The sequence below is a fragment of the Sinohyriopsis cumingii genome, chromosome 8 (genome assembly GCF_028554795.1).
Source record: "Sinohyriopsis cumingii isolate HCF-2022 chromosome 8, ASM2855479v2, whole genome shotgun sequence".
NCBI classification, from domain to species: domain Eukaryota; kingdom Metazoa; phylum Mollusca; class Bivalvia; order Unionida; family Unionidae; genus Sinohyriopsis; species Sinohyriopsis cumingii.
This window is the reverse complement of record NC_142968.1, coordinates 26,522,569-26,766,361: the sequence shown is the minus strand read 5'-3', so window position 1 is coordinate 26,766,361 and position 243,793 is coordinate 26,522,569. Positions and strand designations below refer to the sequence as shown.

Genomic DNA, 243,793 nt, shown 5'->3' with positions numbered 1-243,793 from the left:
ATAAAATGTCACTGTTTCAATTGTTTCTACCTATTTTTGACAATGCACTCATTTGTAGTCATATTCTCAAACTTATAGAGATCCATGAAGTCAAATTATGCTGAACTTTGAGATGACTAATTCTGTATTTAGTATGTTGTTATTACTCGTTGGTCATAAACTAGAAAGAAGCAAAACCAAAAGGTTTTGAAAACTTAAATAATTTAATTCTCTAACTTAAAAAGTAAACATCTAAGAGGAATGTAACAGTATTATGAATTAAATCCAAAGTAATCCTGAAAAGTTCTACCCAAGTCCAAAAGAATTAAGTGTTCCAAATAAATTCCAGACCCTTGAATGTACTGGTCTGCCAATAATCTTAATGTATCACAGTGATATTGTCCAGTACTCCAATAAATTTACAAATATTTTAATCCTATCAGCTCTTTGTATTCCAAAAAATAAGATTTAAAAAATCCTCTCAAATTATATCTAAGCACAACATTAAAAACATCTGAAGGCTGATGTTAAAACAAGAATGTAGGAAATAAGAATGAAATAATTTTTCGGCTGTGCCTACTAATTATGTAATCCCATGTAACCCCAAAACAATTTATTTTCCTACTTGCTACATGATATTTTATATTACCCTATATCATAAAAAACTGACCAACTCAGCCTATGAGAAAGTACTCTAAACTCGTCAACAGGTTCAATATGTTGGTTGAACCTAACTTGTAAGTACCATTCTATAGCTCAGTATCTTTAAAATAGAAGCTACATCCATTGACAAAAAAATAGCTATGTAATATCTTATTTTTAGATGATCACTACAACTTAAACATGAACAAAATTACCCTCAATATAGAGACAGTCACAGACCAAAAGTCGCACAAAATATAGATTATGCATAACAATGTCTGTAAGAAATATCTGTCAATGAGTTTTAACTATTACCATATCGATCACCTTACCACTCTCTGGTTATGAGAGTTCGACAATTTACAATGAGTACCATTTCAGCTTAAGTGTACAGATGCCACTCCTTATATTGCACATGGATATCCCAATTTATGACCGTATATCAACATTTTAACACAGGTCTGCAAATTTCCCAACAAGAGTTTAGTACGTTAGACCTGATATATTTCTTTTCGTCGGAACACCTGGACATGTAAGTGCGGCTGGTGGTTATTATCGATCTTATGCTGTGATACTTTCTAACAAGACTCTGTTAAAGGAAGGTGCTGGTGGCCGAATGAGGGTCCTCGATGTCCCTGTGGTAAATCATAATTGAACGTGCTACATTGTTAAATAGCAATGTTCTATCACGACGTGAAGGTTGGCCTTAGTGAAATTCAGTTGGGAAAAGTAAAAGGATGCAATTAAAAGTGATTGTGGGGTCACACTGAAACTTTCTCCAGCAAAATTAACCGGATATATTCCCATGTTGTTGACCCAAACACAACTCCTTCAGTCCAATGCGACAAAACTCAATAACACCTCGGTGACATTAACATTATTTAGGCCAGAGGTGACACAAATGGAAAATAACGGTGGAAAATTGCCATTCCTTGCAACGATTCTAACGTTATTAGCGGCAGAGGCTTCAGCGGTTGCATAAGCGGCCGTGTTATGGGATGCAGGAACTTCATCAAGAATGGTGCTAAGGTGGCCGGAACTAGTGGTTGTACCAATAAAGTTGTTCATAAAAATTGGCCCCTGCCCCCTAAGAAAGGCAGTTGGTAGCTGCAGTTAATATGCAAAAGCGACCGTTAGATGCAAAAATGTGTATTTGTAATCGATGTGTTTTTAAATGACTCTAGCTTGGGCCACTTTAGTTTCATGGATTATTAATGCTAATAGCCTACTAGTTGCACAAAATATACCGCGCCAATGGCCTAAGTGGTTAGAGCGTGCGCCAAATGCGAGAGGTCGTGGGTTCGAATCCTGGCCGAGGCATACCAGACATACAACAATGATACTAGGCGTTTAGAATTAAGAGATTAGTGGTAGGACTGGTCGGCCTGGTGCCAGGATAATGTGACTGGGGGGGGGGGACATCATGCTACATGTCTGCGGCATGATGCCTCAGTGCTAGACATCACTATAAACTACCACACTGCAGAAATCGTAGCTACGTTAAAAATCGAAATCACAGACATACACACACACATACATGCTCGCACGCGTGAAAAGTAATAAAAATCCAAACTGGCTATTATGTCACTACTAATGTCACGTCGTGTTATGGAATAAATATGAAAAGAAAATTAATAATAATGATGATAATGTTATTCGGTGCACGATATTTGTTCAAGAAGTAAGTATAAGAGGTCCAGCTTCATTTTAGCCTTTTCAAATTGTTCCAACCAGTTTTGCTGTATAAACACAAATACGCTAAACGAAGAAAGGAGAGGTAAAGCTTGAAGCAATGTATGAATGAAACACTTTTTCGCCAGAATAATGTAAACCTCGACTGAATAAACAACAAAGAAGAATGTTCAGGATAAAACATTTTTTAAAGATCTAGATTCCAATTGTTATGAATTAACTGTGTGTTATGTCATGTCTGTGAAGAGTCACTTAATACTGATCTGGAATTCTTCATACATCGGTAAATTTTGGGCCTACTTTCGGTAGTGTGTGTGCCTGATTTTTGATGAATAAAATAGTGATCACGAATATATGTATTTTTATCACATTTTCTTCCATATTGGTATACATATGATCTATTAAAGACTTGTGTGGTTGGTTTCTCGTGTTGGTTGCTTAAATAATTATGTATGACCAAACTTTTCAAAGCATTTCAACCAATTAATATTAATCTGATTATTTATAAGATTACTGTTGAATTCACCGTATAAAGTCTTTGGCTTTTAAAACTGCTTGTCCCATCATACAATGGGGGTAAATATACAGAGTCTCCTAGTAATGACTTTTTTTATTGATCTAAATCCATCGTCTTCAGTTTCAATCTTGTTCTTGACTATTTACCTTTTCAGCTGACAAAATTGACACAAAAAGAGCATCACACCAATTTGCATGACTTTTTCATTTATTTATCTAAGGCAAAATAAGCTTTGACGCTTATTAATGTTTGTTTTATCACTTTAACTTGTTTTGGACTTTCAGTTACACAATTTCTTAATTGAATATGAATATAAACAAATGTTCTTAATTTCATACAGAATGTAAGTATTATTTAATGAACTGTAGTCAAAGTCTTTGATCCATCTGACAATTAATGTTGTGTATTATTTGTTGTTTTACCCTCTGTTTTCTTTTAAATCAAAAAGTTTGGAGAGGAAATATTATTTGTTTATTATGTTCTCAAACAAAAATGAATGTTGAGATCATGCGCTACTGAACAAATTTTAGAAATATATTTCGTTTTATATTCAGAACGATCGTTCTTGTAAAATATTTTTTTAAAAACACCATAAAACAAATTGAGCCTTTTTATTCACATCGATTTAAAAGTTAACAATTTATAAATTTACATTTTAATTAATGATATTGATGGGGGCCCCGAGTGGACGAGTCGTCTAAAGCGCTCTCCGTCACGGATCACTGCCATCTCACCTCTGTCTGCGTGGGTTCGAAACTTGGGCTCGGCAAATGTGGATATGTGAGAAACCTTGCCAGTAGCTTCTCGTGGGTCGGTGGTTATTTCCGGGGTTTTCCCGGGTTCTTCCTTCACCAGTAATACTGGCCGCCATGTGTAGCCTATCTTGTGCTGAAAAATAGCATTAAACCCTATAACAACAACTGATATTGATGCCTGGGTTTTAGAAGGTATGTTGCTGTACTGTTTTCTGAAGACTTTCCAAACCCTGCAATTTAATTGCAATATGCAGTAACTGTCACTGTTGTACTTCTACCTTTATTGGACACAACTCTCCATATCCAAACACACAATTTCAACCTCCCATTTGTTGGAAAGTTTAGAACACATCTAACAGAAAGAACACAGGCCATTGCGGATTGCATTTCCTCTTTTCATTGGATGATAATTGCTGTACATGTGAGAAAATTCATTCATGGATAATTGCCCTCGTTAGGTGTTTTAAAGGTGAATATTTGCATTTTAATCTAATTTTTCATAGATTATCAAATATTCATGGAAAATGTGGGCTCAAGAAAGCCCAACGTAATAAACACCTCACCTGTTCGCATAAACTAAATGTGTAGGATTTGTTGTTTATGGTCAGATGAAATCTGCAACCTTGCCAAAAGTCGGTTCAGGTATAAAGGGAAGAAAAACGGATGTATTCTTAGCAAGCACCTGCTGTAACTTTCTGAGCGTTAACCTGTGCATAAATAAATCTAAAATCCCGAGGAGGAATGAAAAATATAATATATAATGACCTGGTACCATCTGATAGTCAAATGCTATTACTAACTCTTTTCCAAATAATGTGCACTGTATAAACAATATACTAGTGTTTTGTTTTACAATTTCTTCATCTCAACTTTCTCATTTTACTAGTCTTAAGACCTTGCTTTATTATTTTTATACTTACATATTTGTATGTAGTGAAAACTGTGTGGTTATTCAATCTGAAGGGCTCATCAGATCATTATCACCAGAACATGTGGTAATGTTGTTAATCAGCATTTTTCCCAAATTGTTTACATTAAGGATAGTTAAACAAAGCTATCACCTAAAATCAAAACAATGTTCCCAAAATGATACCAATTGTAATTTTATGTTTTAAATTTAATTTTCCTTAGAGTTTGTGTAATACATTGATGTGTGCATTTAAGATTCTTTACAGCCCACATTACTTAGTTTGATTAAACGAAATTGTTTTTTTACGATTCCTTGATTTTATATATATATATATATATATATATATATATATATATATATATATATATATATATATATATATATATATATACTTTCCAGCAAACAAAATGATTATTAAATTTAAAGGCATGGCTCAAAAATTGGCTGAAGGCATCATCCTTTCGACTTAGTCAAACATTACTTGAACATTGTTTGAACCTCCGCATACTTCTCTTGTACGGTTGACTATGTTTTGGACGTTGTATTACATTCAATTGTTTGCCTAGGTCTTCTATGCTTTGTTGCTGTATCATTGTTTTTCGTCAAATTTATTTCAGTCGAAGTATCGGATAATTTGCTTTCACTAGCATTGCCGTTATGTTGGACTTCTTCTACGACGAGTATTGTTCTTGTCGAGATTTGTATTTTTTGCATACTTTGCTGTTTTTTATTTGAAGGAAAAAGGAACATAGTACTATTTCATAATGTGGTAACGTCTTTATCTTCACGGCAGCAAATTTTGCAGGCTCCGTTCAAATTTCTTTCCTTTGCAACCATATCGTATGCTCTAAATATCAACAACAAATTATAATTTGTGTCAACTGTTTTACTTTAGCTATTTCAAATATTCCATTGTTCTAACTGCCACTTGATATCACGTTAAATTAAAATACAGTAAAACTTTAAAGTAGCTTTTCAGTCCCTCAAAACTATTTGTAAATTTACACCGAGCTACCTTTTCGTACCTTTTAATGTTCACTACATACATACATACATACATAAATACATACATACATACATACATGCAATACAATACATACATACATACATACATACATACATACATACACACATACATACGAGACAGGTTTAATATCCCTTCAACTTATTGTTTTAATTCGTAAGGGATTGTTGAGAATGATATGGTATGGACTTCGTCTAAAACACCTGTCATCAACATCTATAATAACCGTATTTTGTTTCGTCAAATTTGTACATACTCGACAAAATGTTCTTCTTCAGTGATTTTGTTTTCATCCAGATTTAATGCCTATATAAGTATATGTGTATATGTGTAGTTTTGTTTAGAGTGCTTCATCACAAAAGTGGATTTGTAGTACCAACAAAAGGCTAAGTTAAATCGAGCAGTGAATACAAGAAATAGTATGTAAGAGTATGATTTGGAATGAAAGTGTACCTCGGTTGTTTTTACAAATTTAACTGACTACAAAATTTAATTAATACTACATACAATTATGATTTAGTAAGATATTAGTCCATATAATGGGATAGTGCATTTTATTTTGCTTTGTTGAAAACAAGTGATAGAGTTTAATCAACCAAGTCAATGCTTTGTTGCAGTAATTGCTCCTCATTATATATCCTTTCTTTCGTTAATTTTAACACTATAAGATTTTAATGCAGTAATATGTATTGCATTTGTTCATATACGTTTCGCTGTTTCCTTCAAGCTTTTTATGTGTAAATGCTTATCTGCAGTCATAGGTAGAAACATATTTGATGACATTACGAAATAAACAGGTAATGGCATCAGACAATTAATTATGTTATAGTCAATCGATGGCGGAATAAAATAATGAGGACTAATAGTTTCGAGATACACGCACTGCTTGGTCATTGCATCTAACTTTATATTCCGTTATTAAGTTCACAAATTTCAAACTATATAATAGATTATACAATAAAATACTTGTATTTATTTTTATATCCTGTATTTCATTTCATGCAAAGAAAACTCTATCGTTGATACTAGCTGCGGACGCCTCCCCATATTTATGGATATTGTGTCTTTGTGTGTGTGTTTGTGTGTTTGTGTGTGTGCCTGTTTTTGTGCTTGTGTCCAGGACAACGTGCAGCTTAGTATCCGCTGTAGTATATTTTGCTGCTTTGTGACAAATAACAATAAAGTATATTACTTTTAGAATAATTTACAGCAGCTACTAGTGCAAAAGGAAATAATTATACAGTTGGTGAAAGTTGAACTGAGAAGCCTCACACATCAGACATTGATGGCATCATTTACTATGGCATCTACTACTTTTGATGTTTGACTTTCATTTAATCAATTGTATTAATACTTAGACATCTTAATCAATTTTTTTAAAAAATTTATTCCCAGGTTGCTATGTATCGATTAAAAGTTCCACTTGCGTGGCTGCATCTTAGCAGCATGCTGACGCTTCATAACTGCCTGGTAGCTACTACCATCTGGATCAGCTGTCATACACATTACTTCCAACTTCCATGTGAGGTCGGAGGTTCAGTTTTAATATACTTTATTTTCCTCATATGTTTTCATCAGCAATATCAATTTGAACAGTGTTATTTCCACAAAAACAAATTATCAACTTCTTCATTTAATTCCTTCAATGGACTGTGCATGTTGTTTTTTGGTGGTCACTACATATCTTACGTTATTATTCTGAGTTATATGTTCTACCAGAATGTAACTGTGCCGAGCTTCAGCGTGATATGTTGTTTTCCTATTTCCTAAATATGCAACGTTCTTATAATATCACATTGATTTGCGATATTGTATCTATATCACCATGCGACAAACTGGCTTCTCTTATTTATTCTCAGGCCATTGCCTTAACTTTCTTGATGAGTTCTTCTTACTGTGCCTGATATGAAATTCATAAATGTATTATCGTGTATTTGTCATAGAATCGAACACTTATCATAAGTGATGCTGCAGGATGCTTTGTAAATGACTTTATACCTATTTTTAAACTCTTTGTATCAATGTATTAGTTTCATTTAAGATGACCTCTTCCGACGTCCGTATTAAGAGAATGTGCTACACATATCTGACGTTTAACACTTAGATCCAGAAAAAAATGCATGCTGTCAGTATTAAAATGATAAATATTTTATATCCAAGACCCTGTGTACTGGAGTGGAAAGAAAAACTATAGTACTAGACGTTTTGTGATGCACCCATTGGTTGGTAAGTTAATTACAACATATCCGTTATTAGTGCAAACAATTCAAGGATATGAACTATACACAATAACAACATATATGCTTTTATTTCCTGCTGACAGATATAAAATAACCTATTCGTCGAGTATTATATTATTAGGGTCAAGATCAAGAGGCTCTAAAATATATATATACGAAAACCTGCCTTGTAAGTCTGAAATAGAATTATCTAACTCGAGAATGAAAATATGTTTCGTTTGTATGCCAATAGAATGCATACAATCATTTTGTAAACATATTAACATAAAGATTTACGGGCAATGAATAACTGGGAGTATAATTATTGTTTCTATAGTCCATACACCTCTTATATCTTCTGTGTCTTTTCTCCATCTCTTTCATATATATGTTAGTTTGTCTTTTATTCTATTGTCTGGCCCAGGGTTATATGCTTGATTTTAGTCAACTATTTAATATCTGGTCTAGTTATAAAATTTAGGTAGAATTTGTACTATATTATCAAGTGTTTTGTTTTTGATGTTGCTGCATTAGCAATTTATCCAAAATTATTCCAGAATTTAGGAAGATTGGATTAGTATTGTTGGGCTTTGAAATTGTAATTTTCCGATCTTATTTGTTCATTTATTGTTTTGTCGAGATTCCAGATATGAAGGCGTCTGTAAAAGTTAGAACTATTTGCAATTAACTATATCTCTTATTTCCAAACAACAATTAATGGAAAACCTACCGACTTCTCAAATACTACTTTAACCATATATATATATATATATATATATATATATATATATATATATATATATATATATATATATATATGTCATTTTATTCCAGTTGAAGGGTTTTCAAGCACCAGAGGGCTCTTTTGAAATAATACAGTGCTTCCGGAACATTGAATGTTGGTAGAGCGCTCTTTTTTGTTGACTGTATGGACCTTATTATTTAATATCTGCGCATGTTAAAACACAGTTGCATTTTTTGGCTTTCCTCGCAAACTTTCTTCGCTTGTTATGACTTAGTCATCTAGCGACAAAGGTTACGGCGCAATTGGTTTATATGATTTCAAATTCAATTAAATTGAGACATATATAAATGTGCTCTCGATTATTGAATATATCATACATATGATACATGTTGCTTTGAGGTATATGATTTGTTTATATTAAAACGAATGAACGATTAATGCTACTTTTATTACTGCTGTATTGAAATTGATATCAAAGCTTTCACTTCGGCTTAGATATGTTTCTTCAGTTCACATCACGACACCAAGTATAAAAACAGGGATCATCATACACTGATGCAGACTTCACCTTTTTTGAAAATGTCGTGCACTTTGTTAATGAGGGTATTCTAAAACTTGATTGATGTCTGGATACAAATCTGCATTCACAGGATCTGAGCGAACTGGATGGATGTAGTCATCGAACCATGTGGACATGAGTGAACTGGATGGATATACTCGTCTAATTCTACTGGACATGAGTGAACTGGATTGAGATACCCATCGACTTCCTCATTCTTTTTAATATTATCAGGTCTCAGAATCCCCCCTGATTCTTTATTTGTAGTAGCCATAGTTACAGTTTGTTCAATTAATATTGGTCCGCTGCGACGTTCCGTTTCAATGGCGGTGCTCAGTTCACCTCTTTCATTGCTTACAAGTGTCCAGTAATTTCCGGGCAGGTTTTCCCCCTCCAGTATAGTTTCGTCTCTTTTTGAATCAGTAAATCTATTGTTATTAGGTACTCTGTCCACATGTGAGCTAGAGAAGGAAATTGTTGTGTTAAAAACAAATTTAACAATGCAAATATACATACATACATACACACACACACACACACACACACACACATATATATATATATATATATATATATATATATATATATATATATATATATATATATATATATATATATATACGATTATAAAGCATTATCATACATGTTTAGGAATTACAATTTGTGCTGTAAACGCGGGTAAACGGCATCTATCTTCTTTTTGTAAGCACCAACTCCTATACCATCTCGACCATGCACTCATCTCCAAAAAAATGATGTTACAAAGTCGGTGGTCTAATCATCCGTGCTTAACAGACACACCCAAACGTCTACCAATGAATTAATTCTCATCCGTACAGTCAATCCAGATTCCGAAGACAGAAATCCATGCAAGACGAGATCATTACAGACGATTAAAAATACATACAATTAGAACAGACAGTGCTATCTCTGGATTCTGCAATAGACTGTTTAATAATACTAAAGCTATTTTTGTATGTTCGAAAAGTTTCATCATAATTATATATCCTTATCAGCTTTAGTCGCACCTATGTTCTTGGACCATTGAATAATATTATATCTAACTTCAGTTATATAGTTCTCAAACCTAAACAGCCAATATAATTCTCACACATACACATGAATGGTTTTAACATTATTCAAAACGTATAAATTTTGAGAATATCATCAATATAATATTCACAAAAATAAGAAGACACCTCATAATACATACCAGTTTGTTCATCTTTCCTTTCGAAACTTTCATTATGTTTTCAATAATTTGAGAATTATAATTACCAGATCCTTATTTTGTGGAGAAGGCAGGTGATAAATACAACAGCTAAAATAGCTCCCATCCCGAGAACAATATACAGCAAATGGCGCTTGGACGGAAAGTCTGAGAACAAAACAGAAGATTGCATTCTTACTTGGTAACTGAAAGTTTAAAAAGTTCTAATTAGTTATATATTTGTTTCAAGTCACTAACTGCCTCACTTTCCTAAACAACTGCCATGGGATAGACTAGCACTTATCATAACTACTTGATGGTCCTCACCCTTTTAAGAATTAATTATTAAGTCAAGGACCATACTTTAATTCAGATAGAGTATACATTGTGGCATATGTATGCAGTGATAAGTCTTAACAGTAATACATTAGTTATGGAATCAAGGCGAATTATATAGACTAAAGATAACGTTGTGTCAGAAAAGGAAGGACATTATCATTAAATAAGTAAATTACACTTCCATTTAAATAATTGAAAACTGTAACAGAAACAAGGACCATAATCGCCCGAAACCAATGTGATTCTCTTTGTTGTTTGGCGATAATGTGGACGTTCGAGAATGATGTTAAGTTGACAAAGGCAGAATCGTAAGAACAATGGAGGTTATCTGCAAAATTTAGACTGCATAAATATATTTTAAAAAAACTACATATGTATCTCAATTGATAGTGTCCTTCATGAAATACTTCATTTTTGGCATAAAGAATATATGTCCCAGGTTGAGAATAATGATAAAGGTAATGAAATTCCGAATAAAAATTCAGCCAGGAAAAACAATAATAAAAAAGTAGTTACAATTACCATGACATTCATAATGAATTAATGTCTTTAAAGATGTAACTACATATCTCTTCAAAAGAATCTCCTGCCATTTCTAAATAGTCATAAGATGTACTATCTTCTAAAACAACGATTATATATATATATATATATATATATATATATATATATATATATATATATATATATATATATATATATATATATGGACTATTTCTATACTATTAGAATCATCTAAAGAGATCTCAACCTTTGCATGAGTACTCAAGTATCAGTGACATATGTGACATATAGATGCACGCAGATTTAAACGTGCTTAAATTACTTAACTTCTCGAAGCTTTCATAACAAGGCAAGGGATTTATCTCCAAAAGTTTGGTTAGCTGCGTTTATTCCATTTGCAGTTGGAACTAACGATTATGAATCAAATGATTACAGCGTATATAACCCATTATATTTACAATATGTTATTGTCAGACACTAAGATAATTAGGAAACGTGAAGTGATTTTTTAATATCTGATTTTGTATAAACTGATGCTTCCATACCAGATATTTTTATACCGCTTTTGAAGTATCCCACACACAATATCTTGAACAATAAGAGTTTTAGTCTGGTACATTTCAGTCAAATGAACGCCGGTATAAAAGACCATAAGACATGACTGTGGTTTATAAATTATATATAATATTAAAGTATTTTGTATGCATTTTTAAATGCAATTTTTAATTTAAAAAAAAGGATATAACTATCTGAGTTTGTAATGGTACTGCTCTGAATTTCACAGATTTGATTCTTTTTAAAAATTAAATGCAAGGTGATTGGGACCTTGCTGATGTTTTTGAACATGTTTTGTGTCAAAGAGGATCAGGTACAGATGTTTTCCTATCATTTAGAGAACGAATTGCTGTACTATTAACTCCTGGCATGTACTATCGATACTTCCAAAGCAACATAAAATCTGCTAGAGAAAATATAAGTTGATATTGTTTATAAAGTATATGATGGGGGAAAATAGTATATGCGTTTGTCGACGTAAATAACATGCTAGTCATTTTATAAAATATTATTTCAATTTCAAAAGCAAGTATGTATGGTGAAGTGACTACAGTATAACTTGTTTGGAGCTATGTAGAATAATATGAAAAATTGAAAAAATATGACGTTTTCGTCCCTTAAGTGTGCATTGAATAGATCATGTTGTGCATTAGATTATCTTGAGCAACTGATGTCAAGATCCATCAATAGGTCGATTATAAGTATCGGCAGCATATGACAACGATCGCTTTGGGATGGATTAATCTGTTAAAATGGATTGCAAGTCTTGAATATAACAGTACGTTCTAAATAGTACCATAAATAACTTTATCAAACATCAAGTCTGATCGAACGAAAAGTGACAATGCTATTTTGCCATTGAAATTGTAAAGATATGCGACATTATTTGAGCTCAGGTGCGAAAGCCAAATGCGCCGCAGGCCAAGCTCTTATTTTGTCTCTGTTATCATATAGTGTCAACCTATTTATGTTAGTAAAGAATGTCCCTGCTCCTCGTAAAAATCATTCATTCTGTAAATCCAATAAAACGAGCTAAAACTTTTTTCTCACCTAAAATGGAACGAACTGTATTAATTAATGTGAACGCATTTGAAGTCTAACATATTATTTTATCAAACAGTCAACAAGAATGCTGTAGAACTATTAAAGATAGGTAGGTGTAAAATTAAAAGTTATTATCATATATATGGTACCTTCTTCATCCATTTCTGGCACCATAGCCGCAGTACTGTATTGATTGATGCCTTAGAAAGAAGAAAAGCGAATACTGTATGAATTTTCTGCCTTAAACGAAGATACATATTTCCTCTATTTTAAATATGATGGATGCTTCAGATTATGGTTAAATACAGCTAAATAAGGGTATTGCCAGGCTTGCAGTGAAAATAAAAATCCCTTCCCATCATATTCCTAAAATCATTTAAGCAATTAACCAACTTCATTCCCGTAACAGCATGTTATTTTCGAATCAAAGTATTGGTCTCTACGAAGAGAACATCTGAATTTGTCGAAAAGAATGTAGGAAGTAGAAGAGAGAAAATATCATTGTAACAGAAATGTTTTTTTAAATTTATTTATTTATTTATTATCTACTTTTCCTTTGCATTTGTCTCTCAACATAATGAATTCAAAATCACTTTCCACCTTGAACAAAAAATTATTTTCAATGACTTCAGAGCCAGTCTGGTTAGGATGCAGCAGTGACTCTGAAAAAGGCATCTTGCTTCATTTTCCTGGCATAAAAATTCATTCGTGTGATAATGTTCCGTTTAGCATTCCAGTAACTTGATATCATCTTTGCTCAGTCTTACATGAAAAATCTTGTGTTGATGATTGTGTATCAATTGTAACGTTCCAAAAATGAAAGAATCTGATGTCCAGTGAACGATTATAAACATATCACTGAGATTATTGTTCATCTACGTATGCAGAATTGTATTTTAAACAAACGTGGATAAAGATTTTAATTGCAAGAAAACGTATCTTCTGTATATACATCCTGGACCACAGCAGGAGTCGTGTAATGATTGGTTCCTGAAACAAAATGATGGGAATACTGCAGGTATTTTCTGCCTTATTAAAAGAAACATATTACCCTTCGGTCTAAAATGCTGGATGCTTTTTGAAATAATATCATATGTAGAGAGAACAAAACAACAACGGTATACGAATGCGCAGAAGAACACAAACAAGAAAACAGAATTAAGACGACCGAAAATTCAAGAAAGGAATGCTTGATTTTCTGGTATATTGTTTTTCTTCAATATTATCATTAGTAATAGTAGTAGTTGCGGTTTTGTAGTTGTTATGAATGCTGATGTTGCTGCAGTACCAGTTTTGATGCTGGTATTCATGTGCTATTCATGTTTTGTTGTTTTGTTGACATTCATGTACTGATACGGCGTTAAACCCCAAATAGTTGTTGATTCTCCATCAAAGATCTGTGTTTAACATGCCATTAAATTGACTTCAGCTTCAATAAATCTTGCATGGATGCGTTTGATCGCTATTCAACCAACCTGGTGGTTACATATTTTCGACTTTAACTTAATTTCTGACAGAATGTATTTCAATTCATGATGGTGTCTGAACTCTAACAAATTATTATATTAAAAAAATGAGATAATGTACAGGTAATCTGTTTAAGTTTCCGGAATTAGAAAGACACCTTCTGCATTATCTTTCTGGCTCAACTCTGTGGCCCTCTAATGGTTGATTTATGAAAGTACCAAACTATACACAACATACACATTCTGCTTGGATGAACAATCTTGGTCTAATGTGTTGTGTGCTAAGAACTACAACCAAATATATCCAACAAGATCCGGACTTTTTAAGTATTTTTCTGTAACATATTATCATTCACTTTTGATCTCCAAATCAACTATTGCTAACAACTAATACAAATTTTCCTTCGAAAAAGTTCATTACTTTTTCATAAAAAGCTCCGTACTTCCAAGTAAGAAAAAGTATATACCTAATCGGCTGGGAATTAAAATAAAAAATACTTTAGCCTCTAGAATTTTATTGTCTTGTCATTATTCTCTCTCTCTCTCTCTCTCTCTCTCTCTCCATACATAAGGCATTCGAGTGAGATCGCTTTCAAGACAAGCATTAAATTTGTATTAATTCTAAACACGAAAAGGAATGATTCAGACTCAATACCTTCCGTATTTTCCTTGAGGAAAGTCACCATACTTGTGTAACGATTGTTCCCTGAAAAAGTGAATACTGGACTCTCTTAATTAAACAATTAGACATACTGCTCGTCTTCCTCATAAACTTCGAATTCTACTATGTTAGAAAATGTACAGACTTTAAAGTCATATATGGCAAAATTTATCAGCTTACATTTGTCCAAACATAATAAATGCATCAAACATAATGTTGACATTAGATTTGATACTGTACTAGGTAAAACCTCATCTTGTCGCCTGATTTCAAATTATTTTTACTGTTGCATGTAATCGATCTTCGATTCATTTTCGTAGTTTTTCAATGAATATTCGCAGCATTATTATGTCGTTAAACGCTGATAATGTAAATCAATGTTTTGGGCTTGCCAAGTGTTCTAGAAGTATAATCAAGCCAGGAAAAAGAAAACAAGTTCCTATAGCAAATAACAAAATAGGGCTTACTGACGATAACAAATTATTCAAAACTGCATTGAATAAATGCATTAATAAACACAAACACTCAGCTCATAATATTCTGCGGCCACTGCATTGTAGAAATGCCAAGGATTTTACATATATTGTTGGATGATTTCAAGAAAAATAGAACGAGAATCACTAGAGTTTGTATCATTTGTATTCATGATTTAAGAATGTTGGTGATAATAATAATGCAAATTAAATAGAAACTTTAATAAATTCAGAAGATGATGATGAATTGTAAAACACCTCGTCAAAGACGAACACATAATTTATTTTATTTTTTTAAAAATACTTTCGCTATCAACAGCTTGATGTCGTTTTCGTGATAAAAGGTATTGTCTGCAAGTAAGGGGAAAAACACAATGCACCATTTCGTAAACAATAAAAAATGAAACAGAGTTGCGAGTAACTCAAAACAATTTTTTCGTTTAGATTTATTTTGTTAGAGGAATCGAGAGCATGAACAAGAAGAAAAATACTTTCATGTGATTCGAACTCATAGAGGAAGAACACACGTACAACAACCTCTGTTTTTCCTTGAATTTTATATGTATCCTCTCCTGTTACATTTTAAAGTATCAATGTTTTTTTTTCTTGTTTCTATATTGAAATGATATTGTGGAACTCTATTCTTCTGTTTTCCATCCCCATGGATCAAAGGGATTGAGGAGAAATCTCTTTCTTCATTATTCAATGTTTGTCTATTCTGGCCAGACCATTAAGCCGTCTTTAGCGTTTTGAAATAGTGTAAACAAAAAATGTCGACAAAATGTAGATTATTCCACAACCGTCGGCAATATTTAGCATTCCAGTAAGGTTCTTTCAAATCTAATTGCTTTTAAGGGGAACATTTTGCATGAACGATATCTGGCCATTATTATTTGATCAGTATTGAGTCACCCTTTGTTCATTGGAAATATAATGGAATCTTTGTGTGGAGACATAACAATACCTTCTGTATCTTCTTTCCAGATAGTCGTTGGTATCGTGTAATACTTGATCACTGAAATTAACAAAGGAAATCATTTATTCACCTTTTTAATCATTAACATATGAACACAATTATTATATCTAACATGCTTCGTATTCCTGTCAAAAGCACCCGAAACTGTACGAACATTCAAGTTTTGATGTGAGTGAAACTTTATCTCAGAAACTGCTGCTCCAAGAGAGAGAGAGAGAGAGAGAGAGAGAGAGAGAGAGACAGACAGAGAGAGAATTAACAGTATTCGTCGTAGTTGTTTGTTTAAAGCTAACAATCTCACTGCACAAGATAACGCGATGATACGAAACAGACCGACAGTCAAGAAATATATGCGATGGGTCATTGAGTGTTGCTTCCTCGTTTATTTATGTTGTTTTTTATTCTGTTTACATCTGTCTCTACCTAACTGAGTGCAACGAAATCGCCAGTGCCTTTTAGAATTTTTTTTCGAAACATTTGATAATTTGTATTATATTAGTAAATTTTTTAATGCCCTCATACAATGTTACAGGAGGGTAGCTATGGGGATCACACTAGGTAAATCTAAGCAATTATGATGACTAACCTGATCAGATATTCCGTTTGCCAATAAGGGTACATAGAAGAATTTAACATTATTATATGCTCATTTTTTCCCCGTTAACTTACATTATCAGAATCGAGCAGTATTACCCGATACTGGACCCGCGCGCCAATACACATATAGCATTCACGTCCATTAAGGAACTACTTTCTGTTGTAAAAAATGGACGCAGACGCCAGCACTTTGATTTGTAAACAAATCATGTATACTAGCGTAAGAGGCGCTTTACATTGTGGTTGTTTAAATTTGTTTCTGAATGAACTAAAATAGATGTTTCGTGGACTGCCACATACCAGATGCTTTGGCACATTCCGCGTTGATACAATGTTTCGGATTTAGGCTAGCTACAGTATACAACAGACGCAAGAAAAGGTCCTAGCAAATAACATACAAGTTACAAGTCATATACTGTCTTCTTTTGCTGGTGATAAGAATGACAAAATAATATACTGACAGTTTTAAATCCTGAATTTCCTCAAAATGTACTTTCTTTGTTCTCCGAATCCGAATTACATGAGCCATGTCATAGGTTCTCAATCTTGATTACACATTTCGAAATTGTACTGTAATTTCGATGATAAGTGCAATTATATCCTCCTTACTACACTCAAAATGAAATAAGCATTAAATTCCATAGAGTCTTTTTGATAATTGCAATTGAAAGACCTCATATTCTTCCTACATTATGATTTCAAACATTCAAAGACAGAAAAAGAAACACATCTGCAGGTGTAAACACGCTCCTCTTCTCTCGTAGAATCGAAAAAATATCAAAATCTATTCATTCCAGATCAAATGAAATCGTTGTTGCAATGCACGCCATTTTCTTTCGAAAATTATGTCGAGCGCGCGACTAAGTTCAGATTTATCTGGGCGGAGTTGTGCGCAGTAATGATGTTGTTGTTGTGTAATGATGAATATGTGCTTGTGTATTTAGTTTGGAATACGGCATACATTCATTTACATTGTTTCTTGTAGTGAAATTTGTTTATATAATTAAGCCTTAGGTAGAATAAAAAAATGAGCATATAATAAAATATTTACTGCATTTGTATGGGAAAATATGAACTCGTTTTGTCGGATGGATATACTGCACTTCCCAGGTCGTGCAGTATTCCATCCCCAAAACTCGTTCATATTTTCCCATACAAATGCAGTAACCTATAATTATTGACCAGTATATTGAATAACGTTGTTTACCAGCATCGGCAAATATGAAGCCTAATGGAATTTAACACTGCGCATGTTATGGTTAGGCTCCGCGTCTGCCATACAAGTGGTGGTGTAGGAACACATTTCAGGACTTAAGTCATGCAGATGAGGAATAAATCATCCCTCTAGAAAGTAAACAAAACGAGAGAGGGAGTGAGAGAGAGAGAGAGTGTGTGTGTGTGTGTGTGTGTGTCCGTGTGTGTGAAGTAAAGATAAATACAGAATAATAGCTAAACAAATTTTTTAAAATAGAATGATTATTAAGTACCACCTAACTCTGTACAATACTTCAGTTTCTAAATTGGGAAAGGTAAACAATCTACAATACAAAACACGAACATATTGACAGCTTGACAATGTTAGTAAGTGAAACCTGTGTTCCGGAGTTTAAGGAAGTTTTGTCTTACCATCAATTTAAACGTAGCGTTCGAATGAGAAAAGCGATATCCATACTGATTACAAAAACATCCTTCTATTTCTCAACCTTTCTAGGTCAATCGGGTCCAAAACAAGAAAATAAATGTACTATAGGAAATATATGTCTTCGTTGATGAAAACAATGCACGGTGTATTATCTAATCATCATCGACTTTGACCCGTGCATTCTCGTATTCTTGAATTCGGTCGAAGCAGCATAAAACCAGATTATCCCATCCTCTGTTTCTTGGCGGGTAAACAGCGACCCAATCTTTTCAGGCTTGATGAACGTCGTAGGTGTTGAGGGCATAATGTTTTAACGTCTTTAACTTTTCAATGAGGGACGTTCATCTTCATTACAGACCATTGTATTCAACGAACTGTAGATCAGGAAGTCATGATGTTTCAAGGTATTTATTTAAAGTTCACCATCAGACTTCAAAGATAAGTATAAGCCATGAAACTGTACTTTCTGTTAAACTGGTGAGTCAGCTAAACTGTAGTATTATAATCATGAGTACTCTGTTTCAAAGGAATTTATTACCGTTGTGTCAAGATTTTCTCTGCAAATAGGACTAAGTTCATTGTATTATCCAGTGGTTAAGAAAACTGAATTAAGCACGTAGTTTTTGTGCTAATGTTATAGGAATTATTGCTTACGATGCCAAATGAAGAAACCTTTAGGTACATAACCGTGCAACACATGATCGCCGATCTTGTATTGGAGTCCTCCAACTTCAATGTTAAAATGATTGACATCGTCTCGTCGACTTGGATACTTTGCCGTATTTCTGGTCAGAGTCTAAGAAGTCTTATTTTTTACAAGACATATGACTTCTACATGTCGCACGTGCAGTCAGGCTTCTTCTTTGGTTGTTTTGAAATCATTAGCATTATACATGAAATGGACAACTATATTACTTCGATTCAGTCTTTTGTGCACATCTATTCACTCAACAAATACTTGTCATGCACCACACGTGCATGTGAAAACAGAGCATAATTTGTAAATTGCTGCCCTGCCTGATTTTCTCTTTTCTGTCTTTAAATCCCACATCGTCTTTTTGTGTCCTCATCGGGAGTCAAGACGATTTCTTTGAACTTTGTTAAAAGGGCCAGATTCTCCCACTACAGAACCGTGCAAGTTTTTGTTCGTGGCTTCCTTTTCGAAAATCAGTATATTCTCCGGTTAAGCACGATAATGGTAAGTGTCCATGCTGCTGCTGTTGTGTTAAAAAAATAAATTAACTTTGTTGAACAAAGTATAGGTGAATTTGTTTTCTGGAGCCTCTCGGATGTCTGTGTCTGTGTTCGTATTGTCATTTATGATACACTGAATTTTGGTCATTTCAGTATCTTCTAATAAAAGGTTAGGAAGGCCTGCTGGAAATGGGGCATATTCGAGTGTAACTATCAAACATCAATGTGTTATAATTTGATCTTCTTGAGATTTTATTCGGCCTCGTGGAACAATAGTGTAAACTAGGTTCTTCCTCTAAACAAAGAATCTCCAGAATCTCAAGGTTCAATGTCTACGACGTCATAGTCTTCGATGATGCGACGAAATTATGGTTCTGTTTTTAATGGTAATCGTTTTCTCACTCCCACGTTATCAGCATACGATATAGCTAAACTTCTAAAATTCTAACACCGTATATATGTTATTTCGTAAAATCTTTGATGGTCAATCTAGCATATGGATTATTCAGTTCTCGACTTGGATATCACGTATCACATCCATGCCATAAAAACCTGTGAAATGTGTGCACTGTCTGTTCGTATTCTAAATCCCATCAGTCAACATAATATGGACCTATCTTATTTTCTCCGCCGTTGCTAGCATGCTGTATCCAAAATTTCTTGGGTCTGTCAAAAATGTATCATACACAACATACTGATGGCTCACCGATTGAAATATTTTAGGTGGTACGATAGCAGACATTTTATCGGGCATGACTTTCTTTCGGTACACGAATTCACCAGTTTTGGCAATCGCAGAGGCTTAGTCGAATGGTTAGATACCGCTGTGTGTGAGAAACAACTATCGAAAAATTCCAAAACAACGTTGTAGAATGTCGATGTTAGGCTAAAAATGCTTGAATATTTGAAGGAAATCAAAAAGGTGGAATGTGAGTCTGGCGTTATTGTTGTTCTAGGGTTTAACGCCATTTTTCAGCACAATATAGGCTATACATGGCGGCCAGTATAACTGGTGGAGGAAGAACCCTGGAAAACCCACGGAAGAACCACCGATCCACGAGAAGCTACTGGCAAACTTTCCCACGTACCCACGCTAGCCGAGCCTTGGACTCGAACACACGCAGACAGAGGTGAGATTGCAATGACACAAAGCCGTTGTATCTATCTTCAATCAAACGGTGTAGCACAACGTATTTATTTCGTCGTTGTCTTAGTAGTGAAGAAAATATCTTGTAGACATTTTATTTTGTTTCAAAATGTTCATAGGCATTTTGCACAAGGATATGTGAAATAACTCAGAGGATCGTTAAATTGTAATGTTTCCATTTTCATATAAATGACTTCACCTTCATTCATTATCTCTGTTCGAATTTAGTTCTGTCTCTGAATAAGCTTACAAGAGTAACAGGCCATACCCATAGAAATCCGGGCTAAAACAATACAATTCCTTTTAGTAGGCACCTTCTCAGCAAAAACGTCGGAAATAAAGGTTTTCAGTTTTAACTTTGAACGCGTAGGCTGTCATTTGAAGTACTTTGGAAGTCACCTTGTTCGTAGATTGAATATGGAAATAATATTCGGTGGCCACCGATTACCATCCATTACTGGCCAACCTTGACACTCTCGGTCGTGGTCACGATAATGCTAATGCATAAAGATCAATCATCTCATTGTTTAAACCTCTGACGTGTACCTCTACCAAAAGTTATCTGATCGTGTCAGGCTATACAGAATGTAGTTTTAGTCCTTGGCGTCGTTATGTTTCTAGCTTCACCAAAGCATGGTGTGGTTTCATTATCGTGGATTATTCAAGACTGATTTCTCAGTACTCCTCCACCCACCTCCTCTCTCTCTCTCTCTATAAAAACCTAAGTATGAAGGTTATATTGTCCATTTCTACTCAAGCTATCGACTGTGAAAAAAAGAAGAATAACATGGGATCAACGTTCTGCTGAGCGACTTACAGAAAATGATTTGATATTACATGATATCAAACAAGATATATGAGGAGAAAAGGAACTTCCGTAATAATCAGTGATAATGTAGACCACGGGCCCATGTTATAAGATGCAATACGTGTAAATGAAGTGTGCATCATGGTGTACTGAAATGAAATATAGTTCACATACACAATTTCCCATAAAGAATCGGTGTATGATATTATAAAGGTGTTACTACTGTAATGTGCCAAGTGTATCATTTACCGTTATCAAAAACGAAAAGTCGAAATGATATGGTAAGAACGATTTTATATATTAAAAATATTTTTATTATTACTCACGAGGGATAAAATATTTTATACAGGCGGATAAAGATAATAAACTTCATTAAAATATTTCTTTCTTGGATGATCATAAGCTGGACAAATCAAAACGAAATTTAATTGATCTTCTACCAAGTGTACATTATTTTCCGGCATAAGTCACAGTGCCTATGATTTCTCTTAATCCTACTATTCCTACCTGTCTCCGCTCTCAGCAAGTGTCTGAGTACCTGCATGTAGCAAGTAATTTCCTACAAAATACACAGTCCATTTGATATATATTGTTCTGATTCTATTTCAATTCTATACATGCTATAATAAACATATTTATGTGATTCGAGAATATAACTTTTCCAGTTTTGGAAAGCTGACTCCACAATTCTTTGCGTAAATAATGAGAAAAATTGTGTTTCGTCTCCAACATAATAACTTAGCCAAACATAACCAAAAATGAAGAGAAATAATAAAACTTTAATTTTCCTAGCCCATTTGACACGGCTGGTTTCAACTAATCTTTTCAGCGTTAAATAACATTGATGTGGGTAGTGAGTTGAAGACATTCTTACCAATTTCAGCCAGTATTTAATACATCGTAAAAATTACGAGGTAAAAATTGTATTTATTCCGCAACTCCTCTACTACTATCACATTGCGCATTATTATTAATTTTATGAATTCCTAAATACTGCTTGCAAAATCTGTATTGCAGATTTCAATGTCTACTAAATTCATATCCTCAACTTTCTGACTCACCACAAGTATGTTGTTTCATAACAGAACCAAAGTTTTTTCTTCAAAATCATTCTCTACAGCCTAATCGTTTTTGCTAATTCCAAAGCTGTATAGCTTTCTTTGCTTCAGCCGTCAGGTTTTATACATATCTCTTAAAATGTGTGCTCTCTGATTATTTATACCATTATCTATTAATGACGACCATAATTTATCATGCAGTACTTTATCAAAAGCTTTCTTAAAACCTACAAAAAGACAATAAAATCTACATTTTCATTTAGATACATATTTTTGAGCTAAAGTCTGAATTATAAACATATTATCATATGTGGAGTATTCTTTCATAAACCCTGTTTGTGCTTCGTCTATGTAACCCCTTGTCTTCCGACCAAGAGTATTCAATATATTAGTAAACAACTTGCACACAGTATCAATAAAATATACCCATCTGTAATTGCTTGAATTTCCTTCAAGTATGTGAGCCTTGTCTAGCGTGGAGAGGTCGGGAGTCGGAGTTGGCGGGGAAGAGAGGTGGAGGGGAGACGAGTGGAGGCGGCTTTTGCCTTTCTGAAGAGTCAGGTTGTTCTCATAGTTACGGCAGAAAAAAAATGGATGGGATCTGAAACTGGGTTAGGAACGATGTGCTGAGTGGAGAGTGCAATTGCTTTTCTGTAGAGTTGCTCTTACGATTTATCCAAATGTTGCCTAGCCCCGCAGCATTAAAAACATTTTTGAATATACTAGTTTGCACACATCTAAGAACAACGTGATGTAAAACAATTGTCACGGAATTCACGTGAAAATAATTTTGTCGAGCACGACGATTGATGTTTGAACACTAAATCAATCTAGCAAGAATATTTCACGAGGTCGACACAAATACACCGATGTGATGTCTTTATGTCAAAATTACGCACACGTGCCTAAAGTGATCGTGACAACTGCAGCATGCTGAACAATCACTGGACTTGGTGTCCAGCTCACAACTCGAGCGATGAACTTCGTGATATGTTTGTTGAGTCACTAAAGACCCGTATTGTTTCCTCATTATTGATTTGATGGGTGGTTCCAAACAAACATATCGTGCGGATTTAGACACGATTGTGTAGCACATAACAATTTAAAAATCATATTATTCATTTAAGATTCATATAGATGTGATGTGATTTTTATTTTTAACGTAGCTTTAACAATTTTTCAGTCATATCGCTACGATGTCCGCAATGTGGCAGTTTATAGTGATGTCTAGCACTGGGGCATCATGCCGCAGACATGTAGCATGATGTCCCACCCAGTCACATTATCCTGACACCAGGCCGGCCAGTCCTAACACTAACCTCTTAATGCTGAATGCCAAGCGAGGTAGCTGTTAGTACCATTTTTTAAGTCTCTGGTATGACTCGGCCGGAGATCGAACCCACGACCTCCCGCATCAGAGGCGGACGCTCCAACCACTAGGCCACCGGAGCGGTAAGATTCATATAGAATGTCTTTTTCTGATATTGACTAAATAAAAATATGAAAACGACGCCGTAAAGCCGCTCTTGAACATCAGGAAATGGTTGTAATAAAATAGCAAGTCGTATACTTGTCAAGAATATCTTACAGCCAAGAAAATCTGCACGAGAAGATCTGATAGCAAACTTTGAACAATCATTTGAACCTCTGAATAAACCTCTGATATTCGAAAAGCAACAGAAGCAATTTTACCTGTATGAGCAAACGTCATGGAGTATAATAGAGGGTGTGATCTAGATAAATAGCCTGTCTAAAGCCGCCATTAACACTAGTGAGTGGAAATTCACGCACTGCATTTAAGTCAGAAGGGATTTACTTTCATGAAAAGTCTTTATAATAAATGTTCATAGACCTCATATAGCTGAAAATCTACTCATCTCAATAAACAACAAAACAATAACCATGCTGAGCTAGTTTTCTAAATATAAATGGAAACAGAAGGGAAAAATTCACATTTTATGCACGAGTACATAGGTCACCGGCTTACAGAAGTTTTGTTAAACAGGATTACAATCAACTGCACATGAGCAACTGAGACACTACACTGCCTTACACCCGGGATAAATGGAAACCATTCTGTGGAAGATATCGCTGAATTAATAAATACGGTATCGGAAAATAAGCATATATTCTAACTCGATTATACACATATTCAAACATATTTCTACCAGATGATTGGGAATTTTTAGAATTTAAATGGAAGCCGATATACAATATATAACTAACGCACTTAAATACGAAGTTAGCATCTATGGTAACAATTTCTGCTAAAGCAAGACAGCCGGTCACAATCAGCGTTAGTTTGCATTGTGCAGCAGGTAAACCTTATATAATTCAGTTTTGCCAAAGTGGTTCATATTTGGGTTATCGCAAAGGTAAATATTCATATAAACTGTGGACAACATACCAGTCATTTGTAGGTCAACTTTATCATCCAAATCCACGGAATCCCATTGTTGCACCACCCTATACATTCCAGCATCAGCTTCGGTTACGTTCAACAACTGTATAGTCACCGTTACATTCTCAGGTGTAGTGTAACCTACCCAAACACTCATTCGATCTGGTGGTTTGCGTGGAATATAAGGATTATTATCGGGAACAAAATGAAAGATACTTGACGTGTTATGCAGTATATGGATAACATCATATCTGTCAATATTAAACGTCCATGAAAATGACACGTCTCCACCTATTTTGCCTTCCACTATTCTTGCTTGTGAGATATCATAGATTGTAAAGTAACAAAATACAGTCAGTAAGAAGGACATATTTCCGCCTGTGAGGAATAGAGTTTGCGTCCAGCTAATTCGCACTATTCTATATCAACACACGAAAAGCAGTCCTAGCTTTCTAATATATAATGTATATATCGGTCAAACTATGAATGGATGTCCTTTCAAATATTCTATGATGGCGGCCTTAATAATCCTCATTACATAAACCGAAAAAATTTTAGATTAATAGAACGTATAATCGAATATATCTCCAAATTATTGTCGGAAACCATGATCGGAGAAGCAATTTATTTTGCATTGTATTTTTTAGTACTTTAAAAGTGAATCATTATTTCCTGGTAAGATCGGAAATATATATATACCACTTTTTGTATTCATGTAAAATTAAGAGCACAACGAAGACGGAAATCTTTATAATTTCAATTCATTAATTATAATGAATATGATAGATAAATATATATACATATATAATGGTATGTAAATAATGGTTGTATAGTATGTGTGTGCCTGGACCAACTCTCTGTAAAGTAGGCATATACTAATGAATGGTTAATTTGGCTCTGTCTCACTTCTACATGTCATCTCTCTCTCTCTCTCTCTCTCTCTCTCTCTCTCTCTCTCTCTCTCTCCGAGTTAGCACACTTCATTATGTCTTTACCGCTCCGGTGGCCTAGTGGTTAGAGCGTCCGCCTCGGATGCGGGAGGTCGTAGGTTCGATCCCCGGTCGAGTCATACCAAAGACTTACAAAAACGGTACTAACAGCTGCCTCACTTGGCAGTAGTTAAGTGGGTCACCCTAGGGACAATGGGAATTACCATTACAGACACCCCTGGGTCACTCTGGGGACTATGTAAATTTAACATGGAGAAAAATCGTGGGTCACTCTAGGGACAAGGGGAATTAGCATTACATGGGAATAGAGTTTGAGTCTGTCTAGGGACAAGGGGAATTGAACATGGGGAATAGAGTTTGGATCTGTCTAGGGACAAAGGGAATTTAACATGGGAGAAAAAAACTACTTTAGGGACAAGCGGAATTTAACATGGGATTTTTTTGTTTTTTTTTTAAAAATAAAAAAAAAATTAAAAAAATGGGCTAGGCAATTGAAATTCATTCTCTTTTCGAGAAATATGGGTGGCCCTGAAAAGGGCCTTTGGGTTTATGTTAATGTATCCATTAACATAAAGGGCATCTGCGGCATCTTCTTGTCCTCAAGCTGCGTCTTACTCGAGGGCCATAAATCAGTGTCCTTTTGAGGTAACCTTGTCTTTCTACGTACACTCTTCGTATCCACAGATTGGTGTCTGGCTTGTCGACAACGGTCCACTTGGACCGGACATACATGAGTATGTCCGTCCTAAACATCATGGAAGACACAAGGGTGGATGATTTGACTGTGGTCCACATCTTGAAGCGACGAGAACAGGTGAATCAATGCAGTGAACTGCGCTTATTTATAGGTAGAGGAAGGATTGAAACGGATTGAGTTCATTCACCAATCCGAAAACGCGTTACAGAATTCAGTCAGCCCGCATCCAATTCGAAGAGAGCAGTCTGTGACGTCACGTGGTCTATATGGATTCGCTAGCGCTTGTGTGCAGTCAATCTATGCGAGAGTGATTCAACATGACGGAAACTCAGAAAACGATCCATTGGGGTGCACCAGCAGGGGAGACCGCCCAAGGGAACCCGGACTTACTTTCAGAAGAGGTAAATTGGGATTTTGTGGATTTTCTTACCTCGCAAGAATTTGTTCCGGAACCTTCGTTACCTTCTTCATTACCGCAAGTGGAGAATTTTAGACAGAGACAGAAAGAAGAATTGGAGAAATTTATACAACGACAAAAGGAGGCGGAACAAGCTTTTCTCCTACAGCAGCAGCAAGAAGAAGAGGTAAGAAAACAACAACAGCAACAACAGCAAGAAGAAGTAGCAGCAAAGAAACAAGAGGGTGAAAATCAAACGGTCACGGTACTGTTGGACATTTTAGCGGAGTTAAGAAGTCTGAAACAAATGTATCAGACTTCTTTATTACGACCGAAGAGAATACGACCTTCCCGAGCTAAACACGTTAACCCTGTGACTAAGCCTACCGTACCACCCTTAGTGATTTCAACCCAATCATTATCAACATTACGCAGTCCAGAAGTAGGCCTTGACCGTGGCAAAGGCTTAAGGCAGTTAAAGTTGATTGCTTAAACTCACCCCTACACCAAAAAAGGCCCTTTTCAGGGCCACCCACATTTCTCGAAAAGAGATAGCCTTTCAATTTGCCAATAACTCAAAAAAAAAAACATTTTACCCCTATAGTACGTGTCTTTGTATGAATGCGTGAGTGTACGTTCTTATTTTAAAATCATAACTCAAAGACACTTACCTTATATCATTAATTTATTCTTTTATCCATTGTTACAATCCAATTCACAATTCACAACAGAACACTTTAATATAAAGTTCATTGATTTCTTTTTCCTTGTTTAGTCTCTCTGTTTTCTGAATTTCTTCACCGTCTTTTCCTCTTCTTTCTCCTCATTTTCTTCCCTTCTTCTTTTCTTCTCCTGTTTCTTTGCCTCTTGTAAATATAATTGTCTTCTTTCTTCCTCTGAAGAATCACTCTCTTCCTCTGAAGAATCCCTCTCTTCTTCTGAAGAATTCCTCTTTTCTTCTGTCTCCTCTTGTTTCTTTTTTGGGCAATCTGGAGACCAATGTCCTTTTTCTTGACAATAATAACAGGTATCTTGACTTCTGTCTTTTTTACCCCTTTTTTTTCTTTTTTGACGGTCTGGACACTCTGAAGACCAATGCCCTTTCTTCTGACAGATATAGCAAGTATCTTGACTTTTATCTCGAAAGGAAGGAGAGTGGTCCGTGGGCTGATCTGAAGAGAATTTTCTAATGACCCCTCGCAAAGCTCTGACGAAACGTTCGATTTGGCTAGTCTCTTCCATCGTTGTGCTCGGCTTGAGAGTGAAATGAATAGTGAAAGGACAAGACACACACCCTTTTATAAACGCTGGTCTGCCAGGACTATAAATTAGTCTATGGTGTTTAAACCTGAGTCATTTGACGTTTTGCACTCAAGATGAAACGATCCTATTCATTCGAGAAGAAAGAAGAAGAAGAAAGTAAGAGGCAGAAATGTGATCTATCGCCTCGTACCAGGGCTGAAATCTTGGCACAAGTTCATGCCAGTGATTTTGAAGAGGACATGAGTGAACCAGAATCCGAACCCTCTAAACCAAGTTCACCACCCTTAGTCAACCCTGAAAAATACTATTCCATTCGAGAGACGGAAAAGCGCTCCTCTAGAAAATTTAGAACCACGGCTTACAAATACACAGTGAAGTTTAAAGATTTCAAGGCTGAAGTGCCGTTAGAGAAAGCAGAAGTGTTTATCACCCAGGTGTGGGATTCTTTGCTCATCGCACTCAAGCGACAATGTCAACCCAAAGAAGACGATCGCTTGAGACTTTCCATACAACACGACGGTTTGAAATCCCTTGTTTGGATCGAGTTTAGCACCCCTGCAGAATTGACTGCTTCCAAAGTCATGGACAAGATTCAACACGTACAACAATCTAATGATCAGTTTGACATCACCGATGGTAAAGCCACACTGGACATGACCCACGTCTCTCCTCCTCAAGGGACTGGACGCAAGAAGATGTTATTGGTGGACGACCTTCGCAACATCAAAACAAATCTCGTCCGAATTCACAACCCTCAAGACCAGATGTGTTTAGCCCGTGCCATTGTGGTGGGACGAACCTATGCCAACAAGAACGACACAGTAGAATGGAAAAGAACCTGGGAGAACATTCGAAAATAGAACCGAACCAAACAACGAAACGAAGCAGAACTCCTGTTACAACAAGCCGGACTGTCCAAAGACATACCCTGTGGCATTCCTGAGATGCAAAAATTGCAAGATGCCCTAGCTCCACGATACACCTTGAAAGTGCACCCTCAAGAAATGCGTGGGTCTCTGTTGTTTCGAGGCCAAGATTTTAAGGACGGAAAATAGATTCATGTCTATTATCACGATGAACATCTCGATACCATTACCAGTATCACTGCATTCCTGGGATATGTTTATTATTGTGAGAAATGTGATTATGGTTTTAATAATAGAGAGCAACACAAGCATTGTGGATTGAAATGCTCAGGATGTTTGGCCTCTCCACCCTGTCTGAGCGAAGAACCAGTGCCTTGTTCAACTTGTCTGCGCACGTTTGTCAGCCCTACCTGTTACCAACAACATTTGAAAACACTAGGTTCACAGAAGAAATGTGCTTGTCAATTGCTGAGATTGTGCCCTACGTGTGGACAAGGCATACTTACCAATAATGCCAAGGCACACGTATGTCGAGGAAAGAAAAAATGTCACATTTGTCACCACATCGTGGACTTGGAACACCAATGTTACGTGCAAAAGTACCAACCCCCACCAGAGAAAGAGGACGGTCACAAGAAGAAAGGCAATTTCATCTTTTTCGATTTCGAATGCATGCAAGAGACCGGCATTCACATTCCTAATTTCTGCGTGGCTCATCGAGCGTGCGAGAAGTGCATTCAAGAACCTATCTTCAGTCATTGCCCTCACTGCAGCAAGATTCCCGGAGGGCGTGAAAAAATCTTTCGGGGACCGAACACGTTAGCCGATTTTGCCCAATGGGTCTTAGACCCCGTCGACAAGACGTGGAGCCAAGAGGACAGAACGTTACGGAGATTGTCATCGTCATGCCACGGTGATGGCTCACAATTTCTCCGGATACGATGGACAGTTTCTTTTGAGATACTATACGGAACAAGGCACCGAGCGTCCTAAAGTGACTTTGAACGGAGCCAAAATCATTTTCATGGAAGTGGGACAAGTACAGTTTAAAGATTCGATGAGCTATTTGGCCATGCCTTTGAGTCGAATGCCTAAAACGTTTGGAATGACAGAAATGGCTAAAGGGTACTTTCCACACTTTTTCAATACGGAAGCCAATCAACACGCCGTTCTACCCCATTTACCTGAGGCTCACTATTACGACCCCGACAACACGCGTACCGAACAACGAGAAGCTTTCTACGCTTGGTACCAGCTTCACGCCTCGGACAATTTCGACTTTCAGGAAGAAATGCTAAAGTATTGTCGTTCCGACGTGGACATTTTACGGCGTTGCTGTGGAAAATTTCGAGAACTGTTCATGGAACACGGAGGGGTCGATCCTTTGAAAGAAGCTTGCACCATTGCCAAAGCGTGTTCCTTAGTGTATCGACAACGATTCATGCCTGAAAACACCGTAGCTGTCATCAGCCCTCAAACGACCAACTTTGTCAAACGTCAATACTCGGTCAAAGCCCTACGTTGGTTACATTACTTGTGCGACAAGAAAAACAAATGGATTCAGCATGCCCGCAAGGAGGGGCTGAAAAGACCATCGGAACGTATTCGGTCGATGGCTGGGACTTAGAAAACCCCAAGATCGTGTACGAGTTTAACGGTTGCTTATTTCACGGATGTCCCGTCTGTTACCCTGATCGTAGCACTAAAAATCAGTTTTTACAACGAACCATGGAAGACTTGTACCAGGACACTTGTCAGCGACGCCTAAAGTTGGAACAGAAAGGATACCAAGTGGTGGAAATGTGGGAACACGAGTACGATCACCGTATGAAAACCGATCCCGAGTTTAAACGCCTCGTGGAAAGTTACCAGTTCATGGACCCGCTGAACCCGAGGGATAGTTTGTACGGAGGAAGGACCAATGCCACCTGTTTGCTATACCAAGCCGACGAAGAGAAAGGAGAAGAAATCAAATACTTGGACGTGTGTTCGCTGTATCCTTACGTGTGCAAATATTGTCGCTTTCCTGTAGGGCACCCGCAATTGTTAACGGAACACATCGACCTGAAAAACATTCGACAATACGAAGGCTTGATCAAGTGTAAAGTTTTGCCTCCCACGAACCTATACCATCCCGTCTTACCTCACCATTGTCAAGGCAAACTGATGTTTCCATTGTGCCGTACTTGTGCCGAAACGTGCAACCAAGACCAACCTTGTCAGCACACCCAGAAAGAACGTGCCTTGACGGGAACCTGCGTCAGCGTAGAATTGTTCAAAGCTCTGGACATGGGATACCAACTGTTAGAAGTGTACGAAATTTGCCACTTTCCCAAGACACAACAATACCACAAGGGTGATCCCAGTCAGAAAGGCATTTTCGCTGACTACGTGGATGCCTTTTTGAAACTAAAACAAGAAGCCAGCGGCTATCCTTCCTGGTGTCACACTCCCGAAGACCAAATACAATTCAAAGAGAAATACTATGAACAAGAAGGTATCTCTTTAGACCACATCGAGAAAAACGAAGGCAGGCGATCGTTTGCCAAAGTGATGTTAAATTGCTTGTGGGGTAAAATGGCACAACGACCGTGTTTACCCAAGACGGAATATTTGACAGAACCTTCCCGCTACTTCCAGATGATTCACGACAAAACCAAATACATGAAACACGTGGACGTCGTTCGAGAGGATTTGATCTTGGTCAATTACGAAGAAGATCTGGACTTTGTACAAGACGACCCTTTTGGAAATGTCATCATTGCGGCTTACGTGACAGCTCATGCTCGTTTAAAAGTGTACGAAGCTTTAGAACTGTTAGGGGAACGCGTCCTGTAGTTTGACACGGACAGTTGCATTTACATCCATCACCCGAGTCAACAGCACCCTAACATAGAAGGAGACCGTTTAGGAGCCTGGACAGACGAGCATCTCGACGACCCCGACGACAAGATTCTAAGTTTCGTTAGTGGCGGTCCCAAAAATTACGGTTACGAATACCGGGACAAACAAGGAGAAGTGCACACGACGTGCAAAGTGAAAGGACTGACTCTGAATTATCGTACCAGTCGAGTGGTCAACTTTGGGGTATTGAAAGAAGCCTTGCAGTCTGGAAAAGATCAACACTTTAAAGTGACCACCTATCAACCGAACAAGATTGTACGTTTACCCACTCACCACATCGTCAGTCGACCCTTGGAAAAAGTCTATCAAATCGTGTACCAGAAGCGAGTGCGACTACCCAACCAATTTACTTTGCCGTATGGACACGTTGGTATAAAACATTGGTTGTAAGAGGATAGTCACTCACTAGAAGGATGACTTCGCCACAGCAAGAATCGAGTGAGAAACCCGATGAGAACTCCAAGTTCAAACCCTACCATTTTCCAGTCTTCTTACCTGACTATTGTGATTGTGTCCGTCGATTGGACACGTTTCAGAAATGGCCTACGGATAGTGAAGGATTACCCTCTTCGCATATTTTAGCTAGAACAGGATTTGTCTACTTGGGACCTGAGTCAGGATTGGGATACGAGGTACAGTGTTTCGCTTGCGGACTGAAGTTATGAATGGATCTATGTATCTATAAAGATTCAGCTATTCTGGAACATACTCGATGGTCTCCGCACTGCCCTTACCTTTCTATGGCCTTTCCACCTATCACACTACGGTACAATGTTGACGGTACCTTAGAGACGGTACCTTCCAAAACAAGACATAAAAAACGTAAAAAAGGAAAGATGTACAAGCTGGAGACTGCATTGCGACTAGTATAAAAAGGGACTATGGTCAAGATCGATAGTTCATTGGGACTACCAAGACCGAGCGAACAAGATGAATAATTTCAGAGAAACACAAAACAAGTTGTTTAGGAAGGCACAATTCAAGTGTGGGGCTTCGGAAGTGGAATGCGATTGTGAGCCTTGCGATGGGTACGATGCTTTACGTTGTGACCTTAGCGATGCCGTAAAGCATCATGGGAACTTTAGTGTCACTACCCCTATCATGGAAAGGGATGTTGTGCGTGTCAAACCTGAGGGATGCAAAAGTGATGCCGCTCGTCCTCTTGGACATTTTACTGGGTTTCGTTTTAAAGGGGAATGTTCACCTTCACGTCTACCCCCCTACGGATGTCATCCAGCCCTGAGCAAACTCCTGTTCATGTCACCCAACCCTCATCGAAACGAACCTGTGAAAGACGAATATTCGTTTCCTGTGCGTTTGTCGGAATACTGTGACTTTGAAAATCGTCTTCAATCGTTCAAAGGAAAATGACCTAAGTATCTGGGAGGACCAACCCCCGAAGAATTAGCCAGAGCCGGATTTTTCTGCTTGGGCGAAGGAGATAAAGTCAAGTGCTTCAGTTGCGGTGTGTCACTTCACCACTGGGAACCGCAAGATTCGGCCTACGTAGAACATGCTCGATGGTCACCGAATTGTCATTACTTATCCTTAGTGGGACCGAGACATTGAAGTAACTTACCATAATCTGTTCATGGATACTTTACAAGAGAACATTCGTGCTTTGCCTGTGGAGTTGAGAGAACGCATTTACCGAGAGCTGGTCAAAATACAAGTGAAACGTAAAGAACAATTGCATCCGTTACGTCACTGGTGTTTGAACCACTGGTACCTGAATGCTATACAAGGACTGATTGAGTTGAAACTGTTCCATTGGACAGACATTGATCAACGATCCCCTAGTTTTAAAAAGGATTGGTTTGGTATGGACGATTCTATCTACTACATCATTGTAAACTTACTGCATCGAATTCCAGAGGAAGAGTTAACGAATTACCAACATCTTGAACAAAATGTCAACTTAGTGAAAGAGGAAACTTCTGAACGAATTGTAATGTGTAGATTAGTGACTAAACGATTTAAATTCGACACTGAAGTAAAACCATGTCTGTGCAAAGAGTACATTTCTTGTGTCAGACCAAAGAGGATTTAGTATGACCTATTCATGGATACTTTGCTAGAGAACATTCGTGTTTTACCTGTGGAGTTGAGAGAACGCATTTACCGAGAACTGATCAAAATACAAGTGAAACGCAAACGCAGAGTTATTGAACCGTTTTTAAATTATGCTCTGTTCCAAAGTATAAGAAGACTGATTATGAGTGGATATTACATCAGGCACAAAGGTAAACGAGGCTATTGGCCACCACCCAAGGATTCCAAAAACAGTGTTTATACTTATGGATACTTTACAAGAGAACATTTTGGGCTTGCCTGAGGAGTTGAGAGAAAGGATTTACCGAGAGCTGGTGAAAATACAAGTCAAACGTAAAGAACAATTGCATCCGTTACGACACCAGATCTTTAACCACTGGTACCTGAATGGTATAAGAGAACTGATTCGTCTCAAATTGTTTCAATGTTCAGACATTGTTCAAAACTTTGAGGTCGCCAATGATCGACATGTTCATCATTTTGGTTACTTCGACATTCACATACTGCAACGCATTGAGGAAGACGAGTTAAAGGATTACCAACATTTGTTACATGGAATCTGCTTAGCGGAAGACGAAACATCTAGACAAACTCTGACGTTTCGGTTACAGTATGTAACATTTAAATTCCCTACTGGAGAACGAAGATCTCTGGCTAGAAAGTACGTGTATTGCATCCGAAAAAAAGAGAATATAAAAACAGGCTACCATGCCACGACTTATGTCACATGTCATTGAACAGATTCCGTGGAAGGAACTCAATGACCATATTCAAACCTTGGATCATTACCATCGATTATTACAAGAACTGTATCCATTCAATTTGGGTCGACAAGTGGTGTGTGTCTTAGTGACTTGTTTTCTGGGATTTCGTTTACCAGCCGATTCTTTGTGGACTCTTTACGAACAGTACTTACCATACCCCCATGGCCTTAAATGGTCACGAAAAACTCCTTTTGCTCAAAGCCTTGCGTTTTCATCTGGATACTTCTCGACCTCAACAGGAAAAAAAGATTCGTCAACTTTTAGCTACCCAAGACGTGTATGACGATGTGTGTGTAGCTTGTGACTTACATCCCCATTGGACAGATGTTCGTGACTGGAAAAAGGGGGGTTTTGAGGCTTGGACCCAAGAAGTGGCCCAGTATGCACGAGAGTTGTTCAAGGAAAAAAGTTACTTTTCAACCCGTGTTAGTGACGGTGCCAGAAGAACCCGTCACCCAGGACGGGACTGTCGTGGACAGGCCTGAAAGTCCCTTTCGGGAGGACACTTGTGTGACCTTACCCCCTACTATAGAACTGGTTAGAACATTACCCAAAACATGTTGTACAGACACTTGTGTTTATTCCACGTTAATGGTTATCATGTGCCTTTTATCCTTGTACTTAAGCCTTTGGCTTTTATGTATTTTTGTCTTTCGTATTCATGTTTGAAACATTCAATAAACGTGTTCTGAAAAAAGTATATAAACTCTTGTCTTGTTTGTTTTCGTGTCACAAGTGACATTTCTCACACTATGGCTACCTCTGCTGTCTCTGCTCCCTCTTCCTCTACTGTCAAAGTCATCGACGAACACTTAGATCGTGCCAGTTGGGAGGCTTTGTATCTTCGCCATCCCTTTAACATGCTCATTGCTGGACCTAGCGGTTCAGGCAAAACCGAATTCGTCAAACGTTAGATCGAACATAAACATCATTTGATCGATCGACCACCTCAACGGATCGTGTGGTGTTACAAAGAGTGGCAATCGGCGTACAGCCTCTTGCGAGAAAGTCAAGGCGATTCCATCGTGTTTGTGGAAGGCATTCCTAAAGAAGACGACGGCATCGTCTCTGACTCCCGTCAAACCCATTTGGTCATTTTCGACGACATGTTAGGAGAAGACGAAGAAGAAATTAAACTGTGGTTCACGCGCAAAGGGCATCACCGTAATGCCAGTGTCGTTTACATCACCCAAAATTTGTTTCAACAAAGTAAAGCCCATCGCACCATCAGTCTCAATGCGCATTACGTGGTCTTGTTTAAAAGCCCTCGAGATAAATCGCAAGTGCAAGTCTTAGCCAAACAGTTAGGAACGCCTTGGCTGACTCAGGCGTACGACGATGCCACTCAAACTCCACACGCCTATTTACTCGTCGATTCGAAACCTACGATCCCCGATGATCTGCGATTTCGTACCCACTTGTTTCACCACTGGTGCCAAGACGGAGGGCCTGTCCTGTACACGTCTCTGTCCTCGACTTACTTTCACTCCACATAAAAAAAATCTATAAAAACCTCAGACCCTTTTCGTCTGTCTCACACAACGTCAACATGACGTCCCTTCAGTCGCATCTTCCCGTCAAATTGATTCGTGCCTTGTATGGCATCAGTCGAGAAAAAAAATTCATAAATACGAGCTCGTGTCTTAGAAGCTAGTCTCAAAGAAGTCTTGCGATGGTTCACGGTGACGGCACGTCAAATACTCCATGGAATCATTCAGATTCCTCATCAAACCAAACGCTTTTTCGATCGAAACAAAGTCGCTTTGGTCCAACTGGCCGATCCCCGCATCGACACTCAAACCAAAAAACAAATCATTTTGAAACCTGGTGGGAGCGGTACTCTAGGAGGGGTCATCATTCGCTCTCTCTTAAGATGGGATCCTAATGCCCCCAAAGTTATCCCCAAGAAAAAAGTCCAACGAAGCCCCAAGAAGAAAAAGAAAAAGACCAGGTCCCCAAGAAGAAGAACTTCTCCAGTGGCTGGACCCTCCTCTTACCAGACACCACCCCGGAAAAAGAAAAGAAGCCCCCAGAAAAAGAAACAGAGAAAAAGTCCCCAGAAAAAGAAAAGTCCACAGAAGAAAACTAGTCGCAAGAGAGGCACTTCGGCCAGGATGCAACTTTACACTCGCAAACCACGACCTGCCACGGCAGTGACTGCGTCTCCGGCATCCTCACGTTCATCCACTTCTCATTGATGACACCAAGAACTGAAGAGTACTTGGAGACGTTGATCACACCAAGAACTCCGTTGATGACCCCAAAAAGAACTTCCCCAGTGGTAGGACCCTCCAATTTAGCGGCAGTGGCTGCTGTTCACAAAGTACCTTCTCCCAAAATCAAAGTCCAAGAAAGATCGGGCATGTTACAAAGTTTACTGGATTTGTCCAAGCAAGAACTGGCTCGATTTAGTCCGTTACGTACCCCTGCACGACGTGTCATGCCTGTCCTCAAACTGATACGACGTAAAGACAATCAGTGGCGACGCGTTCCAGTATAAAAAATGGTGTGTGACCAAGTAGGGTATCAGTGTTTTTTGGTGCTCCTGAAGACTCAAAGATGTCACCCTCCAGAAAACCCCAAGGAAAGAAAAGGAAAGGACTACCACCACGTTTAGTCAAACATGGGGGCATGTTATCTGTCCTGTCCAAAGCTTCTCCACCTCTACGAAAAAAACTCATTCAATCAGCCTCCAAAGAGGTCATCGATACCGTGTGCGAATGTTGTTTGAACGTTTTGAAAGGCACGATCCCTTTGTCCAAACACCAGAAACAATGCTTAAGCAAACATCGTCACGTTCTTCGCCAAATAGTTCAAAAGAAAATTCCCATTCGTCAAAAGAAGAAGATGTTGGTCCAACGTGGAGGCATTTTACCCCTCTTGTTAGGCCCCATACTGAAAGGAGTCTTGGGAACCATGTTGGAAGGACTGGTGGGAGCAAGATAAAAAGACCCTCGGAAGTCCCAAGATCTCAGAATCGACCCCTGACAACCCCATGGAAGGACGAAAACTAGCTTTAGTGCCTTACAAACGATGGAAGGAATACCATCGGTGGCAAGAACAACGCACCCCGCATTTACCTCCCAATCCCAATTTGAGCGAAATGTTTCAGTTACAACACGAATTGCAGTCCTTGATGGATCGCCAAGATTTGTCCGAAACAGACAAATCGCAAAAGTACGGTCAACTCTTGCAACGACTGCAACTCTTTCACCAGAAAGCTTTAGACGAAACAGTTCTACCCACTCTGAAAGATTTTAAGACCTTGATGAAAAGTCCAGCACCATCACCAGTACCAGTACCAGTACCAACACCAGTACCAGTGACCAAGACAGAAAAAGGAGAAGAGGAAGAAGGGTTTCAAACTCCACCAGAAAAAGTACGCAAGTTAACAACACCACCTACCTCCAGAATTGGATGGATTAAAAAGATGATGGCCACGCCTTCTTCATCACAAGAGAAAAAGAAAGTGAAGACAGAAGTGAAGACAGAAGTGAAACAAGAACCGATATCCCCCGCTCAGACATCCTCCTCTTCAACACCTATTGCCGGTCGCACACGCAAAGCATTGCAATCCAAGAAAATACCCCAAGAGAAAAAGAGTAGCATCCTCCAAGAGTGGGTGTCTTATTAACACACCAACCAACACAAAAAAAAGAAAAAAATGGAAAAAGTCTTAGCCAGCATTTACTACGATCCCTCTCATCCTGCAGGTTACGCAGGAGTTCAAAAATTGTATCGTGCTGCCAAAACGCGACTGAAAAGTCTCCGTTTACCTCAAGTGCAACGATGGTTACAAGAACAAGCTACCTACACTTTACACAAACCCATTCGACGCAAGTTTGCCAGAAGTCGCACCCGAGTGGAAGGCATCGATCATCAATGGCAAGCCGACTTAGCCGATGTCTCTCATTTGGCCAGCTACAATCGTGGCTACAAATATTTATTTTGTGTCATCGACGTCTTTTCCAAATTTGCCTGGGTCGTGCCCTTGACTTCCAAATCGAGTAGCGAGTTAGTGCGAGCCCTGCAACGGGTGTTGAAACAAAGCGGTCGTCACCCTCTTCGATGGCAAACGGACAAAGGTACCGAATTTCTGAACCAAGCTTTCCAAAAAGAATTAAAGAAACGTGACATTCATTTTTTTACCACCGAGAATCCCGAAACCAAAGCCAGCATCGTGGAACGTTTTCAACGCACTTTGAAAGAACGCATGTGGAAATATTTTACGCATCACCACACTCTGAAGTACATCGACATCTTACCGCACCTGGTGCAAGCGTACAACCAATCTTACCATCGAAGCATCGGACGTGCCCCGCAAGACGTGACTCCGGACAACGAAGTGCTAGTGTTTGAGCGTCTGTTTGGTACGTCCCCGACGAGGGCTGTCCCCAAGAAAAGTGGAGAGTTGGCCATAGGAGATTGGGTGCGCATTGGCAAAACCAAACGCACTTTCGACAAAGGTTACTTACCTAACTGGACGACCGAATTGTTTCGTGTCACTCGACGAGTGCATGGCCGTCATCCTGCCGTCTATAAATTGGAAGACATGAACGGAGAAGTGCTCAAAGGAACGTTTTATTTGCCCGAGTTACAACGTGTCACCAAAAAAGAAGACGACGTGTACGACATCGAAAGCATTCTCGAACGCAGAACCCGTAAAGTGGGCAAACGACGTGTCAAAGAAGTCAAAGTACGTTGGAAAGGATATCCACCCAGTTTTGATTCTTGGATCGACGCTTCGCAAGTCATCAACTATAAAAAGAAGTGACCATCATGCCCTTTCACACAGACGCAGCTACGTCGACCACTCCTCCTTCACCTAGTTCTTCTCTGCAAGATTTACAAAAACAACCCTTGTGGGTGTGGTGTGGAGAACGTGTGCCTAAAACGCAAATCGTCTTTTTCTGCCAAATCTTCGTGGTGTATTGTGTCATCGGGGCAGCCATCGCCAATTTGAGTTTGCAACAAGGAGACAAACAATTGTGGACCATTTTATTGAGCAGTTGCATCGGTTACCTGCTTCCCAATCCCTCCCTGAAATTGTCCTCGAACGGGAACCACGGGAACCTTGTGTCCAGTGCCAGTCACCACTCCAACAATAATAACCACAACCAGAACCCCATTTTGGGCGGAGACACGCCTCTGACGTCCAGTAACCCCTCGGACAGCCACAGAACTCTGGAATTATGAGTCACCAAAACCAATTTTACTTAACCTTACCCAGTGACAGTTCCATGGAGGTGTTTCCCAACAACAGGTTGTGCTGTTACACGGCCAAATTACCTCAGGCCATCCCCTTAGATCACGAAGCCCATTGGGAAGTGGCTTTGGTAGAAATGATTCACCCTACACAAATCCATAACATCACTGAAAAGCAAAACACTTTTGAGGTCGAAATCCTGAACCAACAATTACAAAACTGCATGAATGACATCGGGTTTTCAGGGATCACAAAACCAGTCAGCAATTCACCCTTCAATATCTACACCTTGAAAATTCCGGCAGGGTTTTATTTTAGTGGCCAACATTTGGTGGACACTATTGCGAACAGGTTCGAGTTAGCCTTTGGCAAAGCCCTGAACAAACTAAATAAACGTGTCACCCTGGAGTACCATAAAGTGGCTCGTCGCTTACTGATGAAATTTCCGGACACCCAAACGTTGTCCATCAGTTTCAATCGTGACTTGTTTGATATTTTAGGTGGAGACACAAAAATGGCTCCAAATTTTAATCCGAAGATCAACAGCAATACGGAATTTTACAAGTTTTTTAGATTCCCTGTAGAACTGAACCAAGGACTGAATTTGATGTTTGTGTACTCCGATGTGGTGGAGTACAACGTGGTGGGACACACCTCCGTGCCATTACTGCGTGTCATTCCTTTCAAAGTGGATAGTACCACGACCAGTGACCAGGAAGGTGGAAACACTTATCACGTCCACCCGGAATTTGTACATCCTCACTATTTGCCTGTCAGCAAGTCGTATTTGGACACGGTCAACATTGCTATAAAAGGAGATTTGGGACAAAATATTCCATTCACCAAAGGAAAAGTCACGGTGAAACTCCATTTTCGAAAACGGTTCTCTCACGACTCGTAAGTCATGTATCCAGTGTAGCGAGGGGTTGCACGACAGCGAGGACACGGTTTAGGAGATATGTTAAAATCGGCCTTTCGTTCGGTGGCCCCGGTGTTGAAACCGATGGTGACACGCGGATTGCACGCCTTGAAAGATGCGGCACTGACGCAAGGCAAAGAATTTCTCCAAAATGTCATCATCGACAAGCAAAACCCTAAAGAAGCTTTCATGAGGGCAGGCAAAAATGTCTTGCTGCAAACAGGCAAAGACATTTTAGGCCGACGAGACACACCTATAAATGCCCTGCACGCTACCGAGTCAGGCATTCAGCAAGGACAAGGCAGAAAGAGACGACGAAGAAAACACCCTTTCACCAGACTTCAAGCTAGAAAGGCCAAGAAAAGAAGAACCGTTCGAGACTTAGACGTCTTCGATTATTGAGAAAGAACAAAAAAATGATGCACCGAGAATCTTGCGCTTGTTCCAAGTCGGAACTGGATCTGTTTGCCATGCCACCCACCATGATGACCAAGCAAGAATCCCAGTGGGTGGAATTTCATCCCGTCTCCTCACTGACCGATTCCGCTCCCATCGAGTTTGAAATCAAAGGACAACCCGAAGATTACATCGATCTGAATAGCAGTTACTTGTACTTGAAAGTCAAAGTTCTAGATAAGACTGGAGGTCCTATAGACGATGAAGCAGTAGCTCCCGTCAACAATTTCATGCATTCCTTGTTCAGTGGAGTGGACTTGTACTTGAATAACAAACTGGTCAGCAGCAGCATGGATACTTACCCTTATCGTGCCTACCTGGAAAATCTCTTGACGTACGAAATAGACGCCAAGAACACTCATCTCAATGCCTGTGTGGTATGGGAAGCTGACGATGCAGGCGAGTTTGAAACATTCAAAACTGATACAACCAAAGACCACAATGCGGGATTTGTAGAACGAAGAGACAAAATCAAAGGACTCAACAAAAGTTTAGAAGTGATGGATCGTTTGCATTTGGACATGTGGTTGCAAGAAAAGTATTTGCTGAACGGGGTGGATGTCCGCCTGAGACTGAATCGGAGCAGTACCGCTTTCCATTTATTGGCTGATAGTGACGATAATTACAAAACCAAAATCCAAGAAGCCAGACTCTACGTACGCCGTGTGGAAGTGTTACCTAAAGTAGGTAACGACATCAGTCAGACGTTGAGCAGAACGACCGCCAAGTATCCCATACGACGCGTGGAAGTGAAAACTTTCACTATTCCCAAGGGACAGCGATCCATGATCGAAGATCATCTGTTCCAAGGACAGCTACCCAAACGTTTGATCATTGGTATGGTCGAGAATGAAGCCTTCAACGGAGCTATCAATATAAATCCTTTCTACTTTAAACACTTTGACGTGTCCAAGATCGAAGTCAGTCGCGATGGCAAGACCTTGTGTACCCGACCTTTCGAACCTAACTTTGCCCAGAAGAATTACTTGAGATCGTACTTGTCCCTGTACGAAGCCACGGGACAGTTAGGAACCAACACCAGTCATGGCATTACGTACGACGATTATGCAGAAGGTTATGCTTTGTGGGCTTTTGATTTCACTCCAGACCAAGGCAGCGACGAGGGACATTTCCACCCTATAAAATCTGGCCAGATTCGTGTGGAAATTCAGTTTGCAATCCAAGACCCCTCTGTTGCTAATCCAACGTTGAACGTCCTCCTGTATGCAGAATTCGATTATACGATAGAAATCAACAGTTTGAGAGAAGTCATTCTAGACTATTAGAAGCCATGGAAGACTGTTATCCCTCTTTACCTAGTGGAGAAACTTTGGACATGGAATGTGAGGAGACCATGGAAAAAGAAGAAGTGATCATGATGAAGTCGAGATGGCCAGAACAAGAAGCCCATTTAGTCTCCTGTTTTGCCAAACACTTGGTGGAAAAAATGACGGAATTGATCAAGAAAAATTGCTATGGATGTCAAAACGATCATCCCAGTCAAATTCAACACGATAAATGCCTAATGCTGAGTCAAGAAGAAAAATTGGACGAGTATCTGGACGAAGCTTGGAGTCTCATCTCGGACGAAGACGTGTTGCATCAGTGGTATAAAGACTTGCGTGAACATTCTTGTCCACCATTAACCACTCAAGAGATCGATCGCATCGAAGCTCTCCTGAATCAAAGTGAGGAGACGAAACGAAGAAACGGTTATTTGTCAGACATTTTCAAGCAAAAAGTCAGGATCGAATTGACGACTTATTATTACCTGTGAAGAAGAAGAAAAAACACACACACAAATCAATGGATACCTGGGAACTTTATTACCTTTTGAACCACAGTTCGTATACGGCTTCTTGGAATCCTGTCGTCTGTGCTAAAGATGAACTCCCTCATCGCAAACCTCAAGACCATCAAGCTTACGTGATCAACACGGACGACAGTCATCTCCCAGGAACCCACTGGGTAGCCGTTTACTTTCCTCAAGAAGAATGTGTGGAATATGTCGATTCGTATGGATTGCCCCTTTGGAAGACGATATCATTGACTTTATGAGAAGAAATGCTCAGACCACCCGATTCAATAATGTGAAATTACAAGGCACAGATTCCTTGGTGTGTGGACAGTACTGTGTGTATTTTCTGCATCATCGCAGCCTGGGCTATTCTTTAGAACATTTAGTGACTCATTTTGATCCTCGTTCTTCTTCTAGAAACGATGTGAAAGTAGATCGATGGTTTTGTGACCATTATGCTTATCTTTTGTTTCAAGCTAGGAAACGTAGTGTCCATCAATGGCCTAATGATTTCCAATAGTGGAAATCACAATTTCATTCACAACTTTGTCAGCCCTGTTTAAAGTAGATTGTAAATTGAAAAAAAGTTTGTCATTTTTTAAAAAATGTTTGATGTTATATGGTTGGATTATTGTTAAAAAAATGTTAGAGTTGTTGTTTAGTGTTAAGTGATTTTTGAATAAAAAAATGTTGTGTTTTGAAAAAAATGCCTTTGTCTTTTGTTTGGCTATAAGAATGTTGGATTCATGCTCTTTGACTTCTTACTATCCCTCTCATGTCACTCATTGAACGTTCCGGCTCGAAAACTGTGGAGGGATGTTTTCCTTCACGTCCGCGCTTTGACTTTAAGAACCGGGGTAGTTACCAGTCTAACCATCCATTGTCGACTCATCCTCTTACGAAGATGTGCTCCAAACTAGCTAAGCTCAACGAAGCCTACGTGAATTTGCATAGGGTCAGACACAGTCTGATACCGAAGCCAGAAGAGATAGAGAATGTGAGAATGTTAAAAGTCACTGAAGACCTGATAGAAGAGCTCTTCAGAGAAGAAGTGAACAGGGAGAAAGAAGAATGGACAGAGAAGTACAGACTTCAGAGACAGCAGCAACAGCAACAACAACAACAACAGCAGCAGCAGAAGCAGCAGCAGCAGGAACCTGAACCTGACAGAGGCTTTGTCGATTGTCGTATCGACACCAAAGAGTTCTTCTTCTCTTTCCGAAGAAGCAGACCTATCGTCAGAAAGTCTATCCTCAGAGGACGACGCATTCTTAGAAACTAAAAGATTGCCATAGCAAACAAAAAAAAAAAAAAAAAAAAAAAAAAAAAAAAACCCAGCCTCTTTCAGGGTTACCCCCAATACTCTAGAAAAGAAATAACTATCGATTTGTCAATGTGTGTAGGTAGAGTAGTGTGAATATAAACACTAACTCTTTTTTATAGTGTGAGGGTATGTGTTTGTGTATAGGATTGTGTGTTTGTAAGTGCTCACGTACGTTGGTGTGGATAGTAGATTAAGATCATGTCTTTTTTTTGGTGTTTGAGGTGTGGGGAGAGTAGATTTGGGGGCTGGATTGGATTGCTTTGCGTATGTGGATAGTATATTGAAGTGATTCATGAAAATTTTAAATTAGTAATGGGTAGTATAAAAAAGTGAGCGAGTGTTTCTTTTGGGTCCGCGCGTTGTTTGGTCATGATCTAGGTAAGATCAATTTTATGTTTTTTTAGGGGGATGTTTTCCTTCACGTCCGCACTTTTAGTATAAATTGAAACTCGTTCGGCAGTCCAGCTACCCTTGTTGATTTATCAACACCAGAATGAACACCAGACTAGCGAAACTGTTGGAACTTCATGTGCATCTGGAATATGCCAGGCGCCTGTTGAACGAACTGGCCGCGGAAGCCATTGTGGAAGAGGGAAGGATGAGAGAGGAGGAGGAAAGAAGAAACAAAGAAGAGGAAGAGGAGAGAAGATACAAAGAAGAGGAGGAGAAAAGAAACAAAGAAGAGGAGGAAAAGGAGAGAAGAAGAAGAAATTTCAGAATCCCAGAGACAGAAAATTGGGATTCTGAAGCTACTTACCCTGCCTCTGCTCTCTCCCCCAAAAAAGTAAAAAGCAACTGGGAAACAAGATGTGTATGTGGCGCCAGGCCTGGAAGGTGCCACCATTAACCAGGTGTCCATGAAGTTCCAAAAAAAAAAAAAAAACAGCCCTTTTCAGGGCTACCCAATACTCTAGAAAAGAAATAACCATCAATTTGCCAATGTGTGTAGGTAGAGTAGTGTGAATATAAACACTGACTCTTTTTTCATAGTGTGAGTGTATGCGTTTGTGTTTGTAACTGATCACGTAAGTTTGTGTGAATAGTAGATTATGGGTTTCTTTATTGTTTCTTAGCGTATGTGGAGAGTATAGTTTGGGTTATATTATATGAAATGAGAAAGTAGGGGATGTTTTCCTTCACGTCCGCTCATTGTTTTTGGTCATGATCTAGGTAAGATCAATTTTATGTTTTTAGGGGGATGTTTTCCATCACGTCCGCGCTTTCACTACAAGAACCTACAAGGTTTGATGTTCGAACCATTCTACGGAATAATAAAAACGAAGATGGTGGTTGCAAGTGATTTGTTCAACAACTTGGTAGATATATACAATTGGATAATGGATGGTATCTATGTAGTGGAGAGACTAGAAAAAGAATGGAAGATAGCAGAGTATCTGGACTACGCTAAATGCCTAAACGTAGCAAAAGAAGTGATAGCAGAAATGATAGAAGAGGAGGAAAAGAGATTGAGAGGTATGATAAATCCCACCTATGTCAGAGTGGGAAGCCTAAAGGAAGCACTTGATAATGCAAGCAAAGTCAGGTGCTTTCTTGAAAAAATGTCACATGGGACAGAGTGCTCTTTTGTGGAGAGAGGTCAGGAAAGACTGAGGAAAGGAGAGGAGTTGATGAGAAAAGTGATGGAGGTAGAGGTAAAGAAGATTAAAGAGAGATGGAATAAAGAAAGAAAAGATAAGGAAAACAAAAAGAAACAGGCTGATTTTGAAAGGCTAAATCAGAATTGGATCAAAGTCCAGGAAAAGTTTGGAGCCCTGGGCCATCCAGACTGGATGCCAGAGGAGAAAAAGAAGAAGAAAGGAATAATGGAAAAAGTGAGGACTTGGTGGAAGAAGTGGAGGAGTTAGAAGAAGAAGAAGAAGAAGAAACCCAAAGGCCCTTTTCAGGGCCACCCATATTTCTCGAAAAGAGAATGACTTTCAATTGCCTAGCCCATTTTTTTAATTTTTTTTTATTAAAAAAAAAAAAAAAAAAAAAAAATCCCATGTTAAATTCCGCTTGTCCCTAAAGTAGTTTTTTTTTCTCCCATGTTAAATTCCCCTTATCCCTAGACAGACCCAAACTCTATTCCCCATGTTCAATTCCCCTTGTCCCTAGACAGACCCAAACTCTATTCCCATGTAATGCTAATTCCCCTTGTCCCTAGAGTGACCCACGATTTTTCTCCATGTTAAATTTACATTGTCCCCAGAGTGACCCAGGGGTGTCTGTAATGGTAATTCCCATTGTCCCTAGGGTGACCCACTTAACTACTCTTGGCGCTCAGCATTAAGAGGTTAGTGTTAGGACTGGTCGGCCCGGTGTCAGGATAATGTGACTGGGTGGGACATCATGCTACATGTCTGCGGCATGATGCCCCAGTGCTAGACATCACTATAAACTGCCACATTGCAGACATCGTAGCGATATGACTGAAAAATTGTTAAAGCTACGTTAAAAATCCACATCACATCATTATGTCTTGATATGTTTTAATCAATTGCGATTTGAATGCGCAAAATAAAGTGTATGTAATTCGTTGTTCTCTTGTATCTTCTATCCCCAAAAAATATAATGAAACCAGCCGCTATGAGCATTACAAGTATGTCAAGCTCTATCTAAGCTTGATTCTATGTTGTTTATAAGCAAACTCGTTTATAATTATAATGCAAAGAAGCAGAAGGCGAAGAAGACGAAAATGATGACGATGACGATGCCAAAAGCAAGATTCGAACTCATCATTCCTTGTGTAGAAATAGGTGAGAAGAAGAAGATTAAATCAGTAAGCCAGTTGTAAAACAAGGAATGCGTAATCAGAACGTAAATTAAATCTCACAAGATCAAGGTGCATATCTGATTGGCTGGTTGTGCAATAGGCCTCTGATCACTAAACGCAGCAAGCTAAGTAAACACAATGTGTAACATGAACATGATATATCCTTCTTATAACGTGATATGATGGGTGCATTATCATTTGCGTAAAAAAGTTTGCTTACCCGTCTACAATGGTATATTTAGTTTGCGGTTTGAAATCTTGCAATGTCGGGTGGATATCTTTGGTTATAAAGACAGAAGAAAAGACCCAACTGAAAAGATCAAATGTTAACAAGCTATAACATTTTAAAATACTATAACATGATGCCCATCAATAATGTGGAGATGACGAATCAAACATCTACCATTCTTTCACCTACAGCTAAATATATCTGCTAGTACTTTCACTATAGATGTTTTAAGCTTGTAGATTTATTGTTGATGCTCATTTGGGTTGATCTTGTATCAGTTTGGGTCTTATGAGGTTTTGTGATCATGGTAAATCCTTTCACGTACCAAGCCAAACAAAATACAATGCAATTTAAGATTATTTGTTTTGTTTAATGCACATGTAAGTTTAAATGCGGGAGGTAGATATCTGATATGTGTGACGCACGACTATATGATTTGGGGAATGGTGGGAGTTGCCCCAATTACGGTGGTCGAGGGGATTATACATTTTTAAAGAAAGTCATATAATTGTATAATAAGTCAAGGAAACCTGATATTTTTCCCCGAAAAGTCTTGTGTGTACTTGCTTAGAAAAAAAAAAAAAGATAATATGGATAAGTGAACTGCGAAATATGTTGTGTAATGACCATTGATACTGAAGTAAGATTTCTTTTAAAACATTTCAAATTTGCTACAGTGCAACAATTATAGTAGTAATCTTTGAATTTATTTAAGTCAGTAATGCTAAATATCTTATTATGTATGCAGTTTTACAATATCAGGATGTGTCCGATGAATCATCCCTCAAATTTGTGCTGATACTGCTGGACAGTTTGAGTCTGATATCACCTAGGTATTCAATACTGCTATCTGGTGCAAAGAAATCTGTCAGTAACACATCGGTGTGCATTTTTTAGAAACTTACAGGCAATTCTCGCAGCATTTGCTTAACACCGATACATATACCTCACGCTGCGCTATACTCACACGCATTATATCCGAAACTATAATTTAATACATCATAATTGTACCTGCTTCGGTTTCCCCCAAAATGGCAGTTCTAAATATACTGTAAGAATATTTTGCCCATGTTTTCTCTCACATTAAGGTATTAATAACTTTTTTAAAATATAACTTTAAAATTTTTTTATCCAAGTTCTAAGCTGGGCCGAAATGTCTTTGGGCTGAATTGTCTCGACCAGGCAAGATGCGAATCTATCAGCTTTCGGGGAGACAATCCCTTGCATGTAAGGGAGGTAACTTATACAATACCCAAACGGTTGTCTATAACGTACAGAATAAAATCGATAGTTCACAAAAGTAACTAGATAAGGCAAGAGTAATGGCATGTTGCAGTTGGCGTTGTTGGCTTAACAGCATTTCTCAGCGCAAGATAACCCATACATGGCGGGCAATATAAATGGTGGACGAAGAACCCGGGAAAACCCCGGTAAAAATCACCGACCCACGGGAAGCTTAGATCAACAAGTAGATCTCTTGCTTTTTTTTCTTCTTCTTACACTGTCAGAAAGAAAAAAATCGGACACCCACTTGTTGGTCTGCGGGAAACTAGGCCTACTGGCAGGCTTTCTCATTTACCCGCACTGGGTAATGGCATGTAACAAAGCTAGGCCTACTGGCAGGCTTTCTATGTAACACAGTTTTGACTTCAGTTAATATGCATGAAATGTGTGATAAGAAATGAATATAGTTTGTTTCATGCATACAAGTTTTTGCTGCATGGTTTGTTTTGAACATAATAGAACTATTAATGAAGTCACGGCATTTGGTATAAGATTTATTGGTGTTTTCTTTTTTTTGTGACAAAAACTATTAATGTGATCATATAAAAAAGGCGTTGAACGATTTTTTGCTCTCTGTCAATAGTACATGTACGATTTATAGGTAAATTCTAAGTAGCGATATGAGCCCTGTTACCCTGTGTCTCTTTGTTTACTGTGGTAGTCAACTAGGCATGTATATTATTTTCTGCCAAAGCCAAGACGGAACAAAATGAGTCACGTAGTGCGTTATATTTTGCGTATGTTTACCGTTTGCCGAATATTGGAATAACCGACTTGGTACCAAGAAAAGAGATGAAATAAAGGTTGAATACAATACTGGTTCAGGAGATGCTTTTACTTAAACGGTAAGAAGATTGTGACTTAGTAAAAGTTAGCAAAAGTGCAAACAAACATGAAAAAGTTTAAAAAATGTCAGTGACTCAAGGGATTAATCTTCTGTAAAATTTACCTGCATAGCAGTACCCAAAATGGCTGACGTAATACTGCGTTTATTTACTTTTTTTTTTTTTACAAGTTCTCTAGGACTTTTTCCACCTACATTTGAGTTTTGAAGTTGTGAGGGCTATTTCAAGGCGGGAGTTTTTCGTTTATATTGTCTTTAATGACTTGTCTATTTAAAAGCATTATCATCTTCAAAAATCTGTAGACTTCTTAGGCAGCAGTTAAAAATGTTCATGTATTTAACAACAATATAAAATAGGTTATTTCTGCAAACCCAAAACATAACATACCAGTCAGAACTCCGTTCTTTGTTCCCATATTTGCCTAGACACAGAGGCATACATTTCTTACAGGCTGCCCTCCAAATATAAAAACTTATTTATATGACCTTATACATATTTGAATTTCAATGCTAAATATCACCTTGGACAATTTGTAATATGCTAGTGACAACTTTCTGTACTGAACAGGTGTTGTTTTCCCCCGTTTACACTGCAAAATGGTGATGAGCCTAGCAGTGACTCACCTACTCAATACAGTATTCTTTTTTCCCTGTAGGGTAGTGGTTCTTCCCATGTTTATTCCTCCACCAAATATATTGTTGACCATATATAACCTATCATGTGCTGAAAATGGTGTTATACCGATAACAACAATATTCTTTGCACTTATTTGGAACAAATTTAATTTGATTTTTAAAAATATGTTGAGTCTCACATTATATCAATAAAACTTTGCAAAAATATGAAATAACTATTAATACGTAAATATTTTAGATTTTATATTTAGTGTTCAAATAAAATTTTTTTGTAACGGTTTTTGTTGCCTTGTATTTTCATTCATCAGTTCACTACGTGTTTTATATGTAACCTCTTTCTCTTCAAAAATTTGTTGATGCTGTTCTGATTTACTGATAATAATCTTAAAATCAGTTCTTTTGGTTACTGGTCAGGATTTTGCGTCTGGGACCCATATTTACCAGTTGAATTTTTTTATAGATTTAGTGCATTGTGACATTGAGGTAGGCAATTCACATCAAACAAGTCATCCTTAGATTCTTTTATGTCTTCTCTACTTATTTTTCACACTGCAGTGGCGTCACTCGGGTTGGTGTCAAAGCCAAAGCAGCTGGTATGTGGCAGTCCATGAAACATCTGCTTTACTTCGTTCAGAAACAAATTTAATCAACCAAAACGTAAAGCGACTACTATGCGAATGTACATGATTTGTTTACAAATCAAAAGTATGGCATCTGCGTCCATTGTTTGTTTACAATAGAAAGTAGTTCCTTTATGCATGTGAATGCAATATGAAGGTGTGCAATATCATAAAATACAGAACGATTCTGACAATGTAAAGTTAACGGAGAAAAAAATGAGCATATAATAAATGTGCTTCCTTGTAAACAGTTATTTTCATGAAGATATACATGTATGTACATATACTTTTCTTTAGAGGGCCTCATTAGGGAGATCAGTTGTATATGATTGAGTTATCCTCTTTAAGTAATGACACTATTATTATTTTTATTTTATTATTGTTATTATTCATAATACAGGGTAAATCTGATCATCTCATTATCCTGACACCAGTATCATGCACATTTGGTATATTTTGCAACCAGATGTGGTTTCAGTGGCAACTGTTATTTATTTCACTAGATTGCATTAAAATTCGCATTCCTAATTTGTTGATAACCATGCTGTAGCCTCCAGACATTCTGACTAATTGGGATATTCTTTTAAAGTAAACTGTATTGGCAATATCTGGTAAATGGCCCCACCCCCACCCAAACACTGTGTTTGGCAGTTTAAAATCATGTTTTTTCATGTGACAAAGCATGACATGGCATGTGTGAAATTTGGTGTTTATAAAGAACAGTCAGATGTTCCTAGTGCCAGGCTTATCAACTGAAACAAATTAAGGAATGTAGGTGTGGATATCTAGTGATTTGATAGTCTTTTTAATGGAGTCTTGTATTTAGTGCTAAACCGAATATTCAAATACAAATATTTGGCAAACATTTGAATTGGAAATTCCAGCAGTAATCCATAACAGTGAGCACTTTAGACCACTCGGGGCCCCAAATGTAAATGTTTCAGAGGATCACTTTACCTTTGGAACAATAGGGTAAATTTATGCAGTTCAAGCAAAGCTCAATGTGTGCGTTCGTAAAGTATTGTGTAAGTTTAAGATTTCTCTGAATAAAGTAAAATCATAAAAGAAAGCGATTAGCCTTTTATAAATATACACGTACTTAATATACAAGACTTTTGAAATTATTTTGTATTGTCCAAATCTATGACTGAAATAAGATTCTTCAAATGGTATCTGCTTGTAATAAACTTTTGACATATCTTTCTTCCTGGCATGGGGGGAGGGGGTATTCATTCATTGTCTATTTAATTGTCATTCTGTAATGCCAAAGTACAACTCCACATGGGGTTTCCATCCGTCTTCTGATGAGGCATGGTGGTGATTTGGAAGTGTCTATCCCTTCACCATGGAGAAAAAGTGGAGCAGATTAAGTCCCTCCTGTGAAGTGTAGGGGTGAAACAATACACCTGTGCCACATATTGATATGATTCATGATCCACAGCCCACAATATGATACATTATTGATACACATATTAACTTATGGTCTTTCCCTTTTTAGAAGGCCTGTCAGTGGTAGGTGGTGCCCTATTATGCGATTTACTGGATGTATTTCCAGTATGCAGATTACAGACAGGCATAAAATTAACATCTATTTATATGCCATTCTCACCCATAACAAGATATAAAAAATACTTTAAAGTCAACTACATGTTATCTGTCAGTGATTTTTATTAAATATTTTAGGCAACATAAGGCTGCTCCATCTGGTCAGGCACAGAGGACTCACTTTAGCCACCAGACAGATATTGTGATAAAATAAATAACATGGCTTCTTCCCAAACCAAAATTGCAAGCTTTTAATGCAAGCTTGCACAAGCTATTATTGCGCAAGCTAGTATTTGGAACCTTGTGGCAAGCTTGCACAAACCACAAAAAAGAAATATTGCAAGCTTGCACAATCCTAAATATATACAAGCTGGCACAAGCTTGCAAGGATTAACAACAAACTTGCATAAATAAACAAGCTTATGCAAGGTTCATTGCTGTAAAAATATTGCATGAAGAATGACATTACAGACCAGTCCAGAATACTATTCCTAATGATAAAATTATTGCAGTTATATTAGAAAGGAGATTATATAAAAAATAAACTGAAATAAATGGAACAAATTTCAACTATTTTGAAGTAGATTTATTTACAAAAATACACATCTTGAAACAGCCTTCTTTTAAGTATAAAGTTTTAAAATGGTGTTAAGAAAATATGAACTTCTTATCAAATTCATTTGTTAATTCTCTGTATTGTATCGTGAAAAGTACGTCAGCAAATTTACATTAGATACAGCATATAACAGACACTAAAACAACTGGACCATTACGGGTGTATTCAGGTTTTGTATTTGAATGCATGAATGGTAAAATTATAATACATTTTGGAATGCAAAGTTCTGTTGTGCAGACTGCAAGTGCGGTATCAGCTTTGCTTAAATTACCCATTTATAAAGATTATATTAAAAAAGAAAGTACTCTAGGGTACTTTTAATGTAAGATATAATTACAACTATACCAAAATTGACTACCTTTTTGCACAAGTGATTCTCACATGATATCTTACTCACGTTAGTCTTGTGTGCATTTTAACATGCAGATTAGGTAGAACTCGCATGAGTAATAGAATCCAACAAAATCTGAAAATCACACGAGCAGGATCATATCCAATGTATTAAAGGGAACATTCCAGAAATTCTGACTGCTACACAGAAAGGCAAGCTCTTCTGACTGAGGAATCCTGCAAGGTCGTTTTCTTGAATATGACGGAAAATCTTAACATTTTTGTTTGCATAGCTTCAGAAACTTTTTACTTCACATCCATACAGAAATCCAGTTGGGGAAGGATGCTGTTAGATGGTTACATTCCCCTCACTCCTGTTAAAACCGTACACTATTAGGTGAAAAACAGCAATGATAGCCATTTGAATACACTGAACCACCTCTTCTAAGCAAATTCTCTCAGATTAAAATCCTTATCCCTCCCCTGCCTCTCATAGAATCAGGTACCATCCACTGAAATAGATAACAGCAACATGTACTATGTAACCTGGTCAAATATCTGACTATTTACCTGTTTGGCAAAGGCATTTCATTTAAGTTCAACATTAGAGAAATATTTCACAAGCTATAGAAACATATATCAGTGTTATACACAAACTGGCCATCCTTTAAAGAGATTATAAATATCAGTTTTACAATCCATTTTGAAAGGGATATGACATCTACCAAATGACTGGTACTTAACATCTTTAAACAGAAGAAAGCAATGAAATTACTCAGTTAACAATTTGTGACATTTGAAATAGACTTATCACTACCATCTTTCTGAAAATTAAAAAAAAAACAAAATAGATCAATGCAGTGACCTCCAAAACTTAAAGTTACTGCATGCGGATAATTGCCAAATTTGATATGCGATTAGAAAAAAAGCACCCCCCCTCGAAATGAGATTAAGATGCTTGCATGTAATTTTATAATTCATCAACCTATTTTTGACAACTTACAGCACTGCATCAAAATCTCTGCAGTAAATAATAATGATCTGCAAAGTTGCTGTCTCAATGATTAGGTGGAGAATGGTTACTTTGTCACCTTTTGATATTTAATGTATTGTAAGCAAACACAGCAGAGCAACAATATTACTGTATACATAGTTCCCATTACATTCGCCTGTGAGCAAAAGCAGTTTCCGGTTGCCATTTTGTGGGTCAAGCTCATTCTGTTGAAGACTTGTTGTCAAGCATAACAACAAAATCTGATTTAATTTTCAAGGACTCAATTCTTAAGTAAAAATGGCTTCAAAGTCAGTCAAGATAAAGTACAAAGATGGACTGGACAAATTAGTGTTGGAAAGATACAAGTCAAAGCTAAGCTTAATCGGTGGAATTGACCTGTATGAAATGGACAAAGGAAAAATAACGAGTAACGCCCAGTGCCTTCCAGAGATTACATTTTAAAGTAGTTGGTAAATACAAAAAGTGCTTACACGCTAGATGATTTGAAAGCTTACGAATCACTTGAAGCTTACAACCAGTTTGTCAATGGTTGGGTCGAAGACATTCTTGCCATGGAAGTGAGCAACAAGGTGTTGGTTACTGCAAAGGTGAGTTGAGATTCATTACATTTGTAACTTCATGCCATTTCATACAGAGCATTACAAAGGTAGTTATAGTTTAATGTATTTTATGGGGTTATTTTATGAAGTATTAAATTTCATTCTATCACTGACTCATAATATGTTGTCATCTTTGTAGATCTGATAAATGTAGGGGCATTTTTATTTAATCATGGCCAGGGGGTGGGTGGGTGGGGTGCTAGGGTTGGCAACAAAAAACGGGGATGAAGGGAAGACCTTAAACACAAATTTTTTCTTATGCGTATGTTGCAAAAGTTTAAATATGCACATATTTAATTAAAAAATGCTCAAAATAATCAAAGAACTGGAATTCTCTCTGCAGTTTTTGGTATGACACAGCGAATGAATTACACAGCATGAACCTGCACCAACAGATACTGAATTTGATGACTTCACATCAAAGTTATTTTAGACCAAAATCAAACCTGTAGTTTCTTCAATCATGCCCAAGTATGTGGAACATTTTATTCCTACAATAGTATAAAATAATCTTTTAAAGCCTCTGTGTGATCTCAAGAGATGACAAATGTACTTTAATGTCTAAATATGAATTTGTAAAACATTGTGAAAATCTGTTCTGAGACATTAATGTTACCGCAGAACAGGCAAAACATGCAGAGAGGCTCACTCGTGGACAAGCTGAGTGTAAAGATTGGCACAGGCTAAAAACAGGAAGAATAACAGCATCAAGAGGGAAAGCAGTGTGCACATCTTCCATTGATAAGCAATCTATATCCACCATAAGAGACATATGCTACCCAGTGAAATTTTCTAAGGCGGTAACAAGGTGGGGATGCCAGCATGAAAAAGATGCAGTGAATGCCTACAAGAGCAAAGTAGGGCCTCTCTATGACAATCTCAGAGTTGTTGAATGTGGTCTTATAATCGGCCCTGAATGTCCCATATTGGTGCATCTCCTGATGCTCTCATTTCGTGCAATTGTTGACGAGAGGGAACAGTGGAAGTGAAGTATCCATATTGTGTCAGAGATACTGTGATAAAAGATGAAAATATTTCATACCTGGACAAAGATAACCGATTGAAAACATGCCATTGGTATTATTATCAGAAGCAAACACAAATCTTTTTAAGTAAAAAGAAGTTTTGTGACTTTGTCATCTGGACAAAGGAGGACATATCTGTGGAAAGGATTCTGCCAAACCCCGAGCTATGGCTAGATACTGAAGCAAAGTCAAAAGCATTCTTCATTCATGTTATTCTGCCTGAACTGAGAGGAAAATTATTCATTCGACCAGTCCGCAAACACTGAACCTACTGCACAAATGGAAAGAAAACTGCATGCATCTGCACCCTCTCTCACCAACAATGATGGACAGATTGTGTCAGGAAATAACACTGATGCAATTTGTTTATGTCAAGTGCCCTGTGATGAAACATTTGATGATAATGTTGGCTGTGATAATGAAAACTGCAGACCGAAAAAAGGATCATACTATTATCCAGAATGTTGTCCAGTGTATGGCAGTAAAGCAAAAACGCCTAAAAAGTGTTAGAAGGCCATTCTCAGGACATTTGCATGTAAAAAAACATGATTTAATTAATATACAAGCACATGGTGGTGTTATCAAACACTTTTTGTATTTTCATGCATGCTTATTTATTAATTAAAAAGCGAATAAATCATTCCCCTGTACAGATGTGTTTTCTATTCTGTCTGTATTCTATATATCTTGCTTATTCTTAGCACACATTGTTATGACCATCTATGCAGGAGTAGTGATAACAAGATTTTCATGACAGCCACTGTGGCAACCATATTGGTTGTTTGAGAAGGAAGTACCATTTCATTGGACCAATTAGTCCACTGGATGAATGTGTGCCTAACATTCAATGACAATCCCCCAGCCTGTTTATTAGGAGTGGCGTATACTGACTATATGGTAACAGATGGACAGATTATCCAAAAGATCTTCTCGTCAGTAAACAGTAGAAGTAAAGAACATAAGCCAGAAAGTTTAGAATTAAGAACACAAAATAAGGATTCATTATTGACAAATATTTAATGGTGACATAAATCTGAAAGAATATTTCACAAACAATGTTATGAGACGTACAAAACTAAAGACTAAACATCATATATATGTAATAAATCTGATTATTTCACAAATAATTACTAGTCAAATAGAACAAGACTTGCACATATTTGTAGGGCAACATGCAACACTAACAATTTTGTCGGCAACTGGAATTTCTCCTTTGTCATTCATGAGGAAATCGAATTGCGACCTTTCCTTGAAGCATGGCATACTTATTTGCACCAGACAAATTACACGTTCCAAATGAATTCGCATGGATGCGATTTTTCTATTTTCTACATCAATAGGAGACAACTGTGATTTCCCCTTTGTAAAACATGGGACAATAACTTAGCACAGTACATTCCAATACTGTCTGAAATACCAAACCACCTGTCTGCAAAGACAATATCTCCAGGCAATAACTTTGATAAAAATACAGTTTCCAGTTATGTATATGTCATTTGCCCTACCACCACATGCTTTTGAAAGAAAAGAAATAGATCCCTGAGGTGTAATGCCAAATAAGAAACTTTATGGCGTTGTACTTGTATGATGACCATGTCTGAGCTCGTGCCATTAGGCTTTTAGGTCTCTATAAATATTTCAGAACAGTCAATAATGACAGCCACTTTTCCACCAAAGTCTTTCCTAAATTCCATCTGCATGATAAGCCAAAGCTCCTCCCTCTGAGGCCAAAACAAAAGAGGCTTTAATCTAATATATAAACCATCAATAACATTTAAAAATGTCCTTGAAACGACTTGATGTTGATACCTAAAATATATATGCAATATAAAAAGCTTATGTCTCATTAGTGTCATTATCATTTTTTCAAACTTCCCAACTTCTAGTCCTCTACTGGTTGGAATGTATGGAGCAGCAAATTCAAGCAGGGTCATCAGCATATATGCCAATCCCTGGCGACGGAAAATTGTAACCCAAGTGGACAAAAAGAGTAATCCTAGCAGAAAAAGAGTAATCCACATATAACTTGATAAAAATTCAATGAGCATATGTACAAAATGATTTATTTATCACTCTGGACTTTTAACATAAATTACTGTGTCAAGTTTTCGTATATAATGCTTTGAGCTTTAAAAAGCAACAGACTCTCATACTGCATTTCAAAACACTTGGTAACTGCTGAGACTATGAATGTTTTGCACAGCAGTAGAGCAGTAAGTGCTGGGTTACACAGACTGGACATGAATTCAGTTTTAGTTTTGTTAACAATACTGAACAATTTCTCAGTCAGCATTAGAATGGTAAAGAACCAATATTACTTTCATAACCTGACAAAGAAAAGGAAATTTATATCTTAGTTATTGGGTCTTTAAGCTGGGAAATAAGATGCAAAAAATCATCTCAGTCCACAGGATGTACATTGTCAGGCAGAGTGCCAACTTGATACTTCAAAAGTTCTCCTCCCAATTTATCAGCATCCTTTCCTGCAGCATGATGCATCATATGACAGAAACGACCTGATATGTACAATGATGGAGCTATTTTTCAAAACACAGAATGCAACTCCTTTATGAATTCCAGTAATCACTGATGCAGTATCAGCTGAAAACCCCATACAGTTCTGCACACTTATGTTTATGCAAAGCATTATCAAGCAAATAAATGTTTTCTCAACTGGAATCTACTGTTAATTCTGGTAATGAAAGAAGAGCATTCTGACTTGGTCTTTTTCGTTGTCAAAGTCTATTACACAGACTGCGTACAACGTTTTGTCATAACCACTACTCCTGTCTGTTACAATACAAAATGGCCCAATTTTCATGGCTTCTGCAATTTTAAGTGAAGCATCTTCTGCTAAACACAGAACAATATCAGATGCTTTTGTTCCTGCACATACATATTTTCTGCAATTTTGGAATTGGGAAACATCTGTTTGAACAAAGAACCAATGTAGTCTTCTACTGCTAGGAGTAGTCCAGGTTAGAACCCCATCACTTGATTCATGGACGGATACTCCAAATTTTCTTTGTCATGAACCCCTGTGCTTCGGTATACATTGACTACCGTCACAATGTAACAAATTCAAACGTATCTCAATGGAACATGAAAATGCATCCATTTGCTAGCGTCATATTTTCATTCTGCCAGGATAAAGACAACACAGCAAGTATATTAATTTATACATAAATTAGTGGAAAAGTGTCGATACAGGCTGCCAAGTGTGTGAGATATTAATGAAAGTTTGACTACTAATTACGATGTCAACTGACATCAGAACACCTTATACAAAGCCGTTATTTGGGTAGTAAGACTTATAACTAAAACAAAAACATGTGCTGTCTTGCATTGTAGACTATGGTTGGCATGCATGTCTGTTGCATTCGGTGTTATTCACTGCAATGTGTGATGTGATGTGATTTGGATTTTTAACGTAGCTTTAACAATTTTTCAGTCATATCGCTACAATGTCTGCAATGTGGCAGTTTATTGTGATGTCTAGCACTGGGGCATCATGCCACAGACATGTAGCATGATGTCCCACCCAGTCACATTATCCTGATACCTGGCCGACCAGTCCTAATACTAACCTCTTAATGCTGAGCGCCAAGCGAGGCAGCTGTTAGTACCGTTTTCGTAAGTCTTTAGTATGACTCGGCTGGGGATCGAACCCACGACCTCCCGCACATGAGGCAGACGCTCTAACCACTAGGCCACCGGAGCGGTGATTCACTGGAAGAACTATCTGGTGTGTGTGTATATATATATATATATATATATATATATATATATATATACTACTGTTGCTACTACTACTAATAATGATAATAATCTGCACAACATTCCATGAAAGTACCTTTAATAAAGTTGTCTGAGCAGATTTTTAAATGCTTTCACGGCAGGACTATTCTGTTGATGTTGACCAACCATGTCCGTCGTCGCCCTTCACTTATTACTTAACGTCTTCGTTTGCTCTCATTCAAATCTCCTCAAAACCGGTATAGTTTAAAAACTACGTTTCACTTAATCGTCTGCACGGTTTGTACAACCTTTATTCCAGCATGTATTAACCAGTGTGTGACTGCAAATTCTATTCATTGATGAACAGCCACCCAAAACAAAATCATTGACCCACAAAAATGGAGGATGACCTTACGGTGCCCGTATGTTATGACGTCATATGATGACTATGTAGCCAAACTACATTCTTGTAAATGGGCAAAATGCAGTATAAACTTTTATTTTACTCACCAATATAAAACTTCATGATTTTAAATCATCTCTAGGATTCATGATAAGTTGTAGAGGTACTTCTTGCAATGAAATTTCCCGAATTAACGACCTTACATTGTAACTCTCCAGTTTTGAAAATGGAGCCTCTTAGAAACCGAGGCTACCTTTTTGTTTGTTCGATTCGGGTATGTTAGATGCAGATTTTGATTCGTAAACCAGTCTGAGGACTAAAACACGAGAATAACCGCTCTTAACGTTTCGATGCCGAATAAGGTATCGGTCGCTCAAAACAACATTTCATCTTGCGTGAATTTATTTTTGTATTTCGTTTATTTTTTTTAAACCAAAATTAATAATAATAATAATAATAATAATAATAATAATAATAATTATAATAATAATAAGAAGAAGACTATTTCACACTCTTTACAACGACACTTAGAGTAATAACAAGAACACATACTATACATGATGCAAAGAAAAAACTTTAGAACACTGGAATTTTATCAATAATGGCTGTATTTTTTCCCCTTTTTGGTAAAAAAAGTCTCATTATTTGAGGATTGATATTGTACGGAAATGTATAATAACAGGAAATAAACTCATATTCATTTTTTTAAATATCTTGTGTCTGTAAATATAACGGAGTTGTTTATTATTATTATTATTATTATAAGTTTTGATATTTGCCACATACAAAAATGTATAAATTGGGTAATATGACATATAACAAATGTAATTGATGGAAATTAAATAATACGTATTATTAAAGTATTCATATTTTTAAATTAAACGAGGTCATCTTAGGCATAAAATTATTTCTTGTACATTTGCTATCTGAAATTATTTGCAGTTTATTTGCATAATATAACATTCAGTGAACAAAAATTCTCGTAGAAACTGGGTCTGGGAATATATGAAAGCTTGCACTTTTCATAAGCTTGCAAATAGTGGATGCTTTTGCATGAAGTGCATGAGCTTGCAAGAAGTGAGAGCTTGCAGATGCTGGTAATAATATATATTATGACCAGAAATCATGCTATGCTTGCAGAAGCTAACAAATATTTATTTGCAAGCTTATTTTGATGATACAAGCTTGCTGCAACCTTGTGGTGAGCTTGCAACAATTAAGCTAACCGCAAGGATGCATTTTGGTTTGGGTTAATTTCAGGGTTTTTTATTATATTTTATTCTTAATGTATTTTGTTCATCTCAGCCTTGATAGGGAAATAAAGTTTTGTAACACATGATCCCACAGCAATAAAATGAATAAAGAAATGAAAATTGCATTCAAATATTCAGTTGTCAGTTTTTTAATTTTGCTTGGTTTTCTGCCTTTTCTACATTTTCTGAAAGGGTGATAGACCATCATCCCGTCTTTTTTTGTCCATCCAGCATGTACTTCGAACTCACATTTAAAACCATTTTTGGGCTCAAAATCACCAACTGGTATCTCCAGTAACACTTTTCCTGCTTTCAATAATCTGATATACTTCATAACTTTAAAAAGTATTATCATCACAACAATCGTCAACCTGTATTTTCCAAAAGAAATCGTCTGAAGATGAACCAAATTTGGAATCGTCCATTTTGGGTTAATCTGTGTACAGGGCCGGCGCTACCATATAGGCAAACTAAGCAGCCGCCTAGGGCGCTGATTTCAGGGGGCGCATTTTTAAAAAAAATGTATTGTTTATAAATTTTGAAATTGATATTTTCCGGGGGCGGGGGGCGCCACAATCTAACCTTACCTAGGGCGCCAGATAGTCTGGCTGGGTCTGGCACCGGCCATGTCTGTATACCCCGTACTATAAACACGCATTTGTAAAACTTCCTTGATGCAAGTTCAGACTACAACATAATGCTTGTTCCAAGGCAAAATGTGCCAGTCAAATTTAGTTTAACAACCATTCATATCATGTGACTAACAATGCAGTGGTGAGTTCCATGTTAAATATCAATGCTGTAGTTTCATCTCTTCTGTCAACATATTAAAGACATAATGAATGTTATACTCACAATTTCTGAGAAAATAAATCATCTTCCTAATCAATTTCATGCAGTAGTGTGTGTGTTTAGATTTGTATCATAGCTTTAAAAAAATTCAGTCATATCAGTACAATGTCAGCAGTGTGGCAGTTTATAGTGATGTCTAGCACTGGGGCATGATGCCGAAGACATATAGCATCATGTCCCACCAAGTCATATTATCGTGACACCAGGGTGACCAGTCCTAACACTAACCTCTTAATGCTGAGTGCCAAGCGAGGCAGCTGCTATTACCATTTTTATAGGTTCAAACCTGTGACCTCCCACACCCGAGGCAGACGCTCTAACCACTTAGGTCACCAGAGTGGTTTTCATGCTTTATAGAAGAATATTCAAGTTTGCTAGGCCGACTAGTAAGTGGCTACCCTATGATGACACCACATGGTGTTGGCGACTTTTCAACAGGCAATTTGCTCTGACCCGTAACACCCCAATTGCAATGTTAAAATAGTAAAAATGAGGTTGTTAGGATCTGAGGAAACTCGGTCAGCTTTATGTTACACAAGTTTTGTAATAATATAATTGCAATGGAAGAGGCATGGGGGCAACATTACAGACCACATCACTTGGTGTTAATTTATAGATGGCATTTAACTTGCAAAAATGAGTGCCTGTTTCTGCAACAGCTGTCTCCGATGAATTCTCAGTTTAAACAACAACATGGCAACTAGTCTAATGACTAATACAGTGTTTGACATTAGTTGAAGATAAAAATAGCTTGCACATGATAAGTGTAATGTTTAGTATCAATTGTCCACCACTTGTATTGATATGTGTATTGGCACAGCAATAGTATAAATATATTGATATATCGATGAATCATTTCACCCTTAGTGAAATGAGGCATTTTTTTAATAAATCTCTTTAGTGTGCTGTATAATGGGTTGATCTGAGTGAATAGTAAGTGCAAAAATGCATTGCATCTACCTCTGGTCTCAAATTGCTGAAGGATTGTTTCATAGAGCCACATATCTGAACAGTGGTTTGATGAATAGAATAATATCCCAGAATAAAACAAGCCATAAATTATTGCAGGATGCCTGAATCATCAACAGGAGGAGCAACTCAATGACAGGTTTAATGGAGTGTTTCAAAAGAGTAGCCATGTCTTTTTTATTGTATTAAAAGTAGGGTGTCAAAAGTGATCTGAGAAACCTTTGCCAGTCTGATTATTTTTAACTCCCTGGCTATTACTTCTTTCAACATTAATATAATGACATTAAGTGGAAGTTCAATATTTTTTTAAAATTGGGTTTCATAAATGATGCATACAATCCATGTTTGTTTCTTGTTGTTATTTAGATTTTTTGTCTCTTGGAATTGTCATAAAGATTGTAGTAATTTTAGAATCTTATATATATATATATATATATATATATATATATATATATATATATATATATATATATATATATATATATATATAACTATTTTTAATTGCTACATTATAAATACCACTTATAACAAATCATGACTCTAATGGTGAAAGACACCAGAGTTTTAAGAGCTGTGCAAAACTGGGAAAGCTCACCCAGTCAGGCCAAGCCTTCACAAAACTGTTCATTTACCTTGAAGATGTTCTCAAGCTCATCTATTTTGTTTATATATCAACCTTCATTTGGAAGTAATAAAAATACTCTGCATAGCCTTGTTTTGAAAACAATTGATAATGAGTTTGCTAGTGATAATATTTTTGGAGATATTTCTTTGTAGTAGATGTGTTTGTACTAATTCACATGTTTGGTAAAAGTGGGGTGAGACGTAGAGCCTTAGCAGGAAAATAATTACAGTGGAATCTGTCTTGAAAGATTGCCTCTTCTGCCAGAACATAATGGTTTCTCATGACAGGTGTTCTCTCATAACAGGTCTTCTCTCATAACAGGTCATAACACTATATAGTCAATGAGTCTGTACATGGAGAAAACTCTTAAGACAGGTAGTCTCTCATAGCAGTTTCTTAAGACAGGTTTTACTGTATCAGAACACTCTTCAAGAAGTTTTGTTTAAAAATGTCATTCACTCTTTTGATCTTAGAAGGGTTATCATTATTGAATCATACACAGACTATGCATATTGCAATAATGAAATCATATATTAATTTCCACTATACTTGTTTTATATGTAATTATAAAGGTAACTAATTTCAAGATAAGTTAGGGAAGTGCAAAAGGATCAGAAATACTTTTGATTTATGCATGTATATATTTTGTACATTTTAGATCAAGCATAGTGATGTGCTGTTTTCTGCTAACTTTAAATGGAGTCATGACTTCAGGTATGTTGTAATGATACTGTTACATCTATATCCCGTTTTGTACATTCATCTAATTTTTACTTGCATAATTGTTGCATTATTGCAGAGCTCAAAATTGATGGTAGTGAGCTAACATTTTGCTAGTTACATTTCTAATGCACCAGTGAATTGCTAGCTGCAAATAGCTGAATGAAAAGTTTCTTGCTGGCTATATTTTCAAAGGATGTCTGTTACTTTCAAAAGGATAGACTGGAGAATTAAAAAGTAAGTAATCATTATTTAATTACATATCTGGATTATTCTCACCTTCTTAAGATCATATTAGAGAGCAAATAACACTTGTAAATGTTTGCATATTATTAAGTTCTTTTTAATTTAATAACTGGCATGCATAAATAACATAAAATAGGATGTATAGTACTGAAATGGTTACAAAATATACGCAGAAGACTTATAGCCACATATGTGTATGATGGTGTCCATGAGCACCAAACTCAGACCAGTTACATCAACAAACTGAAGGAAGATCAAAGGAAGGACAAAGCCATTATTTTACTGGAGTCGGCTGAAAACTTGAGCTTTATAATAACATTAATGACTTTATTGAAAGAGGGTGATACAATTAGTTGCATGGAACTAATCCTCCTGGTGGCCCTAAATTATATGCACATTTACATTCAGTTACATGTTACACACACACACACACACACACACCATTGATGATAAGCTATATTTATATTTGAACATAATAAACAGAAAATTTAAATGAACATGCTCCAACTAGGTACTTTGTATGTGCACTATAAAGGTAGTGAGACCACAAATTAGACAGTTAGTGAATTTATACCTTAAGTTGTAATGTACTTAAATCAAACTGGTTACACTTTTCATCCACTGCATTAGATTATAGTTAAGTACATTTATATTTATACTTTCTCTAATTTCTCAAATTTCCTTTAGGATTCTGTTTCAAATTAGTGATCCTAAATATTTAAAACTTTTCTTAAAGAGTACTTTATTTGGTTTTGTAATGGAAAGATAGATGAAATTGATCTTAAATTGGAATTGCTGCCAAGGTTTTCTAATATCAGGAGTCCAAGTGGGTCCTATGTATTGGTTGCTGAATGGCTACCAACATAAAAGTTGCCATTTGCAAACACTTGGTCACCAAATAAAGCTGTGTAAAATATAGCTTGGAGAATCATTGTTGATTCTTAAATAGGTCATGTGAGAAGTGTCCTCCTTAATGCAGCTTTTTTATAGTACATCATACATGTATTATTACTAATAGGTAAATTGAATGCAATGTTACAAACTCTGTGATCAATATCAGTGAGCCTGAACCTTTATTCTTTTTGCCACCCAGTGGTTGTTCTGCAAAATTTATTTGCCAGTTTAGAACTTTTGGTCAAACTTTTGAGTAATTTACTTGCAACTTGGAGTCCTGAGCATGAAAAAGTTCATTGAGATATAATGGTGCAATATTGTTTGAATCTTTGTGTGTGAGTCTAGCCTTTCTAAAATATATTTGTTTACTTACTGTTAACATTTTAATATCATTCACTGCATTTAGGATGTTTTCAGTATTATCAATTAAAGATGAGTCTGACAAGCTCTTTTTCGCAAGTGGAATAATTTGTAAATATTCTTGTCAGAAGTGTTCCCCAGATAACATTACAGAAGTAAAGGTATGGTTGTATATAGCATTTGTATTTAGGGGGCCCCAAGTGGCCAAGTGATCTAAAGCGCTCTCCGTGACGGATCACTGCCATCTCACCTCTGTCTCTGCTGGTTCAAGTCTCAGATTCAGTCAATGTGGGTATGTGAGAAAGCATGCCAGTAGCTTCTCGTGGGTCAGTGGTTCTTTCCGGTGTTTTCCCGGGTTCTTCCTCCACCATTAATACTGGCTGCCATGTATAGCCTATCGTGTGCTGAAAAATGGCGTTAAACCCCACAACAACAACAACAACAACCTGTATTTAGTTGATAGCTTTATCATCAAAGACTGGTTACAGGAAGGCCATCACTGAGCAACTCGCAAGTGTACTCCACCTGTTTGCGTTATATTAATAAATTGGGGATAAGCTTGAAAATACTGTAATATTTGTATTATTTAGATTACCTTATTGCATGATTCTGTCATTGCATATTCATTTATTTCAATCCTGATACTCAATCTCAGGACCAGTTGCCAGCGATCAAGAGGATCATATATTTCAGTGATTGGGCAACTAGCCAGTATAAAAACTTAAAGAAATTTAAAAATATTTACCTCCACAAAAATGACCACAGACTTGAAGCAGAATGACATCTTTTTGCCTCAAGCCATGGCAAGGGTCCCTGGGATGGAATTTATGAAGCACCTACAAACACAAACTAATTTAAGGGCGAAAGTACTGAGATGCAGTTGAAATTTGGCACAAATACAGCAAAATATGCAAGGTATTTGCCCACATGCTAACCCTCCCCATTTCATTTGGCCATAACTTCATAAGTAATTGAAATTGAATAATGAATATTGCATGCAACCTTCATTTAGATATATACCTTGAATTTTTTTTAATGGAAATCATAGATGGTCATCCAGGAAGAATTTAGGATTTTAGGTGATTTAGTGTGGAATTATGCAATTTCTGTTAACTAATCTGTGATGTAGTCTGTACATTTCTATATTTTCTGAAGGGGGAATAGCTCTTGAATAAATCAGCCATTCTCTATATGTAAAGTATTACCTGGTGATATTATTGGTCCATACATTTTGCATGTATGCACAGATGGGGAGGGTTTTTTTTAGTTTGTGTATGTCTGCATGGGGGGGGGGGGCAGGGGCAGCCTGTTCATATAGGCAAACTAGTTGCCTAGGGTGCCAAGTTAAATGGGGCACTATATTTGAGGTGAGGGTGGGGGCAGCACTGATTGCATGATTCGCCTAGGGAGCCAGTTGCTGGCAGCTATTCTAGGTCCACCCTGGGAGTGGGGAGAGAGGGGGAGTAAGGCCAAGTAGTATATATGCACCTAATAACACAAACTGTACTGTGACATGTAAGGGGGTTTGCTTATAGGAATAATTACAACTTGGCTAGTGATCCTTCCACATAGCTTTGATTTTGTAGCCTTAGTGCAGTAATTATCATAAATAGGTGCAGTACATTATTTTTGGTTGGCCAATGAGGTGGCAGTATTCCATTCATCACATTTCACTTGCATATTATGTGGGTGCAATCATGGGCATGAGCTTTAGTATGGGAACATGTCTGGCATTCCTTAAAAGTATTATAGCAAGCCAAACTTTGGATAGGCATACAAAGTCAAATGCTTGAGCTAAACACATGTACCAGATTTACTATGCTTACACAAAATGTAGCTTGAAATATTAGTGTTAATTCTTAAATAGGTCGCACAAGAAAGCAGAGAAGTGTCCACTCTTGTAGTTTCTTTTAGCACGGGTATGACTGTTGGGTAAATTGTAATCAGTGATACGAGCCCTGTGGCCTTCTGGTTTCCTGAACAGTCCCAAGTGTAATGTGATACAGATGACTTTTACAAACACCAGAACAATCTTTCAAACAAATATTAGAGCCACTGGCAGAAGTTGACCTGCAGTGGATATCTGATTGTGGGAATTAAAAGTTAAGTCAGTTGAAAACAAGTAGATTCAGAAATATTGTTCAGTAACATTTGATGTGGGGGTGGGGTTTAAGAAGTATCACCAATGTGATTTTCAAGATAACCACAGGGGCAGCAATATTGAATGTCAGTTGAATACATTTTTTATTTAGGACCATTTACAGATTGCATGGGTGTTTTTATAGTAAAAATGCAATGTTGATGTAACTGTTTAGCTGGGTTTTTTTTACTGTCACTGTAACAAGATTTTCAAAATAGCCACCGTGGCAAGAACACCATTTTTTTTAGGACCTCAGAATAAAGCTGCTGTGTTTCATGACATTCCTCCAAATAGTTTAGGAATAAAACTGAGTTCTGCCAATGAGCACTGGATGAATGTACTGCCAATGAGCACTTGGATGATTGTACTGCCAATGAGCACTTGGATGAATGTACTGCCAATGAGCACTTGGATGAATGTACTGCCAATTGGATGAATGTACTGCCAATGAGCACTGGATGAATGTACTGCCAATGAGCACTTGGATGATTGTACTGCCAATGAACACTTGGATGAATGTACTGCCAATGAGCACTTGGATGATTGTACTGCCAATGAGCACTGGATGAATGTACTGTCACATAAGTTTATCTAAGCATTTAACCACTGAACATATACCAAATTGCTAGGAAGCATCCTGCCATGATCGAAGTCCTATCAATTTTGTACAGAATGATAATAATCTGTCATTAAATATGGTATCACGGTACCAATTGTTTTTCCATATACCTCAATGCTAATGTTTTGTGAAATAAATATACTTTCTGTCCTACTTGGGCATGCATGTCACACACTGTCATATAGAACAATGCTAGATTGTCAATTTGACAATGACATAACCAGGTACTCCATTGCATTTAAGAGAGATAACTCCACTGGAACTAGACAGGGGTAAGAGTTATCTAGTCACAACAAGCACATTTTCAGCCATGTGTACCATATTTTAAAAAAATCATAAAAAATACAAAATATGATCTAGATAGAAATTAACACAAACTCACATGTTGCCAAGAGGCTCAACTTTTTTTTAAGCCAAACAGAAAGTACAACTCTTACATAATGCACCAATCACAGCTAGTGTTGTTCTTTAATTCTGAATACAATGTTCCATACATCTTAAGCTCCGCCCACCTGGACTTGCGCAATTGGTACCGTTATACCATATGGCCATTGTTACTTAAAGAAAGAGACATTTAACATAATGTTACACAGCATTAAAAAATGTCATGTTTGTACAAATGATGTCAATCTGCCACCAGATATAACTGCCATTCAATTCTGGATTAAGGCCTTCCAAGGCCCTAAGCACTAAAAATATTATGGTGCCCCCTCCTTCCTACAAAATATGAAACTCAAAACAACAATAATATAAGCTAAAAAGGTCTGAAAATACCAGTGTTGCCATCTTTCCAAATCAAAATAATCTTATATCCAGATCAAAATGATCATACATCATTCATTTAGTTTTATCATCAACAATTAATCTGAATTTCTTTCTGGTGCCCTAAACATGTGCTTAGTGTGATTAATGGGTAATCTGACCCTGCCACTATTATTAAAAGCAGAAACAAGCTTCAAGTGAAAAATTCTAGGTTATGCTCAGCAGATAGTGACCATATTTAGCAGAAAGATCCTCAGATTTATGCAGATAATTTAGAACCACAGTCAGATATTGCAACCATTATTCAAAATAGGAAAATACTTTTAAAGTAACCTCCTCTCAAAACCCTATGAACAGAAGTTGATCAAACTGGTTAGAAAGTCTACAGAAAAGAAGACCCTTCAAGTATGTTAGAACCGGGCATCCTGAGCCACATTTTTTCACCTTATTTGTCTTTGATGCGATAGGTATCATGATATATATGTACATAAAATTTAAATATACCTGCGCATGCCCATCCATTTATGCAAACTTGAAGTATCACTTGTGTAATTGCAGAAATCTAGTGTTTAGATAGGCTAAATTTCAGTCATGAATTCAATTGAAATGCTATTTTTTGTTTTATTTTATATCCATTCACTAAGCATTGTTAAGATTCACAAACTTGGTACAAAACACTTTTACTGTGTACTTTTCAAATGAAAAGAAAATATTTACTGGAATGACATAAACTCCATACACAATATGATTTGAAAATTAAATACTTTGAATGCTCCAGAGGATCAGTAACGGCTATCTTTTGATGGACCATTTCTTTTCATAGTGGAATTTATAAACCTGTTTGTGTAGCAGTACTAAGAGTCATGTATATTACATACAAAATGGTTTTTATGCATAGTTGAAGGTGGCTTTTTGGTTACTTCATTTAAAAGGAATGGAAAGACAACGAAGAAAATGTTGATTTTTCAGGCAGTTTATAATAGATTCATTTACTTCATGTTCATTTTATCATCTGTTGATAGTTTGAGTCTGTATCATGATAAATTATAGCCAAAGAGTGAACATGTATCTTTATTTATTTATGCATCAATAATTGAACCATTTCTACATGTTCTGTACAAATTAGGCTGATCTGTCATCAAACTTGCCTGCATTACTAACAATTATAAGAAAAAGAAATTCTTTTCAAAATGTAAACAGAAGTTAAAAATATTTCACAATGGAACCTGGCAGAAGGCCTTTCTGGTGCTGATTCCCCATCCAACAGAGCTTAGATTTCTTGGCCATTGCTCATGCATTTGACTTTAATTATGATCTCAACCAGTGAGTGGTAAGGCCTACCTATGCCTCTTTTTTTCTTAATGTGATATTCTCTTCTGTGAGAAAAATGTTGTCATTCATGTAAATTCTTGAATATTTTTATTGTTTCAAATAATGAAGAAAATAACAAAATGAATGATAGTAATTGAAGGAACCTGTCTTTTTTTGCAGAAAGAAAAATGACTGTTCACACTGGACAAGCAATTCAATTATTTTTGAACACTGGTGTAGATAACAACAATAAAAATGTGACTTTGTATGCCAATGGTAACAGAAAGAACACACTTCTTGCTACATGGAGATGGAAAGATTGTACCATTGAAGTGTTGAATTTGAATCCGACTTATAGAGGAAGGCTTGGCATGGATATAAATGCAAACATCTGGATTTGGAAAGTGGATGTAAATGATACAGGGAGGTATTGCATTAACTGTAGCCAAACTACCACAGGAATTGCAGTGCAGTTGATTGTACTGAGTGAGTTTTTGAAACTTATCCGTCCATAGTCACCCACTGATTCATCCATGAAAATATTCATAATTCAGTGTTGATTTATCAGTACATACATTCATTTTGTCCATTATATCGAGCACATCATAGATCCACTTTTCATTTTCATTAATCAGCATAAAAAATGGAAATCTGAGTATGGTCTTGGTTGTGTCTCTTAGCCAGATTATACAGTACAGCTCATATGATTTGTAGAACCCCAGGCATTATGGTGGGCTACCAGTAGGAAATACCTTGATCCTTTCCCTTTAACATTCAGTACTGTTGCAGATTTTCTTCTTTACTCTAGAAGGAAAATGACTGCTATGTATCCACCATTAACGGCTGCTCTGCAGTTCTTTTCAGTCTTCCAAAGTTTCATATGGGCTTGATAAATTTGGTTTGGCTCCCACTTTTTCGAACGGATAAAGTACTCTGACCTCCAGAGTTCTTTCTCTTGCTTTTTAACCTTTAATGTCCAGGGGAAAGTCTTTATGTGTTCTTTGGTCATTATCCTTAGGAAGTTAAAGTGAATCATTGCATGAGAACCTTACCCTTAAGACAGTCTTCTTTTTCTCTCCAGCATCAGCAAGGAGGAACAAAATTAAGTCCTTGTTGGTGGAAAAGTTTTTTTTTTCTTCACTGGTGCTGTGATCTAAATTCTTTTCCTTGCTAACCTGGTTTTCTGACCAAGAATAAGTTACCTTTGTTAGCCCTTGGTCAATTAGACACCCCACCCCCGACTCAGTCTCTTTTGTGCAGAGTTTAAACAAGATAAACTGATTTGTTGGGTTTTTTCTTGTGCCAAGAATCGGTTACCTTGAATAGCTCCTAAGCTAATTCATATCCCTTTTCTCAGCTGCATTTTTCCTAAGGATGACCATGATAGACTTTTTTGTTTAGTTAGAGCCTTAGGTTTCATTTGGTTCTAAACATCTCTTCCTCCCTCTTAGAGATACTGTACTTCATATTTGTTGTCAGCCACTGTTCTCTGTATTTTTATTTGACTATCAAGATAAATAGATAAATTAGCAGTTTTTTTCATTCAGAGATTTTTCATTTATAGGAAATGAAATTTCTGTAGTTCAGGTTATTGCCGAGTCTTGTTTTCTTTTTTGTCAATTCTGTGTTGTTATTATTAGATGATTTTATGAAGCTGCCTTTTGGTGGTCATGTAGAACTTATTCCTTGTTAATTCTCAGTTCAGTGGTGCACCAGAGCACAAATATTTATGTGTTAGGCCCAATTGTGTCAGCACAACAATTTATCTAAAAAAGAGATAGCAGTGTCATAATAGTATGTTCAATCAGTTTGTCATAGATTGTCTTTATGTATGTTGGTGTGACTAGTTGAAAATTGGTAATAATATAACTTATGAAGTTTTTTATGGTACTTGTGTTGGAAATTAAAGATACTTCTCTCTAATGATTAGCTACCTGGATTTTGTTAAAGTGGACTCATTGTACCAAAATGTATCACCCACAATCATTGTTTATCAATGAGTATTGTTGTTTATACACAACGAGGTTAGTTAGCTGTAGAATAGTAACTAATCCATGGTATGTAATGACTGCAAATAGTTTAAATTTGCTAATCCATACAAGCTCTTTTGGTGTATTGTTTAATGAAATAAGTAGGAGATCATGATTTTTAAGTGAAATAGAGATGGTACTGTTTTTGTTGTCTTTAATGAAAGACATGACTGTCATACCTGTTTTAAGTGGACTTGTATGTAACAATATCAACACTGACAACCAATCATATTTTTGTTAATTGAATCAAGTTACCAAAAAAAGCATGCTAGTGATTTGCTTTTATCTTAGTCTTTAAGAAAGTGACAGTAAGAAATACATTAAAAAAATATTTCTGATTTATTGGTCTCAGGCAGAAAATTCTTTGATGAATGATAAATTGTTTATTAATCACTTTACCAGCTTCAAAGTTTTCATTCATTCACTGTTTGTTAAGTGCTTTCTTGTGAATATAAGCATGTTTACTTTGGAAGGAAATACAGATAACTACTGTTTGTTTTGCAGAAGAATTGACAAAGGAAGAGCAGATCCAAGGGTGCCTGAATGATACAGTTTGTATGAAGAAATATTTAGGTATAATTTTTATACTTTTTGCTTCACTATACAGTTCTGTTCATTTTTTTCCTATATTTCTTTCCATACTAGTTGTAACGTAAACTTTAAAGTGTATTTGCATTAAATTGTATATGTATGTTGGAATAAACTAACTGGAAAACAAAGAATTCTGTACCTACTTTTCTGCATATATATTTCTTTAAAACTAATTTTTCTTTTTGAAAAGTTTTGCAGTGATTGTAGCAGGACTTATGAATATACACCTTTCCCTCGATAACTTGCGCATAACGGGGTCCACAAACATAGACTGCACTATAAGCGAGGCGCGAGTTACAGAGGAACTCCAAAAATTGGAAATAATCGCTTTGACATTGAGAAAACCGGGGAGGGGGGAGCGGCATTATGGAACTGGGCTATTTATTGACTGAATCCTCATTTTACAATCACGTCGATAATAATTTTTAATAGTGCGCTTTTTCTAATGAAGTTGTTCGTTATTCTGTTAAATAACATTTATTTTCAAAATGTCCAACATATGAAAGATCGTTCCAACTGGTTTCAACAACCATCACGTGTATGTGAAAACATCTGTTTATTACATCACTGCTTTTTGTTTTCTTGATGAGTCTCGTTCTTGTAGTGGTGTTTAATATTATCCTGCCAAATCACGAGTCCCCATTGCAGACTAACTGTTGATACACCGCCAAACAAGATTCCTTTTTTTCTAAAAGACGCGACATTTATTTCGTGAGACAATCGTCTACATCGAAACTCAATTTTTGTATTGTTCAATTAGTACAATATTGATGTCGTGATTTCATTGGAAGTAATAATGAAACTTCATATCATCCTTGAGGATATCTCTATGTGCCAGTAAAAGAATTCTCTGAAAGTCGCTTGCCCACAATGGTCCGTATTTGAGAATACAAGCTCTTTATTTTATGAAGCATTTATTTCACTTGGCTGCCTTGTTATCTTTGATCACAGTTATGAAAGAGTTGGGTAATTTAAGGTAGTTTTTTTACATACACAATAACATTTATAAGTGTTCGATTGATCAGTTGAAGTGAGTTCACCTGACATACAACCGGGGCCGCTAGATTTTAAGTTTGATGGATTTTCGTGCCTTTTAACATTTCTTTTATTCCACCTACTTTATTTGATTCAAAAGACATAATTAACGTGATAATACAAAGGAGGCCAGCTTTTAATTCAGTGCAACAATACAACAAATACTTCCGGAAGTCAGATATCAAAACACAGTCGGCACTTAATTAGGTTCTCAGAGAAATGCTTGCGGACATAGCTGTTATGGTAGATTGACGCATTTTACGTTTAATTTCAAGAGGACACATTGCATTTATGACGATTACACTAAAAAGAACTAAATGATAGAACTAGAACAAACAATTTATAAAAAAATTATTTAATTTGTATTTTTTTATTAAAGCACTGCCTCCACGCTGCGTAAGTGACATTTTCATTGATCAAAATTTCTTTACATCTCGTTAATTGTGGTGTACTAGGAATGTCTTTTGGAAAGAAAATGTAAAAAATTGTATGACCTGTTTTTAAATGTGATATTTCATAGTGTGGATTAAAATTTCCAGGTCCTGTCTACTGTTTTCGATGATAAAACAAGCGATACATCAAAGTTTCTGTTACCAATTTTGATCACGATTTTCTTCAAGTTCAACAGATAGGGATCAATATTTGGGGTATTTTCTGATATAAAAAATGGGACTTTAATAAAGCTGGTGATCATTGTTTTAGCAGTTCATTGGAGTCAGTGTGTAATAGTTGACTGGCAGATTCACCGTCTGCCAGGTGGTTAGTTAAATACATCATCTAATTCCAGGAAATATTGATAAGCCTGCAAACAAAATATACCACTGGAGTCAGCCTGACCTGCTTGTTTGTTTACTTAATGTCTCATGAAGCCTTTGACATATCTTCATGAAACTTAATATGCTTATTTATCCTGATGTGACTAGATATAGTGTCTTGTAAACTTCTGTTTTTGTTATTGTGGGGTTTAACGCCATTTTTCAGCACACGATAGGCTATACATGGTGGCCAGTATTAATGGTGGTGGAAGAACCCAGGAAAACCCCGGAAAGAACCACCAACCCACGAGAAGCTACTGGCATGCTTTCTCACATACCTACATTGGCTGAATCCGAGACTCGAACCCACGCAGACAGAGGTGAGATGGCAGTGATCTGTAACGGAGAGTACTTTAGACCACTCAGCCACTCAGGCCCCTGTAAACTTCTGATTGGCATTTTACCATCCTAATTTTTTATATTAATCGTGTCCATCCATATTATCACAATCTTCTCCCTGAACTGCTTGAGATATTTCAGGTTGCATGTTGGATACAAAAGGCAGGGGATACTATATACCCACTTCCTTCAAGTTTGGGGGTGGGGGGCACACAAGATTTTAAAGGGATTAAAGAATAATTGTGGAACATAATGCACTAGTAGCTCTGATAGAAAGATAATCTCATTTGCTTGGATAGTTTTGCCACCTTACTTTGTTGTCAGCACTGTACTGTTATATTTCTCTTGGACACAGCATTATTGCAATAACTATTTTATCATGTGTTCAAGTAACTCCTGAAAACATTAACAGTTTTGAATATCTGGTTAATAATTGCCCATTTTTAAATTACTTTTCTTTCCAAATTAATACATGAATAATTAAATGACAGATTGTGTATTTGCATAAAATTAGTGTCTTTTATCATTAGTTCAACCTCCGAATAAATTCTTCCATGTCGTAGGTGTGACTTTGACCTTGAAAATACATTACAGATTGCAACTCAGACAACTACCACAGACTTTGAATGTTTTTATTGCCAGATATATTATACTAAAATGGATATTCATACAGTTTTTTCACCTTCAGCAACTTGTCCATTACGGGCATAAACATGGATATGATTGGCCATCTGGTAAAGAAAATTAACAGTAACTGGTGTAGAATATCTTTAAATTTTTTCCTGATGAAAAAGTCTCACAGGGACACGCACAGTATTGTGTCATTTACTGGTGGGAAAACATCATATGTGTCAATTTCCATGAGCATATTATCTCAGGTATGAACTTATATTTATTCAACTTGTTCAGGAAGTTTGTTCAGTAGGCCTTTACAAATCGATTGCCTGGCAAATAATACAATAATATTTGGTTAGCAAGTGCAGCTTGTTATTGAAAGAATTTTACTTAGTTCAGTCTTGCAGTGAAAATGTCCAAAAAGTAAATGAAAATTATAACTTTCTGATTTACTTGATATAATAATTCCATTCTTTCTTTTACATATGTTTTATTGAATGTGATGATATACAAAGCAGTTCTTCGTTTTATGTAGGAATAACACTTCTTGTGTTACAGACAGTTTGACAGGGGATCAGATCCTATCATCACTGAATAATCTTCAGCTGGACTTTTTCAAGAAATCTTTAGGTAAATTTATCATTTGCTTGATGGTAGCTGTGCTTCATTTTTTTTATTTCTATTGATGTTTGCATCATTACATCAACAGTGTCATCATCATTCAGTGAGGGTTTTATTTATTTATTTTTTATATTTTTATATATATATATATTTTTTTAGTTCACCTGGTTGTAATGTGAGTTTATTTATGGTATGGCCTTGTGACAACATGCATCATCCATCAACAATTTCTATTTTCATTTTCTCAAAAGAACTCGACCAATTTCAACCCAATTTGATGGGGAGTATTGTGACATAAAGGCCTTTTAGGTATTTTCAAGTGATGCCAATCCATAATCAAATGAGACTAACTTTGCGAAAAAATTATAACTGACAAATGACTTCTCAGCAACCACTCCCCTGAATTTAACAAAATATGAGTGTAAGTATCCTAATATAATGGCCTTTCACGTATATAAAAATGCCTGTGATATGCCATATAAAATGGCCACCATTATTCAAAATAGAAATACAAAGAGCTTCTTTTAAAACTTCTTTCAACACAGTGTGACCAAATTTTATTGAAAATCTCTGAGCATGAACTATTCAAGGCATTTGAAACTTGTCCAAATGATACCAATTTATCATTAAATCACTAAACTAGAAAAATCTTGTAAAAGCTTCAATCATTAGAAAAAAGTAAGAAAGAAAAAAGCTGAACAGAATTTTACCAAATTTAACAGATATCCAAATATGACGGCTATGCCAATTATACAGATGATGGCAATCTCTCAGTTCATCAAATACAGTTGTCATTGCTAAGAAGAATAAAACCTTTTAATGACATCTTCTTAAAACCATTGAACAGAATTTGACCAAATTCAACAGAAAGAACCCTGTAATGGAGGCCTTTCAAGTTGATATAAAGTATACCAGTCTGCCACAACAGTGATGCTTCCACTATTTACAGAATTAAAAAACAGTTTTAAATAATTTCTGTTCAGAAACGATTGAAAAGAACATAATCAAATTAGACACAGAAATCACCCTGTTATGAAGGTTGTTGTTGTTGTTGTGGGGTTTAACGCCATTTTTCAGCACACAACAGCCTATACATGGCGGCCAGTATTAATGGTGGAGGAAGAACCCGGGAAAACCCTGAGAAGAACCACCGACCCACGAGAAGCTACTGGCAAGCTTTCTCACATACCCACATTGGCCGAATCCTGGACTCAAACCCACGCAGACAGAGGTGAGATGGCAGTGATCCGTAATGGAGAGCGCTTTAGACCACTCGGCCACTCGAGGCCCCTTGTTATGAAGGTTTTTCAGCTTTATACAAATTATGCTTATCTGTTGATAGATAGGGATTCTGTTACTAAAAAGATGGAAAAACCTTATGACTTCTTTTTTAAAACCTGTGATTTAACAGAATTTTACCCCCAAAAATCCCAAAACATTCTAGCTTAGAAGCCTTTAAAATTTACGCTTATGATGCTTGACTTGCAAGTAAATATGACTTTAAGAAAAAGAAAATCTTTAACCTACCTTATCTCAATAAATGTCCAATATAATTATTAAAGTTGACATCATCTGTCATAAAGGTCTTTCAGTGTAGGACAGCTGATGCTGATGTGCCATATTGGTGAAGATACAAAGCATAGAGAAACCTTGAAACAGCCATATTCATAACATTATGCAATCATTAGAATACTGCCATCATGGCATTATGTCCTAGTTTGCTCTTGGCACTGTGATCAACACTTCATTTGTGTTGTCCCTCCTACATTTGAACAAACAGCATGTATGTTATTCTGACTGAATCTGATGTACAAAGGACTAATTGTGTGGACAACTCCTTTTAAGAACATGCAAATATTGTGCTAAAGAGGTGGCTAAAATGCAGATGTTATTTATATTTACTACTCCCCAAGGTGTTATGAAATAGCATATAGTGCAGGCCTAGAAACAGATAATTTTACTAAACTGGCTATATTTCATTAATTTTGCATTCAATTGCATTTAGTTTTCCTTTACATTCTGCTCATGTTTGCATTTCCTCTGTCATCTTGTTTTTAGCCGAACTGGCCATAGATCAGAAGAGCTTATGGAATGACCTATTGTCATTGGTCAGATGTATGAACGGACATTAACAAAACTTAGTTTTTGCCACTCCTTGTCAACTGAAGATTGCCACAAAACTTTATGTGCACATTCATCCCAAGGTCTAGTTGGACCTAGATGAAAATGGTTACAAAGTGTGGTCACCACAGTGGCCAGCTTGAAAATCTTGTTATCGCAACTTCTGCTGAATACTTAGATTTTCATATCAACATAGGGTTTTCAATAAAATACCTCTTGATGTCAGTTTGGCCATACATGAAAATGATCTTGACCTGACTGCCAATATAGCCTCCACTGTGGCTATCTTGAATATCTTGTTGTGGGTAGTTAGTCTGGTCATATCATAATGGGGTTTTCACCTGAAGACTTCTTAAGGTACTTATTTGGTAATATTTACATCCAGTATGGCCACTACGATAGCCATCTTGAAAATCTTGCTATCATTTAGAGAATATCAGAGGTGGTATTATTTAGCATTTAATACTTGCCTGACGAAAAAGTTCATGTAAGTGATAGTTATGCCACATCAGGACTTGATATTCATATTTAATTTTAGCAAAAGGTTATACCTCATTCTGTAATTATCAAAATTATCATTTGATAGTCCAGTGATAATTTATTTAATGCATTTTGCATGATGAACCTGACCTGCTCTCCATACTTCTTGTTGGGTTGGGATTTTGCTTGTAAGAATATGTATGATTACTAATGGGTCATCACAATTATCTGTTCAATATTTACATTTGAATGTGCAATTTTACAGGTGTTCATCTATTGGTCTCATTATTATTATTAATGCATTGAGTATTGTAAATAGCAGTTAATCTGTGAACTATACCTAGAAATTATACGTTCTGTTAATTAATGTTTTGAGCATTAATATATTTCATGCACACTGTTCCAATTTTTATAATTTGTTTAGTGGAATGCTAATAAAGTCTGGTGTTTTCTTTTCTTTATTTAAGAAAATTAAGTAGAAAAGAACACCAAAGCAGATGCAGCCCATGTTGTCATTATGCATCATTGTTTTGGTCATCCAAAAAAGGTTCTTGCTTCAGAAATTTCTTTTCAGATATTGCATGTGAGGGTAGTTATGACCACAAGAAGAGCCCTACAAGGTAGTTTATGATGGTACACAATTGGACAGATGTCCAACTTGTCGTCATGTTCCGAGAAAAAATCATATATTATAAAAGGAGGCAAGAAATGCATTCTTCTTCCTCTCCCTATGTATCCCTATGATTCTTAGAGTGTACATACCATGACTGGAATGGACTACACTCCCCAAATAAAAGAAAAGGGAGAGAAGGCATTTTCCAGGAGAGAACCATGACTCTACTGCCTCTGAGGAGGTAACAGCCATTTCTCAGAGGATTGATTGCACTCCCTTGAATAAAAGAGAGAAGAGCAGCAGTGTACCCTATATGATAGTTTGTCTTCTAAAAAGAGGGCAGGATCTATCATTAACACATTTAAGCATGTTGGGATCAAGTGCACCCCCTGACTAGGTGTGAAGGGATGTGCCATCCAAAGCATAAGTACAGTCTTACCCTGGTGGGGGTAGAACTGAGCCCTATTATGGAATATATAGTCGCACCTACTCACCCCAACTCTTTTGGGGGAGGGTCAACATTCTCAAAGTACCCAAGGTCAGGCAAATAGCAGCTCATGCAACCCAAAGAGAGTAATTCATTGTTTTTCGTGGGGGGGGGATATTTTCCACAGGTCTAGATTGCCATTGACTTTACTTGGCTGGTCATCATCAGTGATTGGATACAGACATGAGTTACATTGATGGTAACTAGCAATCAAGAACACATATAAAACCTAGGGATAGGGTCAGTGATTGGATCTATTTCCCCCTGCCTCCACATTACCTCATTACCCAACAACAGGGAAAGAGTCTGCATTTGCATTACACCACAGACATGCAGCCAGGGCATGCGAATCACGCAAACATTTTATGAATTTGCACACCTGGAGAGCAGTGAGGTGTGAGAACTCCTGCAAATTAGTTTAAAGTTGCACATATGAAAATGTACTCTGGACAGTAAAAATTTTTATGTAACCACTCACCTTAAAGTGCTTTTCGTGGCATACGTCAGTAGAGGTGTCTTAGCACTTGTCATGACATCCATCTTTTTTCAGGTAGGCAACTGTTTACATATCTGGCTTTTTCAGCTTCACATGACTGATTCTTAAACTAAATTTGATTGGTGCATTGGGCCCTTGAACAAGAATTCTGTAATATTATGAACCTTGCATCAAGGAAGCTTTACAAATGCGTATTTAAAATAAGGGTTACCTAGAAAACCCAGATGGCAGATTCCCAGTGTGGTTCATCTTCAGATGACAATTTCATTGGCAAATACTGGATGATGATAGTGATGATGAGAAAGCAGTATTTCAAAACTAAATGTAGAAATTCAAAATACCACATGTACAGAAAAATTCAGGAAGATCTTACCAATTCTCGTGAACTTCTCATAAGCTGCACATGAGAACCTTGTTAGAAATGTATGCAAACGGGGGGGGGTATTGTAAGTTCATGTGTAGATCTAGTGAGCCGATGAAAAACAAACGAAATTTTCACACATGCTGATTTTGCTGAAGTGAGAATTTGAATGTTCACACAAGGAAGTAGAACTTAGAAGAAAACATTCTTTTCCATTACATCTGACTATGATTGACAATAAGGCAGAGTTTTTATATCACATAACAATAGTAATAACTCCATGTGGTTTTATTGCCTGTATTATACATTTCCATACAAGATCAGTGCTTAAATAATGGGTATTGTTTGCCCCCCAAAAGAGGAAAAAAGCTAATCATTATTTTTAAAATTTCATTCTACTGAGAAACTTTTTATCATCAGGCATATTATATGTGTCCCTGATGTTATGACTGTAAGTGTTGGCGTGAATAGTGTGAAATAGTATCAATAACTTTAAAGATGATGGTGATTATGATTATGATTATTATTATTATTATCTGCTGCCAAAAGAAGAAAAAAATTCAGTTTTTTTCATACTAAATAAATTTTTTAAAATGTATGTAGTTTTTATTTTCTTTGAGAGAGAGAGAGATAGATCTGTCCCATTTTGCCAGCTAAGTTTGCATTAAAAAAAAAATCATACAATAAAATCATGCAAGATGAAATGTGGTTTTCCATGATAGAGGTCTTATTTGGTATCAATACCTTAATGGCAGTTACTTCCTTTGGCAGACTGATTTACAAACCTCCCAGTATGCATGTATTTGAGGTATTAGAACACAAAACTACCTTGGCAGCCTCGTTTTCAAACAGGCTCCATTTTCAAGATTGAACCCTCACAGTTAGCTTATTAATTTGGGAAATTTCATTGCAAACACTACATACATGTGCAGCAGCTGATTATAGAACCCCAGAGATAACTCAAAATCAAGGAGAACTATCATGTTGGTGGGTAAAATCAAGACTGTGTTACATTTTGCCAGTTTATGAGACTGCAGTTTGGCAGCTGCTTTATATTGTTGCTGCACAGTTTTCTCTTACGATTTAAATAGTCAAATGATATGACTTTGTCATCTTGCTTCAAATAATCATTTAGATGATAACTTTGCAGATCATTATTATCAACTGCTGCACCTGCCAAACAGTAGTTATGTTGTCAGTTATCGACAATAGTTTGACAAGATTATAAAATTACATTCATTTTTCTTAGGGGCTTTTTTCTTCTTGCATATCAAATTCAGCTGTTGTTTAGAGGTCATTACATCCAATTATTTTCATTTTCCAAGAAGACTGAAGTCATTCTAATTCAAAGGTCTTAAGGTATCAAGTGTGTAATTTCATTGCTTTCTTGTGTTTAAAGATCTAAAATACCAATCGTTTAACATATGTCATAGTTCTTTCAAAATGGATGGTAAAACTAAAATTTAGCATCTCTTTAAAGGATGGACTTAAATAACACGTAGAGATGATCATAAGATGTGTTTAGTGCTTTTTAAATGTTGAACTAAAAATTGTAATGCTTTCTGCTAAGCAGGTAAATGGTGAAATTGTTTTTTCACTAGGTTACATAGTACATTTTGCTGCAATCTATTTCAGTTCATTATACCTGAATCATGTAAGAAGCAGGGAAGGGTGCAGAATTTTATTGTGAGAGAATTTGTTTAGAAGAGATGGTAGAGTGTAATTCAAATGGCTAACATTCTTGTTTTTCACCTAATATTGTATGAGAGAATTTGTTTAAAAGAGGTGGTAAAGTGTAATTTAATTGGCTAACATTCTTGTTTATAACCTTTTAGTGTACAATTTGAAGTATAACCATCTGATACCATCCTCCATCAAATTGATTTCTATTTGGAAGTGAAGTAAAAAAAATTCAAAAGCCATGCAGAACAAAAATATGAAGAGTTTCCCACATGTTCGAGAAATCAGCTGTGAGAGATTCCTTTGACTGAAGAGCTCATCTTTCTATGTAGCAGCCTGAATTTCTGGAATCTTACCTTAATAATAAGTTGGATATGATCTAAAATTAAAAGGAAATGCTTGCTGGCATGAATAAAATCTTGTTCATATTAACATGTCCTGCTTGTGTGATTTTCCCATAAGCAAAGTCTTGTTCACTCAAGAAATTCTTGATCACGTGAGCAAAATCTTGCTTATATTAACAATATAAAATTCCTGTCCATGTGATTTTCAGATTTGTTGCTTTTGTGAGTTCTACCTAATAAATTTGCATATTGAAATGCATATGAGACTAACATGAGTTAAATCTCACATGAAATTCTTGTGTACAAAAGGGTAGCCAATTTACAAGCTTAATTTAAATAAAGAAAATCTAAAAGTAGAATACAATTAAATTATTTTCTTTTCTTTGCACAAACAATTTATCCCTGCAGAATCTAGTGCTACAAAACTATGTAGCCCTATACGGGTTAAGATAAACTGTATAAATAAAATTCAAGAAATGAAACTAAGAAATAAAGATTTGTATTTGATCAAAATTTGTCTGAACAAGCAGCGTAAGGCATTGATTTACGTAAAACTCTAATACAGCATTATGGAACAGATGAGAAATATGGCATAGTAGTCAGCAAAGCACCGATTCAAGAATTTGAAACTTGGGTAGAGCAAGTTTAATGTTTGTGAAAAATCTTATTTTTGAGCAGAAATAATAATCTATTCAATATTCCATATTTAAGATTTATTAATTTAAAAGTTTAAAATTTACTGGGATGCTAAATACTGACAAGAAGTAGTTGATTCACGTTTAACAGCATCTCAGCACATAAAAGACTATCTTTATAGACACTATGGAGTAAGATGTCTTATCCAGGGAACAGGCATAGCAATTGAACTGGTTTGGTCTCAGCTAATTGACAAACATTTATAGATGAGATAAAAAAGATTTCTCTAGAATCTCCTACCTGGACTAAGTGAAAGCAAAAGCAAAAAAATTAATAATAATATTGATACTCTGAGGATAATGTATTCTATTCTTCCACTTGTCAGCTGCCATTTTTTATACCAATTTTATTTCTTTTATTTATTGGTGAAATTGTGCATATTGTTACCCATTACTTACATGTGTCTGCAGTTCAAAAGAGTGCAGCATATTTGACCATAGGGCAATAATGCATCTATCAGTAAAGAAAAAAGTCCATACAGTATTTTGCATTGTTTCTTTCAGGAACCAATCATGACACCACTACAGCTCAGAGTCAGAAAGATTTTTTTGTTACATCTCAGAGTCAAAAAGATGATACAGAAGGTACTGTTATTTAAATAAAACTCTCTTCCTTTTTCTATTTTGCTCAGACTTTACAGTTATAAGTGTACAATACGTTTGTGGAATTTATTTCCTATATGACAATTCGAAGGTCATCAGATTGCCATCATGATTGAAACTACTTTTCATTAGAAAAGAAGTTGAACAAGTCTTTTTTTTTTAACAATTTGTACCTGAATGTTTTATAGTGAATTAGACAAGAAACTTTTAGAACATAGTAGAATGATGTAAGACTTCTTTTGATGCCTAGTTGATCTTAAAATGAGAAAGGCACCAAACTGATGTCCAGCATGATCGACCATCACAGTGGCCATCTTCACAATCTTATTACTGCACTTCTCAGTGGAAAATCATATTGATGTGGGGTTTTCATGAATAGACTTCCTATAATTTCTTGTAAATGAAAATGGTACCAATCTTATATCTATTATGGCTACCATAGTGGGCATCTTGAAAATCTTGTTATTGCTATTCCTCCTGAATGGATGATCATATAGAATCCTACTATCAGACCAGTGTGGGTCAGCTACCATGGTGTGTCCTTTGGCAAGGCACTTTCCTCCAATAGCCTTGGTACTAAATAATCTACTTGTGTTGCCATGCTGTATAGCACCAAACCAAACCAAAATCCTCTAGATATCTCCTCAAACAGCACTTGAGAGAATTTTACCAACTTGAAACATGAATCATCCTGGCATGAAGTGTTTTCAAGTTCATGCAAATGATGCCAATCCACTACCAAATATGGCCACCATTACTAACAATAGGATAACCATTAAACAGCTTTGCGGAAACCACTCATCCAGAATTTGACCAGCTTTGACAGAAAACTTCCTGGTGTAGAGGCATACATTGGATGAATCATGCTGATATGTCATCAGTTATGGACAAAGATACAAAATCAAGAGAAACCTTGAAACAGTTCTTTTCATAGCATTTGCAATCAACAATAGATGATGAAATTTATAGATAAAGCATCCTTTTCAGCCTGATTTTGTGGTCATGTGATCTTGTATTTGGCTGTTTGGTACATATTAACCACATGAGTGATCCCACTTGGGCCTCTTCTTACAGTGTCTCCATCGATTTGCCAAACCATACATCTGGCTGCTTGTTTACTCTTGTTGTCTTTTTTTTTGGGGGGGGGGGGGTATTAGTTGTAGGGGAAATCACACTGTTCAGATTTTTAGTTTTTCTGAAATGGAGCATGATATTTGTAGCAAGTTACTCTTTGAAAAACAGTTAAAAAGTAATTGATCTCCTTTTCACAATTTTGAGGTACTGTGGCACCATCTGTGATTGTCTTGGGACATTATTATACTTTAAGCAGTTATCAAAGAAATTTTGTTCAGACACAGGCCCACTGTAATTAGAACAAGTGGTATTAACAAAATTAATTACCTTTGCTCAAAAACCACTTGCCTGGCAGAATTTTATTTTTTTACTACTATGGTGACACATTGTTGAAAGTACCGTACTTTACCTTAAATGAAAAGATCTTTAAAAAATGCTTCAACTTACTAATTTCCAGTGCGTATTATTTTGCCTCTCAAAATAGTGTACTTTAGAGACAATATTTATATGACCATGTCTACATAAATTTTGCTTTGATTTGTTTTTGTTAAAAGTAATGGCTTCTCCAGGTTCTAATGTAAACCAGTACCAAGTAGATTTGTTTTCTGAATACTGGAACAGTCTCCACATGTTTCTCCATCAAAGTTGAAAATTATATTGATGTCAGAGAGTCATTAGTCTTGTATCAATCAATAAAAACAGTGTTGTAATGTGATTGTACTATGGATGTGTCACAATTACAGAAAACACTCACTCTGTATATCAATAGATCCAACAGCTACCAACTCTTTGAACTGCATGGATTAAATACTATATATACCTCATTTCATTTTGGATGAAAACATAATACCGGTATTGGAGGCTCTTGCAAGTAACTAATCCCCTGACAGTGCCAAATTATCAATGGTCAAACAAGTACAGTTCAAGATATTTGACCAGTAATACATTCACACATTAGTGTGAGCAAGGGACAGCTCATTATTATTCATGTAGAGCAAGTGAGCTCTAATTATATTTAATCAATGAGATACAGAGAAAAAAATGTTTCTGTTTTCCATTCAATGGTCACATGCTTCACATGCTTTTAATACAGTTAAGCAGACAATCTTCACTGGGTGGAGGGAACCACAAATGGAGCCCCAGTAGGGGACTGATTCTTATGAAATGTACCAGTGTCTTTTAAGAACTTACAATGAAAATGCTGCTCAAGGTTTCTATTAGGCAAAGTAGATAACTCTTCTTTTGACAAGCCTGACAGGCAAATTGCTTAGAAGATAAGAGGGGCCCATTCTAGATTTAGAGGGGCCGTGGCTATCTGATTTTGGAAAAATGAAAAGCAAATGTCTGTATAAATATGGGTGTTTTGGATAGAATTTGTTTTCTTTGTATAAAATGAATTTCTCAGTTTTATGTAAATGACAGTGTTCTGTTTTCTATATTTACTAGAAATTTAGAAGTTATTTTATTTACAGATTTTGGACTTCAGTATTTTACAATCTTTGATTATTTTCTTAAAACCTCTGTATCATGATATACTGTCAAACTGAGTACAATTATTTGAGAAAATCAGATGGCTTATGGCCTTTCAGAGAAATGCTGCAATGCAGGATGATAACTGACTGTCATTTGTAGGTTGCAGATTTTTGATGCAGATCTATAATGTCATCACTATTTTTTTGTTTAGGTTGTTTTATTTGTTAAGCTGTACTGATCATAGTCCTAAAGAAAATGGTGCTACTCAGACAGCCAATATGGCTAGCACAGTGGCCATATTGAAAATCTTGTTATTGCTACTTCTTCTGAATGGATGGCCATTTCAACAAGGGATTTGCACTAAAAGGCTTATTATGATGTCTAGTTGGTCATATATGAAAATGGGGCTCATCTGATATTCAGTATGGCCACCATTGATGTTCTTCCTGAATGGAGATACAGTATATTGACATGGGGGGGGGGTCACAGGAAGTTTTATTATGACATCTAGATGGTCATAAATGAAATTCAGGTGCAGATCTGGTATCCATTATGGCTTGCACAGTGGCCGTCTTGAAAATATTTGTTATGACTACTGCTCCTGAATGGATGCTAATAAAAAATCAGATTAACATGAGTTGTTCACCAGAAGACTTCTTATTATGTCTAGTTGGTCCAAAATGAAAAATTGTGCTGTTCTGAGGCCAGTAAGTCTTCTAGAGCAGCCAACTTCAAAATTGTGTTATCTCTACTCCTCTTGAATGGCAAGTCAAATCAACATGATTGTTTTCACAAAAAGACTTATTATGATGTCTAGTTGGTTTAAATGAAATGGAGCTGATCTTATGTCCAATATGAAAATCTGGTTATCGCAAATCCTCCTGAATGAAAGCAATATTGTCCTGGGGTTGTCACCAGAAGATGTCTGATGATGACTTTTTGGTCTTTAAATGAATCTTGTACTAACTGATGTCCAATATTTTCCCATGTGGTTTTCACCAGAAGACTTCTTATGATGTCTAACTCATCCTCAATGAAAACTGTATCTAATATGGCCATCTAGTGGCCAGCTTTAAAATCTTGATATTCTTACTCCTTCTGAATAGCTGGTCATATTAACATAGGGTTTTCAATGGCCATCTTGAAGATGTTATCACTAATCCTCCTGACTGGAAAGGCTTATTGACATGGGGATTTGAACAGAAGACTTTTTATTATGTCTAGTTGCTTCTAAATGAAAATGGTACCATAATGGCCAATATGACCATCAGATCAGCCATCTTGAAAATATTGTTGTCGCTGCTGCTCCTGAATGGATGGTCATATCAACATGGGATTTTTGCTACAAGACTCTTTCAAGTTGTCCTAAAAGAAAATGGGGCTGATCTGATATACAATATTGCTGGCACAGCAACCATTTTGGAAATATTTTTTTGCTAATCCTGTTGAATGAAAATTTATATTATAATCGATTATTCACCAGAAGACATTTCGTGATGTATGAAAATGGTATTGATCTGATGTCCAGCATGGCTACTGCAGTGGTCATCTTGAGAATAATGTTTTCACTACACCTCCTGATGTTTCTATTAACATTGGTTTTTACATAACTTCTTATGATGTCTGGTTGATCTAAATAATACCATTAAATATGCCTACCACAGTGGCCATCATGAATATCTTGTTCTTAAAATTTCTTCTCAGTGAATAGTCATATGAGGATGGGATTTTCACTGAAAGGCTTCTTATAATGTCTAGTTATTCTTAAATGAAAATGGTGTTGATCCAACTTCTAATATGACTGCCACAATAGCCATCCTGAAAATCTTGTTATCGCTACCTCTGCTAGATGGCTGGTCATATTGACATTGTGCTTTCAACAAAAGACTTCTTATGATGTCAAGTTGGTACTAAATAGAAATTGTACCAGTCTGATATCTAATATGGTTAATGTGCTCATCCACTGGTATGAATTGAAACTGACATTCTACTGTTCCTGGTATGCACCTGAATTTATTCGAGTTTTGCATGGAATTTTTTCAGTAAGTCTTTACAACTATATTCAAGATTATTAGCTGACCTCAAAAACCTTGAAAAACCTAAAATTTCATCTTGAACTTAGAAATCTAAACAGAAAGCTTAAAAGAACTAAAAGAAACATGAATTTTAAAAATAAACAACCTAACAATTGGAAAAAATGATGAAGGGCTTTACCTTGACCCTACAAAAAAACGCTTTCTGCACATGGTATTTTTGTCAGATTAGCCTGGAGATTGAGAATTTCTTAGCATGTGTAGGTATTTGTTTTTTAATTATTTATTCATTTTTACTTTATCTTTATTTTCATTTTATTTAGAAACAAACTCAAAGCGTTCTTTGTAAAAATTTTCATAAATGTTATGTTCAACATGGAGATTATCTTATAACTGCTTTGTATCCTGAACCTAACCAAAGAATTAAAACCTTAAAATTTGTTTTAAAAAAATCCTCAAATTGAAAAATTTAATTTCACTTCTAGCCCAGTTACTGTAACCTGTATGTTGCTTTTCTGATTATAACAGTAGTATGTGGTTGTCAAATGCAAATTGCTATAGAAAGAATTATGATTTATGATCTTGCAGTAAAATGACCAACCCCTCCCCCCAAAAAACAATTATCATACCTTTTTGACTTCTTTAGAAAAACAAACCAAGCGTTTATGATTGATAATGTGTTTGGTATCACTTTAACAAGTTCCAAGCTTTCATTCACACACAGAGTTTATTATATATGTTGATATAACTGGAAGCAGTTCTTTGTTTTATATAGACAATACATGTAATTACCTCTTGTTTTACAGATAAAATGATGCCATTGCTAAGTAAGTATGATCAGTGACTTACTCTACAATACTTTGTTTCTTCTTCCTGTATTCATATCAATATTTTGCTGTCAAAATGTATTTTTTTCTTGCTTCTCTAGCAATTAGTTCAGTATTCCAGATAGAACAGAGAGTCTGCCCTGCCCAACCCTTCAGAAACCCTGCCCATGTTTTGTGCCCCTTGGCCGTCTGTGCTGAAAACTTGGGGGGAGTTTCTAAAATACATGTACTGTCATTTGCCACATGCCCAGTTAGTTAAATTGACTGTTTTAATTGGTTTTTCAAACTTGAATTACTTAGTTAATTGATTTGCAGATCATATTTCAATCAGACTCAACACCATGTGGTAGGTATACATCCTTGCCTGATTTACTAACTGTAAAGTATCTATCTCATCAGTTCTATTAACACCAAAGATGAGTTCATGTTTTCATTTTGTCACATTTAATAATAAGTTTAAAAGTCTGAATATTTCAGGGATAAGCCAATTTTTTTAAATTAAAAAAAAAAACAAAAAAACAATGCTTTAAACTTTAAGATTTTTTCTATGGTACAGTGATGCCTAATGAAAAACATTGACTTTCAAGATTGAAAATCAGGGAAGAAAGGTTGCAGAGCACAGCTATTTTGGTCAATCAACAGTTCTTCCATGAAAGCATTTTTTTTTCTCATTTAATTACTTTACAAAATTGATGCAGTTACTGGTTATCTCTGCTTGCCATATTACATGATACATAACCATGTGGTCAGCCTCATTTTGCCATAGAATGAATAATTGATGAGGGGTTGTATATGTAAGTTGCTGTGAAGCTGGAGACAAAATAAACCCACCATGAATAAGAGCGACATGACTTATACCCTGTTTTGGTCACTCGGTTGACAATTTCTGGTTTTGGCCTATGTTGTTTCAGTGTAACTTCCATTAGGTTAAATTATACAATGTTATTTTAAGAATCTGAGTAAGTCACAATAGTGCTTAGAGAAGTTGTTGAGGTCAATACTGGAAGTAGATCATTGTTCTTATTGACCCTTCTCTCATTTGAGATGTGCTAATGATCATTATGTATTCATCAGAAAATTTATTAGAGATCAAATTTGCTCATGAGTCGATCATTAAGGTGTAGTACATGGTTAGCTTTTGTATAAATGTTTAATTTGTCCATGGTTAGTTGAAATATAACAGTTTTCATGTACAGCAGTTTATGTAAGACAAGTTGGATAAAAATTCCGAGAGCTTGATATTCCTGATTTATTGTCAATTGCACTTTGCAGTGTTATTATTGTTGATACTAACTATTGACTAGCAACCCTAAGAGTATATTTTAAGAGTGAAGTACCAAACTAATTACTTCTCAGTATGATATGTATGCAGGCGTTTTGCAGTATAATGAAACCTGCCTAATTGCGGCTTGGTAATGAAGATACAGTCATAAGTTTTGAATACAGTTTGTGTCAACTGGGGTTACATTTGACACCAAATGTGTCATTTATTAACAATTTTAGTTTTGCTGATTATATATCATTGGTAAGTCTTGTAATTAAGTAAAGTATTAAAGATATGTGAAAAATATGCATTTGAGAATGATATCTTTAATACACACAGATTGGTGTGAATGGTCTTTCAGTTGACTAATTTCAAATTAATATCACATCCCCATGTACATCTTAACGGTCATGATGTTACATAGTTATACATATTTGAGTCACCTGCATTCACCTTCTCATCATCTGGCATGTGTAATTCTCAGCTAGATGTAATTTTTTCTTTTTATTCAGCTAGCAGTAATTATATGATAATAGTCATCATTGTGATCACTGTAATCACAGTTGTAGTATGTGTAGTATTTTTACATGAGTATCTTAGCTGCCCCTGCAAGTAAAATGCATTTTGCAAGTGCCTAAAAAATAAGTTTTGTTTCTTTTCATGTGTTTAGCATTCCTGGTCATAAACACCAAGCGATCTTTTGGTATGATCCCATGCCCATTATTTGTCCTCCTTTGTCCACTTATGATTCTTATTGTCAACTTCTCAAAAATGTATAACCATTAGCCGTTATAAAAGAGATGACAATGTTGTGATCCTTTACATATGCTGTGTTTTCTTGAGATGTGAATTTAAATGCAGTGACCTAGAAAAGTAATAAAAATGTCAATTGCATATTATCGTGCTACTGACTGAAGTATACAGGGAACAGTGACACACATCCTCACATGCACACACACATTGTCATCATCTTGTATGTATGTTCTGCTACATGCATATATCATTTTCTTCTTTCCTTTTATTCAGGTAGCTGTAATGCTCTGGTGATTGTAGTCCTTGTGATGATCATCATCTCCTTTATGTTCAGTGTTGTGGTATTAATATATCATAAATGCTCATGTTGCCAGCGCAGGAAAAGTAAGTTCTGCTTATTTGCATATGTTTAGCATTCCTGGCCAAAAGGCCAAGTGATCTTATGTCATGGCCTTTATGCAGCTTACTGTCAACTTCTCAAACGCATGACCAATAGCCATTATGAAATATATGGCTATATTGTTACCTTTTGCTTCATCTTTTGCATGTATTATTGTATCTGTCAAGACTTGCAATTTAGACTTCTTCACCAAAACCACCAGACCAACTTTGACCTAATTCTGCACAGAACATACTGGTATCAAAGATTTTCATGTTGTACAAGTGATGCTAATCCACCTTCAGAGATGGCTGTGATTGCTAAAAATTTTAAGAAAACGTCTTTAAACCACATCCTCTCAAAAACCACTAAATTGGATTTGATGAAATTGACAGTAACAATCCTGGAAGGAAACCCTTTCAGTTTTGTAAACAATGAGTACCTTCAGATGTGGCCACTATTACTAAATGTAGAAAAGCCCCTGTTACTAAAAATATGAAAATCTATAATGACTTCTTCTCAGAAACTGCTCAACATAATTTTCACTAAACCTGACAAAATATAGCATAACACGAAGACCTATCCAGTGTGGGCAGCATTACTGAAAATAGCAGACTTTTAAAGAAATTATCCAAAATTGCTGAACATAATTTATGTTTAATGATATTATACAGTATCTTTGCATGAAACAAAAGACTCAATCCATCAGTTATGGACACTGTACTAAAAATATATAAACATTTAAATAACTTTTTCTGAAAAATCACTCAAAAATGGTTTTACCAAATTTGACAGAAACTTTTTTGGGAAAGTGGGTTTTTAAGTTTTTATAATCAATCCTGATATACCATCAAATATGTGTGCCATTACCGAAGATAGAAATGCCTTTAAACAACATCCCCAAAACTGCTGTTTAGAATATGCATATTTGAGAGAAAGCATTTTGGCATCAAAACCTTTCATCTTTCTTCAAATGATGCAGATCAATCTTCAAATATGGCTCCTGTTTTGAAAAGCACTTGACCAAAAATGATAGATATCATCATGTACTTGCCAGTTTGACTTGAACAGAATAAGTAACCTTTAATGATGTCTAGTGAGAATCAGGTTCAGGGTCATGCAGAGTCTCCCCTCCCCCTTTCTTGCACAAAACACATAAAAGATAATTTTGGAAAATGGATTGCATACATTTCAATTAAGCAGATTATATCAATTAGCAAAATAATGCGCCTTAGGGAATACATTTTTAATCTCGGATTTAATACTGAAGAAAAAATGTCATAGAAATATAACAAGTAACACTGAAGGATGATCCAAAGATATGAATAAGTTAAGTAAAAAAAAAGAAATAATCATGTTTGCTTAATTTTGTGAATGAATTTGCATTACTATGCAATTTACATGGAGTACTTTAAATTGAGATAATTTACCCTCCAACATTAGATATTGTTTGTATGTATCAATACAGAGGAATAAAACAAAGGACCATAAAATGAGCTTACTCCGCCCAAATAAATTATGGTTCTTTAGTCTCTGATGCAGACCAATAATGTTTTAGCAAATTACAATCAAGTGGGCTGAGCCCAACCAAACCAAGTTAGGGACTGATAATCCCTTTAGGCAAAATACCATGCTTAGGCCAGAGTAGTATTGGTGCATCTGTGATGTACACAATCTATTGTGATGTGGGCTTGCTATCTTATTGACTGAGCTTGCTACACCTCATGAGATTGTAGTCCTATTACCCATCTAGAGCCTGTGCTTTTAATAAAACTTTGATCACTTTTGAAGTAGTCTTTTATCATTACAGTAATGGTTTGAATTTAATTTAAGGAAGATACAAGTATATTAAAGATGTTTTGAAAGAATTTGATTTACTGTTTTTGCAATAAAAAAGACTAATTTAACCCTGTAACTCTGATTTTCTTTTGTCTCTAGAAAAGCAAATTTTGATCATTGATAATGTGTTTAGTATCACTTTAACAGTTGATTAAGTTGCTATGACTATAAGTAGTTCTTCATAATAGACTTTTGCATTACAGGAAATTTAACTGATGAACAGGAAAAACCACTGCTGAAAATGAGTCGTGGGAAAAAAAATTTTGGTAAATAAGTGCCTTGCCATTCTGTGCTTCATTTCTGTATTTTGAACCATCTGTTGTCTAAATGTATTTCATTTTTCTTCACTATCATCTGGTTAATGCATATGATTGGACTACTGATTTACTATTAGTGTAATAATTTATTTGTTCAATTTATATAGTTTGCAGGTATTTAGTAGAATGTGCTGGAAAACATATTTATTTTAGAAATTGTTTATAATGTCCCCATTTCCCATGATGCCTGCACAAATCCATCAAAAAGGCTCATGCTAGATTCTGATATTTGCTTCCAAAATAGGGTAAAGTTGGGGCAAATAGAGAGAAACAAGTGTAGAGTAGTAAATATTATGTATGTTGAGAACTCTCATTTAAAACAGCAGTTTTCTCAAATTTGAGCCAAATGACTCAAAATAAAAGATACACTATCATTTGCAAAGAAATAGTTTAAAAACATTTTTAAAAAATATTCCATTCAATCTCAGTCTATTGCATATGTGGTCATAGTTGTTGTTCTCATGTGATATTTTAGGATATTTGTGTTCTGCATGTCAGCAGTGCCTTTATGCTACCCTTCCTAAATCAGCAATTGGGTATTCACTATATTGGTTCCCAACTTGTATTCTGTGGACCCCGGGGGGAGAGGGGACACAGGGTTATTTCAAGGGAGTCAAAAAGTACAGTTATTAAGATATGGATGTCTGCAACATTTTTTTAGAAGTTAAGAAGTCCTCATACTCAAAAAGGTTTGGAACCACTTTTCTATAATTGTTTTCCCTGAATTTTGGGTAGGCTGTAACCCTGTATATCTCAGGATTTGTTGTGACCTCAGTTTAGTTTACATCTGAGATAATTTGATTACTGAAGATTCTTTAAATAATGTTACAGTATATGTTAATATTTATACTTATTTTAGGGGTCCCACACCAGCATTGTCATCTTTTAGTGTGAGCAGGTGGTCGCACCATTTATCAATATTTTGTTGTTTTGTTGAGTTCAAGATTTTCATTATCACCAATGCTAAGGTTAAGTATTTCTGATAGTAAACTATTGTTGATCACAGGTTGTAAACCACTCTTTTTCATCTGCAGCAAGTCAACATTGTTTCACTAGTTTTTATTCAAAGTCATAAGATTGTATCCTTGATGGGTTCATAAAGGTTATTGTCTTCAATACATGAGATAAGTTACACTGTTGATCTTGCATCGTGTATGACCACAAGTCTCACACAATCACTAGTCATTAATACCATACAGGCTGATCTTAGATTGTTATTGACTTCAGGTCTCATGCCATCCATTAATATTATAATCAACATTTTTGTTATTGATGTCTATTAGTCGAGGATTTTCTGTTTGCAGCTATGTTAAATCAAAAGGAGGGAAAATGGAAGCATACTAAAGTTCCATGGGATACACTCCTCACTTGCCTTGCATATACTAATTGCCAAAGTACAGACAGGTATCCTTTCTGCTGTTTATGGTTGGACTAGGTCTGGGTCCTTGCCAAAAGTAGACGTACTCGTCACATTACTGAAAACTGGTCTAATTTATGGAAAAATGCAACTACATTACTGGGAAGGTCTTGTTAGGGTTGGCATGTCTGGAGTTAGGTCCAGGGTCCATACCAAGGGAAGAAATTCTAGGGTGATGAGAGAGTCATGCCATGTCTCTCCTGCTTGACATCCCTCTTTCTTCAGCTACAATAGGTGTTTGAATAGCCCTCTTTTCATAGGCTTGGTTGATAGCAGATGACATGTGAGTCCTGCCTATAGCAAAGGAAGGATCATACAAGCTTCAGAAGGATCATACAAGCTTCAGTTCTGTGAGCATCCTCCTCTGGCAAGGATCTCCGTGCTTTTTCTCCAGTAAAGTCTTCTTAAGGAGGAGGAACACTCCCCTTCACCAGAAGGGCACAGTAGAGAGTACATTCTAGCCTTCTACTCCCAAGTATTTTTGTTACAAAAAAGGTAATAGGGTTTGGCTGATTATTGACCTTTCTGCCTTAAACAAGATTCCTCAGGAGGAACACTTAAAGTTGGTGACCACAGTCTCAGTCATGAATGTCATAAGACTCAGCAACTGGCTGCTCCCCATTGACCTCCAAGATGCATACCTTCACTTACCAAATTTTCCTTCTCGGAGAAATGACCTCCGGTTTTCTCTGGATCAGGACGTTTACTACTTTCCTGCTCTGCCATTCAGCCTATCCTCTCTCCCAGAGTAATGGCAGTGGACACTGGCCACCTAAGGTCAATCAGGTATAATAATCCTTCAGTAATTTGATGACTGGTTGATCTGTCTTGTTTCTGGTCTGCAGTGACCCAGCTGGGTCTTTTGGCAAACCTAGATAAATTGGAGCTAGTTACATCTCAGGATTTTAGACATAAATGAGGGGGAATTTTCTTATGAAAAGGCGATTAGACCACGTCCCACTGGATAGAGTAGACAAAATCTTGGCCCTTGTGGAGGCACTGAGATCCAGGACTTTACTAATGGGTCATCTGTGTCTATCTTTTGTGGTGATCTTAAACTCTGTGGCAGATCTGGTTCCACTGGGAAGACTGTAATTGTGCCCCCTCCAGTTTCTCTACCTGGCAAACTGGTAACCCCATTCCTATTTGTTCATGGGCATGTCAGATTTGGGTGTGGTGTTCACTTGAAAACAGAAGGGCTAGTTCTTTACAGTTCATGGCTCAAGGAAAAATCTACCTGCTACAAAATCAGTCTGGAATAAGAGGGCAGTGTTAATTACTCTACAAAGGTGCATCAACCAAGTAAAGAGTTGCTGTATGATTGTCTCATCATTGGTAGCATGGAGGCACACTTACTAAAGGTGAAACAATTCATTGATACTTTTGCCTTAGAAATATTGATACAAGATGTGCTATTGTTTGTTCCAGTTCAGGGTAAAGAATAACCTGAAAATTGAAAATAAAATATTTTTAAAGCATTCATGCAGTGCAAAACAAAGAACATGGCAGCCAAGATGAGTGATGCATCTGATCAAATTGGGCAGCCTGAAATGACTTAAAAGGTTGAATTTATATCACAGACAACTGACAGATGGTCTGTTTGAAAGTAATTCTGTTATCTTGCCATGGATGAGAAAGGCATATAAATAGATGCAAATTCTATGTCTATAGATAATTTACATATTGGAAATATATGTCAATATACCAAAAAAGTGTACCATCTGCAGCTGACAGACTTTGTAAAGATGGAAAGGCCATCAAGTTGTTGTGTATCAATAATGTATCATATCAAAGGCTGTGAATCATGTCAGTACCTAGCACAGGTGTATTGCTTTACCCCAAACACTTATACTTTTTCACTGCACTGAATTTTGGACCATCCTTTACTGGTAAAATCTGTAGGGATTACCCTCCAATTTTGTCACGTTTCTGTGAAGAAGGATATTTGGCAGACAGCCTGACCAAGTAGAGGCAAGGTAGCCGACATATAATAGTCTCTGCACCAATCTATAACAGTCTCATCCTGTCCAGATTGTACGAGAGAGAGAGCCTCTGTGCATTTGTTTCTGATAAAGCTAAACAGCAACCTCCACTTTTGTTTTCCCAGTCCCAAATTAGAGGGCTTAGGCAATGTGCACCTTTAGCCTGAAGTGGGATTGTCAATTATGCTTTCCTAAAGTTCACAATGATTCCATAGGTGCTCTGCCATATCATGAGCTCCACTATTCAGCTCACTTTGATAGCCCCTCTGTGGCCTTATTAATCATTGTTCAACAATCAGTTGGTAGACCAGCCAAGAACATTGTATCAGAGGAGGAACTTGAATTTGTAATTACATTGCCATGAGGGATCTCTGCATTATTTTAAGAATTTCTATTAAGCCATAATATTGCTTTGAAAATTCATTTTAGTTGTGAATGTTTGAAGGTAAAGTATTCTTATAGCACCTCCTGTATTTGAAATAATGTGACATCTGTCCTAAATGTATTCCAAGAATAGTATAATGAAGAACTAATATTTACTAGTGTTTACAACATGAAAGGCATAGTCATCCAATTTTTTACAATTTGTATATGTGCATATTATATAGACATATATAACTATCAAAATCTTCAACTGTTACTAAAATTCGAAAAGCCTTTAAATGACATTTTTTCTTAAACTGCTAAACAGAATTTGACTTAATTTTGCAGAAAGTATCCGTGCATGAAGATGTTTCAAGTTTATACAAATGATGTTGATCCACTATCAAACATGATTTCCATTGCTAAATACTGAAAACATTCAAAGAACATCTTCTCCAGGACTTGATCATATTTAACAGAACACAATCTTTCATGAGGACCATTAAAATTTGTACAAATGACGATCCAGCATCAAATATTGCCTTTGGTCATAAAAGCTGCAGAAACACTTACATAAATTTTCAGATATGGGCCCATATTACTAAAGACAGGAAAAAATTTAAATGGCTTGAATAAAAAACAAAACTTAAAAGGTTTTACAAAAGTTTAAGAAAAAAATATCTTTGCATAGAAGCTTTTCAAGTTTATGCAACTGATCAAGATTCACTAATACATATGGCTAAAATTACTAAAAAAAAGAAAAACCTTGTACAATTTAAAAACTGTGATCATAATTCGATCATAATTCGCAGAAAGCATTCTGGCATGAAGATCTTTCAAACTTTTACAAATGATGCCAACCTATCAACAAATATACAGCCACCATTACTAAGAATACAGAAACCCTGATTGGCAGAAACAACTGTAACATTTCTCCAAAAATTTTGTATAGCATTTGACTACACTTGAGAGAAAGATTCCTGACATAAGGACTTTTCATGTTTGTACTAATAATGCTGATCTACATTCAGATATCTGGCTTACCATTTTGAATAGAATAGACCAAATGTGATGGAAATTATGCAATACATGCTAGTTTGCATATTAAAAGAATTCTTATCTTAAAGAATTCTTATCTTATCTTATCTAAAAAAACAACAGAGGAGTATTAAGAATTACAAGTTTAGTGATATACATAGTCCTCCCCCCTTGCAGAAAACAATTTAAAAAAGATGACAAAATAATTTTTGGAAAATTGGATTGATTACTACATTTAACAAAGTTTTACAGCTGAGCCAAACAATTATAGAATTTAAAATATATATAGCTCTTTAAGTAGATAAAACAATAATTATTTGTAAGCTGTTCAAATAATATTGTTTGTGCAATTATGGGAATGAATTTGCTGTTTTGTGCTATTTAGGTAGAATATCTTATAGTGGGCTTAGCCCAACCAAACAAAGTATTGCTTGTAAATCTTTAATATACACCAATGACATTTTGGCAAAATGCTATAAAATTGGCTTAGTCCAAACCCAGTATTGTTGCTGCATTTATGTACACATACAACCGTGTGTCTAATTACCATCAAGTAGACTTTGCCAAACCAAACCAGTATTGTTTATGCATCTCTGATGAGCATCACTAGCATAAATAGCTTGAAGTGGGAGTAACCCAGCCATGGCTGGTATTGTTTGTGTGTTTTTGATGCACACCAGTAACCTCTTAGGCAAAATGTCTTACAGCTGACTTTGCCCAACCAAATGATGGTACTACTGGTGCATCTTTCATGCACACAGATAATCTCCTGTTGTTAGCTCAGTATTCAGCAAGTCTGACACCCATGCTGGAGTACTGAGTTTGATTCCTGGACCATGCTGAGTTACCTTACATGTTTTATCCTTAGGATACACACTTTATTCTCAATGCCCAGCACAAGATGTCTAAAGCCTCTGGAAAAAGTCTTAAAAGTGGACTTAACTCATCTGAGCCAGGAATATTGGTGTGTATTTGGTGAATTTGTGATGACTATGACATTAATTTATTCTTAGGTGCAGTAGCTTAGTAGATAGCATCCTGGACTCATATGCACAAGTAGTTGAGAGCAATCCCCAGGCCAAATGACTTATTTCATACCAACTTGAGCTTCTTGTTCAGATTAAACATTTTTGTTTCACCAGCTTTATTTTGTATCCATGAGCAGTGTCCAGATATGTGATGTGAGACATTGTAGCATCTTTTCTGACAATGGCCCATTGCACCCAAGTTACACAGAAGGCATTATGACATTAAGGTTTTAAAGGTGTTCTTTTTCAAACGAGACTGATTCAGTATCAATTATGACTATTATTGTTATCAGTTTCATACACCTAACAGAATTTGAGCAAATTTGAAGAAAGCATCCAGGCATCAAGAGCCTGTATTTTTATTGGGATTGTTATCAAACTTATGTTGCCAAGATATTGGAAGCATTTCATTATGATGAAGATTACATATATAGGTACTGAAAGAGTTTGATTCATTATGTTTTATCAATAAAAATTATTTTGTGTGTTGATAAAAATGACAGCAGTTGTTTGTTGTATATATTTGGTATATGAAATTATCTCTAATCTTTAACAGACAATTTGAAGTGGGAGAATATTATGCCATTGCTAAATGATGAACAGAAGACTGGTTTGCAAAGATATTGTGGTAAGTATCATTTGCTTTACTATACTGCATTTCTTGCATTTATTTTCCCTGCATTTTTATCCATGTTTTGCTGACCAAATGTTTTACATTTTGCTATGTTGTCAATTTAATTATGTACAAGATCAGGGTAATGATATTCAATTAAGGTATGTAATTTAAAAGTCTTCCTTTCTTGTATTATATATTTTGGCAGCTCTGTAGCAGAATATGATGCAGAACACTATATTTAGAATGTTCTTATTATCATCCAAATCCCTGAGAAAAGAAAACAGTCAATCAGCAGGATCCATGTTGGACTCACTAGTTTGAGCAAAGTGACTTAGATAAATTGATAAGAACAGGTTGGACACAGCCAATTTTGAGGACTTTTTTTCATAATCGCACATGAGCTATTATACTGCAGGAGAAAAATACACTGAGGAACAATGAAAATGAATCTTTCCTTACCTTAGATCTAGGTTTGGTTGAACATAGTAAATAAGAGGTGGGTCATCTCTATACCAAAGAGAGGATACCATCTTCAGTTTTCGGAGCATCCTCCTTCAGCAAAAACTCCTTCAGCAAAGATCCCTATGCTTTTTTACCAGTCAAAGCCAGTGCAGTTAAGGGAAGAGGTGTACATCCATCTTCTTCCTTGAGCTTTTTCCAGAACAATGGCAGAAGTTGCAGCCCATCTGAGGTCACTGGGGATACCTGTCCTCCATTATTTTGATTACTGGTTGATCCACAATGGCAAGATAAGATCTGTCTCGCTCCTGGTCCATAGTGATCTGGCTGAGCCTTTTGCCAAACCTAGAGAAACTGGTGCTAGTTCCACAAATGCCAGCCATTTTTCTTTTAGCATAATCATTACTTTATTTGGCCAAATTGCATTTTACGCATGTCTGTATATGCATTTTGCTTTTTATTTACGTTAAAAAATAAGATAAAAATAACCAAGAAAAAGTTGTTTTTGTCATGTTTATTATCATCTCTTTAATTACACTCATATAAATTTGAGAATATTCTTTAAAAAATAACTGCTGCTTAAGAAAGGAACTGGATATGACCCATTTCCAAGAAAACAGACTGGTGTCATCAAATATGAACTTTTCCTCACAGATTCATTATATTGTTAAGCTAATTAGTTAAAGAAAATGGTGCCAGATGTTAAGAGAAACGCTTTACATTGTGAGTTATGGATGTTATATTACAGAAAATGTTAGAGCAGATGGATCTATTCAAACTTCAAAACATGTCAGATAATAGAAAAGGATAAAGTCAATACTGCTTTACAAACTTTAAAAGAATAATATAAGAGTATTGTAAAACAGAACTCTGAGCACAGTCTTTTTCATACATGCTGTGATTCTGGTATGTGATATGTAGATTACATTTGTTATGCCCAAATGATGCTTTTTGACACTTATAGTAGCAATAATTATGCTTATACCCCTCAAGTGGTTGACATGTATGTAGTTCCATCTCAGGATTTCTTGTGTGTGTGGGTTGAATTTTCTTATGAATAGGGATTTAGTTGATGTCCTGGTGGACATTGTATACAGAATTCTGGCCCATTTGGAGGCATGAGAGCCAGGACATTGCTGTTGGCCTGCTTATTTCTATCTCTTGTGAGGATCTTAAGTTCAGCAGTAAACCTGGTTCCCCTGGGTATACTGAATTTGGGCCTCCTCCAGTTTCTCTACCTGGTGAACATGGAACTGCACTTACAGGAAACTGCACTAACTGAAAATGGCAGAGAGATCCAAAGACAGCTCAGATTTCTTCACAACTGCTTGAATTGGTAGACCAGTTACGCTCATTTACTGACTGTAGGCACCATGCATTCCCCTGAAACCCATTACTGTCTGCTCTTGACCTGCCAGCTTAGTATCTTTATAAACACTATGTGTCATTTGTCACATGCCTTATAAGTAAATTGGTAACTTTAGTAGGTTTTCAAATTTGCACCTCTTGGTTAATTGATTGCAAAACACATTTTAATCAGATTAAACAAAATGTGGCAGGTGTATATGCTTGTCTGATCTGCAAACTTTCAGATGAAAGGGCATTACCATAAGCAGTCCATATTTGAAGTATCTATCTCTAAGAATATTAGTTATTATTGTTTTTCAATACAAATGACCAAAACCACCACATTTATAATAACTTTTCTGAATTTCTTGTCATGAACGAAACAAGCTTTGATAATAGGATGCTATAAGTTTATCAAGTTCCAAGTTTTCATTTACATTCACATTTTATATAGTGTACTGATATAAATAAAAGCAGTTCTTCAGTTTATAAGCATTATAGGTAAATACCTCTTGCTTTACAGACAAGCTGATGCAGGATAAAAAAAGTCAGTTGATAAATTTTGATCAGAATCAGGATCTCAGTCCATATAGAGGTAAGTATTGTTTGCTTTTCTACACTGCATTTCTTTTTTGTCACATTTGTATGGATGTTTTGCTGTCCAAATAAGTTACATTTTGCTACGCTGTCAATTGAATATTGTACAAGATCAGAGTAATAATCTTCTGTGTGGGTGTGTAATTTAAATGTTTTCATGCTTTGTTTTGTTCTTATATTTTGGCAGGTTTGTAACAGAATATGCTTGAGAACACTATATCTGGAATTTGTGATAACCAAAAGTCCTGAAAAAAATAATTCATCAGCATGATTCATGTTGGACTTGCATGTTTGAACAAAGTGACTTGGATTCATGTTCATTGAAAAGAATCCATGTTGTACACAAATAATTATGAAATTCGTTTCTTGATATCACACATCATTTATTATTAGGCAAGATAAAAAGAAACTGAAAAACAATGAAAATGAAACTTTAATTTTTGAAAATACGAAGACTAGGTATAACCATATAAAGAAATCAGAACTTAACGAAAAGAACAGAATTTATTCATTTGGGCAAGGAATGGGACTAGTTCATTCATGAAATTAGTTGGAGGTGAGATATTTCAAGTAAAATCAGAATCTGATATCCAAGTAATTTCCTAAAACATATAAATGTTTAAAAAGACTTTAATCTCCAACTTGTAATTTTTTTTAACATGCATGAAAAGTTTCATTGATTATGTACTCTCTGTGAATGTTAGATTTTTTTTATTACCCTGTCTCATCTATACCCACTCTGCCCATTATAAAATCCTCTTTTAGTATATCCAAAATGAGAACATAACATACGTACAAACATAAAGTTTATCAATTTAACTAATTAACACTAATTTGTATGTCTTCTTTTTTGTCTTGTTATATCCGTCATTGTTTTATTTCATAGTATTTTGTTGGCTGACATAGGTGATTAAGGTATGATACTGTATTGTATGAAAGCTAACGCTAAAACAAATGGGATAATATTTACCAGTAATATACTGTACTGTACTTAATGTTTGTATTGAATATTTTGAGAGGAATGTATTTCCATTGTCAAATGCTGGCTCTGCTAAATCTGCATGTAAGGTAAACTCCAGTTATAATTAGTGCTTATCATAAGCTTTGTGTTTTTCACAGTAAAAGTAACCTTCAGTTATTTTTTAACGTCAATTTACCAACTCTGCACATGTGGCCAGTTCTCTTGAACACATCACTCATCATGATTTGCTCATAGATTTGTTCATGCCATGCCAATAATATATCTCAACATGTTATGCAAGTCTGCATATTGTTGTATACTTAACTGTTGACATATCTGTCCAATCAAGAAATACAAATATATGTGCATGTATGTGTGGTGTGTGTGTATGCATGCATGTGTGTGTCTCTGCGTGTAATCCTGCCTACCTAGTGATCCTCATTATCTTTGTACACAAAATGTATCCATTATTAGCATGTGTGGTTATTGGAATGTAATTCCTGTCTTACAAAGTTTACATTATGATTTCATCTCAGAATACAACTCCATATTTAGTCTATCTGTATTGAAATTATTTAGTATAAAGTTTCAGCGCTGGATCAAGTCTATGTTTTAACTTTAAAGTCAGTCCATATGCTTTGTTGTATGCCATATTAACCAGCAGATTATCTCAATCATCAAATGCTTTTAATCATGTTCTTATCTGTTGTTTTGTTGATCTCATTCACTCTATTATTCTCTTCTCTACCTGTGAGTATAATGTCAGTAACAATGTGTTCTATAGTCAGGCATTTATGTATGATTTTCCATATATTATTGTCTTCATAGCAAATATCCTCAGTTGAGAAGAGACCCAACATAATAAAATGGCTAATGATAATGGATAACTCCATAATGAAGTACATCATGGTGTTCAACTATTGTTCTTGTGTTTTAGTGGTAAACGCATGAAAATAAATGTTACCAATATTCTTGCTATGTTGTTTGTTTTATTTTTCTAAAACATTGTTATGAAGTTGCACTGTTGTCACTAGTCAAGAATATTCATTCTATTGGCATGGTCCCTCTTGCGAACTCTTTGGACCACTCCAGTTGCCCAAGTGATTAGAGCATCCACCTTGGATGTTTGAGGTTGTGGGTTCGAACCCTGGCCAAGTCATATCAGAGACTCATAGAAATGGTACTAGCATCTGCCTCACATGGTGCTCAGCATTAAGAGGCTAGTGTTAGGACTGGTCGGCCTTGTGTCTGGATAATGTGTCTGGGTGGGACATGATGCTACATGTCTGCAGTATGCATGATGCCCCAGTTCTGAACGTCACTATAAACTGTATCACTGCAGACATCTGAGCGATATGACAAAAATTGTAAAGCCACGTTAGAAATCTAAATTACACACACACACACATATACTGACTGTTTGTAGGGATATTGAAATTGATATTTGAAAAAGACCCAGGATAATGAAATATTAGAAGCATCAGAGAAAACTTAATTATTTGGATAGTAAAGCTGAAGATTTGTCAGTGTTATGCTTTAGTTTACATTTCAATTCTAACTTTCATTTGGATTGTTTAAAATTTGATGGTTTTTAAAGTCCCTTTTAGAAAAGACAGAAACTGTCTCAGAGATGGCATCATGATATGCATTTCTGGCAAACTAATTAGCCATTGTCAAAATAAATATAAAAAAAATTAATTGCATTGGGGAAATGAATACAACTACAGAATTTAATTAATTCATTAACCACTGAAATTGAAACTACAATTAATTATTTAAGATAATAATAATTGAATTGTTCTCCTGAAATATAATTATTGTGTTAAATTGACATCTAATGCGCTATTCAGCATCACTCATACTGTCCACTGCAAAAACAAACAATAAACATAGTTATACACAAATGAGGAAACAGTTATCCTCTTGGAAATGACTTTCTGTGCTAAATATCTGAAAGGAACAGATAACACACACAGTAAATTGATTGTGAAAACACCCACTGGCCTAGCCAGATAGGTGGTTTTCAGTCCCTGATTGAACATGTTACCATTGGCTGGCCTGAGTCTTCTAGTGTTACCATTCTAGAGCGAGTATTCTTGTTACTACTCAGAAGGATGTATTTTTAATAGGATTTTGGTTAGATTGAAATAGTCATCTATCATCAGCATGTGATGATAATATGAATTTTATTATGAGAAATATTGCATATTTATGAGATATTAACAAATTTTGATTTAGTATGGTTTTGCAATAAAAACAAAAAAGCACAAAAGGTATAATTAACTTTCTGACTCTCTTAGCTTGTCTCAAGGAATATATATATATATATATATATATATATATATATATATATATATATATATATATATATATATATATATATATATAAATAGATAGATAGACAGATAGATAATTTATAATACATTTGGTATCACTTTGTCAAATTCCATGCTTTCATTGACATCTAAATTTTATTAAATGGTACAGATAAAAGCATTCGTCATTTTATATAAGAATTACTGGTAATTGCCTCTTGTATTTCAGACCTCATGACGTTTAACTATTAGAGAGGTATGGTATTGCTGAAAAACGTAAGATTTTGAAGTCTGGTAATATTTGCTTTACTGTACTGTGTGTCTTTTTCTGTATTTCTATCCATGCTTTACTATCCAAATATCTTTCATTCTGGCTCTCTTTCAATCAATAAATAAAATTAGACCATAATTCAGAAAGTTTATTGCTTTGTTCTGTACATGTAGTTAAGCATATTTGTAACAGAATATGCTGAAGAACACTACATTTATTTTAGAATTTGTTTATACACCCACCCACCCACCCATCCCTGGCACCCACTCCCCCTGAAAAAAAGAGAAGTCAGCAGCATCCATGCTGGTCTCAGATGTTTGGGTGAATTAATATCTCTTAGGGTGAATTTGGAACAAATTATAGTAGTTTGCACAACCTTTAAGTCAAATACATGTAGTAAAAAATAAAATAAAAGAAATGTTCATTAATTTTTTAAAAAAATAAACGATATTTTATTAGGTTTTTGCAGCTAATTTGTTGTTTGGTTTTGTTTTTGCAAAGGACAGTAATGTAAAAGTAATGTTACTTTAAAAATGCTGGAGTTGACGCGCTACAACTCCACTCTTCCTGCTTTTAAAAAGTGAAATATGCAATACTGTTAAGACAAACCCTAATTTTCACTTTTATTTGATGGTCACCTGGTCTCAACAGCCATTATATTTCCTCAATAAAAGTAATAGATTAATTGGTTGCCATCTTTAGCCAGTCACTAGTAAGGTGTTTGCAAATTAAACTGTTAAAAAATGTTTTATTTCTGCTTTAAAAGGTCATCCAACCAAATTGCATATGACTGCACTTTCTATGCGTGATTCAGACAAAGATGTATATAAATATAATCTGAAAGTGTTATAATTAACACTATATGTAGACAAAGAAGTTTACAGTTTAATCGAGTTTGAAAAATAAACATGTTTATGTGGTCTTGTGAATGAATTTTCTTGTACAATTTAGGCAAAACACCTTGGTGTAGTCCAACCAAACTAGGTATTGCTTGTGCATCTTTTATGTACACCAGTGACCTTTTACACAAAGTATAAAAGTAGGTTTAGCACAACCATTCCAAGGTATTGTTGGTGCATCTCTGCATACAAATAACTCATTGTCTTCATGCTCTGCACCAGTCTATAAACAAGTTGCAATGTGAGTTGTTGAGAGAATCAAAAACATTGCTGCAGATTGGTTTTAGAATCTGGGATTGTTGGCGATGTAGTCAATTTGAGATTGACTATGGTGATTAGTGACAAGAGCACCTAAACTGGTTACACTTCTATTGACAGCTACAATGCCAGTCACAGTTTGTAAAATTATCAATGAAGCTTCTCTTAGTCAGTGATTACAAATTTAGCATTGGTAGGTGAATTATGGTTGCCTCATAAAAGGTATTAGACAAAATGAATAATGTATCAAGGTAACAATTTAAGATACACATGATACTGCATAGGATATGGACGCATCTGTGATGGTAGATTGCAGCACCAAAGATTTTCAGTATTTTTCACACCCAACTATGCATCTCAGATCATTAGAATAAGAGTTACAAGTGCTGGACATATCATGATATTTTCTTCCATGTGAGGCCTTTTAGAAAATGGAAGGATAACTGATAAAGACCAAATATAATCCTTATTCAGCAGGTGCTAAGGTTGGATTTTTAACAATGGCATCATGGCTTTGTTCGCCAGTGTACATTATTGCATCAGTGGAAAGGAAATCAAATACATTCTTTCAAGTTACAAGATACAGCGATAATTATGGAAGGTCAGCTGGCTCATCTATGATGTTTCATAAGGACTCAAATGACAAAGTAGATGATCTTCCGTATATACAGTATCAACTTGAGCAAGCTGCTTTCATGAACCTACAACCTACTTGCAATGCCTGTCAGAGCTGGTGGTGGTGGCTCCCTTATATAGACTACAAACCCAGAATTAAACTTTGGCTTTGTGCATTGTTGATTACAGTTTTATCTAGGTCATTTGTTGTTTTCATGTGCATTTTCTCTCAGTCATATATTTGGGTTTTGTAGAGATGATTGCAAGGTTATTTTGGATCCAAACACATAGTCAAGTTAACCCATAAAGGTACCACCAACAATTCTTTTTGGCATAATGCTGGTGTTCCTGCTGGTCAAATTGTATTAACAATATCAACATTATCGATGTCTGCACTAATTCCTACATTGACCAGAGAATCACATTAATTGTCAACAGACTTTAAGTCATACATTAATAATTAGAGGCAGTTTACATGCCAAAATAAGTAACCAACATGGACTGAGCACACTAAAACATGTGTTCATGTCATTGCAGCTTGGGTTAACATGTCGAACCCATAGTGTGATATTTGATCAGTTAGGAGTATCTGAAGTTTCTTTGGTTAAACAGCCATCAGATACCCACCCCCAAAAATTTACTTAACTTTGCAGACAAACAGATTATGCATGAATATCACAAGCTATTATCGTACCTGGTCTGGCAAAAAATGTGTGCAGATTTCCCAGCATGACATTCTTTACTTTGTACCAGAGTTATTACTTTTCATTAGAGAATCTGGACCTGTTCAGATGGTCCATGTTCGACATGTCAATATTGATCTGGCTGGTCCTCCAATATTTCCAATTATAGATCTATTAGCTGTGATCTTATCAGATAAGTTTCTGTTGTAGGAGGGTGCAGGTTGTCGAAGGCGGATCCTTGGCGAGCCTGTAGAAAATTCATAGAGTTATTAGACCTGTTATGTTTCAAATAATAAATATTTTATCTTGATGTTAAGGTTGGCCTTAGGAAAACCTGCTTACAAAAATAAAACATGTAATACAAATGATGATTTTTGGGTCACATTGAGAATTTCTCCAAATGTGTTTGACCCAAACACAGCTTAATCAGCTTCATGTGACAAAGTAAAGAAGCACCTCAGTGATATTAAAATTATACGAGTCGGAGGTGGCACAAATGCAAAGGACTGGTGGAATATTTCCAGCATTTCTGGTCTAGTGGTTGCAAAAACAACTGCATTAGGGTCTGTCAGAACAGCATCTGAAATGACTTTCAAAATGGCTGTTTGTGGACATATAACATCTCAAGGATGCATAAAAAAGGAAAAGGTCTTCAATTATTCAGGCGTGGAAACCAAAGACTTAGGCAGAAGTGGTCATTGGTTGTGGCCTTGACATAGACCAATTCTGATCTATTATCAAAAACAAAGTCTGTCAAACACTTCTGAGATGACAAAAGAACAGAGAGATATGTTGGTTAAATACTGCAGCTTATGCCTTATTAACCATCTTTGGTGTTTGTGTTTAAAATTTGATTTATCATTACATGTAAGTGATGGATTCTGGCTGAGGTGATGAGTTTGCAGAATTTACTGATATGGTGGTGGATCTGCTGACTAGTGATGCTAACATTGATAGTGATTTTGTTCCATTTGTCCAAGAATATGTCCTTCAAAATGGTGTTACGATACTTTCATATACACTCAAATATAATCTTGTTAAGGGTCAAATAGAAATCAGCTATTGGGACCACCTGGTAGGAATCAACCAACTCGAGGCCTGCTTGGCACTATATTATTTAGCAAATATATCATGTCCAATTGTTGACTGTGCCACAAATGTATAAGTACCCAGGAATTGTTTCTACAATGATGAAGTGGAACCACTGAATCCACCCTGATTACCTTTTCCAAAGAATATGGTAAACCAAAATCAACTCAGCTAAAACAAACAAGATCTTGACAGTAATTTTGACAATGAGCACTTGTCCATGTAACAGCATTTGGGTAAAACAAGCTGGATCATCACAGACATTATTCAGTGGTGTACTTGGTTTGTTTTTATATGAGTGTGTTGCTAGGCCTCCAGAACGTACAGTTGCTGGAGACTTAAATATTTCTCAGACAGATTTTATATAATTGCATGACAGTTGTTCCAGTATATAGGGTAAGTGGTTGAAAGTGCATGCTTGTGTGCACCTGATCAAGGTGAGCTGGTCAAACATTTATACTACATGATTACATTATTAATAGAAGTACTATGATAGACTCTTAATGTTACTGATGTAAAAGTGTAATTAAAGAGGAACAATAATTGCAAAATGAAATTACAAGGAGAACCAAGCTACTCTTGAAATACAAACATGCATATTTTGTTGAGAATGCAATTTGTGGAATCACAAATTGATGGTCATTGTGTGGCAGGAATCACAACCATAGCAACCATTATAGGCACACCAATCAGAATTGTTGTTGGAGCTATATCATTAATATCCAGTGCTGCAGGCAGTGCTGGTAAAATAACTTTGATACGATTACATTCACGAATACATGTCTATTCATAACTTCTCACGACAGCATAAAGTAGTCTTGGTATGATTAGTAAACTGCACTCGGTGGCTGTTGAAAATAAAATAATGTTATCATGATTGATGTCGACATCATGTTGGTTGAAATAGAAAATCACAGACTATTTTGATATGGAACCATGAGGTAGTAGATTTGCAGACAGTACATTTCTTGTAATTTCCTTTAAAAACAAGAAAGTAAATACCAAAAGGAAGCACTGTGACTGTACTTATACATTGCATATGTAAGTAAAACTCACAAAGATGTGTATCATCCAGTAGTGTGATAATGGCAGTTCTGTTGGTTACTGATATATGTCACAGTCTCCTATAGCCCATGACTTTGTCATCTTTAGTGATCATGTATTGATAATTTTCACAGATAACAATCCATGGGATATATTGTAGTATTAGCACAGAGGATTAAAGGTTATGATGTATGTCAGTAATCCTGGTCACACTTTGAGTCTCACAAATCTCGCTTCTGTTCATATGAGTTCAAGTCATTGCTTAACCAGTGTGGGAACATGAAAGAGCTGGCCACTTGCATCCCATGGCTCAGTGGTTTGTCCTCCACCAAGTATACAGTCCATCATGTATAGCCCATCTTGCACTGATGAATGGCATTAAATAACACAAAACCAAATCTTGCACTGATAAATGGCATTAAACCCCACAAAACCAAATCAAACCATCCAGTTGGTCTTAATTGAAAATGGTGTTAATTGGACATTCAGTATGGTCACTATGACAGCCATCTTGAAAAAAAAATTACTGCTCACGATGTCTATTTGGTCCTAACTGAAAAAATGATGCTGTTTAGACATCTAATATGATCACAATGGCAAGCTTTAAAATGTTATCGCTACTCCTCCGAGTTGAATAATCATATCAGTTTGGGGCCTTCACCAAAAGACTTCTTGTGATATCTAGTTGGACCTAAATAGAAAAATATTTAGTTGTTTCAAAATTGAAATGGTGCCACTCTGATCTCAAATATGGTCACCTTGTTATTACTTATAATGATGGATGGTCCCAATGACATAGGGTTTCCACCAAAAGATTTTTAAAATGTTGGTCTAAATGAAAATGTGTTGACCTGACATCCAAAATGACCACCATGGCAGCCATCTTAAAAAAATATTTTATCGTTTCTTTCCCTGGAATGAATGGTCATCTTCGGATGAGGTTTCACCAAAAGACTTCCAATTATGTCTAGTCAGTCCTAAATAAAAATGTTACCGATCTTGCATCTAGTATTGCTGCCACAGTCGCTAATTTGAAAAAGAGACTGTGAATTTGATTACCAGATTTTGGCTAATTATACAGTTATCTTCAATTAGGTTTCTAACAGCTATACAAGAGGGTTATCCTGAAAGGCATTGCAGGTACTAGCCAAATTATGGCTATTAATAAATTTAGCAAACATTTGGTTTCCTCCTAAGAGGAGAAACTAATGCTTAACAAGCCACACTGAGAATACTGAGCCAAAATTTGGCTTACTTAAAGTCTCCCTGGTTGATCCAGCAGACAGTAAAACTATTCTATAGTTATATATAGGGATTTGACTAGACATTGATCAAAAGGTCTACAAGATTCTCATCAGGTGTATTTAGTAAAACTGGGCCAAGAGATTTTAGCCCATAGCAGAGGCCTGATTTGATTAAATAGAAAAACTCTAGTGAAATTGGAAGCTGTTAAATTTTGAAACAGTGAGTTGCTAAAAATATCACAGTTTCATTCAACACTAAGCTGTAAAAAAGAAGAAACTATCTTATTTTGAATTCCTGGAAATTCTTATTGGCCAGTAGCATGCAAGTTCCTTTTTATTTTAAAGTTCTTCTCAAATACTACCAAATATTTTAGATAGTATCCAGGTATGAAAGGCTTTTCAAGCTCATACATTAAAATTATGCCTTCAGTATAAATAAAAACTCTTTAAAGACCTTTAAAAAATCACTAAAAGATTGGACCACTTTTGACAGAAAGTATCATGGCAGGAAAGTTTTTCAAATTTGTACAAATGATGCTTATTCACCATCAAACTTGACCACAATTATTGAAAATAGAATGACTTTTAAAGGACTTCTCAAAACAATCCAGATAATTTGACCAAATTTGACAAAAAGCTTTGTGATGTGAAAACTTTTCAGGTTTGTACAAAAAATAACATTTTACAATCACATAAGGTGACAATAGTTGAAAAATAAAAAGAAAACTAGTTACAGAAACTGTCTAACATGATGTGACCAAAATTTACAAAAAAACTAACATTGTTACATTAGACATTTGATTTACCATCCATATTGGGTTCAAAGTGAATGGCCATGACAAAGAATATTACATTGCACTTGTGAACATGTTGCAAAATATCTGTGTTACCAAATTTGGTAAAATGAAGCTTCTTATGAATATCTGAGATGGTTTTATTTCTTCTTGCCCAATCATAGTACCTTAGGAGAACTACCACTACCTCACAAATCCAGCCCTTCCAGATACTACCCTGAGCTCAAGGGAGCTAAATGTTTCTGCCGCTGTCATCATGAGAGACCTTGCAAAAGCCAGAAGCTATGTGGAAGATATGCCACTACAAGTTGGAGGAGTTTTTAAACTTCTAAGGAAAATATACTCCATCTATATTTCTAACTTATTCTCACTTTCTATCACGACATAGTTCTGCCTTTACAAGTTGTCACACTTTGTCGTTGTCACACACTGAGGTACATACACATGGTATCTAAGCGACTTCACAGTCCTTTTGAGCTATACTTATTTTATACGTTCAGGTCTCTAGTGCTCATTGTGTAATTTCCTTACTAATGAGTACATATTGGCAAGTTTTTATCCAAGGTCTTTATAGCCATCTAAGTGTAATTACTTGTACGGGCAGTCTCTGGGCCTTTTTTCCCTACAAGTATTGCCTTATAATGGATTTTGTTGCACCTACTGTGTACATCTCGATAACGGTGCCTTAATTTTCTTTTATGTGAAGGTTGTGTGTAATCTAGACACTCTGGTACATTTCTGTATTTCTGGACCATTACATGGTTTATTCAGTCTCCTCCTGCACATGCATGTTTCTAAAGGAGACCCTTGAGTCATGTTTATCTGCGTAACTTTATATCATATTGATTGAACACTTAGTCGTGCACACGTGTAGCCCATATGACTTCAGCAAGGGAGATAATTCAACTGACCCATTAACCATGAAGTGGCAGACATTGACATGTTCGAAAACAGCTCTGGCACCCAAGTCACCACCACAGGACTCATTTTTGGAACTCCCCCTACATTGCCTCTTCAGGGTCTGACTTGATTCCTCCTACAATATGGGACTGAGATAACAAACATACAAGTTCCCTCTCATTCAGCAGACATGCAGACAGGTTACATGGATCAAATATACCATAACCTGTCCCAATTGATGATCCTAATGATATCTTCCTCACTCTGATGGACTATTTCATTTGTGGCCGGCCTAGGCCATATACTAGGGATCACAAATGACCAACAATCAATATTACAGGCTCAGTCAATAACAGACTGGGCTTCCAGTATGTCGAACTTGACTTTTGCAAACATGTGCAGGGACCAGTCTAACTCATACCACCTCATAATACTCGTTTGGCATGATACCACGAGTAGATAATCATCCCTCAACAGATGTAGCCTCACAATTTCTCTACACTCTGCCACGAGTAACAAGTACTCAGCAACTTCTTTGAGGTCACAGGTTCTAATTCAGGGCATTCTACAAGTTTAGTGAGCGAGAGACCTCATCACTCTTTGCCGGGAAAAGCTTAATGCATTACAAGGGACTGTAGCCCTCTCCACATAACCGAATGATGTTGATTGTTCTACCAGTACCATCATCAATTCTATCCTACATGAGGGCATGGGAAGTGTCTGCCTTCTGAACCTGCATTGAGGACGTGTTTCCTTCCCCAGAACTATGTCTTCCTCCAATTCCATCAACAACATGCACCAGTGCTCCAGTATATGTTGATCTTATGAGGAACGGACAGTTCTGACTTTAGTTACATTCACAAGTACGACAGCCTTCCAGTCTAAAGCAAATGAAGGCAAATGGCACATTTTCACCTGTGGTGCTCAAACGAATGTATCTTTCCGCTCAAGGCATTTTTGATACTGCAATTAGCTAATTTCCTCCTCTGGCTCTTCGAAGGGAAAAAATTATCTCCAAGTATGATCAAAAGCTACCACTCCACGATAGCTGACACCTTTTGTCATCATGGGCACGAAGATATCGGACATACAAGGACTTATCCAATCTACTTGCAACTTTGAGTATACACAGCCTAAACGTTAACCCTCTGCCCCAAATGGAACCTATCTTAGGTATTAACCTGGCTGAACAAGACCCCTTTTGAACCACTTGCATGGGAATCTCTGGCGCACCTTTCCTACAATACCTGCTTCCTCATCGCCTTTGAAACAACAGGCATAATTAGTGAAATACATGCCCTGTCCACAGACCCTTATTACCTGCAGTTCTGACAAGATGGGTCAGTCTTACTCATGACAGCATCCTCTTTCATCACCAAGAACCATCTCCCTTCCATGGGTAACCAGACTTTTCTCATGAAACCTGTCTCACCTGGACACTTGAACTGAAGTCCACTTACAAGACCCTGTCAGATCATTGAAGTGGTACCTGTATCGAACAGAGCTTGTGCTTAGAGGGAGATTACGCCTTTTTCTTCCTCTTAATCAGGTCAAGATGATAAAGCAGCCCAGACTATCTCATCCTGGATCAAGTGGGTTTTTTGCTCAATGTACAGGGAAATAACTCCAGCTCTGAATGAACTTTTTAAATACTTCAGCTCATGAGGTTAGGGCAGTTGCCACAAACCAAGAATACAAATGGAACTGTTCTCTAACCGATATCAGGCAGGCTGTGGGATGGAGATCGGAGCCCACATTATCTAGCTTTTATCTCCAAGCTTTGTCATCCCAAAGGGCCCAATTCGATCTGGTAGGACTTATATATATGTAAACAGGTCACATTTCCAGGTCAATAGACAGCTTTTTAAGATGCGGCTTCACGAATTCCTCTGGATTTGCAGAGTAAATTTTTTCCCTTTTGAAGCTGCACCCCAACAGATGGTATTTCCTCCAATTGGGCTACCTTGAAGCTGTCTCTCATAGCTCCCTCCACTTCTTAATGATTCTTCTAAGGTATTATGATTGGGTAATGTATTTGAAGAAGAAACCAATTTTTCCTAGTAAAATATGTTTCTTCAAAAATACTTACCCATTCATAATACACATACACCCTCCCAGCCTCTCCGCAGTTATGTCCTTAGCAAGCATGCCTTCCGCTCCAGTAATAACTAACATATCCTTACACTTTGCTGCCAAGTCTTATATATAAGTGGAGATCACTCTGCCAGACCACCAATAAGTCAGCGGAAAACGTTTAGCTCCCTTGAGCGAAAAGTAGTATCTGGGAGGGCTGGATTTGTGAAGTAGTGGTAGTTCTCTTAAGGTATTGTGATTGGGTAAATTGGTTACTCAGAAGCTACAGGAAGTACAAGGACAGATGTTGTCTATTGTTTATATATTTCTTCACATTATTTTTGGTCAGTTTAGCATCACTCTACAGGACCATTGTTTTTCAAATTTGTACACTTGCAGTAATGAGTTTCTGTAAAATGTATGCATTTGACTTATTTGTAACTATCATGAACATTTTTAAAACTCTTTGTAAAAGGTAGTTTGATCTTAATAAAAATTTCAAAACACATTTAGTTTTTTAATATATTTATTGTCATTTATTTCCAGAATTATAATCATTCATAATCATCGTGAAAATTGAAAACTCTTTTAGTCAATAGTAGTTTTCCTATATTGTCATAATGAAACATTAATATATAAGTAACAACACACTAACTTAATTCTGGATTGACATTTCTCACTCAGATTAAATTGTCATTGTTTCTAAGTAAATGGAAAATAGGTTATGACATGATACATATATGTGTAATCTTCATGTCTTGCCCTAATTAAGCTTTTGTGTCAACTTTGATGAAGTATATCCCTTCAGAGATAAATCCCTTAACATTAAGTTGCATACATTATGTTGCAAATCCATCAGCAGCAGAGGGGGCGAATCGGACATTTTGTCCAATCGTTATTTTGCTTAATTATTACTTTCTGCACTCAACGATCTAGTGTCGTCAGCGCCTGGTAAAAAAAAAAACGACGACGTCGTTGGGGGATCGTCCAAACGTCATTTGGTTTAATTAACACCTTCTGCGCGTCGATCCCCAGCGTCGTCAGCGTCCGGTAAGCACATCGACGACCGCGTCGATGTCATCGCCCCCTCTGCTGCTAAGTGGTTATTTACAATGAAAGTCTTTATGATCTTACAAACAGAGTGATCACTAACTCCTCCTCTTGCAGATCAATTAGGTTATTTGACTGATCGGTAATTCTAAAATTAATTCTCGTTAAAAACCGATCATGGCATCGCATATAGACCGGATTAATCGGACTCTCAACGATTAAAAATCCCGGAGGGGCTGTTGGTGAAAACGAATAAAGGATATATCCCTGTTGAGCCTGATTTGATTGCTTGGTATCCACCTGGTAACTCCCTTCGATAACATCACACACTAGATTAATCGCTATCACTGATGCGATATTTACGTTGTATGGAGCAATATGCCTACCACCATCTCCGTTATCGTGTCTGAGGATAGTTGATGGGGGGGTGTCCGCGGGTGGATTCTCAGGCCATCCTAGTATGGTTCTTATTGAACTGTTATAAATATCAACCATATACCCCGGTGTGCTTATTTCAATCGTCGACGATAACGTCGGTTCATGAACCGTAATAGCTATTTTTGATTCCTTTCCTGTGATTGATTTTATCCTGCGTTGAAATTCTTTATTGATTTGTTCTATTTGGTATGACCCAGTTGGTATTGTAACCTCCTCCCAGTCTGGGGTCCCATCGGGTTTATTTGTCCGTGCAAAAACCAGCGAGTTATTAGGTTGTTGTCCGTTAAATGCGTCCGCTCGGATATTAGGCCAACTGTGATATACTCGCAATTTTGCCAGCGCTATTTCCTTCACTGGAACCGGCGATGGGAAGTTCACACTAAATTCGGGTTTCGTTGACGTTATCGATATCATATTTGTTTGTACCGGAGTGGTGTTCTCCGCGATCCGCTGAAGTAATTGAAACCCTTCGGGGTTCAGCGACATTATTATTATTCGTTGTTTTTAGTGTCTAATTTTAACAACCAGGTGGTTTCGGCTTCCAGTTGAAAATCCTCGATTTTTGACATCGCGGAGCTATATAACTGGACCATCGTGGAGAATTCAACATCGGATACGAACAAATTATCAATCGATAACGAGATCAACCCGGATAATTTCGAGTATGCGTCGGATACTATTTGATGTTTTACTGTATACTCGTTGAGTTTTTTCTGAAAACACGATGATATCTTCCTAGTGATTGCGTTGGCGACTCCAGCAACTGTTGTCATCGCGGAGACAGCGATTGGAACAGCGATCGGGGTTATCGTGGTCATCGTGGATAAAATAACACCGGCGCCAGCTACTATACCCGATACCGAGTACACGACCGCGTCGATGGCGGTTATTTTTCGGCGGTATTTTTTTATTTTTGCACGGTATTGTTCGGAAAGCGTTTTCAAGTTCGCGGAAAATTCTTTTGCGGTATCGAATCGATATTGATGTGACGTCGGTGATACCTCTGATTCAATTTCCTTGGTGGTCATTTTTATTTTAAAAGAGCTAGTGTTTTTAATTACTTAGATTCGCTACAAATTCCACATACCATGTAATGTTTGCCCTGGTTAAATTTCCATCAACGGCATAAATTGTAAACGGTTCAGTTGCGTCCTTGTCTATAATTGTTGATATTGTATTGTTAAACCCGGATGAACTCGACGATAATATATTAAACTGCATCATTGAAACCAGTGTCAGTCGATAAATGCCCTTAACAGTTGCGGTGATATTTACTGTATTCTGTGTAAGAGTCCAATCGAATGATCCATGCCGAATTGTGTATACTGTGTTGATGATGTTCTCATGAGGGGTTTTTATTTTTTCGAGTTGCTCTGCCATTCTCGGTAGTCTGTCTTTAATCGCTTCAACATCAGTTATAACTATTCCTACTCCCCGCCAACTCGCGTCTATATTATTCTTGTTCGCTGCAACATTAGTTTTGATTATTTCTATTTCCCGTGTATTCTCGGTCATACTTTTTTTGTTCGCTGCAACATCAAGTTTGATTGTTTCTATTTCATATGTATGCACGTCTATACCTTTTTTATTCGCTGCAACATCAGTTTTAATTAATCCTATTCCCCGCCAATACGCGTCTACATTTTTTTTGTTCGCTTCAACATCAGTTTTGATTGTTCCTATTTCCTGTGTATGCGCGTCCACACCCTTTTTGTTCGCTTCAATATCAGTTTTGATTGTTCCTATTTCCTGTGTATGCGCGCTCATATTATTTATGATCGTTGTAACATCAGTTTTGATTGTTTCTATTTTCCGTCCATGCGAGTCTACATTATTTATGATCGTTGCAACATTAGCGCCGATTATTCCTATTTCCCGTTCATGCACGTCTACACTCCTTTTGTTCGTTGCAACATCAGTTTTGATTGTTTCTATTCTCTGTCCATACGCAGTGATATCATTTATAGTTATTGTAATCTCATCCGGCTTGGTATTTTTTTTACCAAAGAATTTATCAAAGTTGTCATCGATCCTGTTAACATTTTTTCGTAACGAGGTAAATTGGCCCGGCAGCGTCATAAGATCCGAAATAGCATTTGTTATTATTATAAAATTCGGTTCGGTTGCCGTCGGGGGCCCCCGAAAAAAACTATCGACAATGTGTCGCACATCGTCGAAATGCGTTAGCGTCAACACGATCCGTTCTTCATACGATTTAATTTCACTACGTAAACCTTTTAACGAATTTGACATGGTTATATAATTGTCGCCAAGTGTACTTATTTTTCCATTTATCGTCAAGATGGATTCACCCGGTTTGAGTCGTCCGTCGCTGGTATACAGCGCGATAGTGTCCTCGGCGGTATCACGCTGTCGTGTTAAAACATCATTCAGTGACACATTACTGGATTTCAATTTACCCTGGCGGTCTTGAAATACAACTATTTCATCTGGGTCAACACTGGTTAAGTTCAACGTATCAGCGATTTCATCCTCAATTAGTTTTTTTATGTCATCGGTGGCGGGCGTTTCCGTGGGCTTTTTCAGCGCCGAAACCGGTCGTCCCCAGATATCAATCATTATTATTGTAAATGTTATTCTCTAAAATCCGTTGAGCTTCTACGACCCCACTAGTGTATTCGTTTACAACCACATGAGGTGGTTTTCGCGATGATGAAATCGCCGCAAGTACGTTCAATACCTCGCGGCCACATATCGGTGGGTCGCTTAATCGCTGTGTTGGCAGCGTGGAATAAAAAACCCGGGCCGAACACGCCCGGGCTGAACACGCCCGGATATACCGCATGAACTCTTTCGGCGGGGCTAACCCGTATGAATCAAAATAGACGATCGCACGCGGATCAATCGCGTATGCAACCCAATGAGTTCCCGCTCCGGAGGACCCATCGAGGTTAATTATGCCGGTTTCAATATTCCTTGGTGCCGCCGGTAATTGATCCCTCATAAAAACACCTCTGAAGTTTTTTATCGCTAGCGCGTTTGCGGCGTCTATTAAATCAAAATTAGACATTGGAGTCATAGACTCAGGAGTCATTGACTCCCGAGTTAATAAACGGTTCCCGGTAGTCTTAGACCCTTTCCCGAGTACCATGAATACGGGGTTCCCGGTAGTCTTAGACCCTTTCCGGCCACGGGTCGTTTTTTTTTGTAGCCTTTCCCGGTTGCCTTCTTCAATGCCATCCCCGCCGCGGTACCAACGGCCCCCAACGCCGCCGCCTTAGCCACTGCTGGTGCGGCCGCGGCAATCAACGCTGGAATCGCAGCTAACAGCGGAAATATCCCACCGGTCTTTTCCATGTCTTTGATCGCTGCGGCCGAGAAATCTACCTGAACACCCTTTCTGTTCTTCATCGCATTATTGAAATGTTTTATTTGACGCGTCGTCAACGATATCTTATGATTACCACCTGCCATCTGTGACGGCTTCAGCGTTATTGTGGTTCCGCATTGTTTAGCCGACTTTGATCGTAATTTCTTGACTTGACCATCAGTCAACTCTACACTGACGACACTATACGACATTTTATTGTAAACGCGTTTTGTGCTTTCAATTACATGTTTTCCACTGGCGCATCAACGATTCTCATTCGTCCGCCAGCACCTTCTAGCAGCATTGATTTATCGCTGAGGATGACAGCAATAGCTCTATAATTAGCAATAACGCCGCGAGTTACATTAGCTCGGAAGTGTATATCAACGACGGACTGTCTTGTTAAATCAAGATGTTCCAGCGAAAAGTAATAGATCGGATATAGTTCTTTGAAATCATATTGTGATATTTGCAAACCAGTGTCGACGTTTTGATCACGACTCATATATGACAGCAACCGATGGTACACACGTGCGACATGGTTTTGACCGTAATTAAGTTGTATATCCTCGGATGGTTCCTGCTGGCCGTTTATTCTCAGCGAGACGTCAGTAACGCCTAATCGATCAAATATCATATGGCTGAATAATTGATTATCAACTCTCGTCATATCCTGCAACGCAACAAATATATGACGCGGAGCCGAAATGCCTTGTTGTGATGCCAGGTTCCATGTGAATATACCATTGATATTTGATTGCTTAGTATCTGTTGTTGTTGTTAGCCAACTTAGTAATGATTTTCCTCCCTGCTCCATGAAGGATAGCAATCGTGCCTCTGTGGTAATGGATGGAGTCATTACTGGCATCCACAATAATATTTTAGTTAAAACGACTTTACCAGGGTCATTATTTGGATTTGCAGGATCCGCTGGAATTCTCCAAATTGCATTTCTATCATCACCTTTTCGCACAAGCACCACGGTATGCTTTGCTCCGTAGATAACTTTTCGCACGTTCCTACAAAATCCAAATATATGATGCAGTGGAATCGCGCATGAGAAAGATCTACGCGCCCCTGTTAACATTGATATGCGTGTTGCAGCTCCGATGTTAAAATTAGGATCGCTGTTTATAATCATATTCTCAACATCAGCATCATTGTTATTAGCATTATTTCTTGGTCGTCTTACCACAAATTGCGAGTTTCCAGCAGTGTTTCTAGTATCCTTTGCAAACATCATAGATGGACCCGCTGATCTTGTATAATCGTCTGAATATCTTGCTAGCCCGATTATTGTTGTAGCAACATCAACATCGCGTTCTATAGACTCGATCTCTCGCCCGTCAATGAGATATTTTGCGCTCTCAAACAGCGCCATTACGCCGTTATTGACTAAGCCAACTTTGGTACCATCTGGATACGGTGCTGGTACAGCAGGAGTATCGGCCTCTGTTACAAGTTCTCCTTCGATTTCAATAAACGCTTCACACGGTAAAAAATATTTACTGGTATCATGGACTTGAAGTTCAATTCGCGATCGTATGTCGGGTTGTACTGCATGATAGGAATAAAATTGATAATTACGGACAGAATCATCCTTGTGCACTGGTGCGTCCATATCAAACGCCGGGTCAGCTGTTCGTTTAAACATTTTATTTAATAATACGCTGATGCATCTAAATCATCGTCGTGGTTTTAAACCACTTCCCGCTATTATGTTTGCGATGTCATCTTGATTATTGTTTACCAACGACGCTAGTTTTTCTTCCACGGCGTTATTTATCACTTTACTGACATTCGCAGGCATCACTGTCGTTGATGGCATCACCGGTGGTTTTTGCTTTTTTCTCCTCACCAACGACATTAGTTTGTCCCGCGCGGCTGAAAGCGCCTTTCCGGCAACGTCTCCAATAGCACTAATTCCCTTATCACGAATAACATCAATAGCCTTCATTCCTAATTGTTTGGCTAACGGCGCTACTTTTGGAGCCATTCTTGTAAATAACCCCGCAATGGTGCTACCGAGACCATCTCCATAGTACGCGCGGTAAACAGGCAATCGCGAGTTTACCACGTAGACGAGTACTGGTTTATTGTGGTTGTAGTGTATGATCATCTTTATTAAAAACACCAGTTTTCCAATTAATCATCCACGAGTTCGTCTATGAGCGTTCGATATGCATTAATGTCCATAATACCGCCTGCAAATAAACGCTTGCAAATATCAGCGGCCTCATTGATTATTTCCGGAGAGTTATTTCCGGCTCGTTTTCCTCCAATTAGTACCTCTAGCCGTGATATATCACTGAGAACACTACCAGGACAGGTAACGCCGTAGGATTCTTTACCAACAGAGTATCCTTTTCCTTTTTTTGGTGTTATACTCTTAACTTCCTTGTGGAATGCGTCGTAATCGGATTTACTACGATGTGGTAATGCATCTTTATGTTTACTCGCTAAATACACTATTCTTGCCCAGTCTTTTAACGACTTTATATTTTTCTCGTAACCGCTATTGATATGCTTCTTATCTCGTATGCTCTTAGCAAAATTGTTGGCAGCAAAATTAATTAATTCTTCCCTGTTGCTGAAGCCTCTAATTTGATCTATTGTGCTCTTCTTGAGTACAATACGGGGTATATTCCCCTCTTTTTCTTCCGGTATTTCTTCTTCCGGCATTTCTTCTCCCGGTATTTCTTCTTCTGGTTCTTTCGCAGTAGCACCTAGTTCTTCCTCGTCGGCCATTGTAACATAAGGTTCTTGTGGTTCGGTTATAGCGAGTGGTGGTGGCCTCCGTGTTGTAGCAGCCGCTATTTTCGCAGGGAGTGTTTCTAAAGACCTTTTTGTTTGTTTTGTCTCCGCCGCTATCTTTTCAAGCGCATCGAGGACGGGCACAGTTGCCGCCGTAACATCTTTGGTCGCTTTAGTTACCGGGGCAAAGAGTTGTTCGCTTCCAACAGTAAAATCGGTTTGTAGTTGCTGCCGCGTTTGAAGTTGTTCTCGGACCCTGTCCCGTAACGGTATGAACTTTTTAAGCGCCGCTAGCCGCTCTCTGGCTAGCCGAGTAGTGAGTGATTCACCTACCATTATTGCAATTGCGAAGCAATTTCTAATTTCCCGCCCAGTGCGTCATCGGAGGCTCCGTCTATAATCCTTCTAATGTTTTTGATCTTACTAGAAATCTCCCGGCGTCGTTCATAAACACGTCCGAGTTTTTTTCGTATTATTTCAACGGCAGTGAATAGTCCAATGAATGCATTTGCGTCATTGTGGTACAAGTTTTCATTGATCGTATGTTGTAATCGTTTTATGAAAAAATACTCGCGGGCCAGGGTAAAACGCCCCCGTTTCGACTGTTCGTTAATAATCTCATAATCGGATAATATTTTTTCACTGTCGAGACCATCAGATAATTCAATTCCTTGATTTTTTAATTTTGAAATCTCGGCTAATATATTATTGATGTCTTCGATATTCATTATTCTTATAAAACATCTTGTTTTTAAATAAAAAGAAAAATGAAACCCCGTGTATCAATCCCGAAGGTGTTTAATAATTCGTTAGACGTGACCTAGTCAGCGCCATAGGCGCCGGTGACTTCATCACTCGCTGATTTCTGTTATATATGAAAATCGAATTCTATGCCCGGTCTTTTTTGAGATCGCTGAATTCTGTATTCCTTCTGCAACAAATCGTATTGAGGCGATATAAATGTCAAAATATTTTCCTGCCTCATTCATCGACTGAAATATTTTTTCCTCGTGAGTTGTTGTATCAAATGACTTTACGGGTTTTGCTTTCTTTGGGTATTTACCGGTTTGGCCTTTTTTGGTATTCTGACTTTGCGAGATAGCTTGCAAGTTTGTAAGAGAATTATCAGTCTTATTATTATTAATATGATCAATCACAAGCCCATTTTCGATTAATCCGTTGAATGCTTCAAATACAATCCTGTGAACATAATACTTCTTTTTTCCGGCACCAAACATCAAATACCCCTGATTACTTACGGTACCAACCGGCTTCTTCAGTTTGCGGTTTCTAACAATGCCGTCGCGAGATGCCTCGTAACTGACGAGCACAGGATGCGGCTGAAATTCTTGGTCCATTTGTATAATAATACTATTTGTCTAATTTATTATTTGGTTTAATTATAAATCTTTCAACGTAGTCTTGGGGGGTTTTGATGACGAAGTCTGCGGTAGGGTCAATGACGGCGTTTTTAATTCGCTTGTCATAATAGCGTTTTAGTTCCCTGTATCGCTTTCCGCCACAATTAATACACAACTGCGATTTTCCTCTTACACCGACGTGACAAACCAAGCACGGGAGGGGGCCAAGAGAACCATTACGAACGCTTTGTAAATGATACCCGCAGAATTCACCTCTACATGATTTATTGCACGGGGTTGTCGACCCAATCATCAACCATTTGCAGTGATTCATTATACTATATTCTTTCATTTAAATACTTGTTTTAATTATATGGATGAGTTTGAGAGATTGGCAGCAATTAAGCCCTGGAAAAATATTAAATTCAATCTCGATAGAGTCCTCAAGGACACACCAAAAGCGTTAATAAACGATAAAACCCTGTTGAATAAAATACGCGATTGTATCAATGAATTCAAGCGTGATGGCGCATCTCACAGTTGGTCAACATTTCGAATTGATGGCATTGTTGATGCTACCATGAACGACAACCGCGCAGCAACGATAATATCACAACTTGACGGTAAAAGATATTTCTTCAGAGTAAAATTCATTGTCCGGGTGAAATCAGGCGATTGGATCATACGTGATAAATTTGAACCAGTTCTCAGCGACATGAAAACAGTCACTGTCAGCCGCGACTCCAAGCCGGGGTTGTTAACCGGAATTGATAGACCATACTATGAACGAGCGTATCCTGAAACAGCAGTTGTTTATGGAATATACCCGTTAAATAAGAAACCTGATATCGGAAAACTGAAACCGATGAAACAGTCAACTGGGATAAATTGTGTAGCAGAACGAATAATAGAGCATTTTACAAATGCATGTCGAGGAAACAAATTGACTGATTTACGACGTAGCAAAATCAACCAGTGGGAACTAACCGTAAAAGAGCGTGGAGCAACCATCAGCGACATAGCGAGATTAGAAACATCGCTGAGATTTCCAATAACCGTTACAACGATAACCGGTGAAGTATTATACGAATCGAAGTACAAATCGAAGGGAGCCCCAATCAAAATTATTGATCATAACGAACACGCATGGACGCCCGCGATCACAATATTTCCACGGGATAGAACAGTAAAGTATATACCCGAAGAATTCCTGGGAGAACAATTCTCCCGGGATGGTTTTCTCGCGGAGAGGAAACTATTTGATGCTATTGCCTACTTGTGTAAAAACGACCCTGTATCAGTGTGGTTACTTCGCAGCGCTGAAAACGATGCGGATACCTTTGATCAGTTTGTAAGACCAAACGGCGAATTATATCGCACTGAAGCATTTCACAACAGGATGAAAAAAACCGCCATGGAATTTGAAGAGCATGATGAACAACTGCTAACAAATTGTTTTACGATTCCATCGGTTGTAGCTCATGTTGCAGCGAGGAAAAATGCGTGGAGACCAACGCGCAAGGAATTTTTACCAGATGTACAATCCAGTTGTTTGGAATACTATCACGGTGGACTATGGAACACTGAATACAACCGCGACGCTATGATCTCGGTTGATATGGTTGCCTGTTATCCAGCGAGTTTTCTCGGGTATGGATCCGCCGCTGAGTATTTCAAACGATTTGGACACCCCAGACATGAAATGACTCGTGTTGCTATTAATGGACCACTGCCTGATTTTGATTTAACGGGATTCGCTCGCATAGTATCATTTGAATTCGCGGCAGGACTCCATCGCTGTTGCTATATTTGGATCGGTAGACACATAGCTGAAAAGAAGTGGCTGCCAATAGCGCTGCTACGGTATATGATTGATTGTAGCATGCTAGTTTCGTTGATTGTCAGTGACGCGATTATATCATACCGGGCGCAGACTGAAGTCTGGTTACCAGAACCGGAGCGTCTAGATAGCATAATTGACGAGTCCAGAAAAAACATTGATGCCGACGAGGAATATATCATCGAATGGTCCAGGAGGATATTCAACCAACGAAACCGCGAGGCAAAAGATCTCGGTAGAAGAATAATCGGTAAGTTCACACAAGGTGGAAAAAACTACGACTACAAACGATATTGCTCACGGCTGATTATAGATGACGCAGAATATGATTTCGTAATCAAGGACGCAGTGGCGAAAAATAGATACGTGAACTGCAAAACAGCTTTCTTGTCCAATGGAACAAAGTTGGGTACAGTTGTTTCCTACAGCGATGGAGACAGCCCCGCGTATCCACATTTGAGGGCGTCTATGCTGGGTTACGCCGCTATCAATTTATTCTCGATGATAAATAGATTCCCCGATACCGCGGTTAGAGTAGCCGTTGATTCATTTTATATAGACGTAAAGTATAAGAAAAACGTAACCGAGTTTACTAGTCCGGACGAGAGTTGGGGTACATGGAGAATTAAAGAAGAAATACGACGCGATTATTCCCCGTCAGCAAATGTCATCGTTGAGAACAATTACCTACGCGGTAATAATTTATCAGAATGGTCTAATGCACCATCGTGTTCTGATCCAATTTGTAGACACAAAACAGTTTATTTAAGCGGCTGTGGCGGGTCAGGAAAGACGACTCGGGCAATTGAATTATTTCGAACGCGGGCAAGTATAATCGTGCTTACACCGACCCATAGACTAGCGCGAGAGATAAAACAACGAAATGTTGACGCCGTTACTTATCACAGCTTTTTTCGATACAGCGGCGGTGAGTGGACTCCTGATCGAATGGGTGAAAAATTTATTCCCGACATTATCATCTGGGATGAGATATGTACTGTTTCGTTAGATACTTTACAAATGTTTCTTGAGTGGTTGTTGCGCGCGAATACAGCGGTGATCATGTGTGGCGACCATGGCCAACCACCACCATTTGTCGGCGAGGGTCCACATGATTGGTTAAAGGGTTCTGTGGACTATTATGAAGAAACCGATACTGATTACCGGGCACTTGATGAACAACTGCGCGAGGTTAAAAAATTAATTAGATTACAGCCGGATAGAATTCAGTGTGAAATAATCCGCGAGGTGATTCCGGAAACGCCGTTGAATGAATTCTGGGAAACATGGAGACCAAACGATTTGATTGTAGCGAGTAGAAAGATAGTCAGAGACACACTTCAGCGGAGGTTGTTTGCGTTGCATAAGGAAAAGTTTCCAACGCGCCCAGTGCCGTTGTGTTATAGACCCGCTGACACACGGCGGCAGAACATTGAAGTTGAAATCCCGGGCCCGACAGCGTCAGGGACAAAAAAACAAATTCTTGTGCTGAATGATATTGTGCTCGTTGATATCAGCGTCGTCGAGGACGCGCTACGTGCTGATAAATCCCCGTGGACGCTAGGATACGCAACAACAATACATTCCTCGCAGGGACTAACCATCACGGACACAATTGTTTGGATGGTTGATAATCGCATCGAATGGTCGAATCTAGTCTATCTTGCAGTGTCCCGAGTACGAAGGATAAATCAGCTTCGAAGAATTGTTGTTGACGGAGCCGGTGACGGAGTCACTGACGAAGCCGGCGACAAAGTCACCATCGATGCAAGCGTCATTGATAGAAAACTCTCGGGTTACCGCCAACAGGATAAAAAAAAACAGCGGCGTTTTGATATTGATGCCGAATTAATAATCTCGCTACGACAACAACAGAATAATCACTGCGCGAGTTGCAATTGTATAATGAGTTGGCGTTATTCGGATAAAGACACTCGCCAATTTACCGTGGATAGGATCGATAACAGTCTCGGTCATGTCAAAAACAATGTGAGGTTGACCTGTCTTGAGTGCAATAGGCGCAACGGCGCTAGTTAAGACCACGCGGGGGTAATTGAGTATCGTTAGGTATCACTTGTAGTTGCTCGCGTGTAAATCCGCGCTGAGGAGCAGTTGAATCCAGTCTGTAGATCGGTGGTCTACCAGTTGATCGTGTTATCGTTGATATGTTATGTGTGGTAACACTCCAAATAGGATCGGTAGCCCTTTTTTTACCGCCTTCAAGCTCTCCTGGTTCATATAGATATCTAACAGTGACATCGCCAAGAATCGGCTTGGAAACGCTATTTATTTTTGATTTTCCGGGTATATACTCGTATTTAATCGCGTCGCTGGGCTTCATGTTGATTGCTCGGGTAATCTCGTTATTTAACGCTGCAATTACGCCTGGCAACCTTTTAACCCATTCACGAGATCGTTTTTCTTGGATGAATTCCTTCGCGTATTGATATCCAAATAACCGTTCAGCGAGAGTCCGATTGAATCGTTCAACAATTGCCTGATCACGATGTAGCGCAGTATGACCTCGTCGTATCACGACGCTATGATGTTTCAGCGTTGATAAAACAGCGCCGCGAAATTCACTACCGGGATCAACTTGTAATAGATTTGGCCAGCGCAGAGGGCCTCTTCGATAAATTCTTTCAAACGCAGCGGCTACTTCAGTTGCCGACTTTGTTTTTAACGGCTCCGCTTGTTTGTATCGACTCGCAACATCAACTACGGTTAGCGCGTATTTGTAACCGTTGTCATGCGGCAAAAATAGTATATCAGCCTGATGAACTTCATTAGGTACGCTGACATCAAAGCGCGAGAAGTTGATTTGTTTAGGCGGTGGTAGATAGATTTGCCATATAGCCTGTTTGGATAACCAATTAGCCGCAGTGGTCTTTGTTACCTTTGCAGCGCTTGCAAGCTTACCAATTGCGGTCTTCCCCTTCCAGTATCCTCTCGGAGAATAATAGATGGATTCCATGTTGTTATTATAAACGCTATCGTTTTCAATTACCAGCGCCAGAAGCTCCGCTTCCAATCATTAATTTACCTTTCATAGCCGATTTTACCAACCATGAGGCCAATTTTTCTTTGACGGATTTATCAGGAATAGCATTTAACGCGTGAATTAATTTTACGTCCGCGATATGACGCTGTTGCAGATCGCTACTTTTGTAAGCAACATCATGAGCATGACACGCCTTATCGATAGCGTTTATTGGGTACTCACCGGGCCGGGGCTGATTTTGATCATCGAGTCTAATATCTAATCGTGTTCCGGGGCCACAGTAGTTATATCCTGGGAGGTGTTTTTCTCCTGGATACTTTGCCCACGGTGTTCCGGGGAGTTTTGCCAATTTGGCTGCGATGTCACCTCCTCGCTTTTTTTTAAAACATCTCCGGGTCTAACAGAAATAAATCTAAATTTCTTTGTACCGCATTGTACACACTTGCCAGTAAGGGCCGATCTGTTATTTCTTGTTGTAGCGGTTGTCATATCATTTGTGCCAGTACGTACTCTACACTTCACACAATATAGATCCATAATTTATGTATAGAGATATGAATATAATTGATTTTTCGGCGACTAAAACAAGAGAACCAGTTAAGCATGTTGCAGCGTTACCAAACTCGATCCGGATGATTATCATCGGACCATCTGGATCCGGCAAGACGCAATTGTTACTCAATTTAATAATGAGATGGATGAAGTGGGATAAGTTGTATTTGGTTGCTCCTAGCGTAGATGATCAACGATGCTACGAGGTGTTGAAAGATTTCAACGAGAATGCATCAGCGATCGCTAAAAAAAATGTTATTGAGTTTATTACAGATATCAATGATGCACCAGGTATCGATGATATTGATGGCGACGTTAACAATCTAGTCGTGTACGATGATGTTATGTTAGACAATCAAAAAAACCCAGCTAGGATATTTTCCAGAGGCAGGCATAAAAACACTGACGTGATATATGTCACTCAACGATACACTCAGATTCCAAAAGTAATTAGAGACAACTGTAATATTCTTGCTGTGTTCAACGGCGTTGATACACACACGCTACGAAATATTTGGCAGACATGGTGCGGCGGTGACATGGACTTTAATGTTTTTCGAAACTTTTTTAGTCATGCTCAGTCGACCCCACATGGATTCGTAACGATAAATTTACATGATCCTCGGACACGATATCGTATCGGACTTGACCAAATATTCGGTTAGTTGTAAATAATTTTCATTGTAAATAACTTCTTAGCAGCAGAGGGGGCGATGACATCGACGCGGTCGTCGATGTGCTTACCGGACGCTGACGACGCTGGGGATCGACGCGCAGAAGGTGTTAATTAAACCAAATGACGACGCGACGATCCCCCAATGACGTCGTCGTTTTTTTTTTTACCAGGCGCTGACGACACTAGATCGTTAAGTGCAGAAAGTAATAATTAAGCAAAATAACGATTGGACAAAATGTCCGATTCGCCCCCTCTGCTGCTCCATCACAATGACACCATAATTGTACTTTTCCAATTATTTTGTGTATTACTTAGCAAAATTTGATGTCCATTTAAAGCACAGTCATTCATTCCTTTTGTCCATACTCTTTTACAGAAGACCCTCTACAAGAAGACAGTACATTCAGGAGAAGAGAGACGATGATGAATAATTGAACAATTAGCCAAGAATGAGGACAGGATATGTTGCATATGAGGAATCTCCTTATTTTCTATGTTTGTGTACATATATACATTTGAGTTTCTGTTTCTGACTTTGGTATTAAGCAGCTATTAAAATTATCAAAATGTCATTTTCAGTCACTGATTAAGAACTGCTAAAGAATAAATTAGGAGAACCAAAACACACCCATGAATGCTTTTGTTTTTTTGCAGCAAGGCTTGTCACTTAGCAGTCATTATTCACTGATTTGATAAATGTATGTTCATGTTATTCTAATAACAAATATGCATTAACTGATGTCTGGAATGCTGAACCCTGCCTGTAATCTGTGTCATTTGCTATCTGTTTATGAAGAAAGGAAAAATGCCTACATTTGTGGTGGCAATTAACATTCAACTCACTGAAACGTTAAAGAAGAAAAACTTTAAGTGAGATAGCTGAAAATGATTTAAAGTGGAGTAGGCATAATGACTTATGTAGATCTCTAATAAGTAAAATGACTTTGATAAATGACATTAAGAAATACCTACACCTACAAACGTGAATATTGTACTATAATGTTTATATTTTGCCCACTTTGAGAATACAGTACTTGTCTACAAATGAACAGTTTGTAATATGCCTTAATGCATGAGAGAATGTGACCATTACTCTATGGTCATTGCCATTTAAAATTTCCATAACCCAATACAACTTAGATGTAGTTTTAAAACATTTGTGAGCGAGGTGATGGTATTTGTTTGACTACATCAATTAGTTCATGTACATTTTAAACTTTTTAAGAAAAATATATAAAGCTTGATTTGATTGTACGTTATAATTTTGATTATAGTAAAATTCCTTTCTTTAACTGATTTGTGTTTGTGCTTGGTAGTCTGAGTTTCTGTTTTAATATGATTGATATGCTCAGACTGTTGTAAAGGTAGATCAGTTAGTTGTTGCTGTGTTATATAGCTTAATTCAACAAAGTGAAACTCATTTTGAGAGACCTGCACTCTTTCTGCCCGCTCAATGTGGTCTTCTAAGATGAGTTGTCACTCAGCAGAATTCAGTATATATTATATAACACTGTTGTTCCATGCATAAAATCCCCAGTCATTCATGATAGTCTTGCAAATAAGTTGTCTTTCAATTCAGTTTTTACTGTATCATTTTTAAGAAATTTGTTCAAAAACATGTAATTTTTTATATACTGCTGACAATGTTAAAAATGATTTTTTCATAGCATATCTGTAAACAGTTTTTTCATTCATGTACAACAAATCACACACAAATGTTCTATATTACACTGTTCTCTACTAAAACTTAATTTTTGCCAAACCATCTTCTGCTGCTGGTTTTCAACCTACATATATATTTTTTCTTTAGCCCATATAAATGGGCTTTTGAAATCATTGTCATACATGGCATTAAAATTTCATTTGATTTATGAAGTTAACTTAGATTTCATTTTTTAAAATTTAAATTTTCATTAGTTCATATGTTGGTAATACAGATGCTTTAAGTATACAGTTTATTGTAAAATAAAAAAATCTTGGCTTGAATCATTATGAAACAAAAGCAGTTTGTTGTACAACATGCTCACTTGCCTCTCTTACCTTGGATCAAAGTCCTAGTCATGTAAAATTTCCATTCAGATTTTGCTTTAAGTTCTAAATTCAATGATATTTCTAACTTTCTGCATACTTGGGAAGAATAATTTTGAAACTTTAAGACAATTCATTGTGTGACACACTTGATTGCCCCAATTTGATGGAAGCATGGTACTGCCACCATAGTGTGTGCAAAGCTTATAGTCTTTCTTGACAATAATTATTAACTCAGTCATTATTTGACCATATTTTTGAATAGTTATTAATGGCAAGCAAAATGTAGTTTCATTTTTCTGGCATTGATGTCATCAATAGGTGGTTAATGTTTAGGGTAAAATTTTTCATTATAATTAGTTTCAGTAATGAAACTAGGTTAATCCATTATATGACATGCTTTTGTGCCTCTTTACCTTGGTGTCAAGGTCCCATTGTTAGAAAATTTGCATTCAGATTTTACTTGTGCCAAATAATTTTGAACCTAACTCAATTCATACATGCATGGCTTGTTGTTACTATATAAATGTACTGTCTTAAGTGATCACTTGCTAAATGCAGCCAGTGATAGTGATTGTTTTGTCTTTAATTCTTTGTTACCACAACTGCTAATTAGTGTCTGAGGACAGAGTGCAGATTGTTCTGAACCAAGATGCACAGAAGTATAGATGGAAAAAGTTGTCAGGTTGCAAGTTTAATTTGATTTGCATGGTATGCTGAAAAATGTAAAAATGTAAATCTCATTATGAACTTGTCACTATTGTAGTGTCATCTAATCGAATGGAGTATCGGAGGAGCAGTTCTTGCCTACGTAATTTTAAGGGTAGTTCTCCTGTTAGTGTTTGTAGTTCTTCTAATGATGTTGAGGGGAGTGTTCCTGTGCATAATAGCAAGGCTTTTCTCTGGATAGCGTCAAGTTTTTGTAGTACAGGCTGCTTAGCCGAGTTATATGCTTGGCAACCGTAATCCAGTTTTGATCTAATTAGGCTTTTATATATCTTGAGGAGGGTTTCGTGGTTGGATCCCCAGTCAGTCCCTGTGATGTTCCTGAGTAAATTGAGATCTTTGTTACAATTCTGGGTGAGTTGTTCAATGTGCTGTTTCCATGTGAGGTGGTTGTCAAAGAACATTCCTAGGAATTGTACTACTGTTATGTATTTGATTAATTGATTTTGTATATAGAAGTTTGGATAGACTAGGTTGTTATTTCGTTTGGGGGTGAATATGATTGCCACAGTTTTTTCATAAGATATTTTGAAACCCCATTTGTCCGCCCATCTCCCTATGTTGTCTAGGCTCTGCTGGATTTCTTTAACTACTGTGTTATTGGCAGGATTTCCATTCCTCCATATGCCACTATCATCTGCAAATTGTGACAAGTTTATTTTTGTGAAGGCCACATTGAGGTCAAAGTCATTTACCATTAGGTTAAATAGTAACGGACTTATTACACTGCCTTGCGGTGTTCCATTTTCAAGTGAAAATTCTTCCGAATGGGTGTTGCATAATTCTTGTGATAATTTTCGGGGCCTGTGAGGAAATCGCCAATCCAGTTGAACAAGCGTCCAGTTATTCCAAATTGGTTTAATTTGACCATTATTCCATTGGTCCATACTAGGTCGAATGCTTTTTCTAGGTCTAAAAAAACCGCTATGAGGTTGCGATCGGTTTTCCTATGTGCGTTAAAAGCGAGTTTGATGTCTGTTTCCAATCTGAGAAGTTGGTCAGTGGTGGACCATTTGTTCTGAAAGCCACATTGATTTATGGAGAGTAGGTTATTGGTTTCTAGGTGGTGTTTTAACCTATTTGCGATTATTGTCTCCATTATAGGAACATACAGCTACCTAAGGGTACCTATTTAGAACAGAAAACCATAAACAGGATAATAACTGGAAAAACTAAACTAGCAAGCAGTTTTGGAAGGTTTATAGGACCCAAACCAGCAACCATTAACTGCTTTAACTGCCATACCACCGAAGATCTACACCATGTATTCAATATATGCCCAAAATATCAACCCGTTCGGAAAATATTTATCAAAAACCAAAAAGAGATTGGATCACCACACACATACCCAGAGTTACTTATGGACTCTAATAAAAATAAACAATCAGCATATAAAAATATAAATCAATTCATAGACTCAGCAGGACTTAGGAACAAAATATAATTACTATCCCCACAAAACCAAAAGACCCAGTTACTAGCTAAATAAATTTAGAAGCCACCACATAAAAAACCATAACATATCATTCAATTTTATAAAAGTATTAATAAATAATTCACTTACGAAGCACCTATAAAAAACTAAGGAAACCGCAAAATCAGATGTCCTAGATGTCCTTAACGAACCGAGTAATCAGCTAGGATTCCTGTCCTAGATGTCTTTAACGAACCGTGTAATCAGCTAGGACTCCGGTCTCTTGCTAAATAAAGTATAAATAACATTCAATCTCTAAAAACATCAATTAATAAATAACTTAAAGAGGTAATATCTAAAAACTTATAAATAACATAAAGTAGGAAACACACCCTAAACACCTCGACTAGTAATCCCATAATAACCTTGAAAATCTCTCTTCATACATGATATCTACTAAGAACCTCTATAAACAGCATAGAACATCCCCCCTCCTTTTAGAACATTTTGAAGAAAAAAAAAAAACAAAAAAAACAAACAAAAAAACAGGCAAATGCGACAAGAAACCAGCGATGTAAAGCAAGCAGGACCGTTCCCGAGCTCTCCTTCCCACTAATGACAGCCAACCATTCAACTGTAGGGACCTTTATGGACCCACAGATTGAGGCCAAACTATCAGGGTTCCTTGAATCCATAAAAGCCTGGGGGAGGTGGCACCATCCCCTTCCCCAGGAACAACTAGCAGGCTGCGGTGCAGTCAGAAAAACGTGGCAGAACCACAATTGTGTGAACACTAATAACTACAAAGCAAATAACTTAATATTAACTAAGACAAACTACCATTCACTCCTTTCATTATATATTACAACACCACACAACTGATTTAAGGCAGTGCACAGTGCACTACAGTGAAAGCAGGGTGAAAAGATCTCTCATTATGACATAATAAGCATTGTATGGGTTTTCAAAACAGACAAATGATCAGTACTGTTTTGTTTGGTATTACAAAAAATTTCAGTATATGACATGCTTTTTCATGGAGGCAAGTATATCTGTTGGAGTAACAACATGGGAAGACCCCATACAAAACCATTGGCTTACAGGAAGCTACTAGCATGCTTTTGCACATACCAATATTGCTTGAGCTGTGACTCAAACTCGTGTGGACTGATTTGATACGTGCGAATGGTCTGTAAAGTCAAGTGTCTTAGACCACTCAGCCACCCGGTTTAAATTATAATATATTTTATATTTTGATCACTTATTTTATATGCATACTGTTATGTATATTTAATTTATATTGTTTTTGGCTTTTCTCAATGATTATGTGTTATGTGTATATGTATTTTGTAATGGATCGTTGTCCAAAATCATATTAATTGTCTACCTGACTAGTGACATTTATTTTATAAACTATTAATACATAGCTAATATTTCTCTATGATTATACATTCAATATTCATATCATTATTATTGGAGGTTAACATGTTTATTTGTATCTGAGTGTAGGACATTACTTTTCCACTTGGAAATTCCTAAAATTGTTGACCTACCTCCAGGCTCTATTATTGTGTCTTAGCTTTTAATATTAAATGTTGTTTACTTCAAAATTACTCATTTCTACCTTATCATCCAAAGTGAATCAGTCTTATGGTTGTGCTCTGTTTTTTGTTTTGGGTGGATTTATTTGAATAATTCAGTGGAATTACAAAGTGCTGATTAACACTTCTTGGACTAAAGTATCGATTTGAAATGGCAATGAAGCGTGTCATTGACATTTTGGATTATATTACTATGTTACATTGAAAGACTTAACACATCACCACATTTCAGACCATTAGCACATTACCACATTCGAGACTACATTCACATCAACACATTCAATATTGGAACTTACTTCTAACACCATGGGAATTAAATTTGATCTATATACATTTGTGCTTGTGATATAACTTTTTTGGACTGTTTGGTATTCACAATATTGAAAGTTCATTTGAAATTTTCACTTTTTATTCTTTGGAAATAAATTATTTGCTGAATTTTACAAAACTTGTTGGTTTTCACTCCGTTCTGTTACTTAGTTTAAGACCATAGGGTAATAACAGAAAATTGGAGTCTTATCCGAGATATGAATTTCTCTAAAATATGTAAGGAAACTTCAGTTTGTTTCTTAAATTTAAATTCACTTTCTTTCAGAATCTTCTTACTTCCAGATTCTTTAATTTCACATATTCTAGAAATTTATAGAGAAGACAATAAGCTTTTAACATGCCATCTAACAGTGAGGACTTTATTTTAAATCCTACCAGGAAACAATAGTAATATAATTAAAATTAAAACACCTGTATGAAGACTTCATCAGAAAGAGAAAGAGAGACAAATGCAGGTGCAGAAAGAGGAAAGAGAGGGAGGCAAATGCAGTTGTAGAAAGAGGAAAGGGATAGAAAGAGTAAAGATCTAAATGCAGATGCAAATGAATAAAAGGAAGAGATGGAAATGCACATTAGCTATAAAGAATTAGAATTGGCAAGTGGACGCACTCCTCCACTTTGCATACAATTTCTGGGTTTGATTTTTCCAGAAATTTTAAGTTAGTAAACCATTGTTAAATTACATGTATATTATCATTTTTTGCAAAATGCCATCTCAGTCTCATTCGAGCACTTCCAAATATCAGTCTGGTTGTGCTCTGTTTTTTGTTTTGGGTGGATTTATTTAAATAATTCAGTGGAATTACAAAGTGCTGATTAACACTTCTTGGACTAAAGTATTGATTTGAAATTGAAATGAAGCATGTCATGGACAGTTTGGATTATATTACTATGTTACATTGAAAGACTTAACACATCACCACATTTCAGGCCATTAGCACATTACCACATTCGAGACTACATTCACGTCAACACATTCAATAGTGGAACTTATTTCTAACACCATGGGAATTAAATTTTATCTGTATATATTTGTGCTTGTGATATAACTTAACAAGCATGACAATATCTATAGTACTTACAGCCATTAGCAGTTCCAAAACTCAGTTTGGAACAACTTTTAGATTTCTGATAAGACTGATCAGAAATCTTTATCTCTTAGTACATGCATCTACTGCGGAAGAAAGGGCACATTATTTTTTATTGCTATAGATTGAAAAATAAGAATGAAATGCAAACCTATTCAAATGCTCTTAAATTCATAGATTTCACGGTCATGGTTGGATTGTAAGCAGTACATTTACTGTTGCAAACAAAGCCCAGTTTGAGTTATTATGAGAATTATGAATCATTCATGTCAAAAGGTTGTATATCACTTATTGTTTATTCTGGCAATCCTGTCCCTATTAAGATATTAAGGGAGAAAGGAGCTTCTCAGAATCATTTATTATCAGGTACTTTGCTTTATCTGTGAAGTCGTCTTGTAATGAAAGTGTTCTTATTCAGTAAGTAGAGTGCAGTTTTGTTAAAGTTCAACGTGTAAATGTGTCATTAGACTTAGTCTTAGGACCTGGGACAGTCAGAACAGTTATGTCCTTTGCACATCGAGAATGTTCATTTATTACTATTCAGCTGAACTAAGGTTGAGTTAATCCACTTGTAACTGACAAGCTGTCATCAGAAAACAAGCCGTGATCAGAAAGTCTATCCTATTGAAAAAGGAATCCCTGACTTATTCCCGGCTTCTGCAATTATTAGCTATATGGTAAGGAAAGCTCTTGAGAATACTTTTGATCAGGACATTATTCCTTTAGTATTCGTCAGGCATTTGATGAGGTCAATTTTGCTAATGGTATTGATCTCAGCTATCCTTTCTACTACTTATTCTATGTATTCTACTGAAAACACACTTATTGTCGACCAGAAATAAAATATGCTAAGATATCCTATTTTTTTCAGCTGGCTATTAACGAAACTGAAGCCACACAAGTGCTGTTGTTATTTTGTTCAAAATGCTGATCCTTACGAGAAAATGGAGATCACTTGAGGTACCCGCTGGTAATGAGTGGTCAGTTAACTATCAAATTGTTGTTCTTAGGTCGTATAGACAAACACTTCTTAGTATAGCCCATGCAACTCCTTTGGCTGGTCGGTTAGAGTCAATAAGACTTATCACAAGATAGGGAATTATTTTTTATTGGCCGAAGAATAAAGCCCATGTTTTGTAAGTTCTATAGATATTTTCATGCTTATTAAATGGTAGGAGAACCAAATCAGAAGATACCTAAGGCTCATCTGCAATTTACTCCTGTACTTGACGAACCATTTAGCAGAATAATGGGAGACTGTGTCAGTTCCACGCCTAAGACCATGACAGCACGGGAATTAACTTTTAGAGGATTCCTTAGCTATTTTTGATCGATGCTTACTATAATTCATTGGTATAAATTTTAGAATGTAGTTGATTTCACCGACCAAGATCGACTCGATCTTGAGCTGTTTAGAAGATATGTGACCTTGGTAGGCTGTATTTGGCAGACGTGTATAGAAAGTATGCATAATGATAATTTAAGAATTTTTAGTTCATGCACAACTTGATGATCTTGAATTTTTTTTAAGTACATATTGCCAGTTTTGCATTAGGGTTTGTCTGATAATGATCATTAAGGTATGAATTGATGGTGTGGTAAGATCATGTAATGTTAAATTATAAGGCTTAGGCAGCGGCTAACACTTAGGGGTGTTGTACATGCACCTTGAAAATGAGAGGCAGACAGGGAATTATACATGAAACTATTATTAGCCTCTGACTTGCTGTCTTCATGGGGCTTGTTGAAGGATCACATGGGGAGGGGCATGAGCAGAACAATACCTACTGGTTGGCATTGGCAGCGAAAATCAAAGAGCCAACCAGATTAGATAATCTTGCATAACATTGCATGATGATATTGAATAACATGTCATCAATCACTTCTCTGACTTTTCAAAGGTACAGACAATGAATGTAGAGTTTCACTTCTCTGGCTTTTCAAAGGTACAGACAAAGGATTTAGAGTCTCGGCAATAAACACAGCAGCAGCGATAATGATAATCAACCAGTTCTCGGAATGGGCATTTCGCCCATGCGCAATCGGAAATGCCTTCAACACATAGTAATGTTACGACAGTGACACAATTGTCTAGGACGGTGGTGGCGTTGCAAAATAGTCTGGCTACGTTATTTGAAAGTGTTTCGCTACTTGATTGACGCTAGGAATATTGGCACGAGGGAAGCACGGGCCAATCCGACACGCTATTCTTTAGGTCATGCAGAATCATTGCCACCGGATGTCACCGTCATTGACAATAACTTGACAAGAAAACTTCCATCCCTTCAGTGACGGTCGTAATATAAGAGGCGGAATCCTTGCCGTTCGAAGAGACAGTGCATCAGTATCTTCGCCAAAAAATTCAAGAAGCTGCACATTTTCCTTCAGATCTAACCTTATGCAGAGGAAATCCCAGAGAAAGGCCCCGGAACTACGAACATTAATGACTGGGAGTAATATAACTGTCAATTTTAGTAAAAAAGTGCTATTCCATGTCCCATCGATGCTTACAGGCGCAGTTGGAAACACAACATCGATATTTTTCAACCATTTTAAGAAATTCACAGCAGTATCCTTTTTTCAAGTACCAGTTTGGCACTTTTCATTTCATATCTTTTTGAAAAATACCAATGCGGTATCTACAATATCTACCTATGTTTCGGCTATTGGTTATGTACAGGAACTGATCAATATCCCTGATCCAATCATTTAATTTCTTATTCAAAAACTTCTGCAAACACTTCATAGACATTTGCCGCAATTTACCATTAACAAATGTATTCCACAAAAACTCGTTCTAATCCTGGCTAGATTCACTCATTGCCTTCCTGTGGCTCTGTTAAAGTCCATGTTTCTCCTTGCACTTCATGCATTCTTGCGGTTAAGGGAAATGACAGACAACCTGGTTTCAGAAACCTAAACTTCAGTTCTTTCAGGTTCTGATCAGTGACCTTGGTTTAGTTGTCGCGTTTACACATTTCAAACACTCTAAGGGTACCCATTTTGATTAAGTGACGTGCTCCAAAAAGTACAAGATCAGTGCCCTGTTCCTGCATTGCTTCACTATGTACAACTACTGGGTTGTCATTTGTGACCAGTCTTTCCTTACCTCATTCTTCAACTGTCGTTCAGTGGCATGGAATACAAGCATTTTTGGATATTGATATTGTGTGCCATTTTGGCAAAACATGTGCAGGACTGGTGGTGTTATCTGTATACAATAATACTAGGTCAGTGCAGTCCTTTATTCATAGGAAATCGAGTACAAAACGGGAGCTTCCAAGTTTCCTGGAACACTTGAATTTTGCTTACAGAGTGATCTACCCTGGTCAAGCTTTTGTGTCATATTTGATTTCTTTGGTAGCATTTGTCGCAGATTTACAACATCACGTACATTTGAATGCAGGATGCAGAGCAGACTTGAAAATGTGGAAATCAGTGGACCAAAAAAAGAATTCTGTTGAACTGTGACAGTTTTGCAACTGTTGAAGTCATTAACAAAGGTTTATCCAATATACCTATTATAATGAAATTTGTTCGACGACTAATATGGGGTGCTGCGAAAGGACAATTCATTATTCAGGCTCGCCATATACCTGGTAGGGATAACCTTATAGCTGATGCTCTTTTTCGATATCAGAATGACAAGTTCCGGTACTTGGTGCCCCAAGCAGACCAAACTTTAGCTGTGTTCCCCCGGCTTCAAAGTTGATGAAAATTTTACACAACGTGTACATGACTTGCGATGTGACATTTTCAACAGACAAATACTGACCTTGCGATCTTCAGGTTACTGCTGGTGTCAATATTTCATTCTTTAGGAACTTGCAATTGTGTCCCATGTCCTGTATGGAGCAGCATTTGAGTCAGTACTCCTTTACTTGTGAATTGCATAGGCTGTCCGTGTATTGGTGATCTTTTCTGTCGTACTTGAAGCTCGTGCTGGCATGCATGGGCTATGATGAGCAAAACTGTTCTGCTCATTCGTTTCATATTGGAGCATCCACAACTGCAGCTGCAGTTGGCATGGAGGACCATCTAATTAGGACTTTAGGACGTTGGTCTTCGTCATGTTACATGGGCTACATCAGAGTTCACCCGAATTGACCTCTTTATGTTCATGAAGAGTTGTCTACATACATTTAGTATCATGTGCTTTGGACAACAGTCCTTCGAAATGGATTTTCACATTCCAAACTGGCATCCTCTTGGGGGCTCTCATTTGATATATGTTAACATCAAATTCAATCTGTCATTTTCCCCCAATCGGATACTCGTAAGCTATACTAATAACGAAAACGTCATACCTGTTAAATACATTTCTCTTTGCAGTTTTAAACAGGAACAAATAAGAACATTTTCTTCATGCTGGGATCAGCCTAACTCTATTCCACGAATCTCGGATCAACACAGAATGCACTCTTATACTGGGATCAGCCTAGCTAATTTTTAGTTCAGACAGGATCAGCAAGATTACAATAGCATGCTGGTATCAGCCTAGCACATAGTCTACTTAAGCTGGGATCAGCCCAGAATACACTTGAATGCTGGGATCAGCCTAGCACCAATTGTACTTGTGCTGGGGTCAGCCTAGCACAGTCTACGGAAACTAGGATCAGCCCAGATTATACTTTAATGCTGAGATCAGCCTAGCACAAATTATCCTTGAGCTGGTATCGGCCCAGAATGCACAATAACGCTGGGATCAGCCTAGTATAGATTTACTTGAACTGGGATCAGCCTAGCACCAATTATACTTGAGATTTGATTAGCCCAGAATACAATGTAATGCTGGGATCAGCCTAGCACAGATTGGGATTCAGTCTTTTATACTGAGCTGGGATCAGCCTAGCACCAATTCTGCTTGAGCTGTGATCATCCCAGATTATACTGTAATGCTGGGATCAGCCTAGCACCGATTGGGAATCAGTCTTTTACATTCAAATTCTAACCCATTAGTAGCCCCCACAGAGACATCCAAATATTTTAAAATATTTTAATTGAGTATTGATGTTATTTTAGTTATGAGTTTGATGTTCTAGAATAATGAATAGTGGCATGTTTGAGAGAAAGGGAGAGAGTGAGTGAGTGAGAGAGGAAGGAGAGAGAGACTAAATGCATATACTCGTGTATCCTATATTTCGTACAATACATATATTAAATCTATTATTGTATAATTCAGTAATGTTTTGTTGTTCATAAAATGATAATTTATTAAAATTTAGTTTATGCACAACTTGATGATCTTTAACTATTTTAGGTACATACTGTCAGTTTTGCAATGGGGTTTGTCTGATAATGATCGTTAAGGTATGAATTGATGGTGTGGTAAGATCATGTAATATTAAATTATAAAGCTTAGGCTAACACTTGGATTGGGGTGTTGTACATTTACCTCGAAACTGAGAAGCAGACAGGGCATTATACATGAAATTATAATTAGACTCTTACTTGCTGTCTTCATGGGGCTTGTTGAAGGATCACATGGGAGGGGCATGAGCAGAACAATTCATATTGGTTGGCATTGGCAGCGGAATTCAAAGAGCCAACCAAATTGAATATTCTTACGTAACATTGCATGATGATATAGAGTACCATGTGATCAGTCACTTCTCTGGTTTTGCAAAGGAACAGACAATGAATGTAGAGTTTCATTTCTCTGGCTTCTCAAAGGTACATGGATTTAGAGTATCGGCATCAAACTTTTCTTATGGATTTGTGCTGGCCCACCACAACCCCAGTCAGACCCACTCATGAATACATTGTGGGTTGTGCCCTTACGTTGTTCATGTGCATGGGGCTGCCATGCAGTAGGATATTTTTCCCTAATCGGATTCTCATAAGGTATACTAATAACGTAAAGGTAATGACGGTTAAATACATTTCTTTTTGCAGTTTTAAATAGGAACAAATAAGAATATTTTCTTCATGCTGGGATCAGTCTAGCTCTATTCCACAAATCTTGGATCAACCCACAATACACTCTTATGCTGAGAACAGCCTAGAATAGATTTAGTTAAGATGGGATCAGCCCAGAATACATTAGCATTCTGAGATCAGCCTAGCACATAGTCTGCTTAAGCTGTGATTAGCCCAGAATACACCCGATTGCTGGGATCAGCCTAGCACATATTTTACTTGAGCTGGGGTCAGCCTAGCACAGTCTTTGGAAGCTAGGATCAGCCCAGATTATACTTTAATGCTGGGATCAGCCTAGCACCAATTATCCTTGAGCTGGGATCAGCCCAGAATACACAATAATGCTGAGATCAGCTAGTATAGATATCCTTGAAGATGGAATCAGTCCAGAATAACTAAAATGATTGGATCAGCCTAGTACAGATTTTACTTGAGTTGTTATCGGCCTAGCAGAGTCTACGGACGCTAGGATGAGCCCAGATTATAATTTAATGATGGGAGCAGCCTAGCAAAAAATTCTACTTGAGATAGGATCAGCCCAGAATACACTGTAATGCTGAGATCAGCCGAGCACCGATTGGGAATCAGTCTTTTATATTGAGCTGGTATCAGCCTAGCACCATTTCTACTTGAGCCGGGATCAACTCAGAATACACTGTAATGCTGGGATCAGCCTAGCACCGATTGCGAATCAGTCTTTTACATTCACATTGTAACCCATGAGTAGCCCCCACAGAGAGAGCCAATTATTTTAAAATATTTAGATTAAGTACTGATGTTATATTAACAATGAATAGTGGCATGTTTGAGAGAAAGGGAGAGAGTGATAGAGAGATAGAATGAACGCATATACTCATGTATCTAATATTTCTTACAATGCATGTATTAAATCTTTAATTGTACTAATCAGTATTATCTTGTTGTGCATAAATTGTTCGTGCATTTAGGAGCCTTAGGAAACAAGCAGAACAATAATTTTGTACGGGAAGGGGTCTGAGGTTTCCTGCCATTGGAACTGTTTTTTATGCATATATCATTAATACAAAGTTTTTTTTTATGTAAGAACTTAACTGACTGGAGCTATCTTCAAATGGATATTAGTACAAAATACATGTCAACAGAGGGTATATTTGAACGTTAACTTCAATCTCACACGGCGGTAAACACTGTGAGAACTGATCTACATAGTAACATCCACTGGGTAGTCTCAGAGCTAAATGAGGTTTGTTTTCCATAGTTCAGTAAATTTTCAGCTGGGATTAAATTAATCCACAAAAGATCTCTTGCATTGTACTTTCTTATAAATCAACTTAATGTTATGCCGAGGAAGTGATAGCTAACTTCCGTTCTCCAATAACACACAGAGAGAAGCAGCCAACCGGGTACCAAATAAGGGATCCAGTACATTAAAATATTAAATAATCGAATCTTCAGTCCCTGGTACCTACTGGGACCTTTGCCAAAACCTGCCACACACACGAACAGGCATGCTAACATTTCTTTGTTTTTTCTATACAACTTGTATTGAGTTGACGGCACATCAAAATTTGAACACATGAGGATTGTTAGGTTCTAAGGACTCTAATGTAGTCTCTCTTTAAGACGTTAGCATTATTGTTTAATTTGATTAATTTAACCGTCGATTGCAATTTTATTCGCTACGCAAATCGAAATTTAAAACTTTCATTTAAACGAAACATTGTGATGCTATGTATAACCTGCAAGTTATTTGCAGACAAATAAGACTAATCATCCTTTGCTAGAGATATAATACATATACTTGTGTTTTACTGAGTATTTCGTATGTCCTTTAATTTCTTTAAGATCTTTAGTTTAACGACACGTGATCCAAAACAAATGACCTACGAACTCAAACCTCAAATAAGGGCATTGATAAATGGACACTTTGTATATAATTAGTTAACTATGTATGCTATATATATATATATATATATATATATATATATATATATATATATATATATATATATAAATGTACATTTGTTAACACAGACAAAAACATGTATGTATATATATATATATATATATATATATATATATATATATATATATATATATATATATATATATGTATGTATGTATGTATGTATGTATGTATGTTGAAAACATTTTATGCCTGGTGAGATACATGTTAATTGTTTTGCATAACGTTGCTCTGGCCTTGTTATGTATATGTATAGCATGTGTGTCAATTGTATGGCTATAGGTTGTAAGGTTCAGATAGATCAAAGTATATTAAATAAGAAATTTTCCCCATTGAGGGATTTTAAAAGATAAGGTCGTTTAGTTTGGCAAACATGTTACTGAGGCCTTTTGACCAAGGAAGGTGCAGAAGAGATCCTGTTCAAGAATTTGATGGGATTTGAGTTCAGGTAATTGGTTTCCCCCAGCAAATTCAGGTCACTTGATTTCGGATTTGTTTGCTGATAAAGGACTTGACCGTATGAATAAGTTAGAATGATCTGGAAAAGAATATTTGACCATCATCATGGTTCCGAAATTGTCTTACTTTTTTAATATAACATAATGATTAACATAAGTATGTTTCCTATAATATTTTTGTAATGGAAATGATCAGTTAACTGTGTCCAGTTACTATTTGATGGTATTTATTTCAGTTATTCATTGAAAGTACAAGGTGCTCATAAACTTTAGGAGTAAGTAAACAGTTTGAAATTACAGTGCTTTCATTTAAAGACATTTTGGAATACATCGTTGTGATACACCAAGAATGTTACGACTCCAAACTATTCCAGACTACTAGCACATCAGCACAATAGATTGGATTTTATACTGAATACTACTTGAACTCATTTGGGATACTATATTGTGTACTTTTGCTTGAACTTTGAGGACTATTTAAGGATTTTATTAACCATGCTGTACATTATTTTGAAATTTGCACTTGATATTCTAGGCAAATAACGTATTTTATGAATTTTACAAAACTTGTTGTTTTGTATTCGTTTTCTCTTTTACTTGGTTTATGATAATCGAAACATAATAATAAAACTGGGGCTTTCGTCTCGGATACCAATGTCTTTAAAATATCTCAGAGAAACTTCAAGTGCTTTTGAAATTTAAATTCTCTTTGGTTTTGAACTTTCTTTGTCCCTGGTATTTTAACTGCACATGTTTGAGAAATATTTAGTGAAACTAACAAGCTATCACCGTCTCATCTAAAGTGGAGAACTTTGTTTAGATACTACCCAGGAAGGGTAATGACCCTCCAAAAGTAAGAGTTGCTTGAGCTTTCCAGACGTTATGATTTGTATGAGGCAAAGCCTTCTTTAACTAAGCAAAAGGGATAATTCTTTTGGTTCATTATTTGGTGGAAAAGGGTAGTTTTCGTTAAAGTGCTTTGTGTTTGATTAGCAAGACTGTATATGGTTCAGACAGGCAATTAGAAGAATTATAGTTTTTAAATAAAAAACACCACCACCCCGAAACCCCAGATAGAATTAGAGTTAAAAAAAACTTCAACTTGAGAGGGAAGCGGTGGGAACTGAAATACGAAAAGGTGAATGATAAAGGTAAATGTAAATGCGACGAGATTAAGAAGAAGGAGAAATGCGAAAACAAAAAGACTAATGGCAACGCAATCGAAACACAATAATTAGAAATGGCAGGTGAAGCCAACAAACACTTTACACGCAAGTTCAGGTTTTGATATTAAGAAATATTAAGTTAGTATCCCATTTTAAAGCAAATGAAGCAGATCAATACTTGTTTCACTCATGAGAAAATTGTAGAAATTCTGAAGTGAACATGAGAGAATGGGACTTTCTTTTATTACAAAGTGTACTTATTCGCAAAGCGAGTAACGATGATCTGGAGATCTTCTTCATGTTCAGTAGGTTGGAGAAGTGTTCCTTCTTCGTCATGTTCAGTAGGTTGGAGAAGTGTTCCTTCCACCTTTCGGTGATGCTCTCTTTGTCCTTGACCAGATTGGTCCAGTCAGAAGAGATTAGCGGGTATTGCAGACTATGGACGGTCCATAGACATCTTTCAGAGACCTGAACAACTTTCAAGTTGCTCGTGTCTGCGCAATGCTGGACTTCATCTGCTTTGTGGTCCCACCAGCTATTTGGCATAATGCGGAGTTCTCTCTGGGCTTTGCTCTGCAGGTGTTTGAAGCGATCACGTTTTGAGACTGAGTCAACATCGTTCTGCCATTCTATATAAGCCTCACGCTTTTGTTGAAGGAGGATGCTTATCACTGCGTTATGTTCGTCAAACCAGTCTTGGTGAACTTTTCTTTTGGGTCCTATGATGACCTTCGCAGACTCACTCAACATGTCCTTGAGATGGTTCCACTTTGAGGTTGGGACATCAGTCAGAGATCCGTGCGCAGTCAGTAGGTTTGATATTGCTCTCTCCCCTGCTGATGGTTCAGCCTTGCAGTGTTGAACTTTATTCGGGTAAGCTTCATCTTTCTGCGCTGTGGCGGTATAATGTTTAGATCAAGGATAGCCCTGTCTAATCGGTGGTCCGTCCAGCACTCTGCTCCCCTCAAGGCTTTTGTCATCTGTACATCGGACATCTCTGTTGTCAACGATGATATAGTCAATCAGATGCCAATGTTTGGATCTGGAATGCATCCATGTCGCTTTATACTTGTTCTTCTGACGGAAGAGTGTGTTCGAGATAGTCAGATTATTTTCTGCACACATCGACAGTAGAAGCAGTCCATTCGTGTTCATTTTTCCAATTCCATGCTGTCTCAATACTTTATTGCCTCCTTGTCTTATTTGCTGCTGGTCAACGTGGGGACATACGAACTGATGATGGTGATATACCGTGATTTAGAGAGGGGGACGCGGAGCTGAATCAAGCGTTCGTTTACATGCGTAGGAACCGCTGAGAATTGACGCAAAGGTGCAGTACGAATGAAAAACTGACTTTGTAGATTCTGTGTTCATCTGCTGTTTTCCCCTTCCAGAAGAAGGTGTAGCCACCCTCGGGTTCGCAGACATATACTACATCGGTTTGACTGTCTCGCTGACAGCGGCAATGTCAATTTTGGATCGGCCTAGTTCTCTGGCTATAAGGGCTGTTCTTCTCTGAGGCCTGGGTGTATCTTCTTTGTCTATGAGTGTGCGTATGTTCCATGTACCGAGAATAAGTTTGGTTTGTTTATGCTTATTGTGTCGACCGCATTAAGGGTTAACTGCCAACAGCGGCTAGCCGGCCAGTTAGTTTATGGTAGAGGAAATTTTTAGACACCTTTTCTAGTCCCTTCCATTACTAGGGTGAGCAGTGCTGACCTAAACAGGGCTGCTCAGTCGCCTGGGATGCTGTATGACTTCTTTGCTCTCCTGGCTCAAAGAAAAATGGCCACTTGTCCACAGACCGCCTCCGTGTAGGTTTGGAACTACGACTGCCAGTAGTAACCTCTACTTGTCGCTTCGTCCCTCCCCCATCGCCGTTGGACTTGGAAGATGTGCAGAGCAGAAAGAATGAGGACGCAGGGGTTTGTAATGAAGAGCGTTGCACAAGAAAAACCTGCGCGTGAAGCAGATTATGGTGAAGAAGCTGCTGCGCTGGAGCAACCTCACACTCTCGGCCGCAGAAGTCGGATTCCAACGGCACAATAACTCTTTACGGCTGGCAACTTCTTTGGCTACAGTGGATGACCAGGACTTCTTTTGTGCTTCGACGTGCCCTGTGCACTATACAACGCATTGCTGAACCACCTTCCCGGCCATTGGATCTTCTGATCGATCTCATTCGCCCAGTCAGCCGGAGCAGTCTTCGTATGCTGGGTTGAGCAAGTCCCTAAAATCACCGGAAGGCTCGAGACCTACCGACTACCCTCACATGGTTTCCCCGGGTGTGGTCGCTGTTGCATGCAAACAGCTACTAGGAGCCACAAGTGAGAGTTGGGAATCAGGAAATGACCAATGTGGATGTACTACCCTTGGGAAGGCACGACATGTTACTACCTCTCATTGAAACCCCAAACACCCCAATGAATGGGCCTTGAATGGATATGATCAGATACCTGATGTACATTGATAGAGACTTGGGAATTGTTGAGAAGAAACTGGCAAAGCGATGTTGAGTTTGCATGTGAAAAATAACAACTGTTTGATGGTGCTCAGCAAATAAGGTTGATAAAGGTAATGATAACCTCAGACATATCATATGGTTCCAAGAGTTCACGAATTGCACCCCTAGTGACAAGACACACTTAGATGAGAAGAAGGTCAAACTTTTAGAAATCTTGCCTATACTACTGATCACCACTCCTTGGCTCAACGTTTTAGGTTGACAAATAAGCAACAGAAGAAAGACAAAGCTATTGCAAAATGCTCTTATTTCTAAGAGGGCAAGGTCCCATTAATGTTTGAAAGCAATTCTTTTGTTGGGTGAAACAAATCCCAGTCTGATTTTATTGTTGAGTATTATTGAGACTTAAATTCAAAATCCACTTCGAGCTGCGTATTATGGTTCTCAATGAGATAAAACTGTAAGTAACTTAGATTACATCATTAACACTCCTGGGAGGCGAAACAGAAACAACTTTGCCATATAAATATGTTAAAGGAATATGTTCATAGAGATAGCCCTGTTAATCATTCAGTCAATGTATTCGTACATGTTCACACAGGGACGATTGAAACGATGGCGTGAAATCGGACGTTACTGATTTTGGTGTAACTAATCTTTGGAATTCGGAAATATTGAACAATCTGGACCAGAATAATTTGTAGCTGCTGCTATAAGAAACGTCTTGCAGGGTGAATCCTCTCAGACAGACATGTTTGAAAAAGGAAATTCAATATTTGCTGCAGAACGATTTCACAGAGCTAAATTGGAGTTAACCATGTATCTTTTAGCAGAACCCATATAATACTGTCAGTATGCATACTGATTATATAAAATTTAGGATTGTCACTAAAATATATTCTTTTCATTGCCAAGAATCGAATGCTGCATTGGCAAAAGTTTCAGTGCAGAATATGTTAGGAGGTTTGGCCTCTGAAGGGATTCTACTAACGGAAAGAACAAAGCAAATCTCTTCATTCATAACTACTGACGTACTTTATCAATGTAACGTGATACCGTTTGCATGAAACAATAGCCGTCAACTTTCAAAAGTGTAGATGTAGATATTTGTGACGCTTACATCTTCAACGACACCTGAAAAATTACTTGGAAACTAATCGTAAATTCCTTGACCGACTCAGTGATGCAAAGTTGACAATTAATATTTGTAAAAATGAGTTTTGCCGTGCTTGTGTTACCTTTGTTAGACATACTGTTGGAAACGGTCAAATTGAACCTAACATATTTAAGGTCAAGGTCTTAATTCCCTGTCCCTACCAGTAAAAATCCAACTGATGTGATTTTTGGTTGTGGTTGGATAGTAAAGGAAATTTTGCTGTACTTTTTCTAGAATTTCTAACAATTGACCAATTTGTTGAGTAAGAAAACCAAGTTTCATTTTTCTGAATGTTCAGGTGGCTTTTATTAAAGTAATAGCTGTACTTACGGGTGCACCAGTTCATTCAGCTTCAAGTTTTAGTTAGTCATTTGAAATGTATATTTTACGCGCATAGAAGTACTATTATGCTTTATTTTGCATATATATTGTATCAATCATGAGACATACTCATATTCAATGCTAATTACATGCATGTTAGACTAGTATGCAAACGAAAGTCTATTATTTAAGTATTTCACTTCCTTTATGAGATGATGTGTTAAGTGTATCTATATTATGTGTGTTAATGTTTATTATTTTAGAATGTAAGTGTCCTGTAGTAAAATCATATTAAATAGTTAATTTGATTAATTTTGGGATTTTACTATGAGGTAAGGTGCTATTGTGGCTTTTTGACCTTGTTGACGAAATTGATGCAGTTTGAGTTTAGGTCAGCAGTTTTCCTCTAGAAAAAACAGATCACTTGACTTCTGATAGGCTGGTTGTTAAAGGACTTGGGCTTAGGTACAAGTCAGATAAGGAAATGAAGTTTTGACTCTCATCCTGGTTCTGAGATTACGTCCTTTTATATATTTATATTTTCAGCTGTGTTCAGTTATTACTAAAAGGGGTTTATTTATTTCAATTATTCATTGGAATCACAAGGTGCACATAAGCTTTATGACTTACTAATTATTTTGGAATTACTGTGAATTCATCTAAAGACATTTTATGTTATATTATTATAATACATCTAGACTGTTAGCACATCAACCTATTTCCGACGATCGGCACATCAAAGAATAGTTTGAAATCCATTCGGAACGCCACTGGATCTTATTTGAAGCATTCGTGTCTTTTACACCTAGAACTTTCGGGACTATTTAGGATTTCATACACCATTTCAATTTGATGCTTTGCATTCTATGCAAATAAACTATTAGCTGATTTTTTTTTAATTTTCTGTTTTCGCCTTTTCTGTCACTTAGTTCAAGGCCATAGAATCTTAACAGCTTGGACAAAAAACATTATGGTAATAGCACATAATAAACTATGCAATAATTTCCCAAATAAATCTTTTCCTCAGGGGAAGAAACAATTCAAATCAACAAAAGAAACATTACAAATAAAAGACGATAAATATAATTAATTATAATACGTACAAATGACAAGGTGAGTTAACTAACAAGATTTAAGCAGTGGAAAAATAAAATTGAAAACTTTCTTAAAATGAGTAAATTATATATCTATTTTGTGTTGTAGTCAGGGTTTCAAACCTTTATAAGAATAACCACAGGCTGGAGTATCTTGATAATTTTATGTATAACGTTCAGAGCAGCAAGCTAACGACAAAGGGCAGAATCCATACATTGCAAAAATCAACATTACGGAGCACCAAACGAGACAAAATATTGTGACGTATATTTGATTTAATTTATATTTGATTTAATTTAATTGTTTGTAAGTATTTTTTATTTCATTACATGTCAAGTAATGTAATTTGGTTTACTGGAATTTGATACTTTCCAGAAATTAGTTTGACCTGATTGTTTTGTCGTAAACACCGAACTTTGTATCTAAAAGCTGACCTAGTTCCTGACCTTGATTCAAAATTAGTAACAGTTGAGTAAACAACTTCTTTTTTTTAATTTATTTTTATTCTTGGATACATAGAGTGAGATAGAGGCTTAACGGAATACGTGACGTTAGACATGTAGATAACTTCTATCTTGTTCTGGAAAGTGATCACGTGACCCTCATACAGGTATCTATTTTGCATCTTATTTAGACTGTATATAACCTTGTCCTATAGAGAAATTAGTCAGTTGGGCGTTTTATCGTCGACACTGAAAGGTGCTTGTTGTGACCAGTTGAGTTGATATTTTTGTTTTATGGAATTATTAATTCCTTTCCCTTGAAATATTTGAGTGCTCATACGGAATTCTTGAACAATTACATTTATTGAAATTTGATTCCGAATTCAAGACTGGAATATTATCTTCTGTGGTTCACTAAGAACTGTAGACAGATCCGTACTATAAAGACTATAGCATTCGGCATCGCCTTAAATTTTATATTTTCGTAGGGACTCAAATTCAGATTCATTAGAACATTATATTACTAGGAAAAATAATTTTTAATTCTTGGATTATTCTTAGATTATTTTAAATTTGATTCTTAAAACCGTAAGTTCTACTTTTTCTTTTTTACATTGTTTTTACAGGGAAATAAATTATTTGTTAAATTTTACAAAGCTTGTTGTGTTCACTTTTTGTTTGTTTCTGTTTATTAGAGCCTAAACGCGTAACAATATATTAAAGATATGATATCGTGATCGAGTTTTACGTGGATGTAGTCATTACAATATGTCACTATAATGTTGCAGTGGATGCTGAATAATAATAATAATAATAATAATAATAATAATCAAAATAAGAATAGCAACTAATATCAAGAGTTAAGAAAGAATCGCCTTGGTAAATATTGTCGCATGATTTGCGTCCGGGTGATATGCGTGCCTCTTACGGATAGTTTGATAAGACCGCATTCAGAAAGTCATTTATTGCTTACGTTTTCTTCAAAATCATCATGGGTTGTCAGTTTCATTATCCGGTATCATTCTGTACACGTTCGTCCTATATCAGTTTACTCTGGCTTACGTTCTTTTTGTAGAATCTCTGCAAACTTTACTGACGGTTTAATTGAGTTTTTGTGGTTGGAGAATTTCGCGTTATTTTTGTTGCAGAGGTAGCTTTTGTAACAATTTATTTATTTTTTAAGCTATCACTTTCTACGAAAGATAGAATGGCTGAAACTTTGAATATCAATATACAGATTACATGTTTTGGCCCGACATCCTAACTTCTGGCTTTCAGTAAAGGTAATTCCTATCTCTGAAATTCAGAACAATCTGATCTTGCTCGGTCATATGCATGCAGGTTAGGCAGAGAGTATATTTGTAATTGTCTGTGTCTAAGTCAATCTAGAGCATAGCTCGAAGTTACCATGACAAATTCTATACAGTCTTTGAAATATTTTACTTGATTTCAACAAAACTTACACTGTTGAAAGATATTTCAATTCTGTGTACAGAATAATGATAATAATTGTCATTCCAAGAGTTGATATCTTCCTGTTTCTTTCCCTCACATTAGAAATTTCGGTTAAGAACTATTTTGCCAAATCACCGGTAATACAAATATTCAAAATAATACTACAATCCTCTCCATAACAAATATAGGTTTTTAATCTTTGCTAGAAATTATGGTTGTATGCCTACTCTTTTATGGACATTCGAGTGCACGTTTGTTTATTGAATGAAACGATCGCCAGATTAAACTTACTTTATTCAAAAGATGGCGCTAAACGCATACTGTGAAATCCAAGCAATTGGTTGAATGCCTTGTGATGATTGTATAGATTCTATCTCCAGAATTTTGCATTGGAATACTTCTCCAAATTTCACAAACCAAGCGGCGACGTACGCTTCATTACTCCCAGGGGAAGGTTCCGTGTACATTAAATACGTATGTGTACAAATTATGGCAAGAATTAAGCTCCTATTAAAATTATGACATGTTTCAATAACTGATATATCAAAAGGTGAATTGATACAGATTATAAACTATTTCATTACAGGTACATTTTATGTTTCGTCTGTCTTTATTGATCGCTGACCGAACAAACACCTCTTCTGTAATACGGAACGACTTCATGCATATTGAAAATGTAAACTTACAAATTTGTATACTATACGGATCACTCTCAAATCCACTTCTCGACTCGTTTCACTTGTATAACTTGTATTGGTCGTCAACTGTAAAATTCATTATAGACAGGAATATGTTGTTTTGTGAATATCTCCCATGGTTTCCTATCAGAGATCCGTTTACTATCCAGACGAAATCCACTCTAGAAAGATTGCATAATCTACACTCTAAGATTAACATTGAGTTCAAAATATTATGTCCAATTATTGCAATCTTTGGAATAAGCATTTCATCTGCAAGGAAACAAAATAAAACTACATTTTCTCAAACTAAATTGGGCCAATAACAAGATTAGATGGTGCGTGTGGACGAATACACCATTTACGGAAAACTAATGTGAATTGTTCAAGTACTTATGTACTATGTACTAATTAAATGGGTCATTGTATTTATCGATATTTGCAGAGAAGGGAGAAGAGTCCTTCGCTGCCGACTTGACACTTGTTCTCGCAGTTTCACACTAAACTGTGTGCGGATACTTTTTACCCCCGTCCTTTCCTGCGATGTGCATGCTTCTCGACACACACGTGCTCGCACACACGCACAAACATATATCATTTAAGATGCATTTCAAAATTTGATGTTTGTTTTTTTCCATTTTTACACCAACTGTTCAACTGGTATATGTTATTTTCTATTTTTGTCCGTACGTGTATTAATACTTGTGTGTATATACATGGCTATACATTCAGTAACTCCGAAACAGATTCATAAATATGTAAACTGATCCTTGTCATGTAATTCATTTCATCATTTCCAAAAAGTTTAGTATTTATTGAAGATCTATCGAATATAGGATTGCAATGATGGAGTTGGGTAAGTGGGGGTGGCTGAATTTGTTTTTCTTCTGAAACGTTCTGGTTTATCTTTAAGATGTATACAATAAAATATATTGTGGACAACAGATGCTCCAGTCTGTCCTTCAGTGATTGTGTGTCTTTATGTATCATAGGTAGTGCTTAAATGTGTGCGTGTGTTATTGTTTATTCCACGGATACAAATATAAAGACATGCTTGCACATATTCATATTAAAATATCTTAAATATTTAGAATTATTTTTGTAAGATGTTGAGACTCTTTATTACGAACACATGTACGTTCGAGCCATGCTTTATAATAATACCCCATTTCAACCTAACGAACATGCAAGATACATGTTACATCAATAATTACCATTAGTGTCCATTTTGCCGCATATATACTTCATTTAATTTCATTTAATATTGATGGTTATGATTTTGGTTGATGCAAATGTAACTGTTTAGCTTTAGTTTAGTTAAAACCACATACCAATCGTTTTTAGGTGAACACTGTCGTCTAAATCCTGATATTTCCATTCGCGTATCACACTGTACATCCAGCATCATTTTCGTTGATGTTCAAAATGTCTACAGTCACTATTATTTTGTCAGTCGAAGTATTCCTGACCGAAAATCTCACCCGATTGGGCCGTGTACGTGGACGAAAAGGAATTTTTAGTGGCAATACCTGATGTAACGGGTCTCGTTATGCAGTATAAAGACATCATCGTGCTCTATATTTTTGAAAGTCCATGAAAAATAGCCATTTCGTCCAATTATGCCTTCCATGCTTTTTCCTCCATTTAATATATAATAGATTGTAAATCAGCAGAATATAATACGGAAGAAAGACATATTCGCATATGTGCATGTAAAAGTTTTACACATATATAACTTCATACGAGGCTACATTTATAATTGAAATATAGCGTGTATTGTCTATATAAACCGTTCTAACAATGAAAGGATGTCATTCCCAACCCTCTATTATGGCAATATTAATGATCATAAATATATAATTTAAACTGACAAATCGGTGAGAATACAATCAGTCAGCATCCGGAGTCTGGTAACGTTGGAGCACACGAATACAGCAATAACTTGAATATGTAACATTCTGAATCATACTATAGTTCATACTATTAAAGGTCGTATAGATAATGAACACATAATGAAAATATTATCTAGCATTTGACATATTCGGGTGCGGTTTCAAGATTTACAGCAAGAAACAAAATTGACTAAGTGATTGAGATATGTTTTAGAATATAACTAATATAATAAATAACTGGCTCGTCTCCCAATTTGTTAACGGAATTTGTTAACGGTATTTTATCCTTGAATCATTCCTTATTTGTCGAGTCGGAAATAGATCTACCATTATCCATTCATTTAAAAAGACGCAGGAAAAGAAACGGAAATGTATAAATATAGACAAGACAGAACAAATTCAGTGACATACTACTGCCTGCATAATACACACTTTAACTGGATTGGATTCAGTCTGACTGTTGATCTAGGGAATCGAAGACGATTCGTCTTTCTATATAACGGTGCTTATAGAACTAGACGGAAATGTCCAGCCATGTTAGATTGTGTAAGAATGTATGTTCATTTAAAAACATATTTAAGTATCGAAACGAGAATATAAATGAAATGATAGACAATTGCGTGCGTAAAACGTAAATGCATGATGTAGCTGGAGGGCACATTAAGTTGGCTTCAATATGTGAAAGTTTAAATTTTTAGTGAGTTCGATAGCACAATGTAAAATAGTTTAATCTTAACGACAGAAGCTGACTACTCGACTCAAGCTCTCGAAAAATCCTGCTGTATATATTTGAGCAAATTATTCTCTCCAGTTGATTCATTCTATCAAACAACCAGTCCAGTGGATTGGGTTTGTCTGATTCAAGGTAAGTATATCAGGGCATGTGAAATAAAGAGCACTTGAAAATTCACTGGATATGTTAAACTAGGGTCACCTTTTAAATTGCTTCAGGATATTCTGCTTCTAGTCATTCGTTTCAATCCATAGGATCCAAGAGAGGTTAAGTTGTGTACTAGAACTAATTAGGAGACACGCAGGTTGCTTTGACTCATACATGAAACCTAACCTAGGCTTCAACTTTCTCATTCACTGAAAGAAAGGACGACGAGTCGTATCCATCCATGAAGCTTGTCAATATTGCTTTTAAATTCATCAAACGATAAAGATTTCTGGAGTCGATCAACGAATTCCAAAGACAAAATATCACATCCCCTTAAAACGGCTTAGAACTAGACATGAATTAAGACCTATGGATGTGCCAAAATTGTAACATAATTAACAGACGCGGATATTCATTTAAATGAATTCAAATTAACAAAGTATTTACGGCAGTATTTTTAATAAATATTTTAATAACATTGATCCGTTATTGAAGAAGGTTTTGTTTCCAAAGATTTGCCAGCTTGGTTCTGTAAACATACAGCTAGGTTTAACGACTTAACTTGTTATAGGAATTACTCACTCAGCCAAAAACAACTAGTATGCATATTTTTTAATTTTGAAGAAGACATAGAAAATAGTGAGTTGAGGTATAATAGATGATGTAAAATAACTTTTATTTGAAATTTTGAATACTAAATTTACACTGGATATGAGAATACTTGCTAGAGGTATGCTTGATAGAATTAAATATTTGAGAACGAACATGAATAAATAGAAATCTCTCAGAGGATACTCAAATATGGATTTGTCATAACTGGTTCTGAGGATAAATGCTTTTGTAAACGTATACGGTAAGTGAGCTTCTTCTATGACGTGAAACCGGTTTTAGTTGAAATAACCGACCCCCAAACCACTAAAAGAACAATTCAAAATAAAAGAAAACAAAAAATTATATATACCAGGATGCAATGAAATATAATCATTGGTTAACACGATGTCAAGTAAACTTAGACGATGCTTAAGGGCAAAGATCAGAATGAGTTTCTGTCTTTGTTAGTGGATATGAAATAATTTCATTGGGAGTCAGCGGTATGCAAGATGCTGCTTCATACTATTTAGAGTCATTGACACAAAGAGAAAAAAAAAAGGTTAGAGGTTGTTTTATTTTGTTTTGTTCAAGCTATGCTACGCAGATTAAATCAGGTGGTTCGAATGGTGAACATAAACCGCTCTGATCTACAGGACCGGATTACAGACATGGAAGGTACTATCACGTTGAAATAAAAAAATATAAAAATTGATGCCATCAGACTAAACATCACTGACTGAAGTATATGTATCAAACTGTTCTTGAAATTCTTCAACCACCTGAAAAACTTCATTTATCTAGAGACACTGTCAAAGTGCAGACAATGCTCCAGCCTGAACAAATGCTTATATATATATATATATATATATATATATATATATATATATATATATATATATATATATATATGCTTATTTTTTTCCCCGTTAACTTTACATTGTCAGAATCGGTCAGTATTACCCGATACTGAACTCGCGCTACAATACACATATAGCATTCACGTGCATAAAGGAACTACTTTCTTTTGTAAACAAAAAAATGTACGCAGACGCCAGTACTTTTGATTTGTACACAAATCATGTACACTCGAGTAAGAGGCTCTTTACGTCGTGGTTGTTCAAATTTGTTTCTGAATGAATTAAAACAGATGTTTTGTGGACTGCCACATACCAGCTGCTTTGGCACATTCCGCGTTGATACAATGTTACGGATTTAGGCTAGCTACATTATATAACAGACGCAAAATAAGGTCCTTACAAATAACATACAAGTGACAAGTTATATACTCTCTTCTTTAGCTGGTGATAAGAATGGCAAAATAAAATATACTTACAGTTTTACATCATGAATTTCCTCAAAATGTATTTTCTTAATTCTGCAAATCCGAATTACATGAGCCATGTCATAGGTTTTCAATCTGGATTACACATTTCGAAATTGTGCTGTAATTTCGATGATAAGTGCAAATGCATCCTCCTTGCTGCACTCAAAATGAAATAAGCATTAAATTCCATAGCGTCTCTTTGATAATTGCAATTGAAAGACTTCATATTTTTCCCACATTATGATTTCAGACATTCAATGACAGAAACAGAAACACATTTGCAGATGTCAATACGCTTCTCCCTAGCTTATTAAATCTCATGTATTTCATGTGGAATCGTCACATACAAATCAAGTCAATAATCACGAAATTTCCTAGAATCGAGAAAAATACCAAACTCTATTCATTCCCGATTAAATGGAAAGGTTGTTGCAATGCACATTCATTCACAATATGACTCCAAATTTCAATTTTAACTAGACACGCCATTTTCTTTCGAAAGTTATGTCGAGCGCACGACTAAGTTCAAATTTATCTGGGCGGAGTTATGTGCACAGTAATAATGTTGATTTGTGTAATGATGAATATGCGCTTGCGTATTTAGTGTGGAATGCGGCATACATTCATTTACGTTGTTTCTTGTAGTGTATTGTGTTTATATAATTAAACCTTAGGTAGAATAAAACAAATGAGCATATAATAAAAAGGTTACTGCATTTGAATGGGAAAATATGAACTCTTTTTGTCGGAAGGATATACTGCACTCCCAAGGTCGTGGAGTATTCCATCCCAAATGTCGTTCATATTTTCCCATACAAATGCAGTAACACACACACACACACACACACACACACACACACACACACACACACACATATATATATATATATATATATATATATATATATATATATATATATATATATATACGTCAGGTAAATTCACACAATATATATACGAATCGACGAACTGTACAAATGGTTACTTAGGATGGCAAAATTAGAATATGACTGAAATATATGTAATATATTGTGTCCACCGTTAAGACGTATTTTACTTTGATTTGCCAATACATGTCATTTTTATGATACAAAAATCTTTAATGGAAAGTACCTGACCTTGATCATTCTACTGGAATATTAAAATATACTGCTCACATCAACTGTAGTTTGAGTTAATAATATCTAAATTACATCCCGATTTTCATTCACAACCTGCTTTTGTTCAGTTGTGAATTCATCAATACGCTTGCAAGTAGTTATATTCTATTACATGCATGTACAAACATTTTAGATGGACAGCTGAGGAACAGATTAGACTGGTGGAAAAGATCAGTTCAAAGTACAGCTGATACTCAGTGTAGACGTAGACTTTGGAATACAATCACTGCATAAGACTTGCACCATCTGAAACTGAACATAAACCAACTGTTTATTAATTGTTATTCATATTGAAAACAAAAACAATAAAATGTATATTATTTATTAGTAAACGTAACCAGTTACGTCCAATCGGTTTAAAACTAAACAAAATGTACATTGTTAGTCTGTTTTGAAAAGCAAATTAGCGTAATCTTTACGAAGAACTTAATATTAGTCTGAAGCAAAATCCCACTACTACTGAATAATCGGAAACAAGAAGAGAATAAACAATATTCACACTTAAATTTATAAAACTCACATATAAATATATATAAATGTGAAGCCGATCCTTAGATTATGGGGGGAAGGGGTACAATTGGATGATGATTTGGTGCTAGTTAATTTGAAAATAAAGGAATTCAAATTAACCAACTTAATTTCGCTTCGGATCTACCATGTAAGAACTATTTTAATGACTGACGAAGTCTATTATAATAATTGCAGAAGCAAATACGCTGCTTGAGTAACATCATTAATTATTGGTGCGGTCTCTTTATACATTCATCTCGAAGATGAAAATCTAGTGACTACGCGAAGATAAGCCAAAGACAAAATCTCAGTAACACTGATTAAAACGTTTGCATGGTTGAAGTTAAATTTGTACTGACATAAATCATTAAAACTAATGAGTAAGCCTACACAAGAAATAAGAGGTGCTTGGAAAAATAAATAAAAACTCATGCACAATTTTAAACATGTTCCGTAGGTAGGAAATTGATTTCCTATGGTGATAGCGTAACAAGACGTATGCCATCACATTGAACAAATTAACATTGTCTAGGTACAGACATTACCTTGTATACAAATGATCACTATAATGAACCCTTCATGTCTGTAATTTGCATCTACGGTACACGTAGCTCACATCGCAATCTACAGTGAAAGTTAAACTCTAATGAACACGCAAATTTTGTTCTTCAGTTCGCCTGCAATAACACAGTTGCCTTCAGATATATCATCAGTTGCTTATTTGGTTTCCAGTAGAAAACCAAAACCGTTTCTTTTCTTCTATAATCTGAATTTATCTTGTTATAGTTTTGATCAAGCACCGATGCTGATATTTCAAAATGTCTGACACTAGAAGCTAGTTAAAGATGAGTCGGTTGCTTTTCGTTTGAGGTCATCAAAATTGCCACAATCGTCAAACTGAAATAAAATATTGATTCCTCGTTGAGACATAGAAAGTAACGCTAACTCAAGCCTATCCTCAAAAAATAGATAACCTTTCAACAATGTCACTTTCTACATTGTATTGTTGCACAGGACCGTTGCAATGATGATAACAATTTTACCATAAGCATTGATGGATTCAGTCATTATAGGAGTTAATTGAAACATTTTTGTTTTCACTGCAATTCGCACATTACCATGTTATGATTAGAGTCCAGATATATTTTTATGTATCAAATATAATTATTTTATATGACTATTTTGAGCATTTGCATGACCGTTAAAAAATTAAATATATGTTGTGAGTAGCAATGGTTTTATTTATCTAATTTGAAAACAAAAGCACTTGTAAACCTTTTATACGATTGTTATCATGTTTTGAAGAGTATACGTATTTCTCCAATCAAGGACAATACAATGACTTTCTGCATAAATATTTTAATGCTCATATTACTTACAGTTTGTGTGTATCTGTGACTTGCTGTTCATGAAAGAAATACTTAGTGGCTGCTATAAACTGTTGTTGTATCATCTGAAAACATCAGGAATACACCGGACGACATGCCTTTTACAGTCGCCGTCAAGGTTTGCTATTGCTGGGTTGTGGAATATGTTATATTATCCTTTTACCCACTTATCTGATACATTATCAATTATCACGTGCGAAGGATGCTAAAGTTTCAAGGTTGTTGATACTCTCCATAGTGATATAGTCTTGGAAGATAGCTACTACCTTTCTGTATCATTTGTTACGATCTGATGGTCACAAACTAAAAAACAGAAAGAAACAAGACCAACAGGTTTTGTAACATTGAACAAACAATTTAATTATCAAAATTATAAATGAAAATGTGAGAGGACTTTACAGTATTACGAAGTGAAATCCCAAACATTTCCTGATAAAGTTTTGTGAAAGTCTAATGAAAAGTTCCGTATAAATTTCAGAACCTAAAATGTACTGGTCCGTCAAGAATCGTGATTTTGTCAAGATGGAGTCGAGATACACCAGTATTTTGTATGGAATTATTTTACTTAACGTCGTATCTTCTACTTGTTAGATGTTATGTGGCCTCGGGTGGGCGAGAGGTCTGAAACGCTCGCCTTTACCAATCACTCCCATTTCAACACTGTCCGCGTTGGTTATAGTCTCGGGTTAGGTCATGTTGTTATGTGAGAAAGCTTGCCACTAACTTCTCTTGGGTCATTGGTTCTATCCGTTTTTTTCAGGGTTCTTCTTCCACAGTTATACTGGCAACCATGTATAGCCAGTCCAGTACTGACAAATGGCGCCAAACCAAACAAACAACAGCTTCGATGTTAATGATTATCAATGGGTACCATGTGCTGAAAAAAAGAAGCCTTACCTTTGAAACCTTGCCAGAAAACTTAATGATAACACCAATAACATATGCAAGATGTATTCGTATATGTATTGATCGTACGAAGACTGAAAGAAGCAATCAGTTTTCATAACGATTTTACGTTGTACTTTTAATATTAGCACCGTTTAAATCACGTCTAACATAACAAGAAGAATCGATGCATATAGGCCAAACATTCTCCTCCTTTTTGTTATAGAGTTTGTATTACCAAATATTATTCCAAATCTGCAATAGTCAATTGCGTTTTCGTTTAAATCTGGAGTTGTTTTTCTCTGGAACTCTATAAAGGTCTTAATTCTTCCCTTACAATCTATATCTGTTGGACATGCGATCTATAGTTGCAAATGATAAAACAGATGTTTCCGCCACGATGATCGCTATTCATAGTGCCATTCATTTTCTTGAATTGTTGATTACCAGCACTTGACACATGTTAGTGATCAAAATTAAACATAATGTCCTGGCTTAAGGTCGATCGGTGCGCAAATTGGGTTTCTGTTACACGGATTTGGTCAGCACGGTTTAATGTAGTCTTCTTGTACCCCGGAAGTAATTTAAATTTCTCGAAAAACACCTATAAGACTCCAAATTCAAGTCTCCATTTCTTCTGTGAATTTGCAGCTTGTAGAGCATCCGATTCTTTCCGAGGGGCTTGGCTGGTTTAATGAAAGTGATGTCCAAAGTATGAAGTAGACATAAAACATTAAAATTTCTAATTTCCGCAAAGGAGTGTTTGGATGGACAAACTTGGCCTTGGTAATGTTTTATATCAAGTTCTTCCCCATAAAAGCAGAATCGGGACAAGGTCGATATGAAACGATTGATATAACTCATGGCCAATCTTGGTGGCCGACAAAGACGTTCTCTACTTGTGATGCAACGATGTCACCATTTCATTGGTCAACTTTCAGATTTTTTTCCATTTTCTTGAATTTGGTCAGGAATGAAACCTTTACATTTATTATTTCAGCTGGTTTACTTCAACTTGATGCGGATGCTGGAAAATATTTTATATTTTCCTAGAAATCCGTGAGCCATAACGACATCTTTTATTTAATGTAAATTTATGTAAGAGCAAATTATATTAAGGATATTTCACTGTTATAGTTGTATTTATAGGCTATTGGGTGACTAATATGCAAATTTAGGGAATCATTTAAAAGAAAATGTGTCGGCTGCAAAAAGATAATTTTGTTGGATGTCTGTTTCTAGTCCTCTTGGTTTAAACAACATGGTTTCTATGTTCTAAGACGGCGTATCTAGTAAGATTCCTTTTCTTTCCTGTTTTCGAAACTCCAGTTGGGGTTATGAGCAATTGCAATACGTGTTATATCAATGAAAGTGTGCCCGAGGGAAGAGAAGTGTTCTGCGACTAGGCTTCTGTACAACTTCTTTGCCATCCAATCAGGTCTATGAAGGTTGATTCTTTTGTGTAGCTTTTCAGTTTCTCCGACATACTGAATTAGATCATGTAATGTTTTGTAAACAGAACGGTTTTTATGTTTTATTTGTTTTTCTTGTCTATGTCTTGTCTATGTTTGAATTTGCCTTTGAAAAAGATTCGGAGTCGAAAGCGCTCAAGCTAATTAGATACTTGTTTTGTACCGTTCGTTGTCAGTTTATTACACACACACACACACACACACACACACACACATACACATATATATATCGTAAACAATAATATAAAATTGATGGATATACACATAGAACGATATATTCATTTTATATTGTCGCCAAACCACTTGTTCCTTGTTCTTGGAATGATATTCAATTAGTATTTGAGAAGTTGCGAACATTTTCAGTTTGAATCTTTGCCAATCTATTTTTAAAGCCCTACGTAATTTGTTTGTCGTTCGCGCTATCGTATACGAGATAAAAATGTTATGACATTCTACAAAGGATCCCATGCCTCTCAGAGACAATGTGTTTTACCAGGTGTAAACATACATTTATTGTGTGATCTTAATAAAGTAGTTAGACAATACTTCCTATTGAAATTCGGGTTTAAGTGTAGGAAGTCTCTTATACCTTCCCATATTTAAGAGGATATGAATTGGAAATTAGTGTGAGTCACTTGTGTGGTATGCTAACATTTTGTTCATAGCTTATGTGCTGTACAACGGTACGCATTTACGAAGTTATTGGTACTTTTAAAAATATTCACGTTTAATTAATATAATTGCTTACACTTTACACGAACTACATGTTAATATAGAATGTGCCTTCAAAATGTATTATTGGTTAACAGCTATTGAAAATTATAAGCTGTTAGAAATACATTATAGGTTGTTTTCATGGTTCTAGTGCTTTTATTTTTGTTTTTTTTTATGATCTTGTACGATTATGTTAATGAATCAAACACCACATGGGTGATTTGGACCTTGTCTCTTAAATAGATCACTTATTCTGTTGGAACAGACAATGCGTTCAAACCAGATGTGTTTGCTTTACTGCTTTTTCAACTACTGCAAACACAACTTGCAAATGCCCCTAAATCTTCATCTCATTTTCTCTTCTCCACAATAATAGCTATTTGAAAGTACATTGTGTTGATAATTTTGAAGATATATTTATATTACACACTACTCGACCCATTTTATACTAGATATATAAACACATTAATCACTGTTTATATATTACACTCCATCTTTGATTAGATAATTAAATAATCTGTATTTTCCCAAGCTAACATATCATGTCTTTCCAAAAACGTTCCATATTATTCATAATATCATGGAAACATTGCCGACAAGACCATATTACATATTAATATATTTTGAAACCTTTTGAGTTAAATATGCTTCTCAGTATAGTGTTTTCAAACTGTAGCGGTATTTTCATTTCGGAATGAACAAAATATTGTTACTTAAGATGATAATTTTAATCGCAATTCCTTCTAAGTATGACCGTCGTTTCCACTTTCAAATGAATTTCTCATTATTACATTCAATTAATGTACCACAGCATTTATTTATGAAGCTCGAAGTGTAGAACGCCTTAGTATATCATACTTTGTTTTGGACATTCCTGTTTTATCGAATTTATTTGATTTATCAAATCCTATGAAACGAATGAGAATTAACTTATAACATACATTTGTGCTGTCCGAATTTCTATATTGAATTGAGTTATTTATTATTTTTAGTTACTATTGTTTCTCGTATTGTTATTATTATTATTAATTATTTCATTTCTTTAGTTATATCTGTTTTACGGTTCATAATTTTAGGATTGGAGCTAAGTTTAATTATACTATTAACGAAACCGAACATGTTGGAATTCCTGTTAGCTCCAATATGAAATGTTTGACAAACGCAGACAGAGCGTTAAAGTCCTAAAAGTCGTTATATTCTCCTGTAATGATTGGCACAAATGAAGTTATAGTCAATCCTCTTACCTACGTCAGTTTGTAGAAATCAAGCTACAGATGAATGATGATAAAACTGAAGCCAGTCTGATCACAAAACAAAGAAGTTCTCACTCACATCCTTTACCTCAAACAATAAATATCAGCAACACCAACATTAAATTCACACAGTCAGTACAAAAATTAGGTGTTACTCTCGACAGTACTCTCACATTGCACCAACATGTCATGAACATATGCAATGCTGCATATCTTGAGCTGAGACGCAACAGCTCCTTTCGCAAATATCTTTCAGATGATGCCACTAAAACACTTGTGTGTTAATTAGTACTTTCAAGACTTGACTATTTTGAATCATTTCAGTCTGTTTCGTCTCAATATCTACTCCAGAAACTTCAAAAAATTCAAAACACAGCTGATGGGATCATCCTTATAGTACCACAATCAGAGCGCACCTCTCCGCTTCTCTATACCCTACACTGACTATCCATTCGATCCAGAAACAAACACAAAATTTTTTCTCTGTGCTACGTTTCACTGACGGACTCCAGTCCAACATACCTATCCGACCTCACCCATGTGTATACAACAGCAAGATACTTACGCTTCTCTTCTGACAATCGTATACTCATTATTCCCACTATTAAAACGAAGTCAATTGGACAATGTCCCTTTGCATACCAGGGCCTAACAACGTGGAACGAATTGCCCACTGAACGCAGACACAAATACACAGTGATCTCATTCAAGAATGGTCTTAAAACGCTCCTATTGCGACTGCAAGAACAAGCTTAAAGACCTAATAGTGTTTCTTACCTTAAATATTTTCAGCATCTTTTATGTTTTCTAATTCCATGATGTTTGTTTTTTGTAATCATATCATTATATATTTTTTTATTGTTTTAGGTGTTGTCTAATGTTGTAAAGCGCTTAGAGCGTCAAAAGTTTAGGCGCTATACAAAGTCCTCATTATTATATTCATGTATATAAATACATATATATATATATATATATATATATATATATATATATATATATATATATATATATATATATATAGAGAGAGAGAGAGAGAGAGAGAGAGAGAGAGAGACAGACAGACAGACAGAGAGAGACAGAGACAGAGAGAGAGAATTATAAATATACACCAGACAGAACGGAAAGTGCTGTCTCTAGATTATATAGAAGAATGCTTGATAATAACAGGCAGAATTAATATTTAAATCAAATAATACTATTATACAGGTTAGATAATTTTAATTCGTACTCTTCGGAGATTCAAACCCAGGTCCGCTGGTAAACATCATCTCACACGAGCCCATATTCCCTCACGACTAATTCGTACTCTACGGAGATCCAAACACAGGTCCACGGATATATATATATATATATATATATATATATATATATATATATATATATATATATATAACTAAGATATTTGTTATACTACTCTTACATATATTTGTACTAATTTCCTACGTTTGTATCCCAGTCTCTGAAAAGAGGAAATACAGATTGATGATGATGATGATGATGATGGTGATGATGATGACGGTGTACAGGTATCATTTCAGTAAATGAGCCTATTGGCTCATGGATATTTCTGGTATTTTATCTTAGTATAGTCCGAAGGAAAATCAATAATACTTGTAGCTTTATGAAAAATTAAAGATGTTAATTGAGTTAACGCTTTGGCTCTAAATAATGATGAAAGAGCCAAATTTGGAATTTTTATGGTAATCAAAGTATATTACCTAATATAAGTAAAATATCTTGATGCATCTAAACTCCTAGCTAATGCACACACACACACAAACAAACACACACACACATATATGCTTTCAACACATAACGAAAATAACTAGGTATATTGAGATTCAATGTATATGTCTCTTAAATATTTCTTTTTGAAAAGGTAAATGTCCTGAGGGTTGGAAACAAAGATCAGTAAAGCACGCCGAATACCCTTTCCTGATGTATACGGTTCACTAAAAATAGAGCTTTAAATAATTGCTGAACACAAAGCCATCAGGGAGTGTGACTCAAGTTGTCAGTTCAAATTCGTGTACATTGGGTGTTTAAAGACGTTTATATGATTAGGTAAACTAACTGCAAAAAGGAAACATTAATTACGTAAATTGCTTGCGCAAATTAGTGTAGTAAAATAAGGGTACTGGCTAACTTTTTTCAAGCTCATAGAGATGATGGTTTAGATTACGCAGACAAAAAAATGGGGCTTCTTTCTCACTTAAGGTTTACTGAAAATCGTGCTTGATTTTCCCAATTGTCATGTTAGATATGTGTTTACAGTATAGCGAAGATGTGTTAGGATCTTCCGTGTTGGCCTTGGAGGAGTAATCAATTACGTTGTAAACAAGGTCGCTGTGATGTGATGGCGGCTGATATGGAAGCTGTAGATGAGTCCGAGGAGATACTGAAACGTGTGAATGAGCGTATATCGTGTGCAAATAAGGACTTGAGTTATGTTCCTGAGATGATTTATTGTGAGGAGAGCGAGTGCTTGAGGTTTTGTTATAAACAACAGTGACCGTTGCACAAGTATAATCATCAATACCAGATAGAAAGTAAGCTGAAGCGTTCAAATTTGTCAGCGCCGGAGAGAGATCGATTTTTTCAACTCGATTTTACCAACTGCTTAATCGGGTGACTCGGCATCCACTTCCGGATCGCATGAAATTGATAAAAGTTGAGTATTATTTAAGCGCATATTTGAGCCGATTGGACTTCACGAGCATGCTGCGAAGCGTAAACCAGTATTAGGAAAGAGAGTGTGTGAGGTGTATGAGAAGATTATTTCAGAAGCTTGAGGGATCTCATTGGAATCTACGAGTTGAATAGTTCAGGATAACCAAACCATTTTGACGATATACTTTTTCCTTAGGTGGAGATCATCTTTTCGACTTTGAACAGGTTTTGCTTGGTTTTCTGTAACTCGTTTATTGTAAAATGATCATTGGATCGGCTATCCAGATAAATCTTTAAGCTTGTACGTGACTTGAAAGGTTTTTTGAATGGTATCGACGAGAAAGCATTCTTAGGTCCACTTAGGTGTGTATCCCTTTTCGAAGGTAGCTTTTTGTCTACTGATTCTCACGTGGTCTCCTATTTTAAATTTAGAATTAAAAAATAAAGCGTCTGCGACTTACTGTTTTTGTCCTGAGATCCCTGTGGGTTTGTTGAGTATGCTTCCGTGGGAGTCATTTTAATGCTGCGGTGCCATGGGTGATTGTACAGACCCAACGTTGTGACTGACGCCGTTACAAGATTGATTGTTTACTTGAGCAGAAATACAAGAATACACAATTACGTTCATATTTCCTTTGATGACGTCAAGCGTCATGAATCAGGCTGATATCACAAGCGCGTAACAGACGTAATCCCCGCCACGATTACCAATAGTACACATGACCTCGTCTTGTGAATCTTTGAGGGGCTCAGAACGTTTAGATACATCGAAGTGGAAAATAGTATAAAAGTTGGCCAAATTGTCCAGCTACACCTGCGTGCCCGTGTCAAAGTTCTGATGAGCAACATGTACGCGCTTGAGTAATTTCTCGTGGCGACCTAAAAATAACATTCGAGTTTTCGTTCTGGATATTGTCTAGAGTTGATGCATACGTGAATGCGAGACAGAGCAAGATTATAAAACACGTGCTTTCCAGTTTGGTTTTCCCGTCGTGACACCATCTGAAACGCCACGAACACGTGTCTGGGATGTTCGTTGCCTCGATTGGTAGATACTCGCCGTGACAATGCTGTCTTATCAGCGGCAAACTGTTCATCTCCGTGACATTGTTGTCTTATCAGCGGCAAACTGTTGCATGTCAATCTTGTGTTCGTTCAAAATAAAGTGTTTTGGTGAATATGGCCAACGCCGATTCCAGTTCGAGCGAGTGAGACGTTGATAGCATGAATATTGGCATACACAGCGATAAACAAGTCATGATGACTTGTCCATCTATTGGAACTCCACCACCACCTACTCTTTGCATGTATTGTGCCGCAGAATCTCTTTCCAACACAACAACAACGTTGCTTGATGCCTCTTAACGAACGAATATCACGACACAGTCCGAAAATGCTGATCAGTGAAAGCATCGTGCAAATTTATCGACTGGAATCCATGAGAGCACGAATAGCAGAGAATTCCACGTTGTAGGTAGAGGTACTTGCCTGTGCCACAGTGTCTAAGATAGCGGTTCTCAAGATGGTCAGTCATGCAGAGTTTGCTGTCATATCGGCCAAAATATACGCATCTGCCCCTGCTGCTGCTGGTCTGTACACGACAAGGTTAACGGCTTCTACATTCGTCAGCGGAGCGCATTAGCTGGCGGTGTACTAGTGCGAAACGTTACTCACATCCGCACCCATGTTCGTGAAAACATTTTATCAAAAATCCCACCAAAAACCAGGTTTGGGGATGGCTTTCACGTAGTGTGAACTGGGCGACGTTCAAGATGGGGAAATATTTTGCAAATGAAATGGCAAAATTTTGGCCAAGATTGGACCAACGTTGGTTAGGGGAAAACATTTTCTCAACATTGGCACAATAATGGCCACAATCCCACTAAAACATTTGCGAGTAAACCTCCGTGGACTCTAGGATATTGCATAACGATTCAATTGTTACAAGGATTAACTATTTATGATAATAATATTTGAATTTTATCGAATGGTCAAAGTTAGTTTATCTCGCAGTGTCTCGAGTCAGAATAATATTTCATCTGCGGAGGGTTATTATAGACTTTACAGAAATTGCTGGTAATAACAAAAATGTTATTGATAATGATTTAATAAGAGAAAAATTAGTTATAAACAATGTGACAAAATAAAATAAACGTGACTTTAATCTCGATGCTGATTTTATGATGACGCTGAAACAACAGCAAAACAAAAATCATTGTGCAAGCTGTAACACAGTAATCTTGTGGCACTGTTCAAGTAAGAATCCAAAACAATTTCCCATAGACAGAATTAATAGTAATTTTGGTCACACACGCGGAAATGTGATGGTGACCTGTCTTGAATGTAATCGACATCAAGGCGCTAGTTCACAAAAGTGAATGAGGTGGTAATTGTGTGTCTTCAGGAATTACTTGTAATTGTTCACGTACAAATTCACGTTGTGGAGTAGTTGAATCTAATCAGTAGATTGCAGATCGACCCGTGGATCTTACCACCCTGGAAATTGTATGTTTCGTAATACTCCAAATAGGATCATTCGCTCTTTTTTAAAAACCTTCAGGTTCACCAGGTAAATTTAAATATCTGACAGTCACATTACCTAGTACTGGTTGTTTTGAAAAGGAGTCATGTTGTTGTTGTTGTTGTTGCAGGGTTTAACGCCATTTTTGAGCACACGATAGGCTATACATGGCGGCCAGTAATAATGGTGGAGGAAGAACCCGGGAAATCCCCAGAAAGAACCACCGACCCACGAGAAGCTACTGGCAAACTTTCTCACATACCCACATTGGCCGAATCCGAGACTCGAACCTACGCAGATGGAGGTGAGATGGCAGTTATTCGTAACGGAGAGCGCTTTAGACCACTCGGCCACTCGAGGCCCCCATGTTGTTATATTGGTATACATTTTTTTGTGATCGCATTGACGGGTTTCATAGAAATTGCACGAGTAATTTCATTATTTAACGCAGCTATCACACTTGGTAGTCTTGCAACCCATTCACCATACTGATATCCAAACAATCTCTCAGCAAGTGTTCGATTAAGTCGTTCAACAATTGTCTGATCGCGATGAATTTCAGTATGTCCTCGTCTGATTTTGGCGTTATGTTTTTACATCAGAGATGATACTGCACCAAGAAATTCCTTGCCAGGAACTACTTGTATCACCTGTGGCCAACGTAAGGGTTCTCGTTGGTAAATTCGTTCAAAGGCAGATACAACTTCACCTGCTGTTTTAGTTGATAGTGGTTCTGCTTCTTTATATCTACTTGCAACATCTAAAACAGTTAACGTGTATTTGTATGCACGTGACTGACGTCTACAAATTGTAATGGTATCGTTTGGCATAAAATATCTGCTTGATGAACTTCATTTGGAGCGCTGACATCTAAATCTGCATGCTGAATTGTTTAGGTGGTGTAGTTAAATTTGCCATATTGCCTGTCGTGCTAACCATTTTGTAGCAACATAACGTGTGACATTTGCTGCATCAGCATGTTTACTAATCGCTGCTGTACCACTCCAAGATCCTTTTGGTCTATCATAAATCGATTTCATTATAATAGTAGCTAGCAAGTTTTTCTCTGAGAGATTTTTGTAATGGAATTTAACGAGTGAATCAGCTTCACATCTGCAATATGTCGTTGTTGTAAATCTTTATTTTTAGACTCTACATCATGAACGTGACATACTTGACCAATCTCATTTATTAGATATTCTCCAGGTCTTGGTTGATCTCGCTCGTCAAGTCGGATATATAGTCGAGTTTCAGGACCACAATAATTATATCCAGGAAGATGTTTTTCTCCTTGGTATTTAGCCCATGGAGCTCTTGGTAATTTTACTAACGAAGCAGCGATATCACCACCATACACTTTGTGCCCGGAGATATATTTACATTTTTGTTCCACATTTTACACATTTACCTTTAAGTGCACGCTTTTTATTTCTGTTATTGTTGTTGTTAATCCACTGGTGGGGTTTGATGCTCTGCATCGAACGCAATATAAATCAATATTGTTTATTAAATTTGTACAACATGGATGCCATTGAATTTTCAGCAAGACGAAAACAAGAACCAGTAAAACATATTTCAGCATAATGATAATGATAGGTGCATCCGGATCGGACAAAACACAATTACTGCTTAATTTGATTATGATATGACTCAAGTGGTTTAAGTTATATTTAGTGGCACCATCTGAAGATGATCAGCGATGCTACGATGTTCTTCAAATTTTTTGATGACAATGCTAAATTGTTGGACGAGGATGGTAATGATATTATCGATTTTATCACCGATATTGAAGAAGTCCCATCTGTAGATGACCTTGATGGATTTATTAATAATCTCGTTGTTTATGAGGATGTAATGCTGAACAATCAAATCCAGCTCGGATAGTTTCTCGAGGCAGGCATAAAAAACAAAGACGTGATTTATGTTACTCAGCGATATACACAAATACATAAAGTGATCAGACAGAACTGCAATATTTTAGTTGTGTTTAATGTAGTTGATATACATACTCTGTGAAATATTCATCAAACTTGCTGTTTAACAGATATAGACATAATTAAGTTAAAAAACTTCTTGGAAATAGCACAAGCTACCCGACACAGATTTATAACAATAAATGTACACGATCCTCGGTCGCGGTAGCGTAAATGTCTTGTTAAAATCTTTGGTTAAAAAGACATCATTTTTTTCATTATTTTTAGATTTCTCATCATTGTCTTTATAAATCGATTAGCTCTATCTAACTCTGATTTAGAATCAATTGGACTCGTCATATTATTTCATTTATATGATTTTCGTTTGCTTCATCTATACATTTTTGAAATTTATTTCGTGATATACGTTCGGAATTAAGAGACATTATAATAATTCTTGATTCAAATTCTTTATCTAAACAGAGCAGGGAGGGTGCGACCAAAAATGAGTGTCCGAAAGATAAACAAAAAATATGCATACTATTTTGCAAAACACGAACGACTAAGATGAGGCAACAAAGTAAACTAACCCAGTTAGAGAAACTCTCGTTTTTGTTAAAGGCTTCGGTTTGACGTTATTACTCTTGTTTTTTCATTTTTTTCGTATGAAATATTATTTTACTTAATGGACTTTTAAGCAAGTGGTCTGTTAACCCACCCCCCCCCCCCCCGCAACTTCGCGAATAAATATCACAGCAACTCGTACAGCACCAGCCTTTTCACGTCAGTGTATAAAATGGTGAACGACTGGTCACGCTTACATGTTAGCTATGGTCTTTGGTTCTTCATTGTGGAGCATAGTTTGGTAATCATCATACATAACCAGCTGTCTTTTTCCTCCATCTTTCTGATTTTTTTCGTTTATCTTCTCAAGGTAGGTGAGTGTGGATGCCATCTGTATATTGATCTCGAAGGCAATTCTCTGATTGTGGTGATCCTCGCTGTCATCGCTTTTCGTTTCAATATATGTAACGTCTTCGCTGGACGTTTCGCTGCATACGCTGTATCAATTGTCGTTTTGCTGTCTTCATTGGGTGGCTTTGACAACGATAGCGTTGTAATGTTTTCTTACACAATATCATACAATGATTTTTCACGCTATTTGTTATATTCTCCGAAAAGTTTTCATCATGCTACCTCCAACTCAGTCTCTAGCAGGGTTAATTCATAAAAATGCAATGGATACATTCAGGAAAATTACATAGCTTTTTGGTAGGTTTCATCACGGAATCGATATTAAGCATTCTATTTAAATGGCAATTTGATGTTTAATATAATGGCACACACGGACGTAATAGGTTTGGTACTTTAATTTCTGCGTTAGCCCCAGACTGGAGTTCTTTCAAACTGTGGTTTCTAATGACACTATATAATAACCAAGTGCAATCAGCTAGCAAAGAATCACTGATAAGCTCCCTTTTTACATGATCTCTCTGCGAAGTCAGAGTACCGCAGCTCTTGACCCATAACTTTTTTCCACCGAGATGTCGGCACTAGTGTACATCTGCATGTAGAATTGTTTTTTTTTTTCTTCTCGCGTCTATCCCCGTTCACAAAGTTGAGCGAACCCGTGTTAGCATGCGTGGGCGAATCCATTTACATTAATGGGTGTACGCAGCTTTGTCGAAATAATAGGGAATAAAAGTTTTTGACCCAAGTCGGTGAACGCGATATCAAATGTCCATTCCCATACTATTACAAGTCATTAATTGTTTGAAAGTAAACATTCCTTTAGAAAGAAAATAAGAGACAGAGAGAGAGAGAGAGAGAGAGAGAGAGAGAGAGAGAGGGGAGATAAACATGAGCGTGTTTACAAGGTTGACAACACTGGGTAGTAAAATCTAACTTTCATCTATCGAGAACAAAGTAATTTTATGAATGATATAATTTTCGTACTTGAATCAAAGAAAACAGGTATCCAGAAGAACTGTTTAAGCGCAATTCCATTTGTTCATCTTTTTTAGGGAAATCTTGTCCACAACAAGTCAGCAGATGTTCTAATGGGAATACAAAGCTTCGTTGATCAGAAAAATGCACATGATATTGTGTACACTTCATGGAATCAAATCCTTTAAATTTAAACTTGAATGAATACGGCAATTCTTCTTTTACAGTCTGTGTTATTGTCTTGGACAGGAGACTGTTCATAGGAATGAAATATTGCACAATGTGGTCGTTGGAAACGCAGACGGTTTCCCAGTGGCTACCTAAGTGATGGCTGTCGTCGATTTTGATGATATAACTGAAACATGTTTGATTTATAGTGGTCTTTCAAGCTCTTATACTACTCTTTGAAGATGCTTTTAAATTAAGATCCAAAGTAATTATTTTGGGGAACGTTAGGTTCAAAGGGTAGTGTAAACAATGTCGCGCCATCCTGGGCGTCATTTATAAACTGTCTTTGTTTAATTTCATTGTTTTTCAGTCGTTAAAACCTAGATTATGATTATCATCGGCCTCTGTCAGCTGTGTGTTTTTGGACGTCTGGTTTCGATCTATCTGTGAGCTTTTAATGACTTTATGTGTTTCTTTCTGCCTTATTCTTTCTGGATAAAGACTCATTGTGTTCAATATGAGTGTGAAGCTAATCAATGGGTGCTTTTGGATCTGAAGAGCTTCTTTCCTCTCTGGATCAACAAATTTTCTCTTTCATTCAGTAATGCCAGTTTATCGATGGGCAAGTATTTGATGAATTATGTTCCTTTCGTCAAGGCCGCATTGTAAACGAATGTAATTATTCGAAGCATTTGATTTCAAAACGTGTGCCACATGACGAACAAGTGACGACAACATGCTTCTCAAACACTGTCCTCATTGTTGAGCTAATCGGATACAAGAGTTACGAGTCAACTGAACAATGACATCTCCTTTACAGAATATCATATTTTGTCTACGATATCCTTTTTTGTTTAAGAATATTCACAATATTATTTACTGACAAGGGGAACTTGGTGACCGAGTGGTCTAAGGCGTTCGACTTTACCGATCACTGAATCTAACCTCTGTCTTGTAGGTTCGATTCTCGGGCTCGACCAAAGTTGTTATGTGAGAAACCTTGCTGGTCTCAAATTAAAATCGCTGATCATTTAAGATTTGAATATTTCCACATTATTATTCATTTCAGCATTAAGCTGAGTTCACAGTACCACACGAAGCTGGAAATTGAGGCCTTCATATTAGATTATAATACAGAGCATGTAGAATAGCGCATTGAAAATAGACTATGCTCATTTATTACTTGTCAGAGAAAACGAGCCAGTGATGTCTCCTCATTCCTTTTCCCTTGATTGTGCATTTAATTTGCAGAAGTTATTTTTTTACTCTTTGCTAGAAGTGACAAAAGAAATGATCCCCCTCCATTGTTTGACTTAATCATTACCATTATTATTGTCAAAATGCAGCTCTAAATGATAATTTAGATACTTTTTGTAGACCTTGCTCTAGTAAACCACATAATTTCTCACCACTTTAGGGTAGTCACTTGGAATCATTCAAATCGCCACAATTAACTATGTCATAATTGGAAGCAAATTATAAACGCATGTACGAACTATAGTGATTAAAGTTATTTACTTCGATAAACTGACCAAGGAAAAAAAATCCCACGTTGATTGATATGCTCCTTTACTCTTCAAAGAACATACTTTTGTTGTGCATCAAAAGTTGATAAAGTCGACTTTAATCTGTTGTTATGGCTACTTTGTCAAGTGAAAAAGTCTATAAAACTGTCAAAGCTAGAATGCTTTGAACGACTATCTTATGTACATAAAACATTATTCAACCATTCATGCATACACACATACATGCATACATACGTACAGGGATAAATGCACGCATACAACGGTGTTTTTGTAGGTTTGTAGGAACCTTACCTTTGAGTTGCATGACTATATTAGAAAGTTTTTTCTTCAAAATGTTACCCGATCATAATACCTCAAGAGAACTACTACCTTGCGAAATCGTCAGTTACTACTTGAGCTCGTATCTAGTAGCATGCTCTCCACAGATGGAGTACGCAAAATACATACAAGCAGTTTGGCAACCTTTCTTTACCTTCCGACAAGCTGAAGAAGTTTCGTTTTTCAAGTTATGTATAGTGTATCTATACTTTATAATTTTTCTTTCTATCATTGTATTTTTGACCTTTTGGTAGATGTTACTAACCACGTACTCCCTTGTATTCGTAGATCTGTTTGTATATCAACATATTACTTTGTGGGTCTTTTACCGTGAGAAGTATGATTTCATACATTTCTATAATTACGTGTATACATATGTAAATAAGTAAATCGTAAGGCTGTACATGGGCTGGTTCCCTGACCCACAACAACTTGTGTATTTGGAATATTAAAAAAACTTTTATTACGCCAAAACTGCTGAAAACATTGTTCAAGTGGTATACGCTTTCGGGTGAATCTAACGGAAGAATCCAGATATCTCTTCTATGATGACATGCAGGGAGGCCGAATAACTAAAACTAACCAAAATGAAGAAGAACGAAGTCAGAAACAACACCCGTAATGAAACGTGTTATAAGACCTAAGGGAAATATAGAGTGATGTTCTGATACGTTTTCTGTGCAATATGAGTGGAAACTAAGCCGATCTTATGTGTAGAGTGTGCTACTTTATTCTATCTTGTTGTGTCATTATCGTCGTAATGTATGTGTCTAATAATGATATTTTTGTCATTACCTATTTTTTGAAGATATTTATTTATTATTTTATTTGATTCGCAGGCAAACGTTTTGGATGTATTTTCTTTTTTCAATTTGGTTTTGTAAATCAACACAAATTGTATGCCAAGCATATTTTAACTCCTACATTCGCTGATACGCTCTTTTCTTTTTCGCATCTGTCACATTCTAGAAACTCAGTATCTGTCAAAATCTTAACGACTTCATCCTGTCATAGGATCCCGTATAGTTAGCTACATTGTTAGTGCGATAATACTCTAGAACAGATCCTCATGGCATGTAAAGCTGATTACATCATCTGACTCCGATATCACATTTATGACATGGTCGAGTACCTAAACATGTAATGTTAGCAAAAGTGATTTAAGGTATTTAAAGTTGCATGTTCTGGTGCATAGTTGACATTTTCCAAGGTATACTTTTTTGAAGTGATTGCGTGCAAATGCCATTGAACATTATATATGGAAAGTTTAGTTTTTAATTGCTTCGAGCTCTCGTCTTTTCTTAGTTTATCAACATTCTCTGTTTCTCTGGTCTTTTCTCGCCTGTAAGTCAGACATTTTATTGCGAACCTATCACTATTCTACATTTTTATCATAATTTTTTCAGACCAAAACAGGATTTCTAAAATATTTTGCTCGTATTTTAGTGTCTTTCCAGATACAGAGAGAACCGTTTCAGCTGAAAATGACGATTCTAACATCATCCGACAATATTTGATATTTTCTTTTCTATCAATACTATAAAAAGAAAATCATCCCTCTAAATGATTTTCCTTGGAGATCTTCACTACTTAGGCCACTATTTTTGCATTTCATTCGTCATCATTATCATTGCTAATATTCAATTCGTTTCATTGTATCTACTCAAAGACACTGACTTAATTTTTTCTCTAAGAATATCATGTAATGTCTTTTCTGTTTTTTTTTTCTCGGCTAATTTCAATTTGACAGCGTTGTTGCTCCAAAATAAATCCTAAATTGATTAATGTATCTGTATGTGCCGGATATGTGCTACAAAAGTCATATACTATTCTTAGGACCTCTTTGACTAATCTGCATGATGCATTGAAACGACACAGTGATACAGTCGTTTATGTAACTCTACTCACACTACATTGATCTGATCGGTTAATCACAGAATCAGATAAACTCGTTTTATAACAGTAATTCTTTAATACAAGACTACTTTCTGTCACAGTTGGCATACATTTTGCTCTACTTGGAGTATATATTGTCCGTAACAGAAAACATTTTCTGCCATAGAAAGTGTCCAAACTGTGTAGAGGCTATCATAAATCCTAATATTTTAGCATCCCAAAAATTGATGTAGTATAGCCATAATAAATGATAAAGTCCTTAATAAAAATTTTTTCATGTGAGCGCTCATCCAGATCATAATTAAAATAAACAATCGTGTCTACCATAACATTGTGATAATAACGATTGTTTTGTTAGTTTTCTGACACAGACGACATCCATCTATCCTCAATGACTTTGTCCTCTTGCAAAGTTGCATATTGGTAATTTTCACGGTTTGCAGTCCACGGGATTACACGTATACACATGTGATTTATTATAACAAAAGCTGTGTCAGGTAGTGACACATATCAATACCAAATATCGAAATCCACCATTATCACACTACTTAAGTTGTTAATAAATAGAATGAATAACAGAAGGCAGAGAATAGAGCCGCATGCCACTCCTCAATAATTTTTTACCTTACAAAGTGATAATTTATAAATATTTATTACGCTCAATCAGTTAAGTAAAAATTGAACCAGTTTATGCAGTTTTCATTGACTTATTAGATCTTCAGTTTTTTAAGGAAAATGTCATGGTTTGCAATATCAAAGGCTTTGCTAAATCATTTTGATACTTCTGCAGTGCAGTCTTTAAAGTTCTGTTAAACCCCTCAACTACAGATGCTTTCTTGTCCGACTACGTTATCAAATATTCTGTGCTTTGCATTTCCACCCAATCCCTATCTGTGCAAAAATATGTCATCTAATAATTCACACGTATTAATTATGGACACAGCAGAGAAAACTGGGACTGTATAGTGTCAATTGGAATTAACATTAAGGTCGCACATGTTGAAATGGGGCTATGAAGACAAGGGAAATAATTTAACTTTAGTCGATAGGCTTAACATTATGGGACTCTTTGGCGACAATGGTAAACGTAGTAACAAAGCCTTCCACAAATTTAAAATGATGCGACATCATGGACACAAAGGGAAATGATAATGTAAAAAAAATGTCCGCATATGATTATGGTGGATCGTCATAGGGTCTGTGGGAAAAGGTTGTGTGAAAAACACATACACCTATTTTCCCACACACAATTATACAGACAGCACCATCATATATTATCCAAAAGTAGCACTTAGCAACCATCACCTACACGTTCTGACAAATACTTACATCTATATACTGACCAACACAGATTTATTCACCAGCAAACACACCTATTAGCGGAGACATACATGTAGGATTAACTGTAGAAGGGTAGATAAAAACTGATCCCCTATATATAAACCCAATTCCTAGAATCTGTACAACATTTATAAACAAAACTCAAACTATTTATAACCCAACAACCGTGATAACTGTATGTAACTAACATTGGGTGAAAGACATAAAGGGCATGAATACATTCATACCTTTATATTTAATGTTTCACACTAGATAAATAAAGTGGTGATGGGGGCTAAAGATTTGTACATAAAATAAACAAGAGACACAAGAAATAGAGCTCTGTCTCTATTGTTTACCACCCCTCTGAGTTTAATAGAAATGCAAGGGGAAAGTGAGACTTTCATATTCACTCTTTTGCGCAGTGACAGGTTCTTCCTGTTGTTGCTGTTTCTGTTGTGATACCCCTAACATCAAAGGAACAGTAGGTTTTCCTCCATATGGTTTGTTATTTTCTTTCAGTTCCGTTTTCTATCTAATTAATGTCCGTTTAAGGAAGAAAGGGCATGTCAAACAGTAGCAAGCTGCACAAGAGTCATGAAATGAAATGTAGGGGTTATACGCTTTTAGTCAATTTATGCCTTGTTCTCAAAGCTGACTATACCTATCGTGCCAATTATATGTTAGGCAAATGATGATTGTAATAATTGTGTCTATTTGCAATTTATCTGAGTCAAATTTTAAATTAAATGTAGAAAGTGTATTCATGTGTTCAAAAAGTAATACTCAGTATTGTCAATTTAGTGACCCTAATTGTTTTTCCGAAATGATGATGAAATTATGGTTAAATATCAGGGTATTTCTTTAAAAATGTCAAGATCGTCCACTCCTTGAAATCATATTAAAATATTTGTGAATGTATATGAGCTGATATTAGTTTTGAACAGTACTAAAAGTGAAAATCGTAAAAACATCATTATCTAATTATATAGATAATGTTCACATGTATAAAAGGTCACCTATGTCTATCTGCGTATCGAGTATTTCTCTAAACAATCGTTTACTGAAATATTTAATGAAACCAATAAGTATCAAGCGTTACTGGGGTAAAACGGAAATTTTGGTATAAGAGTTTTTGTACATAAAATGCAGTCCTAATCTGAAGACTTGATAATTAACGAACGATGGAAGTTTTTAATTTTTGTCAGTAAACTATGTTCTATATCAAGTGTTTATTGAACTGATCTATAATTTTAATTACAAGTTTTAATTATCATGGGTCTAGTTTTGAAACGCACTCATAACTGAACCCATGTTGGCTTGTCATTCTCTGGCAGCATTCGGCAGTAAACTCACTTAATTTAGTTAAGTTAGTTTTGAGGCATTCGCCAGTTTTCTTTTATTTTGATTGTTGTTGGCATCCAGACGAGGTACTTACACCGAGTAAGGGCAATGTTGAGGAATGTAATTTTATCCATGTCTCTTTACAAAGTTCAATCAGAGCGAGGATTGTCTCTTGCAATCAAAAGAGTGCGGAAGCTATACGTAGAGATTTCTTTGACTCGCCCATTAGAAAGAGACCTTCAGGTGCCAATCTTTCCTAGCCTTCCATCACTACATCTACGCTCACTACCATTGAGATGTAATCAGCATTTACTGCTCCTACTCCTGCTCCTCTTCCTCCTCCCCATACTCTCTCTCTCCTTAAAGATTATATCCCTTACATGATTAAGTTTTCGGGTGGTTCTATTAGTTTTCTTAATTTGTTATTTCTCTCTTTTTTGGTTAAGTACATCATTACCAAGCCTAACCAGTATATGTATGGTGCCCTCCATGTTTATTTTGGGCTTTCTTTTACATTTAACAGCAAATTTGTTTATCTATTTCAGTTGATTTTAACGTGTAGTATACGTTGAAATGGCTAAAGCATGAATGTGAAGGAAAATATTCCAAACACAAAATAAATATCACAAACTGACTAACTAACTATTTAGATTTAGGACACAGAAGGGCATGTGCATCCAGCTGATGTCCGATACGGACTAATTGATCCCGTGGGATGAATTGAGCCTCATCCCACAGGCATTACTGTGCTCTTAAAACACTTTTTAATTAAGCCTTCAGGTCGTGGGAATACTACCCTAATGTTAGAGTCCCTAACGACCTGAATGCATAGCTTTCATGAGTGGGAATGATCCAACACGCACACATGTTAAAAAGTAAATTAATTTAAGTGTGCCACCAACTGAGCTAGGTGTCTACCAAAGCAGTATGTGACGCCAGTAGCGATTGGTCGCCACTATGACGTTACATCGGGACACCTGGGTTTAGACGGGTGGAAATGGTTCCATATCTCCGTCGTGGTACAGGAAGTACGGGAGAGGCAAGGGACGAGAGGTACCCGGCAGCAGGCGCACACGCACAGTGCCCTGAAACACCAGCCCGTACTTAACCAAATCTAGTCTAGTTATTTTAATGGACAATAAAAGTACCAATTGTGTGTAAGCCACCTGTGCAATTAATCAAATCAACTGAGTCAAAAAATTTCGAAAATGATTCATTAATAAAGTTAGAATTTAGTGTACAGAGTGCACATACAATAGACTAATTAAAAACCAATCAGTAAAGTCAAAATGACTTGTGAATAGTTTGTATCACGCATGATAAAATTGGAGAATAAAACTTCTGATGGCGGTAACAAAACGGATCAAATTAGGATGTTAAAATAAAGGTGTTATCTAAGATGGTTCACAAGCCAAAATGAGAACCATAAACATTCAATCAGGCAATATGATTATTCCTCGACATTTTCATGTCGAGTCCAGGAACATCTTCCAGGCAGGTCTGAAAATGGTCTATAATACTACGCGGGTTGGCATGATCCACATCCATAAGCAACAACTTAGATGCACCTCCTCCAGATGAAGTCCGCCATTTCCTTTTCACAGTCATGATGAATTTTCGGCCTCAGTGGTAATACTGGACTAATGGTTAAACCAGTCATTGTTGGAATTCCGATCCTTTTAGTCTTGGGGCTCGATGGGTATGTAGATAGGTCTCCGCGGGCTGCTACACATATATATGGCCATGCTTCCTTTTCTTCTGTTTTGTTGGATAGTCACGGCCCATGGGAAGCATGCTTTTTCCGCTCCCGTCTCCTCCCATATCGATACAGTGACCAGCGCTCCGATGAAGTGTTTCCTGCGACGTTCCCTGTCCCCAGTCGAGTAATTCGGCAATACGTTTTGGTGTCCGCACGTGGACGCTCGGATATAGTGCACTGGGATGTTCACTGGTCGATGTCCCCTGGTTGAATGGAATATCACGAACAAAACCTTAACACTGTAAGGAAATATCGCGCGGACCTAAAATAAATTATCTCTCTACCTTTTACATACAAACATATTATACTATGACATAAAACAAACATTTTGAAAAAGGAAAGGATTTCTTTTTAGGAAAGACAAAGACATTCACAAATAAATATATAAAAACACAAACACGTTTGGCAAAATGATTAGTCCTTTTCTAAACATCTGTTCGGCTGTGAGGAGGAACTTTTGCTTTCTTCACTGCAACAGGTTAAGGTTCACACATTCCAGGCCGTGCATCACACACACACCGTAGACTTTGTTGATCTCCACCCGAAGGAGTATAAGAGATGGGAACAGGTGAGGGGGTCTAACTCACTCAAGAGCCCCAATCCTCCGTTTCAGGGACTCTGAAGGTTGTTCTTGGTGTTTCTTTTTGTAGTTACTTGGATGTCGTTGCTATGGTAATGGTTGCTGCTGCTGTTGTTGTTGTTGTTGTGGTTGCTCCAGAGCTGAGTCATCCTCCTCGGGGACGGCATCCATCTGTAATGGTTGTTGTCTCTTTGGTGGTGTTCTCAGCACTGTTTTACATTGCAGGTCTGCCGCTTCAATAGATCAGAGAGTATCATTTTGTTTTTTCTATTTCTCCTGTATTCGTCATCTAGGTGGATTCCGTCTGTAGGGCTTCCATGGCTAATTCGTCCTGGACGCGACGAGCATATTCAACGTGCACCTGAGTTAGACAGGTACAACTAAATTAATTGCATGTTTAACCTGGCTATCTGTTTAAATATACACTTTTAGCATGTTTGTGTGACAGAGTTGAAGCGTTTTTCCAGCCTGCTCATTTGGATGTTTTTTGGGTGTTGATGCGTCAACGATGAAGACCTGACTGCTTCTTTATCTTGGATTTACTTCGCGTTCGCCCATTTTGGCGTGTACGAAGCCCAGCTTTGTATTTAATTTATCGTACTGGAGGGAATTAGAGCCACGTTTACATGTGCACCATACACTTCTCAGTTACAACATGCGACCAAGGTAAGTAAGGTAAAGGGGCAAGTGAATCGCACGACGTCACCCTAAGACAGCGCTAATCCATGGATATAATTTTGTCCTCTAGAAGTATGAATCTTAAAAGTGTAGTTTTTGTCGCATTTTTGAAGAATTATGAATCTCTGATATTTGATTCGGGTCTCTTTCACCAACTTGGCACGCGCAACTAGTTTATTCCACAGAGTGGGATTATCATTTAGTAATGCAGAGAGGAATGAGACATTTATTTGTGCACAACATAAAAAGTACTTGTCATGTATGGTCGTGACAAGCAAAGAAGGAGGCGGTACGTGAGTGTGGTTCGGGGAGGGTAATGGCTGGGGTTTAAGCCCTATTATGATTGGGAAAGGTTGATAAGTTAAAAAAGGTAGTCTTACACAGCCCACCTTGGACAGATGGAAAATATCGTAGACTAGAGGTTAATATTGTGTGACGAATGCTTAATGATAAACTATCTGATATGAAGATATATATATATATATATATATATATATATATATATATATATATATATATATATATATATATATATATATATATATATATATATATATATATATATATATATATATATATATATACATATCCTAGCGATTAGTGTAATTCTTACCATAGCAACACTGGTAACCTGTTCACCTGTTGTTAAATCACATCGCCCGATGGTCAAATGGATTAGTTTTGTGTCATGACATTCGAAGGGCAGAGTATACCTTGACAACTGTTGCTGGATCCGCACGCATACAGACGATGCCAGCCTCGAGTGACCCGAATTTTGGCTTTTCCTCGGCCAATCCGACTCCCTTGCCCACCAACAGGGCCATATCTCGGATATATCCATTTTAATTATTATCGTAATTGATTAATGAAGTTGATAGTAGCTAGAATTTTCCGTTCATTCTAGTTGCTTGAATAAAGTTAATCGTATTGTTGTAAATCAAGGTCAAGTTGCTGTTTAAATTAGGGTATCTAGACAGTGATCTCGTGTTCTGCTGGTTAGTCATGAAGAATTTCCTTGGTGTATTGCTTTTACTCCTGGTATATTGTGAACCAGTTTATGTCTGAATGATTAATTAACTGTATTATTGTGAATTGTATCGTTATCCTGGTTACGTCTTTTAAGATCAGTTTATTCGTTCGAAGAGGTAACAGTGGTTCACCTTTTCATATCTGTAGTTTTTCTCTGGATGCATTTTTCAGTGTCATTTACATATTTTGAGGTCTTCGTACTGGATGGTGCCAAATTTTTTATAGCAGAGTTTGATTTGCTGATGCGTAACTTGACATCCACAATCAATATTTGATCGAATTAGTGATCTCTATCGTAAAATAAGGGTTCCTTGGTCGTTTCCCCAGTTGGTTTCTTTTTTATTCTCAGAAGAATTGAATGTAATAAGTCTAATAATTCCACCACTTCTTAAAAGGTGGTGTTGCTATATTAGTCCTATATTAAGGAATACACAGTTGAACGAGCATTTGCTCCAAATCACTTGCACTTGTAAAAAACGTACATACATGCAGAAGGTAAAGACTCAGATCTTAATTATGGTTTTGCGACTCATATATCTTAGATTTCACCGTACTTGCAAGCGATGTCTAAATGTCTCGATAGCTTTATTTAACCCCATTCTTTGCTTAGAGTTGACGTCACATAAAAGCAACATAACCAGGCAACAATATTGAATCTCAAATACAGTAAGAATATACTCGAAAGTTTAACTCTGAATTATAATCGATTGCTTTCTTTGAGATACAACGTATTTCAAACAGTTGAAACTAAACTATTTCTAGCAGTTTAAACGTATATTCATTAAAAGTATGTATACAATTACTTTTGGTTTATTTCGGAGGTTTTCTGCAGTTATAGATTCATTTTAGTATTATGAAAATGTTAATATACTTATATAAAAAGCTATAAATTGCAGCCACGTCCCAGAAAAGACTAAAACTGGTATTTTCGAACATGTGAAAAATGTATGCAAGTTTAATTTCAAACTTGATTTTAGGACAAGTTCAATGTGCCAAATATAATTTATTATTATTATTATTATTATTATTATCTCAATTGACTTAGTCCACTGCTCTATACATGATATCTTTCACATGCATTATTGTATTTTGCCCTCGTACGTTCATTCAATATGTTATATATAAACTCAAACAAAAATGTGACTGATCTAACCATCGTTTGTACACCATTCAAAAGCTACTAATTGAAAGTTTTTATATTACTTTCTAACAGATGGCTGAGTCGTGTTGTCTCTACGTTGTATAATTAAGCTTAGAAACAGCTGTTTATATTTCACATAATATCTGGATTAACCTGTTATTCAACTCTTCGAGATTACGCACATCAGTTGAACTTGGTTGTTTCAATAAATATTATGTCATAATGGATGAAAGTCCCACAACAAAACATTATTAATTCACCTTTAGACTAACGTCCTTTTGGATGGGGTGTTGACGACATAAGCCAGCAGAATCGTTTCTTGAGCATAGGTCAACATCAAGAGGCGCTTCTTGCTGTTTTAATAAAGATACGAAATATACGCTGTGTGACAATATTTCTCTTTTACCACTACATGTCAGTAAAATTTCGTTGTACTATCTCATTTGGCAGGATTCTGAATTTCAAACATTGAAACATACTGATGCAACAGGGTTTCCCATGTAGTCGAGTGGTCTAACGGACCTGCCTATCTTCATTCCCTCTAGAGTCAGTTTCTTGCGATTGTTGTTATTAAATTAGTTTCTAATGGAATTTGTCCAATGTATCACAGCACTATATTTGGTGCACTCAGGAAAAGGATCGGAATTACAACTAATTAACTGAATTAAGTGGTGGCATCTCTTAAATCTAAACTGAATATTTTTGAACATCGTTTAAACCTAACATCTTGATTATTTTAAAACTACGGTTATGTAAAATAGCTTTTTCAAAAAATAATGTCTTTCCTTCCAAACATTAGTTAGATTGGTTGAATGGTGACATTTATGATAAAAATTAATGTTTTTCGCGTGCGAATGTTGCAATTATTAGATTAGTCTCTAACGGAATTTGCCGAATGTATCACATCACTACATTTGGTGCACTCCGGAAGAAAAAAAGATCGGAATTGTGAGTAACTTCATTGACTGAATGAAGGGATGGTACCACTTAATTCTAACTGAATATCAGAACGAAGTTTGAACCAAACGTCTTGATTATTTAACAAATCATTTCTTTCCTTCTAAACTTTAGTTAGACTGGAATAATGGTGAAATATATGATAAACGGCGGCACTGGGGCTTTAAAGACACGTAGCGCTTTACATAATTACGGAGTATCCACACACTGACTTCCCTTCTCAATTAATTATCTCTCATTTTAATTTTTATCAAGAAAGACAACATTTTCTTAATTTTAGCTACTTAATTCTTTTTTAGGTGTATGTAATACCTTCAAAGTTCTGCCTTCTGCCGCGTCCATTAAATGATCATACTTTTACTTTTGTATGAATACTTTCAATTTTCTTATAATTCTGTGAAATCATATTAATGTACTGCTGCTATCCGTGCAAACGTCATATCGATTGCAGGAGAAGGGCTTATTTCAAGTTGTGCAAACTTGTAGCCAGACCCCATTTGTAAATGTGTATGGCAATATACTACGTTTCAACCAAAAATTAGAAAAAAGTATTACAAACTGTAGTGATTAAAGTATTTACGTAATACAATGTACATCAAAAGTTGATAAAGTCTTCATTAATATGATTCTTTTTTTACTTTCTCAAGTGAAAAAGTCAATAAAAATTTTAAACTAAATATAATGTTTGCAGCGACAAACAACGACAAATGAAACACACATGCATTTGGAAATGACACATGCATTCAGTCATACATGCATACAGACATACATACATGCATACATACATAGAAAGACATATACTCATATACAAATGTGCATGTTTATATTCTCCTCGCAACAGTGCTCATGACATAATTAAAAACATTTGTTTTATGCTACAGTGGTCATGGCAACACCAGTGAAAATGTATTAGGCAAACACAAATGAAAATGCCGTTTGAGACTTACATTTAGCTTGCTACAAATTATACTAGACGTGTATGAATACCATGTACCATGTAAGTAAATAAATCTACTTATGCTATTTGTTAATAGACATTCAAACAGAGAGGCAGTGTTTCTCGATATAATAATAATTTTCGTAATCAGAGAAATTATATTGTTGATGGAGGGGCACATCGTTTTTTTTACAAAGCTGACAATACTTCTAATGATTTTCAGCAACCTAACATTTAAAATGCAAAACGGAAAGGAACTGTGATGTAAATGCTTATCAATAATATCAGTTTTATTTCTTGTATCATACACGTACCACAAGTCCCATTATCATACTTGTACCACAAGTCCCATTATCATACTTGTACCACAAGTCCCATTATCATACTTGTACCACAAGTCCCATTAGCCTGATAATAAGCTGCTGAACACAAAAAATCTATCATTATTGTGCAATGCTTGAAAAAAGTTATTTTGGGTTTTGGTGATTTTGTCTTCCACATTTCCCTTATTTTGTCACATTCTCTCCTCGATACTTATTAACTGCATATTACAGTAACAAAACAATCATACTTCCTGAAGACTGCAATCTATTTAAATCCTTACAGTTGTACCTTGATTATTTTATTGGATGTATAATTCGTACAAATAGATGATTCTTTTTCAATTCATGAAGACTCTTAAGTGACTTTGATAGAAGACAGTTATATCAGCCAAAGAGGTTTTATCTTTTTCCTGTCGATATACTAACCAAACATAACTTTTTCATTCCTTTTGACATCCTAACAAATACAAATCACCAGCAGATTACACACACACACACACACACACACACACACACACACACACACACTATCTATGCCTAACACTAAAGCATCCATTGGACTACGAGGCATGAAGGACACGTAGTTGATAACAATTAGCAGCCTAACATTAAAGCATCCATTTGACAATGGACACGATGGACACGTATTGCTAACCTTTACTGCCTAACATTAAGGCATTTTATAACCAATAGCTTCGTAACGTTTAAACATCCACTGGACTATGGAACACAAATGACACGTATTGCTAATCAACGGCCATGATCCTACATCTACATCTACATCACCCTGATAGCCTCGTGCCGTCACTGATATATGCAAACCATCATGGTTACTGGATGCCTACTATTATGGTTTTATACTAAGCTTTTTAACATTAATTAAAACAAAAAACCACGTGTTCAAAGATGAATTAACAGGAAATTCATTAACGCGGTTTCATGGGACAAAAAAGATTTTTAATCCTAGTCAGAAGATACCAATATTTCTATATCCTCTCATGAAGTAAATATTAATTAAAAGGTATGTCATATAATTGAGATTTGCTATTTTGTTTCTTCTTAGATTAATAGGGGAGTCAAATAGTCAATTTATCTGCTTCTTTTAGAGGACAGTTCACCTTTTCTTTTTTCAGAAGGGACCGAACAAAATGAGCGACAATCACCATTATTTCCAATTGGTTACACCACGGAAAACAATGGATTGTACCGTTCCTTTCGAAACAGGCATCACTTATTATATTGCTGGTAAGGCGTATAACTTACAACGTGAAGCATTAGCAGCATAATAAACATGACATCGAAAACCTCGAAACGAGTACAATATCGAAATAAATATTAGTTGTCACGATACTACGATGCACATATAGACTCAGTAACACACGCGCACACATACAAGCACGCACACACATGGGGAATGTTTGCTGTGTCGTTAATACAAGTTGGCACATTCTATATTTATTAAATGCAGTCTTTTGTTTTATTACAGTCTGAATGATTTTTTTTTTAACTAAACAGATACCATCTGAAATCTTACGTGAAATTTACCGACTTTAAAACGATAGGCAGTTATGAATAATTCAGAAACTCCTGGGATTTCCTTGACAATAAATTTCCACTGAGCCTGCACATTATGTTATTGAATGCAGAAAATGAGCTGCAACTAAAATATCTTCTAGATAAAAGGTTACCAGCAGGTGTAATCGGCAAAGAAAACTCCAAGCTATTCGTCTTGTATGCAGCATACTTTGTCATGCAGTGTGCAGCTATCTTCTGCAAATAAGGTATTGAAAACTTACAACTGATGCAGTTGAAGAACACTTTGTTGATTGATATACTGTATGAATGTATATTCTAATACATTTTTTCTTACTTATTTATTAACTGTATTCATGTAATCTTCTATAAAAGGAAATAAAGATGATGATGATGATGAAGTTGACTGAAGTGCGCTTGCGTAGTTTTTAATCATTACGTCTCGCTAGCCGTGTGCTAGTGTAATTATGAACGAATAAAATTATTGACTCTTAGTCTATTCATTTGACTTGTCTTCTTGTCTACTATTTCTTTCTTTCTTTCTTTCTTTCTTTCTTTCTTTCTTTCTTTCTTTCTTTCTTTCTTTCTTCCTCTAGAATTATGTATTCTATTTACTAAATACTAATGCTTGTAAAATATCAGCCAACTCATCTTCTATATCATACGCTGTTTTGTTTATTTGACCAATAATTCGTCGCATGTTTCATTTTTCATTATGTGACACCATGTCGTAATGGAGACCACTAATCACAATGCTGAACAAAAAAGTCGATGTTAGGAAACGATTCAATTCCTTTTTTACATTTATGTCTTCGTTTAAATTAAGAGATTTATCTCCTTATGTTCATTTTCTCCTAAATATTCCTGAACTGTTTCCTATCAGACAAAAACAGTAAATGAACACTTTCGTTCTAGTTTTTCCCAGTATCAAACAGGTATGACCGACAGGCTTCCAATTTCCCATTACGAGTCTTCGGTGTTAAAGTCTTAGAAAAGAGCTACAAGCAGGAAGTTTTGTAAAATTCAACAGATAGTTCATTTCCCTAGAATTCAAAGTGAAAATGGAAACATTGCCTTACGCTATTGCCAATTTCTTACAAGGTAATCCTATAATTACAGACAGAAATCCTAATGATTAAAGTTCCGATTAAAGTTTAGTCAAAATCCACATTAAATCTGACGCTGGAAGTGTTGGCGTGCCTATGGCGCCCATTTTAGTTTAATGAGCACGCAGTCTTCTGTTGCATCATAATAATACAATCCAAGAATATATCATCGTTTAAAGTTTCCTTATGAATCCAAGTCTCTGTTTATAAGAATATTATTTTTGACGAGCGCTTTGTATTTCCAGCCAATGAATAATTTGAATACATAAAACTCCAGCCAAAATGAACTACTGGAAACAACAAGAATAAAAGTGACTCTGCTCAGATCTTAAAGCAAGAATGAATACATTCGAGAAAAATAAAATCATACATTTCTCCACTTGACTTCATATTACGATTAGCATTTTCTCTAATAAAACCAAACTATTACCCAATGGAAAATTAATTTACTTGAAGGTCCTAATGTTTTGAAAAAAATCTTAGTTATAATTAGAATACAAATCTGGAAAAAGACAATGTCTTTGAATTAGGCCAAGATAATAATCCTGATAGTTAACCAATACTCAAAGTAAACTGTTTGCGAGCTATTAATTGTTTGCAGAATTTTAAAAAATAAATGCTTCAGGTCTTGTAGAAAATGAACTTGATGTTGGACAAGGTCAAGTCCAACATTCAATTTTCCACTGCATATAATGGAATAAATGAATGAAAGATGAATATACATATACACAATTTGTCCGTGAAACAGTACAAGGTATTGTGGGGAGCCACATCCACGGAACCATCACTAGGCAAAGTAAAGTAAAATTGTTTGTATATATATATATATATATATATATATATATATATATATATATATATATATATATATATAATTCCAGAGTTATGTTTTCAGAAGGGTCCCTTGTAGTTAAACGAGTATCCAAAAGAGGGTTGTGACTGTTTGGAGCGTGAATGGCCGTGGCCGCAAGGCTCCCGTTGTGACTACTTTTACAATATTTCAAGGAAGGATTGGGGAGAAGGTAACCGATGCAACTGCTCAGTAAAATGGTCCACAATTGTTTGTCTTCTTTTTGCAAACTCCGATTGACGATGACGGAACCGATGGCACAATATATCACCAGAATGTGGCAGAAAAAGACGATTTGCATTTTAGTCACACAATCTCCACACCACACCCACATGGGCTGCTTTTGTAGATCTTGCAGAAAAGAACTCGGAAAAGGAGTGGTTGCTGATGCTGTATTGAACGCCATGATGGTCACTTTTTTATGGTCGATAACTTGCGAAGCATCGATCCAAGAATCAAAACTTGGAGGATATAATTTCTAACGCACTTTCACTTCTTTGACAGGTCGTTGGCCAACTTTACGGGGCACTTCGATCGAGAAAGCTTTCAATGTGGTACACCTAGTCTTCTTTTTTGGGCACTCCCTGCAATTCGTGAAGTAGAAAGTTCCTTTTAACACTTCTCCTTTCATGTCATCTAAATTATAGACGGGAGGATGATAACCACGCACTCGTGACACGAAACAATTCGGTGGTCCAGTTGGATAAGTAACATTCTTGAAAGTGCGTTTGATTTTACCAATGCGGGACATCTCGGTCTGATGATTATTGAAGGGTAAATGAGCGGTGCGTTGTTCTTGCCAACAGTGGAATTCCATCCATCGGTTGTAAGGTACTAAAGTCAGCTTTCGTCCTTCCATGAGATTCCAAAGTACATGTATGAGATTTTTCCACAAAAACAAATCCCACAATTCTCAGCATTACTCCCGCCAGTCCTTTGATCAAAGGTCCTATCAACATTAGCAAAAATCTCCGCGTTGCACCAACAATATTTTTGTTGACATGCAGGTATTTTCTTTTGGACCATTTGGCAAAGAACATGTCGATGATTGGCTAAGTGTTCTTTCTGATGATATGACAATGGTATTGTTCCTTTGAAGATATTCAAACAACATTCACACACGGTATCGATCATGTCTTTCGAGGCTAACAGAACGAGCTGTTTTCGCATTGGTGTGGAGGGGATTTGTACAGGACCGACAACATGTCCCAATGTTTGGCTAAACGAGGAGGCAGTCGTTTCCTTCATTTTTGACACAAGAGTGGTGGTGAAAGTTCTTGCCGGTGACATCGTTTTTTGTTTAGGATCACACAAACACTGATGACAATCCTTTGGCACGTGTCTTTTTATAATGGAATACCTTGCCACTGATTGTTGGTATGTCGTATCATCTTCATTATAGGCATCATTCTACGTTGAGGAGCATGCACCGGACTAAATCGTGCCAGTGGTGCCAACACCAGGGCATATCCCCAGTTAAAGAAAATTCCGAAGAAAATTAACTAGAAAACCGGTCCTACCCTCAAGGGAAGCACTGTTGCCAGGACGCAAAATTGTTTCCCCAAACCACGACTTGCAGTGACTTTATCTCCAGGAGCAGCAGTAGCAGTTTCTTTCACTTCGTCGTTCCTAGTGAAGCCAGCCAAACACAATGTTATAACCCTCTTTCCCAATTTGATGAAAAATGGAAACCTATGTCTCAGGGGACTTCACCTCCGTCAGCCATAATCTCCTCATCTTTAGCCACATCGGCAGCCGCTAAAAAATACATTTTATCAAAATCAAAGTCCAAGAGAAATCGAGATTATTACAGCGTTTACTGGATTTAATCATGGAAGAACTGCTCCTTTTCTTCTTGAAACGTTTTTGTTGGAGAGAGGTCTTTATATTATGGGTAGCTACAGGGACGTATGGATACCATTTTAAGAGGGAACGAATGATGACACCTCCTAGAGGACTGCTACCTCCAGGTTTCAAAATGATTTACTTTTTGGTTTGAGTATCAATTCAGGGATCAGCCATTTGCGTCATTGCAACGTTGTGTTTGTCAGAAAAGTGTTTGGTTTGATGAGGAATGTGAATGATGCCTTAAAGTTATTGACGTGCTGTCACCTGATACCATCAAAAGACTTTATGTGATTGCCTTCTTAGACACGAGCAAGTATTTGTGGACTTTTTCGAGACTGATGCCTTGCAAGGCACGAAACACTTTGATGAGAAGATGAAGCTGAAGGGAAGTCATGTTGACGATGTATGAGACCGACCAGAAGTGTCGGAGTATTTTAAAGGATTTTTTCACACCAACGGGGACGTGTATACGACATCCCTCCGTCTTGGTGCCAGTTGTGAAACAGATGGGTACGACATCGCAAATAATTTTGGTCGGCGGGTTTTAAATCGACGAGTAAATATGCGTGAGGTGTTTGAGGGGCATCGTCGTACGAACTAGTCAGCCAAAGAGTTCCTAAATGTTTGGCTAACATTTGCACTTACGATTTATCTCTTGGACTTATAAATAACACCACGAAATGAGCATTGAGAATGATGGTGCTATGAGTTTTACTTTGTTGAAACAAATGTCTGGTGATGTAAACGATGCTGGCATTAAGATGCAGTCCTTTGCGCGTAAACAAATTTAATTTCTTTTTCGTCTTCTCCTAATATGTCTTCCAGGATAACCATATGTGTTTGACTGGTGTCTGACACTATCCCCATCGTCTTAGCGAAGAATACCTTATTCAGAAACGATGGAATTTCCTTGGCTTTCTCAAATGAGATTTTTATCCGATTGCCACTCTTTTTAACATCACACGATGCGTTGAGGTGGACGATGAATTAAAGGACTTTTGTGTTTAATCAAACGTTTGACAAACACATTTCTGCCTGAACCACTCGGTCAAGCAATTATCAAGTTGAAGGGATGGTGAAGATACAAGGCCCCCCAACTAGAACGATCTAACTTTTCTTCGATACCTTTGAAAGTCGAGGAAGAGGTAGAAGAAGAAGATGCAGCCATAGTAAAGGTGACCACACTTTTAAAACTAACAGAGACAAGACAAGAGCTTTTTTTACTTTTCAGTAATCATTTATTCCAAGTTAAAATTGGACATTAAATACAAAAGCACATAAGAGCCAAATTACTTAGTACATGTCTAACGTGATAAGCAAAACGATCAAAAGGCTATACAAACAGGTCACTTTACATTTGTGACGAAGATGTGTTGTCCAAGGACACTTGTAATGTTCTTAGGCACAGTCTCACACTTCTCCTTCTGAAATGGTTTTTCAGGGGAGTCGATGTCGACGACAGCACTACTCTTAATTGGGTGGTTTTCCACGGTGTCGGGTTCTTCTTCTTCTGGCACTGTGGCTAATAAGAGTTTAAAAGTCACATTTGTCACTGGACGTTTGAAGTCATTAACACAAATCTTTGGTATAGTGAGCAACTTCTTTTGTCCAAGCATCGAAATCAAGACTTTTCCAGTCAAGTACATCTTGCCAGTGAGGGCGTAAATCACAAGTTATACACACATCATCGTAAGCATCCTCAGTGGTTTAATGTTGACGAATCTTTCCTTCCCCTCGTGGTATGAAAGTATCGAGATGAAAGAGCAACGCTTTTAACAGAATGAGACTCTCGCGTACATTTAAATTAACCACTATAATGCTTTTGTTGTAGGTACTGCTCGTAAATGGTCCACAAGGAATTTGCTGGAAAACGAAATCCTAAAAAAGGAAACCACTAAGACGCAGACCACACGACGTCACAAAATCAAAGGAAACAGTTCCTGTACAACGTTTTGGTAATCCTCCAAAGTCTGATTGGTGTCATTGACTTCCTTCCACGGAATCTGTAACACTACCGAAAAATGTCGTGGGATTGTAAAAAGTTTGTATACCCACGTTGCGTGTCTCTTCTGAATGTCGTTTAGCGTCAATCAAGTTTCCTTTTAATTACTGGACGGATTTGACAAGCAAAAGGATATAGTTTTTATGAGTCATTGTCAGCCTATTGTCTATCCTTACACTAATATACGATCACAAATGACTTCTCGTAACGGTGTGATGTCCACTGGTCGATCTCACTCCCAATATGGTAATTTTAAACAGTTTTTGTAATTCTTTTCTAGCTCTTTGCAGTCTGGAATTTTACAATTTATTTGAATCATGAAATAAGTACATCGACATCCACTAGGTAGTTGTTGACGGTCCGACAATTTGAACACTTTCAAATGAATGAAGACTCTTATGACATTCAGATACCATGGGTAACTTAAAAGTTGATGATTGCTAGGATGCAATTGTTTCTTGCGTTTCACTTGTATCTTGACGAACACTTGGTAAATGAGTTCTCTCAACTCCAAAGGCAAACCAAAATTTTCTCTTGTAAAGTATTCATGAACATATTATTTCGGTCTTACTAAATGTATGTACTAAAAGTGCAGAGACCATCAATCATGTTCCATATAAGTTGAGTCTTTCAGCTCCCACTCGTGTAGTGACACACCGCAACTGAAGCACTTGACTTTATCACCTTCACCCAAGTAGATAAATACAGGTCTTGATAATTCATCGCGGGTAGGTCCTCTAGGATATATGGACCAGTTTCTTTTGAACGTTTCAAATCGATTTTCAAAAAAGCAGTATTCAGAAAAAGGCACAGGGAAAGAATATTCTTCTTTCACAGGTCAATTTCTATGAGATACGACCCGAAATAGTTTGCACAGGCATGGATGACATCTGTAGAGTGTAACCTGAACGTGTTCACATTTTGGATGAAAGCCAGTAAAGAGTCCATGATAACGAATGGATCGTTTTCGCATCCGTTGCGTTTGACACACACATTATCAATTTCAATGGTAGGTGAAGTAGTCATAGTGAAGTTCCCATGATGTCGTGCTGGATCGCTGATGTCGCAGCGTACAGCATCGCTGTAATCGCAAGGCACAGCATCGCACTCGACTTGATCATCACTGAACCTGATTTGTGTCTATATGAGAGGATTCATCCTTTTGGCTTGGCGTTTGTAATCACTATGAAGTGTCGGTCTTGGACTTTTCCCGTTTATATGCTGCCCAATATGTGCGTACGGTAATGTGAAGTGGCTGGGAAGCCGCACTCGCTTCTGGTACACGATCTGATGCATTTTTTTCAAGAGTCGACAGACAATATGGTGAGTTGCTTTACGTACAGTTTTGTGAGGTTCGTAGGTGATCAATCTAAAATCTTTATCCTCTGCAGACTGCAACGGTTCTTTCAACACGCCAATGTTCACCACTTGACTCGAGCGATGATTTCGAGTCAATCCTTTGAACCGCCGCTAGCAAAACATAGACTATTTTCCGCGGAGTACTCGACCGTCCAAGTACATAAACGGCCTCCTTCGACTTGAGGGTGACGATGATCACGGCTTTCGATGTAGATGCAACTGTTATATTCCAAATACAGGACGCGATCTCCAAACTGATCTAAAGCTTCGTATAATTTTAATCGACCATGTGCTGTCACTTAGGCCGCATTGATGACATTTCCAAATTATTCGGCCTGTACAGACTCAAGTTATTCGTAGTAATAAGATCAAGACTTCACAAACGACGTCCACGTGTTTCATGAATTTGGCAAACGATCGCCTTACTTCGTTTTCTCCACATGGTTTAAATTGATGCCTTCCTGACAGCAGGAATGATAACCACTGACTTCTTGTTTCAGTTTTAAAAAGGAAAAACAAAAACATCCACGTAGTCAGCGAGAATGCCTTTCTGAGACTCGCCGCCCTTGTTGTAGTCTTCAATCCTGGGAAAGTGGTGAATTTTGTACACTTCTAACTGTTGGTATCCCAGGTCCAGAACTCAAACAATTCAACACTGACCCACGCTCCTGTCAATGCGCATTCTAGCTGAGTATGACGACAATGTTGGTCCTGGTTACTACTTTTGTCACAAGTACGGCACAATATAAACATCAGTTTTCCTTGGCAATGGTAACGTAATACCGGATGGAACAAATCGGCGGGTGGCAAGACTTTGCACTTAATTAATCCTTCGTATTGCTGAATATGTTCAAGGTCAGTAAGTTCCGTTAGCAATTGTGGATGTTCTGCGGGAAAGTGACAATATTTGCACACGTAAGGATACAGCAAACACACGTACAACATGTAACCTTCGTTCACCCTACATACAAATTGTCCCGTGAGTCAATAGGGTCCAGCTTGTAACTTTCCACGATGCGTTTAAACTCAGGATCAGTTTTCAAACGGTAATCGTACTCGTGTTCCCACATTTCAAAGACATGTTATCCTGGATGTTCAATCTTCAGGCATCGTTAAGAACTGTCCTCGCTTAAGTCTTCCACGGCACGTTGTAAAAACTGATTTTGAGTGTTCTATTGAAGGTAGCACATGGGACATACGTGAAATAAAACGTCCGTTAAACTCGTACACGATCTTGGGGTCTTCTATGTCCAAGCCATCCACCAAATATGCTCCAATCGTCTTTTTGCCTGCTCTATTTCGGGTAATTTGGATCCATTTGTATTCCTTGGCGCACAAGCAATGCAACCAGCGCAGAGCTTTGACAAAGTATTGACGTTAAGGGGTGTATGACAGCCAAGGTGTTTTCGGGCATGAATCATTTGCGGTAGACTAAGGAGCACTCTTTGACAATGGTGCAGGTTTATTTCAAGGGAAAAATATCACTTGGCTATTTCTGTCATTCCAGATGTTTTAGGCATTCAGCTCAGCGGCATGGCTAACTAACTCATCGAATCTTTAAACTATACTTGCCGCACTTGAATGGAACTTATTTTGGCTCCATTCAAAGTGACTTTAGGCGTTCGATACTTTGTTCCGTATAGTATTTTAGAAGATATTGTCCATCGTATCCAGAGAAATCGTGAGCCATCACCGTAGTATAGCGATTGCAATCTCCGTAACGTTCGATGTTCTCTTGACGCCTCCTGCCGTCGATAGCTTTAATATCGACTAGGCAATATCGGCCAAAGTGTAAGGTCCGTGAAAGATCTTTTCACGTCTTCCAGGAATCTTACTACAGTCGGGGAAATAGCTATAGACAGGTTCTTAGATGCACTTATCGCACGCTCTATGAACCACGCAGAACTTGGGAATGTTAATACCAGTCTCTTGCATGCATTCGAAATCGAAAAAGATGAAATTCCATTTTTTACTCGTCATCTTACTCCTCCTCATATTTCGACAGGTATTTTTGAATAAAGCATTTGTGTTCCAAGTCCACGATTTGGTAACAAATATGACCTCGTTGCTTTCCTTTCTTAACGTGTGTCTTGGTATTATTGCTACATATAACTTGTCGTCAAACAGAGCACAATCTCTGGAGTTGGCAAGCACTTTTCGGTTGTGAACCTTGCGTCACGAGATGTTGCTGGTAGCAGGTTGGGTTAAAAATGTTAGCTGGCAAGGAGAGCAATGCAATCACTTTTGTCCTTCGTCAAGACAGGATTTAGAGGCCAAACATCATGGAAATTTCAATCCGCAATGCTTGTGTTGCTCTCGATTGTTATATCCATGGTCACGTTTCTGTCAATATAAACCATGTCCTACGAATCCGTTGATACTTGTAATGACATTGAAATGTTCATCGTGATAATAAACGTGAATATTTTTCCATCCTTGAAATTGTCGCCTCGAAATAACAGATCCCCAAGCACTTCTTGAGGGTGCATTTTCAATCTGAATCGTGGATCAACGACGTCTTCAACTTTTTGCATTTCAGGAATGCTACAAGTGGTGTCTTTTGACAGGTCGGCTTCCTGTAACAGGAGTTCTGCTTCTTTTCGTTGTTTGGCCCAGTACGATCATTGAATAATTTTACAGGCTCTTTTCCATTCTGCTGCGTTGTTTATGTCGGCATAAGTTCGTCCTATGACGAACGCATGAGCTAAACACATCTTGTCTTAAGCGTTGTTCATTTGAAAGAAGCTACGTTTGATGCTGAGAAGTTCGGCCAACGGTAGCTTTTTTGCGTTCTCCGGTCCCTTTGGGAAGAGAAACGTGGGTCATGTACAGTGTCGTTTTTCTATCGATGATGTGAAACTTGTCATTGGATTGTTAAACGTGTTGAATCTTGTCGTTGACTTTGCAACGTGTTAATTCTGCTGAGCTGCAAAACTCGATCCAAACAGGCGACTGAAAACTGTCGTGATTACTGGAGAGTCTCAAGACATCGCATGCTTTTGCTTCACATTGTTGTTTCATTATGGTTAGCATTGGGTGAGGGTCTTCCGTATATACGTGAACGCATCTTAGAAATAGATTACGAGTATGCAGACAAAATTTGAACAGCATTCGAATGCAAAACCATGCCTGACTGTCACGATCTGCTTCTGCGCGTTGATGTGTTGTTGCTTGATAATATTTTGTGAAATTTTGTGATACTGCCATGCACGTGTATAAGTTCGATCCTGCACATTACCTCTTATCACTGGGTAAGGATTGGGATACGTTTGTGTCCAAAGTCAAGTTGGAATCGCTCTCTGATATTGACCAACATCTATTTATTGAACGATCACATCATGGCGTAATTTATACGGCAAGTTACAGATACGCTCGCGCAAAACAACTCAAATATGGATGAATATCACTCTGCTGTCCCTAACAGTTAAATTGTGTATCTAGATAACAATAACCTCTTTGGTTGGGCGATGAGGCAGCAGTTGCCGGTTTGTGGATTTAAGCGGATTGATCCCACACATATTGACGTACAGAAAAACATAGGGTAATACATCAACTGTCATCACGGATACATATTTGAAGTTGATCTAGAATACTCTGAATATTATAGGATGCAGCAACGATTATCTGCTGCCCCAGAAACATTGCCGGTGCCCGGTACGTGGCTGTCCTCGTATTAGTGCACGATCTTTGATGAACCGGGCGTATATACACTGAATACACCAAGCCAGTCCCTAGTCTTAGGACCAAACGCAATTATGTATCACATTTGCAAAACTACCAGCTGCATTTACGACTGGCAATGCGTGTGACCAAGATTCACCGTGTGCTTGAATTACTTCAGCACGTTTGGATGGCACCTTATATGCAGATGAATACGGATCTGATAAAAAAGACCCCGCAAACAAGTTTGAGAGGGATTGTTTCAAGCTCATGAACAATGCTGTGTTCGGAATAAACTATGGAGAATCTGCGCAGATCTTGCCCCTTACAGTGAACAAAAGACACTTCGAAGCCTTATCGACATCCTTTGACTCTCAGAGGATTTTTGATGGCGGAATTGTCGCGTTTCAGAGTAAAAAAAATCGAAATTTGCAAAACTTCAGTTGGTTCGTTCCTCTTAAGCCTTTTGAAGTTGCTAATGTACGAATTTTACGATAGCAAGATGAAACCGTTTTGCCAGAATCGGCTCAAGATGTTGTACACCTACAATCAGTCGCTGCAAATTATAAGGTGTTGGTAAGTTCACGGACCGATGAGTGGTTTTTTTTTTTAACAAAACTAATGCACGGGGGGGGGGGGAGATGAACTTTAACTACCTCATACCTTCGCCTCAGGCAAGCCCGACGTCATCACCTGATACTGTCGATGATTTGTTTGAGATCACTACTGTTGGTGTCTCAGGAGTAGTGGGAGTTTTGACTGAGCTGCAATGTTTGGATCGGGTAGACCAATCGATGAGTATATGAGACTTCGACCTGAAATGTACTCTATTCTGGTTGGACCACAATGCGGTCTCACTTCCAGTTCCATCGGTGAAGCCAGAAAGAACATTGAAAAGGTCAAAGATGTTCCACTGGTTATTATGCAAAAGGATCTCACTCACTACATATACACGGTACGTCTTCGAGACCGACGTAAGTACGGCATACGGTAAATATGACACGGTACCAGAAATATCGCATGGATGTTGATCGATGCTCTAAAGTGAGTTTCTCACTGCCTGACACCAAGCGATGGATACTTCCCGATGGTATTATCACCTTTCGTTTGGTCATCGTGCGATTGTGAATCAACTTATGGCTAAAACAGTTTAACGTTTGTGCGTTTGAACAATGACGATATCCTCAGGCATATTAAAACATATTGGTGATCGTTCCGTAATGGCTAGAATAAAATGCAATCCCTCCCGCACAAATGCTCTGCTCGTTGGACAATGTCCACTACGCTTTGGTCCGCTCGGTTTTCTTGGAGTATAAATCCTTTCAAGAATCGACAAATACATCTACGGACCATACCGGGTAAGTGGCACAACGTTGTCCACCTTCTAACTCTCCAAGTGCATATATATATATATATATATATATATACAAAGTTGTTTCCGAGTAGCTGGAACTGTGCCGGTTGTGAAATTATTTTCTGAGTGAATGTAACAGTCTTTTGTCGAATCGCATTATCTGGTTTAGTTCAATACTGAGTGTAATTTTATTGTTTAATGCTGCTAATGGAAGTTATGCTACCCATTCGTGAAATCGGTCGCTTCAGAAGCTAGTTCTCAGAATCCGAGATCTCATCAACAATTCCTGCACCAAATAATCGTTCTGTAACTTTGCGATTTAATTGTTTAACAATATATTGGTCACGATTTATATTAACATTTACAACACAAACTCGCACACGGTGTTTGGACGACAGCGAAGAAAGAAATCCAAGAAATTCTTTATCTGGGTCCATGGGTCCATAGTCGTGGCTATTTTATTGGTAAACGTCTATAAATGCGTTTGAGTGCATATGATATACTTATATAACTGTTTTACGGCTACGGCTGAGAACTTTTGTATTTTCGTGCAACATCGACAATGGTTAACACATATTTGTATAGGTGCTCTTGTGCGCCCCGATCGCGTACACTATCAAATGGAATAAATAAAAGATCAACTGAATGAGCTCATTAGGCGTTTTGACATCATACCATCCAAATCAATTATTTCTTGGCACTGGTAGGTAAATTTGCCACAGTGATTATTTGGCCAACCATACCCAGTCAACCCTACGAGCGACCTTTGCCACGCTTGCTAACGTTACCACGGTGGCTTATCATTTCAAATGCCCACGCGGACTTTATAGAACATTTTTGATAATGTTCGGATTTTAGAATATTGTCTTATTAATATATTTTACTGTTGATAAGTGGACTTATGTCCACTAGAGGCAGAGCCTTCAATGAGTTGAATTTTTCCACCGAATGCATCTTGACCCTCGTACTCCCTTTGAGTATTCATCTTGCGATTCGTTCTTCAGCACCTGGTCCCACAATCATATTCATGTCATTGATCAGATCCTCGTAGACGCGTTGATGCTTACGCACTTCGCTAGCTGATCGATCGTTTGATGCCTTATAAGCAAGATCATTTCGGTAACATGTAGCATCAACACGATTCACTGGTGTTCACCATGCTTCACCATGCTTTGGTTGGTTCTTAGAATTAAGTCGCATATCAAGTCTTGTACCAGACCCACATACATTGTGTCCAGGAATGTGTTTTTCACCAGGGTATTTACTCCATGATGTTCTCGGAACCTTGGTTAATGCAGACTTGTTTGAAGCGGGGCCCTGCGCGTTCACTGCATTTGCGTCCACGGATGGAACTGGATGTGAGATGGCTGTGCATGCCGCCTATTAACGTGATCTTTTTTGCGTTACGTGTTTGACCTCGAGTAGGATTTGCAGTACGTGTCTTTGAGCTACATCGTACACAATATGAAGACATGATTGTATTAGATAATGTTTTATTGAATGGCATAAAGGAAAAGAAAATGACCTTAAGATTTTCCTGTCATTGAGTTTCTGCAAACCATCCAAACATGATGAAGTATTTCCAAATTCAGTTCGTGTACTAATCATTGGAATTGTTGGATCAGCAAAAGGTTAGCTGTTGCTGAATTTGGTTTTCCGATGGAGATGGCTGAAATGGGATTGGTTGTACATGAGAGCGCCACTGGCTGATATCAACAGTCTTATATGTTGTAAAAGAGTTTTACAGAGCGCTGTGTGGCAACGGCAAGACGACTTCGTCTTCCACTATTTGATTTCTTTTCCACTGTCGCTGAAAAAAAAACTAGCTTTGACGATTTGGATCCAAACTAAACCAATCTTGTAGTGTACTACGATATGATGTTTGAGATTAAGTCAATTGCATTCAAATATTTTCATGAGGTCTTCTAGAAAAACCGATGTAATCTGTTTCATTCAACAATACGCACGCGAGGCTATCGTAATCAGTGACAACTATAACATGTTAATGACATTTCGTGGCATTGACGCACATGGTCTTGGAAATATTCATCTGGTGTACAGACGACCATTCGTGGAATGAATTTTGTGACATGACTGAGCGGATCACAAAGGACCCGAATTATTTTCTCTCCATTTCTTTGATTGGAACTTGAAGAGGTAAATAGAATGTCGTGCGGGGATAGATGCGACAATTTAACAGTCATAACATTAATATAAGATGTTTGACAGCTACGTCCTAGAAGAGTATGCGAAGTCACGCTTATGAACACACGGAACATATTCGTAATGTTATTTCAGATCGAAAAAGTGTCAAAGACATGTTACAATTTGAACAGGCTGCACGAGAAGACCTTTACAGACCTTCCAAATGGAAAGAGTACATGGTAAAATTGACATCAATGACACTTGAAAACATATAGATAAGGAATAGCCCAAAATAGTATTCAGGTAGTTTACTGGAACGAAACGCGCTACCGGTAATAAGTGGGCTCATTTCATATAAACGTTTGCTGTATTTATTACTAGAGATACTGAGAAAGGTGAAACGTGATGGGTCGAATTTATGGAAAGGTACATACATCAAACAGTGATGCAGTTTGAACAACTTCCTAGAGACCCAGACCCCAACCTTAAATATGATACAAAGAAGGATCTGCAACGCATGCAAGAGGGAGACCGTGCACATAAAAACAACAGATACGGTTGCAACAACAGAAACATGCAGCAAACGCAACACTTACGTCAATATTCAAAGAAGAACTTAAACAAACAAGAAAGTGGCTGGGAAAACAACCTAGACTAAAATTTCGCTCACAGGAAGAACAAACCGAATGCATAAAAGAACAATCATCAAGATGGTACAATTAAAAATGAAAAGGACCAGCTGCACCCACAGGACGTACATCACTTGCACTCACACCAGAAGAACGATCCAGATGGTTGAAAACGTGGCGCCAGCAAGAAAAATAAATGCAGATACGACGAAAAGAATGAAAGGGTTTTGGTGGACGATGGGACCCTAACTGTCCTGCTAATGGATTACAAACAAGTTGGATCGGTTCGTGCGGGCAACAATGCACTCGAAGTAGTAAATGAAGCTATATCAATCTATTGGCAGTCTGACCAATGATATCGTGGGCAAAAACACATACCGTTCGCTGATGCATGATACTTTGTGTACTACGCGAAATCTATGCTCTGATGCAACAGGTTGATGTAATTACAACCCAGCGCTTTACTTCGACGATTACAATCTCATCAACAAAAACATAATTCAGTGTGAGTATTCTGCACCTGTTACCATTGGCGAATTACGCTTATTTGAGATCGCACTTGCATTGCTGCTAGTTTAATACAGTTTGGCTAAAATATGATCACAACTAATTTGAGGTCTGCCCTCAAATAACTCATTAATGTTATTAGCAGACTCTGGATACACCTGGCATAATATCGAAAACTTCTCCCGGATGCGTACAACATGGTATCGATCAATGTAGAAATTCGACGAAGAATAAAATTAAGAACCAGCAGACTCTAAAATTTCTGTATGTGCCAATGAGAGCACGCCCAGTTCTGTCATCGCAATATAATAAAAACCATGCAGTTGATATTAAACGATCACCATTAAGATCATTTATATGTTGGCCTGACGAATTTTTAGATGATAAACGATTTGTTTATATGGGATGTCATATCGCGCCTGATATTGTGAAAATTATTTCAACAGTGCAGATCGATTTAACTTGTGAATCGAACAGTGGCATTTAAGAAAGCTAGTCTGAAACGACATGCGTGGCAGTTTCAATTATAAACTATATGGGTTTTCACCAACCGTAGAACTAGGTAATTTGATATTGATTACAATTACGGTACAAACGTGCATTGGAGATTGACCTTTAAATAATAATTACAGTCTTAAGTGCAAAAGGTATTAAATAAAATCAATAATGTATAGTTTCACCATCAACGATGTTGGTAGATCGAAGTAAACGTGATCTTCAGTAATAGTCTTACCCTGACAGGGACCGCAATCAATTAAACATACATTTGCAAGTGCAGGACACGTCTAGGTTCTTCCTTCAATGTTGGTCATTCTTGGAAATGAAAGAAAAACTTATAAGGCCGATGATGCCCATTACGGTATCAATGCCCATCGTTAATACCTGTGACATGGCTTTATTTAACAGTGTACATTATTCTACTGATGTAAAGGAAATGGGATCTATTCTTGAGAACGTGGACTCGCCAGATACAGCGTTGATTATACCAGAACAACTGGTCCAACAATGATTTTGTTAAAGATGCAACTGATCAGGCAAATCAGAGACCACATATAATTAGTCAACTTGCACCAATATTTTTGTTGTTGTTGTTGTTGGGGGTCTGGATGCCCATCCTACTGGTATTCCTGCTAGATCTAGCGTTGGATGTGTCCCTATGTCTAGTCCCAACCCACATTTCAACATTACATTTGCACGGCGTCAAGCACAACTTATTTATGGTTCATTGAGGCTTTTGTGTGCAATTTGCACGGTTACGTTTACAGCAATTCATACAATCATTTTTTTTCGTTAAAAAAATGCCAACTGTGCAATTTGGCGCACAGGATGTATTAATGACAAAGTTGAGTTGTTAACATTGATTTTGTGGATGCCAGTAATAACACCTTCACTGACTACCGAATCACATTTGGTATCGTTTATGCAATCTGGAACCGCGTTACTACTGTCATTTTTAGCACATACCACAGACAGGTACCCATCAACTGGTATTGCGGGACAATTTACTTTGCAAGTAAGTACTCATCATGGCCTTACCGCACCGAAACATGTGTTCATAGCCTTTCAAAATGTAGCTCGAGATAATAATCAAATTCATAGCAAGATGAAATCTGAGACCATAGTAGTAATTAAGTTTCCCTGCGATTAAACGGCAATCAGAAGCCACTCCTCATATTACACGTACATATCACAATCAGTGGTCGAATATTGACCGACATAAAAACATCGACTGATTTATGTAAGTCTCGCAACAAGACTTTCGTACGTTGTATTCCATCTCTTATTTTTCATTGGAACACCTGGAGTTGTTCAGACAGTCGTCGTTGATATGTATTCTATTTAATGCACGAGTTAACTCCCGATGTCGGTGCTAATCTCAGATGTTATGCTGTGCTAGGTTCTTTCAAGACTCGGTTGCTGGAGGGTGTCAGTGGTCGAATGATGGTCATCTATACACCTATGGAAAATACATATGCGGCATAATGACACTACTGCACGAGTGAGTTAAAGACTTTGTAGATGTCCATTCGATTCATTGCCTGGCCTTATGTTTTTCAAAACTGGCTCCTACTCCCTTCCTTAGGCCTGTTTCCTTATCCCCTAAAAATTTTCATATGAGATCCTTACCAGAGATCGATGTATGTTTGTCCTTTTCATGTACGTAAACTAATCATATTATTGTCTTCATGGGCAAGCCATTTTATTCCTCGGCACTAAATAGCCTACATATTGCTTGGTGTGCATTAAACAAAACCAGAAAAGGTTTCTAAATTTCAAAATCTGTTAATGATGAAGGTTACAATGATCCTTTCCGTCTAAGAACGTTACAGGACCCTCTTGGCTGAGCCCATGATACTTCAGCAGAACCATAAGATATCAACTATCAACTTGAAAAACATTTATCTAAAACTGCTCTACATATACTGCTTAGTATTTTGACTAAAATATGGGAAACTGTCAACTTACTGGAGTCGTCGCCAGAAGCAACTGTGATAGCAATTGCAGAACTTGGAAAGGACAAAACCGACCATTCCAACTATTATTCCATTGCACTAACAATTTTACACTAGTCTTGAAAAACCTTGGAGCGGATGATAAACAAAAGACTATTCTGGTATCTCGATTCCAATTAGCTACCATCTGACATTCAATGTGGATTCAGACGCCAGAGAATTACGATATACATTCTTGCCAGACCTAAAGTATTTATTTGAGATACTTTAATGAAGAAAAACACGTAAGTCGCCGTCTTTTTTGACTTGGAAATAATGCCATAATACCACATTCAGAACCATCTATTCAACATAGGTTTAAGGAGGTACATGCCTAACCATGAAGTACATTATTTGGCGGCCAATTTCTTCACACACATTCCTGGTCCAGGCGCATTCATTGTTGTTATGACATTCAAGTGATCCACGGGTCGCCACCATACATTCACTACACGATCGCGCGCAATGCCCACAGTTGACAGTTACTTAACATACTCGACACAAATTGTGTGTCCATCCAAATTGTGGAACACCAATGTCCATAACAACAACGACGGGATACTTGTGGGCGCAAATATTGCCAACTATGCATAGGTCGATGTGAGATAATACTTGTTAAACCATGAACCATTCTCCGGAAGCACGTTTGATCCAAACCGATATTAGGTTTGTCTCCGAGAATGTTTTACTAGCGGAAAATGTGAATAACGCTGTATCGAAGCTCGAATTACCAGAAGGAATCGATCATGTGGACATTTTGAACTGTGGGGCGAGATCGATGCACACATGCCGTGCGAGAAACGTACCGAGGGTTAAATTCGTCTTCGTGATGATGACACTGTAATTTAGCCCATGTCAAATATAGTCTTGGACATGTTTGATAATAATTTTAGAGTTAACAGTTACGTGTCCACGTCCTTGCGCTTGGTAATGGCTCTACCGACTGCTGGACTGGACAGTTTTTTAATTGTATTCTTGCGCCACCTGCATGCGCAATCATCCGCTATATTGAATTGCACTTTGGGATCAATATGATGAACGCGATATTTGGCAAATCGGTCATTGATAGCACTGTGCAAATGATGCTTCTTTAATCGCATTTGCGTACGATTTCGTGGTTCCGTTGTGGCACTGATCAACATTCTATTAATAACCATCTGCAAATATAAATTTTGAACTGCAGAGAGTAGTCTGGCATTGGGAAACTTGATTCGACCATACAATTTATTATCGCGTTGGCAAGTCTTTCAAAGGCAGATCAGCATCAATATTACGCGCACACGAATGAACCTAGAGTAGGTGCGCGAGTAGCTATTTTTGAGCCGACAGAGCAAAAATTGCCTCACAATTATTAAAGTCATAACATATCTCGTTATAGCCACAATTGGACTCGACTACTCGAGGTTTCCTGAAAACCGGTAAATTATACTTTTCCTCGCGCCATAGCTAAGCGCATCCTGATTCCAAACATCGCACGATATGGCGACGGCATTATCAACCTTAATTGTGTATTATATGAGTAGTCTCAACCAAATGATGATCACTCTACCTGATCGATCGCTAGGGTCACAATGGAGTGAATTTAACAGCATGTACCACTATGAGGCCATTTTAACGGGTACGAAGTTGATCCCGCAACTGTTTCGCAAATACCACTTTGGCAGAATCGCGATCTCGGTCAAACGAACTCAGCTGGGATTCAAATCTCGTACACAATAAACCGTGGCACATTATGATGCCTGTAATTACAGATTCACGTGCAGAGATGAGCGGATATAAGTTCATCTTCTACACAGCACATGAACCAATATTAGTCGATAATGGCTTTGTTTATCTCATCGTACTATCGTCATGTGGATTCAAAAACAGTAAAAATTACACATCGCGTTTGATTTCTTCCAGGATCTCGGGATTAATTTCAGCATTTCTTAAAGTCTATAGGAATCCGTTCGCGACTATACCCTTTTCAAGATTTATCGTGTCCTTGCTTTAGGGTAATGTTTATATATATATATTATTTGTTTGATGTACTTTGACGTTTTGGTCTCCATTTTGTTCGTCGCGACTTGTATGACTCCCATGTGGTCATTTCAGACAAAATTGCCGTGGTGACTAGTATCATTCATTTCGCAATGATATTCTTGGCGAGCAATATAAACTCTTGCGGCGGTGTATTCAAAATAGATTATTCCTCATATTCATGCAAGTGCACCAACGCCTCTTGACGAAATTAAGGGCGAGTTGATGTACTTTGGCGACACTATTTGAACTTATCATGCTTTGTTTGGAGAACTATGACGTTGGTGGAGTTTGGGCTATTGCACTGGCGCAAAACTAGATCCAGGCTTACATGTGCTGTCACCGTAGCCACCATCGTCACGCATCTCGATCAAATTAATCGTGGTCGCATGTTTAACTCAGTTTCTCGCAGAATATCATTTCCGCCTTATCTTAGCACTGTACTGATGCAATTTTCCAACGTGGTATTTTCACGAGCATGATTAGCAAAGTAACCATCATGGACTATTCTGGCGGTAGCAGCGAGTTTTCGTAGGATGTGCTCAGTCATTTGATCGTGTTTGTTTACCAATCTCATTAATAAATTCATTATGATGTGTTGTGCTCATTCACAGATTGGTGCTAAGGCACTATGCAGCCGGTCTATATCTGAAATGATTCATCTGCAGGACTGATGATGCATGTGGTCAAGTATTCTGCTCATTCGCCAGCCGCCAACATGCCTATGGATTTGCAATTTCTTATCCTTTCGCACCAAGTGTGTGTCTGTTAAGCAAGTAGCATCCTTGCATGTTTCTCAGTGCAATATCGCGCACGTTAATTTGTCCTTTTGTGGGATTAATCTTGTCATGCATGTTGCACTTCGATGTCCATCTACGCATTTGGTGACCGCTTACTTTATGAGTTTATTAGAGTGTGAAGTCCAATAAGTTATTGTTGAATCGCGCCCTGATGTGCACGTGCTAGCTGGGCATATTTATTCTGACCTGTGATTTCTCTGCCGATCAAAGCTAAATCAACACTTTCGACGGTTATTGTTTCTAATAACCTCAGTACAACACGTGAAAGTTCTATAGGCTCAGATCACATATGTATATGCATTCAGTAGTGGTCTCGCGAGAACCAATGCGGCTGGTAGATTTAGAGTTCTCGATCCGGTCTCGCTGTGCATATGGTCTGACGTTTCCTGGAAGTTTAATGTTAAAACGGTTAAGCAGATACTCTTTTGTCACTTGCGCTTATCCAGGTTTTCTATTCCTTGTTCTGTTCCGTTTTTGAACAGTTTAATCTTCTCATCCCACCATCCTTGCTGCAATAATGTTTCCATTGTTCCCGATGCGAAAATACTCAACATTTTCTCCGATGTAAATTGCACTTGCGTTTGCATCTGCAAATCCTAAAGAATTCTCCAGTGTCGTCACTTCCAAATTTATCTTTAGCAAAGTTGTCGCGAGCGTGTCTTGCAGTTACTGTGACTCGCTGGTGGCTTCACATTGCAGAATGTCAAGTCACATTCCTGGTTCAACCGCTGATGGAACTTTAACTTATGTTTGCCGTTGCCGCGACAACAGAAATATTTTCGCTATTTCTTCCCTTGGTTTGCAGTCATAATCGTTTTCAGCTAGACTATGTCCAAAAAATGTATCATCGGTCATTTTTATTTATTCCACCGCGTTAATTAAATGCGGGATTATGACTCGTGAGTCCTGGCCAGAAATGTGATACACCGCGTCTGGATTGGTTCATTCGCTGAGATTTGTCCATTTATTGAGAAAGAACAGTTGCCATAGTATGTGGTTGAGAAAGCATCATCCAGAAGCGTATGGTGTTGGTGAAAGCTCGAGTGAGTGCAGTACTTTAATGGTGATATCTCTACATATTAGAACATCGGTTTAGTCTTGCGATGGTAGCGTTGAATCAAAACATCGATAGATGACTTTGTCGTCGGATCTCATAGCCAACACGTGAAAAATGAGCGATTACACGTCACAGTACAATGCCGTACGAGTAAAATATGCAAGAAATTTTTCTTGTTATAGAATATACGACCTTATAAACTCCACGTCCACTTCATGAATCCAGCATGACAATGGCAGTTTCTCACGTCCTGTGGTGTATGACACATGTTTATTCCGCAAGAAGACGAATTGAAAGCGCTTGATTGACTTTATCAACGCGAGGAAAATAAAAATTGGTTAACGGCGTTGCAATAGCACTGGTTACGGCGAGACAATAAGGAACTACAGTTCTCCTCTTTGAGAAACGATGCTAAGGCAGCATTGCAAATAACAGAACTGGATTAGATATAGCGATTTTTGTTGGATTGTTTGTGTAAATAAAATCTATTGATAATCGGCAACTTGACGATATTAGTTTTCAGTCACGAAATGTATCTTAGAGATTGCAATACGACTATTCCCAAAACGAGACTTGTCACCCATTTTGCACGTATTTTGATTTCATTTTAGAGCCCTATTGCAACTCCATTTGTTGTCATATGAATGCTACAGTCACTGCGAGCATCAACTATTCCTGTGCTGCAGATAAGAATAACGATAAATGTCGATTGGTCGCATTAAGCTTATGGATATATGTACTTCATATGAAGATTGACATTAATGGTTATATATTAAGGATATCCTTTCTTAGTTGGTTTAACATGCAGAACTTGAGAGAAACAAAACGAAACATTAGACAGACCCCGATAATATTTATAAATGAATGTATCGAACAAAGTTTGGTAACTGATGGCTGACAAGTGAAATTTCAAACATACTGATAAATTAATTACCTGTGCTGATTAAGGATGTTGACTATACTATCATCCAAACCATTCTTTCACTCATTGTTATATCAGTCTGGCCAAGGAATGAAGCATTTCTGTTTTGAAAAAGTTAAAAAAAACTGACTTATAAATTTTTCGGTTATATACACGGAAGAGATAAGACAAGACAAACAATAAACAAAGCATCGTATGTATGTATGTATGTATGTATGTATGTATGTATGTATGTATGTATGAACGTATGTTCAGCTTGCTTTGTTTGTTAGTTATTTATTATACGTTTAACGTTATATGCTTTGGAAAATTGTATGCTGGGTTTGACCTTGTCAAACATCATGCTCATTTTCTACTAGACCTTAAGCATTCATTTTGTTTTAATTCTCTAAACAGTTAATGCCTAGCAAATAGTTTTCTTTGAGTTTGGGTTACCTGTTAGGATTATTATCGTAGCCTGATTTAAGGACATTCTCTTTACCAAATTTAAATTATAATTATAACTACGATTTTATTTTCGAAACATTATGAATCTTCAAGAAAATTATTTTCCATTAGGTAGTAGTTTTTCTATTAGAGAAAATGTTAATTGTGATAGAAGGTCAAGTGGAGAACTGTATGACCTTATTTTTCTAGAATGTATTCTTTCGTGCTTTAAGATCTGAGCAGAGTCAATTTTATCATTGTTGTTTCTAGCATTTCATTTGGGTTGGAATTTTATGCATTCAAATTTTTCATTAACTGGAAATACATAGTGCTCATCAAAAATAACATTCTTGGAAACAGAGACTTGGATTCCTAACGAAATTGCAAACAGGATATATTCTTGGATTTTATTATTATGATGCAACAGAAGACTGCGTGCTCATCAAAACTAAAATGGTCGCCACAATCATGTCAACACTTCCTGCGTTGGATTTAATTTGCATTTCCACTAAACTTTATTTGGTATTTGGAACTTTAAGCATTAGGACTTGTGTCTGTAATTATATGTTTACTTGGGAAGTAATTCGCAATAGTGTAAGGCCTTTCCTTTATTCAAATGAAGATACATAATATAATCTTCTCGACTACATTTCTAATTTTAAATATAGGTTATCAAAGGTATATGAAACTATGGAAACTAATCTGGTCTCCACCCAGTCAAAAAAGGAAATAGAGGTACGACGACAAAAATGCAAAGGAAAGTAGTTTTAAATGGTAAGAAAACCTAATTGGAAAATATCTATGATTCATATGCAACAAATTCCTTTATTTGACAAACCACTTGCAGTATAATGGTAGACAATTTTGGTCATTTACCTATGTCCAGGTCAAAAATGAAATTAAGGTACGAAAGAAATACAATGGCCAGAACTTTTTGGTCTAATGATAAAGTGTTGTCTCTCTTGCTCAAACTGCAAAATTTTCTTTAAGTTAGGTATTATGGTCCTTACAAAGTTATAAAGAAAATGAGTCAGTTAAATTACAATGCTAGTGCTCCTGGAAATATATTATAGGACTACCGGTATACTGTTAGAGATAGCTAGATTAAGCATGCAATCAATTTAGCTGTTCTTGTGCCACACAGTAAGGATGTAAGTGGTGGAAGACTGTAGTGACTTTAGTGTAACCAATCTTGGGGATTCATAAATCATTAATAATCTGGACCAGAAACTTTCATATCTGCAGGAACAAGAATGAAAGATCTAAAACAATTCTTTTACTTGTTTCTAGATTTTCCTACACGAACAAATGAAATATTTAATGACGTTGAAATTGTAGATTCCGCAGCTGTGAAAGACCACCCTACAGGATAAACGCGCTCAAACAGGAATATTTGATGAAAAAAAAGCAGACAGTATTTGTTGCATACTGATGTCATGGAACCGACTAAAGTGACTGGAGTTCACAATGTATAGTAGTACGAACCATATAATACTTACTACATGTACACGGACTAAATAAAGGTAAATAGTGTGACCAAAACAGATTCATTTCCATTGGAAAGTGTTGATTTCTGCATTGATAAAATAAGAAATGCAAAATGTGTCACCAAATTTAATACTTTGAAAGGATTCTGGTAAATTCCACTGACCGAAAGGGCAAAAGAAATTTCGGCATTCGTGACTCCAGATGGACTTTCTCCTATAAAGTCATGCCTTTTGGGGTGAAAGGTTCGCCTTGTTCTTTCCATCCTTTAATGGTCATGATTACAGGTGGTATAGATACTTGTGACGCTTACATCGATGATGTCATCATCTACAACGACACCTGGAAAAGTCGCTTAGAGACAATTCAGAAATTCTTTGACAGATCTAGTGATGCAAATTTAGCAATTAATTTATCCAAATTTGAGTTATGTGGTGCTTGTGTATCATTTCAAGGGCATATTGTGAGTCAAATTAAACATAAAATTGCTAAGGTCAAAGTTGTCTCTGAATTCCATGTGCGAATTAGTAAAAAGCAACTGGTGCGATATTTGGGTATGGGTAGATACTATATAAATATTTATTTATTAGGATCTGTGTCTGTAATTCCATCATTGTTTCGAAATTAATTCGTAATATGTTCTTTTTATTTTTTTTCCTTTTGTGTTCTACATCGATGTCTACGAAAATAAATTATTTGTTGAATTTTATAAAGCTTGTTGTTTTTCACATTTTTCTTTTACTTATTTTAAGACAATTCATTCGAAATAACATGTATGTATGTATGCATGTATGTATGTATGTATGTATGTATGTATGTATGTATGTATGTATGTATGTATGTATGTATGTATGTATGTATGTATGAATGCTTGTATGTATGAATATAAATAAGTATCTATGTACTCACGCACATAAGCATGTATGTTTGTATGTATGTAGGTAAGAACGTAAATATGTATGGTTGGATATATATATATATATATATATATATATATATATATATATATATATATATATATATATATATATATATATATATATATATACATATATATACATGTATATATGTTTGTGTGTGTGTATGCATTCATGTATGTATGTATGCATAGTCCGAATTAAAACACTACAATTATTATTATGTTTCGTTGTCTTATTGATTTTTATTAGGAATTCTTACATTATTTTCTATTAAAGTGACTTGATTAATCGATTGCTTGATAATTGATTATCTATTGACTGAATACATCTTCAATATTTTATTAAAGTTTAGATTGGTCATTGCTTATTTGTTCCTCACAATCCATCTCAAATATCTAGGAGATAAAACGAATACATCTGTAGGGGTTATCTGCATGTCGACATATTGTTCCTCCTTCGATAATTTCATCTTCCAATAACTGTCAAGTGCTACGTTAAAAAAAGTTAATGCTACAATGCAAAGGAAGAAGAACAGAACAACAACAAAAAGGTATCAACCCTAGTCACTGAGACGAAAGGAGAATGATTCAAGCGTGTTTGAAACTTCTTAATAATTATGTCAATATGATCTTCATTAAGGCTGCACCAGCTGAGTCCCATTTTAAGAGGAGTCGCAACGGCATGTAAAGAAAATTCGTACTGATCAAAATAGTTTTTCTCCTCAACCATTGTGGTAACTCGATCCAAATACGACTCACTTATTCCATTAGACATTGATTGCGGACATAAATTCATTGGTACTCCTCCTTTAATGTTTCCTCTTTCCCGTATTTTGAGAACGTCTTAACAGGTTTACTTCAGAAATGAGAAGTTTGGGTTATTCCCTTGGGCCTTTCACGTAACACCTGTACAAACAAATCTCTCACACAATATTACCATTGTCTCAAATTGTCCACATTAAAGCCTAGTAGTATTCAGAAGAAAATACCCTTTAACCAAATGGTAAAATCACTCTATGGAATGAGGCCGTCTCAATTTAAGAGTTGTTCCTACTTTAACTTGTTCAGTGATATAGTTGAAGGATAAAATATGTATTGTGCAATATCTTTTAGTGGTTTACAGAGAAATGTCAAAGTAGCAGACAGATGTAAGCAAAATTACTATTTGCGAAATATGAGCTGTTAATCATAGTTATTCTGAACAATACCTAGCCATAACACACGTTAATAAAACACGTCTTGAGAATTATGTGGTAATTTTACTTTTTTTTTATTCTCATCATTTCATATATATGCCGATTTCTGTAGGAACGGAAAAGCAATTCAAACAAAGTGAAAGCCTTTGTTTTGACAACTGGAGGTTTCATCTAAGAGGTGATTTAATAATGTTCACCAAGGAAATTTTAACTTGTAAAACAAAAACCTCAATATGAAGTTTGAACAATATAATTGGTTTGGCAAAGTCTTTAAACTGTTACATGTATTAATATTTTGCGGCCTATACTTAGTCATTCACAACTGGAATCAATCCGCATTATAACATTTCTGTCATTTAAATGTAACAAATCTGACTATTCCACCAATTCTTAAAAGGTGATGTTGCAATGTTAGTCATATGTTAGTCCTATAGTCAGGAATTAGTTGAAAAAGCATTTGCTCCAAATCACTTGTACTTTATATCTAGTTTCAGATGAAAAACAATCTTACTTGTAGAAGTTAACGATTGAGATCTTAATTACAGTATTGTAACTCATATATCTCATATTTCACCTTATTAGCACGTGATGTCTAAATATTTCAGTTTGCCAATCATTTAAATATATCACAATGTTATCTAGAAAATCTCTTACAAAGAAGTAGATTCTTCACAAGATACAGGCACAAAGAATGATAAGAGAACGAGAAAGATTTATTCGATAACTTTATTTAACTCCATTCTTTTCATAGAGTTGACATCACATAAAAGCAGCATAGCCAGGCGACAATATTGAATCTGAACAACATTAAATATTTACTCGAAAGTTTAACTCTGAATTCTAGTCGATATGCTTTCTTTGAGATACAATTTATTTCAAATATTTGAAGTTACGTTGCTTTTTTTAAAGTATTTTAAAGGTGTATTTATGAAATTTTAAAAGTATGTGTAAACCTCATTTTGGTTTATTTAGAGTTTTGGACTGCAATTAGAGATTCATTTTTTGTATTATGTGAAAATGATGATATACCTAAAGCAAAACCTATCAGTTGCAACCACCTCTGGGAAAAGGCTAAAAATGGTATTTACGAACAAGTAAAAAATGTATGCAATTTCATTTTTCAAACCTGGTTTTTGGACAAGTGCATGTGCTAATTATCATTATTATTATCATTATTATTATTATTATTATCATTGTTATTATTAGTAGTGGTAGTAGTACTAGTATCTCAACTCATTTAGTCCATTGTTCCAATATGTTATCTTTTTCACATATGTTATTGTATCTTGCCCACGTAAATTCATCCAATATGTTAAATCTTTATATGACTTTCTAACAATAGGTTGAGCCACGTTTTCTCCACCTTGTGTATTTAGGCTTAGAAACAGCTGTTCATACTTCAAATATTATCAGGATTATCGTGTTATCCAACTCTGTGAAATTACTGACAATAATTCAACGTGACTGTTTCAATAAACATTATGCCACAATGAATGAAAGTCCCACAACAAAATATTATTATTTCGCCTTTATACTAAAGTTCTTTTTGATGGGGTGTTGACTATATAAACCAGCAGAATCGTTTCTTGGGCACATGTCAACATCAAGAGGCGCTTCAATGCTGTTTTAATCGTCTAAACCAAGATCCGAAATATTCGCTGTGTGACAAAAGGTTAAATTCTTATTTATTATTCTAATATGCATTATGAATTTCTTTCATATAGTTAACGTAATATTTCATATCGCATTTATTTCGGGGGATTTAATACACAATAATTCCGGTTCGTGTTGTTTGAATTTTCTTTTTGTTACTTATATTGTCAGATATGGGTTAATACGAAGGAATATAGCTAACTTACACGTGTTTATATAAAGGTAAGTATCTATGTGCATATGATGCATTGATTTTGCACATTATACTTGCCACTCTATTTCTTAAGTCATGATCAGATATTTCCTTTTCTTTAGGATTTTATCATGGAGAGACCAGCAATTTTCCTGCAATCTATGTTGGTGCTGGTGGTGTCTATCCAAGTTATCTCTGCCTGCAAATGTGGTAAACAGCGTACAATGGAGGAGTCCATCTGTGCTAACGAAACATGTTGGTAACATTAGTATATTAGTAAGATTCTTTGCTTTCACTGAGAATGATGGTATTAGTGGCGATGATAATGGCAAAGAATCAAATAACGATGCAACTTTTGATACTGCCTCTACAAATGCTGCTGCTAATAGTACTACCACCATCACTAATCCAACTTATGTTGCTCTTATGCTTACAAAATGTTCTGACATCATCGCAGATACTATTCGTATATATAGTACTATACGTACGAAAAATATCATCGTATTAACTCATTTGGCAGCATTCTAAATCTCAAAAATCGAAACGTACTGATACATCAGGTTTTCTCATACAGTTGAGTGGTCTAACGGGCCTGCCTATCTTCATTCCCTCTTGAATTAATGTGTTCTTCGCGTGCGAATGTTGTTATTCTTAGATTAGTCTCTAACGGAATTTGCCGAATGTATCACATCACTACATTTGGTGCACTCAGGAAGATAAAAATGATCGGAATTGTGAGTAACATCATTGAGTGAATGACGGGTTGGCACCACTTAATTCTACACTGAATATCAGAACGAAGTTTAAAGCAAACGTCGTGATTATTTAACAAATCATTTATTTCTAAACTTTAGTTAGACTGGAATAATGGTGAAATATATAATAAACGGCGGTACTGGGGCTTTACAGACACGAAGCGCAGTACAAAATTACGGAGTATCCACAACTTGATTTCTCTTCTCAATTAATTACGTCTAATTGTTAATTTCAATCAAGAAAGACAACATTTTCTTAATTTTAGCTACTGAATTTGTCTTGGTATGGGTACCAATTTCTAAGTTCTGCCTTCTTCTGCCTCCAGTAACTGATTATAAGTTTATTAATGTACTCTCTCTCTCTCTTTCTCAAATATCGGAATCGTGTTTATTTTCTTATAATTCTATGAAATAATATAAATTTTGTGTCGCTATCCATGCAAATTTCTGATCGATTTAAGGAGAATTGCTTATTTCAAGTTTTTCTAACTATAGCCCTACCCCATTTGCAAACGTGTAAGGCAATAAACTACGGTGAAACAAGAAATTGCAAAATGTATTACATCCTTTTGTGATTAAAGCTAATTATTTCGAAATATTCACCAAGATAACATGAATTTATATCACTTAAATTATTATCCTCCGTTATCTCTGAAAACGGCATTAAACAACCTTTACAACAAAAGCCGATAACGTCGTCATGAATAAGATGCTTTGTTTACTTTCTGAAGTGAGAAAGTCGATAAAAATGTCTAACTAAATATCATGCTTTGAACATTGAACCTGTGAAAATGAAATACTCATTCAACTGGATATGTAACATGCATTCAGTCATACATGCATGAATACATAGACACATGTAAAAACGTGCACGTTTGTAATATCCTCACAACGGTGTTCCTGACTATATTAAACACATATATCTATGCTACAGTTGTCATGGCAACTCCAGAGAGGAAGTACTTTCTTAACAGAAATGGAAAGGTCATTTCTAACGAACATTCAGCTTCCTACATTCTATACAAGACATTTTTGGATACCATGTACCATGTAAGTAAATAAATCTACTTCTGATATTTTAGGGAATCCAAACAGTTAGGCAGTGTTTCTCGACATAATAATAATTTTCGTAATCAGCGAAAATGTATGCTTTATGGAGGGGCACATCGTTTTGTTACCAAGCTGATAATACTGCTAATGATTTTCAGCAACCTAACATTTAAAATGCAAAACGGAAAGGAACTGTGATGTAAATACTTATTATTAATATTAGTTTTGTTTCCTGCATCATACTTGTAGCTCAAGGCAAATTATCACACTTGTCCCATTAGCCTAATAATAAGCTGCTGAACACAAAAAAACTATTATTATTGTGCAATGCTTGAAAAAAAGTTATTTTATGTTTCGGTGATTTTGTTTCCACATATCCCTTATTTTGTCACATTCTTTTCTCGATATTTATTAACTGCATATTAAAGTAACAAAATCATTCGTATTCTGTTATTAATGTTATTGTTTAAGTTTAGTACTGCGTCTTAATATATGTTTGTTTTTATAATGTGTTCCTCAGTCTTCCGGTAGCTTCAGTTCTTATTTACTCATATGGTAGACATGCCTGAATATTTGCATTGAAATCACTGGCACAACCAGCGCAAAACTTAAAACAACCATATTTGCTGAAGATTGCAATCTACTTAAAACTTTTACACGTGTACCTTGTTTCTTTTTAGCTGAGTCGTACAAAGAGATGATACTTTTCAACTAAGCACTCTCTTAAGTGACTTTGACAGAAGACAATTATAGCAACCAAGGATGTCTTACCTTTTTCCGTTCGACATATTAACCGAACATGACTTTTCTCTTTCCTTTAAACATCCTACCAAACATAAATCACCACCAGATTACACACACACACACACACACACACACACCATATGCCTAACACTAAAGCATCCATTGGACCAAGGGGCATGAAGGACACTTATTTGATAACAATTAGGAGCCTAATATTAAAGCATCCATTTGACAATGGACACGATGGACACGTATTGCTAACCTTTACTGCCTAACATTAAGGCATTTGATAAGCAATAGCTTCCTAACGTTTAAACATCCACTGGACTATGGAATACGAAGGGCACGTATTGCTAACCAACTGCCATGATCCTACATCTACATCTACATCACCCTGATAGCCTCGAGCCGTCATTGGTACATGCAAACCATCATGGTTACTGTATGCCTACTATTATGGTTTTATACTAAGTTTTTTAACATTAGTTAAAACAAACGCCACGTGTTCAAAGATTAACATGCAATTCATCAGCGCGGTTTCATGGGGCAAAACTATTTTTAATCTTAGTCAGAAGATACCAATGCTTCTATATCCTCTCATGAAACAAATATTAATTAAAATGTATGTCACAGAACTGAGATTCACAATTTTTATTTTGTTACAATCACAGGGAAATCAATTGATCTGAATCTTTTAAAGGACAGTGCACCTTTCCTTTTACAGGAAGGACCGAATAAACTGAGCAGAGTAGATGATTATTTCGAACTGATTACAGCACGCGACCAATCAAATTGTGGCGTTCATTTCAACATAAGCAACAATTATTATATTACTGGTGAGTTGTATAAGTTCAATAGTGAAGCATTATCAACATATTACACATGACATCTAAAACATTGAATAGAATACAATATCGAAAGAAATATTAGTCGCCCTGCACTTTTACCGTCCTAAATATTACGATACCACGATGCCATATATACTCTATAAAACACGCGTACACATGCAAGCACGCACACACATGGTGAATGTTTGCTCTATGTTGTTAATACAAGTTGGTACATTTTATATTTCTCAATTGCAGTCGTTTTTGTTCATTACAATTAGAATAATTGTTATAGGTAAATAGATACCGTCTGAAATCTTATGTGAAATTTACCGACTTCAAAACGATTATCAATTATGAATAATTAAGTAATCTAGACGATATCTAAGAAAAAACTAAACCGAATATTAGGAATCCAAACACTGAAAATTTTTCTTCCAATGATAAAATCCTTACACAAATGATTTTTATTTTTTTCCCAAGTGAGATCCATCTCTTTATACAGGGTTGAATAATTTGTACAAAAAGTATTTATTTTCAAATTCTAGTATGAAAGCGCAGGAATAGCATAGATACGATTTTCTGAATATCAAAGTTGCCTTAATAGCAAGGGAAGGAACTGCACATATATTATGTAAACAACTTATACTGACAAGGAATATCGAAAATCATGCACATAAGACATAAAGAACAGTGAGAAAAAAGCTTAAAAGCAAACTTGAATGCGAGATAGCCAGATAGGCGGATACAAAGAAATACAAATCAATGCAACAATAAATATAACATTATATCGCATTTTAGGATATGCAGTCGCAAAGAATTTACTTTCGGTCACCAGCTGTGATTACGTAGCTCCTGTTCCCTGGGATCTCCCCTATGAGAAATTTGAGCACCTGAATGATATTCTAAATCGCCAAGTTGAAGTTGACTGCAGTGACGTAGGTAGTCGTTAATCAATACGGTTTGTTGTCCGTGTGCTAGTGAAATGTTAAACGAATAAAAGGGTTGACTCATTATTAGTCCAATCTATCAATTTGACTTATCTACTGTTAAACTGTCTTTCTCTCTTCTTTCTTTCTTTCTTTCTTTCTTTCTTTCTTTCTTTCTTTCTTTCTTTCTTTCTTTCTTTCTATCTATCTATCTATCTATCTATCTATCTATCTATCTATCTATATATCTATCTATCTATCTATCTATCTATCTATCTGTCTGTCTGTCTGTATATCTGTCTATCTATCTATCTATCTATATATCTATCTATCTATCTATCTATCTATCTTTCTTTCTTTCTTTCTTTCTTTCTTTCTTTCTTTCTTTCTTTCTTTCTTTCTTTCTCAAAACAATCAGAAGGTTTACATGAAAAATCTTTGTTTTACAGCACACGCGATGCCTGTTGGAAGGCCTTACCTAAAAAATTATCAGTTTGTATTTATTGATATTGCAAAAGTTAAGAGATTCAGAGATATTTCAAAGAAGAGAAGTCTCTCTCCCCCACCCTTTCTCTCTCCCCCCTCTCCTCATTATATTTTTCCCCGACCAAATTTAGTACAGCAACGATGATTTAAACGATCTTGCCAACGACGAGATTAATGATATACACGACGCAAGCGTCGTATATAAACCATCTGTAGATGCAATAAAGTTTCGCTTTAGCCAACGGGGACTTCGTCGCTTGCGTCATCGATAAACATCACGATGATCTCATTAGTGGATCCTGCTCTCAATCAACACTATCGAAGTTGATTTCGCACAAATAATTGTTCATCGCCAAACAGATCCGCGAAGACATCAATTATGCGTATGCAATTATCAGGAGCACAAATAATGACATTGTTGACGTTGTTTATCTGATCCAAGCAAACGTAAACGCGCGGAAAAAATTCAAAACTGAAGTGGACGTGTCGATCTATACTCGCACACGGTAAACGTCGTCTCCACAGGCCCACACAGACGGGCGAGTGATCCTAAATAAAGCATAACGCCCGTGTGTATCGTAACAGTAGCGCTGAAGGCATGGTCTTTACAAACTGCGTCAAATCCCATAACTGATCTCTGCCGTGATCGTATATATCTTAAACAAACAGGCAGGAATAATCTTTATGACAATACCGTCTGTAACCTGTTGGACTTGCTCTTGGGTACATTATACTATCCAACGACAGTTGCGCCCTAGACATGTGCGATTTCCAGGCACGCGCGTGTTATCGAATGTTAAGCACAGTTAAACAGATTCGTAACGTTGATCAGTGTCACGTTAAACATGCTTGACAGTAGAATGTACTCATTCACCATGGGTATTGATGGCAAATAGAGACTAATGAATCTTACCGCGATAAACAGTGCAACGACGGATCCGAACTTGATTCTACCATATAGATTTATTACCACGTTGACAAGTCTTTCAAAGGCAGATCAGCGTCAATAGTATGCTTCCATGAATGAAGCTAGAGCAGGTGCCAGCGGAGTAAAATAGCTTTACAAGTATCAACGTCATAACAAATCTCGCAAAAGCCATAGGCGGACTCGACCACTCCAGGTCTCGTGAAAACGGTTAAGTTATGCTTTCTCGCGCGCCACGGCTAAGAGGGGCTTCATTCTGAGCGTTTGCAACAACGTGGTGGCGGTATTATAAATCTTAATTGAGCATAATGCCATTTACAGGTTATTTACGATCACATTACTATTTTATTTCACTCAAACTCGTGTGGGTCTTATCCGTGGATTATGATGTCATAGAGGTCGTCGGTGATGATATTTACACACCACCCACGGTAAAACACCCGCACACTTCATTGCGACGGATGAAGACTGGTTGTATCAAAAGGTACATAACCAGATGATGATCTTCTTTCAGTACAGATAACCTTTGCATTTTGCGCGCATGAGACGTCGCTGATAAAATATCACGTGTATTACGCGGTCATGAGTTTTCTCAGCTAAACGAAGGTGGCTCTTCCTGATCGTTGGCTGCGGTAACAATGGAGTGAATTTAAAAGCTTGTACGACCATGAGGCTTAAATGGTCATTGTCACGGGTACGCAGCTGAGTCCTCAATTGTTTCGCAAATACCACGTTGGTGAAAACGTGATCTCGGTCATACATACTCGATCGACGTCAACTGGGATCGAAACATCGTGTGCAGAATAAACCGTGGCACAATCCCTTGCATATAATTGGAGATTCACGTGTACAGACGAGTGGATATCAGTCCATCTACTACATAGCACAGGAATCTTTATCATTCAATAATGGATTTGTTTGTATGAACGTACCATCGTCATCTGCATTTGCACGCGCAGCTGGAGTAGTACCGCGTTGCATAAAAGGTGTTCAGAGATTCATTTGACGATTGATCTCATGGCAATGTCTAAATGTTTCGATTTTGAGTTTCAACCGTATTACAAAACACTACGCGACAAGTTTCTGGAGACATCCCATCAAGACTTTGCTCCCATAGCGAAATAATTGAACATGATTTCAGTATCGGTTGAGAATTGCTGTCAATACCGTCAAGAAGCTACATTGTTGAGGATGACGGCGATTCCATCCATGTGCCAATTGTTAATAAACCACCTGTGTACAACAATATTGTTGACAAAATTGGTCGCCCCTGACGCACCAAAGAAACCGGTGTTCGATAAATTAGAAGCAAACTTAGTCTCGAGAGTGACGTAGACAAATTGATCGCTAAGTGATCATCCCGACATTGCAATGATAAAATATCTTATCATCGGGTTAGATTTGTAAGTGCACTATCAATTCGTGCACATGCATGCATCATTAAAGACCTGGAAATTTATAGATAGTGTTTGTATTCTTCCAGGATCTCAAGATAAATTTAAGTTTTTATAAATGTCTGAACAAATTCATACCGACTATACACTTTCTCAAGATTTATTGTGACCACCACCTGATCTGTGCCTTGTTTTTGAGCAATGTTTGAACAATATTTGTTTGATGTACGAGGACGTACTGGTCTCCATTTTGTTCATTGCGATTTGTATAACACTAAAGTTTTCTTAGCAGAAAAAACTGACGTGGCGATCAGTATTATTAACGCCACAATGGTATTTTCGGCGAGGAATCCAACTCTCATGGAGGCGTATTCGACGAGCTTGGGAATTTTTCTATCGCATATTCATACCAGTGAAGTTACAACGCTTGACGAAATATTGGGCAACCAAACTCTGAGGCGCGTTAATGTATTTTGCGACACTATTTGAACTTTGGTCGCGATGTTTGTGCAGCTTTGACGCTGCTAGAACTGGTGTACATTGCGTGGGCGCAGGAATAGGTCCAGGCTCAGTTGTGCCATCACCTCAGCTACCACCCAAGCGCATCTTGAGATGATTAATCTTGCCGCTTTACCGTATTAAACAAATGACCGTCGGGGTCAAGTTTAAACTCAATGACTCGTAGAATAACATTTCTGAGCGATCTGAACACTGTCGTGATGCGATTGTGTAATGTGGTATCGGCATATTTATCAAAGAGACCATCATGGACTGGTCTGGCCGTATTAGCAAGTTCTTGTATAATGTGCTCAATCATTTGATCGCGTTCGTTTACCACTCTGATTAGTCAGTTCATTCTGCTGAGATTCATTCATTCACATATTGTTGCTTACTCGTTATTGCAGCCGATCTATTTCTGAAATAGTTAATCTGCAGAACTGACGATTCATGTGATCATGTATTCCTCTCATTTCAGCATGACTGTGATTCTCTGAATTTGCAATTTCTTATCCTCCTGTACCAAGTGTGTGTCTGTCAGGCTAGTAGACTTCTTTAATGTTTCTCATTGCTACATCGCACACATTAATTTGATCTTTTGTGGCATTACTCTTCTCACGCAAATATTGTGCTTCAGTGTCCAACTACGCATGCGGTGACCGCTTACTTTACGAAGTTATCAGAGTGCGAAGTCCAATACGTTTCTATTTCATTGCGCCCTAATGTACATGTGCTTGTTGGGCAAATTCATACTGACCTGTGATTTCTCTGCGACGCTTATTGTTTCTAATAATCCAAATGCACCACGTGGAAGTTCCATAGAATCAGTCCTCATTGAGGCAAATAACGCATCTGCATTTGCATACTATATTGGTCTCGCGAGAATCAGCACGGCTGGCAGTTTAACAAGGAAGCATTGGAATCAATTAGTACAATGTGTACTCACTGGTAAGGCTAGTGATATTTACAATTCACTGTCACTTCACCAAGGTGGTGACTATGATACGGTTAAGGAATGCATCCTAAAAGGTAATGAGTTAGTCCCTAAAGCTTATCGGCAAAAATTCAGAAACTATAGAAAAAAAAAAGTTTGACAAACTCATGTCGAATTTGCTAGAGAAAAAGAGCAGTTGTTTGATAGATGGTGCTTTGCCAAGAAAGTTGAACGAGATTATGAAAGTCTCAAATAATTTGTATTACTTGAAGATTTCAAAAACTGTATCCATAGTGGCATTCAGTCTTATCTTGACGAGCATCAGATTGAAACCTTCGAAAATGTTGCTCTAGCTGCCGATGATTATTCTTTAACTCATAAAGTTCCTTTTGTAAATAAGACATCTACTCAAAAGTCTTCTGGCAGAAAAGTATTTCAGCCTAATACAAGCCCTTTAAAACCTCAGAATGAAACAACTTCTAAAAGTCAAGCCTCTGATAAGCTTGATTCAAGATCCTTGTCTCTTCATACGTGTACCTATTGCAAGTAAAAAGGACACGTTATTTCTGATTGGTACAATTTGAGAAATAGGCATCGGAATCAAGACAGACCTATTCCAAATGCTCTTATTTCTAAGAGGTCAAAGTCACGGTCATATATTGAAAGCAATACATTTGTTGATTCTAATAAACCCAAGTCTGATATCATTATGAAGAATTATGAACCATTCATATCGATCGGTTCTATATCATTCTTAGGTGAATCAGCCAGTCCTGTCCCTATTAAAATTCTAAGGGACACAGGAGCTTCTAAGAGTCTTTATTGTCAAGTGTTTTGCCTTTTTCTGAGACGTCTTTTTCTAATGAGAGTGCTCTTATTCAGGACGTAGAGTGCGTCTTCGTTAATGTTCCTTTCCATTGTGTAAATTTGTCATCAGATTTAGTCTCAGGACACGTGAGAGTCGACACAGTACATGTTTTACCCGTTGAGGGCATTCATTTATTACTAGGCAACGACCTAGCTGGATACAAGGTTGTGGGTAATACACTTGTAACTGTCAAGCCTTGCTTGCATCTGAAAGTCCAATTGAAAAATAATTCCCTGATTTATTCCCAGCTTGTGCAGTTACCAGAGCTATGGAAAAAATAGCTCTTGAGAATGATGTTGATAAAAAGGTATTCCTTTAGCTGACACATGTATTGGTCAGGCTTTTGATGAGGTCATTTTCACTCCTTGTTTGCATCAATCAGAAGGTCTTGATCACAGCGATCCTCTTTTAACTACTCATTCCCTTTATTTTAATCAGAGTGATAAACAAAAATTACTTGTCGTCGGACGGGACAAAGATCCTGATATCCACTGTTTGTTTCAACGGGCCATTAGTAAAATTGAAGCCACTGAAAATCCTGTCTGTTATTTCATTACAAATGGAATTCTTATGAGAAAATGAAGACCTCCCGATGTACCTACTGATGATGAGTGGTCAGCGAATTATCAAATTGTAGTTCCAAAACCTTACAGACAAGAAATAATTAATCTGGCCCATGAAGCGCCTTTGGCTGGTCATTTAAAGATTAGCAAATCTTATCACAAGATCTTGACTCACTTGTAATGGCCAAATTTAAATTGATGTAGGTAAATACTGTAGATCTTGACAAACTTGTCAATGGTAGGAAAACCCGATAATATCGTTTTGATGCGGGTAAAGACTGGGATGAAGGCATTGATTTACTATTGTTTGCTATTAGGGAATCAATCTCTTTGAACTGGAGTTTGGACACACTGTGCGTGGAACATTGAAGTTATTGAAAGAGAAGCTTCTTTCTAATGAAGATTCTGAAATTAATATTCTTGATTATGTTTCCAGTTTTAAGCATAAGTTTTAAAAGGCTTGTGAGGTCGACAGAGCAAATCTGCACTCTACTCAATCCAAAATGAAGTCAAGATATGTTAAAAACTCGAATGAAAGGAGCTTTCACCATGATGATAGAGTCCTGCTCCCATGTCCATACCACAAAATCCTCTTCAGGCCAAGTATTATGGTCAATACACAGTTGATAGGAAAATAAATGATTTAAATTACATCATAAATACTCCTGGTAGACGTAAACAAAAACAACTATGTCACACAAACATGCTAAAATAGTATATTGAAGAGATAGTCAGGTTAAACATGCAATTAATTTAGTTGTACCTGTCTAACTCAGTGAAGATTTAAGTGAAGGAATATCATTGGATTATATGATACTGGAGTGGTAAATCTTCGGAGTGCAGAAATTATGAAAGATCTGGACCAGAAACTTTCACATTTGGATGAGCAAGAAAGAAATGAACTTAAACAGTTATTATTTGAATATGAGCACTTGTTTATAGATTTTCCTACAACAACAAACAACATTTTCCATAACGATGTAATTGTACATTCTAAACCTGTTAAACAACCCCCATCCAGGACGAACCCTCTCAAAAAGGAATACTTGAAAAAAGAAATTCAATATTTGCTCGAGAATGATTTTATAGAGCCCTGTAAAAGTGAGTGGAGTTCACCATGCATACTTGTCCCAAAACTAGATAAAACTTTCCATATGTGTACTGATTATTGGAAGGTGAATAGTGTGACAAAACTGATTTATTCCCATTACCAATAATAGATGACTGTAATGATAAGATCGGCAATGCCAAGTATGTCACCAAATTTGACCTTCTGAAAGGATTTTGGCAAATTCCACTAACGGAAAGAGCAAAGGAAATTTTGGAATTCGTGAATCCATAGGAACTTTACCAATATAAATTAGTCCCGTTTGGGATGAAATGGTCGCCAAGTAAATCTCAATGTCTCATGAGTATGATTACCTCTGGTCTAGGCAAGTGTGATGCTTACATCGATGATGCCATCATCTACAACGACACATGGAAAGAACATTTAGCAGCAATTTGGAAAGTCTTTGACACATTCACTGATGCATGTTTGACAATTAATTTATCTAAAAGTTAGTTCTGCCGTGCTAGTGTAACTTTTCTAGGACATTTCGTGGGGCATGAACAAGTTCAACCTATAGATACTAAGGTCAAGGTCAAATTTCCCGTGCCTGTTAATAGAAAGCAACTGGTGCGATTGTTAGATATGGTTGGATACTATCGGAAATTTTGTTCCAAATTTTCTATAATTGCTGAACCCCTGACAAATTTATTGAATAAGAAAACAAGTTCCTTTGGACTGAAAATGTCATGTGGATTTTGACAAGTTAAAACGCATACTTAAAAGCGCGCCAGTTCTTACAGCTCTAAATTTCAACCAAGCATTTCAACTGTCTGTTGATGCAAGTGATGTTGGGGTTGGAGAAGTTTTGATGCAAGAAGACAAAAATGGTATTGATCATATAGTCTGCTATTTTTCTAATAATTAAATAAGCATCAAAGAAATTATTCTACAATCGAGAAGGAATGCTTGGCTTTAATATTGGCATTACAACATTTTGAAGTTCACATTAGTTCATCTAATTGTTCGATCACTGTGTTTAGTAACCACAACCCCCTTACTTTCATCGGCAAGATGAAAAATAAAAATCAAAGACTACTAAGGTTGAGTTTGTTGTTACAGGAATACAATCTTGACATCAGGCACATCAAGGGAAAATATAATTTAATAGCAGACTCACTTTCCCGTCTATTACAATGTTTTATTTCATGTACACTATGTGTAATTTATGTAATTAGTTTTTTTAACCTCATGTAAAAAAATTATGTGGTAGAAAGAAAGCTTTATCATATAAATCTTTCTTTGTCTGTATGGGGGAAGTGTTATGTATATTTGATTTAATTTTTATCTTATTTAATTTTTTGTAAGTTTTAAAATCTTACTATTTTTTAAAATTGCATTATATGTCAGAATAATATAGTTCTGTTTAATAGGAAATCATACTTTTTCTGGAAAATAGTTTCACATTTTTCATTTCTGTAAACAAATAAGGCTGACCTGGTTACCGACCTTAATTCAAATATAGTATCAGTCACGATAACAAGTTCTTTGTTTATTTATTTTTATTTTGGGAGTAATAAAAGTAATCGAGGATGTACTGAATACGTGACCATAGGCTTTTTAATAATTTTATTGAAGTAAACAACTTTTTTGCTCGGTGTAAAAATGATTGGATTTTATCAAGGTCATTATGGGGCTAAGTGACTTCTTTATGTAAACATGATGACGTGATCCTTAATTTCGCAATTCATGTATTTCGGAAATTGCGCATTAGTTAGTTTAATAAGTGATGTTAAGACAGTCTTTAGTCAGTCTGAGATGAAAAACGCTTGTTGTCAAGACGTATTGCTTCTGTTGTAGCCAGCTTTCGAGTTATATGTTAATTTTTCTTTAGAAGTTTTGGATTCTAAAAGATTAATTTGTTTCTCTAGAAATATTTTTGTGCTCATAAGACTTCTTAAACAAATATATTCCCGAAACTCTTAATCGGATTTCAAACATCGCATTATTTCTTGAGTTTTTACAAGGAACCGTAGACAACAACAATGAACAGGATATAGCACACGACATCGCCTTCCATCTTGGATTCTTCGTCGGGACTCGAACTTGAATTCATTAGAAAATTTTATTATTGGGACTTCTAAAATTTTATTCTTGGATTATTTTTGGATTTGATTCTTAAAACCGTAAGTTCTTATTTTTTTTTTACTTTTACAGTATTGTTTGTGGGAAATAAATAATTTGTTATATTTTTCAAAGCTCGTTGTTTTCACTATTTCTTATGTTACTATGTTTTCGAGCCTAAACATGTGAATAAGAGAAGTCCTGTTAGTGCAATTATGGCCGCTTTCCAAATGAGCTAGTTCAGTTTGCCTCACAACCAGTCGCAGCTGGTCTGAGGAAAGTTGTCTCGTGTTATTCCGGAGAAAGTCCCGATAGTCAGGTAAATCTGATCTTCTTGCACCTCTTGATATTGTTACTAAGCTGATTCACGACAGGCATACTTATAATAATAATAATACTAATTATCTATCTATTATTATTTATCTAATTGCTTATGAGGCAATGACGCCACCTAAAATTATTTTCACCTTATCTGGTTGTGAAAACGCAAACGCATTGATCCTGGACATTATTTCAATGACTTTATGCGACATAGCTTATTACGCGGTACCAACACGTAGGGCAAGACAAATTTATAATATTCGAAATGGCTTGTTCTGTTGCAAAGTTCACGTTGCTTTTGCATCGAATGCGTTCCAGTATCAACGAACTTAGTATACACATGCGGATTCTATTCTTATTTTAAATGCTCAGCTATATACATAATTGCAGGTGTGCATAACTTAAGGTGTATCATGTCCTCTGATTGAGATGGGATATATGATTGTAGGGTATATTATAGTGGATAGATTTTTCACCAGGGTGCAGAAACGGGGATAACCATAAAATAGTTTTTCTGTTCAAATAATTTTTCTTGAAGCCAACATTTGGCCAGATCAATGCACGCTGGCCTTTGTAAAGTATTACACCAACTCCTGAACGACAGCTGTTGTATAATGACATTCAATGACTTCAAAAGTCTTGCATTGCTTGTATATTGACTCCAAAGCTTTTGTGTCCAGGCATTTTAATCTCTTTCCATAAACTCCTGACATTGCATCTGCCACTCATACTCCATGGTGTTCAGAAATATATCGTTCCACCGCATAAGTGTCGTTGGTATTTCCATATATTTGAAACTGAAGACACTTGTCTTTTTAATTAGGTCATAGAGATCTTCGCTGTCTTATCTCCTTTCGCGCATTTCCTGTTTTAACTATTTTCGTTTTTTATTTAAATGGTTTTGCTGAGTGTGTCATGTCTTCAAGGTCGTGAAAAGATTTCACTCTTACCGGTGACTAAGTTAACGTGATTTTAAGCTTTCTTACACGTCATCATACAATGACCTTTCATGGTATTTGCTGCGTTATTCGCAGAGGTTCCGTCGTCATAACCTCAACGCAGTCTGTAAACCGTCTGTTCATCTGTCAAGTGGTTTTGGATATGTATTTGAATCATTTTACAGCAATTTTCGTCTCTTTGACGAATTGATATAAAGGCTCAAGAAAGATTTGACACTTTCAATGAAGTCATTAATGCAGTACTCCCGAGCATTGTAATCCCCGTGCGGTCACAAAAGCGGATTCTCTGACAATATTGTGTGTCAAGCGAGAGTTTATTCGACGTCAGATAGGGAGTTTGCTCCTTTCCCCCTTTTGGTCCTAATCTAAATCTACGGCCTCTGTCCCCCATGATTTGGCAAGCACGCTACATACAATGTGCAACCAATGGATGATTAACCCACGAATGTAAGATTGTTTTACTCGAATATTATTGCCTCTAAATCCACAAACGCACAGTTCCTTATCTCTACTAGAAGTTGTCCGCGATCTTACATTTCTGCCAGCGTAACTTAGAACTCGGCCATGCTAATTATTTTATCCTGAATAGCCACCGAATACAGTTTTATGATCATGCTGAGACTGCTTTGCGTCGCGGCAAACAGTTCTAAACAAATACGTACTCATGACTATAACCGAATCGAAACTAATTTGCTAACACCACCGGAGACACCGGTTACTATCACTATAGCCGGACAGTAATTTTAATTGGTGCAATTACAATGGTTATTGTGGTTTTGATTCCAGCCAGACCAAGACCAACCTTTGCGGCCTTGACAAGACTACAAATAGCGCTTTTTGATTGTTTGCTTGTCTGGGCTTTGTTGTTGCTGTTTTTCTTGTGTTTTTTGTTTTGTTCTTGTTTTTGCTGTCAACGCAGGTATCATAGCGATTTCGTCTCGCAGCTATTGTTCCTCTTCGATTTTTCTTGTCGGTAGCTTTAAAGGTCCACAACATTTCTACAATCAATAATACAATCACGTAGTACAATTGCACGACAGACAGACCCAGTCCGGACACATTATGCCCAAAAGTGGTACGCACATGCACTTCTACTCATTATCCTTTCTTACTGGTACAATTATATAAAATCTCTTATTGGGGATTATTTAAATTTCCGGCAATTGTGCATTCTGGATTTTATCGCCCTTTTAATTTAAAACCTCATCCACTACACATACTCCTTTCAAATCTGATGATCGTCTTTGCTCAGTAACTGTTACCAACACAAGTGCTTCATTGTTAAATAACCGTCGAGATCTTTCTTCTCTCAACTTAGTCAATGTTGATGCAAAATATTCGTTAGTGAATGTAACCCGGGTGGATACATCGGTGAATATTACTTCGTCATTATAAAAACAGTCCCTGAGTGTTTTCGTACCTGGTTGGGCCGCCAACGTTTGAGCGGTTCCACGTGCACGTACGGTGATTACAAACTGATTTCGAATTGGTAGTGGTACATCATGTTTATTCTATCCGCTAATTTCTACTTTACCCATAACAAAATTATATTTTAGTGTATGTGAAGGTTTGGTGACACCACTCTGAAGCAGATTTTCATTGGCAAGTGGAACGAAATTATTATCAGTGCTAGCATCACCTGCCAGTTGATCCAACGCTCTGTCGATAACTTCGGCAACTCTGTCACCTCGGTCAGAATCCATTACTAGTATATAATGATACAATCTAATCTTAAATACAAATACCAAAGATGGTTAAGTCCCCGTCCGGATAGATGTGGACTACTTGGAACTGAATATCATGTCCGGTGACCAATGATGCTGACAATGCATCTCTGTAATAATTTACAACAGTAATGATCAACTCGTTAGCACGTGATACAACTGGTGTATAATCAAATGTGATTATTATTGATCAATATTACTGTTTAACCCCACGTTCCGTTACTTCTTGATACAAAGTTTAATCCAGACTCGGGCACTTTAAGAAATGAGTTTGGTCTATCAAATCCAATTTCGTCATGAAAATGGAAAATAAATCTGCCGTTTTCTAAAACTTCCTCGTAAATGTTCCTATTCTTATTTGATAAATATTCCTGCAATTTTTACAGATCAAGTTACTGCGATTGTTGCATTCATATCTTATATCTTGTTTTACCGCAGCCTCAGCAGCCTCAGCAACATCAACATAATTTCTGACAATTGCACCCGATGCGCAATCGTTTCATATCTCCCCGTTTTCAGTGACGTCGGCCACGTTCTTTGCGACAAAGTATGTTGTATTTAAAAATAATTATTAACCACTTTTAAATTACAAATATTAATAACTTGAATACATTATCCTATCCAAATCAAATTATCCTACCCGCCACAAAACCCTGAACACAACAATAAGAATGATTATTGGACTTAAGACTGTGGTTAATGCAGTTGTAACTGCGAAGTTTTGTTTGGATCAGAATATCGATCTTCTTGAAAATGAATTTATTTATTTATACCCTGCTTGTGCAGTTACTACAGCTATATTATACAGGAGTTCTTGAGAATGATTTTGATCAGGATATCATTCCTTAAGCTGACACATTTATTGGTCAGTCTGTCTCCTAGCATAGATCAATCAAAGGTATTGATCAGTGTGATCCGCTTTCTACTTCTCACTCTCTATATTCTAATCAGGGTGACAAATGATAATCGCTAGTAGTCAAACAGAAACTTGATCATAAGATCTGTTTGTTTCAGATGGTTATTAGCGAAACAGAAGGCACATAGGTACATGCTTGCTATTTTGTGAAAAAAGAGACCCTTATGAGAAAACGAATACTATCTGGGTACCTGCTGGTGAAGAATGGTCTGTAAGCTATCAAATTGTTGTTCCTAAGTCACATAGACAAGAAATTCTTAGTCTACCACATGGTCATTTAGCGGTCATTAAGACTCATCACAGGAGTTTGAATCATTTTTATTGGTCGAAAATTAAAAGTGAGGCATGAATACAATGTAGATCTTGTGACACTTATCAAATGGTAGGTAAACCCAAACAGAAGATACCAAAGACTTGTCAAGTGGTAGGAACACCCAATCAGAAGATACCTAAAGCTCATTTGTAACCTATTGCTAAGAAATTAAGGTATGACAAAATACATGGGAAAGAAAATTTCAGCCTGGTGATAGATTTATGGTTCTCTTGTGCCTAAACCAGATAATACTTTCTCCATGTGCATCGACTATAGAATAGTGAACAGTGTGACTCAAACAGATTCATTTCTATTGCCAAGAATAGATAACGGCATTGAAAAATTGGAAATTTAAAATATGACACCAGATTTGATCTTTTGAAAGGATTCTGTCAAATTCCACTGACGGAAGCGGTAAAGGAAATTTTGCTATTCGTAACTTCAAATGGACTTTATAAATAAAAAGTAATGTCGTTTAAGATAAATGGTTCGCCTTGGACTTTTCAACATTTAATGAACATGATAATTGCGACGCCTACATCTATGATTTCATCTTCTACAACTACACCTGGAGATATCACTTGCAAACCATTAGAAGATTCAGTGATAAAATGAGTGTCCAACTTTGACAATTAATTTAAGTAAATATGTGTTTGGCCGTGCTTGTGTTACATTTATAGGACATATTGTTGGTCGCGGACAATATAAATCGATAGAAGTTAAGGTGAAGGCTACTTCTGAATTCCCTGTGTCCATCAGTAAAACGTAACTAATGCTATTTTTATGCATAGCTGGATATTGTCAGAACATTTATCTATATATTCATCATTCCTAAACCTCTGACCAATTTGTTCAGTAAGAAAACCAAGTGTCATTGGTCTGGAAAGTGTCAGGAGACTTTTGATTAAAGGCTATACTTACGAGTGCACCAGTTCTTTCAGCTCAAGATTTCGGTCAATCATCTAAAATATATGTTGATGCGAGTGATGTTTGGGATTGGTTAAGTATTCATTCAAGAATACAAAAATGAAGTAGATCATCGAGTGTGCTATTTTGCTCAAAACTTTAATAACCACCAAAGGAATTGTTCCACAGTAGAGAAGGAATACTTTGCAGCACATTGAAGTGTCATTCAAAAGACTATCTTATGTAATTTTTAATCGCATGTAAATTGGAATAATAGTTAAAAGAAAGCTCTGGTGTATATATCTTTATTTTTAAGAGGGAAGGTGTTATGTATATTTAAATTATATTTGTTAGTTTTTAGTTCATGCTTATGTGCTTTATATATTTATAGTTGCATTTTGCTTGTCAAAAATTAGGTTCATTTTGTACCTGACCTGTAACTTTCATTATGTCAACAAATAATACGTCGTTCATATTTCTCTACGAGTGTGAATTAAATATAAGTATCATTATCAATGGAAGTAAACATGTTATTTTAGTTTGGTGTAGGACATTTGTATTCCCCATTGATAAACGTATCATACCTAATGTTTAACATTTCTTTATAACAATTTTAGTAATAGGTTCTATTTTATTGGCAACTTAGAATGTTCTAGAATGGAAAATTATATTGATTGACAAAATATTTTCAGAACATGGTCATTACGACATAGGTCGTACAGGGGTTTGTACTCCTGTTTACTTGTGGAATCGCTAATTTTTGCATTTAACTTCTGATGTGCTCAGTATTTTATTTGGGTGTAATTATTTATGCAAAGTATTATTTACTGGAAAAACAAAGTGGTCATCTATAACAGTCTTGCACTCAACACTAATTTGAAATTATAGTGATTTAAAAAAATAACATTTTTGGATTATGTTAATGTAATAAATCAAAAGGTTGTTTGCACATCATCACACCTCAGGCCAATGGCACAGTAATACGCTAGAGACTACAGACACATCAACAAATTCAATATTGGATTTTAATTGGAATACCAGTGGTTTTTAATAGGACATTTATATATTATGACCTGTTATAAACCTTTTAGGATTATTTGGGATTTAATTCGCATTACTGTACGTTCTTTTTTACATTTTCACCTTGTATTCTAGAGAAAAAAATCTATTTGTTGAATTTTACTATTTTTGTTGGTGTTCGCTCTTTTCTGTTGATTTGTCTGAGACCATATGGTCGTAATGATATGAAAGATAGTTTTAATACAGAAGGTGGAGCACTCCAGACGAATGTTTAGCTTCTTGAACACTGAACGCTAAACTGTTCACGTACCGGCGAATGTATGGAAATGAGCGCGGAAGAAAAACTGAGCGAAATGACGAAGCAACAAGAAGCAATTCAAATACTTTAAGTTATTTTCGATTTTTTAAAGTCGTTATTCTGCGTTGATTAACATTACTACTGACCATACATTTATGTTTGTCCTTAATCTCTCTAATATTTTTCTAGATTTCAGTCAATCGTTTATGGGAGTGATGTTTGAGGATGATGGAATATTGATTCAAGAAAGCAAATATCGTGTCGATTATCCAGTTTGTTGTTATTTGAAGAAGATATCAAAGACAATCATTCCTTATCGATTGTTGAATAATTTCTCTCATTTATTACAATAGCATGCTACATGATGTACTCCAATACTCCACAACGTCACTTGCATCAACATATGTTTTATATGATTGAGGAAATCTAGAACTGAACAAACCTTTGCACTTTTAATTATGGCCTTTAATTTATCAAAGGTACCATGCCGTTTTTCAGATTAATTAAACTTGGTTTTCTTACTGACCAAATTGGTCAATAATTAATCAATTATAGAAAAATTGGAACAAACTTTCCGATAATATCCAGCCATTTCTAAAAATCTCATCCGTTGTATTTTACTGATACGCACGGGGAATTCAGGGATAGTCTTGAACTTTACTTCAAAAGGTTTATCTTGCCAATGCCCGGCGATATGTCCTAGATATGTAATACAAATTTCAGAGAATTTAATCGCATGCTGGCCACGTTGAAGAGAAGAACTGATAAGGGATCATAATCAGGAGCTAGTCTTGGTGCTCGCGCAGTGGAGTACACCAAGTCCATCAACATAACCATGTTTCATGGAAGCTTTTATCACAAATTTGACAAGGAAGCGTACCCGATCCTCATTCGATTTGAGGATCATCTGGTATGTACATTACAAATAGATCACTCTCATTGCCGAAACCTAATCTTCGCCAACGTGGACCGAACATTGTACAATCTTCAACTTGAAAGAGAAAATGAGGAAGCGCTCGCCAATTCACAAGCTCTGAAAACATATTTTGCCAAGCACCATCCGCTTTTGCTGTCAGCAGTAAAGTCAACTATAACAAGCCTCTGAACATGTTCCTGAACTTCTAAGAGCAGAGCGACAATATTACAACAGCTCACCTAACTTTAAAGAAACGTTAGACGCTATCAAGACCGCAGTCGCTTATGTTACAACCTAACTCACTAAAGCCCAGAAGATGGCTGGTCTAGGAATGTGCCATTAGTGAAGGGGAACAATATAGCGACAAGGAGATTTCTATGTCAAAAAAGAGGAATTGGAATATAGAGACAAGGGGAATTTAACATGGTGGGACTGGTCAGTAACAAGGGGATTTTAACAGGGTGGATCTATCGAGGGACAAGAAGAAATGGAACAGGGTGGGAATGTCTAGGGACAAGATGACTTGAACATTGGTAGGACAGTCTAGGGACAAGAGTGCATGGGTCAAAAGATACAAACAAACACATCAACAAACAAACAAACACATATTCAATAGAAAAATACAAAATTATTTGGCAACATAGTATAGATCTTTTCGAGGCAATTTCTCTCCTCCATTCTTCTTATCCACCAACTACTCATCTTCTCCATGACATGTTTCTTCATTTGCTTCTCTTTCTCATCCTTCTCCTCTTTGTACTTCTTTCATTCACTTACTCTTTCCTCTCTTTATCTATGTTCTCCTCTTCCTTCTTTTCATTGTTTTCCTCCTTCAAGACATCTTCCTTTAACTTTTCTTAAATTATTCAGCTCTATTTTCACTCTCCTGTCGCTGTAGAAGCCTACCTCCACTTTCTCTAACAACTCTTCAACCATGACTTGAATATCTAGCACCCCTTGTAACTTTTCTATCTTGTGAAATTTATTGCTTGCCATCCTTCTCGAATAGATGATGAAAGACACGACCGTCCATCAAACCATTTTATATGACTCAAGCACGGACGTGAACGATAACATACCCTTACACAAACAATACATATCACATACTAAAGATTCACAAATGAAGAGAGTGCAGACCTAAAAGAAACTGTTTTACATATTTTTACAAACTACTACACTAATACCAATAAAAGACACTATACGCCCTACCATCACATAGTGGCGAAAGAAAGCTTTTTTTCTTCAAAAAGCACATACAAACCTTCACATACAATTACCAATCCTACTATCACACAAGCAAAGTAAGTTAGCGTTCATAGTCAAACTATTAAACTCTCACACAAAACAAACATCCATTATGATTTAGTGACTTTTTGTAGGATAAAAGACACAGATACCGATACACTACAATGGAACAAAAATACGTTTGACAATTGAGTAGTGTCTCTCTTTTCTAGAAATCTGGTTGGCCCTGGTAATTACCGTTTTTTATATCTTCAGCACACCTAATGTCCACACCTCCCTGGCAGAGCACCACACACACGTCGTCTGCTCCAGCCGTTCACCCAATTCACAGTAAAATCGGGCAGTGGATTGGGAGATTAGGTGTCTTCAGAGTTCCAATCCTCTGTTTCAGGAACTCTGAATACTCTTTCCCTTCTACGCAGACGATGTGATTGTGGATGTTACTGTGTTTGTACAGGTTCCCATTCTATGCACTGTCTCTCCAACTCCTG

General features: G+C 36.6%; 3 protein-coding genes across 5 annotated transcripts; 2 read left to right on the top strand and 1 right to left on the bottom strand.

The window, feature by feature from the left end:
* Nucleotides 1-8,912: 8,912 nt before the first annotated feature.
* Nucleotides 8,913-60,402, bottom strand: LOC149793180 (uncharacterized). 2 transcript variants are annotated; one of them, XM_089967109.1, is made up of 7 exons: nt 60,083-60,402; nt 16,259-16,309; nt 14,816-14,881; nt 13,637-13,684; nt 12,844-12,897; nt 10,321-10,420; nt 8,913-9,503 (listed from the first exon to the last, which is right to left on the bottom strand). In XM_089967109.1, exons 3-7 carry the CDS (start codon nt 14,844-14,846, stop codon nt 9,128-9,130), a joined length of 609 nt encoding a protein of 202 aa, XP_089823235.1. In that variant the 5' UTR covers nt 14,847-14,881; nt 16,259-16,309; nt 60,083-60,402; the 3' UTR covers nt 8,913-9,127. The 2 variants fall into 2 exon arrangements, with proteins under 2 accessions (XP_089823235.1, XP_089823233.1); XM_089967107.1 differs by having other exon boundaries at nt 14,816-14,866; nt 60,083-60,401.
* LOC149793179 (uncharacterized) lies at nt 49,703-132,819 on the top strand. 2 transcript variants are annotated; one of them, XM_089967106.1, is made up of 13 exons: nt 49,703-49,844; nt 64,728-64,783; nt 71,302-71,607; nt 73,656-73,724; nt 77,105-77,176; nt 84,949-85,029; nt 90,434-90,454; nt 92,745-92,855; nt 94,893-94,955; nt 101,391-101,462; nt 103,780-103,851; nt 107,359-107,385; nt 132,379-132,819. In XM_089967106.1, the coding sequence occupies exons 1-12, from the start codon at nt 49,828-49,830 to the stop codon at nt 107,379-107,381; spliced, it is 963 nt and encodes a 320-aa protein (XP_089823232.1). In that variant the 5' UTR covers nt 49,703-49,827; the 3' UTR covers nt 107,382-107,385; nt 132,379-132,819. The 2 variants fall into 2 exon arrangements, with proteins under 2 accessions (XP_089823232.1, XP_089823231.1); XM_089967105.1 differs by having other exon boundaries at nt 107,359-107,405.
* Nucleotides 132,820-221,294: 88,475 nt separating this feature from the next.
* On the top strand, nt 221,295-226,116 carry LOC149793178 (uncharacterized). Its single transcript, XM_089966310.1, has 5 exons — nt 221,295-221,365; nt 221,662-221,794; nt 223,229-223,344; nt 224,813-224,924; nt 225,717-226,116. Exons 2-5 carry the CDS (start codon nt 221,671-221,673, stop codon nt 225,866-225,868), a joined length of 504 nt encoding a protein of 167 aa, XP_089822436.1. The 5' UTR covers nt 221,295-221,365; nt 221,662-221,670; the 3' UTR covers nt 225,869-226,116.
* The last annotated feature ends 17,677 nt before the right edge of the window (nt 226,117-243,793 follow it).

Coding starts and splice junctions, on each gene's coding strand:
- LOC149793180 (XM_089967109.1), bottom strand. CDS start 14,846: ATGGTGACTTTCCTCAAGGAAAATACGGAAG. Junction 12,898..13,636: donor GGTCCAGGATGTATATACAG/AAGATACGTTTT, acceptor TTTCTTCTTTCT/AAGGCATCAATCAATACAGT. Junction 9,504..10,320: donor CTCCACAAAATAAGGATCTG/GTAATTATAATT, acceptor TTCCTTCTCTAG/CTCACATGTGGACAGAGTAC.
- LOC149793179 (XM_089967106.1), top strand. Junction 77,177..84,948: donor CTTTTTCAAGAAATCTTTAG/GTAAATTTATCA, acceptor TGTTTCTTTCAG/GAACCAATCATGACACCACT. Junction 92,856..94,892: donor ATGTTGCCAGCGCAGGAAAA/GTAAGTTCTGCT, acceptor TTTGCATTACAG/GAAATTTAACTGATGAACAG.
- LOC149793178 (XM_089966310.1), top strand. CDS start 221,671: ATGGAGAGACCAGCAATTTTCCTGCAATCTATGTTGGTGCTGGTGGTG. Junction 221,795..223,228: donor CATCTGTGCTAACGAAACAT/GTTGGTAACATT, acceptor TCTATGCTACAG/TTGTCATGGCAACTCCAGAG. Junction 223,345..224,812: donor TTTTGGATACCATGTACCAT/GTAAGTAAATAA, acceptor TTCCTTTTACAG/GAAGGACCGAATAAACTGAG.